Source organism: Micropterus salmoides, unplaced genomic scaffold (genome assembly GCF_014851395.1).
Source record: "Micropterus salmoides isolate LMB-PRFRI ecotype aquatic unplaced genomic scaffold, ASM1485139v1 Ms_hic_scaffold_8, whole genome shotgun sequence".
Taxonomy (NCBI): Eukaryota; Metazoa; Chordata; class Actinopteri; order Centrarchiformes; family Centrarchidae; genus Micropterus; species Micropterus salmoides.
Window position 1 is genome coordinate 31,310,433 of NW_024044570.1, and position 288,358 is coordinate 31,598,790.

Genomic DNA, 288,358 nt, shown 5'->3' on the forward strand with positions numbered 1-288,358 from the left:
CAGCAAACATATTTCTAATTTAAGTCTAATGTATTTATACATATATAGTCTAGTTTTCTATATAGCCTTTAGTCTAAAAGACTCTTCTTTTCAATACTGCAGTTGAGACTGTATGGAAATGGGTTTTTTTATTTAGTTTTTGTGTTCCTATATCATCCTATGTGGTGACAGTACATGATCAGTGTGAAGACAAATTGCAGGAGCCATTATTCCCCGTTTGATGACATTGATATTTCCGATTCCCTTAGATAATGTTGTTTCTCAAAGGCAGCTAAACACCAATCTAGTTCCTCATACCATCCAAAACAATGTTACTGCATCCCAAAGCATTTTCAAACAAATCTGTATAACCAAAGCCAATATCCAGTGCTGTATGTGCCTTATCTAAGGACGAGTACTTAGGGAAACAATGTATGACTTTTTGAGCACCAAGTAGTTCCTTTGTTTGGAAGAAAACTGTCAACTGTCAGGAGTTCATTTTTTGTTTTTGGGCCGTGGGCTTTTTCTAGTCATTCCCAGATGACAAAAGTTTTGTACACTTTATTGAGCCAGGATTCTTGGGAGCAACACAATTGAATTTATATGAATCATTGAAGTGAGAATTAAAAAATCTCTAGTCTCATAAAACCAGACTAAACACCACACTGCATTTGTGCTTTACTAGCAAACAAGAGTAATTATTGGTTGTTTAAAGCTCTAACACCAAATCAATCTCTTAAATCAAAATTATTAAGGACACAGTGAAATGTCAGAGTATTTTAAGGTTCTGTACTGTGATGTGGTTCGGCATCTGACGGGAAAGGGTATCACTTTGAGAGGGATATGATCTGATTTGGGATTTGATATGAAAAAGTGAGTGCAACTTAGCAAAATGGAGTGTCTGGAGAACCATTGTGATTTGCAGCTGTAGAGGACTGTTGGCCTTCACCCACAACTGATGATCTGTGTTGTTAGATCAGGAAGTGGAGGACAATGGAGAAATGAATAAATTACACTGCAACCACACAATTTTTGAAATATTAACGTAAATGTTTTTCCCTGTGGATCTCCAAACACACACCCCTGCAAGCACCAGGCTACGAGATAACAATAATGCTAGTCTAAAGTGCTGTTAATTGAAGTTGGGAGGGGTTAGCTAAGCACCCCATTACCTGAAATTTCACAGATAGCAAGAGATAACCAAACAATTAATGCAGGACAATGGAATAAGACCTTTGAAAATTTATTTTTATTTGACTGTTTTATTTCTTTAATTGTGCTTACTGTGGATTGGGCACAGGTGTTTTTTAGGAACATCTTGCTTTGGTTTTCTTTTGCTATCAAATTTTAGGAACATTTTCCTCAAACATCTTTAAAGCAAACCACAAATGAACAGGCCTACCTTCCTGTACAGTACAAATGTTTGTATAATTGGTATTCATGCTTTTAGCTTGTCATTGTTGTTGGTCACAGAAACGGGGGCTTCACAGCGTTCAGGGACCAGGAGGGAAAGAGGAAAATGGAGACTTATCACAGCGCCTCACATCCACTGAGTCAAACTGCGAGGTAGGTAAAGCCGGGTATGTTAGATTTACATAATTATCAAATTCATCATACAGTAAAGTGGACAAATTAATTAGTTTAGCTAGTTGTCGGACCTGGCCTCTTCATCACTTTGTTTTCAGGTTTGGCAAATAGGCCGTTATTATTTTTATCGTCTCACACTCAGGAAGACAGACTCCCCATGGAACCTTCATATACAAGACAGATGACATGAGGCTGCTGTATGCATCGCTTTAAGTATGTATGTGTTTGCAGGCCTGTTTGTACCGTGGTTGAGTATCTCTGCATGAATTTTGTGCGCCTTTCTAACAGAGAGACTAATTAAAAGGCAGAGAATATGCATGAAACGGCACAGGCAGTTTACAGATACATTATCAAAAAGACTGCCAGGCATCTCAACATGCAGTAAGAAATATTCAACCTCTGGCAGGGCAGAGGAAAAAAAACGGTGGAAAGTCTATGGACTTGTCAAAGAAAAAATACACAGAGTTTATATCTATTCACACTAGTCCCATTTCTTTGGGGTAGTTATACCCAAAACAACAGCAGCAGAGGAGAAAGTAGCATGAGGAGGTGGAGGCAGGCTGCCAGATGATTAGCGCCCCCTCTTAGAGACTCCTGGTTGATGTCCTCCTGGTTGGGTGAGCCGTGCGGAGAGACTGAGGCTATTGGGTGGTTGTTGCGGTTGGAGCACATATCGTACAGGTTTCCGGAAAACTGCATCTTCTTGGATTCCTGGCGGAGAGATTCCCAGACAGCTGCAGCTTCCTCCGGACAGCCGGCCATCGCCACGTTGGCACAGTCATGGAACTCATCCCATGACCTGAAGAAAAGAAGAGGAGGGTGAGAGAGAGGAAGAGACAAGAGGACTCTGTCAGATGTGACATGGGACAACTTGTAACAGACCTAAAACCAAATGAGTGAAAAGGTTATAGTAAGTCATAACAAATAGTAAAAAAACTAAAATATTGGACGGCTTGAATTACTAAAGTTCCTGTGTTTATGACAAATGGATGGATGATGGAAACCTTTGTTCAGCAAATCTCACTGCAGCGTCAGATGTGGCCCTATCTGCTGACCTCAAATAGGGCCACAAAGAAACACGTATTATTTCACACAAACAACATTTAGTTATATTTAACATGTTAATTCTAATCGTGTTCTGAATTTATTCTTTTTAAAGAATACAATTTCTTAACCACTTTCATTTAATAAAAAAGAACCAATGAGAGTGCTGATGAAGAGTAGTATTATTGATAAAATGGTACCTGTCCCTAAACACAAGTTTAACACTACAATTAAAGTATGCTTCTCCAGTAAAATGTGGCCATTTCCACTATTGAATCAAACCACATCTGAACCCAAGCTAATAATCTCCCAGAGACGCATGATTACTACTGTATGCTCACATGATTTAACTAATGAAGATCTAAACAGACAGCTCTGATAATAACTGACGAAGATGAAGTGACAGTGAGGCATTAATCCTTTCACCGAGTAAATCAAAGTAAATCTATTTGTTTGCTCCCTTGGCCTCTTTTTGCTGTTGCCAAGAAACCATCTGCTGACCTTCACTGCTCTGAGAGCAAAGGTTGCCCTGTGGTTTAGACTGAAACGTGGAAAAACCTTCATTAGTTCAGAGATTGGAAAAGCTGTCAGGAACTGGGTTTTTGTTGAATCACTGCTGTGTTATATCCATCAGAAACAAAACAGAATTTTGAAAGATGTTCTTAGACCTGAGAAGAGTAACAATAAGGAGGGGGAAAAGGAAAGTAGAGGAGGGAACGATGATGAAGAGGAGACAGAAGGAAGTAATCTTACACAGAGCTCTCTTGGATATAAACACATTTTTTTCAGTGAAACACCATTAAACTTTATTCCAGTAACCTTCAAGGTCCACATCCAAAGCTGTGTCTGTCTGACTGTAATTGGCTGCTAATTCTCCCTCTCATGAATGTGTTGACTAAGTTGTCTCTGAGGAAATACTGGCTGAGTGTTAACTAGAAGAAGAGAGAGGGAGGGCTGGTGGAGAAAGCAGAAGCAGATGGCTCTGATCAAAATTTGCCTGACACAAAACACTTAAAGCACTTTAACACACAAAAACACATTAAAAGTCCACATAATTAATACCAGCATGCTGCCTTCCCACTTTCATAACAGAGGAGATATGTGCTTATGTCATCCAGACACAGAGTCTTACATACTCGTTTGCTGTCTAACCTGTAGTCAGATAAGGAGATTGATACACGTCCTCATACCTTAACGGCAAAACTGATCAATCGTCAAGCGTTCCAAAAAGACATATAAGACAGTTGGAGACCGTTCCCCATTTCGAAATGTACGATTTTTGGCAAACTCCCAGTCCAGCGGCAGGAGTACGATAGTCATGTGATCTAAGTCACATGACATTTAACATGTGGTAAAAGATGTGAAACTCTTGTAGTTTGGTTAGTTTCAGGCAACAAAACCACTTGGTTAGGTTTAGGCTAAAGATTGCGGTTTGGGTGAAAGTAAGTACATTACGTAAGTCGCATGACGTAATTAATAGAAGTCATGTGATGTGAGTCATCTACAGAATATCATTTAGCTTAAAATATGTCAACTATCACGCGGGACTCGAACCTCGATCGAGTTAGTGAAAGTCCTTAGTTTACTGCAAATTATTCTCTGTGTTCTGAACAGATGTTGGTCGACAACATGTTTAGCCTAATATATCCTTCGCTAAACCCAATCAGCATCATAGCTTGGCAACTGTAACAACTCTTTATCATAATTAATTCTAGGACTAACTAGCTCTAAACTGCATAACAAGCACAATGGTGAGGTCGCTGACTTTTTGCCTATAACAAGCAGGCCCGCCCACAGAAATGACTGAGCCCCTGAAAAGTTCCAGTAAATAGGCGCTCCCCAAATCTGCTTTCTCTTGTTAACGCATGGTGTGCTCTCTCTCTATCTCCTAAATAAACACATACATGGCCTGCCGCATGCGGTGTACTTTTGATGTTTTGACGTTGTGTACAACAAACATTACTCCATACCATACTATTTTCAGTAGAGGGGATTTTCATAATGAAACAGGCTACATTTTACTAAAGCAACATTAAATAAAATGCAATTTTCTGTTGTTTTAATGAGTAATAGTGAGTATTTTGGTTCAAATAAAATTTGGTTATCTTTGCTTATATTTAGGATGACCATCACTAGTGCAGGACTGCATGGGGCCCCCCAGTGGCAGGGCCCCAGAAAGCTTTCCCTTGCCCCCGCCCCCCTGGAAGGCCCTGATAACGTGTATGAACGTGTATGCCTAATGGAGCTTTAAGCCTCAGTCTTTTAGCAAAATATGCACACAGTCGCACACAGTCATCAAGTGCATATCTAAGATCCTTTTCACAGGACTCTTGCTTTTAAAACAAGTCACCTGGAAACATTAACAAGTCAACTGGTGGCAGCCTTTTAAACTGTCTTGTGGAGGTAATGATAAAATCTGCTAGCAACAATTGCCAATTCTGCTGGAAAACCCCATGCTCGCAGGTTAGACTTGAGAGAAGGCTGCTTTTGTTTACCTCTCTCTGACCCATTGTTTCAAATATTACTAAGAATTTCAAGTTGAAAAATTGGTACTAGTAGAGCATGTACAATGGAAGACAATATGGAAATTTATAAATATTTAAAATATTTAATCATGAATAATATAAGAGACACTGTTATCCAGTCATCACATGACAAGGCTTAAACTGGATATTTTCTCTTGTACATTTACCTTACACATACAATAAATGCAAATGTTCTGGTACCAAACCTTTATTTTTTCAGGAACCCAAACTTTATGTTAAAACTATTAAATCCTCTTTTTAAAAAAACTGTTTTTAAAACGTTATCCATTTGTACGGCTATCCAAAATGCATCAAATAATTATCGTGGATGATTAAACTTTATTTATTTTTAATTTATTTAGTTTTCTATACTCGTCTGGGCATTCTTGTATTCACTGAAACTGTAAAAAAATAAATACATAAAAAGAACAAAAAGCTTAACAGGCCTAGGAACCAGAGGTGGAGGAGAGTCAGACTCGAGATGCAAATTTGAAGACTTGAGACTTGCTTGACTAAAACAGATAAAAGACTCGACTTGACTTTGACTTGGTGTTCATGACTTAAGACTTGACTTAGGCTTGAGACAGATGACTTGAAAATGGCTTGATTTTTAAAATAAATATTTAAATCGCATTCAATTAACTTAGGATATGCCTTGAATAGGCGTTTAAAATGATTTTTTACTGACACATGTTTGTATTACGCTATTTTTCTACCCCTTTTCAATAATCAATGAAGCCAAATAATAGAAACACCTCTGTGTACAGGTGAGGAGGTTGGGACTCGATGGTCAATTTGCACAAACTATAACTACTTTACTACAGTAGCATTGTGTTTGAGCTGTGGAAAATGTCAGCCAAGAGTGTGAAACACTGTCACTGTTTCTGCACCACAGTCCATTATAAACCACATTATAAACCACACATTAGATACATTTTATACAAACATTGATTGACAAGGGAAACAGATTCATTCTCTCTGTGATTATAGACCACTGCCAAAACTTCCCGCCATCAATAATAGCTCGCCCATGGTCAGATTATGGTGCTCCGAGAGCGGCAAAATATATAAATAAATAAATACTTTGATAGTGGTGCTGAAATAGATCTCAGTTACGGCAGCAACAGTTACTCACATAATCACTTCCTCTTTAGTGGTTTTGCCTGCAAAATAAAAGCGCAAGAAGTTTGAAATGCAGTATTTGGAGATGAACTGAGCTTTTACTTTGAAAAATTCTGAATGACATTAAAAGAGTCTGTAGCCTGCTTGACCCACCTCTTTACGAGCCATCAGAAAACGTGATTCCCCTAAATGTCCTCTGCCTGAAGATTCAGAGAAATGAAAAAGCGTCCGTAGGTTGATGGATGCGGATCAAACACAGAAACAATAACAGTGCAGCACATGCCGTGATCTGAGAATCCATTTGTTTTTGTTTGTCCCAATGAGTGATCAAACACACATACCTTGAGCTGCAAGTCCAGCGCCTTACCAATTGAGCTAACAAAACATGTGAGTGCAGGTCAATATTATGCCTTATATTCTTATCCACATCCAACGGTTGAAAATATTGCTTCATTGCAAAACTTATTTGCTGACCCCCGCACTACATTAATACTACTTCTTCTTCTTCTAACGTACATATTCAGCATAGTGATGAGAGTCTACACTGCCTGAATTCTACCATTAGCAAGGCGAGTACTGGTTCCCTTAGCTGCCTCTGTCACATATGCTGCATTCACATGTCGGCAGAAAGGGAAAAACAGGAAAATGCCACTGCTAGCCTGATAGTCACATCAGACAATAGTCCTAAATGCACTACTTTTGTTGTGTTATTTAGGGATTCCTTAAAACAAAACAGATTCTCTGTATGTATAGTTAAATAAGCTGACTTGACTGTATTAATATAAATCTTTAATTTTATTAAATGCAATTGCAATGATGGCTTTGCAGCTTTTAGCCAACAGTGTGTTGACCCTTCTGATGTTTTCTTCACCAAGTGAGAGAGATCCTGGCTGTAAGAAATTCCTGATATTTCTTGACTTGAATTTAAGACTAGGAGGCTGACAGGAATTATTTTCCAATGGGCTGCTTGTATATATGAATGGTATGACATGAAGGCAACGTACAGTCTCTGGTCCGTCACGTGATCCTTGCTTTGTAGGCCGTAGCAGGCCAGCTTCCATTTCAAAACTAAGCTAATCACATCTTTAATATATCTCTGTGAACTAATATCAAACTTCTCATCCATAACACAGCAAAAAGCAGCTTTGCACAGCCGTTGTTCTGAGATGAGTCTTTCAGAGAGTTATACCAAAGGAAAGGTACACTAGAGAGACAAAGATCTAATGTATTGTTGATGAGTCCAGCTCTGAATGGAGCAGTTTATCAGTTTTGATTTATCACTGTAGTTGGCGAGCAATCGATCAGCAGAATCTAATTCAGCCATATAAGATCAATCATGATGGAATGGGACGCTTTCCTTTGTTGCAGTCCCACGTTGTGATGCCCTGAAGGCGTACATCATGGCTGATCTTGCAAAGTGTATCTGTAATTCTCACCTAAACTAAACTCCTGTATCATAACTCTTGAAGAAGTAAGAAGTGGCAACATTTTCTCCTTTCAGAGGACTTTTCTTAGCTCAACTGTATGTCATTTTGAGGACATTTGCTTCTGATCATAAGTACAGAAATGCAAGCACACAGACACACACACATATTTTCATATCTCCGTCTGACAGATTCCAGCGCACATCTTCCCCTTTGCTGTTAACTGTACACAAATATATTGCAAGTTCTTTACATCCTTTAGCCACTTATTCACTTCGACACAGCAAGGAAGGCACACTAATGAACACACCCACATGCAGCTTTGTAAAATTAACAGTCACCATCACCGCTGCAGGCCTGGCCTCCCCTACTGACTCTGCAAGTGTGTGTGTGTGTGTGTGTGTGTGTGTGTGTGTGTGTGTGTGTGTTTGGCCTGCGTCCAGGGCTAAAATACTCCAGTGGTCCTCCTTGACAGAATGCTGCCAGAGGAGGACGGCTGCCTACGTGCTGCTGTGGGAGGAGCAGCTTATGGAGTGTGTGTGTATGTGTTTGGGGTGTGTGTGTGTGTGTGGGGGGGGGGGGGCAGCATCTGGCTATTGTTTGTGTACCTGAGTGTGTATACATGTGTGTTTGTGAGGATGACACACTCAGATAGAAATGGCATCATGTGCAGTGGTGCAGAGTTTTTGGTGTGTATGGGTCTGAGTTTGCGTGTGTCTTCCTGCAGTGTGTGTGTGTGTGTTCGAGTGTAGGTGTGTGGGTCTTTGCTCAAGTCACAGGTGGTGCAGAGGCAGCAGAAACACAGTGAGTACACTGACAGACAACCAGCTGCTTTCACAATAACAAAACCTCCTGAGAGCATGTCTGTTCTGCAGCTAACATGCTGCTGCTGACATCCGAAAACCTCCAAACCCAAGTTCTGATCATATTTTTTGTTCTTTTCTGACTTGAAATTAATGTACACAGCCCAGTTTCATTGCTCTGTCGTTCATTGCTCATTGCTGTTCATTGCTATGTCACAGGATGCATTAATCTGGGGCAACCTTTCACACATTTACATTTAGCAAAACAAACTTGTTTAGGGAAATTGGAGAAGGCAATAGAGTGCAAGTGAGGAGAGCAGAGCAGTGTGAAACATAGCAGAGCAGCACAAGAGTAGTTTTAAGTATTTTTAACAAAACTTGATATTGCTGTAGCTGATGGAGCAGGAGTGTTCGGAACAAGGGGTTTTTGGAACAAGTTACTATGTGTAATTTTAAAGGAAGTTTGACATTTTGATAAATATGCTTAGTTGCCTTCTTGTTGGGAGTTAGATGAGAAAATTGATACCGCTCTCATGTCTGTTCTATAAACATGAAGTTGGAGCCAGCGGAGGGTTTAGCTCAGCTTAGCTTAGCACAAAGACTGGAAGCAGGGGGAAACAGCTAGCCTGACTCTGTCCAAAGGTTAAAAAACAAAAATAAAAAAGTGCCTTGTGCCAAAAAAAGACACAGTGCCAGCACCTCTAAATGTTAATATTAGCTGTTCCTTTAAAGTTTTGGTAAAAATCAAACACTCCCAAGTCGTCACATACTGTACGGAATGGTCAAACCTGTTGGCGTCAGTTTGTAACACACTGGCGAGCCCTTTAGAGCCATAATTCCACGCACTGGGGGAAGCCATGTAGCATCATTTATGAATGCTAAATAAAGGTAGGTGTAGGATCTTTAACACAAAAGTCAAAGTAAGGAGGTGGTTGGGGTGGACGGGTGACCCAGAAACCAGACTTTCAACCAGGAGACCAGTGTTTGATTCCCATGGGACACAAAAAGTTTATTCAAGTTATGTATGGTTACGTAGATTGCGTAAGTTGTACAAGTTACGTTACTTAACTTCCGTAAGTCACATAATGTTGTTATTTAACCCCAAACCATGACGTGTTCCTAAACCTAACCAAGTGGTTTTGATGTCTACACCAAACCTAATTGTGACGGTTCTCAACAGTAACCACTAGTTTTATTTTGAAAGTCTAACTGGACGTGTGCAGTCATTTTTAAACTAAACTGGACAAAAAACATTTGCAACCCTCATGAAATCATGTCTAGTTTGAAAGAGGGCAAAAAAAGAGTTGATCTTATTGATTTTATTCTTGTTACTTTATTTTAATTTCCTTTTTAACACTACATTACTACTTCACTAATTGCTAATACAGTGAAGACTTTCAGATTCATGAGCGTTACGCATTTTACTATGAAGTCATAATAGTACCAAGCTAGCTTAGAATATTCAACAAATCTATCCAAGTTTCACTGTCGTCAGAGCTGGAAATAACACAACATGGGTGTAAAAATGATTTTGTCTAAAACATCAGTTATGTGGGTGTTTTTTCACATCCTGCAGAAACCTCAGAGAGCGTCGTGACTATTCTGTCCAAGGTTGATGTGCTAAAAGGTTAAAAAAAACCTGACACAGCCTCTCAGATCCAGCGAGTTGCAAGAAGCAACGAAATGAAAAGAATTCTTGCTATTCTTGAGGATGCGTTTGACAAAGCTTTTATTTAAAAATCATCACACTTCAGCTGCAGTGGCCTTCATCAGGGTTACCAGGTTGACGTGCTTCAAGAAGGCTTCCATCACCTTGTTGAAGAGAAAAACATCTTTCTATTTTCCACTCACACAGGACTTGATCTATATTTTGCAGAAGCAGTATCTCAGCAGTGATGGTTTAAGCATTCCATTAACTTTTTTATATACATGTTAAACAATGTATTTTATGTGGCGTTTGTGAGCAGCAGAGGCTTTTACAGATCTATAATCACACATTCTTTTATGAGACAGCTTTTTGTAAAAATTTAAGAAAAGGGAAGAATTCCTTCTCATCATTTCTAAATCTACACACTAACCAGACAGAGAAGCAGAACTTGGGAATATTAAGGCATCTTTGTTTGGCAGCAGTTTAAATCCTAACTGCTGCATCCTAAATGAGTTGTAGAGCTGAAAGTGACTTAGAAGGCAGGAATAGAAATACAGACACTACAATGAGATGCAATGAAAACATGAATGGTCTTATCTAAATCTGTAGAGGATAAAAATATAAAGGCAACTCCAAAGGCTGCTGTGAAAGAAGACTGAGTGAAAGAGAACCTAACCTTGGGGGGGGGGGGTTGATGAATAATATATAAAGTATTGTTGTTCATAAACACAATATAATAATATGTATGTCTATTAAATAGTATGTATTATGGTTTTGCTGTGTTGTATACCTTGTGGCATACATCGCAATATCATTGTATTAATTTATAATATTAACACATTATATAACACGTTACATAGAGTTGAATGTATTTTTCACATTTGATATCAGTATCAATTATTTGATGGGGACTGGCCAGGGTCTCTCCAGATAACGAGCAAGAGATTTGTCTGCCATTCACAGGTGCTGCCACAGCAGTCAAGGCTGAACAGAGTACTAATATTCACAAAACACACATCAGGATCACCACACACCCCTGCCCGGCGTTACTGGCCTTTATTAATATATCACTGAGAAACACAACGCCACCAGAATAGAGAGGTCCAGGAAAAGAGGCATGGCCCACTGCATGATATTAAATCACATTTTTAAAATATATTTTCTGCTTTAAAGAATACAAAAATCTGCTATTGCTTGAGAGAGAGAGAGAGTTTTCTGATATCACCCATTTTAGCAATCACTAGACTGTAACCAAGGCAACAAATTCCACATTTTTTACCTTGCTCCTCTTATACTTTACAAATACTTTATCTAAAAGGTCTGAATGAGAAGTTTTCTCTAGAGTTATGCTCGAGCTACATCCTTTCATTTAGGCGAGACCTCTTTTCAGACTTGAAATAAAATGTTTTTATTTATTGCATAGTTTGTCTTTTGTGATTTATTAGATCTTTTCTATGACATCATTCAGATCACAATCTTAGATATGTCTTTAATCCCTCTTTGGTGTCTTTGATGGAGCCTATCCACTACTGCATGTCTAATCAACATAATTAATGGATTTTGGAGAGTTCACCTCATTTACACTATTTAGTTTGTTATCAGAATAGCTCAACATTATTCTGCCCTCCTGATCTCTACAGTACAGTATCAGAGTTTCTTGGAACCTCAAGATTAGGGGCGGCAGTAGCTCAGTCCGTAAGAACAAGTTCGGACCACAGATATGGAGTATGGACTGGTAGCTGGAGAGGTGCCAGTTCACCTCCTGGGCAATGGACTTAAGCAAGCCCCTCAACCGCTCAGAGCGCTGCACCCTCGCTATGAAATCTCTGTGTGTGTTTGTGCATGTGTGTGTATTTCAGACCTGTGTGTGTATAATACATTAACAACAGAGTGAAAAAACATTAATAAAGTATGTCTTCTTCAAGCTTACCTGATAAACGTCTACAGACTTCATAAGTAAATAAAGTGAGTGTGATCGACAGTGTTTGGCTTTTAAAGCCCTGTTCATTAAGACTCAAGTCTTGAATCAGTCCTTGACACAAATCTGGGGAATGATAAAACTGTTTTGAACTAGTAACTTGTAGATTGGACTAAAAAGAGATGTTCCATGAAGAGGAGGGCAGACCCCGAATAGTCGAAGATTCGATGCTTAGATAGGAGGAGCCTGATTTGACTGCCAATCTCATAGTCAAATCTTCCCAGAGGCTTATGAAACAAGGATTGTGCCATTTTGGCTGTATAAGGGTGTTCGATGTCTGATTTTACATAGAGCTACCGGGTTTCGCCCAATAAGTTAATGTACCACCTATTATGTTATGAATATCAACATAAAATGATGTAAATAAAAATGTGAAAATAAAGAAGCTTTTAATAAATCTTGTGCGTGAATAAATCCTAAATTGTAACCCTAACCCTTAAGGAAAGGGGGGTCAGCGCGCATGTGTGTGCATAGCGTGTGTGTGGTAGAAGAGGAATTAAAACGGAGCACCAGCTGTGCCAGTATTGTGCCGAGTTTTGCATGCACATTGCTGTTCGAAACATTTATCACCACTGATGAAACACGCAAAGAATAGTATATCGTTTTTAAACAGTACATGGAAAAGACCTGAGAGGAACTGCGAGGTGTGTGCAATTCTCAGTTTGGCAGGCATGCACATTTTTAATTTAGTGATTAGAAACCATGGCATGACAGTTACATATATATACATTATATCAGTATTGTAAACATGACGATGAAGCTTCCCTGACCATAACTAAGTACGTATTTAAACCCAAACCATTTTTCCTAAAGTCATTTTGGTGAGTAAACCTAACCAAACCTTAATCACAGTGTTGTCACAGTGATTTGACAAAGAATGTCATCCTGCTGACAGGACCATCAGATCAGAAAACGTTTTGTGTGTCGGTAGAGGGAATAGTTAAATTCAGTTTAATTTGGATAACTCCTGTGGATGCATTTATACCTAATATGTTTTTCCTATTCCAAACTTTTCCAAAATTTTAGAAGTATGTGTGAGTCCCCTGCAACCTTCACCACTCTCAAAAAGTGTGACTGGAAACCAAAAATAAATAAAATGTAATTACTTTAGAATTCGATGAACTATTCAGTTGTACTATCTGTAATTTTTAATTTCCAGATGGTGTTTCAAAGCCTTCTCCACACTGTCAGAAATACAGTTCCGGGAGGAAATACTGAAGCATTTATGTTTTTATTTTTATTCTTTTAAAACATATTTACGCTCAAAAACACTGGAATCCATTTTTAATATACCCACTGTGTGTACGTTTTTAATTATATAATGTAAACTCTGTCTAGGTTGTTAAAATCCACATGCTGCCATGAATAAAAATCAATGTAGTATTGGAAAACCGATATAAGAGTAGATACAGATCTGACCCAAAATCTGCAGTAATTTCAGAAGAAATTGACAGTCAAAAAACCCTCGTCTCTCTGCACTCCGGTGTCTTGAGCATGTATGTTGGTGTTGGTGTGTGTGACCCGCCCCCCTCTTGCTAGCTTGCAATATTTTCAGCCACATACCTGGCTCAAAACTTCCACCATATTTACACACTGACAGAAATGTTGGGACTGTGTGCAACACTGCCTAATCTTCACATTATTATGGCTTGTCGCTAATATTCAAAACTTTCACAAGTGATTTAAACCATTAATAAACTTAGTAGTGATAAACTATAAACCCTTTATAACTTTGCTTTAATGTAAAGTGGTACCTATTTTTTATCTGAACCCGTCCTGTTCTTTTTAAAGCTGCAGCAAAAGGTTACTGTTTAATTCTATTGTGCCTAATTCCTCTGTATCTTTAGGCCCAAATATTTCCTTTTCACCTCCCCTACTCTGGATCCACAGTGAACGATTGCAACTGCATAATGCCTATTGTGAATATGAGGAATAAAAGCAGCGCTGCACTCCTGGGAAAGCTCTGACAATGGAGCAGCCTTGGCCTAGATGCAAATCATAGCCTCTCATCCAGACTACACTGTAGCATGCGTGTGTGTGTGTGTGTGTGCAAGTTTGAGTGTGCACATGCTTGCAGATCTTTAGAGGGGAGAGCCATGCTACCTCCTCATTAGGTGGCTCTGATAGAAGCGCTAAAACCATGTTCCTGAGTGGCGAGAGGGAGGGAGGGAGCTGAAAAGAAAAACAAAGTGGAGGGATAGAGGGAGGTGAAAGAAGACAAAAGAGAGTGAGGGAAAAAGAGAGGAGGAGGAAGAAAGAGAGAAGAAAGCATAGAGGGATGGAGAGAGAGAACGAAAAATAAGAGAAAGAGAGAAGTGAGGCGAGGACACAGTGTAGACTGGGGAGCAGTGTGTATGTGAACATGTGGATTCTGTGTGTGTGTGTGTGTGTGTGTGTGTGTGTGTGTGTGTGTGTGTGTGTGTGAGAGAGAGAGCTCTCTTGTCCCTGCATTAGGCAACACTCACACTAAGGTGGCTGGGTTGCAGGATTAGTAGTTTAATTGGTACCTCAAGGAATAGAAGAGACTTAACAACAGTGGAGTGGTACCATGGGTGGGCTGCAGGGCCATGGTGACACACACACACACACACACACACACACACACACACACACACACACACACAGTAACCCAAGTTGTTATTCTACTTGTGAGGAAATACTCACACCCCTATTTTAATCAAAAGTCAAACCAAAAAGTTAAAAACCAAACTTTGTTTCTACAATTTTGAAAATGAGAATGCTCTCACATAAATGCACACCGATACAGACACATAAATTCACATCCTCGTCATAGGGATAGTAACGCTACATTCGTATGCTCTTTGGATGGTTCAGTTTCTCGAGTTGGGAAGTTGTTCTTCCGACTTCGGCGTGTTCATTAGCTGTAAGTCGTAATGTGGAAACAACATGGACATTAGTGTATAGCGTCTGTCCAACAATTCTTGTAACTTTCGGAAACGGACCATCAGACATTTGCACCCACTCCACGTCGTGATTGGCCACCTGGGTGGACCTGAGAAAGGAGCCAGGGTTTGAACTTCTCTCTCTCGAGCTCTCATTTTTCATTCACGATTTTTTCATTTCTCACGTGAACAAAGGCAACACAACGAATGCCCTCCAGTCGAGATGAAGATGTGTGACCCTTGGGCACAGTGGTACTTTGAGCTGAACGCTAACATGCTGATGTTAAGCATCATCATCAAAATCAAGCATCAACATCTTTTCATGCTACCCATCGTAGTTTAGGATGTTAGCACACTAACGTTTGCCAATTACTCAGGCTGAGGCTGATGGGAATGTAAAAACCACTAGGGGAAGGGGTTCACCAAAGTCATTAAGATTAATCCAGTGGGGATAATGGATATCTGTACTTAGTCCTATGGCAAACCAAGATATTCCACTAAAAAACAAAAATGTCAACCTCATGGAGGAGCCAAATGGAAAGTTAAAGGATTGCCACAATTAAAAGGATTCATCTTCTGGAGACCATGAACGCCTGTACAACAATTCATGGCAGTTCATCTAGTAGTGGTTTAGATATTTCAGTCTGGAACCTTAGTCTCAGGCCGACTGATCAACACTGCCATCCAAATAGCAAAGTCGAGGGCATGATTCAAAAAGGAGGGGAGGAACTAGAAAAGGAGAGCTTGACCAGACAGTGCAGTAAACACTCCTCACAGGAGGACTCCATTAGGTTTTCCTCAAGGACTATAGTGTCACACTTTGTAGATCTCAATGAAAATGTGTCTTGAACAAAAGGAAAATCCTCCCTGGATTCCCTGGAGTCAGTTCCACTGAGTCGCGGGGAACTGATCTAATGTCTGTAAGCTGCATTATATAGAGCATGTATCCACCAGGTTTGCAAATGTCTCATTCATAATGTAGTGACATAGAGTGCTAGTCACAATTCCTGTTACATTGCATTAAATACCTACTGAACCTGTCAGCTGTGTAATACAGCAACTTTATTTTAGTGTAAAGTCTACTTTGACTTCTATGGTTGATCTCTACTGTTCCTATCATCTGTTTACAGTCTGCTCATTCTGCGTACTTCAGGAGTTCAATATGATTTTGGAACCGTACTAATTTCACTCGACAGAAACATTGCTTTCAGATCAGAGATCCTATTCTAAGACCCTTCACACATTAATGGCTCCTTTCCCTGGTCGAGAGGATAGGACCTCTCGGGAAGATGGATAACAGAGGTATGTATAAATAGAGCGTTGAGCAGGGATGACAGAGAGAGAGGGAGGCATGATGGATGGATATAGGATATAGAGAAACGGGGTGGTGAGAGAAAGAAAAGGTGGGGAAGACAGAAGGGAAGTGCGTGATGTTCTTCATCTTTAATCAGCGTCATCAGGCCTCCAGCAGAAACAATGAGACGTTAAAATGAGAGCTGCAGAGTGAAGATATGCTGGGAGAAGAGAGGAGGCAGCGCTGTTAGGGAGTAAGTGTTCAAAGTTAAATCAAACTGGAATTAAAACTTATTTTTGCTAAGGAATCCGTATATTCTTGGTGTTTGTTGTGTAGCCTGCTTACTTAAAATATCAAAATGGCTAATTACCAGAAATTGAAATTCCATCACTGTTTCAGCAGCAGTGACTGTGCTCCGTATATAAGTGCTCTCCTGGGGGCAAAAAGTCCTTTGCTATACAGAATATTTGGTTGACTGATAATTTGATTTGTGTAATATCTGTGTAAGTCAATCACAGGAAAGGTTCGAAATACACAGATTCACTTTCTTGATCTACCTATCCCAAGGTTATCAGAAGGACCTGTTTGGGACCAGTAACTTCCTGGATTCTCCACTGGTCAAGAACGAAAATAGTCCAGCACATAACCCACCGTAAAGGCTTTTTATTGTTTTTTTTACACTCACTTTTTGTACGTGTTTAAAAAAGACAGAAGGTGGACAGAAGAGGTGGCAATGGCGCAGAGGATAAAGACACATGCCTTTGGTGTGAGAGACCCAGGTTCTATTCCCCACTGTAACACATCCACCAATGTGTCCCTGAGCATGTTACTTAACCCCTTGTTGCTCCAGAGGCGTGCCACCTCTGACATATATAGAAAATTAAGTCGCTTTGGATAAAAGCTAAATGAATGTTAATTAATTAGTGAGCTTTGGAGGGGCTGGTAGGCTGATTTTGTTGACAGAGCCAGGCTAGCTGTTTACCCGTGTTTCCAGCTAAGCTAAGTCATCCAGATGGTGGCGGAAGCTTCATATTTAGCAAACACAAGAGTGGTATCAATCTACCTCTCTGCAAGAAAAATAATATTTCCCAAATGTCAAATGTATTCCTTCTTCCACAAAGGCAGTTAACTAGCTGGGGACAAACTAGGTTGTGATTTGAGGACTGCCTACGTAACTTCCTGACTCTTTATGTTATGGCATGTAATCATTTGATTCATAAATTAATGTATGCAGGGCTGAGATTACAGGATTCAATTCATGGCATTTGCCACAATTAGACCAATGAAGGAGAGACAGCTAGCATTAGGTAGAACTCCTACTGTAAAATTCACGGCAAACACACTGCACAGTGTATAGGAGCTGCTGACCACTCAGCTAACATAAATCGAAGTTGGTTTGCTATGCAGCACTATGATATGGTCTATGACATGGTCCTGTGTATAGGGCACCACAGATGATGGCAGTCCATTTCATAGCAACGCTGGTTCTTAAATGTCACCACTGTCATAGGTAACACCCACCCATAGGCCTGAATCCTCAACACTGTTTCCACAAATATTTTGTATATATATATATATATATATATATATATATATATATCCACTGTTGAAAAATGGAAAAATATGAACATATTATGTGAGTAGCTGTTGTATCATTATGTTTATATTTCCTTATACTAAAAGTGAGAACTTTATGACCGAAGCTTCATGTAGCGTTTTTTTAATCATCAGTGTCAAATTAACAGTGATAACTCAACTTCAACTGACACGTGGCAGAGTTGTGCCAATCTAGCAGTCATGCTGCATAAATCACTGTGATCATTTTGTTTGTGTAAATGAAAGACTCAGTATCTCTCTCATATAATCCTAGTTGGTAAAATCATTTTTTATTTTATCAGGAAGTTTCCCACAGTCCTGTAATGTGTGCTTGTCAAAGACACATCACGAGGGGAATTCTGAATGAAATGCTAATGAAAAATTTGTTTGCACGAATGGAAGAAGAAATTTCAGAGATATCAATGTCAGTCAGTAATGTCAGCTTGGTGCGCAAGCATCTTCAGTATCAAGCTGTTGACAGAACTCAGAGCAGAACAAATCCACTAACTGAAGCTCTCCCTTCAGAGTAAAAGGTCCACTGTGCAGAATTCCCTATCCATGTCAATGTATTGTACAGGCAGGTCTCAGCAGTGTTCTCTTTTTTATGTAGATAATAACACTGAAGAGTCTAATTTAAAGCAAGTAGTTATATTACATTTATTCATTTAGCTGACGCTTTTATCCAAAGCAACTTACAATTGCTATACATGTCAGAGTTTGCACGCCCCTGGAGCAACGAGGGGTTAAGTGTCTTGCTCAGGGACATAATGGTGGGTGGGTCACAGCGGGGGATTGAACCCCGGTCACTGCCCAAAGGCAGGCGTCTTATCCATTGCGCCATCACCACCCCGTAGTTAATGTAACACCTTTAAGCCTCAGTCCATGATTGCACACAGGTTATGTACACCACTAGCACATACTAAAGCCCCTGATTCTCCTTCACATCAGCCAGACACTTTAGCGCAATGGTCCGATTTGTCTATGTTAACATTGCCTTCATTTCATTACTGTTCACACATAAAAGATTTTAGTAGACATTGTTCTTATAGCTGCATGTGAACAGGTCATGTTCAGTGAGGGATTAGAGAGCCAAGACTTCGATCTGTGGTATTGTACAGATGTATGGCCTGGACGTGCCCTATTGATATCAAAAAGCAGACTGACTTTGTGGAATTATAAAATGCTTGACTAAACTTTTCTTTCCAAAAGCCTTGCATACTCAGTTCTGGCTGAGAGAATGTGTACTGCTTTCCCCAGAGAGCTCGCGGCTTTGTTTTCTAAACCCTCTCTCCTAAAGTAACTGAATACTCACTACAAATGACCTAACTGCCCTGTGGGGTTTAGAAATGCAGATTAGAATACTGAAACTCGGCAGGCTTTCTATTTATCCGACTCAGTGTTTTCGGAGTTTTAAAAATTTTTGTTACAGCATTTGTGTGTGTGTGTTGTGTGTGTGTGTGTGTGTGTGTGTGTGTGTGCTTAATGTGGCACTGTATGTGTGCTATTAAGACACTGACCTGCAGATGGAGTGTATCTCGTGTGTGTCTTCGTCCTTGTGGGCGCTGTCCGTCAGACTATCGCCTAGAGCCATCAGACACTGAGCAAAACCCTTGTAGATGGAGTGACACCTTCTGGCTGACGCTGCAGCAACAGGGCTCGGGCTCAGCACTGGGAAGCACACACAGAAGCGACACACACACACAGAGAAAAGATGAGTTAAAACTTGTTGTGAAATGTGAAGACATCAGAAATATCAATGCAACAGTTGACAATAAATGGTTTTCTTTTTGTTAATGACTACAGCTGTTGAGATAAGTGTGCAGATCAGGAGTGTCTATGCAGTGAGTGACACCGCTGTCTATGCAGCGTTTTGTTTCAATGATGGACTGAGAGGTTCAGTATTATCCATCATACACACAAGCTACGAGCTGGGGGTCCATCTTCAATCCTTTCCCCTCTCGCTCATTCAGCGTTTAAAGGCCGCAGCTGATCGATTTCTCACATCAAAGATGAGACAAGTCAAGGCTCGTTGACCAGGAATAAAAACTACAATAGAAGAGAAAATCCCTGTCCAACAATTATTTTTCCTTAGTGATCACACACACACACACACACACACACACACACACAAAATCATGTTTGAGTGCCAAAACCCAATCACCCAAACTAGCTAAAGCTACAGGAACACACCTTACATTTAGTGCAACGATTGTTTATTTGACAACCCACACAAAAGAAATATTTCCACCGCTATATACAGATATTTTAGTCCTCTGTGGTCAGAAGGTGCATAGTGAGCGACTAAGAGAAATCCCAGTTTAGAAGGTGGGATTAAGAACGAGGATTTCTTCCTACAAGCTAGCTAGCTAATATTCATAACAAATAGCGGCAAAAGCAGCGTGAATTGATGGCAGCAAAACAGCAACATATTGTCACCTTATATAGTTGTCACGGGGAACATCTGTCTCTTTAACTGCTAAATGCTTCACCAGCCAGTCGTTAACTTTGTCTTGTCTCTCTGCAGTTAGTGAACAGTGGGTTTTTAAAGCTGTTTTGATGGAAACAGCTGCCATCTATGGCAAAAAAAAAAAAGCCGACACTGTAAATCAAAACAGTAAAGCTGTGGGTCAGAAAAGTCAACAACTGCAGAATCAGGTGCTAATTATCTGGGTGTTCGTCACTATGTGCAACCCCTATCACAACATTACACACAGTCTTTTAAATCATTGTTGATATAAAAATATTGATTTCTAAAGCTTTAACTTAAAATAATGTAAATGCTCTATGAAACGGAAATAATGTTTTAGAAAAGGATCCAACCAGGAGCAATAACAACAAATCTGTCAGGTGACAAGCAGCTCAGGTACAATCTTGTCAGCTTTCAGCATGGATTGTCGGGACACCTGCTGACGGAGAACAAGCAAGACAAGTTGTTTACTGTCAGTTCTAAGTACATACAAAGATTAGGGTAGGAGGTGACATGCATGAAAATCTGGGCTTTGGCAGGAGAGAGAGGAATTGGATGTTTTTTGTAGAGTCTGCATTTTAGTAACAGGTGTCAGGAAGTTTCCATACACCTACGCTTTTAGGTATCTTAATAATGTTGGTGACTATAATTTCTGATTTGAGGTCAAATGTCCACAACACTGTGGATCTTTTGTAAATTTAACTAAGCTCAGCCATGTATTCAGATTCAGTCTGCACACAGTCGTGTTGCAGAGGAGTAATATGTCACACCAGGTGAACCAAAAGATGAGTACAATTAGGGGCCCATCCAGGAAACCACTTCTTGTTCAAGTCTTTATGAAAATGTGGAGAAACTCCCACAGAAGCTTCTCCCAGGATTTCAAAGTCAGGCACTAAAGTGCATGCTTCATGCATGCACAAACACACACACCCCTGAGAACCCAGTCTTACAAGTCATTTACTTTGTACATAGCTATTTACAGGCTCTCACCACAGCCCAAAGCTGTTTGTTGAGTTAGACTTGAGGAGGAGAAAAATCTTCAAGAGAGATGTGTATTTGGTTGATGTATTTTGAAATAATTATTAGCAATCATTCAATCGTTTTGGTGTTGTACCACCAGTTATAGAGGATTGAAATGACAGTTAACTAAGCTTTCATGTACACACTGCAGAGACCTCGATCTCTTCTGGGACGTGGGCACTCTTTCACTGGTCTGATCTCTTCTCATCTTTTAAGCAGCAGCAAATGAATGTAATCAAAGGTATGAGAAGACTTCGAGGGGTGCATTTAGAATTTCTAATCTCGCTTCCTTCATTCAGCTCAGAGCTTCTTCTTTCTTTCTCAAGATTTCTAGCCTGGTTCCAGATCTTTCAATTGCCGCCCACATCTCCAGATTTCTCAGTGATTCAAATGGGTCTGGTGGTGTGCCGTTGTTTGCCTTGTTGGAAAAACCACCAATAAGAGCTTTGCCAGGATTAAGAACGGGAGTGTCTTCAACAGGAAAACCCTGTCTTTTAGAAGTTGTGTTTTTATATACAAGTATTAAAGCAACATGATCTTTTCCCAACCCTAAATTTATAATCCTCAAGATCATCATGAAATCAAACCCAATATTTGATTTTTGTTTTTCGGCAATAACCATTCAATGTATTTACATTCAGCAAGTACCTCTATATATAGTACTTTTTATTGGTAGCGGTGGAGTCTGCCTTTCTAACACTGGACTCAGATTGCCTACCTAGGCACGAGGGATTTGCATGCATGTAATCCAGCATCGACCTCATTGATATCAGCCTCAGTGTTCATACAGAAAGCAAAGCAAACATTTCGCAAATGGGCACATCGCAAATATTCATCTTGAAAAATGAAAAGCCAGAGCCACTGAAGTACTAAACACCAGGATTCTGCTCTGATCTGGAGCCGTTTGCCAGCGAGAGCTCGGAGTTTGTGTTTTATTTATATTTTTTAATTTCTCCATGCGCTCCAAACACAACGTATATATATTGTGTCATAGCAAGTTATGTAACATTACTGGCACGTCTTTCTTTTTTCTAGAAAGGTAGTTTAATCTGTGCTTCACCTTGAAAAAAACATGAATATATGAATATATATTTGTCTTAAGGTCCCCTATCGTGTCTTCTTACCTCCATCTCTTCTTCATTACTTGTGGGATGAGGGATGGAGAAGGTAGAGACAAAAGGAAGTGCAGTGAAATGTTTTGGCAGCTTCTTTCTTTTGCCAACTGTCGCTTATTCCTGTCTTTCTTCTTTTTAAATTCATCTCTTTACTCATTCATCTCGAAGCTCCTGTCTCATGACGGGCAATGCACACCAATGACTACCTGACTATTGAATTACAGTGTTTGAATAGCTATCACTGCCTGTACACTAGAGAAGGGTGATACAGAGCGGATCTCTCATTCAAAACTGTGATCTTAAATGTAAAAACAGATCCATCCAACTCTCATGCCATGTAAAAGACTGACAGCAATGGAATAAGTACTCTGATTAGTTTAAGTACCAGATACAATTGTGTAAAAATATTTAACAAGTAAAAGTCCAGCATTTAAATTCCAGTAAAAGTACTGGAGTAAATGAACGTACAAAAGTATTCAATAGTACTGATGCATTATTGCAGTAGCAGCATTCTACTGTTGTAGCTGGTCGAGATGAAGCTACTTTTAAATGCTTTATATACAGTTAGGTATCTTCGTCCAGTTATACCCAACCTAGGGGTTAAGCCCCCTCCTTAGGGTCACAGCATAATTGTGAGCGGTCATAAGATAGTTGAAGAGAGCTTCGAAATCTTCGCGGACTATATGTCACAGCTCAACAACACCGGTCTCCTTTGGTTTCTGGCCCACCTATCCACCCGTCATTCACCACTTTTATGTTACGCTGTGGGAATGAGAACGGGCTGGTCTTGTGTTGCTGTGCTTGATTGAGGTTTGCCTGTGTTAGCAAAGCTGTCGACTTGAGCAAAACCATCCAGAGGTTTCACAGAGTTTTAGTCACTAGCTATGAATCTCCAGTTGATGTTAGCAAGCTTACTAGATAACACAGTCGTGCTCTTGCGTCAGTTGCTGTCTAGATTTATTGGCTAGCTTACCACCCGGGTCAATATCACTATAAAGTGCCTTTGGTGTCCTCCTCAGAATTACTCAGTCATCATGAACAAATTGTAAAATAATTAAATTCTGAGATTTTGTCATAAATTACCAAACATTTATACACACACCAGTACAATGATAAGTCTATAGAAATGTGTTTCTCTCATTTTATACCATTTTTTTGATTGGGTGCATGTGGTATTTGCATGTCCTACGTGCTCCTCTGCTAACTTCAATGAGTGGTTGAATTACACAAAATTTGTAATAATGGTCCTTAGCAAGTTTGTTCAGAAAACAAGTAATTTTGATGATTTATGTTCAATTTTCATTATAATATTAAAGATTTTGTATGTGTTCCTGAAATTGCTGTCCTCCCTGTCATTGTGGAATAACTGCATCTTTAAGACACAGGCAGATATATTTAGTGACATCATCACCAGCAATTTGATTTTGTTCAATGGAGGTTTAACCAACTGGTGGAAGTACATACAATTTCTACACTTAAATTTCTTAATTTTCATCTTATTGTGTTTGTAATTGGATGTCGTCAAGCTTAACATGTCCACCCTGTCATAGTGAAATATTAATTTATTTAAAATAAATCTTAATTAATATTAACTTTTTAGAAATTCAACATATATTTGCTAAACAGTACACAGTCACCTTCAAAATGAATCACTTTTCTAACTGAGGGTCCACCATGTGCTCATTAAATGCTAACTTTAGTGAAAAAATGTCCACCCCGTCATGGTCCACCCTTTCATCAATCCTTCTATGACAGAGTGGACAAGGTACATTACATGAAGGACATGGCCTTAGTTTCCCCACATTCTTATAATTTTAAACATATTTAAACAGGTATTACACACATATATGCTTTATTTTAGTGTAGTAGGAATGGGCAATATGGAGTTTGTGTGGTAATATTGGTACCAGCAGGCCTTTTGATGATCATGATTTAACAATATTTTACAAACTTCTATGTAATTAAAACAACAGACTGCGATCTAAGCATATAGTCTATATAACAGATTTCACTACCTATTACCTATTATTTAAAAAAATACAGCTGTAAAAATGTAAAAGAACAATACCTAGGCTATTTGAAAGAGCAATGAAGAGAACTGATCGTATCCCCAAAATGAAATTAAAACAATAACTTTTTTAAAAATAAATCATTCAGTCTGTTAAAATTACTAGTTTCTTACCAGGTCAAAACCATTACTAATTAATAATACTAAAAAGTTAGTGGCATGATGTGTGTTTGGAAGATTTTTTAATTGCATGGCCATTTTGTTTTAAACTCTGTGTTTTTTTTTAGACTTATGTAATACTAGAGTGTTTCCAAAAGTCATTTATAATGCTTAAAGGTTTCCTGTTGTTTAACAAATTTGTTGTCTTCTAGTTCACCCATTAAAGCCTTTATCCATGTTGTCATGCCATTGTCCACCCTGTCATTTCCATGTTTTATGAAAATAAACAAATTATTTTCACATAGTTTAAAATCTTTGTATGATTTATTTATGAAAAAATGAATACCAAATAGTATTGGTTGACAGTTTGACCAGATATGTTTGTTGTTTTTTTATTTAGAAAAGAAAGTGCAAATATCACAGATGACAGGGTGGACATATTTTGCGTTTTGTTCATACTTTGTAGGCTTGCAATTAATATATAAAAAGTGCTGGAGCTTGACCAACATGCATTTCTAACAAAATAACACCTACTTAATAAAATGTATATAAAGTTAAAGGGAAAATCTCACCTTTTTTTTTATAGGAATTATGATGTCTAGTGATAATGACCCACCCAAGATTAAAGCAACAACAAGCAATGCTGCTGCTGGTGGACAGCGACGTCTGTGTCGTGCCATAGCCGGGCTCAGCACTCTCTATGGACATAATGTTAGCTAATGGTAGGGGCGAAGAGACCGAAGAGGACGTTGACGAAGGAAGTTAAGAAGAGAAAAAGAGATGGACCAAGCAAGAGACTGCCTGACATTGGCGAGAACTTTGTAAAATAAATGGATGACAGACAAACGTAAGCTGGCATTCCTTATGTTAGACTAGTAAGCAATATTGCTATGTCATGTGTTGTCGCACTTGTTTGATGTTTGGCTGTGTTAGAAAAGTTGTCAACTTGCTAGTTTCAAAAGTAATGTAATCATAACAAATGTACGCATACAGCTGTCCTTATTTATGATGGGTGAATTACCCTCCAAAATAGAACAAAAAAAACTAATCTTCAATGTTGCTTTAAACTAGCTACTTTAGCAGTGAGTGTTAATGTATTTACATGCTAGCAGCATAGAGCTTAGCATGTTTTCTGGCTGCCTGTACAGTGGCTGTTAGAGGATGTGACGTCAACGGCTGGACCTCAAAAAACTGTCATCACTTTTCATGGTAGTTTGTTAAATATTTCAGTAATGCAAATTTTTTTGATAGGTAAATGAAAAGGTTGACTCCTCTGTCAATGTAAAAATAGACCCAAACCCAAACTGCACATAAGTGTTTGAGGTCTCCCTAAAGAGTAACACAGTCCCAGAAGAACCTCATGACTCGAAACACACAAAAAGCTGAGACAATGTAACCGAAGTGTTGGCTCATCCCAGAGGAGCGTCATTGTCACTTGTTGACAGCCGGCTCTTGAAGAGTGAGATCATTTTGGAGCTGGTAGTGACCGATATTTCACTGAGCTAAGATGGCCTCCTTCAAGGGTGTGACAGGCACAGATGCATCATGTCATGATTAGTGTACAAGACGGCGGGGATAACACTCCTGAAGAGTGTGACTGTGCCAGAAGTGGCCTGTCGTGTCGAGTAAAAGTCGGAGTGAAGCCACGGCTGGAGCCTGGCAGGTGAACAGGAGATGCTAATTGGGTCAGACACTGCATCACCACAACTCTTCCCCCTCTCCCCAGAGACCTGCTGTTTAATATTTAATAAACCAGACCTCCCCCCCATTCTCTTTGTGTTGGTTTTTTTTTCTAGGAAACCTATTGATTTCAGGCAGGGTTGTTCGTGGGGCCTTTAGATTATTGGCTTCACTCATCTCCATCAAGTTTTAATGAATACCTGAGGAGGAAAAACAGCTGAAGGAGAAAAGAAGACAGGCGTCAGAGAAAATTATAGGTGGAGATGGAGGAGACGTAAGTGGAAAGGAGAAAGTGACCAACAGTCCTGGAGTAATGACGAGGGAAGGAGTCACTGTGAGAAATTTGGGAGATTGATTAAAAGTTGTCATTGAGCATTTTATCAAAAGTGTGAGGTCACTGCCTCACTCACAGTGACAACAATGATTTCTTTTTAACATAAAAAATACGCTAACCAACACCTCAAAAGCTAAAAAATCAACATGCTGTATCTTGTTTCTAGCTGGGAATTATTGATCTTCTCATCTCAAGATCAGAATTATAGTGAATACAAATGTTAAGATATTGCTTTGAATAAGTGCTGTCTCACAGAAAACAATGGCAGTAATGTTAGGTAAAACAGCTAACTGTTGCTTTCTAAAGGACGAATTTATGTAGCAATATGTATATGTGAGTTACATCTAGTTCAGCCCATTACATTGATTACATGTAAATCAACAGGATATAGGGTAGTCCCATGATGCACTGATTTGAATTTCTACACTTCTTTGGAATAATCCCCTTCAAAACAAAGTGCGATACGATTGTCTCCACCTGCCTCTATTGAACCTGAAATGAGTTCTGGGAGTGCAGTTGGGAAATCAAGGCAGGGAAGCACAGCTGTTCAACTGACAGGCATTTGTTGTTTCTGGTTTGGCTTGTAAACTAATGATCTGTTTGCAAGGCTTGATTGAACCTTTTCCACCCCACGCTGAGGTCACCGGGGCGTCTGACAGGGCAGCATGGTTTAACACTAATGGCTCAGTGTTTTAACACTGTAGCCTCACAGCAATAAGGATCCCCGAGGTCAATCGAATTGCCTTTACTGTGTGGAATGTTTTCCTGGCTTCTCTCATAGACTTCTCTCAAGGACATGTCAGGAGCCTGTAAACTATCCAGAGTTTTTCATATATTCAGAGCCCTGGTCATTTAGAATTCATTAGTCATTAGTTAACTTCAATCTCATGATGCAACTAGACGAAAAGTGAGGGGACCAATTCATGAGGGGAACTTGAATGTCTGTACCAAAGTTCATAGCAATCTATCCAATAGTTAGAGACATTTCACTCAAAACCAAGAATCTAAACCTCATGGATGTGCTAGAGGAAATGTCAAGGGATCAGCAAAGTCATTAGGATACATCATCTGTAAGAATGGCTGTACAAACTTTTGAGCCATTCCATCTAGTAGATGGATCACTGGATAAGTAGATAACAGGCACTAGAGGAAAACTCAAGGGATCACCAACTCACAAAGCTAACGTTTGCTTGCTAATATAACAGGACCCATTTAACGTGAAAAGTAAAAAAAGACAATCATGGGTGTTTGTGCCAAATTTAATACAATTGTTGTTAAGATATTTCAGTCTGGACCAAAGTGGTGGCTCGATCGACTGAGACTGACATTGCTATCCCTGAATGTTTGCTAGTGTGTCTGCAAAAGCAACAAAACAGATGTGTGCACATTTGCCAGTCTTGAGGCTTGTGTTTAACCAGTCAGTGTTGTCCAGCCTTGTGAACACGACCCTGAAAGTTCCTGGGCCATCAGAAAAAACTACAAACCTGCAGCAGAATCGGTTTGGGGTTTAGAACTATGGCCCAGCAATCAAAACGAGATCTAGATTCAAGCAGTCGACGTGTAGGTAAAGCTCTTAAAAAGTGTGGTGTATAACATATGTGCATTTGACGCATAACAGTTTAACATAGCACTGTAGCAGCTGGATAGAGGATTAGTGACCTTTAAGGGGAGAGCAGAGGGTCAGTGGTTACGTGGAGGCTCAGACCCTTATCTGGTGTCCAACAAGATGTTTACACTAGAACTTTGCTCTTATATGGATTGGAGCCTGGTTCCTGGAAAAGCTCTTGAGGTTTAAATAGGCCAGCAGTCCAGTGATGTACATTTACTTTGTTCAGGGTCTGACCCTGATTCCTGCTTAGTGAATGCTGAAATGGGTTCCATACGGGATAAGCAAGTAAAGAAAGTAAATCAATGAATAAGTCCAAGACAGAATTTAAATAAACTGGGTCTTTAGAGAGTTATTAAAGCTCCTGCGGGGCTTTCCCCATTAGTCAGTGGCAAAAATCTGTCAAGTTAAGTGCAGATGTGCACTCACCGGCCTGAATATGAATGGACTCCTTTAACCCCAGGACTGAGCTGCAGAAAGCCGGTTTGAAAATTGGAATTGAAATACAAAAAGTTGCTTTATGACATTTACATTTATTCATTTAGCTGACGCTTTTATCCAAAGCGACTTACAATTGCTATTTATGTCAGAGGTCGCACGCCTCTGGAGCAACTAGGGGTTAAGTATCTTGCTCAGGGACACATTGGTGGACGTGTCACAGTGGGGAGTTGAAACCGGGTCTGTCACACCAAAGGCATGCATCTTTTCCACTGCCCCCCCCCCCCCCCCGACATGAAGACACTGGCTAACAGAGACAGGGGTGTTCAGTAGAAAAAAGACTGAAATGGGGACATGAGAGGGAAAAAAACCACACTTGAAACTACAAATGCTTATTAGAAGTATAACTCCAGCTGCAAGGGACACATCTGTGCTGAGGGAATGTGCAGATCAATGAGGGGACAGCGATCAACTGCTTCTCAACCTGCCTTGATTAATATTTGATATCTGAACTTAGAGTGAGCCCCAAGACTGAGAGAGGGAGAGAGAGGGAGAGAGAGCAGTGAGAGCAGAGTTGAAGAGTGACTGATTGATATGGAGAGCCAGGGATATCTCCAGGCTTTGCAGACATGATTGCGATCAGAGAGAGATATAGGGGATAAAAAGATATGAAGAAGTGTAGGAAAGCATTTTTCTGAGGGGGTTAATGAATTGCACTGATAAATAGTATTTGTTTGGCACAATTGTTTAGGACTATTGATGTGAGGAAACGCTGCTCTCACTTCAACCAATGCAGTGGGGTATAATATCAATATGACAAATGTTAAAAGGGTTAGACAGATGCTATCAGATACCTTCCTCAGTGTCAACAAATCCCATGAAAAGACCAACTGTGTGTTAGTCTGTAATGTTGTTTGGGATTAGGGGAATAGGCACTACTAAAGCACAACATCAACTATCATTAAAAAGGCATTTGTCCTTATATTACGTGATTTTGAGGCCCTGTCTTGAAGTGAGTCTGTGTGTGTTACAAATATAAGATCACAACACGGCCATACTGTACACAGTGTACAGATGAAGGAATGGGGAGCTAAAAGGGGTCCAGCAGCAACTCCTTTTTGCCCAGATTCACCATGTTAGCATATCCTTCATGTTGCTTGTGACATTTTTCAGGCATGGATTGATTTTTCATATATATCATTTGGTTTGCTACATTAGCAAGTATTTACGGCAGCAGGTGGAAATCACCTCAAAATAAACTACAGTTTCCCATGTCAATGGAAATCCAGGAACACGTCACCCAGTGCAACAGTGTGGCTCAGTGAAGTGTTTGTCATAGTTTTTGGGCAATAATGGAGGGGTATATAGGGGAATAAGATATATCAGGCTTTGGATACATCATGTTTGTATTTTCAAAAGAAAAACCCCAAAGTTCAATGTGGCATGCGTCTTCAAGAAACAAAACTTTATCAATCAAATTTAAGTAAGCAATATGCAGTGACAACAGTGCACTGTGATTTATGTTGTTGTTTTGAAAGACGTGACCCATTTGTTGACCTTTGCGAGGTGTTCATTAAGATTCTCTTTTAATGTCTTTGATTTGTTCTCTCAGAAGACAGCTCACCTTTTCCCCTCACATATTCCTTTGAAATTCATCTTATTAAAAGAGTTTCTGAGAGTATATTTCTATTATGAATGTAATAAGTATATGCTGGATTCTACTTTCTCTCAATTTAAGATTTACTCTGACATATCAGTGTTACAGAATTATATGCGTTGTTCAAATATGTGATCTAAGGCCTTGAATATATAAAACAGGGATGTTAAACATATATCAGTTTTACCCTCTGTGTTGTTTTGACTCAAAGACTGTATAAAAGAAGTGGACGTCGCCACCGTGACATCACCCATTGGTTTGTGGATTAGCGTTTTGAAGCCTCGAGTTTGGCACTTTGGCCGTCGCCATCTTAGTTTTGTGGAACCAGAAGTTGTATTTTCCTCTAAATGGAACCATCATTTACAAAACCAACATCATGCTGTATTGAAGAAGACTTGAAACTGACTTGAAAACGACGGTGGATAAGATGTTGGTTAGCTGAGCCCGTGTTAAATCTAATATCGTAGTGGACGACAAAGCCAGGGAAGCTTGTTGGAGCAAATTGGCAGCCTAATTATCTTCCCAGTGTTCTTATTGTAGTTCAAATCTCTATTATGTATTTAATGGGCTCTTCTTTTATGTGTAATATGATTAAGATGTAAAGGTACAACCACACGTCAGGTCCACTGTAATAGAAAAAAAAGAGCCAGTGGAGAGGGGTAGTCCTAATAATCAGAGAAAATTAAATTTCCCAAGATTAATCTACAAGTAAAAAACTTGAATATTGAATATTCTCTGACACTATAGTCACACATTTATGAGAGAAACTTCACTTTGCAATGCTGCAAGATCACACATACACGTCTGCCGTGTAGTGTGTGATGTTGCAGCCTTGCATGCATTGGAAAGTTATTTACTTTGCAATCGGATTTAGCAGTGACGAAATACTCCTGAGTTTAGCCCACAATCACTATCATGCACCTTAGAGACTTTGCCTCGGATTAAGCATATTCAGAAGAAAACACCAGAGTGATTTTCGATTGTTTATGGCATTAATTTCCGGGAATTGAAATTTCACACTTTCATCTAGGATTTCTTTTCTCGGTTATTAGCCTAACCCTTACCCTGGCTCCCTATTTTTTGGACACGTAAAATAGTCAATCTAAATATGTGGAAACACTTAGGAGAATTCAATTATAGACTACAGATGGGCTACATCTAAGAAACTATCCCATTAATTCCTCTCTAAAATCCCAGAGGCTGCAGGGCTCGCTGTCTGAACGTAATGCTGTTGTGTTCAGAACTTCATTGCAACCGCAGTGGAATAAATCTGGATGAAATCTAAACATATTTTATGAACTGGTGTGTATTAATAGCCTACTTCTCATCATTAACACTGAGTACAGATGTGGTGTGTAGTCCACGTGCAGGGTAACCTCGAGATAACCACGAATAAAATGTATGAATGTTAGGAGCAGTTTAGAGATGCGGCATAAATTGCCATGGCAACAGACCTCGGGTAACACCTATCCACCTTTCGTAGTACGGATTAACAGGGAAGTTACACCCGACGTCACAAAGTTACTCCTGAAGTCACCTGGATAAACCAATTACCCCACTTCGTATTACAGGCCACAGGTCTAGTCTGTCTTGCCTTTGGGTCCAATTCCTCTCTGAACTCAACGACAAACCTGACATGTGGATTGTCCACAATGGAAATTGTTCATCCTCTGGGGTGCATGAAATCGCTTGTGTAGCAATGAGGAATTTGGTTGATGGTGGTGCTTTTATAAAGGTCAGAGGGTCAATATAATCATTATCATCCTATGTGGACCATGAATAACCACAGAAAACGTAGATGAGGTAAAGATGAAAATCTGCCTGGCCACATCACCACCCTTAAGCCCTGCCACTATCAGGGCAAAAACAAGGTAAAGAAAGGTGAGAAACCCATATAGCTTTGACTAAAACTGTTTTTCTGTTGTTTAAAGTGATGCCAAGAAATGAGCTTGAAGGTCAATGTCAATTTAATTTGCTCATCTATCAAATCAAGTTAGTGATCAAAGTAAGGCTCTAGACTTACTCTAAAGTGTACATTTGGTTTCATCTCAAACAAACTGAATGATCAAACAAGCAGCAGCATGTTGCGTTTCACACCAGACCGAGCAGAACAATCCACCAGTCAACCTGAAAATCTAATTCTCAAATGTGTGGCGCTTGTAAACTGATTCCACGAAATTACATCTGACACATGAAACACATGAAGACTTCATACCTCTGCTACAGTGTAACTCCTCAACTCAGTTACAGACAACAGGTATCACGACAGCCACTGAGGCAACACTGAACCCAATGAACAGCACGCCACTGCTACTGGGAATTTAGCAAAACATTATTGCAAATTGCTGAGAAATCTTGCTTTTTATGTCTGTTTGATATGCAGTTTCTAAATACTACAATACCCATGAGCCTCAGCTGCTACAATGGAGAAGAAGACAGCTAGAGGTACAAATTAAGAATCAAATTAAGAATGCTTCATTGTAGCATTTGGGGACACAACACTGTGCCAAAGTCGCCAAATTAATCCAAACCTCACAAAGAATCTGAAAATGTTGTGATTTCACCGAGTCACAAGTTGTTATTAAGCATAATCTTTATCTGTTGCTCACTGATAGCCAATTAAACTGAATTACGGCGGGGATTGGGGGGGGTCTGACCCCCCTAATTAAGGCTTGGACCCCCCCAAAAGAGGCAAGAACAACCGTTCAGGGGGGTCTTTCTTACCTGTAATTGTAAATACTACATATATATATATATATATATATATATATATATATATATTTCCCGTATTCATGCCTTATATTTAAGAATCTTAAAATACGATTCCAGACACCCCAAAAATGGACCGTACCATTTCCTAACCTTTATGTTATTTGAACGTCTTGTCTGCCTCCATCACTTACAGTGACAACTGTTCCAGTCCAATCCACACCCATGCTGGTGGAGACTCTGTAAGTTAATGTCAGTAGTTTTCTATCTAGCTTCTTTAATACACTTAACTTTCCAACCGTCAGAGTTTTGTAAATAGCATTTCTTTTACTTAAAATGAGTCATCGGATGTTAGCCAGCTGATAGACAATCACATCATTTCATTACCATAGTGGTAATCCATATTTCTGATTGTCAGCTAACACTGGTGTTTAGGCATGGGCAGTGATATTGAGGATTAGCTATTGTAGAGAAACATTTTGACATAAATATATATAGTTCATTATTTCATTTTAAGTCTTTTGTGAGTCTTTTTACAATAAGCAGCCATATGTTTTCACTCTGGAATTTAGGAGTTTTAGCCAGATAAATGTTAAAATCCAGATTTGTTATTTCAAATGTATTCAGTTTCAGTTTTATTTATATAGCACCAATTCATAACAAAAGTCATCTCATTGCACTGTTTATATAGAGCAGGGGAGAGATCCAACAATTCCTAATTACCCAACAATGTATGACTACTGCTTTATTGAACCCAGATTACATTGCATTCACAGTCAAAAAGAGCAAGAGGAAAGGAGATATTTGCTAAAAGAAAGAGTAAGTTGAAACTTGGAATGATAAAAAATTAGGAATTAGAGATGATAATGCAGCCTGTATTTTATGGTTATGTCTTTGGTTCTGGTTCAGCATTGTGTGGGTCTGTGTTTGAGCGTTTTGATGGTCTGCTGTTGTGTGTTGCTCTAGAATACTTCGTGACCTCTGACTACAAAAGTTGTTGTGTGGTATGGGGCACCCATCAACTGGTGGAATGAATTAGATTTTTCATCTACGGACCGATGACATAAGTTAAATAAGTGAGGATATTGTAAGCATTGTAAGATTTTAGTTCACTGTTGCACGTACCTGCGCTGTACTGGGTTTCCTTTATGACCTGAAAAAAAGTTGACCCCCCATTGTATACAATTTTCACTGTATAATTTGAACCCTGGTTAACTTCAAAGAAAAGTTTTATGTCCATGGAAGTGCTCCATCTTTAATAGCAAGCTAACAAGCAAGCTAGTGGTTTTCTTTTTCACCAAGTGACTCTAATTTCTTTTCGGTGGGTTTGTGTGGTCCATGGTATCTGTAAACTGAAGCAAACTCGGTGACGCCGCAACTTAGATGTCAAACTGTTTTCATGAACCCTTGCTGTTCTATCAACAGTAGAAGTTTTTGTGCTATAGTTTGTTTCAGCTCAGGTGCTGTTTACATTTGTGCGCCTAGTGAAAAAACATCAAAGTTCTTCTTTTCCCCTCCGCTCCACTTTCAAGCAGCGTTCTGTGTGGAGCAGTGAGAGCACAGTGGCGCCCCGCTGACAGCACAGTGTTCAGAGCAGGCAGAGGACTGCCGCCATGTTACACGCTGAAACGTCCAATAAATGAGGTGGACTCACAGTCACCATAATGTCTCCATGCCTTTGGGAAAATAGCAGGCAGATGGCGTCCAGACACGTCCATATACACTAACACACAAACAAACGCACACACGCACACACACACACACACACACACACACACCACGTACTGATCTATTCATGAGTCTGGTCGTGCAGAGGCTGGCAAGATCACTGCTGACTGGACTGAAATGATGCTGATGCCTGCTGCTCACCTCACCTGACAAACACACACATACACACACGCACACACACACACAGAACAGTATCTCAGGGGAACACATTCAAATTGATTAGACCTGCAGCTATTTTTCTTCAGATGTCAATCCATCCCTGAATGATGCACATAGTTCCTCGTGACCCTCCTGCCTCCTCCACACACACACACACACACACACACACACACACACACACACACACACACACACACACCATATAGCAGTAAGTTTCTATATGATTCCATGGTAACTTTCACTATGGAAACTTTGACCTTCATCATCCTGAAAACATATATTTAGAATTAATGATGGTACTCAGGGAGACAGGCCTCATCGCGTGAGAAATAATGTCCCATTGAGACTGTTTACATCTGTGTGTGTGTGTGTGTGTGTGTGTGTGTGTGTGTGTGTGTGTGAGTGTGTGCATGTCTGTGTGTTTTCTTACATATACATTTATTAATTAAAAAAATAAAAAAGAGGGTAAATTAGTGTATGCACATGCACATATACACAGTATATCCTTCATGCAAATTAATGAGTAAGAGTGTGAGTGCACGCGTGTGTGTTGCTCTGACGGCCTGTGTATTCATGGGACCAGAAGTGAACAACAACATCTTATAATTAGACCGGGTCCAGGTCAGGTGACTCCTCACTGTGACTGGGAAACCTTCCTTTCCATTAACACCTCTGTGTGTGTGTGTGTGTGTGTGTGTGTGTGTGTGTGTGTGTAGGTGTGTGCCTGTTATCTCTGTGGGGGACAACAGCACAGAATGGAGTGGAAATGAAAGCAAGAAAAAGAAAAAAATGAAAGGAAGAAAGAAGGAAGGAAAGAAAGAAAGGCATCCTGTCAGCAGGTCCTTCATTAGTCAAAGGCTTTAGGTAACTGACTTGGAGGAGAGTGCAACCTGTGAAAAGGGAGAAAAGTGCACAGAAAGCCTCTGTGGACAAGTTCAATGCTTGTTAACATGAAAGGATAGCACAAGAGGGGGGGGGGGGGGGGGTTCTTCATAAATTTAATTCTACACTGATTTCAAGCCTTATTGTGAGGCGCTGTAGTTCCTCCCACACAGAACTCCTTTTCCTCAGATGACAACTGTTTAAATTAAGGCTTCCACATAGCCCACATAGAAAGGTTTCACAGAGTTTAAATGGATATTATTCATATAATCTCTGCCATCCCCCAGACGAGAAGTGACGTCACTGAGGCAGAACCATAAGGGCAGAGAACCTGCTATAAAAGACATGATTAATTCCTGAAAGTTTCCCTTTGCAGATAACTGATCCTTGTTCTTTTCTGTTTACATGACAATTTTGTACATGAATTTCTGAAATGTTTTATAACTTTCTGAAATGTTTTATAACTTTATAACACAGTAGGTCTAGTTTATCATTTCTGCATATTGGGTTAAACAGTGTTATGTCATTTGTGGTTTGACTGGTGCTCTTTCATCTTGTTGCGTCCATTATTTCTGCAATGGTTTTACAGGGCGCACCTTTACATTCACCAGGAGATTTAATGAAAGCTAAAAAGTAAAAAACTTGAAAAAAAGACAAAAGATAAGCTGCACTTTTGACACAAGCTTTTCATGATACAGCTTTAACCATGCAAAGACAGAGACAGAGAGAGATATCCTTTATATGTAGAGAGAGAAACCAGTGATCCCATCTGACACATATCACGTAACTGTCACGTGAATCCTCTCTCTCTGTTCCCTCTCTGTCAACCTGTTATATTAGTTGTGGCGGGCCTGCTGTGGACTTGTTGCTCACATGTTGCTCCCTGCTTCATTGCTGAAGAAAACATCAAAAGATATCAGTGCTCCAGGTTCTCTGATGCAAGGAGACAACCTCTATACACACAGTGTTACTTTATACCAATCCCATGAACGCTCAATGCTCACTCTCGACCTGTCAGTCTCAGTCACGCCACTCATCAGTATGTAATGTAATGTAAATGATGCATGCTATTCCTTCATAACGTTTCGACTTCTGTAACGCCTTGTTCACCTGCCTTAGCAAATCTGCTCTACTTCAATTCCAGTTTGTACCCTTAATTCTGCTTGTTTTATATATATTGTTTTCTTTGACTCGTTCAACGCCTCTTTCCCCCTTTCTACTTCATGTAAAGCACATCTGTTATGAGAAGTACTATATAAAACATAGTTTGCTTGCTTATTTGCTATAGATTTAAATTCATACATACACCTTTACACACATGCAGGGTAAATGGACTTTCAAGGATGTTCATACAATATATATACACAAAGTCAGTAAATTGTCTGTGACAGGTGGTCGATTAAATTATTTGCACTGTGCTTTCATCACAGGAGCTCTGCACACGCACACATGACGCTCACACTTTCAATCGATTCCTGTGCTGCAGACGACAGCAGATTGCTGAATTAGTAATTATAAATGATCTATAGTTGTATCATCTTTGGGTTATCCCAAGCAGGTTTCATGTCATTGGGAAATGCACTGCAGCACGTGTCCATGTTCATCTCATTCACAGCTCAGATGTGGTAGAGCTAGAATTCACATGTTTAGCCATTTGCTAGCAGCATGGCTCTGTGTTTAGTGCTAATGTTAGCACGCTAATGCACTAAATGGTAAGCAATATACCTGCTTAACATCAGCATGTTAACATTGTCATTGTGAGCACGTTACCATGCTGGTCCTAGAATTTAGCTCGCTGACACATCCGTCGACTTGACACCTGTCAACGGATCCAGTGTGTTTCAACCTTAAGTACAGCTTCACAGGGCTTCTGGCATGGATCAGTTAATTAACAGATAGAAATATCCATGAAGTCTTGCGTTGTTCTGATTTAAGAGTACATTTTATTGTCATGAAGTGGTCTTAGAAGAGAAGCTCTGTGGACTACTAGAGTTCCTACTAAAAAATCAAATCAGCTATCGCTTAATATCTGAGCACATATAATAATCAGTACGTGAAGGCCTTATCCTACTTTCCCTTATTCCACCAAAAATATTATTAGCACTGTAAACAGCATGAAGAATTACTTTGTCACAATTGGGCCAATGCTGTATTTATACCAACAAGCCATCAGCACAGCTTTGTAAAATTTACTGCACTTGCAGACTGATCCAGCTCTGATCTTAATACGTTTGGTGCATTAGATAGCTGGCAGGAGTGAAATGTTTAATACCAACTAGGCAGACTTGCACAACTTTCCCTCTAAAGCAGAGATGAAATGAAATGAGTCTCAGAGTTTACGCAGCGCTTTTAAGTCTGTTAAAGCTTGTGATCAGTGATTAAATTGGCTTAAATAGCAGGGTGGTCTGAGCGTGTGCGTGTGTTCTCTGGTTTGATATAAATTGGTCAAATTGGAGCTTGTAGCGGTATTTTGCAATTTTCTCCCCTCACTCCTTTGCAGGGCAGGTACTCATAAAGGACCAATAATTGAAAGAAAGTATTTTATTCCATCAACCCTCTCCACCTCTGGGTGACCTGGGTGCTGTATTAAAGGTAAAGGACAGAGCAAAAAAGTATTGTAAATATTTTGGGTCTGCTGGCTGGTGACACGTGTCTGTAGGTGAACAAATATTCATTGATGCACCACACATTTGAGGTAATAGGTCACAGATGGAGTTTAATTGTAGGAGCAGCCAGAACACACAACACACATTCATCCTGCAGTGTAACATGGCTGTTTGTCCTCATTCTCCTCATGGGACGGCTAAATCCTTTGCACATGCTAATGAGCCAGAGTGACAGCCTCTTCTCCTATCAGAGCAAAGTGCTGATTCAGATCATCTCTGCACCAGAGGAGCACCAGACTTAACATCATAATATGATGTAATTACATAAGCATGGTAATCAAAGCCATTTTCCTCTTATGTGTGGAGAATAAGTCAACAGAAAAGCTAAAGAATTTCAGGTTAAAGTTAGCTTCTGAATGGTGTCATGGTTGCAGCATGCTAGGGTAACACTCAGCAGAACATCCGCTTCCACTTGACTGCCGCTGTAGTTGTTCCTCTGTGCTCCACAGCAACATTTCCTCAGAAAATCAATTCAGCTCCAAACCAGGTATGTAATTAGAACTGCTACAAGAGTTAACAAGGGGATTACCTGCTCACTGAACTAGCAAATACAAATAAGTACATTTTTACTGCTAACAAATGTTCTGAACTTATGAAAACTGGCTAAGGTGTAATTTTGCTAGTTTGCTAAAAGACAGACCTCCCGAACATGCTAATGGTGCTCCCACTGGGTTCCAGTAGCATTTAGCTAACAAGCGGACACACTTCAGGCACACAGTGAGTGGTTGCTGCTGTCCACAGTGTAGAGCGAATGAAGGCGGCTCACTGTGTTTCTTGGCTCTGAATCTTTGTACAAACCGGCTTAGTTCAGTCAATTGATTGGTTGCTGCTGTCAGTCAGTGTTTTTCAGAACAGAGGGCTGATATCTTCATTGCTGTGGCTCGTCCCCACCCCTTTCTGGTCCTCTCTACTGTTCTCCACTGAATTGACACTCCGCATTGCTACTGTTTGGTGCTCGTTGTGTAAAATAGGTGTTATTCACACCCATCACAACAGACCGAACTGTCTGCCTGCTGAACAAGACACCTTATCTCACTCCACTCTACCATAATGTAAAACACATTTTGTTATTCAGTCCCAATCAATGAATGCATTTCTTCTACTTCGTTCAACACAGTTGCACCACGACTGCAGGAACTTCTATCTAGCTTTAGTGTTTTGCAGCTATAAGACATATTGGTAAAAACTGTCGTCACTTTATCGTTGTATCCCATTAAACGTGTTGGAAATTTTGTCATAATTACTGCATCAATTCCTCTTTGTCAAGGTCATTTTGCAGTGATCTCAACCTTAGACAACTAAACTCTAAAGAGTTCATCCTTATGTCCAAGTGGACAACCTGCCAAATTTGAAGAAATTCCCTCAAGGCATTGCTGATATATCGTGTTCACAAGAGACATACGCACGGTCATCCTGAAAACATAATGCCTCTGCGATAGCTGTGGCCAACAGCCTTATGTTAAAAATTCCTCCATACTAAGACCCAGTCCACCAAGTCATTAATTTTCAATGGAGCGGCTTCACAAAGTGTCTCTTGATGACGTCACAGACAAGGGTTTCTGGTCCCTTTCACACAGAAAAGTTGAAATTGCTGAATTTACAGATGTAATGCTCCTGGTCTGGAGCCATTAATGTTGTGCTGCATTAGTACTGCAACATCTTCCAAACTCTCTGCTTTTACGCAGTGCTTCTCTCAGTTCACCAAGCAAATCTGCCGTGCTGAGGTTGTGTCCATCCTCTCTGTTCCAAAGAACAAGAAGCTGTTAGGATGCCAGTCAACAGACTAAGGTGAAGTGACTGCAGCGTGGTGCTGTAGTGTTCAGTGACTGCATGTTGCTGAGGGGTATACTGTGTCTCCACCAGGTGATACAGTATATGTCTGTGGCATTTGGATCAATAAGTGAGTGTAAACTGCTGGAGCAAGCGGTGGGAGGAAAAGCCTCTACCGCAGCACTGCTCCATGTTTCCCTTTTCTTTTGCTCATTCGTAATATTAATGTGTTCAATTATTTCTTAACTAATTATTGTACTGTATTATTATTTTTCTATTTATTCTTTAATTCATGTGCATACGCTTATTTATCCACAACAACATCTTGTACTGTATATCTTACTAACTATCACTGGATGAAATCCCAATTTGTTGTGGGATTTATGGAGTAAAAGCTGCGTAATAAGGCTCAGTCTTGGCTTTAAGTTGCTGGTGCATAGCCAATTACACTGACTGACTGCCAAACCTATATTTCCCACTGACAAACAAACATCGAGATTGTGATTAAGGTGGGTTGAAGCCCAGACAAGCTGACGCTACTGCTAACAAAGTTGGACGGATCAGAGAGGGTCTGAAATGAATACCAGCCGATACTGGTGGATTTTGGCATAGTGACTGTCTCAATCAGCTACTCTGGCAGATAATCAACTAACAAGCTGAATGTGTGTAAGGGGGCTTTCACACCTGAAAGTCCGCATCAAGGTCTGAACAAAAGGTTATGTTTTGATACATTTTGATACATTTGTTCGATTTCACACTGCATTTATGTGACTGCACTAAAGGACTTCACATGACAGACTTGCGTCCTGTCGTCATTATCTGTGTGGGCTGCGTGTACCTATACTTGACACTGATTGGTTTGTAAACAGTTCCATGGGTAGCTTTAACAAGAATAAAAGAATGAGGGATGAACAGATGCATGTCGTTGACACTATATTATTATTATGGCATTACTACCGGCAGCACCAACTAGACTATAGCCTACTCAAGGCTCGTTCAAATTCGCCGAATAAACGTTCTCATTGTGTGAACATTATATCGTCACCGCTGGGCAGGAAAGGAGGAGAAGACAGCAAGCAATCCTTCTGCATCTCTGTTCGAGGAGAGACCAAAGACGTAAGTGGTAGTTTGCTTCAATAATGGCCGTCTGTATCAAAAGATGAGCTGTCACGGGAGATTTGTAATTGTGTCCTCATTTCAATGCATTTCTCCGTGAGAAGTCTGAAAGTCTGGACCAAACGAGGTAGGTGTGAAAGCCCCCCTTAATGATCGAAGGTACCCATAAATTTATGATGGCTGATTAAAAAGACTAGTTTCCCCCAGAGCATTTGATTTACTAATTGCTGTCAGGATGTAAAGGGAATTTCAACAAATAAAATAAAAATCTATAGCTAAATACAGACGAATCTTGAACTCGTTCCTACCAGAAGCCTAATACCTAAGATAGATGACAGAAAGTAACGTTAGCTTACAAATGTTACTAACGTTAGCTTAGCTTAATAAATGTCACTGTCCTGGCCTGCATGTTCTCATGGTCCCAGCTGTTTTGTTGTCGCTTCTTATTCTTATCATAATTTTCAGTGGGATTGTAGATTAATTTAGTCCATAAATCTGTTTCCTTGGGTTTTTCTCCCAAGAATCTGTAACATTAGCATTACTGGCTGAGACACTGTTACAGAAAAAGATGCTCCTTATTAACAGGTCAGATGGCTAACTCAACTTCTGAAGAAGAGATATTTTGGGGCAGTGGAGGATAATGTTTTATAAATTAGACGCTACAATTTCTTATTTTTTAGATACATCCAGGTTGTTGGATACGACCTTGCTTTCAAACAGTAATCAGTTTTCAATTTGTCATTCATTGATGGAAATTACAACATTGTTAGCCTGTTGTTACTGCTAACTGTGATGTAAAGAGTGAACTAACAGTATTGTAGATTTAGCTCAGCCTGAAATAGAAATAGATGCCAAATAGTATTCCACAAATAAAACCTGGGGATAAAAATGTAAGTTTCGGTGGGTTTACCCTCCACTAAATCCCCAGTGCTGTTCTCCATCATTTCATCACACTGAGTGGCACGTAACATAGCCTTATAAAGTTGGACAGGAACACATCACATTTTCCACATTTTTTTGGAAATATGCCAAGTTACATTGATGAATATGTATAAGTCTCCGTTTGAACCGCCGCAGCACATGTGTAAAGTGAATTCCTCCAGAGACCGACTCTGATGGGTACAACCTCGCTCTCACACAAGACGATCTAACAGCGGCAATCCTCTGAGTGGGAGTGACTGATGCACTTATCCGAGAAACAGAAAAAGAAAGAGAGGAAGCTGGGAAGAATTTTAAGAGAGGGCAAAAAAAAAAGGGAGAAAAGTTAGAGGAGGCTCTGGGGAAAGTTGGGCCGATGGAGTGAGAAATAAAAGCTGCTGAGGAGAGAGTCAAAGAGGGGGCCGTAGTAGTGGTGGAGGTGAAGAAGAAGAAGAAGAAGTGGGGATAAGAGGACACCTTGAGAAGGAGAAAGAACAGGAGTGAATGGCAAGAGTGTGGAGGCAAAATGCAACCACTCAAATCAGGTAAGTTTTCTGCCTGGAATTTAGTTAAACTTAACTGTTGAAACTATGAGGGGAAGGAAGGGGGGAAAGTGCAGAAAGAAAGAGAGAAAGTAGATAAAGAAGTGAAGGAGACAGAGAGAGCAACGGGAGAGATGGAGATGGACAGAAAGACACAAAAAATGAGACAGACAAAGTCGTTCTGCTATGGTAAATATCTGTCAGTCTCTCCTTTAAAACAAAAGAAGGCAGTGATGTGTGGCCATGATTGTTCTTGGTGATTTCCCTACTGGTCTTTCTCTCTCTCTCACACACACACACACACACACACACACAGACAGTGACACACACTCCTGCCTCAGTTTTAGTCCCCTCAGAGAAACACTGGGGTGATTAAAAGGACATTTGAACAAATGGTGTGTGTTGAGGAATATCTGTTCACCTTTGAAAAAGTGTGTGTGTGTGTGTGTGTCCCTTGCCGTGTACACACACACACACACATACCTCAGTGACTGCTGTACCTCAGGAGGTGGAGGATCTAATCATTTTGGCAGGAAGCTTTTAACATCAGCGCCAGTGTTTTATTCAGGCGACTTGTTCACATCAGCCCCTCTGTGTCAGGGCAGGGCCTGACAATAAAACAAACGCACCTAGCCACTGGAGACGAGTAAAGAAGAAGTTTTCCTCCAAAATCACATAAAAGCTGCTGCTGTTTCTCGGCAAAAGTTCATCTCATCATTGAATATGGATGATATTTGAAGCTTAAACAGTAAAAACATTTTGGATTGAAATTGATAAAATTTAACTGATGCATTGAAGCCCCCACTTTTTCACTTTTTGGACCTCACAACCCTCATTTTCTTGTCCTCTGACTTTGGCCAGTATAGACCCAGCTGCCAGGTAATTAAAATCAAATTAGAGTGAACTTTCTCTCCAATTCACTCCAGCCATTTTCAGTTGTCCCGCCTGATGTCTCTGTCAGCTCCGTGGGTGTTTAACTGCAACCTGCTGAGCAATAAACTTGATTCCTAACGGTAACGTTACGAAAAGTAAAATAAAAATCAGGAGAAAATTACAAACTTGTTGTGACTCTGGGAAGTCCATTTGGCATGACCCTAGTCTGACTCACAGGAAGTAGGCTGTGGGTATAAGCCTGCCATTGGCCGACTATTTTGATTCGTCTCCCCTTCCGCTATCCTCCGACATTGTTTTGCAAGGTCTGTGTTTTTCCCCAATACCAGATGGGTTCAGCCAGACGTTTCTCCAGTGCTGGCACAGGGCTTAGACAAAGTGTGGCCAAGGGCGGAATGGCTATTTGGAGTACCGAGAGAATTTCCAGCAGCCACTGGACAATTGGGCCGATAAACTACAAAAATTGGTAACTGGCCGAGATGGGGGTTGGCTGGGCAGTTTTAATATGATTGGCTATGTCAATCAATCACACATTCCACTTCAGAACATAATAACACGGTTGAAATACGGACCGAACCCTTTGCCCGGTTATTTGTGCTTCAAATAACATGGATAAAAAACATGAAACGAAACGCAAAGGTGGTGCTGAAAAGTTGAGGGACAAAAAAAAGAAGTTGCTTCAGGCAGGTGCAGCAGAGACAGCAGTAAGGATGCTGGTGGCCCCAGTACTAGCACTGACATGAGTAAACATGAGACAGACAGACAGCAGAGATGATAACAAAACAGAGTCAAAGCCTGCAGAGTTCCCAGATCCCAGGCAAAGCACCGACATCATGGTAAGAGTGATGATGATATGGCTTATTTGGCTAGGCTGCTTTTTAGCTAACGTTGTCTAACGGTAGTCGGCCCCTGACTAGTACGACTGGGACTAGTATACTAATAAAGGTATATTACAATCCAAACATTATGTGCTAATATTAAATACTAGCATTTTAATATTTTACTGATAGTGTTATGTTTAAGTGGTAAACTAACATAGTATCCTAATCCTAATTACTCATCTTGGCTGAGGATGATCCTCAGGGCCCTCTAAATGTGTATTTTTGAGAGGTTTTTTTTGTAAAGAACACTAATAGAAAATGGCTGCCCTACAGCGAAAAGAGACAAATTGTATTGCATCAATGATCTATTAATATTAAATCAGATTCATTGTATGTACAATATAATTTTTTTTTTGTACTCAAGGGCTCAGCTGAGGTGATCAATATCCTTGAGGAGAGCTGGGTAGGTGTTTCTAGTTTTAAACATATATTTTAATAGCTCTTTTTGTGATGTACTGTACTTGCATAAAATGCTCAAGAATGCAGGAATAAAGGTCTCTAAAGACCTAGAGCCCCCGACAAATGCTTTGTCCGGAGAGTGGGCTGTCCAGGGACAAATTCCCCGACCATTCTTTTGCTGCTGGTTTGGCTGTGCGAGACTTAAACAGAATCACCAGTTTAGCAGGATTTTTGTTTTTCATTCCTTTATGCCAAACCCTAAGATAATTACCTTGTTTCTAATCGGATGTCTGTGGCCATTTCTAAATCTACTCAAATCTCATGCAAATGTAGTCGTGCTCTAAAAATAATTTTCACAGTTTCTGTTAATATTATGCACAGCTACAATGTGTGCTTTATTCATAAGTGCCCAAAAAGCATTATGAGGTGTTGTGAGCAAGAACACACAACATTATGTAACAGTCTATCAGAGAGCAATGAAATGGCACAAATACTGCTCCAGACTGCACTGCACAGAGAGGAAACCTCATCTGTTGCTACACAGAACTGATTTAATTTATGTGACAGCTACGCAAAGTGGCTTTTCGCATTAAAAGTGAGTATGATGAGCCTCTGTCATTTTCAAAACAAATACCGAAGTATAAATCTGTAACTTTCATAATGTTCAAACAGCAAACGTGACAGAGCATCTAGTAGCATTGCTGTGGTGATGGTGTTTTATCTTAGTTAAAATATCCTCAACTAACCAGGCAATGTCCATATATTTATCTTTTATATTTTATATTTATCTTTTATCACTTTAGCTGGAGTTTTTTGCTTGATGTAAAGTAAACTGTGACATAAGTTTGGATTTGATGCTAGACTGATGGGTTGGATGTGAATATGCCGTGTCCTGCATTAATTATATTCCCAACAGTAAATGCGTTTGAATTCTTTCGTTTACTTTGTGATACAAAGCGAACGCTGGCCTCAAATGTATTAATCGAACTGGAGTTACATCCATTACTTACTTACTTCCATTTCGCTTTATCATATTACTGAACAGGAGACTATTTGCCACTGTGAGCAGCACAAAGTCTTCTTCTACTTGCTTATAGCTGTCTCCAATGGTATCAGAAACGTGTAGGAGAGATCACAAGCAGCCAAAGCTGACCAATCATAGTTATTGGGGTCTTGTTTTGGGGACCGTGTCCTCCAGATCTTCATGGGTATTTTCTAAGTATTACCAAGCCAGATGGGATTTGTAATCCCTCCACCATGTTCTGGGTCTGTGCCAAGGTTTTCTTCCGGTTGGATGTGCCTGGAATACCTGCACAAGGATGTGTCTAGGAGGCTGCCTCAACATGAAGGAGCATCTGTTTTTCAGGGAGCTCCCTTTCAGATGTTTGAGTTCCTCACCCTGTCCTAAAGGCTGAGGGAACTCGTTTGTGATTGCTTGTATTCACAATCACATTTGTACCCTCACTACCTAAACCTTGGTGCGATGATTTTTGTAGACTGACTGGAAAATTAAGAGCTTCTTCTGCAGACACTACCATAGCCCAGTAAAACATCTACATCACTGCTAACACTGCACCAGTAGGCTTGCCAGGCTTCATCCTAGCCTAACTCCGAGATTCTTAAAGGGGCTAACCCACTGACGTGGAGGAACAGGCAAAATTAACACAAAACATGTTTTACTTATAGCACTGACTTAGAATGTGACGAGCAAATCTTACCACTGTGCCTCCAGCATGATGTAGAGACACAGCAAAGTGCAGTAAAGTAGGGTTACAGGCATCGTGCAAACTAAGGCTATCGGGGGCTCCTGTAGTGTACACAGTAGGCTACTTCCAAAGCAGAATAAACCTATATCAGTTATTTTTTGGGGACTACTGGGTACTTTACAGTCCAAGTAGCTTTACGACACTACACAGTTAAACATCACATAGGCCATGAAAAAATAATAAATTGCGTGAAAACATCTTAAAACAAGTTCATGTTTTGTCAGAACCTTTTCTAAAATGATCTTCCCACTAAAAAGTCAACGTGTGTAGTTCCAGCACAGTTGCTTTCCTGTTAATGAATTTGTTTGTTTAAAGCTGCATTAACCAATGTTTTTATATGAACAATACGTCAAATGATTAAAGGCAGGGTAGATAAGTTTGAGAAACTAGCAAGAAAATGCTGGATTTTGAAAGTATACAACAGAGAAACTAAAACCCCCTCCCTTCCGGGCTCCATCCAAAGCCACACCCCCAAAAACACATGAAAGCCTACAGTCTATAGTGTACACGCGTTGCTGACACCACTGTAGGACGAGCACAGTGTGACGAGCGGAGAGGAGCGGCTCACATCAGTGGTAAGAAAACATCTAACTTTATTATTATGAAAATGAACAACTAACCCGGCTGTTAGTACTCACTCTCTAGCTAACATGTTATTATTGGATAGGTTTAAAAAGACTTTGATTCAGTAACGAGCTGGCTAGCTAACTGTTAGCAACAGGTAGCTGTGCTAACAGCTGCGGTAACTTTGGGCAAAGCTAAAAACAGGCTGATACACATTTTCCTGTTACCATCAGTTACACTACACAAATGTGAATTTCATGTTAGACTCATAACATGTACGTTGTTTTGTATGTTAGAGCTTCCACAGTGACAGCATTATTGTCTCTGATGAGGACTGCACTCCAGAGCCAAGCACAGACCGGGACAGGCCCGGGGTCGAGGTTAACATAAGTTAGCTAACATTTCCCCTCTCCTTCAGACTGCGCAGCTGAGCAGGAAAAGCTTCTACAGCAGCTAGATAGCTGCCTGCAGCTCTGTCCTGTTCAGACTGATTAAATTATTTTTAAATTGTTTTCAGTCTGAAAAAGTGGTTTTGGAAAAGAAAGGACGGTGGCGACTGGAGGAGCTGAGGTTAGTAAAGCTAATTAGTGATGCAAACTAGTCCTTTTAAGCTAATGAGGAGATGTTTCTTTTTGGATTTTAACGTGCAAATAAAATGCACCTCAGAAGGGAGGAGGTTTGTCATGTTGCCTATTTTTTATATTAAAGTCTACAGATAAATGTCAGAAGCTGTAAAATGAAAACACAAAAGGCAAACATGAACAGTCGTATCTATAATGATTCTGAGGTCATATTAACAGGGTTTTAGGGGTGATGCCCAAAACATGCTGTGCCATCAATGCAAAATCACTGTGGTTGTAGTTCCTCCAGCAGACTGATCTTTGGGTTTTGTTTATTTATTATCTGCTCTAGCTTTTCCAACTATTCGTTCAGAGATATGGTGAAAATAATGGCCCAAGATGATGTTACATATTTTTCAATGGAAAACATAAAATTTTCTTGGGGGAGCACCCCCAAACCCCCCAACCAACACCAACACATTCATCTAAAGCTCACATTAAACTGGGAAAACACTGCAGTTTTAAGCAACTCCAAGGTGCATCGCATGCTCATGGACATAAAAGCAATGTTGCTGAGACATGTTGTGTTGGGTTTTATATTCAGACAGTTTGTCCTGCCCCCACTGCTGAAAAAAATCCTAGAGGAAACACTGCACAATCACCTCTCTAACATGATTACCACATTTCTAAACAAACCATATTACTTTTTGTTGTACATTTTGCTGTATCTAGCAATACAATTGCGGCAGGGACACCTGACATCAGTTCTCCTGGTTCTGCTTCTAGGCACCTCCTCAGTAGTAGACAACCATTAGAGCAGGATGGCACTCCGGCACTCCAGGTCTGCGATGTAACTGTAGTCCTTCTCCACCTTCAATGAGTACAAGCTCCACTTCCTGGACTTTTTACTGTACACCTTGCTGTACCTGATAATATAGCAAGGAGTAACAGCTCAGTGAAAAGTTTGTGACTCCTGACATTGTTCTCTTATACAGTAATTAGCATTTCCAAAATGCAATGAAAACAATAAATCTGCACTATCTATCGGTATTCCTGAGACTATTTAATATTTTTGACTCATCTTTTGATTAAAATGCATAGGAGTAATAAAAAGGCAACATACTGAATTGTGTCATCAGCTTTTCTCCTGGCTGGACTGTGGACAAGGTGGTTGTAATCCAGACCAGTCAGATACTGGTGAAGTACAGGGTTACGGAAGACTCCAAATCTGCAGGTGACCTGAGGGCACAGTAGAAATAAAATATACAGTATATTTTTACTTCTGGTAAATTAAGTAATGGCATAACTGCACCAACTACAGCAAAATGTTTTCACACAGTAGGTTTAGCTATATACACTGACAAACTATATAATAAGTAGCTTATATACCAGAAACAGAGAAACTTGGCCACCTTCAGCCAGCGTTGTTTTGTACACTATCGTTGATATGTCTTTCTCAAAACTACAAAAACACAGCTACATCACCACATTTGTAAAATTTCTTGTTCAAAGATATAACAGAGTAACATTCAGTCAAACAACGCTTGCAGACACAAGATGATATTAAACAAACAAACATTAGATACAAGGTAGACTTAGGTGGTGAATAACTAAACCGGCACAGTCTCCACCTACATTGTCTTACCTAATGTTAGCATCTACAAAGTTCTCAAAGACCGCTCTCAGTCGCGCTACTGTTTTACAACTCAGCTGCAGCTACACCAGCCTGCACTCATAGCAACCGTTAGCTGTATGCTAAGAAGGTAGCTACGTTGGCTAGCGATAAAAGTAACAAATTACCGTCAAAATGATAAAAGTCCGATTACCTGTCCAGCAGAAATGAAGCGACCAGGGTGTAACTTTTCAGCCCCTTGGGATACCAACAGCGACGCAGATATTACCTCCGGTCTGACCGCTTCGCTTAGTCAGGTCTGAGCGAGCTGACCGAGTGCGCGCATGTGGGCAGCTCCTCTGGTAGCAGGGCTGGTAGCCATGGCAGCAAGGGAGAGTGACAGTCAGCCAGCCAATCAGTGCATTCGCTCCGAATGCAACAAGTGGCTGTGTTTACTGCAGCGCTGAGAGGACTACAGACAGCCGATTTGTATACTATCTTTTTCAGAGCACCTAACTTTTTAATATGTATTGGTGTATATAGACATTTTCAACCAATATGACAAAAAGTGTTTTAGAAAAAACTTGCCTACCTTGCCTTTAAGTGGAACATGGAAGATGCCACTCGACTCGAATTCACACCCGACTTTTTAGCTCATCGTTTTGTTTTGTTTTTGTTCGCAACAGCAGTTGTTTTCATTGAAAAAGCCATGAAAACCTCACTGTACACTACCTGCGCCTACCTACAGATGAAATGAGCTACTAGCTGGTGAACATAATGAAGCATTTGTTTCAAAGAACAATGGACAATAGTTTGGGCATGACTCACAGTAAATGGTAATGTTGCTGTCTGCTTGATGTGTAAATAAAACACAGGTTGCTAACATGTTAGCCACGTCACCTTTATAAAGGTGATCATTAACCTGCGAAACCCCCAAATTTTATTTTGAGGTTAGTGTTTAGTATGGAAGCCTGAGACCTTCTGTATTTCACACCCTAGTGATGTCACTTATTCACACCCTATGAATTACTATTACCTGACCTATGAATCACAGCTGATCTGTTAGCAGCTCCATTCAAGAATGTTTTTGAAGGAAGCGATTTACATTAATTAGATTAACATTACTGAAAACTTGCCTCGCCCCTGCTTGTACCTGTGACCTTACTAATCCTCCTCCCATGCTATACATTACAGCAGCCTTTCTCAGCCTTTCAATGAACGTCTCCTCGTAGTGATCACACAACACAGGTCCTTACCAGGTCACCATCTTTATAGTCATTACAGCCACAGAGTATTGATTTACAGTAAGTTAACATGTTTGAGGAAACAGATACTGGTTCCTAATTAAAAAGACTATAGATCACAGTGCTAGATTGTGTCCGCTGATGATGAGGAGTCGCAGTAACCTTCGCACTTTCATTTGATTATTTAAAGTAATTTATGACTGACCAAGTGAGACAGAATGGATCACGGTGCCACATGTGAAACTGTAACAATTTCAGTCATTTTCTTAACTAGTTGTGATATTGCGCATATGTCCTACTGGAGTGCCCTTTGGCAGGGCACCCTGCAACCTCTCTCCAGGCACAGAGCTGTCCACAGCGATGCCAGCAGCAGATGGGCTAATGGAGTGACTCCCGCTTTGCTATGGAAATGAATCTGACCTACAAGAATGTGAATCTGATAATACCCACATACATTCACATTCAACACACACACAAATGATGTTCACAGATGTGCACCATAGGCCTCTGGCCACCAGTCGGTGCATTATTCAGCCTAAAAGCTTGTTAAGCAGAGCGCACAACGGAGCTGTAATAAAAGATTTATGTGTAAAAAACAGTTTAGTTAGCTTGTGTTATGTAAAGCAATAAAACAGTGGTTGAAAGATGGGAATATAAAGGCAGAAAGAGAGAGAAGACACACCAACAAGGAGCAGAAGAATATGAGAATGAGTGACAATGAAAAACAAGAGAAGAAAGAGGCAGAGAAAACCAGAGAATGAAAAAGTTGGAGGAGTAAAAGCAAAGCTACTAGACAGATCAAGATAGAGTGAGTGAGAGATCTCAGATGAATTAATGAAGTTCTCCCTGAGGCACGAGCTAACATCTCCACATGAGACACAAGTTACAACCTCTCCAGACCAAACACAAGTCAGGAGCAGAACACAGCGCATTACAGCACAGAGACAAACAGCAGCTACACATGCAGCAGTGAGACCAGACTAGACTGATGACACAATCTTGATCATTGTAGCATGATGCTGCTCTCAGATGAAAAACATACTTTTCAGGCAAAACAAGGTGGTAAAAATGGTGCTCACAAGATTTTTTTGTTTTTTTTTATTGTTTTATAAATTATTTAAAAACAAAAAGTTTGCATGGTTCAGCCCTGCAAATGCAAATCACACACAGACCATTTTCAAAGCACCTAACTTATTTCTTTCCATTGGTTGGTAATCAATTAATGGTTCCAATCACAACTACAGTATTAAAATCCATCCATTCATCTTCAAACCTCCCTTTCCCGAGCCACTTTAACCAGCTCTATCTGGGGGATCCCAAGGCATTCCCAGGTCAGTGTAGAAATATAATCTCTCCACAGTCCTGGGTCTTCCCTGAGGCCTCCCCCCCAGCTGGATGTGCCTGGAACCTCTCCTTAGAGAGGCGCTCAGGGGGCATCCTCATCAGACCACCTCAACTGGCTCCTTTTGACGCAGAAGAGAAGCGGCTCTGAGCTTCTCATCCACTCTCCAAGGGAGACGCCATCCATCCTCCTGAGAAAACCCATTTCAGCCACTGAACTCTTGTACGATCTTTCGGTCATGACCCCATAGGTGAGGGTAGGTAACAAAAATTGACCAGTAGATCAAGAGTTTTGCCTTCCGGCTCAGCTCTCTTTTCATAACAATACTGCCTGTGCTGCTCTGATTCCGGCCAACGTATCACTCCATTTTCCCCTCACTTGCGAACGCAACCCGAGGTACTTGAACTCCTTCAGTATTAGTATCAATTAGTAGTAGTAGTATGAAAATCAACATAGATAAATGGCAATAACAATGCTATTTACTTGGCATTATTATTATTTGCCTGCTACTATTAGTATAGCTACTACTAATACTACTACTAGGCCTACTACTATACTACTACTATTTGTACAGCTGCCCCGAGGCCAATAAATCAAAAATAAATCTATTGCCGCTTTTAGCAAACCTGGATGACATGAGATGGTTAATATGAATCTTAGTTTCATGAATTAAAAAAAAAGGTTCCTAACATGACATGATAATGACATTATTTTGATTATAAGTAATATGTTTGAATCCTAACTTTTTTACAGTTGCATTTGAGTCCCCTTAATTATTAATGTGATTTTATGATTGCTTTGATTTTGTTTTTAACACTTTTTTACTTTACTTTACTTTATTTTCCTTTTAAAGGTGGAGTAAGCAATTCTGAAGAAATCCATCATCATGACAAATACCATGATATCAAGCGAACAACGACACCTATAGTTATGTAACTAACGTTAGCGAACAAAACGGACAGGAGATATTCACTGAATTTGACAAAAACACGTGTATTGGATTCTCCTTCATTTGTTTCCTTCCATCTTCCACCCTCTACCTCCTCCCTCCCTCTCTCCTTAAATTCAGAGTAAATGAACTGCGTGGTCCCATTGATCCAGCAGCTCATACATGCATGCATATGTAGAGAAAAACGCAGCCACTTTCACACACACACACACACACACAGCGCTCCCCTTTGAAGAAGACAAAGTGGGAGGTATATCGCGGTGGACGGAGCCACTGACCGCACCCCCTGGTGAGTTAATGAGCCTTTATTGACCTCAGCACCTGAAGCTGCTGCTGTAACTTATCACTGTTAGCACCTCGCTCCCCTGACGCACAACACACAGGGGAGCACGCACAGACAAGCAAACACACACACACACACACTACTGTCTGTTTGTGTGTGTAAAGATCCATTGGAGACACAGGAACACACGCACCTTCAGCTCTCAGTGTGTAAACCTACAGCGTCTCCCGGGATACAAAAACACAGACAACCTCACAAATAGGGCTTTAAACACGTACCATAGTTTGTACTTTAAGTTACAAACAAAGATGACATGCCTTTCACATCATTTGGATCCTTTCAGATCAGTTAAGAGTGATGATGCTTGGTTGATTTACCGTCCGAAATCACCCCCCATTTACTATATACATATATGCACTGTATTTACTCTCTGCCTTTTTATTAAAGTGTCCAATTCTAAGTGTGTAAATGTATCCTCTGTATAGGGCCCTCAAAAATTCCTCCGGGTGTCGCTAATAACATTCATGATGGCTGTGTATTCAGTGTGACAGTGGCTCATTATATACAATACCAGTAACCTGAAACTGAAGCAGCTACATGGAATTCAGCCACCAGTGACTTTTATTATTTACAGTGGATAGAAAAAGTCTACACACCCCTGTTAAAATGCCAGGTTCTTATGATGTAAAATAACGAGACAAAGATAAATCATGTCAGAACTTTTTCCACCTTTAATGTGACGTATAATGTGAACAATTCAATTGAAAAACAAACTGAAATCTTTGAGGGGGAAAAATGAAAAATAAAAACCTTACAATAACCTGTGTGTACACCCTCTTATAACTGGGGATGTGGCTGTGTTCAGAATTAACCAATCACATTCAAACTCAGGTTAACTAGAAGTCATTACACACCTGCCATCATTTAGAGTGACTCTGCATTAATCACAAATAAAGTTCAGCTGTTCTCATTGAGATCTTATTGTTGAAAGACATAAGTCAGGAGACAGGTACAAAAGAATTTCCAAAGCATTAGATATACCCTGGAACACAGTGAAGACAGTCATCATCAAGTGGAGAAAATATGGCACAACAGTGACTTTAGCAAGAACTGGATGTCCCTCCAAAATTGATGAAAAGATGAAAAGAAAACTGGTCAGGGAGGCTTCCAAGAGGCCTACAGCAACATTAAAGGAACTGCAGGAATTAATTAAAAAGTACTGGCTGTGTGGTACATGTGACAACTATCTCCCGTATTCTTCATCTGAATGGGCTATGGGGTAGGGTGGCAAGACGGAAGCCTTTTCTTACAAAGAAAAACATCCAAGCCCGGCTGAAGTTTGCAAAAACAACCATCAAGTCTCCCAAAAGCATGTGGGACAATGTGTTATGGACTGATGAAACCAAGGTAGAATTTTTGGACATAATTCCAAAAGGTATGTTTGGTGCAAAAACAACACTGCACATCACCCAAGGAACAGCATAGCCACAGTGAAGCATGGTGGTGGCAGCATCATGCTTCGGGGCTGTTTTTCTTCAGCTGGAACCGGGCCTTAGTCAGGGTGGAGGGAATTATGAACAGTTCCAAATACCAGGCAATTTTGACACACAACCTTCAGGCGTCGGTTAGAAAGCTGAAGAGGGAGTTCACCTTTCAGCATGACAACGACCCAAAGCACACATCCAAATCCACAAAGCATGGCTTCACCAGAAGAAGATCAATGTTTTGGAACGGCCCAGCCAGAGCCCAGACCTGAATCCAATTGAACATCTGTGGGGTGAGCTGAAGAGGGCTGAGCACAGGCGATGTCCTCGCAATCTGACAGTTTTGGAGTACTTTTGCAAAGAAGAGTGGTCAAATATTGCCACATCAAGATGTGCCATGCTAATAGACTCGTACCCAAAAAGACTGACTGCTGTAATAAAATGTAAAGGCGCTTCAACAAAGTATTAGTCGAAGTGTGTGCACACTTATGCAACCAGGTTATTTGAGGGATTTTATTTTTCATTTTTCCCCCTCAAAGATTTCAATTTGTTTTTCAATTGAATTGTTCACATTAAAGGTGGAAAAAGATCTGACATGATTTCTTTGTCTCATTATTTTACATTATAAGAACCTGGCATTTTAACAGGGGTGTGTAGACTGTTTCTATCCACTGGATACCTGTGCTTTTCCTACTGTGACATGTCAGAATATCTCCTGTGGACAAGTCTGTCTTGCAAGATACTATGAGCGCCCCATATCATAAACTCTGTTTCTCTCCTGTCAAGGCTGCCGTACACCTTTGCATTCAAGCCACAGCTACCTATGCCTGTGTCCTGTCACAGCACTGTCCTGGAAATCTGTCCATGATCTTGACCAACTGAACTGCCTACCTCCCTTGCCCCATGGGACTTGGTTGCCTGTTCTGACTGCTCCCATGTTGCCTGATGTAAGCCTGTTCTCAACCAGCAATTCCTAGTCCTTTAAATTGTACCTACCCAGTGTCAGTTGACCTGTGAACGGCACAGCTATTGTTTGTTTTACAATTGCATACAAAGTCAGGATTTAACACTTTCTTCATGTCTTGAAGCAGACAGAGACAAACAGCAGTGTATCACAAGCAAAAGCACAATCTAGATCTTTGGTTTACATGGCAACAAACACAGGAGTAACAACATACTCCTGCTGACTGAAAGCGGCGACACAGCGATTTTTCTGCTTCAGACCCGCGTCTTCATCTTCACACATCGATTCAAGTGAAGTCAGTTTCATTTATGCAGTCCGCCACAAATCATCTCTCAAAGGACAGCAGCTCAGGGTGAGAATGATCTGTTTAAACAGTGTGTTTTACTGAGGATTCATGATCGTTTTCGGTTTTCGTTTAGTTTCTTTAGGTTTGCTGCCATTGAAAAGTGAATTAAAACATGTAGCACTAAAAAGATAAAAGATGTTCTCTTTGTAACGGACTCGTTGGGTCTGAACCTGTATTCCCGTTAGGCCACATCCACTCACACACACACACCAACAGGAAAAATGTACACAATATGGAAATCTCCACTTCCTCTCCCAGGGCCTGAACGTGTTGTGTGTTATATATCTAGAAATAAGTTAATGTACGTGTGTGTGTGTGTGTGTGTGTGTATTAATTATTGCACATGAATCTGTGTATATGTTTCTGTTACTCAACTATAAAATTAGGTTTGTGTGTGTATGATAACCTGAGAATGAGTTGGTAAGTGTTTATTTTCTTTTACATTTCAGAGCAGAGTGATTAAGAGTGAACTGGTGCCTGTGCCACTTAATCAACATATTTGCATGTCTGTGTATTTACAGCTGTGTGTGTATGTGTTTCTCAGTATGTATGAATGTCTGTATTGATTCTTGTATCGCCTGACTTTTAGCTGCTTTGGCTGGTCAGCAGATTTCTTTAGACTCTGCTGACCATGCTGATTGTTTGAAAGAGCATTTTTTACCCTAACATAATGTGACTGTGTAGATTCTTTATGTGATTACAGCAGTTAATTTATTGTGACGGCAATGGCTCTTGTTTATAGTAAACTGAAAATTCCAGTGCAGTCTTGTCTCAGTGTTGCTTTCAGGTCCTTCACTCTGCATCCCAACCTTGCAGACAGCTGTTATGATCCTTAAAGGTTCTGAATAAGAGAACATAAATGAATATATAATTTAGCAGCAAACAACTATGTAAAGATATAGTTGTGTAATGGCATTCTGTGTAGAGAATGACATCACTGTGCTTTTTATACAGTGAGTCGTGCATGTGAGTCCCTCCGAGTGAAACGGTTCATCTGCGAGGACAGCGATATAATGGCTGTTGCTTTGCTCATCTAATTAAGGATTTATTGCAACCAAACTAGAGTTGGTGATTGTAGGAACAGTTTTAGTGGATGTATTTTGGCTGGCTTATTTGTCCCCAGTGGAAGCGAATGTCACACACAGCTCCTTCAAGATTTCCATGTTCACTCTCTTTCCACCGTGTCAGAGCTGTATTAAGTGACTACTAATGCGAAGGGAATGCAGTCACTGCTTCACATTAAAAGTTTTTAACTAGCAAAAACACTGCGCTGCTCTTATAATGAAGCAGTCACAAGATACGAAAATTGTCACAGAGGTTAGCGCTGACAGCGAAGTCATTTCCTTTTCTTCTTTTTTTGTGTGAATGGTTAGGTTTTAAATATTGAAAGAGATTAATGGAATGAGATGGGGCAGCCACAGTGAGCTATTAGCTGAAGAGGTGCATGTGACAGGCTGCACACCTCCAACTCCTCAGCAAGGTAACCAACTATACTGTGTCCTGCTGTCGAGTGGAAAAGCACTTGGGATGTGCACAGCATGAAATTAGATAGCAGTTGCTAAAGGCATGATGGGAAAAGGTTACTGACTGACTTCTGTATAAATAAAACTATGGAGTTTGTTTGGCTGCACAGTAAACAGATCCACTAGCTGGTCCTCTTTTGTGTTTCTGACAAAGTAGCTGCTCAAGGAGTGTTTGCCGTATTATTAAAGCACACTTGCTGTTCCCACTAGTGGTCGGCTGTGGCTCAGGTGGTAGAGTGGCTGTTCCATCGGTGTGTGAATGTTATTTCTGTTGTGAGGAGTTGACATATATATGACATAGTGTAAAAGTGCGACAAGTAGTCGGAAGACTAGAAAGGCGCTTTACAAGTACTTGTAACCAGAGGTGTGAAATATTAAGAATTATAACTTTGATATTTAGGCCAGTCGCACCAGCTATAACACTCGTGAGGTGCAAGTGGCAATACTTTCAAATGTGACTGCTCAAGCAAACATGTCACAACACAACAAAGACTACTACAACAAATGCATAACATTACTGTATATACCACATGGTAAAAAGGTGCAAGGAGAAGATGAAGAAGCTCAGACAAGATTATGTAAAAATCAAGAACCAGACTTCTCTGTCAGACAGTGACATGCATCTATTTCTAAAGCATTTTTCAATTAAATACAAAGGAAGAGAACTGAGCGCTATAGTTCTTCAAAGTTTAGGTTATGGAAAGGTGACGAGTTGTTAAGTTCCAGTCATCCAAAACAACTAAATGCATCTAAACGTCTGTGTAGGTTGGCTCAGCTGTGAATAACTTGGGCAGACAGACAAATTTGTCTTCCTCAACCTTCACATCTTTGATGACTTTACTTTGATTTTCCCTTTGACTTGCTTTTCTCTTTCCTTTAACAGTGTCTTGTTTATCTTCACCGTCTGGTTTCTGAAGGAGTCTGCGGCGGATTGTGTTCTTTCTTTGTCTCCAAACCTCAAAGCCCTCGGACTTGCAGCCACAAACCTGGGCTCTGTCCACTTCAGCAAACACACATAGGTAAACAGGGGCAGGTGCAGGACTGCATATATGCTCATCTGCTGGGGCATGCGCATCTTTTTTTAATGCTCGTGTCACTTCACATCCTCAAAGGTTGTGCACATTTATTCAAACTACTTCCTCTCTCATCTGTAGCAGGATGCAGACAAACAAAAACACAAGAAAAGTACTTTAAATGAACTAAACTGCTAAGGGAGTTCACTAAATGCAAATCAGTTACATGAATCATCTGAACAGAATAGTTAAATGTTTGGGCAAATACAGTTTGTACATTGTGTTTTGCTATCACAACACAATGCTAAAGAGCAAGAAGGCCAAAATATGGACAAAAGGCTGCTCTACACACCATTGTCCATTATTTAGGTATTTAAAAATAAAGTGTGTTAAAGGTTCTACTATCACTATTTGTTGTTATTATTTTGATTATCAGATTGCTTTGTGTGTATGTATATATGTGTGTGTGTGTATATGTATGTATGTATATATATATATATATCCTCAGCTTTGTGATACGTTGTACTGTATCTGTGGAGTTTCCTATGAATGACATTGGTAACATGCCACTAGGAGCCGCATTTTCCATGCTGCATAACAAAACACAGGTGTTCTCTCTTTAATGTCATTAGAAGCTCTTTGATCAAACATTTTACCCAGATGAAGGAGATGACTGTATAGAGTCTTGTTTTCTGCAAGTTTCAAAGAAGTGAAATAATAGTCTGAACTAAAGAAGCACTGACCAAAGAAACTGCAAACATTTCAAGTATCAACAGGAGTCTTTAAAACTGCACTAATCAATATTTTTATCTCGTTAAAGCTCGCAGTGACAAACCCACAGAGAGTTATCACCCAACTGCAGTTCCCCTCTGCTCTGATGTGTTTTAGCGTCTTATAGCACGTTGTTTTGGTTTTATGGTCAGTGTCGTGGAAATTATATTCCTGGTGAGGGGTTGAGCAAAGAATTGAGTAACAACCAACCATTGACTTTGTCTAACAAAAGAGAATAAACAGAGAAGTACTGAAATACATATACAGCTGGTCCAGAGACCTGCCGCCTAGGGCGGCTTCGGGCGTCTGGCCCTGAGCAAAGGGATGCATCATCATTTACACAGGCTAGGTTTCTATGTTTTGGGGAACAGAGATCCTCTCTTGGCCTTGAATGAACATTCCAGGAGAGGAGAGGAACAACAAGAGAGGGAAAGCACCAAAACAATCTCACATCTCTGACCTAAACCCTAGTAAATGTGGACAGACTGACATAAGAAGTATAGGAGAGGAAAGGTTAAGGATAAAACACAATACATAATAATAATAATAGTAAAAGAACATACATAAAAGATCAAATGTAAGGTGTTCTGCCATAACAGCCACCAACTTTTAGTTTTAAGCAAAATATCATCAAACGACAAGAGCTGGAATGCAGTTTAAATTGAAACTTGCATGAATCATATTTCATAGCATTAATGAATGGTTCCAGCCTCTACATTATGAAAATAAAATGAAGTAATCCAACTCATGAACATTTACTTAGCATTATTAGTAGTTGTCGCAACCTCATTATTCAATATTTGTATATTAACGATGGATCAAATGACTACGTATAATATGTAAGGTTTGGAGGCGTTTGAAGTGATGAGCTTTCACCTGACCTGTCATTTTAGCGTCTGTCACCTCATTTTCGTGAGTTGCAACCACTGTTTTGGTTCACTCACCGCTCTCATCAACTTCTCTTTCAACAGCAGGCAGCTGTTTTCATCTTTTACACCTACTCTACACTACCTGTCCAACATCCAAAAAGCTAACAACTATCTGCTGAACTTGGTTGAGCATTTAGCTGCTAAAGAGCAAAAATATTTCCCTCAGAAGTTGGTAGAGACTTAAGAGAATGAACTTAACTTATGAACTTAGATTCATCAAGTGGCCAGAATTACAACTCCAAATGAACGGTGATGTTGCGCCGTGTCTGCTGGATGGTTAACTGGCAACTGTTTGCTAATCTATTAGCCGTACCAGATAGTTCATAGGTGATAATATATCAGTGTTGTGTTTACAGCTTGTTCTGTTGCCCCCAAGTGGACAAACAAATCACTTATTGCAGCTTTAAAACCACACCAGTGAACTGCACACTGTGCACAGAGTGCACCAGCAAACTGCAGTGTCTGCTCCTGCTCACATACAAGGCCTTTCCACATCAGCAGCTGCCTGTGGTGTTGCTGGCTAATGCTCTGCCCATCAGGGACAAGATGAGAACATTATCAATCTAAAGATGCTCCATAATCGTCCCATTTATTACACTAACAGGCTTTATCACATTTTCGTCCCATTTAGAGGGATGTCTGATTACATTTTGACTAATGACGACATCGTCAGTTGCTACATGCCCCCATGTCTCTGTTTGCACTGCTGATGTAGTCAAATAAGTCTTCCCCCGATCCTGTGTGGGAAACAAATTTCCACCTCATTTGTCCTGCAGTTTTTTTGTGTACTCCTTTTCCGTTTCCGTCTTTCCCTTTCTCCCGGGTGGGTTTTATTCAAAGTTTCCAGAGTTGGAGAGCTTTTGCAGGATCTCTTTTGTTGGCTTCAGATCTTATTAAATTGAATTGTCCGGAGGCTCTGGTCAGTGATCCATGATGGTCGGCCTTTTTCTGACAGGCCTGATAAATACAGGTCCTGATCTCTCTCTGCGTCTCCCTTCCTCTCTCCTCCTCCTTCTCTCCATTTTATTCTCTCCATCCTCTTTCTCAACTTGCCCTCTGCCTCTCTCACTCACCTCTGTAACACTTCTCTTTTGTATCGTGTTCCTGTAAACTACATTACAATTTTTCACTTTTCTCAATTTCTCTCTCTCTCAGACTGAAAGCTAATGCTCTCTGCACTCCGTCCCTATAGAATTGTGTATATACAACGTGTGTGTGTTTGTGTGTGTAGGCAGACTAAAACACAAGAGCTCCACTGACCTTGAACACCCAGTGCTCTCCTTCTTGCCAATAACCTTCCTATATGCTCTGTACACACACTCTTCACCCTGCAGTGTGTGTGTGTGTGTGTGTGTGTGTGTGTGTGTGTGTGTGTGTGTGTGTCGGGGGGGGGGGGGTCCATATATGCAAATGAATGAGCACATCAAACACATGCAATCGGATTAAAACTTTTTACTTAAAAACAGTTTAAGGAGCTACATGTCACACATACACACACGACCACACAGTGAGAACAGGAGATGAATTAAATTAGACTGATTACAATAGAGGACAGTGACTCCTTCATACAGTATATGTGATGCATGAGATACAGCGTCTTTAAACTGTGTGTGTGTGTGTGTGTGTGTGTGTGTGTGTGTGTGTGTGTGTGTGTACATGAATATTCATGCTCAGTGAAGTTTGGGGATGAGGAGAAGAAAAGTCATGCTCTGCTGATACTTCATTACTTAGTATTTGTTAAAGAAACCTTCACACACACACATTCTAGGACACAAAGCTTGTTTAAATGGCCTTAATCCAATTATTTCTTCATTCTACATGTTTATGCACACAAACTGTCACCCTTTGCTTACATGCACACGCACATACACACATCAACAATCCTCCTTGAGGAGATCAAGAAGAAGGGGATACAAAAAAATGGAGGACACTAATGTGTGTGTGTGTGTTTATGTGTTACGTGTGTGGATATGTTGTTGTTGTATATGTGTTCATTGTGTTTGTTGTAAGATTCAAGTTCAGACAGTTTAAGTGCTTGTGAAAGATTTAAGAGTATGTGTGCATGGTCACTTGTCCTTCTGTCTGTTTATTAGACTTACTTTCCTAACCATGCATGTCTGCATGTTGAGCTGAACAGGAGGAAGAGTAGGGGAGGCTGAAAGGAAGAGGAGAGGAAACAAGTACGAAACATAGAACGTGGAAACAGAACTGGGGAAATTAAGAAAAAGAGCATTAAACAACAGACAAGCACAGTTAGCGACTTGCTGGTGAACATAGCATTTAACAGTGAAAGAGACAGATTTTTCCCCACAAGAACTGGTTGAGAGCAAACAAAGAGCTAAAAGAAAGTGAATATTGGACTTTCAGGTCATCAGGTGGCCAGAAACACCACTCTAAATGAATCATTATGTTGCTCCATAGGTGCTGGATGTGTAAATAAGTAACTGTTTGCAAACACGTTCACCATATCAACTTAAAAGGAGATATGTCAATGTCCCGTGCACGACTTGCGTCTGCTGATCCCAAGTGGCATTTGTTATTACAGATTTAACCATAATGTAGATGCGACAATCTTTCGCTAACCTTAAGTGCAGAATTAATCGGATTTTCCTAAAAAGCAATGTGGCAAATAATCCCTCGCAATTATAGTATGACCTTGTGTCTGTATCTCCAGAGACCCTGCCCTATGCCTTTTCCTATTTTGCTGCGTTCAGGACGTTTCTGGGCTTCAAAAATGGCAGACAGCAAGGTGAAACAGCTTTCACCGGCTGGTGAGCATTGAAGGAGAGGATGAAGAGCGGTGCGGAGTGGGCCTGTTTTCTGTTGGACAGGTAGGTGCGGTTAGCTTAGTTAGATTGCTAAAGAATCGACTTTTCCATAACTTCCAACAATAGTAGCTAGCAGTGTACATACACACACCGATGCAAATAATTTTACATTTTGAGAAAATGACCCTAATGCTGAGTTTGAGCTTAGAATTATTTTCCATCTAACACACAAGCCACGCCGGTTACTGCAGCAGTCCAAACCAACGTAGCAAGTTGATCTTCAGAGAACCAGTGCTAGTGTCTGCAATGACCTAGTATACAGTAGCGGAGATAGCTAACATTACTGTTGGCAGTGTATTCTTTTTCTAACCTTGAAGAACTGATACAGCAACGTTTCATATACAGCAATGTGGCCCATGAGATATGTATGTACATCTAAATCCTAAAGGGTCCTTCTAGTAAACTTCTTTTTTTAAATCCCGGAAAAGAAATGGCTCTGCTTTGAAGAAGTAAGAGAAACGAGGAAACAAGGATTGCTAAACTAAGGAAGGAAAGGAGAGGGGGATGAATGAAGTGGGGGGAAGACGGGAAGGAAGAAGGGGGAAAAGAAGTGTTCAGTGTGGAGGTTGCAGCTGTGTGCGTGTGTTTGAGTTGTGTGTGCAGCACTAGAGACTGTGATCTTTGTGAGTCGGACGGCGAGGACAGGAGGGAGGAATGAGGAGGAGAAGCACAAGCAATTTTCCACGAGACTTTTAAACATATTTTAATGAGGAATCTCCATGTGTCTGTGCTGCAGTTTTAAAAAAAAAACACTTTGAAAACGCTGCACTCGACCAACGGAGAGGGAACTCAAGAGAGAGAGAGAGGGAGGGTGTTCTCTTGAGGAGAACAATTAAAAGTATAAAATGTAATCTCCCTCTCGCCTATGGACTGCTTTAAATGTGATTATTGGGGCGCTGATGACGCAGAGCGGACACCTGCACCCAGGGGAATCCTCCCAGGCTCTGGCCCTGATACTTTGAGCTTTTGGAGCAGAGACAAGAGGAGACAGACAGATAACTGATACACAGAGACCCTCCCTGTGTTCTAATAATAAGTGCAGTATTTTCAGTACTAAGAGTTGGACATTTTGGGAAATACATTTTATTGCTGAGCATTTTATGTGAAATTGATATCACCCTCATGCCTGTACAGTAAATATGTAGCTGCAGCCAGGAACCAGTTAACTTACCTTAGCATAAAGACTGGAAACAGTGGGAATTAGCTTGCCTGGCTCTGTGAAGAGTTAACATATTTGTATAACAGCACCTCTAAAACTGACAAATTAACACGTTATGTCTACAACAGCAAAGGTGTGTCTTTGGTGGGCAACCAGCGAGGATTCCAGCAAGTTACCAATCCTTGCCAAGAAAAAGGCATGCATATATGCGTACATATATACAATACACAATTGCAAACCAAAATGAAATTTGGGGCTGTGTCACTGCGGGTTGTGTCCTATGTCGTCCCATTGGCGTTTTCAGTCCAGAATGGCGGCAGCACAACCGCAATGCCGTCCATCGGCGTTTATGAAAAAAGCATCAGTGTTTTAACCTCTTTGCTGCTACACTCTTGGGCTCAGCTGCCAGTCCAAGCTTTTGTGTGGTTTTTTTCTGCTTTTAAGTGCCTGTTTTTGTGCACATATTGAGCAGATTATATTGTCACATTTTTCTGCATCGAAGCACTCCTTTTTCCTTTGAGAAATGTTTTAGAAAAAGATCTCAGTGAAACATTTGCAGAATGTTTTATAAATATAGAGAAATTCCTCACATGGGACTGAGTACAGACTTACAAAATATATTGGAATGAGTTTTTACACTGGTGTACTACTGTATGACACTGAGGAAAAGGAGCTCTGTGTTGTAAAGATCTATGACGATCAATGTCAGCTATAAATACTGTACCGTTAAATAAATTAAAAAAGTCCTAATTATAGGCCATTATTAATGTTATGATAATGGTTTTCTTTCTAATAGGTTTTTGATCTCTGGATAAGGTATTTTAAGAATTTGTAACTGATAACAGTCTGAGGTGACAGGAAGCACTGCTCATTGACACACCAACCACACACCAATGTATCACATACACACACACACACACACACAAATGGATAGGAACAAAGAAAGTGTTTCATGTAAAAATATCAGCCCATATTAATACACAACAAGCTATTCTTTCCCTGTGTGTCAGTAACATGACTGAGTGGAGGGACGGAGTGAGTGAATGGGGGAGATGACAGACAGCAGCAGCAGCAGCAGCAGCAGAGGACTGTTTCCCTGTCAGGTTCAGATGCAGGGCTGAAAGGAGTCTCTGGAGACTCTGCTCAGACTCAGAGGAGTGGGACAGATGCAAGTCATTCATCATTTATCTCCATCGGTGGGACTATTTTTTTTTTCTCTCTCCCCCAACGATGTCACACTCCCATGGGACCCCCATTCTGTCCACCCCCTCATCTTCATTGTTCTGACAGCAGATGCAGCAGCAGAATGGACTGATGATCAGTGATGACAGATGATGATAAGTTTTGACACATCCTGTAGTTTAACGTGGAGTAGATGTGGTTTCTGAGTTATAAAATGCCAGTGTAATTAACTACTTCTATTCATTAGGGCCCCTCCACCAATTTTACACGGCGACTTCAGCCTACTCCTTAGGAAGAGCAGCACTGCAGCCTGAGAAAACTGCTGGGTAATGTCTTCTGTGGCTCTGAGGGGAGATTTCCAAAAAGCATAACCCTCATGATGTCATAGTGATGTAATCAGGCTCATCTCCGCTTGAGTTTAGATACTGTACATTTTTAACTGAAAGTCTGAAACTGTGGACATGGAGTCTGAAAGATGTTTCCCAGACAATGAGGGTCTAATGAAAGAAGCTATCGGGGTGCATTATGGGAAATGTAGGATCCACTATTTCTTTGGAGCTTGACCAATCCTAGGGACTAAACGTTGGGATATCTTGTCCTCTGCTGCCTTTGACAGTTCTGTTTTTTTCATGTCTCTTTGTAAGCCCCCCAAATTCATGAAAGTGCAAAACCAAATTGCTGGAGGAAGCCTTTAATTTCACCTCACTTTAATAACCCTTTATATTTCACTGCACAGAGTTAACTTGCGAATCACGGGAGGAAACTCTACTATCAGTTTGACATATGCATGCATATTTAACATGAATGAACTGCCTAATGCTGCACTGTTACCACAATGGACAAGTTACCAGACTGAGCTACGGTATTAAAGGCTGGCTGGGGGAAAACGCTATTATATTCCACTCCAGCTGTTCATCAGCAGCTGTTCGCCTGTGTGTAAGAGAGCTGGAAGGACGCATCCAGAGCACACTCATGTAAATCACGACTGCGGTTTGCGTAATGATCCTGTAGTCACCTTTGGGAACAAACACACTCACACAGAAACACTCTGCACAACCTTTAGGCAGTTTTTTGTTTTTTTATGGTCTCTCCCTGATCCAGTCCTGCAGCAGCGGCACATGTTCCGCGGGAGATGAATGTGAAAAGCTACGGGACCCTGTAACTTGCAGTGCACGTAGATGCAGGGCAGAGTCACGTAGTCTATAGCAGCAGACCATCTAAGTACTTAAAGATCCGTCATTTTAAAGCCACGGAAGTCCGGATATGCGTCTGTATCATCCAGTAACGCACAACTTGCAGCCAAAATTACTTCAAAAACATCTTACTACTGCAGTGGAAGTTAAGCATTGTCAGAAATACAAGTTTCAACAGAATCACTAAAATGTGAGCAGTACTCACTCATTAGCAGAGCAACAGGCAAGAAGAGGAGGCAGGCAGAGTTCATCAGAGATGCCATGCTGGCCCGACAAATTGTCCTCCGCCCTCACAAGTTGCACCGAAAATTCCCAAGTTGTTCTTAGAAAAGAAAAGGCAGCCCACACTGTCCCGCTGCTCAGTGCGTTTCCCTCCTGTCCTCCGTGCAGCGCTGCACTCCAGCGTGAGAGCATCCACCGTGCGCTCATCCGCTCCGCTGAAGGGGAGGGCGCGTCCGTGTGGAAGAGGAGGAGGAGAAGGAGGAGGAGGAAGAAGAAGGTCTACAGCAACTCTGAGGGTCCCCGATGAGCTGCACATAAAGCCAGGCCTTGCCTGGATGGACGGGTGGATGCTGGGAGGATTTTGGGGGATTAGACAGCGCTGGAAGAAGTATTCAGATTCTTTACTTGGGTTAAAGTACCAGCAAACACTTAAAGTGCCATTCTGCAGAAGAAACCACTACTGATTGATGTACTAGCATGACAAGATTAGATAACTGTAGGTGGTTACTGAACTCCTTTGTACACTGTTACAGTCAAGTCCAGTGGTTCCCAATTTAGGGGTCAGGCACGCTCCTTAGGGTCACAAAACAAATGTGAGGGATCATGAGATTCATCTGATTTATGAAGTTGCTTTTTTTTGTGAAATATTGGATGTTGTTACCTTTTCTGAGAGAGGAAAAGTTAAACAAATGGGACCAAATGAGAAGTTTAAAAGGCAAGTTGTCTCTTTGTGTAGAACGGCTAACACCTCATAGACAGGGACCCCAACCCAAAATAAGTAGTAAAATAAAAAAAGTTGGTTTAAAACTTAAATGTACAGTATTTTGTAAGCTTATTATATATATATATATGTGTTCTCCCTAATCTAAATTATTCACATGAAAAACTGTTAAATTAATGTAGTGGAGTATGAGGTACTCTTTAAATTGTACTCTAAAGTATGAAGTAGGAAACAATGGAAATACATACTGAAGTACCACAAAATTACGCTTAAGAAGAGTACTTTACAAATAATAATACAAATAAAGACAATAAACTGATCGTCTTTTTTTATTCAAAAAATGTTTAGGGTAAAAGAAACAGTAAAAGATACAACATAACAATCCAAGCCGAAGGAAATGATCAAAAAGGGAAGAGAGAAGAAATACACACTTGTTTCAGTCCTGTTTCTCACACAGCTCCCACTCGGGGTAAAGCAGGAGTCAACCCGACAAAAAAACAGGGTCCGTAACTGAATGGTGAAGGTGGTCAAAATAGTACTTTCCTCTGTTTGATGAGCATTCAAATATCGGTCCAAAATCAACTGTACTTGGTAGTCAAATGTTTGCAAACAAAACATACAGATTATCCTCCACTGTGCTGTTTGAGCCTTACTTCAGATCCAACCAAAACCTGACCTTTAAAATGACATAACTGCTTGTAAAACTCAAATGGAACTGCTGTGGGATAATGCTAGAAACATTACAAGCTGTCTAAAGGCCAAATTAGGATCAAATGTTGAAGTAAAACACGTAGAATGCAATAAGGCACTTGCTAGACAAATCCAACTTAACAGATTCTAAACACAGACGTCAAATTAACAGAACGTTTATTTTACAATCAGCAAAACAGTGTGGCCACCCTGCAATTAAACAATGATGTGTGGGCTGCGCACGCGCGCTCACACACACACTCTTACACTTTCAACACACTCAGTCAAAGATGAACAAATGGTGCATTTACAACCTAAAGGCAGGCTTTTTAAAGTTTGGTACAACAGATATTGCGGGAGCAGCAATGATTTCAGAATTCCAAACCTAAAGACAAGCAGGGTGAACATCTGCAGTCCAACTAAGTGCTGCCTCCTACAGCCTATTAGAAGTAACTGCACATTACGTTTTCAAACATTTGGAATATCCTGATAAAATAACATCATTGGTAACTATTATGTTTAGGAAGTGTTTTATTATGTATTAGAACTAGTTTGACAACTCTTGAAGCAAGTATACAAGTCTTACAAATACTAAGTGTTTATATAAAAAAAAGGGACTGACGTACAGAAGAAAACATGGGGAGAAGTGTGATTAATTTACAGGACAGAGCTGTACACATGGACGGCTACCAAACTCAATGTTGGGCTCCAAACAGGTCAGATTTTACAGGAGAATTCTTTCCAGCCTGGAGGACCGTCGCAAATATTTGTTACATTTCAAAAATGTTATTTCCTCATCATTAATCTTATTTGTATCCTTCAGAAACCCTCATTAGAATGATTTATGAAAACAAGGACGAATGGAAAAAGTCTAATGAGATATGTGTTTCATCCTGAATACTTCAAACGCAGGAACAAATTCTATGAACTTTCAGTAAAACAATGTTGATCCTCTTCAAAATACTGACAAATATTTGGCCTGGCAAGGTTGTCTCCAACCCATTAAGAAATAACTCAAAGGAAATATGTAACCAACATAAAATGGCTTTGGTCGTTACATACTTTAGGTTGCTGGGATTAGCTGGGTTGTTTACGAATTTCTGAACTGAGAACAGCGTAATCCTGCAGCAACTGAACTCCAAGTTGGCTCTAGAGAGGATGCTGGACTATTGAAAAAGAAAATGTGTCCAAGCCTGCCGTTTGCTCTTAAGGTCGAGATACAACACGTCTGAAACATGAAACGTGTCTCATTTTAGCGTGTTTCGGGTTCCTTCTGTTGCTCAGAAGTAGCCCCTGCATCACAACTGGTTCAGTATTCTGGAAATTAACATGTCCGTCTGAGGGGTCGGAGGAAAACAAGTAGAACAAATGAAACGGCGATGGTTGGTCTTGCGAGCACTCGGCTAAACATTCTTTGAGTCTTATGCACATTTGGATGAAGTGACATCAAAGGAGCGTCATGTGTGATGTGTCTGGGAGATGGGGACAACCAGAAATTTCAGGCTCTCTGCCTGCCGGCTCTGAGACAGTCTTTTGATTCTTGATGGGCATAATAGGATGAGACACAACCAGAATGCCTCTTGGGGGGGAAAGCAGCAGTAATGAAGTAGAATCTACAGTGAACCAAAAGAGTCGTCCAGGACATTATTGTCTTACAAGGTCTGTCCAGGGAAAAAGAACAGACAACAAAAACTGTTTTCTATTTCCTAACTTGACACTTTAGCGGTGCAGGTAAAGCAGGGGAGGAATGGGAACAAACGGGGGGGGGGAACAACTCTTCTGCACCACGCTTCAGATGAAGAACTAGTGGTTGACGAGACCCTGCAGCATCATCATCAGGCGCCGCGCCCTCTTACTCAGCGGGCTTTGGGGGTCTTGCTGCAGGAAGGCAAAGAGCTTCGGTCTGACCTGGGCCAACACGGCGGCCATGTGGTCTCTTGTCAGTGGGTCGCCATGGTCCAGATTCATCACTGCATCCTCCAGGTAGCTGAACAGGGACACAGAGGGTCAGAGACGTCAGATAACGAGGACATAAGACGACTGACATTGCAAGGATTATCTACTGTAAGTATGAGGAGGAAATATTCATCCACGAGAGAGACGCTCATGAAAAAAAACAGGACAACTTTTTTTTTTACTTTGCTTAAGAGAAGGAAATGACATGAAAAGACAATCGCATCTACAATCTGAAACATCATTCATTCAGCTATAAAAGTAGCACAAGGACAACATGCATACACTTTGTGTTTTCACCCTTGGAGCAGCTGCAGGGGACAGAGAGAAAGTCTCAGCTATCCTTCGCAGCTTGAATGTCAAGCGCTGTCCTTGATCACCTTCCTGGCTGTCTGAATGTGTACATTGTGTTTTCACACCAATATCACAGCAGAAATTGAGTTGTGCCACAGTCACCTGTGCCCTGTCCTCTCTTTCAGACTACACTACTATTTCACTACTCAATTAATTGTTTTAGTCAGACATCTGGCGGTCAGACTGTCCAGCCGTGCACTACTTCTGTCCTGCTCTGTGTCTTTACAGTTTAAGTGACCATTCATCTCCATGTCCGGAGCACTGCCTGATCCCAGCCTAACATTACAGCTGTTCCCACATCGCCAGCTGGCCTCCAGCCAGAGTTCAGCGCGCGCACACACACTCTCTCTCTCTCTCTCTTTAAAGGGGCATTTAATGCCACTGCACATACGGAGTAGCCAGTTAATGTCCTGCAGGAGATAATCTGATAACTAAATTGTGTCCAACCCTTTCAAACACTTCAGAAAAACCACATTAAGTTGCTTTTCGTGCTTCCTCAGTAACATTAAACGAGTTCCTCAAAATCACTTAATGATCCTGATATGATCTTTTCTGGTCCCAACAATCCTAACGTTGATTTGATTTCTCTTTTATGGATTCTTCTAAGATACTATATATCAGAAGTAGAGAAAAAGAAGGATCCTTTATCTTGTGCAAAGCCTCAAAATATACTGTACAATTACTGAAGTTTGTCTAACACCAATACGAATTGATCTCTGTTTTACTCATGAGAGTATTCCTGCACCGCTCAAATACAGTTGGCCATTAAAGCAGGCAATAGTAAGAAGACGTTAAGATGTTTTGTGATCTACTGACGTCTCTCGCACCACAACCCATCCAACCATGGCTGCGCTCTGTCCTAATGCCTCAGACTGAATCACACCATAGCACCGTCAACACTTCCCCCAGATGGCACAGAGCGGCTCCAGAGGGCCGTTTGAGCAGTGGTAGGCAGCTGCAGTGTAGACGCAGATCCAGACAGGTGATACAGACGCAGAGAGGTGCCATAACGTGAGTGAGGCAGCGGCTCTTAGAGGATACACATTCACACATTTTGAGGATATCAGCACTACATAAGACTTTTCTGTTAAAAGTACAGAAAAAACAGACAAGAGTGCAAGGGAAAAAAAATATAGAAGGACATAGAAAGAAAGAAGAGCATGTAAAAATTGCGGCGTTATTCACAGGATCATCCATGCTCCCCGGACAGCCATGCTGCAGGGCTGAAGACGGAGCAGAGTGATGGGGTCAGCAGTTTAGCACTGTTTAGCGCTCCAGAGACAAGGAATAATGGACAAACAATGGAGAGGAGGCAGGGAGCAAAAGTTTAGGCAAAGACAGGCTTTATTACCGATCGTTGGAAGCGCAGGATCCTGCTTGTGTGGGAGAGAAGGCGTGTAATGCAATTCAAAACGTGTTCGCTGCCATCGCTTAAACAGTTTGGGAAGAAGTAAGCTTGTACAGTTCAGAGGTTTTTGATTAAACCCAATGACATTTTCCAACATTGCAAGTTATGCCTGCTGCATTGTAAGACAGGTCTTACATCAAACTACAGTGGCGTGAGACGCCCTCCTGCAACTAACAATGTGTAATAAATGCGGTATTTTTTTTTATTGGAAACAGTGTCAGTTTCGTGTGTCAATATTCAAACATCATTAATGTGCAGAAAATATTTAGAGGTTACTTTAATCACAAATACTGCAGATAATCAATAATTCGGCTGTAAAGTGAGGCTAGTAAAACTTCAGTGAGATTGCACACAGCGGTGCATTAGTTAAGAAAATCCTGGAATATTATGCTTCCATCTTATTTATTTGTCATTTCATGGAAGGCAAAGGAAGACTTCTTGTAGTTGAGTTTGGCTGGTTTGATGCCAAACAACTGCTTCACTGAATGTCACTGCCGTTATTATGATTTCCCACTACAGGTGTAGGGAAGCTTTCTACTTACTGACATTCATTTATTATTCTCCGATGTCTCAGGCATTGTCATCATCCTGAAGTTCATATATCAGTGACAAAAAAAATGCATACACTGTGAAGCCCACACTTTGTCTACTGTGTTTTTACTTTCACTGTTCATCTACAAATCACACACACCGAATGTTTACTGACGCCCTGAGGAGATCTGTGTACTGTGAAAGTAGGGAATTGTGTCGTTATGGATGGAAGTTAGCGGAAAAGAAAATAACTGTCCCAAAAATGGCATATGAAATAAGCTCACCTGATTTTGAGCTCAGAGCGGGTTGTAAGGTTGGAGGAGAGCTGCTGGATGAGCGACAGCAGAACGGGCTGGCTGAGCGGGCAGGGGTGCTGACCAAACACCTGCTGCGAGTCGATGGTCTCGCACACATACAAGACCAAGTTCAGATCTGTCGCTGACAAAGCCTGGGGAGGGAGTAAGAGAGAAGGCATTCTATTCAGATTAAACCACTTTGACCAATCCTTGCACACTCATACTCAAGTTCTTTCCCTGCAATAAATCTATAAGAAAAGCATTCCCAGCAGCTGAGCCCGCTAAAGAAAGGAGTACTCCACCTACATTAAAGCAAGAAAGGATGTGGACTCCGCAAGCATAGTGAGTATCTGAAGCACTAGCTAATGCACTAGTGGTGTCTGCAGGTGGGACTGTGTTAAGTAGTTGCAGTATATTAGCAGTATATTCTGGGCCTTGTAGTCCTGGTGGACTTCTTGTGTGTTAACGTGCATGTGTATCTTTGCACGATCACACCAAGTTGTGAGAGGGTGTTTGCATTCATTAACAGTTGGAAAATACAGTTTAGCTAAAGAGGCTGCAACACATACAGTGCTACACCTTGTGTGTGTGTGTGTGTGTGTGTGTTACCTGCTGGAAAGCCTGGTTGAGTTGGCCCTGCTGGAGGAGCTGCAGGATATTGGCTTGCTGCGTCTGGTAGTCTAGGTGTGCTGTGGGGACGGGCGTGCCGGCCGCTGACCTCATTGCCTGCATGATGCTAGAGGTGACCACAGCCTGCTGCTCCTTCATTGCCAAACTCACCTCACCTTTGACAATTCGCTGCACATGGCTAAGAATAGATTCCTGCAAACTGGAGAGGGAAAGGAGAGATAGAGGGTTATCCTCCATGCAGCACTGTAGCAGGTTGGCTAAATCAAGACACAAAGATCCAATATACTATGTGTGCTACAGAAAATAAAACTTCCAGGAAGAACTCCCTCGTTCAATCGCTTTTTGCTGATGTAACTTTGTCTCTATGTTGGCAAGTTTGATATTATCTGAATCGCGGGGTACAAAAAAAGACACCTGGCTCTGCAGAGTCCCGCGTTGTCATTTCCTTTTCAAGATTTTAAAGTTTCAGTTAGCCAATTACTTACTCTCTGCTCCACCCCCGACAAATCTATAAACTCTAGAGGCCATGAAATTAATTGCAGAGGGAACAAGAGACTTGATCGAATTTATGTTCTTACATTAGCCCCAGGATTAAGCTCTGCTTGTTTCTACTCTCCAATCCATTACGCACCTGCTCAATTGGCAGTGAATAAGGCCAGGGCTGCTGGCATAGGCATCTGCTGATATGCATATCTGATATTCAAAATATTGATATGGAATGTCAATCAATGCAATCAGATCAATCCCTGTGAGTAACATCAGTTAACAGCTGGATACTCATGGTTACTGCTCATAGTACTGAGTGGGCAACGTCACAGTTTTTAATACTAAAATTTAAAATACAAAACATTAACTACCTGCTTGGAAGAGAGCTAGGAAATATGTAAATGTAGATAAATGACAGAATATAGGAGTTTCAGGCAAGATTAAATGTGAACAAAAACAAGGCCATTCCTATCGCAAGTGGCTAACAGTGTGATCGATGAGGGATAGTTACAATACATACTTTCCCACCATCATCTGGATCTGGTGCTGGACCTCTGCCCGGACATTGGCTGTGATGTTATTTGCCAGCTGATCACTGGAGCTTTGGAAACTGTCGATCATCTGCTGGAGCTGGCCAACCATGGGGTCTCGTGTCTCCTGCTCTCTCTGCTTCTTGTTCTTCATATGGGTCTCAAGCTGTTGGATGTCTACAAAGATGAAAGGCAACAGAAAATTGGTTCTCCCCCTCACACAAGCAAACGCATAAATACACTCAAAACTACATTATGCAATAGTTTTGATATTAACACTGGATCAAATGACTCAGCGTAACCCAAGCCCACCATGTACTGTTTGCCCTTCTGCCCTCAGGCAAGAGATACTGCAGCATTCGGGGCAGAACCGCCAGATTCCTAAGAAGCTTCTTCTCCCTAGCAATTAGACTCAACTCCCAGAAGCTCATCTATATATACACGGACTGTATGGTTGAGTCACACACTTCTCATCAAATCATCCTTATTTAACAAACAAGCAGCCCTTTCTAAGCTCACTGTGAGGATTTCACTCGCATGACCCTATAAATACGGACCTCTACAATCCCCAGCTGAAGCAGCATGGAGGCGACCATCCTCTTCATGCAAAAAAAACTAAAAACAAAAAACAGAATTATGAACAGGGCCTAACAATTAATCAAAATATCATCAAAATCGCAAAATGGACAAGTGCAATATCCAAATCGCGGAGATGCCCCAGCCTACAAATCATATTCTCCAGACATAAGGGAACATACTTGTTTTGTACAGACCCTAGCAAAAAATCTTCAGTGAAAATGAAATGCAAAACTTTCCATCCCCACTCAAAATGAAGGATCATATTGCAACATGTGTCAAAAATAATCACAATGTGATATATCTACACTCACCAGCGACTTCATTAGGTACACCTGTTCAATTAGTTGTTAACAGAAACAGCTACAGTGAGGGCAAAAACTAATTGAGCCCCTGCTGATTTTGTACGTTTGCCAACTGACAAAGAAATGATCAGTCTATAATTTTAATGGTAGGTTTATCTGAACAGTGAGAGACAGAACAACAACAAAGAAATCCATAAAAATGTATGTCAAAAATGTTATAAATTGATTTTCATTTTAATGAGTGAAACAAGTATTTGACCCCTTCTCAATCAGAAAGATTTCTCCCAGGTGTCTTTTATACAGGCAACAAAATGAGATTAGGAGCACACTCTTAAAGGAAGTGCTGGGAAGAAACACAAAAGAACTGTCAATCTCCCTTGGTCTGGATTTCAGATCGACCATGCGAAGTTGCAACGAATATGAGAACGGTGAGAAATCAGCCCAGAACTACACTGGATCTTGTAAATGATCTCAACGCAGCTGGGACAATAGTTACCAAGAAAACAATTGGTAACACACTACGCCGCGAAGGACTGAAATCCTGCAGCACCCGCAACATTCGCCTGCTCCAGAAAGCACATGTACGGACCCGTCTGAAGTTTGCCGACGAACATCTGAATGATTCAGAGGAGAACTGGGTGAAAGTGTTGTGGTCAGATGAGACCAAAATCACGCTCTTTGGCATGAACTCAACTTGCCGTGTTTGGAGGAGCAGGAATACTGCCTATGACCCCAAAAACACCATCCTCACCTTCAATCATGGAGGTGGAAACATTATGCTTTGGGGGCGTTTTTCAGCTAAGGGGACAGGACAACTTCACAGCATCAAAGGGACGATGGGCGGAGCCATATACCGTCAAATCTTGGGGGAGAACCTCCTTCCCTCAGTCATGGATGGGTATCCCGGCATGACAATGACCCAAAACACACGGCCAAGGCAACAAAGGAATGGCTCAAGAAGGAGCTCATTAAGGTCCTGGAGTGGCCTAGACAGTCTCCAGACCTCAATCCCATAGAAAATCTGTGAAGGGAGCTGAAGGTTCGAGTTGCTAAACGTCAGCCTCGAAACCTTAATGACTTGGAGAAGATCTGCCAAGGGAGTGAGACAGAATCCCTCCTGAGATGTGTGCAAACTTGGTGGCTAACTACAAGAAATGTCTGACCTCTGTGATTGCCAACAAGGGTTTTGCCACCAAGTCATGTGTTTTGCAGAGGGGGTCAAATACTTATTTCACTCATTAAAATGCAACTCAATTTCTAAGATTTTTCACATATGTTTTTCTGTATTTCTTTGTTGTTATTCTGTCTTTCACTGTTCTAATAAAACTACAGTGTTTCCCCTATATGCATTCAGAAGTGGCGCACCGCCGCAAAACATAGTGTGGTTATAATAGCATAACTGCTGTAAGGAATCAGGAGGTGCGTAGCGAGTGTTTGATTGTCCGAGCGACAGAAAGTGACGGTGAACACAAGCGAAGGAAAATATTCTGGCAGTAAATGTACGGTGTTGGTTACAGTTAGCTTCTCAAGACCAAGAAAAGTCTGTTGTTTCCCACCTGCTGAAAAAGTGAAGCCTGTTAGCGCCAAGTTAGCTAACATTTCCCCTCCCCTTCAGACTGAGCTGAGCAGGAAAGCTTCAACAGCAGACTGCGTCTTTTGGCTGCTATGTAACTTAAGATCAGCTTAATAGAAAGTAACTGGAAGCTGTATTTTATTACTGCCTACTTGTCCGATGTTGAGAACATCAGTTACAATCTGAGAGTAAACTGGTGTAGCCTGCAGCTCTGTCCTGTACAGACTGGTTCAATTATTTTTCAGATGAAAGAGTGGTTGACTGCAGGAGCTGAGGTTAGTATAGCAAATTAGTGATGCAAACTAGTCCTTTTAAGCTAATGAGGAGACGTTTCTTTTTGGATTTTAATGTGCAAATAAATTGCAGATCAGAAGGGAGCAGGTTTCTCATGTTGCACATAAAAGGCAAACATGAACAATCATATCTGAGGTCGTATTAACAGGGTTTTAGGGGGTGATGTCCAAAACATGCTGTGCAATAAATGTTAAATCACTGTGGAGCAACAGAACCAACCAAATAACTTTCCCCAAATCTAAAGGTTGTAGTTCCTCCCCAGTAGACGGATCTTTTGCTGTTTGTTATTTATTATCTGCTCTAGCTTTTCCAACTCTTTGTTCAGACATATGGTGAAAATAATGCCTAATGTGATGTGAAATTACATATTTGTCATTGGTAAACGTAAAATTTTCTAGGGGGAGGACCCCCAAATCCCCCCACCACCCTGACCATGACCTCCAACACCAAATCGTTCCACACTAAAGTTTTAAGCTATTCTGATGTGCATCGCGTTGAGACATGTTGTGTTGGGGTTTTATATTCAGACAAATATTTTGCTCCTAGGGGAAACACTGACCTACCATTAAAATTATAGACTGATCATTTCTTTGTCAGTGGGCAAATGTACAAAATCAGCAGGGACTATATGGCCGTGTTGATGTCAGAGGAGAATGGGCCGACTGGTTCGAGATGACAGAAAGGCAACAGTATCTCAAATAACTACTTGTTACAACCAAGGTATGCAGAATACTATCTCTGAACACACAACACGTCGAACCTTGAAGCAGATGGGCTCCAGCAGAAGAAGACCAAACCGGGTGCCACTCCTGTCAGCCAAGAACAGGAAATTGAGGCTACAATTCATACAGGCTCGTCAAAATTGGACAATAGAAGATTGGAAAAATGTTGCCTGGTCTGATGAGTCGGATTTCAGCTGCGACATTCAGATGGTAGGGTCAGAATTTGTAAAATACATGAAAGCATTGATCCATCCTGCCTTGTATCTACAGTTCAGGCTGGTGGTGGTGTAATGGTGTGGGGGATATTTTCTTGGCACACTTTGGGCCCCTTAGTAACAACTGAGCATTGTTTAAATACAACAGCCTACCTGAGTATTGTTGCTGACCACGTCCATCCCTTTATGACACAGTGTACCCATCTTCTGATGGCTACTTCCAGCAGGATAATGCACCATGTCAAAGCTCAAATCATCTCAAACTGGCTTCTTGAACATGACAATGAGTTCACTGTACTCCAGTGGCCTCCACAGTCACCAGATCTCAATCCAATAGAGCACATTTGGATGTGGTGGAACAGGAGATTTGCATCATGAATGAGCAGCCGACACATCTGCAGCAACTGTGTGATGCGATCAGGTCAATATGGAACAAAGTCTATGAGGAATGTTTCCAACACCTTGTTGAAAGTATGCCACGAAGAAAAGGTATCAAGGTGTAACTTCTAAAGTAGCCGGTGAGTGTATATTACTAGGGCTCTTCTAGGAATCTTTCAGGATATCACGATTCGATTTTGATTCTTGATTTGTTTAAAAATAAATTCTCGATTCAAAATGATTTCCAGTTAAAACTGATTCAGTACTTAGTTGTGACAAATTCTGGATATACTCCGGTCTGCTGTGTGCTAAGACAGGTAGTCTGGCAAATTATGGCTCAAAAGTGCCTTTTGAACCCTGTCTGAGAGAGAACATTAGCAGCGACTGACTAGCCAGCAGCCAGCCACACTGCCCGCTACAACTTGTCCTGAAAGGACACAGCAAGTCAACATTATCAAAATTGATTTTTGGATGTTCTGAATAGATCCTGAATTTCAGAAGATAAAAATTGTGATTCTTACATGAATCGATTTTCCCCCACCACTACACACACTTTCATATATGTCAGACAAACTTACCACCTCATACCTATGAAAAAGATACATTCTGGGCATAATCAACACAGCTGAAGGTTTGCACAGTTAATGCAGCATTCACAAACTTACAGTCAATATTTACATGCTAAACCCTGGACAATGGATGCAATCTGAATTGGAACAAAGGGCATAAGAACGCACATGCTCAAATAGGTTTTGAGGCCTCCCCATTTACTGCAGGCTAACTGTGTGTCTCCCCTCTGTAAACATCATGAAAACCTTGGTAAATTAAAAAAAAACCCACCACCACTTTGCTGCCAGCTTCCAGAAGTGGGCATGAGCACGATCACAGAATAAATAGACTGCTTATCAACACATCAGTGCCCTGGCTCAGTCTGAAAAAGCATCATTACAAAAGCTGTCCCTGAGCTTTTTGAAATAGTTTGTCATTTAATTAGACTTCCAGATAAAGCAACCCTGATTTCAGGGCTAGATACAGGGAACAACCAACATGAATATTGTAGCAATACAAAGTGTCTCAATAAGTACACCGACCAACAGCTTCAAGTGACAGTTCCAAAACTTTGAAGTGTCTGAACATCTAGTGGACTGATATTCAGTCTATTTCACCAGCAGTTAAAACTACTAATTTGACCATGTGTTGCAGTATGTCATCTAGTTTGTATCTTGATCTCCACTGTATTTTGATATTTATTTGCCGACAAAAGCACATATTTTGATGTTTGATAAGATTGCCTTACATTCTTGTGTGCCTTGTTTAAAGCTGTCGTTGATTTGTTGGAACATGGACTGGCAGCCTCTTTCAAAAACGGGGAGCACGATGCTCTGGAAGGCGTCTTTATAGGCCGCCTGGATGGGCCCCTGCATCGCTTCAGCTGCTGCTCGACCAATTGCATCCGTTGTGTTCTGTATACAGGAAGCGGGTACAGTTTGAAGAGCAGGGGTAAGTAGGTGACGTTACAAAGATTTAGGATTAGGACAGGAAACAGGGCGAGGCACTTACCTTTGATTTGACCACCTTGGTGACATTGTCCTTCAGGGTGACCTCCACAGCGGTCAGCTTAGCAGCAATTGTATTGCTCAGTTGACCTGTCACTGGCTCCAGACTCTTAGAGATTGCTAAAGAGGGGGAAGAATGCGTAAAACAGATTAGCAAGATCACCCCTATAATTAGACATGACATCAAGCCTGGAGGAAAAAGGACAGGAACATCTCATCCTCAAATTAGAGGGCAGGAGAGGCGAGGCAGGAAAACATCTCTCCAAAGACTGCTTAATTTTAGTGTCGCAGTCCAACACACCTCAGATGCCTTTATTATATCTAATTCATCTGATGCCTGGGATGATCTCAAGCATTAAAATAACACTGTCATTTATTAATGTACAGCCTAGTGTGTACTGTGCCCAGTTTTTCCATGCTACACTACTACATTTTGTAGAGAAGATAAAAGAAAGAACAGAACAGATTTACTTAAACTATCAAGGGCCTACTAATCAGGTGTAATGTTTACAGCTGAGTTAGATCTGGGATGCAGTGATCTGATCTCTCAGCATCGATACCAACTAATCAATTAAGTGAATAGCAAACTGGCCATAACATGACCAATCCACATTAAATACAGTTCCTTTGTTAATGTCCTTATAAATTTTAGTGTTACAGCTATCTGTTGCATTCATTCAGTCACAGCAGGCCACCTGGTCCATCACTGCATCACTTAACTGTACATTTAGGCTTTCAACAAGGATCTGTGGTGTTAAATGGGCACAGTGATAACTTAAAATTTAAGCTTCATAAAACTTCACATCTGCTTTGCCGCAAAATGCCTCAAACAACTAAAACAGTGAAAGTAAATTTTGGCTATAAACTGAATACATAGAGCTGTCTAGATAAAATGAACCAAGAAATATGTTCTGCTGAGACCATAAACTATACAACTGAAGAAAATCAGAAAATACAAAACACAAAGCACTCAGGAAGTTTTGAAAATACCTTAGACACAGCTACAGACACACAGAGAGAAGATATTCAGTCTCCTGAACCAAACACACATTTGCAAGTGGATGGTAGAAAGAAAAGAGAAGAATGGCCAAGGACAGGAGACGGGAGACACTAGTGTGCAGCATACACAGACTGCAACGTTTTAGATTTACATTTAAATTCTTCCCTTGTTGCCAGTTCTGCAACTGGCAAACACTGAAATGGTCCTTACTTTGTGGGACGTGTGTGTGTGTGTGTGCGCGCGCCCTTACTTTGTGGGACTGTTTTCTTCATTTCCTCTCGCAGCACTTTGTCCATTCTGTTGGTTAGCACAGAGCCGAGGGTGTGGCTAAGCTGCTGGCTGAGTTGTTCCTGGAGTTGCTGCTGATGATTTTGACTCTCTGCAAGAACACGCTCCATTCTGCGCTCTGAGGTCATGAAAGGTCAAGGCTCATCATCAAGATCTGCTTGTGTACTGTTAAAACAACTTTGTCTACGTTTCTCAGAAAAGATGTGTTCTAAATATTCTGAATTTCCCCTCTAGGCATCAAGAAATTATTAGTTGTCTTCTTCAGGTGTTCCAGGCCTCAGGTTGTGTGACCATGTTGCTACCGTTTAAAGCTTTTGCTGAATTTATATTTATTTTTAATACTGGCATCACATGTGTTCATTGACCCTTGGGCACAGAGCAGGTTCAAGCTTTTCACATAACATTTTATGAGCATGCAAAATGAACGAACAACCAAAAAAGCTCATGGCGTGAGAAAAGACCCAAGGATACGTTCTTGTTCCTGGTGGTTGGTAAGGACGTGCTCTACTTGAGCCATAATGGAGCTCTGCATAGCTTCAATCTGTCCACGCAGTTCAGTTAACTCCCTCTGCTGGCTACGCAGGAGCATTAACAACTCGTCCTGTACTTCAGCATTCATCTGGAGAGAAAGATACAGAATGAGACCAAGTGGACCAAGGGAGAGTGCTGCTGAAACACTTATTTTTGAGTTTAACCGTGAATAAAGAAGACAATTATTTGCTAACAGATTATAAATAGCAAATTTCTTCCATTCACAGCAACATTGGGGCAGTTAATGAATATAAAAAGGAGCTACTCAATATACAGGGATTGCTTTATGATCATCTTACCTGACTAGAGTCCATTTGCCTGGAGTGAGACGATTCACTGAGGAGAAAGAATGAGCACCATTAACGATAATTCTCAATCCAGACATTGACATAAAAGTTATGATCGTTACTGATTCTTACTGTGACATAATTACTGAGAGTTAAGAAAGTCCCCCCCGTTCCGGCTTTGTTACTACCAACATTCTGTGCTCAGAGGTGGATCAAATCTGACCCCCCTTTCCGTCTCCGTATCATTCAAACAATGGAGCGAGCCGGCATATTGGCATAATAATCTCGAAAAAAGTGTGAAAGTGCCTTAACAGTAATTTTAGCGTGACTAATCACTTCCCTGTCATTCAACAGCCTACATGATGATGGAGCCCAATCAAGCTTCAGTCACTGGCTGCCAATCTCCTGATAGCCAGCATCATTAAATATCTGCAGTATAAGAGTTTGCTAAAAAATACAATTTAAGCCTGATTTTGTACTCATGAAAAAAAAATTAAGTATCCTAATTTGTAGACTTTTTACATTAAACAGTGAATGTCATTAGACATGGAAAATATTTATTCAATGTTGCAATGACCCAATTTTTTTCAAAATCAGTTCATACCCAAAATCACGAACACCTTTTCAACTACTTGCCACACAATGTGAAGTATTGCCAAATTGTTTTCATTCCATTCCCACACTGTACTCAGATTCAAACATCAACATACGTATCATCTTTCTTGGTCTTCCGCTTTAGTTTTGGCGAGGCTCGTGGTGATGTCTTCCAGTCCTTAACTGGTAATCTGTGGGAAGAGCGAGTACCACAATGTCCTGAGGATGATGCCAAGCTGGCCACCTCATCATCTGGGTCACTGGGTCAAACACAGATACACAGAGTTAGACAGCTGGTGTAGTCTGTAGTAGAGTATATGTCACATGCTCTGTAATCATCTTAGAAAAAGTCAATAAAGACAAAAGGTTATTGGGCCTTAAGTACTGAATTTGTCTAAGATGACACTAGATGTGTCTGTTTAATTGCATAAACAAGGAGACATGCTTTCATTTGTGTTACCTCTGCTCAGCGCCAGCGTCCTGACTGTCATTCTGTGTGAGGTGATAGGAGCGTCGATGGTAAGGTGAGCTCAAATGTCTGTCCTTCGACTCCTCTCTTGAACTACAACACAGAAAGACATAAAAGATACAAGGACTTGGTTATAGTCTCACTGCCATGTCATCTCTTTGTTTTATGCTTGCAAACCTTATGCAGCTGCTTGTTTATGTTACGGTGCATCGATGTCCAGGTAGTCGATGTACTTTTGCATGTTAAGGCTTTTGTAAATAGAGAACAAAACCGGTTCACCTGTAATAATTTTCAATTTTACTTGGATTTCCCAATGTAGGGGTCAGATTTTGCAAATGAGATTTAAGAACTATGTGAAACCCTTCATGTATTTGTACGAACAAATTCTTACCCGTCTCCAAGACCATTGTCCCTGAGGCTGTTCCTCGTTTCTCTAGTGATGTCGGGCGCAGCCGGCCAAGATGTGTGGCTAACGTTACCATCTGAGGACCCTCCTCCAACACCAGGGTTCTCCTGTGATAAGGCGTTCTCAAGTAGAGATGGGGTGTGGCTGAGTCTGGGCTCTGACTCTACTGCCCCACCCACTGGTCCGTCTGCCCCTCCGATTTCGAGGTGCAACAGGCTGAGACAGAAAATATGGTCGTTAAAGGCCTATACTGGTGTTTTGCAAATTTGTCTCTATAATTTTTGTACACTTTAAATTACTGGTGAGCTTTTGTGTTGTCATGTATACATGATTTTACACCTCGCTGACAGCTTCAAAGTGGTGTGTTCACTGTAAACATTAAGCCAGAATTATTTAATAAAGCTTACCTGTTGTTGTTTGCTGTGCGTGGCGAGGTGAGTAGGTGCAGGGCAGATGCAGCAGAGGCCATGCTGTCTGTCTGGAGAGCAGAAAGAGGTAAGGGCTCCAAGCTGGACATGAGTCCACGCTGGAGCTGCAGGGTTTGGGAAGCAATCTCTGGCATGTCCTGAGACATGGCTGTAGAAGCGGAGGAGATGACGTCAGGGGAACGGGCCCTGGTCGGAGAGGCTAGAGTCGGCAGGAGGGGAGAATCCAAAATCTGAGGGCTGTCAAGTGCAAGAGGGCCACTTGGGGACGCTAAAGCCTGGAGATGGAGATGAGGAGTGTAATGAAAAAGAGATCATGCCATTCAGAGTATTAAGAGACTGGCAGAAGTAGGGGAGTGTGTCAGGTCCTACCTGTAGCTTCTCCAGGCCAGACAGCAGCACAGCAGAAGAAGCTCTCGGGCTGCTGGTGGAGGTGGACAGTGCCAAACTACTGCTGCTGTTGTTCTCTGCTCTGTTAGGACTCTGACTGACATCGTCTATAGCTCTGCACACAATAACACAACCATACATGTTCACGTGTGGCCAGAAGAGCAGGAGATTATGTGGATTCATCAATCTATTGGTGATGAACAGTTTGTATGTAAAATTAACAGAGGAAGACAGATATTGAGTTAAGCAGCACTGAAGAAGTTTAACAATTAACTGAAACTGTGCACTGTTGTAAATATACTGTAACAACCCATAGAATCTTTCCAACTGGAAAAAACTAACTTCATATAATAAGGTTTTAGATGATAATGTTTACACATTACCACAGTATAAAATTTAATTTGGAAATTCTACCGTACAGATGCTGGTTACTTCTAATTACTTTGTAATAATCTTATACCTTCTACACTTCATAGAAAAGCTCACCTGTTGGTTGAGTCAGAGTTGCTGCTGACAGCTGTCACAATGGTCAGACTGCTGGCGCTGCTGCCAGGAGAAGCTGGTACCTGGAGGGTGACAAAAAAAGTGATCTCCGTCAGCAAATATAATGAAGGGTTTGGAAAATCAAATTTGTGATCTGAAAGAACACGAGTAGCTAATCGTGTAGACACTGATTAAAATGTAGGTTAATTATACAGCGCATCTGACCCGTTTTAAAAGCGGGTGTGTACATTTTACAACGACAAACGAAACTAGAGGAAAACATGGATAATGGCGTCAGCCGAACAGACACTGGCGGCGGCTGTGGTTTTGTCCGGCGTCAACTTACACTGAAGTGTTTCAGCAGGGGAGTGTTTAGCTGCCCTATATTGTTGACTTGTCATTTTGTGTGCTTCAACTACGTATAACAGGTTTCTGTGAGCCGGTTTCGCTCCGCTCTGTGCACGGCAACATCCACATGGAGCATTTCAGAGTAAGAGCATATTGCATGCCTGATTTTGCTAACTTGTTCAGATTTTGTTAATTTGTTCAGTTAAGTAATTTGTTGTCTTTGCTTTTTGTGCTTCTACTATGGTTACGTATGGCTACGTTTTTGTCTGTTTTAACTGTGTTTATTGTTGATTCTCTCTGCCGGTCTGTGTCTGACTTCCTGCCAGGTTCTTTCTAAAGGCTGACTTTACCTTTGGCTGTTTCAGTTTAAATAAAGGTTCAACTCAAACAACCACAGATAAAGTAGGTCTTCAGTTTGTACAGTGTATTAACAGGGTTATGGGCTTGTGTCTACAGAGTGCAGGTAGCAGCAACCGACACGTGGGAGGAGGTACTATTCATGGCGCGAGATGTTGCTAGGCTACATAAAATAAAATAAATGTTAATTGCAGCATCAGCAAATGAACACACTTGCAATGAACATGCTTCAGTTTTTTTGATTATTTTGTTAACTGCATGCTGGAAGGAAACTCGGACAACAACCAGACAGACCATTTACAAATGAAAGCTTGGGAGTGAGCGCTCGTGAGCGTTCCTACCGAAGTACTTGGTGTCATGAAAGCATCAGGAGTCATCAGCTTTGGCATCGTCCCGCTGCTGGTGGCCGAGTTTGACAGGAAGTCAGTGGGAGCAGGAAGCGATGGGATCTTCCTTAGGTCGGTCTGGGAGCCACTTCCCGATTCCTTGTCAGAGCTCTGGTCAGTGAGATGGTCTGAAAACCCTGCTAGACACACAACATGTGCAGAGGGCTTCATTTGTGTGACAATATCTGACATAGAAAGAAAGCACAAAAACAAGGTGCTGTATGAAACTTGTGTTGGACAGATTTGTGCTTCGGTGTTCATGAGGGAGAGGAGGAGAGAGAGAGACGAGTGAGAGGATGTGCTGCGCGAATGTTTATAGTCGACGTTGTCGATTACGTCGACTACTCGCTGCAGTCCTATATGAAGCATGTAGAGCAAAGAAATCAACATGTCAAAATCCAGGATTTATTAATAATCATTAACGCAAAGGATGAAGGAGAGGAGACCGTGAAATGAAAAGGCAGAAGCTTCATCATGAAAAGTAAAGAACAGGGGGGTGTGACGAGATTCAAATGTGACAAGATTTCTTGTCAGGTGAAAAGGTGTCTCACGAGACTCCCGCAAATGACATTTTGTCAAGACACACATTTTCTCACGCAGTGAAGAACGAATGTAAAACTGATAACTGCTGCACTTTATCAGAGTTGCTGAAGTTAACGTGTGTGGATTTGTGGTGAGATTTCTGCCTGATCACAAGTGTTGTCAGTTAGTTTTGGTTTTACATGCAGTCCCAAAATGTGTCAGTCAAACAGTTACAGCAGAGTATCGGACATATTATGAATTCTCATTAAATGAGCGTAATAATAGGGCTGTCGCGATAACCGCAAAATTGAAATAAATATTGGTCAAGCCTACCGCGGAGGATGGCAAGCACCACAACAACTGCGTTGTTCATACTGTACACTTCAGGGCACGTTAAATTAATAAAAGAGTGCTTCCAAAGTTCCACAACCGTAACAAGCTCTGTAACGGCCATGTACATGACCAGACTACAAACTCTGAAGCTGAAATGTTGCCGTGTTTTGTGTTGTTTTACTGTGTATTTTAAAGGTTAGCTAACTTGGCGTTAGCATATTGTGCGGCTAATGTGGCTAGCATGCTCGGCGATGTTGGACTAATGTTGTGATCCTGAGGGGACAGTCCAGAGAAACTGTGGACGGTAAGCCTCATCTGAAGCTCACTAACTAAGGAGCGTAGTGTGTCGGAAGCCTGCAGCTGTTTTTCATGTTGCTTTATGTGGAAATTTAGTTATTATGTTACTACAGTGCAGTGATTAGTTGTGGACAGCCATTCTGCTCCACACCGGCGCACGCGTGCGTTGCTGCGGTATGTAAATTGACTTGATAGACATGCCCTGAAGGTAATAATATAGCTACGTCTGAAAAAGACGTAAAAAAGGAGTTTGCTTGCCAATGTTGTTGACTAGCACGCAGCAGCTAGCTTGCTCAGACCATAAAGCAGCTGTTAACGGCTCGCTGTGCCGTGAGATGACAGATACAAACACTCTTACTCTGCTATATGGCACCAAATTACTTCATTGATAAAAAATGCGATAATACAGCATACCGCGCTGTTGAGTCCCAACATATTGCCGCAGTGGAAATTACCTCACCGCGACAGCCCTATGTAATAGTACGGCATTTCTCTAGACATTTCAGAGAAGACAGATGGGAGAGATTCTGAATGTGCAGAAAGTTTTGAACATGAGCAACAAGTCATTTTGAAATGAGTAAATGGCTGAGTTCCTCTTTGAACATGCTAGTCCTGTCAGCTATTTAGTTCCCATCCCAATATATTTCTAACTAAACTAAACCTCGAATGCAATTCTAACTCACAGTTTGCACAGGAGAGTTCACAGCTGTTTACAAATTTTCACAATGAGAAGGAAACCTATGTAAAGACGAAGATGCATCATCTCCATGGACTGGGATTTGTCCTTAACATCTGTTTAATTTTGAATTCTTGAAACTGTGACTTACCAAAACCATCCTGAGAATCAGAACGGGGCAGGAAGACAGCAGAGCTGGAACTTAAGTTAGGCTGAAACCAGATCTGGACATCCTGCAGACTCCTGAAAACACACAAAGACACCCAAAACTCTCAAAACCTGAAACATTGTGATTCATTTAACTTGACTGTTAGAAATGAAATTTGGCATTTGTTATCATGTCTGTAAGCCAAATAGCCCCTTGGGGATATTAACCAACGTGATCTTAACACTGAAATCAGACAGTGGGAGGAAACTTACTTGGTGTGAACACAGTAGAGTTTAATTTGGATCCCAGACTTGGACTCTGTGGGTCCTTGAGTGCCCTCTGGAAGACCACACACACACACACACACACACACACACACACACACACACGTTAATTTGTGCTCCAACATATTTAATCCTCCTTTTAATTCAGCAGTGATGCAAAAAATTACCAAAATGAAAGGTGAAAGTAAAAAGTTTGTGTGCGCATGTGTGTGTGTGGTAGCTCTTGGAATATCTAAATGATCATATCATAGATTGATAGAAAAAAAAAAAATCACATACAGGTAACAGGAATGATCAAAATACTAAAATGGTGAAAAGTGTTATTGCTTTTTGGGATGCAAGTGTGTGTGTGTGTGTGAGACAGAGTGTGAGTGGATGCGCACCTGTTGTCAGGCTCTCACTCTCCTCTTCTGCAGGGAGGACCTCAGTGTGTCGCAATCGACTGTGGGCGACTTCCCGGACCCCAAAGCTGAGCACAGGGTGTGTCAGCAGGAACTCTGATACCGCTGTGAAAGTGGCCTTGCCTTTCTCCAGGTCCTGCCGCAGCTCCATCACATACAGTACCTGGCAAAGAATGACATTAACTATGAAGCTAGGTGCAGCGTAAAGTGGTAATGGTTTGGTCCAAAAAAGTCCAACACTTAAAAAATAATTGGGACAGTTTCACAGACAGACTAACCCTAGTTCTAGAAAGAGTGGCCTTTTAAACAAGACAAACTCAAACTGTCTCTCTCAGATGTGGCATAGTACAAGATTTATTTTAATTGAATTAGTGTCTAAGTTTATTAGTGTTTATCTTCAGATTAATGCTGTAGGTCACAACTGAGTGACATTGAATGACTGAAGAGTTACAGGAAAATCTCTATCAAGCGGTTGAGCATTATTTGTTAAAACAATTATCTGTGAACATGACTTGAACGCACAGCATGATACAATCTGCCGCAAGAGGTCTCACTCATCAAAACAATAGCAAAAGATGTAGTTTAATGACGTTATGAAGTAGCATGGGATCGTAGGTGTTGTTGTCTTCACCACCATTGCAGTTAACTTCTCCCGGTTAGGATTCCTTTACTGTTCATGAGCCAAATTATTCATAGAGATCTACTCCTCTCAAAACCAAACACTGAATAAAGCTGTTTCACTTTAAAAATGAGTGTTTCTCTGACGCTGTTTGGCACACACTCGACACTGCAAGCCATAGCTGCCACCAGAGGTGTGGACTCGAGTCACATGACTTGGACTCGAGTCACAAAAATGATGACCTGCGACTCGACTGACTTGAACAGCAATGACTCATGACTTCACTTGGACTTGAGCCTTTTGACTCGAGCAGACTTGACACTCCCCATGCCCGAATATAAATTATGATATAAAAAACTGTTCAGCGCATCAACATAGCGTGGTGCTCAATTACACTGGAGCGTGTGGCTTCCTCCAGCGCGCCCGGCTGTTCCATGATCTCCTGTCCCTGTACGCCCCAGCGACAGACTCCCTCTCCGGGGACCTACAATAGGTTGTGTAGCCTAGTAGGCCTACTTCCAGCAAGCTGTGAACGGTTCGTGATCTGGCTGGAGGAATTTTACGCATAGGCTAATCCATGCACGAAAGCTGGGTGCCTGACGCAACGCCACGCAATTTTCTAAATTCCTCCACCTCACGGAGAAAAGAAAGGCCAGGTTGAAACAGTGTAGAGACTACTGCAGCTGTTGCGTAAAGCTGCTGCCACCAATTATAAAAACAAGTTAATTAAGATAAAACGATAATAGCGCCGGGTGCTGTTTCACAATGACACTTGTTTTATAAACCCAGCCCACCCCTTTCCTTTACAGCTTTATAGTAATGCATTTATAGTAGCCTAGTTTTTAAAAAGAAAGTATTACATTTCAATAGTTTAATGTTTCCTAAGGCAATGAGTAATCCTGTTAAATAACTGTGATCTCAATATCGACCAAAATAATTAGCAGCCCTACATGAACATTTAATTTAATTCATGAAATGTGTTGAACCTCTGCCTTCTTTCTGTACAGGCTAATGTTTCATTCAATACATTGTTTTATTTTTAACTTGAAAAAACTTTTTAAATAGTTGTTTAGGACTCGAAACTCAAAAGTTTAAGACTTGGACTTGCTTGTCCTTGACTTGAGACTTGACTTGCCACTCATGATCAGTCTGGACTTGGGACTCGACTTGGGACTTGAGTGCCAAGACTTGAGACTTGACTCAGACTTGTAAAACGATGACTTGGTCCCACCTCTGGCTGCCACTAATGTTTGCTGAATTATTTCTCTCATAACTCAAGATCCAGACGTCTGACCAGTAAAATCCTTCATCCACTTAATATATAGTTAGAAAAGACCAAGATCTAAAAAGTGTATTGTAAAAATGTGGCTTTACATTGGATAAAAAGTTAATTTATAACAGCTTCTTGCAGACAACCACAACACTGACGCATCCGCAAAGGGATATGTCATTGACAGGAGACATGAAAGGCACCGTTACCTTGCTTGAAGTTACTTCTAAGTTACAGATTTCTTTTCTTGGATTGAAAATTTTTGAAAACATTTGGGATAATATAAAAACACAACTCAAGAAGATATAACATACTGAAGGTCTGAGTCGTTGTATTATATCTTTAAACCACACAGCTGATAACATTGTGCTGACCTTCCTCTGTACATCAGTGAGGATGAGATACTCAGCAGAGAGGTCCAGACTGGCCTTCAGACTTGGCAGAATTGATGAGTTGAACAGATCTGGAGAAAACCTAAAAAAAATGATAAAATACCCGCCTCTATTAGTCTCCTTAAATCTGGTGTTCTTAAACAACAATGTATTTGATAGGAGACTTGCAGGCAGACATTTAGTAAGGTCATGCCTAATTACACAGGACACAAAAAGAATTTAAACATTTAATTAACGATGGAGTAAACCATTAACCTGATGGTCTGTAAACAGGTCCAGGAAACAGTGCACCACACTTTTAACTCCTGGTTCTGATCTGCTCCAGTAATCAGGAAACGCCAGAAAGGAACCCTACAAAGAGCAAAGTAGAAGGGACCAGAGGTGACAAAGGAGAAGAGAAAGAGGACGTAAACCAACTGAAAGTCAAACAGCAGCAGCCTCGGAATATATGAATGTCACAATTTTCCCTGGAAGTGGTGTATACTAACTCGGGGTCCTGCCTCTTGTGGTTGTCACAGAAAAGAAGGCAGGAGACGGGACGTCCTCCGTGAGGCCGCAATTCATGAAGACATCTGGATGACGAGAGAGTAACGAAAAGTGAAAAAATACACATACACAGAGTAGGAGAGAAGAACACACACAGACTACATCATGAACCTCATGTTTTCTTTATTCAGAAAATTCAGCTATATTTTGTTGAAAAGAATTTACATTTCATGATAAAAAGAAAAGGTAAATGAGTAAAAAAAAAAAACAAACAAACAAAAAAACACGCTCCTTCCTTACCTCGGCTTGTCCTGTACCCCCTCTATGTATATCTGCCAGAACTTGACGTATCCATCATGGCTGGCTGTGGCTAACACGGTTCCATCTGGAGAAAGAGCCCCTTCACTGACTCGCTGAAACAGAATACACAATGAATACTGAATTTATGCAACAAACCCAAAATCATAAAAAATCCTGCTTTGTACTTCTTGTTACTGAGGCTGTACTTTTTCTAATGGTAATGAATGTAGTCCCTCGTCTTTCACAGAAGTATAGAGGCAGAAAACCATCATTTTATGTAGTGCATTGATGAATAGTTGACTGGTTAGGCACAATTTAACCATCTTTATCCTGACCCCTACCTGGGTATGTCCCTTGATTGTGATGAGGCCTTCTTTTAGGTCTGTGGCATCGATGGGCCAACTGCTGTTGTTGGCTCTCAGGACTTCCAGGTCCCACACCTCAGCCTAGATAGTAAGGAGCATAACATCAGGGATGTGAGTTCTTTTTTGTTTATAAAGTTAAAATCCTTGCATGTGTGTATGATCATTCCTTATCCATGACCAGAGGATCATTCCTTTATATGCAACTGGAAATAACTTCTTAACTACTGTTTAAATAGAGATGTTTATCCACATATATTCTTTTCAGGCATGTGCGAAGTTTGATTATCAACAATGTTTAAAGTTATAAAAACTGTGTTTTTAAAAGACTTTCTGTGCAAAACACAAGTACCCTGTCTTCATGTAGAAGGGCTAAAGTCTGGCTGGTGTCATCCTGGTTCTCTTCATTGTCATCCTGGATGTAGGGGCACCAGATGAGGCGACGGTGGGAGTTCAGTGGAGTATCTTCTGGCCGACGGACATGAACCACCACCTGATCACTGTAGGGAGAATGGGTTAAGGAAAATAGCAGAAAAGACCATTTGTTGACTAATTTGATTCGGTGTTTACTATGTGAAATGAGGCTGTGATATCACAGGCACAGTTTGGGCTGCTGTGGGTGATTCTTTGCACCTACACGAAAAAAAAACAGTGCAAAGACAAGTAGTAACAGCCACTCTACAGACACTGATAGATCCGTTTCCCCTCCTACACACTCCTTTTCTCCCACATGTCAGGATACAGTATCTTGTTTCCAGTGCAAGTGAGCTGCCAGACCATCAGGTTGCCTGCTTCATCTACACAGCCCAACAGGGAAGAGTCGAGGTGGGCAAAAACCAGATCTGTGACGGCTCCGGTGAAGCCCTTCAGTAGGGAGCGCTCAGCAAAACCCACACTCAGGACACGAATCATTGCATGATTGTTGGCTCCTGAGGAAGGAGAGGTTTATTTTAAAGAAAAAAATAAACCAATGAGTCTCGATATCCCAGCAATCAATTCATTTGAGAAACTTAGAAGTTTTCATAAGAAATACTTTCTACCAAGTAAGAACTTTCTATGTAAACTAGGGCTGTAGATAACGATTATTTTTCAAATTGATTAATCTCAATTATTTTTTTGATTAATTGATTAATGTAATGACTAATTTTATGTGTTCTAAATAAAAAAAAATGTTGCCTATTACGTGATTAACATACCAATTTATCGATAAATAAAAATGTCTAACCAATAAATCATTGAATATTATTCAATCATACTGATGAAGCACATAACAATAATTACAATAGTAGCTTGAAATGAATCCAATTTCCACATCACTGATGTGTTGTGATAATCACAATAACAGACATTAGGCTACTTTAAATGTTTCTGACATGGATTTATTCCAATATTGAGTAATGCAGTATGATAATCAAATGTAATTCTTCATCAGTGTGGGGCAAAGAAAACAACTGAAACGATTCACAAACTGTACAGACAGTCACAGATTGTCTTTAATGTTACTTTCAGCTGTTTTCTCGCTCATACGTGGCCGTTAAATAAACAGAAAATATGAAACGGCCGAACGTTAGATGACACAGGGTGTAACATTACGTAACCATGACAGCAGTGGGGCAGAAATTAGTTTTAACTTGAAGGCAATGAAGAAATACTTTAAAATCAAATTAAAAATCGCCCCAGCCCTAATGTTAACCGAGACCGTGATGTAGGTATTATCCAGAGTAACAAAGAAAGACATGTTTCTGTTGTATTTGCATCTTTCAATGCTGTGAGCAGCAGAAACAAAAATCTGTTCATCGCCACTACAGGTCAGAAGGAAAGTGTAATGTCTGTATCTTTAATTACAGCTATAATCTAAATACCTTTATTCAATGTTTGCCGTTTTCAACTGCTTTAGATTAAAAAGAATAAAAAGAGTGGCAAGTCATCAGGCATATTTGTTGAAAAAAAGATTTTACCATAATTGTTTTGAATGTTCTACCTCAGATCTGTTAAGTGATCCACTGTTTGGCATCAAGTATTTATTTATTTATTCTGACCATAAAGAAAAAAGTTTCTTCAACTTTCACTCAGGATCAAAAATCAGCCTTTAAACTTGAAAGAAAAAATTATGACATTTATTGTGATAAATATCAATATCAAATTATATGAAATGTTTTATTTTGATAACATATTTGGCCATATTGCCCTGCACTTGGTGGAAATAACAGGTACTCCAGGACTCTCACCTCTGATAGCGTAGGCCAAGAAGGAGTTGGACACGGCTATCAGTCTTCCATAATAATACTTGTGTTCCCAGTCGTACTTGGCAACAGGTTGTATCTTCACCTGAATGAAAAACAAATTCACCATTCAAAATGCATTAATACTCTCTAAACAAAGTTTATATTGAACACGAAGCTGCGTTGTTCAAGAGCAAAGGCCAGGCCATTCAAACTGAAGCACTAAACTTTTAAAAACCATTACTGTCAGGGCTTTTACTGTATAGAGAATTCAAAGCGACCACCAATTTTGTCCCGCCTCCAGCTCTTGACAAAACTTTGAGTGTCTTCATGTTAAACACTATTTTCTAACAAGAGGTGAACAGGCACCACAGTGTATCCACTGGTCATGTCTTTTCCACGCAGCAAAAAAAAAAATCCCTAAGGAAAAGAAAACTGCTTTTCCCTTCTGTCTTCGATGTTTTAGTATAGTTCAATATCGCTAGAAGGCATTTAAAAATGCCGTTGCAATTGGCAGTCAGGGTTTGTAAACGCTGCTCTACATGTGTGACTGAACGCCGTCCTGTATACTGACTACAAAGCCAGCGTGCGTTTACAGCAGTGAAATGTAAGGAAATAAAACTTTCCCCACTTTATCGAATACAAAAGTTTACAAAGAGATTTTCAGAACATGATATTAGTCAATCATTTAAATTAGGAAGTAAGTTAATAAGTAGTAAAAAATTAATAGCTGTTTTGTTAAAAAAAAAAAAAAAAAAAAAAAAAAAAAAAAAAAGTGTGACTTAAAAATATTTATTTTTTAAATCAATCTTTAAATGCTTAAAAGGAGATCTACATTTTAGGGTTGTCCCCGGCTAAGAATTAAATAGCCGAATGAGAATTGTCAAGTCTTGCCTATGGTTGACTGATGAATCATATGTGAAGCTGTTTAACTGCAAATCAACATAATTTTATGTTGTATTTAATTTGTTATTTTATGTTGTATGAGATTCTTGAACAGGTCACCTTTTTTTTTTTTATAAAATGTTTTCACGTGATAACTGTCTCTTAAAATAATTTGCTTTTAAAAAGCACGTGTTTAGGATTTAACCGATTCCACTTCATTCTGAGCCAGGGAAAAACCCTGTACTTCTGTGGTAACTCATGTGTAAATCATGTGTTCCTTTATAGGGAATCGGGGATCTGAATTTTTATAGAGCGTCACTTGTACAAAAGCAAGCTTTTAACTCAAGTCATCACAACCAGCTTAACTGTTTAACAATTTGGGGTTCTGTCTTGCTGATTTATACTAAGAAAGGAAAGTGCAATTTCGTTGCTGATGATTTGGCTTCTTACCTTGTTGCTGCCACGAGCCTTGCTATTGATACTAGAATCTTGACTTGCCACAATCTCCACACTGTTTGAGGTGATGGGGATAGAGGTGGAGCCATCGTCACCAGAAAGGCAGCTGAAATTGCAGCACATACATTCAAGTTCAATTCAAATAGAAGAGAGGCATCTCTGTGTGCTTATGCTTCATGTGACAAACTTAGTCTAATAGCAAAATTGTGCAAGTGACTAAAAATCCACGCACATTATCTGAGTCTCCTGAGCGCTGCTGATGTCTGTGGAGATGGGCCTGGTAGATTCTGACATGGCTGAGCGATCGCTGCTTCCTAAAAGGCCAGCTGCTCCCAATAACCCATTCAGCTCTCCATTGAAAGACGGCATTCTCAGACCGTCACTTGATTGTGCATCTGAGGAAAGACATTAAATGAGGGGTTATGCTGGGATACACTGTAAAAATATGACAATTCAAAGTGAGCAGGGAAAATCAAAGCCTACAAAGAGGTACAAGTTGTTGTTTTTTATGTATTATTTTGACAGCTCTCTCAGGCCTGTACAAAACTGTGTAACCAACGTACGTGTACGAGAAACAAGACTTCTGGTGTTTCAAAATTCACACTTTGACTGTAGTTATATGTACATCAGAATTTCTAAGTTTTTCTATATTTGTTAAGCACAATTTGGATGATATTAATATTGCAGGGAGAGCAGTGTTTCCCCTTTATTTATTCAGGGTGCACCACTGCTGCTATAACTTTGTCCTAAGGGAAACACTGGAAAAGGTAATCAAATCTTTGCTCTAGGTACTAAACAATTCGAGTGACTCGATTTCTCAAAGATTACACTGATCCATATTATTTGCATCAAACTTTTGTTTAATCCATATAAATATATACAGCGCACTGAGTTTTGCACAGATGATTATTACAGTCGCACAACATGCTTACATGTGATCAGAGACTGTTCAGAGCTTCTTTGGTGTGATTTGACAGTGCGGATTACAAAGAGAAGGAAGAGAAAGAAAATATTACTGGCCGACATGAGCTAATTCCAGTTAAAGACAACAACTTACTGTAACCCGACAGAAATGCCGGTGGGCCAGTCGCTCTGTGACAGAGACAAAGAGATGCCAGCTGAAGATATAGAAGGTTTGGCTTTGGATCGCTGGCCAGTTAACATTAGCTGTATTGCTGCCTTTTGTTTTGTGTCAAGAGACGTTAGAAAAAGTTTGATGTGCTGTAGCAAATCATTACATGTTGAATAATATGATTATGGACAAGTTAATACTTTGCATTAATAATTAGATCCAGGATGCCAGTGTGCCAATATTTGCTCCTTTTAGCCACCTCCTAGAGCGTCACGCACCCCTTGTTCGGTTTTACATAAGTTTTACTAAAATTATTGTTATAAATATTTTTTATTGCTTAACTTTGTTCAAGTTGAGAAAACACATTTCAAAATGTCAGTTTTTTGTGCATTTTCCTTGACAATCAAGCAAGTAGACTCATAGTACCATCTGTTCCATTATAATCGACTCGCAAATCGCAATATTGTCCACAATAATCACAATGTGACTTTTTCTCCAAATCGTGCAGCCCTATTTACAACACTAAAAAAGTTTTTTTAAAACTGTATTACTTCATGTTATCTTGGTGAGGTCTTATATCTACACTAGGGCTGGGCAAGTTAATGCGTTATTATCGCATTAATTAATTAACGCCGACAATTATTTTAGAGCATGTTAACGCAGTTTTTATCACTAGTATTATTTAGAAAGTCTGTTGCTCACTGGCTCTGAATACACATACAGTCAAACCATGGGTCACAGGAGGGGCGGGATGTTGATCAGCCTGCAAATCACCCACCCAAACAAGCAGTTGAGTGAGGCTTCGGCAGACTACGCTGGATGCAGCGTGTGGGAGAAGTAGATGAACAAAAGCAAGACAAGCGATCAAATGCTATAGCGAAGTGGATAGCTACACACTGCATGGTGATTAGTAAAACTCACGAACAGAGAGGATCAGTCTCTCTTCCAATGATTTGTGCTGCGTGTTGCGCACAAAAACTTAGAGACAATTCAACTTCAGCAGCGTGCGGGCGTGTGCATCAGGCAAGCACAACCACGACAGTTTGACGGGAACGTGCCCGCTTGAGGCTACGCCTTGTGCTCGACCACTTCATCTCGCTCTAACAGGGACACTTGCTACTGAACATAGACTGTTTCTGCTGCTCCCTGATAAAAGTAAAATGTTTCTACTGATACCTGCTCAGAAAAAACACAAGAAAACAGATTTATATATGTTAACCTGTTTCTCAGAAGGTACCTGTTATGATGTCATGATCGTGGCTCTGGATTCTGATTTGTTTTAACAAGATAGATAAAAAGTAATGCCCTGTTAGTGGTAAATAGCTTTGGCTTTATATTTTATTTGATTACATTAATGTTTAAGTAGAGAATGTTTTATTGCTACTGTGTAAAGGGAATACTGCTGGTAAAAAGCAACTTAGTTGTTTAAAGTGTTTGCAAACAACATGTTATTGCACTTTTGTGCATATAGCAGTACATTTAAATTAAAAGTTAGCAATACACTACTTTAGAATTCATTATTTCATTTTGCTCATAACTATGCAATTAACCGCGATTAAGCACAGAAAATCATGTGATTAATCGCGATTAAATTTTTTAAACGTTGCCCAGCACTAAACACAACAAATGTTAGGGGATAATCTTTATGGTACGTGTTTCTATAAAGAAGGGGGAAAAAGAATAACGGGAATATTGGATTGCCCATCCATCGTCAACCGCTTATCCTGCGTACAGGGGGGCTGGAGCCAAACCCAGCCAATCGGGAGGATATTTTTAAACACTTTAGCAGTAGTGGAAGGTAACTAAGTCCATTTATTTAAGTACAATTTTGACATACTTGTACTTTACTTGAGTATTTCTGTTAAATGCTAATTTATACTTCTACTCCACTACATTTCAGAGGCAAATATTGTACTTTTTACTCCACTTCATTTACTTGAAATTGGCTCCATAATTATGAACTACAACATTAAAATATTTTTATATGTATTTAGTGATTAAAAACAGATCTGATTTAATCTGATAGCCTAATGCTTCTGTACATTTACTTAAATAACATTTTTATTTCAAGTCCTTTATTTGTAACTAATGGAGTATTTTTAGATTGTATTGCTACTTTTACTAAAGTAAATTATTTGAGTAACGTTACTTCCTCTACCACTGTAATTTAGGTCACCTGTATTTTCTTTTCTCCAACTTCCCTGAGTACGGCGGTGTCTTCGTCACAACACTTGATTCACCGAGTATATTACTGTGTTGAATGTACCACAAACACACCTGTAACGTTAACCAAATTAGCCCAGAACACAGACCTGTTCTACGCAGTTATGGACGTTGAAGCTAATTCTTGATAGCAGTAAAATGATTCTGGTTAAACGATTTGACACTTAAATGTATTTATTAGAAGCCACAAATGAGTTCATTTCTAATAATAATAATATTTTTTCTTCTTGTTCGTCCATTGGCAGCAAAAGGCCCAGCTTTTCTACACCAGAAAATAGATTGGGACAGAAGCTAACGTTGGTTCGTAACGTAGCTAGCTAACACTGGGGACGACAAAATAGAGACCTTTCCGACGCAGTCAAGTGAACGTTAGTGCTCTTACATTACGACGAAGCTCAACAAATTCGTTGCCCCACGGAAATAATGTCATAAAATATATGTGTATATCAATTGACATCTAAATTCTGCTTCAGTGCGATGGGCTGCCTTTAGTTAACAGATAGTGAAACTGCAGCTGAGCTAACTTTACTCCAGTAGCGCGCTAAACTAACTCGTTAGCTAGGTAAGCTAGCTAGCGTCCCTTTAGCTTCTGCGGCCTACCGCAGCCGCTTTTCATTCCCGGTCCAACTTACCGGTGCTGTTCCCGGGACGGTCGAGCTTGAGTATGTCCCGGAGATGCTGGGTCGCACCCTCAATATCAATATTAGAATTGGACGCCATGTGTGAGGGAAAGGGGAGACTGGGTTAATTTAGGGGGAGAGAATGATTTCTTGTTTGATGCGATGCTGTCAGTGTTCACCCAGAGCAACCGTCTAAACTTCCGTTATGTACGCGCCTTTGGCTCCGACTCGTCTCTATGTCAAGTCGTTGGTTCCTACCTCAACTTCTGATGAGGTTCACACACTACAAGGCATAATGTCGCCCTCCACAGTCCACATTGTGTTCATCCTTTTTTGTATTACCCATTTACCCGTTGCACCCCTGTAATTTTACCTGCAGCTTCATAGCCTACCCCCCCCCCCCCCCCCCCCCCCAATGGGTTCTGGCACCCACAAAAATTCTATCGCACAGACTCATTTCTCTATTTTGTATTTGACAAAATCCCTTAGACCAGAGGGTCTCAAAGTGTGAGGCTCCAAACTCTTTCAGGGGAGGCTCAATGAATGTAAGCCACTTTCCAAGCTTTGTCAAAGGGGAGTCCCACATTCCCAGACTTTCAAAACCCCTTGAACCAAGTCAGACCAAACCCTTAGTGTCCCATTCCTTAAAGGCACCAAGGCGGTAGCTCAGAACAAAATGTCATGTGCATAATGCAATAAACTGAATTATTATTCAACTAACTGTTGTCATGTACCTCAATAGGTAAAGTTACATATTTTATCCAAGATTTGTGCTCCCTCACTTTTCCAACAAGTGTTTGATATTCTTGTGTACAAACGGAAAGTTTTGACATGAAAACCATTACATATTCCTGGGACAACAGAAACCCAGTTGTTTTTGTTTATCTTTACCTGTTTTTAAAGGCATAAGTTCAAGCCACGTTCTATTAATTAATTTATTGTTATTTTAGTTAACCAACTTAGAAATGATTATTAAACACTGAAAACCTATTATTTATTCAGAGGGCACACTCCTGACTATATAAAGGTTCTGACTCATGAGCATGGCAGGCGACTGGCTCGTACTTGCAGACCTGCAGCAGTCTGGTGTCCTCCACTCACTAATGCTCTTGCACTATGCAAATGTAATTGATGCAAGCAAGTTGAACATTTCTGCTTTGACTTGGGTCACGTAGTCTCTAGCAGTACTTTTGTAGTACAACTAGAACTTATGCAACACTCAGCAACCTACCACACAAAAATACTATCAGCTATAAAGGATAAACAGTGGTAATCTTTCAGAATATTTGGTCACACCTATGGCTGACCAGGTATTAAGCGATCCCATTTTTTCTTTCCAAATACCTGGATTCATATTGGCCATTACTGAACCCCTGGATCCAATATCGGTACTCTCTTTTCCCCACATTTAAAACTTGTATATCTCACAGGGTGGAACTCATTTGCCTCATTTTTATGCAAGGCCAGGGATTGCTGTGGCAGTAATCAGCAGCCTGTCATGACCATAGACTGTATGACTTATAAACATGGCCACTGTAGTGGAAAGACAAAATTGTATTAAACTGACAAACCGTATTTAATGTGGATTGGTCACATCTGGCAAATACTGACCTTATTAAGCATTGTGTATCAGTCCCACTACGGACTTGCTGACAAGTGCATTTATTTGGCATTTTTTTCTTATTCATTTCATTTTCTTCTGTAATAAGGTCACCCAAACTTAAACATTTGCAGAAAGCAAAAATAAGATCCTCTTTAAGACAACACTTGCATGAAGACTTAAAGTGTAACAATAAATGGAAGACATTCAGCTGTAGGGAATCATATGGAGAGACAAGGCCACACCATTAAGAAAAAGTCCAGGTTTTATTGTCTATTGTGGCTGTAGTCCATGGTAACTGCCAGACATGTGTGTGTGTGTGAGAGAGAGAGAAAGAAAGAGCGAGAGACAGATGGATAGATAAGGGAGAGAGAGAGAAAATGCAGGATCAGAGCCAATCACACAGCAAGGTGACACTATGTCCTCCCATGATTCTTTGGCTTGCAAGAGCAAAACCTGGCATGAGAGAGTGAATCATGGCAAAGTAGACAATTGTACAAAGGAAGATAAAACTCCTTTAAACACACTAAGGCAACACACAAGTGGCCTCTAAAAACAACTTACAACACATGACGTCGGAACTGAAGAAGCCGACTGAACCTGAACATGGATCTACAAACCCGTCAACAGTGCTAACAGAACAGAGTTGACAGCAGTGGAGTCAACAGTAGAGGAGAATGGGTTAGAGTTAAGTAAAGTGTGGAGAGCAGAGTATGAGTTAATGGCGTCGGTCAGCTGTTTGTCTTTCTGGTGGCTTGAGTGTAATGGGGGCTCCCAGCGTCATGCAGATCAGCAGAGTGGCAGACAGGGGCATCTGATTGGTCGGACGGCTCTCAGCAAAGAAACACGTCGCACTTCTACTGGCTGGGTTGGTCTGAAAACCCACCTGGATGAAGTTCAGTGATTGACATCTAGAATCCGGTGTTTTTCCTGTTTGTCAAACAGGCGTAAATGAGACAGCAGGAGGGAGGGATGAGTGTTCTCTCTTTTCTCCATCCTCAACTCCTCCCTCCATACTTCATCACACAGTGCCCTTCACTATGACCGCCCCTGCCCACCAGAGTGGGGAGGGGGGTTAGCCAAAGTTGTGAATGGCCAGCCTGAACATGTCATTGGTGCACACCCATGCATCGTTAATGTTCTTCAGGATGAAACTCTGATGGAAACCCATGATGGGGTCGTCATCTGCCTGCAAACACACACACAGAAATAACAGGTGTTCAGAATACAGTCACAAGTATAGTGTTTTAATTTACTAGTTGTACTTGTCAAAGTCAGTATGCTAGTTATGTACCATTCAGCCACTGAAAACAGTTATGTAATTCCTTCTGAGTCAAGTGTGAGAAAATAATGCCAATAATGTCACACAGGAGTTTGATGCTATAATGCCGAAACTGAAAGTCTACTTTCAAGGTAGGGTGGAGGTTTTTGAAGAAATTAGTTTACCTACCCAACTAGCTCCAGCTCCAATCAAGGCTACGACTAATTAGTTTAGCTTACAAGCTGCCCTGCACGTTTTTTATGTAAACAAAGCTTCCGCTCACATTCAGTATTACTCTCCAAATTACAATGGCCCTCATTTATCACACAAAAGTACAGAACAGAACAGAAAACTGGGCAATCGATCATTTCAACACAACAATCGGCATTCATTAATCTGAATGTAAGCGAAGACAACGATCAACTCACACCGCATGTATGCAAGGTTTAGTCAGCGTGGACCATAGACAGTATATTACTGGACGAAGCCACCCCGCTGATTTGAATGGTGAGCAGTGAAGCCTGTTTTAGACCAATAAAATACTACTACAGGGTAACTTCCTGTTGGCACCAGCGTCTACTGCGCATGATCGCACAGCATAACCGTGGTTTAATGACGTAGAACAACGGCAGAAACACCGTAATTCTGGTAGCTGTGCCAACAAAAGGTTTCATAGCTCAGTGTGTTTGTCTGACTTGGAACGTCACTGTTTAATTAGTCCACCTACAATGTTCACCTGCCAAACACCAACGCAGCGTCTCTGATTGCGCTGATAGTTTTTATAGATTTGCAGAGAGCTTATAATCTAAGCAATACGGTTACATCTCTCATGTGCGACGGGGTTTTGACGTCATTTTTGGGCCAACATGGATCCCTCCATGCAGGCCTTGGCGTGGACGTACACACAGCACGAGGGAGACGCCGTGTGACATAATTTTGCCCTGTGGGGTTCTGCACAATGTTGGACTAGCTAACAGGGTGTCATTTGACATACTCATGCAGCCAGAGGAACCTCTGCTCAGAGAGCCGAGGCCAGCACAGCCCCAACTGGGGGCTATACGAAGGCAGAGACGCTTTAAGAAGAGACGCGCCAATTAAAGAAACATCAGAACTACTCTACAGGACAAGCTGGTAACGCCAAAGATGGTAGTTATCCCACCCCACCCACTAGAAAACCAATTATCTGCTTTTAACAGATGAGCCGGGAAACATTAAGTTGATCGTGTGGTAGTAGAAGTATAACTGGTTTTAAACCTTATCTTGGGCAAAATCAAACTTTTTCAGCATTTTTTTAATCAAGATTTTATTGCTGATTTTATACATGTCTTTATGTCCCGGTGACCATTGAAAGTGCAGATACGCCCCCCCCCATTTATTCAGATAGGGGACTGATGTTGTTAGTCCAAAATAACCGCCTGGAGGTATTACCAAGATCGGTGCGGTGGGACTTGCCTATAAAGACTATAACGAAGGAGACCGGACCTAATTCATCGCTTCTAAGATGTAAAGTAGTGATAGATCGATTAATCGGCCAATATAACTAATAGATTGAGTATAATAATAATAATAATAAGATGAAGAGGTTAAGGATAAAAAAAAAATACAACAAGACATAACAATAATAGTAGTAATAGAATTTCATGTGTAGAAGAAACTAAGAGAAGGAGAAGACAATTTTCTGCCACCACACCAATTAATAAATTAATATAATAACCTAAAATAATAAATTCACCACTTGTGTGTATATGGACACTACATTAAAAAGGTGCTAATGGTGCTTTTCTGTTCATGTGAAGCAACCGAGCAAGGGGATGTATCCAGAATACGTTTTCTCCGTTATATAAACATGCACAAAATGTTTCATGATGGTATACAATATGTTGGTCATTAATTCTACTATATAAAAGAACTTTAATTGGTGATTCAATATAAAACAACAACACATGAATAACCCTATTTACTTTAGGATTCCATGTGTTATGAGTTGGCTGATGACACGCTCTAAAATAAAGTGTTAACAACAGTGCTACTTACTTTTAGCTGTCCTACAACCATACTTAAGATGCAGCAGTCTGGAGTTGGCTGGTGATCCTGCGCCGTTATACTATGCGCTATTTTTGTGAAGGGGAGACTCTGGCACACACACACAGAGGACAAATACACAAGAGGACGATTAGCACAGGTATATCAGCCACTGAAGGAATATACAAAATCAAAACATTTGCCTTTCCTCTCATTTATCTTGAATTTTTTCATTAAAACTAGAGAAACAATAATGGTAAGATCGAATAGTAAAACATCACTAAAATTGAGGATACTAAAAAGTACAAGTAAGTTAGTTTCTAACAGCAGAACAGTTGAGTCTTCTCACTGTACTGTCATTTCAAATGCGCACACATAGTATCCCCAATACACCTGTAATATGGTTCCAAAAAGGGTGGGGAGAAATCCAATTACTTGACCGCTGCACGCACATACAGATTTTACAGTAACCAGGTTACAACAGTGCATGTAAACGAGTTGTTCAATTCCCTACATAACCCGATTTCTCAGAGTAACCTAGTGTTCTTGTGTGCACGTGGCCCACCCACCACTTGTTACACATCACCTAGTCTGTATATAGCATTAAGTTACTAGGGGCACTCACAGCGAGTTTCTCAACAATTGCTCTTTTTCCCTGGAACTGCTGTCCCTCCCATGTAAGGCATGATGCATCAATCTGTGTGGAGCAAGACGGAAAAAGAGAGAGAGATAGAGAGAGGGGTTGGGGGAAAAGGAGGAGTTGCAGAGGATGCTATTTGCAGATGAAAGGTCTGTCAAAAATAATACTAGCTTTGCTTCCTTGTTGCTCCCATTTTTTCTTAGATACAATGTAGATAAGGTTTGGGTCGTATCTGTTTTTTTCATCCCTTCCTAACATTTAACTGGGGTTTACGGTATATGATGGTTAAAAAAAAAAAAAAAAACACATAAAAGTTGAGCTGCTTTCCCCTTAGAAGCTTTCTGATATATATGATGGCATCACCTTACAACAAAATCCTCAGTGATCTATCAGATTAAATATATATAAGTGCTCAGTTATGGTGCCGTTAGATTGCTCCTACACTGCCCCGTTAATACAAGTGCCTCCCTTTGTGTGAGGCAATTGGGAGAACAGAGAGCATTGTTGTTTTTTAAAGGCTAAATGCTAACAAATATAGATTGAAGCAGGATATTTTGTTAGATAAAAACAAGTTGTGAATTTTGGAAAGGATTAAATTTATCTGTTTTCAATACATTTTTACAAACGCTCTGGAGTTATTGGAAATGTCTGATTCATACAAGTCATAAATAATCTGCAGCTAGGTTGGGCAATTGGACTAATACAGACTCTCTACACAGACTCTTGTTCAATGGGCTAACCCAGCAGCACCGAGAGGCCAGCACCGCAGCGCGCACACAAACCTGCATGAATATATTGGCAATCACAGGTTGGTGGGCTGATGGTGGCTGGTTGGAAAATTTTAACATATCGCTAAACCCTAACCTCAATACATACATTGTTGCATACACCAGAAATAAAATACAGAAAATCTCATTTGTTGGTGTATGGCAACCTACTTACACACAAGTAAAGGCAAAATATATATATTTCTCTAAAACTCATGAAGTACTAACATATACCTACACATTACAGTTGCACCTGTTTTTTTTTCTTACATAGCTTGTACCAGTTGATAATGCTCCTGCACAATCTTACTGTTTTTAAGGCAGTAGGCTGTTAATTCTTTCATTCAATCGGGAGACCCATTTTAAAATATATAAATATATATACTTTATATACTTTTTTCATATTCTTAAATCATCCCTATATACACGGCATGCTTTGGTCTATAGTAATATCTTTAGGGCTGCAACTAACTATTATTTTCCATTTACATAAATCTGCTGTTTAATTATTTTGTCTATAAAATGCCAAAAAAAACAGTGAGAAATGCAAATTACAATTCTCAGACCCCAGATTGCTTGTTTTGTCTAAAAAACAGTGAGAAAACATTCAGTTTAGCCAATTAAGTTTACTCACATGTATGACAGAGAAATTGCCTCGCACTATCTAACACAAAACCCAGTGCGAAACAAGCACTTCCTGTTTGCTACAGCCCTTTATTTACCATTTGTTGAATACAGACAGACAGAGCGGCAGCATGCACACGTTATTCGGTTTTATTTAATCCACAAGTCAAGTAGTTTGTTAAACTGTTAATGATGAATCTACTATTTATCAAGGAAACTGCTTAAAATGTGTGTCCTTAAAGTGAGCACATAAAACACATATGTTCAATAACAGGTGCACAGCTAGTGTAGCAGGTACCAATGTTCTTTGTTAGATTTGAGCTGCATTCATAAAAAAAAAGTTAATTCACAAATGTAGCCTAACCCTGTGTTGAGACATCTCAGAAGTGAACACAAACACGGTTCTGTCATACTCACATATATGGATCCGAGTTGTGCTCTGTCAGAGTCAAACATCTGGTAGTAGTGCTGCACGAAGCTGGATCCTATCTGCTCCCACAGAGGCTGGTCCACCATCCTGACTCACCCTGCAACACACACTGGTAGGATGGAGAGACAGAAGGAGATTGAGTCAGGTCGGTTGGCTAAAGGATTCTTAAAATGATGTGAATCATATGCTATGGCCTTCAGTCACCAGATCTCACCCCACCTGAACACATAGGGGACCATCCGTCAAGGGTCTAATATTTTGTCAACCCACATTTATATCAGTAAGAGTTTATTTAAAATGAGAAACACCTTTGTAAAACAGTTCAACAATAAACTGAACAATGATGGCAGCCCAGTGTATATTCACATGTAGCAATATTGAGATAAGTGCAATATCTAAATCCAGTCTATATCTTCATGATGTAAGAGACCTAAGTTAAACAAAAGAGGGCAAAATATACACTACCCGGATCACATAGATTTATCTCTGCTTGAAACAACAAACGTATCAATAGTTTATTTACTTCAGGTGAAAATGTAACGAAGAAAACAATTTACAAAACGAAACAAAAAAACATAAACAAAGCACAGCAAGACTTTCAGTGCACTAAAAGTGTATGAATCCCCCCAGTGAGAAAAAACAGCAACATTAAAAGTACTTTAACTAAAATGGTTTTGCTGAACGCGCCGTATTGGTCTGTCCGCTTGGGTGACACTGACAGCCCAAGTCATGTGCTCCCACATAGCGATAGACAGTTGTTACTGGAACAATCTAAGAGATCTGAAAATTAGCAGTGGAGTCCAAAGGACATACCATAACGTTAAATACCGACCGGACATAGATAGTTCTAGGCCCGCGCAATACTTAGTAACAAGGCTAGAGGGAGAGCAAAATACGCTCATTTGGTAATGCTAATAAATGGAAAAACTCATGTTAAGTTATGGCTAACGTTAGTTAACGTGAGCTAACTAGCTGCTACTAGCTTGTGAGCGGTCTTGTTTGCTAACGTTGATTCTGCCCGTGTTGGCAGAGACAGTTCATTTACCTAGCATGCTTCACCGCCAGTTAATGTTACACGTCAGATGAATTATATTTCCAGGCATTAGCTAACTGGCTGGCTGGCTGGTGTTGGCCTTTTCACCGGTTGCTAAAAATACCCAGTCTCCACCAAGTAACGTTATTGATGCCTCCTCCGGGCCCGCGCAGACAGGTCTGGAACCCCGGAGCACATAGGCGTGCCCAACGTTAGCCCTAAACCGGGCAGGAGCAGCCAATTTAACTACTTATATTACCTTATACTTGCAAATGCCATACCAAAACAGTGCGTTTTGCTTTCGCACATTTTTCCATTCACTATTCCATAAGAGGGTTTCCTTAAAATAAGTAATAAAAACTTACCTCTATCCAACGCCGAGGCCGGCTGCGCGATCGCACAGTGCAGTGTCTGCTCCGTTACGAAGGCACGCACTCAAAGCCGTAACCGGCCCGGTGGATTGTGGGGATCGTAGTCTTTATGTGCGAACACTTTTCGACATTTGTTTTGTTTGTAGGGCTTATATGATATCTTAAAAGAAAAATATGACAAAAGGAGATGTTGTGTCGTTTGTTTTAGATATGTGTTTTGTCTGATGTAAAGTATAACAATGGACAACAGCTAATTTCACTTACTTTTTTTGTGTAGGCCTATTTACGTTTGTTTTACTGAATTAAGACACCTACAGCTTGCGTTCCGTTATAAAACCCTGCCTAACCTTGTAATTACTTTGCCCAGTTGGTAATCCAGATTTGTAATTATGCTGTGATAATTTCAACCTTATGATCTGACCCTAATAGTTAATTACTTAATGTAGAGATAAATACTGTAAAGAACCCTCACATGACTTGCATTTAAAAAAGCATCCCATTATACCACCTACAATAACCATATAACTATGTATTACAGGGCTATGTACCAAAGAGAGGAATGTGTGGTCCATAAAGTCTATGGTGGTCCATGAGTAGGCTTGTGAAAGTGAGTAATTCCATTCAAAAAGTGAAACTTGGATACTATATTCATTCCACACAGACTGATATATTTTTTTCATTTAATTGTGATGATTAAAACTGACAACTAATGAAAATCTCAAATTCAGTATCTCCGAAAATTAGAATATTACTTAAGACCAATACAAAAAAAGGATTTTTAGGAATGTTGGCCAACTGAAAAGTATGAACATGAAAAGTATGAGCATGTACAGCACTCAATGTTTAGTTGGGGCCCCTTTTGCCTGAATTACTGCAGCAATGCAGCGTGGCATGGAGTCGATCAGTCTGTGTCACTGCTCAGGTGTTATGAGAGCCCAGGTTGCTCTGATAGTGGCCTTCAGCTCTTCTGCATTGTTGGTTCTGGCGTATCGCATCTTCCTCTTCACAATACCCCATAGATTTTCTATAGGGTTAAGGTCAGGCGAGTTTGCTGGCCAATTAAGAACAGGGATACCATGGTCCTTAAACCAGGTACTGGTAGCTTTGGCACTGTGTGCAGGTGCCAAGTCCTGTTGGAAAATGAAATCTGCATCTCCATAAAGTTGGTCAGCAGCAGGAACCATGAAGTGCTCTAAAACTTCCTGGTAGACGGCTGTGTTGACCTTGGACCTCAAAAAACACAGTGGACCAACACCAGCAGATGACATGGCACCCCAAACCATCACTGACTGTGGAAACTTTACACTGGACTTCAAGCAACGTGGATTCTGTGCCTCTCCTCTCTTCCTCCAGACTCTGGGACCTTGATTTCCAAAGGAAATGCAAAATTTACTTTCATCAGAGAACCTAACTTTGGACCACTCAGCAGCAGTCCAGTCCTTTTTGTCTTTAGCCCAGGCGAGACGCTTCTGACGCTGTGTCTTGTTCAAGAGTGGCTTGACACAAGGAATGCGACAGCTGAAACCCATGTCTTGCATACGTCTGTGCGTGGTGCTTCTTGAAGCACCGACTCCAGCTGCAGTCCACTCTTTGTGAATCTCCCCCACATTTTCTGAATGGGTTTTGTTTCACGATCCTCTCCAGGGTGCGGTTATCCCTATTGCTTGTACACTTTTTTCTACCACATCTTTTCCTTCCCTTCGCCTCTCTATTAATGTGCTTGGACACAGAGCTCTGTGAACAGCCAGCCTCTTTAACAATGACCTTTTGTATCTTGCCCTCCTTGTGCAAGGTGTCAATGGTCGTCTTTTGGACAGCTGTCAAGTCAGCAGTCTTTCCCATGATTGTGTAGCTTACAGAACTAGACTGAGAGACCATTTAAAGGCCTTTGCAGGTGTGTTTTGAGTTAATTAGCTGATTAGAGTGTGGCACCAGGTGTCTTCAATATTGAACCTTTTCACAATATTCTAATTTTCGAAGATATTGATTTTGGGGTTTTCATTAGTTGTCAGTTATAATCATCAAAATTAAAAGGGATGAGCACTTGAAATATATCAGTCTGTGTGGAATGAATGTGTACATTATACAAGTTTCACTTTTTGAATGGAATTACTGAAATAAATCAACTTTTTGATGATATTCTAATGATATGACCAGTACCTGTACATTAAGTCAGTTTGCTTATTCCAGCATTAAAAGCACCAGTTCCTGTTTGGTTTGCACAAATACAGAAAAGGGGAACATAATATATGTAAAAACACCAAAATCCACTGTGTGCATTTTACATTGTGGTTGCTTTTATTTAGACTTCATCCGCAGAGAAAATGTTTAGGTAATTTGACTGGGTTCTGGCAAATTGACTTGAATGGAAAAAACACTGGAGGACGTTTTAAAGTAAAAAAAACTGTAAAATAGGCATTAACAGATTACTGTCCATGTTTTAAAAGAGCTTATCTGGAGTGACCGCGTTATCATTAACAGCACATTCATTAATCTCTTTCTCCAGACCATGTATGTCAAGGGCACTGAGGATCGGCTGGTGTCTTACTTTCCTCGTGCAGACACATTCCTAACACCTAATTTTATGAAAGATGACCAACATATTGGAAGTTAACATGTATTTTGAAGTTGTTATGAGTACAAGACACCAATAAAAGCCATCTGAATGATCATTATCAAGTTTATAGTGATTTATTTATATTTTGATAATTTGCATTTGGCAGGATGATATTAACCTATTCCACAAGGCACACACGGTAGTTATAATAACATCATATGGTCAGGTCACCCAAATCACAAAACATTTCTCCAATTGACTCCATATCCAGATGCTGAGCTCTGCTGTGACTCCCATTACACAGGAGGTAAAATGCATTGTTTAAGTTTGAGTCATTGATGGCAGACAATCATATTACAATACAACTGTATAAATATTTGCAGTTGTTTAAATGTCAGGACAAATGTTAAAAATGTGTTGTGGGGACAATCAAAAATCTGCAATTCAAGACTTAAGGTTCCATACGACATTTTTTTCTTAGTGGGCCAGTTGACCAAACTTCTCAATTAACAATATGTAACAATACTGCAGTGTTAATCAGTCGCTGGCCGGAAAGTGATTGGATGCAGCATTTTCTTCTGATTCATCAAGAGCTGGAAGGAAGGCCGCCACACCGGATTCTGCAAGCTGTTGGAGCAAAAAAGTCAAGAGAGCAAATTCAATGAAACAGTGTTGGTCTACGTGGCCAAAACTCTGTAAATATTTAAGTTTCATTCTTGTTTTCACCAAATGAGAGCGCGGAGGTCTTAGAATGGCTGAAGATGCACGATATGGATCACATTTTGTGAATTGCATAAACTTTAACATCAGCCTGAAAAGACAGTGAAACCTCTGCTTGTCCGTACCAGGCTGTGGAGTCTCTGAGAGGAGATGGCATCATTGCTGCTGTCTGGTTCACTTTGAGCCAAGGTCACAACTTCATCTATTTCCTGATCTGACTTCAGAGGGAATGCTGTCCTCGGGGCAGCCCTATACATACATGCATATACACAAAGGACTCTCTTTTGACACAGAAAAACAGAGACAGCCATTGAGAGCAAGAGGGTGGACTCTCTGGATAGAGAGCGCTGTACAGATTGTAAAGCCCCCGGAGGCAAGTTTGTGACTTTAGGCAATATGAATAAAACGTACTCGACTTTTGTGAGTGGGATTCTGTGTAGATCTATTTATATCACCTAAACTCCTGGACAGTCAGTGTGCTGCTCTCAGGGAGATCAGAGTCGATCAGCTCTTTTAGTTTGTTGGACTGAATCTGGCTTTGGCCTTGGGACACACTCTCATCCATCTACAAAAAAACAAACATCTTTTTAAAGAAACACTTTAAAATTTTGGGAAAGAAGCTAATTCGCCAAGAGATATCCGACATCAATCCTGCTCTTGAATCTGTCGGTACAATATGAAGCTGGAGCCAGGAAATGGTTAGCTTAGCTTAGCATAAATACTGGAAACGGCGAAACAGCTAGCCTGGCGCTGTCCAAATGCAGCAAAATCCACGTACCAACACGTCCAAAGCTCTCTAATTAAACACATTATGTCTTGTTTGTTTATCAAAAACTGACCCCTCGTAAAAGCACAACTTGTAATTTTTACACCTAGACCTGGTGGAGTTACACTCCTGCTGGGAATCCTCATCAGCGCCTGGCCTTAAGATGTGGGGCTTCCTGAGAGTTGTCACCAGATTATTCCTAACCTTCTCATGGTTGAGTACTTCAGGCCAATTTAGTCTTGAGTATTTAGTTTGTTTCGAGTGAGTTCTCTGTCTGGACCAGGACTAATGTTTTGTGTTTTGTCCTCTTTTCAAGATTCCTGCACCCGATGTGTTTTTGTGTTGCCCGGAGGATCTTTTTGGAACGCTGGTTGCCACTGCCCAGGACTGCCTGCCCCTGCTCACACCTCACCCTTTTCCACACAGTTCTACTTTTTACTCAGCTCTTAGAGAATAAAACTCTTGACTTTAACCCTCCTCGAGTGTTGTGTGTCCGCACGATCCTACTGAACTGTAGGTGCTGGAAACAGATTTTTGTTTCGGACTGAGTCAGGCTAGCTGTTTTCCCTGTTTCCAGTCTTTATGCAATGCTAAGCTAACTGTCTCCAGGCACCTTCATTTTGAACAGGCAGACATGAGAGTTGTAACTCATGTAACTCTTTGCTAAAAATCAAATATAAGAAAGCAAATAAGTGTGTTACCCAATTTTTTTCTTTCACGTTTAACAAGGTTAATAGATCTTACTGAAACAAATCTGTGCACATATGCTTGTTTCTTAAGGGTAAAATGGTAACAAATGAATTAGCTTAGCAGAAGCTCACACACATTTACACATGATCACCTTTACGATTAAATTTGGATACACAACTCCATACCATTTGATCAACATATTGTGCACACTTTTGATCACATGGGTATTATTAATTACCTGCACAGTGATGAGCTCATGTGTCTTGATCTGCATGCTGCCTTTTTTGTGGAGCTCCAGCAGGGTGTCATACTCACTCTTCAACTGATCAAAGTCACCCTGCAGTGTCTTTAACTGGACACCATGAACAATACAAAAACAAGACCATGGGTGGAGGCTGTTAAGATTTTAAATCGTGACTTCTGTGTAAGTGTACATACATGTGTGTACTGTGTGTACAGCATATGTGTCTATATGAGCCACCTGCAGGAGGGTCTGTTTGTGTGTTTGTTCCAGGGTGTCCCAATTGCGTTGCGGCACGACGTCCCAGTACTCTGCTTTCATCCTGTTGAGCTCCTCCTGTGCTTTAGTCAGGTCTTCCCGACACACCCTCAGAGCGAGCTGCAGCTCCACAGGGTCCTTAGCCTCTTCTTCCACAGTGGAAACAAAATATGCTTAATTTTGAATATTCCTATTTTAGGTATTTGGTTGGACCTCTTATTTTATAAATTCCTAGCATAAAATGGATCGTTATTGTTTTATCACTTAGCATTTTATGGTAAATAATTTGCTTTCTTGCCAAGAGTTAGATGTAAAGACAGATACCACTCTTATGTTTGTAGGGTAAATATGAAACTGCAGACAGGCAGATTACATATTAGCCAGACACAGTGACTTCGGGTCAAGAAATGGTCCAGCACATAACCACCAGCACAACCAGAACTCGTTTTTTTCACCTCAGTTTTTGTATGGCTAAAACAAAAGAGATCAAATGTGTTCATTTGTGAGCTTTTCAAGTGCTAGTAGGTGATTTTTATTTTTATTTTTTTTTACCTCTTTCCAGTTTTTATGCTATGCTAAGCTAAATGGCTGCTGGCTGTAGCTTCATATTTAATGGACAGATGTGAGAGTACAATTGATCTTCTCATCTGACTCAGCAAGAAAGCAAATTTGCCTATTTCCTTAAATGTTAAGCTATTTCCTAAAAGACAGAGCAGTTTTTACCCCTTATAATGACAGGCTAATGACCCTAACCAGAAACTGTGAATCAGTTATGATGTTATAAAGGAATGCAATACAATAAATATATGAACAGTTTCAGGCTGCAACAAAGAATTAATCTCAATATTGATTCTTGATTTGGTCTATAAAATGTCAGAAACCCAACACAGAAGCCCAACACATGGGATCCCAAAGCCAAAGGTGATGTCTTCAAATGCCTTGTTTTGTCCGACAAGAGTCTAAAACCCAAACATATTCAGTTTACAATCGGAGAGTAAAGACTAACCATGAATGAAAGAAAAATGATTAATTGATTATAAAAATTGCTCCAGATTAATTGTCAGCAGATCAGCTAATCGACTGATTGAATAATCGACTCGATAGTCATAACTCTGTAATAACCTGTATTTCCATCTGCAGGATGCTCCTCCTTCAAGGAGCCTCTTGTTAGGTCACTGAGTTGCCAGATCAGCAACTTGCGGGCATCGTGTTCCTCCCGGTACTGCAGATACTGGTTGGAGAGTTCAGACTGCAGACGTTCCACCTGGAGAATAGAAGATAGGGGGTGACTGAGACAAGATAATCTGATAATCTACCACTGACCTGACCAACTGAACTGAGTCTCAAACAAAATATTTTTTGGATAAAGGGGCGTCTATCTGTCACCCTAAATAACTTTTTTATATACATATTTTAGAGTAGGATATAAAATAAATATTTAAGACAATATTTAAGAGAAGGAATTCATGTGGAAATGAAAAGCACAAAGTTGTATTCCCTAATAAGTTACATGAATGATTAAATAAATAGTGGTTAGAGCTCCATTTTGGAAGTATGTCATGTACCACTGCCTGCATGGCCTTTTCTTTCTCCATCATGGCCTCAATGTCCCTCTGCAGTTGCTGCTTCTCTCTTTTCAAAGCTCCAATCTGAGCCTGCTCCTCTGCCCAGCGAGCTTGAATCTTCCTGTCACATTCCTCTGTCACCAGTCTCAGATGGGATCGCAGTGGTTCCAGTTCTCGGATTTGATCCTGCTGATATGCTGAACAGATGTAAACTGCTATAAAATGATCCACCATGAAATGACAGGGCTGAAACATTTATTTGGTTAAACAAAATGCAATTGATGTCAATTTTGACAATTACTTTTAATGAATTGCAAATGTGCTTTTATAAGCTTATATCACATCATTTGTACATGAAATATGTTTTGACTGACAAAATAAGCAATTTGAATACATCTGTCACTTCAGGATCTGAGAAGCTGCTATGAACACTTCACTGTACATTTTAGAGGCTAAGTGACTAATGGATACATAAAAAAAAAAACTGATTGATGAATCACCAATAACAAATACAGTTATTTTAAGTTACAGTTGCAGTTCCACATGAAAAATGATGATTCTACTATGGTGCTGTCTGAGATATATATATATTTATATTATATCTCAGACAGCACCATAGTGGCTGGCATTAACTTCACAGTATCGGTGCAACTTACATAGTACTGAACCACATTAATTGTCTTTAACTTTAAACAAATTAAGTCTCTAAACATATATGTGATATATGTGTTGCCACCAACTATTTATTCCCATAGCATATCCTTCATTAAGCTCCATTGCAGACACAATGTGAACCAAGCAAACTTGCTCTTTTACTGTAATATGTATTGTAATCTAATAGTCCAAAGCATTTACAGCATGATATCTCCGGTCTTCCTCAAAACCAGGATGTTCCTTAATTTTAACTAATTCTTTGCTGAACTTTCATACTCAAAGGCTCCTTTTATTTTATAGCACTTTAGGACACAACTCAGAAGAGCACTATACCAGTGTAATTATTCTTAAGAAATGAAAATGATCAGGCAGGATTACTCACAGAGCTACTGACCTAAAGTTTTTTCGTATTCCTTTTTGATGGCAGAAAGAAGAGGTTGGTAGGTTTTGAACTCTTTGATCAAACAGTCAAAGACATTACGGTAGACCTGTGGCCAAAGCAGTTTAAGATATGTGAGTATGCTCCTTCTGCATGTTCCAAAATGTATTCAGGTTTTGCTGTAAATTAAAAAAATTTACAAAAAACATAGCACCTGTAGTTTCAGTTCCTGAAATTTTGGCTCATGCAAGCTGATAGTATGCAGCTCCTTGTTCACATGGCTCTCCAGGTGCATCAGGAGTTGAGGCTTTCTCCCCAGGCCTGCATAAATGTAACTGCTACCTGTCCAGCAAACCTATAGGGTTTACCCATAGACTGTTTACCACATACACTTTCTTGTGACAGTAGAAGAGGGAAACAATTATCAGATATTCTGACCAATGATCTTTACAGCAATCAAATTAATTTATCCGTTATTCATATTCAATAATACAAAGTAGGATTTTGCCAGGTTTGATTACCTTTCTCGCTGCAGGTTGGACAGAAACAGCACCAGCACTTTCTCCTTCTTGGCCTTCCTCTGATGTCTGAACAGTGTAATTTTGTAGACTATGATCATATGTAAGTCTAAAATAAAAAAGTAAGTTACAGAGCTAGGTTAAGTTACATTTAACAGTGTAACGTTAATTCAGTTAGTATAAAAATACAATAGTTACAATACTTTCGCCCGTATGACAGTATATTAAACACTTGCCTTTGTTGTTGGGTCGGTGTTAAAGGTGGAAATTTAATATATTTGTGTGGTGACATCTGAAGGCTGAACAACACGCACTTGTTCTTAAATGGTTGGAGTTTGGTCCGTTTACCTCAAGGTTAGCTTTAGCATCACAGCTCACAACGTTGTAAAGGGGTTTCCACCAGGCTAACTAGCTAACGTTAGCTCACCTAGCTGTTCCTTGTCACTAATATTGTATTCAGTAGAGTAAGCTGGCTACAAGATGGACACGAGCCAAACTTGTTGTTAACCTTTACAATGTAGCAACGTTTAGTTTTTGACTACTGCGAGCACCAAAATAGAATAAAAATGGCATTGTTGTGTTTTCTCGCGTGATTTCAGTGGCAGTGTTCTAGAAGTCTTTTCCAGAATTCGTAAATCATTTTTTCCAGCCTGGAAGCAGCCTCCATTCAGATCTGTATGTGTCCTGAGCTCAACAACAGACTTGGAACGAGGACGGACCACGCACCAAGACCCATATAGTAGACCGCGGCGCGCCTAACTGGTTTTCAAGTTGAGTGAGACGAAAACTTTCTTCTTCAATAGAGAACACAGAGACACTTTTTAACCAAGGCCGCTTTTTAAACGAGTGTTCATAAGCCATCAACCCTGACTAGTGCCAATAACAAATGCATGACACATAAATAAATATACGGGTAACGTACTTTATAAATATCACATAAATACTACAACTTCCAATAAATTAGATTGTAATACAGAAGCGATGGCACAGAAGATTAGAAAAACATCATATTTTAAAATATAATAATTTTAGAAGTCGGCATATTTTGAAAATCAGTGTCAATGATGCTGTCAATAATTTGTCATCTCAGGTTGTAAATTAGCTAGCAAATATATTTATGTTCCACTTTCTCTTGTGCGTGTGCCACGTATAGAAAAATATATAATGTTCTGTCTAAAAAAAATTCAACCGCTAAAAAAAACTACATTTCCTAGCTATCTTTCTCCATGAAAGCCCTAAACCGAGGTAACGGCAACGATAGTAGTCATTTCTAGAGACATTATCATAAAAGCGAGCGTGAGGCTGAACTACAGTACCCAGATTGCACTGCTCCAGCATACAGTACATTCTGCTGCTTATCCGGGGATGTCACACCACTGCTATTTTCTCCCCTCAGTCCCTCTCACTCTCAGCCTACAGCTCCAGCGGACTGACACGGGGCTTTGGCTAGAAAGAAACGAACAATAAAATACAAAACAGAGGCCAAAAATGGCAGAGCTTGGAGCGGGAAGCCTGCCGTTAGGGGATCCTGCTTTTAATTACCAGGAGCACGAGCTGAACGAGCGGCTGAAGCGGCTCTACCCGGCTGTGAACGAGGAAGAGACCCCTTTACCCCGATCCTGGAGCCCCAAGGATAAATACAGCTACATTGGGCTGTCACAGAACAACCTGCGGGTCCATTACAAAGGTTAGAGAGCTGGCTCAGACCTGATGGTCTAAACAACCAGCCACAACAGCAGAGGGTCTCAGCTCAAATCTGTCACTGTTGTTGTTGCCGGGGGGGGGGATCTCTCTCTCTGTCTCTCACTCACACACACAGTATGCGATTATGTTGATTGTGTATGTGTGTGTGTGCACTCCTGGTAAATCTAGTCTGAGCTGCCTCTTCTGTCCTGTAACCTTGCTTTGTTTCACAAACGAGCAGAGGAATGCCCTAATGGTTGACAGTGAACTCGCTAACCCTGACAGTTGGTCTTATTACCACCACAATGAAATTCACCACCAACAACACGGCTCTCCTTTTGTTTATTTACCGTTTATGGTGTTATTTGTTTGCAGTTAACTGACTGTGCATCTGACGTTCTCCATAGTTTGTACTGGAAACTGGCATTGGCAGCAATAACGACGCATAGACAAGGGTCTACCAATAAGCTAACGAATGGTATGAAACAAACAGGAGGTAACGTTAGCTAACAGCAAGCTATTTCTTAAGCAAACTGAGTAGTTAGCCTGGTGGCTAACTAGCTAACGTTAGCTCACCTAGCTGTTCCTTGTCACTAATATTGTATTCAGTAGAGTAAGCTGGCTACAAGATGGACACGAGCCAAACTTGTTGTTAACCTTTACAATGTAGCAACGTTTAGTTTTTGACTACTGCGAGCACCAAAATAGAATAAAAATGGCATTGTTGTGTTTTCTCGCGTGATTTCAGTGGCAGTGTTCTAGAAGTCTTTTCCAGAATTCGTAAATCATTTTTTCCAGCCTGGAAGCAGCCTCCATTCAGATCTGTATGTGTCCTGAGCTCAACAACAGACTCATGTCCAGCCCTCAGCAGGCAGCCAGCTCTCTTTCAGCAGCTGCTGTGAGGGAGGAGGCCTCTTCGCGTTATATTGGGCCAAATGTACCGATCTCGTAATAAATCTGTAGTATCGGCAGACTCTGGCATTTTCACAATAACAGCAACTTTGTTCGTCAGACGGTGCAGTTAATCACTTGCTCGGATGGGTAAAAATTGTCAGTACGGGCTGCCAGGCCTGTCAGCTGGATTATTTTATACATCCAGCTCCTAAATCAAAACAAGGTGACATCTGTGTGAAGTCCTGTTCTCAGTGGGGTTTTTTTGTGCCTGCTCTGTTATTTTTTCGTCAGGGCAGCCCCTCGGTAGCAGGCAAGCTAATCCTGCATCTCAGGCTATGATCTCCACAGAGGCATTGCAAGGCCACTTTGGGCCCTGTTGGCTGTTTACATCAGTGAACATGCAGAGGATGAGAGGATGCAGGCAGGCTGTGTAACCCATTTTGTAAGGCTTATTTGGCACATACATAGTGGTCCTGCTGTTTGTGAAGAGCAGGAAAGGCCCCTTATTTGTAAAAACAAACAAAAAAACATTAAGACCCTCAGGTAGATAGCCACTTATATCTGGCTATCTTTAATGTACCATATAACAGAACAGTGGTTAAATTTAATATAAACCTACATTCTGTTAATCAGTGGTGTAGATGCAAATAATGCATCATTTTTGTGGATGCTGGTGATTTCTGCTAACGATGTGACAAAAAAAGTGTTGTGACATAGGCTTTTTCATCTTGCCTTCCATTTTAAGCAGTGTTATTGAGATCTTTGCAATCTGTCTAGAATCACCGATGCGCTTGTCACAGCTGTGACATTGGCACAAAATGATGAATGGGCTCATGTATGTCTTACATTAAGACATGTCATTTCATGTTGAGGTTATGTAGGGCATTGAGTCTTTTATGTCTATGAAAAGTGCAGAGATTATGTGACACTGCATAATTGTACAGGGATGACATGATATAAATAGGTCTATTCTGGAGTGTGCGGGATAATTTTTCTCCTCCTGGTTGTTCTAGCTCCTGCTCCGTTCCCTCACCCTTGTGGTTTGAATGCTATTTTGACCAGTGTGCCAATTTTCTCCGTTCAAGGCCATACCATGTCTACTTAGTCCTGTTGTGCACAGACACAGATTAATCTACCCAGTCTGAACAGGTAGATGCATAAATGAACACTGTAACACATATAAACCAACATATTAACTTGCCTATGACTACACCAACTGAGTCATATGATTTTATTTACGCACTGTAGCACTCTGGTCTATGAAGGATGTCTATACTTTATTCTGATGCAAAAATGATGTCATTGTTCTTTAAATAGGCCTTAAGGATCAATAGATGGAAGATGGGTAGGGCTACATGCATAAAGGGATTAAACCATTCTGTATATACCTAATGTACTGTTGCCTATGACTGTAGCACACCTTAGTGTTGTCTGTGCTGCTTGTATGCATGAATTAATATGTAGCTGTTGAAAATAGAGTGGCTAGCATTCAGTGCGTCTTTTCATCATCCTCCAGGATATCTAACATGTTTAAGGATTTTATTAGAATGAAAAATAAATAATTAAATATGTTTTCTGTGGATTTATGTTTTCTTTTTAAAGACATACAGAAAAGTGACTTGCATATGAACCAGCTGTTTTTAATAGTAATTATCCAGTGATCCATATCTGTATAGGTAAGTACACATTTATTACGTATGTAGCACTTTTCAAAACAAAACTTACAAAGTGCTTCAAATATGCTTTTTAACAACTTATCTCTCTGTTCACTGGTCAGTCTTTCATTTTATGTAGTTCAAATAGTGAGGGACTATCAATGTGGCATTAAAGGAGTAGTTTGACATTTTGGGAAATTTGCTTTCTTGCTGAGAGTCAGATGAGAAGATCGAATCCACTTATATGTTCAAACGTTGCTAATTGTGTCATATTGCTAACCACTGAATCTATTTTAAGCTAAAATTTATTCTACTCAGCTATATGATGAGTCAAGTCATCAGTAGCATCGGAGGTAATCCAATGCGAAAGTGATGTGAAAGAGGTCACTCGTAGTGACAAACCCACAGAGAATTGTGGATATAGCCCAAAAGAGATGATGACACACGAATAAAGTTGCAAACAGTCTGCACACTCAAATAAATGTTGTAATGTACACAGCCAGTATGCTTGGCCCATTGCAGAAATTGGCAGATGAAAAAATTTACCTCACACTGACCCCTGTGTCTGTGCAGAAGTGTGCATTTTAGCCTCTTTTAAACCAACTGTTTAGGTTTTTTGACCATTAAACTCTGTTTTCATAAATCATCAAAGCTCTGATAGACCCGCTGTATTCTACCTGCTCAGCACCAAACGGCTGACAGACAAAGTTAGCGACTAGCTGCTAAACATCGAGGAGCATTTAGCAGCTAAAGAGTCACATCTTTCACACACCAGAATGGAGCTGAAGAGAGACATGACTTAAAACGAATGGTGAAGTTGCTCAGTGTCTGCTGGATGTATAAATAAGAAAGCGTCTGCTAACACATTTGCCGTAGCAACTTTCAAGGTCAACAATGCAAATGTTGACTTTCCAACTTGTCCCGAAGTGACCCGAAAAATCAAGTAATGCAGCATTAAGTGTCTGCACATGTGGCAGCAGTTCACTCCAAATCCATTGTGGATGAATTACCTTCTTATGACCTGAACCATGAGGTGCTGCTGACCCTCATCCTAACCACTTCACACTCAGCGACAAACCACCCCAAGTGATGTAGGTCACAGCCTGACAAAGCAAACAGATATACATCATCTGACATGAAATCTTGAGGTTACCTAAGAGGACTAGACATCCTTCAATCCTTGGCTGTGCCTTAAAATCCTGTCCTTGAAAATCACAAACAAAATACATGACAAAGCACAATTGAGTCATCTATTGACAAAGTGCCAAGGATGAAGACAAAACTTTTGGTATAGTTATGCAAGGACGTAATTGCTCATAGTAGAAACTTTTTATTTTAATACAGCCTAGGTGTCCAACACGCTGCTACTTTAACACATGAGAGTTATAGCTAACATGCTGTTTTACGAGGTGTCTTATGGCTGCATTGTATTTTTTTGTTGCCCAGTTAGGCTACTGTATAGGTGGAGAGATTTGAATATTTGTATACAGTATGTCATGTTTGACTTCAGCTCCTGAATTGTCACTTCCACCTCCTGTGCAATTCCAAACATAGTAATCTGTTTACATGATAAAACCTCTAAAAAACAACAACATTATTTTGATCCCCCTGAGTCAGTAGAAAGTTTTTAGTTTTTTTTGACAAGCTGGTCAACATTTTCATTTGCTACCTAGCAGTAGCTTATTTAATTGGGCTTTAGTAGCTTATTAAGTCAAGTCACCTTTATAGCACATTTAAAAACAACAATAGTCAACCCAAAGTACTTTCCAAATATACAATACAATATTATTTTAATAAAATATAGGCAAATATACTTTGTGCCTTTTAAGCTGAGGGTTTACCATTAACAAAATGCGCTTCCAGGGGTGCTGCCACTGTTGTGTGATGTCAGACAACTGCCTCTTCATGAAGTCGGGTTAAATAGATTTGCACACGAGTTGAAAAGTAGGAACCATGACTTTGAGGTCAAAAATTTTGAATTGTCTGGAACGCAGGATTAACCTTGAATGGTTACTCCGCCACCTTCAGTGTGTACTTGGGTCTGTTACAGATCGTAAATAATTGCAGTTCATTAGCTAAGAATTTCAAAGGTGTAAGTAGGACTAACAGATGCAATAAAACTAAGAGTAGTAAGGGAAATGTCAATTAAGCACTGTTTGTTCATGGCCACACACTCATGAGCGGTCAAACAGGGATCATAAGTGAAAACACCTGTATGAATGTGCCATAGGTGTGTAGAGCCTTTATTATGTTATGTATTTCTTGGGTGGGACTGCTGTCTGTATATACTGGCCAGCTGTATTAAGCTCAACCATTCCAACCAGCAAACAAAAAATAGCGAGCTGAAAGCAAAATCACCTTCCAAGTAACTGTTTGACATTACAAGGAGTTATGTGATCTAAGTGTAAAACAATGAACACTCCTTAATGGAGGTTTTTCTAGTTTAGCACGTTTAAGTCACGACTAATGTCTTGTTCCTCCCTTCAAACAAAAACTACAGGATGTAAACAAATCTGAATATTGTTCTGATGATTACATACTGCATACTGTTCACTGTAAATATATTGTGGCCAGTTAAAGCTGTCAGATGGTATCTTAAAAATTCACAGTGGTTAGCATAACATTTTTAAGTAACAGGGTTAAGTGTTGCCATGCTGCCTTCACTTTGTGCTGCATTCACACAATGTCTGCAGAGTGGGAAGAACAGGAGACCTGCCTGTTAGTCAGACCTCGAGAGTATTAACACATTATTCCAAGATGTTTACCTCCACTGCACGCTTTGTACTGTCGCCATTTAAATAGCTAAAGTATCATCAGTATTTATTGTTATAACTTTTGTTGTGTTTAGTATTTTGTAGTGATGTGTCAACAAGTGCAACCAGGTACAAACACACACACAGTGTGTCTAGCTTAGGGCTGGGCAAAAAAACAATAATGATAATTATCGCGATAAAATGTTCCTCAATAGCAACATAACATATGTTCAATAAATGTTTGATTCAATTCATTTGAATCATGAATGAATTAGCACTTAATTTTTTTTGTTGGTGAAAAGGTACTGTAAAAAGATTGTACTTAATTTTACTCACTTATTTGGCATCAAGTGTTTGTTCTGTGCATAAAGAAAAGTTTAAAACCACAATTACCACATGTTGTTTTTTAAACTTTTATTTAGGCGCAAAAATCAGCCTTTAAACTTGAAAGAAACAATCATTTTACATTTATCGTGATAATTATCCATATCTAATCAGGGCTTAACATTAAACTTTTTTGCAAGTGGCCCCAGCGGGCCAGTGGGTTTGAAAGACAATTTTTACTGTCCCTCCTTCCAAAAGTGTTTAATCGTATTAAATACATCCTGGATATAAAATGTAATCACAGTTAAAATTATAAAAAATAAAAAGGTTAACAAAACAATTTACTAAACAAAACATACTAACAGACTCAAACATGACGTGCTCTCCTGCTGACAGCCATTTATGAAAAATGTACACAGAGCAGCGGACACGAGTCACCTCTATCCCGATGAACAGGCTGCCACGGTAGCGACCTTTCAATCACAAGGTAGTCCATAATATGCTAAATGAACATCATGCTGTGTTTAAGAAGACTTGAAACTAGCGACTGAGACTATAAACTCATTTAAAAGTGTTTACCGAGGTAATAAATCAGCTGAGAAGTAGCAACATTTTACCATTATTTCTAATGGGACTCGCCCCCTGCAATGCAGCTTTAAGTTCCGTCTGCATGGTTTCACTGTCGACCCAGAGGTCCCGCATGATGGAGATTAGAGAAATAACATTTGACAACCTCGCGTCAATTAATTACAACTCTGGATGGGACATTGGTGCGCACCAAGAGCTGCAAAACAACTGCAGGATGTTGAGTTTCTTTTCTTTTCTTTTTTTAAAAATACCAATATTTTTGTCCTGGCCCGATTGGGCCAGTGAGTTGCTAGTTCAACTGTCCCGACGTTACGTTTTACTGGCCCCGGGCCATTGGGCCACCATTATTGTCGAGCCCTGCTAATGATATGAATTTTCTTGTACATTTTTGGCCATATCACCCTTACCTCTTTTTACGAATTTGCTGAATCAACTGGATTTCTGTCAATATTGGATTTTGTTTAGATGTAAATGCCAGAGATTTTGCCACTGGTCTGTTGACATTTTTGAAGTTCTTTTCACCATGTGTGAGACATAGTAGCTGTGAGAATTTCACAATAACTAGGAGGCTCATGTGAATGGTTTATCTGGCTGTTTGTAATTAGTATGAACAACATGGTGTGAACTCGGCATTAACCTCTGCTAAACTAGGCCATTACATCAGTGTGGAGGTGTCCCAGTGAGGCCAGTGCTGGGCAGATGTTGTTTTCTTAATGTTGGTTATTTGTCAGTTGTTTAAAATCAGCAGAGTCAGTGTACTTATAAATATATCATCTGAATTCCCCCATGATCCCTTCATTGGTGACGTAGTGCTATTCATTCTTCAGAGGACAACGTGGCACTGTGGTCTTTGTTGTACTTGCTGTTATTGGACTGATAGATTTGCTTGCTTTACTTTCCCCTGCTTGTGGTCAAGGATAGAACCTGAGGTGGGATTGCTGGTTTCCTAGTAAGCAATTAGGCTAAGGCCTCCCTGTGCTGTGGGGTAAGAACAGGACATTAACCTTTGATCCGTGACCTCTGGTAGAGAGGTTTGATGTCATATAACAACTGAAAGGTGAGATACTGCAGTGCCAATGCAGTCACAGTTTTGTCTTAATATTTTTGTTAAATAATTTACAATTTTATGTGAATGTTACTCTTTGGAGTACTGGTGTAGTAGCTAATATTGTTGGAGGTGTATGTCTCTAAAACATCCGTAGACAGTTTCTCACAATCACTTGACAATGAAAAAAATCCTATGTGGTTGAAATTTTATTTTAAACGCAACATTTTAAATGTAGGAATTTATTTTAGGCGGCGGTAGGTGTTGTTAAAAGTAGTAGTCATTTCCTTTACCCATCTATGCAGTTGTAAAGAGACCTGTTGGCCTGCTGATGACTCGTTTTCACGAGAAGCAGCTAAAAATAGACTCCATGAATGTTGCTGCAACCACTGGACCGGACAGACGCGCACACAACATGTAGAGACACATGCACAAGCGTGATACACATGTAATAAAATGCCTTGTTACCACAGTAGATGTGTTGAATCAACGGGGAAGACTGAATGTTATGGTTACTCTACGAGTTTTCCTTGATGACACTGATGCACATACAGCTGTGTATATTTTATGTATTAATAATGTTCTGCAAATTCTCATGTAATTCAATATCATAGTGATAGCAGTATGACATTTATCTCCTGTCAGCAATGTCTGTACACGGTGTGGATGATGATTTCACGAACGGGTAAATCACTAAGAGCGTGAATGTTACATAAAATATAAAAAAGTTAAGTCATAGTTAAATATAGACCAGAACACTAAGCTCCCTTTCAGTCAGCTAGCATATTTGATCATTACTACGTGTCCTGTATGCTCCCAGCTGGCTGTATGTTTGTAGCCGGGGCTGCCATGCTCTGTCTCTGTCTTTCACACACACAACCTGCGACAGCCTCGAGGTGTCTGCTGACAGCCGGCTGCTCCATTTAAGGTTACAGCCTACCTACATTTCATACACGCACGCACACACAAACACAAACAGAGCTCACAATAATGTCAATGGTGTGATTACATGTAACTGAAAGAGCTGCACATGTTTACTGTAGAGCCTAGATAGCAGTTATACAACACACCTCACTCTCGTGACCCGAGGGATTGCATAAGCAGCCATCTGAATATAGAATGACCAACAGTAATGACTGTTGTGCTTGAATGTAATTGGTCCAGAGACAATACATAAGCCCTCTGACCCTGTTGTTTTTGTTTACATCTTTAACACAGATTATTAAGTCTGTTATCTTTACACACAGAGACAAAAAAAATGATTATAGAAACTCACCTTAACAAAAGTATGGATTACTGGGGGGGGAATCTTTCTACATCCCAGTACATCAAGTCAAATAGTTGGATGTGACTATCTGATATGTGGATTGATAAGACGTCCTAGAAAATGAAGAATGACAAAGAAGAAGTTCATCAAACAAAGCCCTGGGGAAATGTTCAACAAAAATGAAAGTACAGTAAATCAGTAAAGCTATGGCCCTAACGTAACATTGTCACACGACTGACAAGTGATTATTGCTATGATTTGGCTTGTACATAGGGCAGTCTGGCTCTGGTCATCTGTGTTGGTTACCTTTACTTCTGGATCAGATTTACCAAAGCTAGAAATGGTATGTGTTGCCCTACTTAGAATAGGGAATCAGTGGAAAGCCAAAGGCGCTACCACATTTATGTCACATAATTGGTTTTTAGGTTAAGTTCATAAAATGTCCAAGTAACAAAACAAATGTGATGTTGATGTTTAGAAAAGAAGTTGATTTCCAGCAGCTTACAGTTTGTAAATGTTCCACGGCTACAACTGAGAATGAGTTTTTTTTCTTATATAATCGATAGCGTGAAGCTGCAGTTAGGCTCGCTAGATGCTAGACACTACCACTACTAAACATCCAGTTAGTGTAAAACAAAATGCACCGATCTGTCTGTGCCACATCTTGAGACAATAAAGGCAAATGAGTGCACAAATGTAGGATTTTCTACGAGCAGTTGACTTCGCCTCTGCTGGTTTGGGATTTTACCGTAGCCAACAACCAAACATTTGTTTTGGTAAAACTGTTTGTCTGCTCTACCAGCTTTGGTAGAAAATCAACAATCAAAGACATTCCCAGTGTTATTCTAAAGCTCCATTTTGCTGATGAAATAATATTGGAAGCAGCAGGTGATGGTCCTTTAACTGACGACTTATCTCTTTGCAGTGAAACCACAGACCTTGACAATAAATTTTCCAGAATACTTTACTCCTTACATAAAATTATGTTCACGTATTGTTCACGTGCACCTTGTATTTCTCCTCTTGCAGGCCATGGTAAGAACCACAAGGACGCAGCATCAGTGCGAGCCACACATCCAATCCCCGCTGCCTGTGGGATCTACTACTTTGAAGTCAAGATTGTCAGCAAAGGTCGAGATGGGTAAGCAAATACATCAGTTGAAGCCTAAATGGTAACTTTTTCCAGCCTCGGGTCAGTAGGTCAATATTCCACCAATAACATTTTAATAATGCACAAACAAAATAAAAGTAGTCTTATGATCCAAATTGGTTGGAGCAAAAATCAAATCAATATTTCCTGCTCTTAGTTTTTATTGACTGTACTCAGTCTTAGTTTAATGTTTAGGTCCATGGATCACTACGCTGCAGTGGCTGTTTCTGAGAATATTATCAAAGGAGCCAATATCATGAGAGCAAAGTTCTGGCGAACAAGGTTTTACAGATTCACACTGATTTCTAGAGCAAGCTAACTGTGCAGACTGACAGTTCTGCCAAGAGTTGGTGGAATGCAACAGTGACTACAAGTTAACTTGTAGTGCTCACTTATTTAAAATCCACCAAACATAATTGTCGAGCAGGAGTTACTCTGCAAATATGTTTGTGCCTATATGGAAATTGTGGCTATTAGCAACAAACAATAAGTCTTTATCAAATAGCCATTATTGAACATGAGTTTAAATTATCTCTAGTAATAAAACTACACCGGGTTCCAGGGATAACAATGTAGGTTGGTTGGTCAGTCTTGACTTATTAATTCACTTATCTTGAATTATTGGAAGGATTGCTGTGAAAGTTGGTACAGAAATTCAGGGTTCACACAGGATGAAAGATAATGTCATTGCACATGTTTGCCTCGCAGCACCACTTGTCCAACACTTTGTTCATAACAGGGTCCTTCTAAAACTAATCCCTGAATTCATGTAGGCCTCAGCTGTGCTTTGAGATTAATGTTAACATAGCACACTGGCATGCCAACGTTAGGTTTGTTTGTGGTCATGCTAGCACGCTAAGTTAGCTAAAATTCCAACAGTTAGTACTTTTCATGCTTACATGTTGATGTGGTGACATGCTAAACAGAAGCTAAATGTTACCACGTTAACACGCTCATTTTGCATGTTAAGATGCTAAAAGTAATGTGCTATCAGCTAATTATTTAAACCCTACATACCAAACTTTAGTGCGTTGGTGTGCTAAATCTGGCAGTTGTTACATATTCGTAGCCTCACAGATTTCTACACAGCCAGGCTATATGACAATTGATAGGTCTATAACCAGTGCGTGTTTTCCAGGCTTTAATGCATTATAGAAAAAGTTACCGACAAAGTCTGTATGCTGTGAAATTGTCAGCACCAGTACAACTAAATTAATCTAATAAGTTATATAATGTTTTCAGGCTTGTTAGGCCTGTCAGGCATCCCTGGGTTACTATTGTTGCTTGTGAATTTGTGTACTAGCTTCAGCAGCATTTCCCTCACCTTGAGTTTGCATAAAGAAAGCAATCTTGATATCACTGTCCCAAGTTAATTGGCATACACAACAGTGCCTCTAAATATGTCGCTCACGGCCTCCATGAGAGTGGTCTCAGTCATCTTGTTGTCAATACCTGAATCAGCTGTCCTGCTCGCCAAATGTTTCATTGTCACACGACAGAGGGAGTTGCATCAACAGTGGTAGACATTTAAACTTTTGGTCATCTGCTGTGTCAGTGAAAACAGGGATGTTACAACCCAAAATTGACAGCTTTAGCAACACGCCCTGGCTCATCAAATCTTAGGGGCAAAACCTGGCTGTTGAGGTTCTGTGCAGCAGAAAGATCCAATCCTTCATCTGAGCTTTACAGAAATGATCTCAATGTGATATTTGGCCAGACACAGGAATAGAACATTACAAATGTACATCAAAAAAAGAACATCCAGCAGATAGTTTCATAGTTTTATCATATAATTGTATTATTATGTTGACACAGTACTTACTTAGTAGCTGAATTAAATTAGAATTTAAACTGAATTTAGCAGTGAGGGAATTATTTCACGGCATTCCCGATTTCTCAACATACTGACTTTTCCCGGGAGTCTCTAGAAAGCTTCCAAACAGCTGCATTACAAACACATGTCACTGGCTTGTAGTTTAGAGAAGTCAAAGATGAACTGTATGGGGCAAAATGACTGCGCCTTAGCTAACGCATCTGCTGGGATTGTTGGGGTTGTTGATCAGTACCCGTGACACTGCAATTACTTTACCAGTTGTTCCAGATTCCTGGCTTTTAGCCTCACTTTTTGACCTGTGAACTCTCTTCCATCCTTCCCATTAAGTCTCAGGTTGCATAACACATTTTTAACACACCCCCACTTCCAGTTGAGCAGCTGAACAAAACTGAGGTGTAAAAGACAAAAGCAATGTGGGTTAGAGCTGTATGTGGAACTAGTACTTCTACCATAGCTGTAAATAGGAAAGCCTTCCAAATCAACTTAGCTGCCAGATTAGAAACACCAGACAGCAGTTTATCATAGTGTACCGAGTGATTGTCTGGACCAGAAGCAGAACTTAACAACATATTAAATTCACATGAAGGTTGCAACCCGAAATAATTACATACGGTGCATCACAAACTCGGCTAAATGGAAATTCCTTTCATTCTTACAGAGCAGATAGAAGCGGTATGTCAGGAAATACTGCATGTGAGTAATGGTATCACTTTCCACTGTAATAACATGCAGTGTATGTGTATTTCCAAGTTATACCACTGAAACGGGGCTATAAAATAAACCCAAATATGATAGTGACTACTGAACTGTGACTTCAATTACACAAAATTTCAATCCTGTGGTCCCCAGTCTTTCAAAGGAAGAAAACAACAATTTTTCCTCTTCACTTTTTATGTAAGGAAATATGAACTATAAGGATACTATAGCTAATGTGCGTATTTGGCGATCCCTTAATATTTAAGTTGGTGCCATCATCAGGTCAAAATGTAAATTTTCTGCTGATGGTAGTGTTGAGCTCAAAGTACTGCTGTCCCTGAGCAGAGCTGCTAACATGGCAGTAGACTTTTTGTCTTGTTTTTTTAAATGGCAGACTGAAGAATTCTTCTCTAGATTAACAATTGCTGGAGAAATTATATTGACTTCTTGTCCCACTCGTAGTTCAACTTATTTGACAACTTCCTTAAAAACATCTTCCTGTTGACTGATGAGACATCAATGTATTTTCCTCTTCCTCTTACACTCACACACAGGAAAAAGCAGGAAACTTGTGAATAAGGCCATCCATTGGGCTTACAGAAGAAATAATTCATTGCTGGCATTTGAGTGATGACATCAGCATGTGCCAAAGTGAGCTAAGTCAACTGACAATATTGATGACTCGTTCAGTCTAGCAATAAAGTCTTTTTTTTGCTGGGCTTTCGTAAGCTTGCTTACATGAAAAGGATGCAGGCCAAGCGCTTATCCTCATGTGACGGAGTTATGATGTCACTGCTGACCCCTAAGCTTCAACTCTCGCTGTCCCTTTTGATGTTACGACTCTCCCTTGGAGACACTTCACTATGCCATAACTAGTCCGCACATTTGGGATATGTAAGGAGATCAAAGACACTATGTTCAAAGTCATCTCTGCCTGACACCTTAAAATATGATCCAGAGCTTTGTCTGAATATTTTTTTGTAAGTTAACCTGAGAAAACACCTAAAAGTGGATACTCTCGAGCGATTACAGATATGTTTAAATATGGGTGCGTGCTATGAAATATGTCAAATCTACTACAATTTGTATTTTTCTTCTTGTTGTGTGCAGGTACATGGGCATCGGCCTGTCTGCTCAGGGAGTCAACATGAACAGACTGCCCGGTGAGTAACATGTGAATGATTTCACGTTAACAAAACCAGTAGGGGGATAGAAAGATGCACAGATAGACATTTGTTAGATAGATCGATACTGAAATTAAATTAAGGATGTTACAATGGGCGGGTGGATGATGGAATGAATTGATGAAAGGATGGTAGAACAGGAGGATGGAGTCTGTGGTGGGAGCAATCAGGGAGATTGGGTGAGATAGGGATTCCCAAGGTTACTCAACAACAACAGAGAGTGTAGAGCAAGTACTTCATCAAGCCAGCGTCCAGCTGTAACATTGGCTTACTGGTCTGGAGCCAGAGTTTCAAACACTTAGCAGTCGGATCGGACCAGTGCTTTGGCAAGCTGGGAAGAAAAATATCCTGCTGCGCTCTCTTCTTTTGTTCAGTTTTGGTTACACACAGGACAGTCTGCACGGTACAATAAAGAAGCTCTGGAGGGGCTGGCCAAAACCATGACCCTGAACTTTTCTAATCACTTACTGGCCCACGTGTCCAGCCCTCCAACCCCATTGGCTCAGAATACAATCAAGCAATTACAGTGCGGTGCAATTGTTTAACATCGTAAACACTGCAAAGGGGGTGATTATTAGCACTTGGCTATAGATATTTGTGGTGCTGGATGAGTGGGCAAAGATGGTGTTGATGGAGGATATCTCCATGTGTGGGAGGCAAGATGTAAAGGATGGATGAAAGCAACGAAGAAAGTGACACGAAATGGATTTTGTGAATAAGTGGATGTAGCTGGAGAAGTGCCAACATGTATGAGATTTTGGGATGAAAGCAGGAGGCGATGAGGGCGTGTGGCGTTGCTTTAGTAATCGGATGTGGTTTGTGTATTCAGTCTGAACAGTCTGACAGATGCAGAGAGAACATGTCAGGACATGTCAGGACATGTCAGGACATGCCAGGACATGCCAGGACATGCCACTGCAGACATATGGATCATTGACAGATGGGTGGTGATGGTGCAGTGGATAAGACACATGAATGTGGTGTGAGAGACCCAGGATCAACTCCCCACTGTGACATGTCCACCAATGTGTCCCTGACCTTAACCCCTAGTTGCTCCAGAGGTGTGTGACCTATGACATAAATAGCAATTGTAAGTCTCTTTGGATAAAAGTGTCAGCTAAATGAGTTAATGTAATGTTTGCGGTCAGACATCCGACTAATATGACTTACAGTAAGTCCAACATTTTAATGATAGATAGATGACAGACCAGTATTTTACATAGAAAATATTTTTGGGCCTGAGCCTGAACCGATAAGTGAATATGCATTTTTGTAAACATGTTTTAGTGCAGTGTTTCTTACAAATCAGAGGATGTCATTACAAGCAATATCAAAATGCAATCTATGTAAAAAATAAATTGTTAGTGAAAACTAACTCAGTTTAGTTTGAATTTTAACTAAATTATTACAGTGTGCATTTCAGTAATTCCACATGTGACCTCCATATGAACAACCATAAAAGTGAGAATAAAGTAATGTTAACAGTCCAAAATGAAGCAAAATATAGTATTAGCTTTATAAACATACCCCAGTAAGTTAAATTCAAAGCAAAATCACCAGTAACATGGTCCCAATACACTTTACAATATGAAATACAGAAGGCACAAAAAAGAAAATACCCAAGGTAGAATAAAAACACATAATAAAATACTTGAGCGCATAAACAACAAGATAATGAAGAAAACTCTTTATCAAAGAAATTATGAAATAAACTTTATAATAAACTATGAGTCTAATCAAAGAGAAGAAACCAGCCCTAACTATAAGCTTTACCAAAAAGAAAGGTCTTAAGCCTAGTCTTAAAAAGGGAGATATTGGCTGCTTCCCGAACTCAAACAGGGACCTGATTCCATAGCAGAGGAGCATGATCGCTGAAGGCTCTGTCTTCTGTTGTATTTTTATAGACACTAGAAACCACAAGTAAGCCTGCATTTTAGGAGCACAGTGCCCCAGTGGGGTAGTACGTAGACAATGAGCTCCTTCAGATGACCATTTATGGTTTGTAGGTAAGAAGAAGAATTTTAAATTCAATTCTCGATTTTACCGGGAGCCAGTGTAGGGTGGCTAAAACAGGAGTCATGTGATTTCTCTTCCTAGTTCTAGTCAGAATGCGAGCCATTGTGGATTAGCTGGAGATTCTTAGGAGACTTGTTTGAGCAGCCTGATAGTAAGGAGTTACAGTAATCGCGCCTAGAGGTAACAAATATGTGCGGACTAGTTTTTCAGCAACATTTCGAGGCAGAATGTTCCTTATTTTTGCAATATTGCAAAGATGGGGGGAAAAAAAGGCATTCTTTGTAATTTGTTTTATGTGGAAGTGTTAAAACATGTTAAGTCCTGATCTAAAATAACTCCCAAATTCCTCACGGTGGGTCCAGGGACCAGGACGATGCCATCCAGAGCAACCATGTCTTCTGATAATGGGAGGTGATTTGGTCTTAGTACAATAACTTCATTTAATATTTCACTTTCATAGAGCTGGGGGAAAAGAATGGTCAAAATCAGTGCATCAAGATGCATTGTGTTTGTCATTGTGGTCTGACAAACATGTTTAATGTATTTTCTTCTTCATCCTTCGTCCCAGAGGCCATTAAGGTCATTGTCGCTTAGTTTGGCCTTGCAGATGAAATGCCTTGTGGCCGCAGTAGGGCTGCATCTGAAAATGATTTTAGTAATCGAGTATTCTACAGATTATTTAATTTTCATTGAGTAATCTTATACGAAGTACTATTTGTTGGCGCTTTTTAGTAATCGAATTAATCGATAAATCGTTTCAGCATTAGGCCTGTGTTTTTTTGTTGAGATTATGAATTTTTATTGGCTTAGATGAGGTGGGAAAGTTTGATAAACTAGCGAACGAATAAGACAAGAAACTGGACTGGCTATCGGGAGCACCAGGTCGCTCTGTGGGCTTCACCGCAGCCCAAACAAGACGGACAGAGAGAGGTATCGGCCCACTTTGATTGTGCACCAGCCCGTATCCTGCTCCTCAATATCCTCAATACCAATACCAACTGTTAGTCAGGGTTTTGCAGCTGAAGCCGTAAGACACAAGACAATAGGGATAAGCAAGAAAGGTTTGGTTTTGGCTAGCTGGGTATTTAGCAACATGTTCACCTTTTCATAAAGTGAATGTGCTCATCAATGTCAAACAAGAGAGCTCATGTGGACGAGTGAGAGAACGGGAGCGTCTTCGATCTAAAGGCCTGATGTTACTGTTTCTGGTTCTGTGGAGCCTCTAAAATCCTTTTTTAATTGTTTTTTTTTTTTTATTTGTTTGCACAATCTCTGTAGTAAGGATGTCGCGGTGAAGTAATTTCCACCGCGCAGCTAATGCTAGCCACATTAGCCGCGCAATATGCTAACGCCAAGTTAGCTAACCTTTAAAATACACAGTAAAGCAACACAAAACACGGCAACACTTACAGCTTCAGAGTTTGTAGTCATCCTCTGCGGTAGGCTTGACCAATAGCACGGTATTTCAATTTTGTGGTTATTGCGACAGCCCTACTCCGTAGGGACAAACAGACAGATAGATCCTTGTGATGTATGCTCGTCTTCTCTATGAAACATCTGTATCCTCGCTGCACTGCATCATTTTAAACTCTGGTGAACTGGTTGTGGGTAGGGCTGGGGCAGTCAGTTTGCATAACATATTGGTGCGTCACAATGAAGCTGAGGCTACAACCATCTAAAGTTTTAGAGTATTTTAGACAGAGACCCAACAACGTGGTAACGGTACTCTGTAAGCTCTTGTGAGGACGGCAACAAGACAGCACGGCGAAAACTGTTTCCTGTTTGTCCTCACACAAGCTCGATATATTAGGATGATCAACACAAGGAACGTGTTTCCGTAAGTAGTAGTCACGTGAAAATGGTTTTCTAAATGTTTAAAGTAATCTCTCACCATTGCTGTCATGGTATGGTAACGTTACACCATGTGTCCTCTAACGTTCAGCTGTTTTAAATTTTCTGTGTACTTTAATGCCATGTATGAGTGAGAAAATGACTTAAAATAATATTATACAGTTTACTTTCTTTGCCCTGCACTGATGCAAAAATACATTTGCCAGCGATTATCTTATCTCTGCATATACTTCTCTAGTTCAGGGAAAGGCACTTAGTGATTAAATGAATGTGTGTCACAGCAATCCTTCTGAATTTGAGTAATTTTCTGATCAGGCATCTGACAAATAGGGTCTGTTGTTATTACCAATGTCATAACACAGCAGTTATGTGGAAATTAGACTCATTCACGATTGAATAAAATATTACATTTTTAAGTTATTGTGGATAATTTAATCTTTATATTAATTGGGTAATAAAACAGTCTTTAGAATAATAAAAAAATTAGTTGCTAGATTAATCCACTTATCCAAAAAATAAGTGTTAGATTAATCGATTTTTAAAATAATCATTAGGTGCAGCCTTAGTCGTGGGTCACATCTCTCTGGCGTCCAGGTGCTTTCGCTCTGTCTTCATCTCCTTGCAGTTTTAATGCATTTGTTCCGTGTTGCTTGTGTTTTAAGTTTTCTGTCTGCTGTAGTGTTAGGGTTGGGCCGATAAACGATGCCATCGTCCATCGCAGATGGATGCAAACATCACAACGTTGAGCCGTCATCAGGATTGTCACCTTGTCTGCTGCGTCTTGTAACATAATACCACGTTTTGTCTTTGTGCCTTTTATAAGACAACCCTGTGGATTTAAATTATGGCCTTGCCGCCCTGGCATTTGGCCTTTGTGCCCTCAAAAACTTGATAACACCAACTGACTCCAAAGACTCCAGCCCTGGTTACAACTACCAACTGTCCATCAGCGGAATGGTGTGTAACTGGCGACAGAAATGCATTTTGGGATGCCCTCAGGCTAACGAGCATGCATGATATAAACAGAACAGAGACACACATGTAAAAACTTGTGAACATGCTCCATAGCACTACTAGTGGTCATAAACCCCACAGTATAGCTTTAAGCCCCAAAAAACGCTGGTTCCATCATTCTACACTTCCCATAATGTAACACAATAAGGTTCCACTTTTCCACTGTCAATAGTTGTCTTTTTTCTGTTTAGGCCTTTTTTTTCTTCTTGTGACCTCAGCCCCCTGCCCACCACGTCCCTATACACACAGTAAACACACACACACACACACACACACACACACACACACACACACACACACACACACACACACACACACACACACACACACAAACAAACAATGACATCCATGAATGGTTCAGCGATCTCTAATGACATAGGAGGAAGCGTAGTAGCCATATAGCAGCCGAGAGCCTGAATAAAGCCCCTTGCCTCTCTCAACCAATCAGACCACTCCTCTGCTCTGACCAATCACGTTCTGGGGCTGCTTATTGACTAGTCAAGATCTGTCCGGTGGCCGAGGTTTGTGGAATGCTGTGGATACCAGGGCAGCCAGTTCAGCAGACTCTAGATACGCACGCACACACACACACACACACACACACACACACACACACACACACACACACACACACACACACACACACAGATCATTCATTCTCCTCTCTTCTTGATTCACCTGTTAAATGTCACACAAAGAGTGGAATAGCATAGAACAGCGTTGCGTGAATGGATGTGTTTTCCAAACCTGCTGAAGCACCAGTTATGAAAATATTTTTGGTTGATATGTTTCCACTACAGATGGTCTGTAGCCCTGGTAGACAGATTACCGTTTGATTGCCTTAACTCTGACTGCCTCAGTGTGTTTGTGTGCCAGTGTGTGTTTGTCCCAAACTTGGATTTATCTGTGTGTGTCCTGAACCGACTGATTGCGTTTCTGAGTGTACTTGTTTATGTTTGCCCCCACTAGCCTGTGCATCTATGTGCGTTTGTGCACATGTTTATGTCCATCTGCACATGTGCTGGTGAACTCCTGCATTTAGATAGATAGATAGATAGATAGATAGAGTGTGTGTGTGTGTGTGTGTGTGTGTGTGTGTGTGTGTGTGAGTATGTGTGTGTATGTATATGTGTGTATGTGTGTGTGTTTGTGTCCCGTAATAGTACAGTGTTCTCCAGTGCTGACCTCTGTGTCTGATCCTGCTGTGGAGGCCTGCCCATTTCATTAGCATGTTGGAGCAGTGAGCCTGGCTTTAGAGGCAATATCCCTGTCAGCAGATTAATCTAATACCCCCCCACCAGCACCATCAGCACCACACACACACACACACACACACACACACACACACACTGAAGTATATACACATATATTCACAAAAGAACGCATGGAGAGAGTATGCACTCAAGTTAAAAGAAACACCAGTGCACACAAACACAAAAACAAACACATTTGGCTTTGGATTAGATGTACTTTATCACATCTCATCCCCTTTTACATGTAATATGCCTCTTATATCCATTTAATTCAGTTATTATATATTTAATTTATGTAATTAAATTATTTATTTTTGTTTCTTCTATTTATTTAGTTGGTTTACTAAATAATGTAATTTTTTAATAATAATTATTTTTTCGGGGGGGGGGGGGGGGGTAACTTTGTGTGAAGATTATTGACAGAGAGAGATGGGGTGAGACGAGAGTGACCTGGGGGGGATCATTTGTATAGGTCTTGGTGCGCTGATCAAACGTAATGCCAATATATTCGTCCCCCCCAAAAAATAACTTTATTACACACTCACGGATGCGCACAGACACATGTACAAGTACGCATCTAATATCTCGGATCACCCATGACCTACTTTCACTAACCCTGCTTTGCTTTTTGGCAACGACAGACAGGCTGTGATTGAGGAGAGAGACTGACAGAGCGGCAGCGAGCCCAGGCTGAACGCCGTCGGGTTAGGGTCTCTTTCAGCTTGGTCAGTTCAGGAAGAGGGATTCATGCAAAACTGGATTAGTGTAAAACTTCAGGCATAACAAGCTCGTCATTCAAGTATCTGCAAGTGGATCTGTGATGTTAAAAAATGTCCTCTCACTGCAGAGAAATCATGCCCCAGCCTTGTTGTCAGCTTTTTGTTGTCTGTATGTTTTAATAGACGTTAGTCAGCTGGTTTAGATTCACTGGACCTTACATGACTGAGATCTGTCTCGTTTGTTAGAGATGTTACATTCAAATAAAGGCAGAAAGTCATTACTGCTCTTCTATAAAACACCGTGCTGAGGTTGTCTGTCAGCTTTGGGGAACATACAGGAATCTGTCTGGTGTTAGATCAATATTGGTGTGAGTGCTGTAAATTGCTCTCGGATAGATTGTAAAGAGCGCTTCACAGCCCCTTGAAGAGTGGCATATAAAGGCTATTTGAGGTCAGACTACATGTTGGATTGTTACTAGCACCTCTTGCTCTGCGGTGTCTGCTATACACAAAGCTTCTTTCTTTTTTTCAGTGGTTATTTGAGGTTTTATCAACTGAAAAGAAGGACAATGTTAAGCGCTGTGTCATAAAATTAGATGTTAGAACACACTTTGAAGGCCATGCAGTGTTTAAGTGGGCTTGATGGTTCCTATTCTGAAGTCATAAAGGAACTTTTAAACTTATACTTCATTTATTTTCATTTCATTGAAAACCCAATAATTATTTATGCATGATTCATTTATAATTGGAAACTCTTCCCTATATATATGTTAAATTAGATGCTTGTCTGTTGCACATTATTGCATGTTCAGCTGAGCTGCTGTACACTGACTAAAAGACTCTTTAGGTCAGCAGTTTTCAACCTGTGGGTTGGATCTGAGGGGTCACACGTTGGTCGAAGTCGTAGTTTTACATTTGTGGAAAAATGCTTGGTTGCTTTCTTGCTGAGAGTTGAATGAGAAGATGGATATCACTCTCTGTACATATGATGCTAGAGCCAGGAGATGGTTAGCTTAGCATAAAGACTGGAAACAGGGGGAAACAGCTAGCCTGGCTCTCCCAAAGTAAAAAGTCAAATTTGCCCACAAGCTCACTAATGAACATGAACATCACCTTGCTCTTCTCTTCTAACTCTCAGCTTCAAAGCAAGTTTCCCAAATTGTTGAACTATTCTGTTAAAGAGATGGAGGATATGTTGACTTTATTTTTCCTGACTTTTTTATATATTATGGAGACTGGAATTGTTTTTAAAATGAAACCATAAATGAAGGAAACCCCACTGTCATGACACGTCAAAATGGATGCTGTGGAAAAGGCCTACTGAACACTGTCTCCATTTTTCCCTATCATGCGTACCAAATTAAATGTTATTTCCAGATAGGAAGGAAATGATGTTACTAAATATATTGAGCAGTATATTGAATAAGGAGTTTTTTTACCCTACAGCTGCAGTAAGCTAACCGTCTGGAGTTTAATGAGCAAATCATGATCATCATCTCCTCTTCTCTCCCCCTGCGTCTCCTGGTTCAACCTCTTGTGCTGCTGTTCTTGTTGGCAGTGACTCACCAGTTTCTTTACATAGATGAGATCCTCCTGCCGGTCATCCACAGCACTGCAACACATGCCAAAGAGTCAGAAAGTGTGTGTGTGTGTGTGTGTGTGTGTGTGTATTTGTGTGTGTGTGTGTGTGTGTGTGAATTTTCATGAGACGCCCTGCAGGCAGCGGTAGTCAGATGGGAAAATCTGAGCAGCAGAAGTCAATGAGTAACTGTCTCCCTTCCTTAAGTAGCAACTACTGTTAAGAGTGACCCGGAATGCTCCTGTGGATTCAGAAACTGTTTATAGTGCGCGTCACGATGGTGATGTGTGCCGTATTAGTCTGGTGCTCTAAAACAGCGTGCATATTGATCAGCCTTTTCCAGTGTTGTTTGGCTGACAACACATTTTTCATAGGGGGCAAAGTATGAAATGACAAAACTAATCCTAATCCTTGTTCTATTTTAGGATGGGACAAGCACTCATACGGTTACCATGGAGATGACGGCCACTCCTTCTGCTCCTCTGGGACCGGCCAACCATACGGCCCAACGTTCACCACGGGGGACGTGATAGGCTGTTGCGTGAACCTCATCAACAACACTTGCTTTTACACCAAAAATGGCATCAGTTTAGGTCGGTGAACGTGTTGTGTAATGTATATGCACGAGGGTAGATTATAAGTGTGTAATATAGTGCTGAGTAGTTTGTTATTTATTGCTTACTTTATAGCTGGAAATCATCATTTATACTTTTAACTATTTGTCCTTTAATCCATTAGGTGTAGCCTTCACAGACCTCCCTGTAAGTATCATTACACGTGCATCACATAATTGCAGTGCTCTCAAATTTTTTTATTATTACTTTCATTCACATACCTGATTTCAGTTACCTCCACCACTGCTTCAGTTCTTTGTTTCTGGAGAAAATATTTGAAGAAAATCTACAGTATGTCCAATAAACAAATTACACTTGTAACAAATCTTGAGCTAATATTATGATACCAGACCCATATCATCCTTAACATACCATCCCTGTAACTGTAGTGACTGATTAACTATAAAATAATAAATAATGGAGATTGACCTTGTAGGTCCATATCTAATTGCAGCTTATGTTGACAGTTGGGTTGAAAACTAACTTTTTTTTATCCAGTGGCCGCAGTAACTGGAACGTTTTACCAGACAGATAGGTTTTAAGAATAGAACAGGAACTCAAAATCACAGTTGGCTGCTGGCCACAGTGGCTGCAAGAGCAGATGGAGTTACCAACCACTGTCAAACCTAAACGGCATTAAAACGGGTGTTGGTGGTAATTTCATACCCTGTTGGTAGTTTTTGCATATACCAAAAGACCACAGTCCAACTGAACCATATAATCTAATGACAGCTTAGTAAAAAACCAGCTTACAGTTTGGACTGTTAGTCAGCCTGTTTATCCAGTGACAGTTTTCCATTACAGGAACTTAACAAGCCGTAACCTGAGGCTTTCCCTGACCAAAACTTTGAAGAACTTGTGAGGCATTAAATCTTATTTGCATTTCCAGTAGATTTCACAAACCAGGATGTTTCTAGGTGACAGTTGGACTGTTTATAAGTGTAAGTAGACAAACAGATCTGCTGCTAGCATAAACTAAATATATATTAATAACCTGAATTATTTGACCTTTCTACCAGCCCAACCTGTACCCCACTGTGGGGCTTCAAACTCCGGGTGAGATTGTAGACGCCAACTTTGGCCAGCAGCCATTTGTCTTCGACATCGAGGACTACATGAGCGAATGGCGGGCCAAGATCCATGGCATGATAGCTCGCTTCCCCATAGGAGAGAGACTGGGGGAGTGGCAGGCCGTATTGCAGAAGTAAGAATCAGTCCACAAATACACACACACACACACACACACACACACACACACACACACACACACACACACACACACACACACACACACACACACACACACACACACACGTCAATATGAGAAGACACATTTTCGAGTGACACTACAGCAATATTGCTGAGAATATGACAGTATGTTGCAGCTGAAAAAAAATTACTTAAATATTTTGCACAGGACAAGGGTACATTTAACACAAATATTGCAACAACATTACACTCTAGTGAATTACCATTTAGAGGCTGAAGGCTTCTATAGTCAGTGAAGATGGTGGGCGATGTGAGATCAGTTAAAAACCATTCCCCAGCAGATAAAAACATGATAACTGACACAATAATTCAAAAATATTGCTATATCTATTGCATTGTTAATGATAAGTAACTTTAAATAATAACAATAAATTATCTGTATGGCCGTGATGTTAATGTCTCATCTCTTAAAGATTTAGATTAGTGAGTTTATATTTGTCTTAGTATCAAATCCCAAAACCAATTGAATCACTACTAACAAGTATTATCTGTAGATCCAAAGCCTGATATATATCAGTCCTCTGTTCATCCTCCTCTGAAAATAGCCCCCCAACAAATGCACTGTATACTCCTGAGTAACTTTTACTAAAAACGTCAGTGCCTAGCTATTTTTGGAAATGATTGTCCCTTTTTTTTTATAATGACCTGTTTTGAAAAGTCTTCACCAGGACTTTATGGGCTTGGTGCTGAGAACCACAGGCAGTATTAGAAAGCCATAAAAGTATTAGAGACAGACTAATGCATTTTTGTAGGATTTGTTGACAATATAGAATATCACCAGACTTATTCTGTCAGAAATTCAACCCGTAAACGATTTTTCCCCTGTTTTGTCTCCAGTATGGTGTCCAGCTACCTGGTGCATCATGGGTACTGTGCCACTGCAACAGCTTTCGCCAGAGCAACAGAGACCATGATACAAGAGGACCAGGCATCTATAAAGAACAGACAGAGTGAGTGAACAAACCAACCACACCCATATTATTTCACATTTTCATTTGACTTGTTTCAAATACTTGATACAGTATTAAGTCATTTGACAGCACCAAAGAATGTTGAGATTTTTTTTAAACCAGCTAAGGTGTGGCAGCCTGTTTTTACTACAGAATACTTCCATCACTTTCACATTGGATTGGTGGATTCCCTCCACCAATGCTAAAGGTTCTTACAAGCAAAGACATTCAATTTGGACATCAGAGTATCCCATCAGTTAGAAACAAAAGATGTCCAGCATGAGATACTGTTGGCATTGTTTGTCCTTAATGGCCCGTGGCTGCTATGAATGATTCACTGGCCTCTATCAAATTGTTTGCTGTGAAAGCATGATTCCTCTTGATCGATATACTGTAATAGCACCCTGTTTCTTTTGTCTAATAGGAATACAGAAGCTGGTGCTGGCAGGACGGGTGGGCGAAGCCATAGAAGCTACTCAGCAGCTTTATCCCGGCCTGTTAGAACACAACCCCAACCTCTTATTCATGTTGAAGTAAGTTAGCGTGTTTAAAGATTAAGATCATATGCAGGGCAAAGAGTTGTTACAATAAATGATCTGTAAAGCTGATTGATCGATAGTTTACCTTCACTAATGCTGGCTGCGGATGTGAGTTTACTTGACCAGAAGCACTTTGCACCTCTTGCCAGTAATAGCAGTAACACCAGTATACCTTTTTAGGTGTCGCCAGTTTGTGGAGATGGTGAACGGTACAGACAGTGAGGTTTGCTGCTTGACCATTCGCTCGCCCAAATCCCAGGACAGTTATCCTGGCTCACCCAGCATCAGCCCCCGCCACGGCGCCGGCAACACACACCTGCACACCGGAGGTACACGTGCTCATCTCTACTATACTGTTGTCCTCTCTGTAGAGCGGCACAGATAGAGATGGAAATGCCTAAAAACAGCCACTAAAATGGATGATTTTCCCAGTGAATGTAAGAAATGAGCTTTGTGTCTGTGTTTCACTGTCACCCAGGAGCAGACAGCCCGACCTGCAGTAACGGGGTGACTCCCACCAACAAGTCAAAGAGCCACAGTGGCGCCGGCAGCAGCAGCGTCAAATACCCCAGCGTGTCCTCCTCCGCCTCCTCCTCCACCTCCTCCTCCCCTTCCTCCGTCAACTACACCGAGTCCAACTCCTCCGACTCCACTAAGAGCCAGCCGCACAGCGCTAACAGCACCCAGGAAACCAGGTAGGACGGCCTGTCACTTTCAGTTAGGGCAGATAGAACTTGTTGATCCTGATGTTATCTCTACTGTTAATACACAGCAGGCATGGTGAAAAGTATAGGCAGTGCTATGAGATGTAGCAGGTACCCTCAATATACAGTAATCATCAGTACATAATTAACGGTCACTACAGGTAAATGCACACATTACCAAGAACATTAGCAAATTCTACGACACTGCACTGTATTTTCATTTTTTTGCATGCCACTGGAACATTTATAGAAGGACGTCAGTTTGATTGCTCCATGTCAAAGCAGGTGCCATTTTGGTCTCTGCAAAGTTTCATTTAGATGTCATGCTGTGTTTGAGTGCATATTATTTTCTGTTAAAAGCCCTGAAAACCTATTTTCTCAACTATGTGCGATGTGGTCTGACGCGGACACAGTATTATCTGCCAAAGTTTGGTCGCCGCACACGAGAGATTTCTGTCCTTGCTGTTTTGTCTCCGGTTTGGTTTGAAATGGGCGGGGCTCAGCTGGAAAAAGATGACATCACAATTTTCAGTGCGCCATTCAAGATTCAGCAGGTTGTGGGTTATTTGCTAAAGATGTTTTTTTTCCCCCCCTGAACTTCAACTCTTATTGTTGCTTTTTTAGTCAAGAATAGTTAGTGTTTAAAACAAAAACAGTTTTCAAGGGCTTTAAGGGTTCATACAGGATCGTTTTTTTAGCATGGTGTACATGTAGCAACCACTTCATCACAGAAGGTAACATGTTTACATTATGGTCCATGTCACTTATAGGTGAACCTTAATGATTTATCCTATCCTATCTATACCTTAATTTGAGTTTAACACTCCCGTGTGTGTGTGTGTGTGTGTGTGTAGTGACAGTGAGATGGAGATCGAAGCAGAGCACTATACCAACGGGGTTGTTGAGGGCTCCTCAGCGCGGATCATGAATGGCACATACAAGCACGAAGAGATCCTTCAGCCAGACGACAACAGCATTGGCAATGGGGTCACAGGTATACACACAAATCTCAACTCCATATGCTCCTGCTAGTCGCACATCAACATTTGCTGTTGCTTTATTTCCCTTTATTCTTCATTTGCTTCATCTGTATGCACTTTGTTGTATACTGTACCTCGCCTCTTGCTTTTTTGCCTTTTCTCCTCATATTTTTTTTACTTTCAGCTTCCAGCAGGATGTTTGTATGTGTCTACTTTAACTGTGTGTGCACGTGTATGTGTCTGTGTCTGTTGCCAGCAGATGTGGGTTGTAGTAATAGTAGGCAGCTTTGTGGAGGGAACCAGGCAGCCACAGAGAGGATGATCCAGTTTGGACGGGAGCTGCAGGCGCTCAATGAACAGCTGTGCCGCGAGTACGGAAAGAACGCCACACACAAGAAGATGTTACAGGTACACATTCTTGATTTTAAAAACAGCTGTGCTTCAACAGATTAAAGCGAAGCCAAAACTGGGCTGAAGAGATTTCCTCAGTTGGCACCAGTTAAAATCCTGGTCGCAGCATTCTGTACTTTTTCTTGTCAGATATTTATGTCCACCGTCACTCAATAACACCAGTTCTCTGCCATGTGCTGAGCCGAAAGTATACATTTGCTGGGAACAGCTGTAGTTTGTATCATCATAATAGAGACCAAAGAGTAGAGAAATGTAATATTATTTGAGAAGCACTCAGGTCAGTCTGGGGTGGTGATGGAGCAGTGGATAAGACGCATGCTTTTGGTGTGAGAGACCCGGGTTTAAACATAAATAGCAGTTGTAAGTCGCTTTGGATAAAAGCAACAGCTAAATGAATACATGTAATGTAAATGTAATCTTTTCTCATAGCTACGTTGCTAATTTATACCAGTTGGTAATGTCAAGTCACGTGTCAATCATGGCTTCACTTTGCCCTCAGAAATGTGTGGATATAAGGAAGCTAGATTTAGAGCCAAACGACACAAATAAGCTCAACCTAGGAAGCTGCAGGATGTATGCACTGCAGTGTTGCATTAATTCCTCTGTCTGTCTGTCTCTGTCTGTGTAGGATGCGTTCAGCCTGCTAGCGTACTCAGACCCGTGGAACTGCCCCGTGGGTCAGCAGTTAGACCCTACGCAGAGAGAATCACTCTGCTCCGCACTCAATAGCGCCATACTGGGTAAAAAGCAGACACATCCTGTGTATTACACTGATACATATTTCTTCGAACTACAACTACAACAGAAAATGAAATCTAATTTGACTGATTATCTGCTGTAGCAGTTTTTTTGTTGGTATAAGAATAAAGGCTGCAAACAATTTCTTTTGAAGTTAGAAAATAAGATGTCCAACAGTGCAGTGAGCAGACTCAATTCAAGTAACCAGAGTCTGCAAGACAAGCAAAAAAAAGATGACAATAATGACCACTGTATCTTTTGATATTGAATTTTAGACTGATACTCTCCCCTGCTGACTGTGTTTTTGCTCTAGAGTCCCAAAATCTGCCTAAGCAGCCTCCACTGATGTTAGCGCTCGGCCAGGCCACAGAGTGTGTTCAGCTCATGGCCCGAGTCCGGTCTGGTTCCTGCTCCTTTGCCAGAGTAGACAACTTTTTGCACTAGCCCAGGTCCAGGTGAGTAAATTTATGTAGTAAAAGGCATTAATACTACAGCCACAGACATTAATAACAAACAATCGTGGCTTATTTCTGCATTATATTGCAAGATGCTACTTAAACAGAGGTTAACAGATTTTACAACATATCCTGAAAGGTTTTGATTGCTTTGTAGGGGTTGTTACTGCAGTAGCTTATCATATCAGAATTTCTCTTTGTCAGTGAAGATATATTAGGATCACATATACACAGATCATACAGTATGTGAATTAAAAGGAAGAATTGCTCCCAAACCAAGTGAAAATGCCAAAACAGTAAATCTGTGCTGTACATGAATATTAAGGCAAGCTGTTTTAATCATTCATTCATTACCTTGCTTAGATGATTACCCGTCTCTCCACAGGTTAATGTTAAGTAGCACTGAGAGAAGGCATGTCCAGCAGGTAGTTGTCAAGGCGACGGAGGAAAGAGCATGCGTGTGATTGGTGTGTTTGGCTGTCCGTCAGCCCGAGCCAGCGGCACAGACAGAGGAGCAGAGGAGAGCGGGAGAGAAGAAGGCTTCCTTTTAATTTAGTATTATCAAATAAAGAAATGTGTGACACTATTTAAAGATAATTAATTATTATTCTGTTTATCTAGCCATTTTTATAGTTCTTTTTTGTCAGTTTGTTGTGCTCATCCTGGACAAAACTAATTGTAATTCCCCTTTATATTTTTTTTCTTCTGTTTTTATGGGTGGATTTTGATTCCCTACGAGCAGTATTTTACTCACATTCTTGTTGTCCACCATATCACAGACCACAATACTCTCATCTGGTTAGCAAGGTGACCTCCACAACTGTAAGTCAATTGAACTCAACCTGAAATATATTACCATCATCTTTAATAAGATACAGAAGACAGACAGACTCTGATCCCTTTCCCCCCTAAAATATCCACTTGGAAGTACATTCATGTCTTGAAATGCATTCAGAAGGGTGAGCAGTCCAGCATGAAAAACACCTCTGAATGTGTGGAGCAGATCATTAGCTCTTGTCAAGGCTGATGACATACAGTAGTAAACACTACTAAACAAAGCGGGTCCTCAAATGATTCCAGAAAGTTTGAAATAAAAATGTATTTCTATATGTCACAGTAATCTAATGTTTCAAGAATAAAATTCTTTGAGCTAACAGGTTAGTAACCAAAGAGCAGGACACATCCTGAAAGAAATCACCCGTGTAAAAAAAAAACATAATTGAAGGGTCACTGTAGTGGTGAACACTGCCAATAACCAGGGGAGAGGGTGATGACAAGGGTTTCAGTTGTTACAGGTGTCGGAGCCTTAATTTTACTGTAACGACCACAGCATCGACCAATCAGCGATGTGGTTGCAGGTGGCAGAGCTCAGACCTAACACTATTATCATGGTCACTTTGATGCCAGCATAGAGAAAATCAGAATGAAAGGCAGACTAACAAGCATAGTGTGTGTACGGCTAAAAGTCAAGTCACCCCTGGGGATTTCATTACTGCAGTCTTATTTTCTCTCTTTTTTTTCGGCCACAGCCTGACCTGCTCTCTTCATGTGCTGATGCCATTCAAATTTCAAATTAACAGGTGACATAATTTCACAAACAGGAGGATTTTAAATTTTTGGGTGCTCTTTGTGAAAATTAAATCAGTCCTTTCATCTTGGGCTTTTGATTCCAAACCACTCAGAGGTTGTGAAAACCAATTATGTGTGTTAGAGAAATGGAGTGTTTTTCCAACACCCATAAACTTGACTTGACTGTATCCTTATTGGACAGGAGGATGTCAAGTCCAGTTTATTTATAAAGCCCCAAACCCCAGGTTTGTCCCAGATGGCTACCGAGTATGTACAATAACTGAATAAAAAGATGGAAAAGAAGGATCTTTTTATTGTTCAGGTGTGCTGATGGCCACCATGAGATATGCAGACAAAGTAACCACATTGCTCCTGGCCAGGAGGTCCTGTTTAGGAGTAAGATCAGTAGTTACAACACTACCAATCACCACTTCCAGTCCCCAGCACCATGAAATTACAGCTACATCATCTTTTGTGGCCCAAAATGTAACCACCTAGTTCCTATTTGCCAGCTAGTAGCTGACTTACTTTCTAGTTTGGTAATTTTGAACCTACTAGGTAGTTGCTTCTACTCATAAATACACTGCACAGTGACCGTAACTTTATTTTTATTTAGCTGAACAAGGCTACATATGCTACCTACCTAGCCAGCTAACTAGCTAGGCTAGCTGTGGGCTTGGACTTATAACTCAGCATCAAAGTGAAGAGCTACCCTTAACAGCAGCTAACATTTGCTGGTTAATTCAGAGCTACCATATGTTTCTCAGAGTAAGGCACACAGCTCTGTGAAGAATCTTTGTCTCTGATGTAGCCAGCAGGGACTAGCAAGCTGTTAGTGGGCCTGAGCAGAGTTTTGATTTATTAAATTATTTCACTGTTTATTGGCTCTTGTATATATTTCACTCTTTTACTCTTATCTGTTCAAAAGAGTATTTAAAAAAATCTTTATTTATATAATACTGGACATGTTGGCTCCTCTTGTAGTTGGGGGGGGGGGGGGGGTAAAGATCACCATAATCCACTTTCTGTCTCTGGATCTAAACAGATGATTCTTTATGCCAAAATTACAAATTGAACTTAGTTGCATCCTATTTCCATGTGCATCAACAATTTGATTTCATTACAAACTTGTTTTGTTCCATCCCTTAGCTTTATTTAAAACATTTTGATTTTTGTAACAGACTTATTTTCTACCAAATAACAATGACTGAATGTTTTCTGACTAGTGGCAAACTGTCACTCTGGCTGCTTTGTTGTGACCTGGCAAATGGCTTGTGGATCCACCCTGAAGTGTATATTACCATGTATAAGAGCATTTTAATTCTATGGCAGAGAACTGTAGAATAATATAATACAGGAGATGTGCGTATGCAATGTGGGGTTCACTACAGGGTATGCGGTCAAACTTTTTACCAAGCCGGTTTTTATAAACACACTCTGCTATAATAGGAACTATTCTAATAACTACACATACAGTTCACATTCACAACATTCTTCTACAGCTGTAAAGGACTTCTGTTACACACACACACACACACACACACACACACACACACACACACACACACACACACACACTTGTACGTGAAAGACCAACCTCTGTTGCATACCTTTAGGGAAAGAGTCTCCCAGCTGTCCTTTGTGTTTGAGCCTGGGCTGCGTCTCAGCGCTGTTACCACGCACCCTTCCTCTAATCCCTGCATAGACACAGCCACTGATGTGATCAGTGATTGTTTTAAGGAAAGGAGGGATGTGAATAGTTTTGGAAATGGACCTGAGGCCTCTGAAGCAACATGGACTTCTTTCAGAGAGGCCGGAGAAATGGATTTAGGCATTGCAGACAAGCTGTGCACAATTGACTTCTATCATGCTTTTAATTTCATATTTTGACTTTTGAGTTTTAGCAAAAAATAAAAGTGAAAAAAAAAACTATTGTGAAATGAGTTACCCTCTACTTAGCATGACTTTTAAGACCTAAAAGAACAATATAAAAAAAAGGAAAAATGATAATTAAAAAAAAAACATATGTACTGGAAACATGTTAAAAAAGAATATTGTATTCTGTTTAATTTTGACAGAATTATTTTTATTAAAATACATCCATAAGCATATGATTGATCTCTTGTTTTATTTGTTGTGTTATCTGTTTATTTAATCATTTTTCCTCCTACAGTCCAAACACATGCAAGCAGGGTAGATCACAGACTGCTGATAAGGGGGTGGATTAACAAGTTGGTCGACGTTTTTCTGATATCCACCTAATGCATGTTCATTAGACAACATGCTGCCTTAAATTTATTATTTTATACATTTACTAAACATCAGTTTGGAAGTGTGAAGAACCTTAAAAGCATCAACAGCGCTCATTATAAAAGATATACTCAGAAAACACTGGGTAAGAAAAGCTGTTTTTTCATTGCAGTTTCCCACAAAATGAGAATTAAAATCTAAAGTTAAGGAGGACAAACCGGTGACTTGAGTAAGGAACTGGAAAGGAAAGATTGGTGCGATCAGTGATGCTCTTGTTAACACAAATGAGGCAGTGTTGGTGGCTTATACTATGGAGTAGCATTGATGTGATCATTGTGATATTTCCTAAGAGATGTTATCTTCACAAAATGTCATGAAAGTGTGGAAACAAGTTATAACGGTCACTAACTGAAACTGTCATCATTGGGAGCTCCCTCTTAGCATGAGTTTCCTGTTTCTATACCCTCGCCCCTTGGCCTTACCACTCCTGAACCTCAATATCTATTTCTATCAGTTAAAGAGGAAAGGTATAAAAAGTCTTATGGCATGACTTTTAACAAAACAAAAGTACAATCCCCTGCATTCTGGACAGACCATATATTATTAAGTAGTCTGGTTCTGGACCACTGAATGGCTGCTCACATCTCACTTTTGTTGTAGTGATTCAAGTGATTTCATTATTATTGTTAAGCATATTGTATTGTTTAATATATATCAGTTGACTACAATAAATAGCCAACATGACTGTCTTTAATGACACATTCTGTAATGGAGCATTTTCCAAAATAAAGTAGGCTACATGTGTCAAGGAACAAACAGTAATGTAGTTCTGAATGATATTGTGGGCCTATGAGAATAAATTAAAGGAACTTGGAGACTCAGATCATTTGCATATACACTTGAGTTTAATTCAGTGTAAGGCATTTGTGACAGGCATGATGTTGGATAGCTATTTGTGTTCCTATTTGTGGCCATGACATTACTCTATGAATATATATGTATGCTGTCATAGTGCAACAACAAACAGCAGACATCTTGTTGTATGATTCCACCAAAGGCACAGAGTTCACAGCTTCATACAGGCATCTTACATTTGGCAAACTGAAGTAAATCGTCTGTTATGTCTTGTAAGTCATACCTTTCTGTTTTTCAGTAGTTGGACAGCAGAGGGCAGAATGAGGTTGGAGAAAACATACCCATCACAGTCCTCAGATGAAAATGCACTGTTCATCTTAAACATTTTGAGATTAGATGGAATATACATACAGTAGTCAATTAGATTTGAGATCTCAGGCCCCCTTTAGAACAGCTTATTCCTGTTTCCTCAAGCTGTACCTGATATCCCTCAGATAAAAAGATACACACACAAAATGATCACTTTTTCATATGAATCTTGTACGAATAAAATATTTTAAGTTGGGTTGCACTTCTTATAAAGACTATTCTGACTAATTTCTTCTAGAAAGCTTGGAGCTTGGACAGATTGAAGGCAAATAAAGAAGGGATCTGAAGAAACCTTGCAGTATGTGATATCAGGTAAAATCAGAGACTGCCCTTGCAGGAAGAATGACAGCATCATTTCAGCAAGTGCCCCCAAACGTTTCTGCTTCCGTTCAAGTGACAGAGCCCTTTGGCATCCGTAGTAAATATGGGAGTAAAGGAACTAAGCAAGGTGACCTTAAATCCACATAGGGACACGGTCAGGGTGGATCAGTTGGTCATGATATAAATTTTTTTATTTCATTTTATTTAACCTTTATTTAACCAGGAAGAAGCCCACTGAGATAATTTTTTTATGGGGAGACCTGGCCAAGTAAGGCAGCATTCATAAGTTACACTGACACACACCTGACAATACAGTTACAAAACACCTACACTTTAACTCAATGAATCCAGCCTATGTGGGATATCTACCTTATCCTCTTACCAGCACCTCTGGAGAATCTTTTTCAAGGAGTTCCATATAGAGAGTGCACAATATGAAAAGGCAGTTTTTCCTAAATTGGGAACAACTCTGAAGATTTTCATACATGTTTGGTAACTACTGACCTCAAAGTTAAGGGCTTTCTCACAATATCAGACTTTATCACAGGAGGCCGCTGTACGTTACACATTTCCAACTGCCAGCCAAAGTTGTTTTTCTGTCAGTTGTTTACTAAGCTTAACCACATGTTGATTATTGTAACCATGACAATAAAGGTCCCCTAACTTCGGAGTAGTCCAAACCATGACATTTCCCTAAACCTTTTTTTTGTGTTCCTAAAACTTAATCAGAGCCTGCCCTACCTTTTAAGCTATATAAGCAGTTGCTTGTTGTCCCCTGATCTCTGGGGGACACCTAAAAAAATGTTTTTGAACACAAGACAACAATGAAATAAAAATGTTATTAAAAAAAAGTCGAAAACATTTTTGCCAAGAAATAGTGACGAGCGAATTGAAGAATTTATGTAGGCCAAGTGAGTTGTTTATTATCCACTACGAGCACTACCAGGATTTTTTTTTTAAAATGCAGTTGTTAGTGTGTTGACTGTTTTCACCTGATCATCTGAATCTTGTTTGGTCTGATGGGCTTCAGCACATAAAACTTTATTGTTGTATTCATCCTTTAGTGGAGTTTGTGTTGGAGTCTGTGTAGTGGAGCTGGTTATTTTGCGGTGTTAGTGGACTTTCGTTAGCTGAGGTGTTGCTGTAGTTGGAGAAAGGCTCAGGAGTGCGCACTGCGCTGCATCCTGAACCAATAACTTCACACTAAAAGCAGAATAGTGGCTGTTCCAAGCAACAGAGAAAACAAGCACATGCTTCATTTCTAAGTGAGGCTACAGCCCATTGACAATAAGGCAGGTCTAAATTTGACAATTACATAGGAATAAATATCAAATCAAAATATCAGTTCACCCCATGTTTCTCACTGAAAGACAAAAATGAAAAGAATCAGCAGGTACTGCCCACTGTGCAGATACCATTAGATAACATAAGCAATATGTCCCTATGCTGTTCAACACAAACTAAAACTGGCCTGATCCACTTCAAACAATGAAACATGTAATTACCACAGAGATAGAATTGTTCTTTAGTAATTACAGTGGAGCTTATAGGCTCAATTTAACACAACAACACAAACATCTAGAATAATACTATAGTATTGTTATATGAATATGTTATTGTATAACACATCTTTTACTTACATTTATGTACTGTTTGAGGCACATTTCTTTATTTCAAATCCAAATTGATGCATCATTTATGCTTCTTTCCACTGACAACGGTTTTAAAGCTCCAATTTCCAAATGTCTTAAAATGCATTTAAATCAGTGAAATCTATTTTTAGTGGATTTTGAGCTGTTGGGAGCTTTATTGACTGTTATGTGTAAACTATATCTAAATATATGCCTACAGCATAAACCGTGTTGCTAGCATTTCCATTGCTTCATAAGTAATGGCAACTCTATCAAGGAGTATTTCAGTTTTAAAATAATTTGCTCTGATTTAAAATGCTACTAGTCAGAGCAGCGCTGGTGTTCACCATAGAAACTGTTGACATCCCAGACCAGAGTCTTGACTTCCTGTCCTGAAACAGAACTGATGTGTTCTTTGATAGCTTAATCCATGTTTATTGTAACACATGCCAGTCTGTCTCTTCTGAAGCTGGAGAGTCATCACGATGCCCTCAGTGGCTAGTTGACTGAGCTTTAAAACCAAACTGAGCTTCATTTTGCAATACCAGTGACAAAAAGTTTAAAAACAGCTATCTGTATCTCCCACATGTGCCATAAGGTAATGCTATTTATATAGCAAATTTCATTATGAGTAAACTCAATTAGTTTCAGATTAAAATGGACACAATAAGTGTCATTCATCAACATCAAGTCCTGGGCTTGATTCTGAGATCTAAAAACACAAAGCCTGTAGATCCTTCCAAATCTGCAAGAATTCAGTGCGGTAATGTGTTTTTCACTGAACCTTAGGCCATTTGTGGTCAAGGCTGGTTAAAGAGGAGAGGAGTGGGTGCATGTACTCAGTGGTTTAAAGGGCTGTCCTTGGAACAAAATAGACATGTAAACATGTAAACAAAGTGCAAATTCTGCTGTGGTTCACTCAACCTCTTAGAACCCACTGACCTGCAGCCAAACTGAACAATATGAACAATGTTTGGCTGCAGGTCTGATATTCAGAATTTTGTGGAAAAGAGTATAAAATGAGGTCCAAAATATCTACATGACATCTAATGAAGAGAGTCGTAACGAGCTAATACATAACCTGTATGACAGTGGGCCAGTGTGAATGAGATTTTTCCAACCTTGAAGCTACTTGAGTGGAAACAAAAGGCAAAAAAATGGATGTTCAGGGATCAAAAAACAAGCGATAAACAATAAATGCCTCATCAGTGATTAAAAGGCCCTGGACCATTCTGACTGTGCACCCCCACATGTTGCTCTTGTACACACACACAACATCGTGCAATACATAGATGTAGTGTGCGGTCATCCCGAGGTTGATGGTTCAAACGAATGCTTGAAATTTTCAAGCTCGGAGCTCTTTATAATCCCCCTTGTTGTGCGGACGGAGAGCTGAGCCTGTGATTATGCCCGAGGTGAGAGTGGTGGGCCGCCTCGATCTGCGTTGCCGCCAATGAATTTCCTATATCATATATTACGCCCTCGAGGCCTGTAGACATCCACGCAGCGCTGCGAGACCTCTGGCCTTCAAAATTGGGATGGAACATTCAGCGTGGTTACTATGGTTCGCGTTGGTCACCATGACAACCTGCAACAGCTTTCTCCATGGAGGGGGGGTAGAGCAACACCCACTCTTATTGCCCAGTCACTGTAATGCATATTCATAGTCACATGCCAGTAATTAGGGACATGTTTTATTATTCTGCCCATCCATCCATCCATCCATCCATCCATCCATCCATCCATCTATCTATCTATCTATCTATCTATCTATCTATCTATCTATCTATCTATCTATCTATCTATCTATCTATCTATCTATCTATCTATCTATCTATCTATCCTTTTTGGCTTGACTAAATAGTAATTACTCTGAGGCCAGTTGAAGGATGCAGCCCCCACCTGCTCTCAGCTAGATTGTAATGGGTTCATAAGCGCTGCTGATTGAATTGATTGCCACAGTTGGAGTCTGGCTGAGATGTACAATGGGGTGGAATATGCAGAGCGCAGAACATTAATCAGCTCACACGAACGGGCTACAAGCTCTTGTTTTATTTCAGGTACAGTTGAAAATGTATTCAATACAAGTCATATGCAAGAAGTGACAGCAAAGAAAGAGACAGTATTCCTTTTTTCCCTCCATGGGGTTTGGTAGATGTGTTGTAGTGTTGCCTCGCAGTGCTGTCATATCCAAATGTGCACAGGAAACTGTTCGGCTGGTATATCATGAGCAAATCAGTGCAGCTTCACAGGGGCATTTGCGCTTTTAAATTTGCAGTTTTGCACATATACTCTCTTTACACAATAACATGCAGGAAACAAAGACATACGTTCAGAAGCAGGGAAGGAAACTTAGACTATAATAAATGGTTCCCAGTACCTACCTTTACAATATGATGACCAACAGAAAAAAATAGAGACGCTAGTGTGAAAGGGAAGGACACAAAAAGAATTCTGGGGCGTGTTATTAAGACTTTCTTCGTGTTATCACCGGTAAACACCAGTGTTGCCAGATCGACCAGACTGAAATGTAAAGGATTAGAACGTTTTCTTAACAAAACATAAATGTATTTATTTGTGAGCATATTTAGTTTCCAGGACGAAGTGGAGATCCAGGTCGCTGATTATAATTGTAAGTTGCAGCCACAGTATGGATGCTGGAAGTCAAAAACGCAGACAAACGCAAAGGGGAACAGGTAAGAGGAGAGGAGGGATGTGGAGGCGTGACTCACTGAGGTAGACTGTGACTTGTTGTCAAAACGGTGGACGTACAACAACAAAATCACTAGTCTTCCACAACGAGTCACACTGTTCTGGCAGGTTCTGACTGAAAGTAGCCCTGTCAATCAGACGAGGTGTGACATGAAATATTGAGGATTTTCCTGATTAAACCCGGTTTTATCTTTCTGAATCTGCTTGTGAAAAAGGTGCATTGTTAACAATAGTGTCAAATCAAATAATCAAGATGTAAAAACATATCCTTGTTAAACATCAAGGATCATATAAACAGAGGAAGTTATTAATACTTACAGTGCTTTAAAGCTAAACACATAAACAAACAATACAAGCAATGTCTCACTCGACACTGCATAATGATCAACCTAAACGTGTTTGCACATTGTGATTCATTCATCCCATGAACAACAATTAATTTATTCATTCATCACGCATAATGTAAACATCGGGGACATTAAGGCACTTTGAGTTTGCATATGTTGATGCAAACAGGGGCGTGAGGAACAACAGTGGGAGAGACAGAGCAACCTAGATGAATTAATTTAAGAGAGTGTGCCTGCTGCCTGGGAGCTAGTAATAATGCACCGATAACTACAGCACGCATGCAAACACACATACGCGCACACGTGCGAGTCTCACCATGGGTAGTTAAATGTGGAGAAAGATCTCATACACACACATGCATACAGAAAGCTGAGCAGTGACAGAGCAGCTGTTTTACTGTAATAACACAAGAAGAAGGACCTAAGTTTAATCTCCTGGTATTGGTTCTCTAGAGCTCTGCCAATAAAGCTGGATCTCTGCAGGATAAGGAAGATGAGAGCAGAGGAGAGGAAATAAAAAAAAGGTTAGGTGAGAAGAGGAAAGGTTGGAAGGAACATAAATAAGGTTGGGAAGGGAAAGAGAGAAGAAAGAGGAAAGGTAAAAAGAGGGAAAGGGACAAAAGGAAATGGAGCATGAGAGGAGAGAAAAGAAAAGCACTGATAAAGAAAAGGGGAAGGTAATAAGAAACATGAAAAATGGAGTACGGAAAGAACAGAAGAGAAAACAAAGAAGTGAAAAGAAAAGAAAAAGAAAGAATATAAAAGGAAAAAGATGAGAGGGCAGGGAAAGGAAACAAGAGGACATGAGGAAAGGAAAGGAAAACGGGGGAAGGGCAGAAGAGTGCAGGGAAGGAAAGGAAAGAATAAGAGATGAGAGGAGTGGAGAGAAAAAAAAGAGGGGAAAAGGGAAGCAAAGTGCAAATGAGTGAGAATAAAGCACGGAGATAACTGTTTTCATGTTCAGCAGTTGTCTGTTATTCAAGCCAAACAACACTATTTGTGGGTGCAGGTTGTGTTGTGAATGACAAATATCCTGTAAATGAATGATAATGGCTTGTTTAGCTGTAGCCCGCCTACAGCGTCTCTGCGCCATCCTATTTCCTGTTAATATCGCTGGTTTCAGCCTCGCTGACCTCCCCGCCGCTCTTCTATTTCTATTAATCTTTAATGGCGGGTAAACTGCCCCGCACCACACACTGACCTACACGGCTTTCCCACCTCATTAATGTCCCGGAGGAGAAACGGGAACAACAAAAATCACTTATTTGCCTGAAATGTATTGAGGATGTTTCTTTCTATGATGTTTGTAATGTTTCTCCGCCATTTGTTTTGTCTGCTCCGAGCTGTTTCAAGCCTCGATGAATTCCAGTTGTTTACGGCCAAGGTGGTCAAGATGTGTGACTTCTTGTTTAACGACAGCCATCTTCTCCAGGCGGATGGTTTTACTGTGACAGAGCTGAAGCACAGCAGAGAGCAGCAGAGGAATAAAGTTATCAATTTTGAGTGGGAACTTTTTTTTTTTTTTTTACCTTGTCTGTCAGGTCAATCATGTGTAGCCTATAGTATGCACACACACACACACACGCACACACACACAAACACACATAGGTGCCCTCCTTGCTGATCTCAACAAAGGTCTGTGATTCTGTGACATTTGGAAGTAGATGAAATGACCGGCAGGGTCGGGGAGTGCTGCGCTCCATGTTTTACTGCTTGGGTATAAGAGCTCTTAAGACCTGAAAAGACACACACACACACACACACACACACACACACACACACACACACACACACACAATTCCACAATCCCTTTGGGACCTCAATACCTGCTTCAATACCTTTCTATTCATGTCCCTGCTCTCTGGGTGCTCTGCTCTGCGGAGCCTTTCAGGTCCTCGTTGGGGTTGAGGCACTACAGGACCCAATCAAATCTCAGTCTAAAGCCCATTAAGGAGCTGGACCTGGGGCTGTTGAGCTGTTAAATGTATAATTTAAAATTCGTATATTACCACCGCTGGAGGAAATCTTCATTTCTCAGAGAAGCATCCTTTTTTTCAGGAATTAAGTGACAAATTCTTATTTTGCCCATGACATGGATGATTGATGTATGAAATCACAGAACAGGATAAATTGATTGCAACGGTTTGCATATTAAAATATAGAGACAGATTGTGGGAGGTTTAGAATGAAAAAAAAATAAATCATCCAAGCTTGTAAAAGCTTTTCACAAGAATACTGTTTTCTCAACACCATAACAAAGTGGTAAATCCTTTAGAAATGTATTTACATCCTGGGTGCTAACTAGCAGAGGCTTCTGTGTTTCTGCTCTGCACTCCTAGAGATCATTTGTGAGCGTGTGTAGCACTTTTTTTTGCATTACAGCGATTCTGTAAGTGGCACTCCTTTTGATCTGGTGCTCACTGCCCAAGCCTGTTGTCCAAGTCTATATTTTCCTAACAGTCAACAACTAACAAGCATTGTCAGTGTAACCAAAGCCTGATCCTTTTAGTCCGTGCCATCGACCTCCACGTCTCCAAAAACTATTAAAAAAACATCAATGAGCAACACTGTTTGCACAAATGTTCCTTTGAGGCAGTCCACATACACCATCCTGCTGTAAATACTCACTCGAGCACAAAATGTGAATTAATCCACGGCTGATAGCAGTCCTCCCAAAAGACATCCCGTTTGAGTAACATTTACAAAAAAATCTACAGTGTCCAGATGTTTTAGCTCTAACGCTTAAATTTACTTTTGTAAAAATTACATTGTTGTGATCAGTTTCTAAAGATTTACATCTTTGGTGGGAACAAATGGGCTTGATGGATAGTGCCACAGTCATCGTAGGGAAGTCAGAAAACACTGTAAGACAGAATAACACACTTTTGATTTTGGTCTTTTCATAGGGTTTGTTGAAAATATGAAAGGTGTTTGAGATCTGACTCCCCTTTTCAGTGTTTGTTGCAGCCCGTGGCTCTAGTAAAAAGACGTTGTTTCATATTGTAATTCTGATGCCTGGTGAGGGTCCATGATGGAAACATTGTCTAATGACAGCATGTGGGAACTTTTTCTTTGACTTGACTTCATTTTCCTATGCACCTGTCTACCAGGTGTGCATTAGACAACACTCAGAAAAGCACATGTAAAAGCTTTCATTAAGTGGCAACTTTTTTTATCAAAATGATATTTGACATTTACTTTCATGAAATTGTTACAGGTTACATCTTGAAATACCAGATAGAGCAACAAGAGATTTATATTTTATTAGCCTTTTCATTGACTTGAAAAACTGCAGCACAATGCCTCAAAATCTCAAAATATTATTGAACAGTACAGAATTTGTACAACTTATTTAATCCTTCCTTTTTCAAAAATTATAATAACTAACTGGTTGTTAATCCCCCTGAGTGACCTGGGCACAGGTGGCAGCTCTGAAGGTATGGAGGGACTTAAGCTGTAATATATTGCCACACCAAATTTTTAAGTTTTAAAAATAAATACCAATTACATCAGATGACAATTTAACTTATGCAGAAGGTGAATTTTAACCACCCTCTGCTCGCCCAGAAACCTCTTTTGGCCCTCCCTTTGGACAAATAATTTTTGCACAGTCCCTAACTTAACTGTTCTAGATATACAGTAAATCTTCATCATCTCGTGGTGAACTTGCGCAGCCTCCACATCGCACCATGTCGTGTCTGTTGTTTCTCTTTACAATGCATTCATCAGAGGCTGCTGTCAGAGTCAACAATACTCAGAATGACAGCTGCCTTCTCTGGCCCGCACCGCCACCAAGTTTAAGTTACAGGAGCCATTGATTCTCTATGGGGTGCTGGCTGCCTGGGTTAGCACACACAATGCCGGGGCAACAATGTGGCTGCATTGTCCAGGTCACAGCGCTGAGCAGGAGAGTGACAGCGTACAGCGAGCTATGACTTCATTAGACCAGCACTGCTCCCCTTTCTTTCTCTCTCTCTCTCTCTTTTGCTCTCTGTTCCCTAAGTACTCCTCTCTGTCTCCCCCTCTCTCTGCCTGGCAAGGTGCGCCCTTCTCAGTACTCATTAACGTCCAGTATGAGCCACTGAGTTACAGGTATTAGCCGAGGAACATTGAAGATCGCCACACAAGGACATGCTGCCTGGTTAAACCCATGAACCCCCCCCCCCCCACCCACACACACACACACAGAATGACACATTAGGAATTACCTTCACGTTCAGTCTGCTTCTAATTTTCACATTAAAAAAGCATATTAAGAAATAATAGGCTCCCCATAGTTCACATAACTTACTGGCTCTGGCCATGTCTGTCTTTCTGGAGGACTTAGATCAGTGCGTGTACTCAGACTTGTGCAGAAGAAAAGCTTGGAGGGTGAGAGTTTGGGACTATTATTCTGCCAGCCCTGGTCCAACAATTATGGTTGGGCCTGCTGAATAGTTCATTAGAGCAGCTAAATTATGCTCTTCAGTTTGGGATGAAGGTCCTTTCACTCAGAGCCAAAGAGAGAAATAACTGGGAGAAGACAGTAGTGTTCACCATGAAGCTGACAGACTATTCAAGGACAGCTTTCTTTCATTTCTCTCGTGGTTATGTTCTATATTAGACTAATGTTCAATTAGGTTGTCAAGGCCAGTTAGTGAAATGCAATTCTTTTACAGAGGCAGGGGGAAACAATCCTTTTATCATATTCCATCATACTCGTGAATAATGCCCCTTTACATGTATGGCTAGCTAATGAAATCATTAACTATTTGTTCACGGCAATGATTTCAAATAGGATAAGATTTCATGTTAATGGCATGCAAAAAGAGAACCTCTAAAGGGGTTTATTTCAATGCATGATGCCACTTCATATGGACAAGGTTCTGAATGTGGTGATGATGCAGGGGCTTCGTCAAATTCATACTGTGTGCAGATGACATGACAGGGAGTGGACAAACTAACAGGTACACCTTAAAATATAATGCAAAAACTAAAAGACCCCTGTGCTCTCCCAAACATCAAATTAGCCTTCAGCCAAAAGAAAAGCAAAAAAGTTTTGTACAGTCCTTAGCTTCACTGTTCTTTTAGTCGCTGCAGCTTTAGATGTAAATCTTAATAGTCTCGTGGTGACGAGCAGTCTCCACATTGCACCCATGACACGAAAGGGTTGGACAAAATAACAGGTACACCTTAAAATATAATGCAGTCCAACTCAGCAATGCCACAGTTGAAATTCTCACAGTCTCAAGAAAAACCGAGAATTACAAGCTTCACAGAGTACTGCAGGGATGTTTTGTTGGATCACATTATATTCTACAGGTGTTGCTGTGCGTACATCCAGTGTATTATATATCAAAGCGGATTTATCAGCAACCCAGCCGGCTTCCCAGCTCACTCTCCTGCCTCAACCAGCTCTCGTGTGATGCACAAAATCAATGACATTCCTTCTTTTGAATGTTAGGTTTTTGTGAAATGATGATTTGAATTCATTCTCCAATAGAAATAGCAGCAACTAGGGGCTGAGGTACTGTGAACAACTTTTTGTTGATCAAAATATTTCATTTTGTTATCAGAAGAAAATCCTCATCTTTCGGGTTTTTCAGTAAATAATTTAAGGAAGTTTGTGGTGATTTCAAGGATTTCTTATTTCAGAAGAAAAAAGATTTTTCTATGTCTTTTCTCAGTGTTTTCATCAGTGTGTGGTGTGAACAGTGTATGTTGATGATTAATTGACGATTATTCTACCTGCGCTATGATACAAAGATTCAGCTGTCTTTGGGGGGTTTGCATTTCATTATCTGAACTTAATGATGAAAAGGAGAAAAAGCGACAGTGGCCAGTAATTTTCTGCTTTTCTGGGAAGGCTTTAGTCTCTTGAAGCTCAGGGTGGACTCTTGTGCTAACACAGAATATAATGTCCGACTGGCTGAGCTTGCAAGCTAGTTTTTATGTTATATCTAACTGGTGAGGTTGACCACTGGCACCCAGAACTCGTAAACTCAAATGCCACAAAGGCAAAATGTGGCAGAAACAAGCCTCAGCTGACCGGCTGCGAGAACACAAGGGGCTGTTAGGCTGTGCTGTTGCAGTAAAACCCCACAGTCTACGGTGAATTATAAAACATTTCTCCTACATGTATTTGCAGCCTTTGTTGCACAAAGCAAAGCTGCTCCAGACTTGAATAAGGTTATTCTAATTCCTCAGCTTCTCTTTTGTGATTATTGTACATTTAATAACAGAGATCAATAATCTGTGGACTTCATGACAAGAATCATTACTATTTTGTAACCATGTGAATACATATACATCCTCTGTTCATCTCTCCCTTTGTTCCTCTACTATCCATTCCTTTTCCCGCTTTTTCTTTGCTTTCCTCGCCTCTTGTGCTTTACGCTTATCCTTTTTTCTTTCCTTTCCTTTTCTTTGTCTCCTGTTTTCTTTCCTTTGCTCCTCTCTCTTCTCCTCTTTCATTCTCCCGTTTCCATTTCCTATGCTTTTTTTTCCCTTTACAACCCTATTTTCTCTCCTTTAACCTTTCCCTTTTCTTGTCTTTCCTCCCCTTTTCTCTCCTCTCCTCTCTTTCCTCCTCCTGTTCTTCCCCTCACCCCTCCCTTTAACCCTCCTCCTCCTCCTCACTCGCCTCATCCACAGTTCCCGTCCTCCCACCTTTTGCTCCACCTGCTCGTATCGATTCTGCGTTAGTGAATTTGGAGCCGAGGGGAGCTCTGGGGAGGGATAATGACCACTGAGCGGAAGTGAGCAGAGCCGGACGTGGCTACTTCCTGCACAGCATGGTGGTCATTTCATCACCTGGGTCATTTGTCTAACACCCACACCCACACCGCCTCTACCCCATCGCCTTCTCCACTCTGCCTCCCCTACCTCTTTTTTGTTCTTTTTTTTTTTTGCTTTTCGCTCTTTCTCCCAACCTTCAGGATCTCTCTAAATACCACGCAGGGCTGCAGACAGGAAGATGACGGACCATCAAGGGTCGCTGTAGGCTGATCATTAGCAGTGCCCTGTGGTTGACTTCAATTAGCCTGCAGAGACACTGTGCTGCAGCCGAGCGCAGAAAGAACATGCAGTAAGGGGGGCTTCGCAGCTCTGCACAGATTTACAGTTAGGTTTAAGTTCTGGCACAACGGAGATACACACACAGAGCGACTGTAAATCTCACAGGAAGATTAAAATTTTCAGTTTAATTTCACTGCTTTTAAATTATGGCTGTAGAGGCTCTTTAGTAGGACTTTGTACTTGCTAAAAAAAATTTTAATTATTTGCTTCACAAACCTTTTCAGAACCAAAATATCTAATATTATGATAAAATATAATTGCAGCATTAATAACACTAAAAGTAGCTTAATTCAGTTTTTGGAAACCAGTCAGTCAGTCATTGACTTTTATTTGGATGTGGTGAAGCTGCAAATAATCCTGATTGACCCGACAGACACTTTCTACATATTTTGACTGCTATTATTGTACAAACTAAGTCAGTGAAAATGTCACTGAGCATGGTGACAGTTGAAGAGGAGGAGGAGGGAAAATCTGTGGAGTGGGTAAAATGGCATGATGGAGAAATGGAGACAAGAAATCAAGGGCGAGACAGAAAAATGGAAAAAACAAAACAAGGAACGCGAATGCGAGCGGAGAGAGCCAGTCTGCTGCTGAACAGACAACTTTGGAATTATCAACAACGGTGACAGCAGATGATGATTGTTGTTAATGTGTGTGTGTGTGTGTGTGTGTGTGTGTGTGTGTGGAGGTGGGCGGTGGGAGCAATTATGTATAACTCCCCCTTCGCTCGCTACATTCCCCTCTCTCTCTCTCTCTTTCTACCCCCTACGGCGGCCCTGATGGGACACAACCTTTCATTTGCTCATTGCGGTAATTGGTGTATGTGAGGGGGAGGTACATGTGTTCTGCTCCCCCTCTGCGTCTGTCAGAGAATTAGAAAATGGAATTCTCTGAAGAGCAGTGTGCGTCTGCCTTCCTCATCCAAGATGACACATTTTCATTATTCGCTCTGTGACAGAACAGATTTTTCTGTCCTCTGGCCACTAGCATACATTATGATTTGCAATTCTGAAGATAATTTATATTGTGATTAATTTCACATTTAAACAAATCAAAGTTAAATTAATGGGTTCAGCAATTAAGTCATTTTTTGTTACAGGTCATTCTCGGCTGGGATGGAAATAATAAATGATAACATCTCTTTACAACTGAAAACAGTGTTCAAATTGCAATTGAATTAGCTTATTAAATGAACTTAAAAGGAAATACATTCCTCCCTCAAGTATCATCAATACATGCCACATATTTATGATCATAATTAATAAGCTGTGTTTTAAAAATACATAGAAAAAGTTGGAGCAACTTCAAAATTCATATTTTACTTTTGCTAATTTGTAATCTAAAACATATAGGGCAAAGTGTGTAATTAACTGCTTTAAAATTGTACTGTCATGGTTTTATAATGCATGTATTGCTGAAATGATCAGTTATCAAATTATTTATCAAATCAATTTCTGGGCTAATACAATGCCTTACAAATGAGCCCCAACTACAGAAATACTGAAGTTGAAAAAAGTTATAGGACTCTTCAAACCAAACTGTGTAACAGATGTATAAGTTCTCAAAAATCTTAATTTGATGCCTTGTTAGACTTTCACTCCCACAGACCATAAAATCTACAAACAAAATATGTTCTTGATTCTTGTTACTAATTTCTTCTTTAAATGAATACATTTAAATATGTGATTAAAAACCTCAGAAAATCACATGAACTCCAAGCATGCATTCTTTTTCTTCATTATGACTAGCTACTGCTAACCAGCTAGCTAGATAGCTACTGCTTTAATTATGTAGTATAACCAACTCAATTAGTAAGATATTTTTACATAAAAATTGTGTCAATTCAATAACAGGAAAAGGGAAAAAGAGGCTAAATTACTAAAATGCTCACCAGATAGTTGTGTATGGAATTAAGTCCATATTAAATGAATAAATACTAGGGTGACCAGACGTCCCGAAAAATCCTGGACAGTCCCGAATTACGAGCAGTTGTCCCGACCCCTTTCCGGTTTGTCTGGAAAATAAGACCTAACATGAGTTTTAATTATAGCCTAATTAAACATATAGGCCTACTGATCTGTAGTATCTGTTGTATAGTTCGCTTGCTCCAGCAGGAGTTGCAGGTTATCTGTACACTGTGTCAACAGCGTTGTTATGGCCACAAAGTAACACTCGTGCTCTTTTCCCCTTTCTGTTTTCTTGTGGTTAGGACAGGGAAAGTGTAGCTTCAGGCAGCCACGGCACGGCGGAGAGATCTGACACGGGCGTTGCGCAGACAGATGTGGTACTACACTGATGACATGAATAAAATAAATACAAAAATTAGGTAAAGATCATGATTTACCTACATATCCACAGTTGTATTTTTCCTAATAACAGACAGGTGACTTCATGAACAAAAATAATTATTTTATGGGTATGTGTTTGGATTTTCACGTGTGTGTTAATGTTCGTTGACACTCAATGTACCGGTGGCCACATACATTTCCCAGCAACCCCCCTGCTGAGCCCGGTTCCATTGGCCAAACACTCCCCCAGTGCTCTGAACTCCCAGTCTGGGCAGAATCAGCTAATAGGAGAGCTAGTTACACGGCTAACTGAACTAACGACAGCTACAGTTAGCAGCAGTTAGCAATTACTTTAGCAATAAGTAAAGCTATCTGTCCATCAGGAAACTCCATAAATCACCAAGAGTTGAGGCAGAGGAGGATGCCAGGGGTGCCAGGAGCCAAACCCGGAAAAAAAACCCCCACCTCAGTATTGTACTCCCTGTCGCCAAACTGGCCTCTATCAGTCTCGAAAGCCTGTGTTCAGTCTTACTGCTCAGTTGTTTGAATATATGGAAATAAAAGAGCTGGAAAATAAATGTGGCATTAGGAAATAAAACTTCTTTGAAATGAATATAAGTAGTCATTTCAAAAACGCTCTTATAAAAACCGTATTGAACATAACTGACTTATTTATGTATTACTGTTTACATTTATTTATTCATATTCATTTTTCATAGCATGTTTATTTATTTATTTATTTATTTAATATTAACTTAAATGGCCTTCCACTGCAGTTTTTACATGCTGTTTTTTGTTCCTAAATGTACACGTTTTTTGGCATAACAATTTTCATACAGTAAAACAGGTGTCAAAAACTTAACCCAAATTTGACCAAATATGTGGTTATTGTGTTTTGATAGTATTGATCAATTGTCACATACCACATAGCAGGAAGCATACAGTTTCACAAATGCGGCAATTGCTTACACATAGTCATGAGAAGAAAACTATTTGAAAATATCACATGCATTTTGTTAATTATCTTCAGAAGAGAAGGAAAATGCTTTTTATGACATTCAGTGGAAATAAGGTCTTAATTTTGCAAAACAAAAGCACTAACAGTGCCACTGGTGTGCTATCATGTAGACTCATTTTGTGGTCACAGTTCATGTGAAAAGCCGGTATTCATGTTTAAAAATGCTACAAATCCATTTAGGATGGCTACAAAGGACTCTGTGTCTCTGGTGAGAATTAACACACACAGGCGAATGGAAAAAAGAGCACAGAGCGTAGCTGTCTAAAATAATCTGGGGGTTAAAATGTATGCGTAAGAAACTATTGGACATATAAATAAATATTTAACCCTTTGGCAGCCTATTCAAGAGTGAATGAAAGACTCTGTGATCTCCAGTGGTTGGAGAAATCGCTGAAGGGGAGAACAGAGAAAACAGCCAGACCACTGACCTCTCACAGAGGGAGCATCCTGTACACGGCGGCCTGAGACGAGGGCTCGCCGCAGGGGTAGAAGCAGCCTGAGATGTGGGGGCGGCAGGAGGGCAAGGGGGCTGTTGCTGGAAGAGCAGCAGGGAAGGTGAGGTGGAGAGGCGAGGGGAGCTCTCGAGAGGCAAGGTTATTGGGTTAGAGTATGGAGCGCGAGCAGAAAAAGCAGAGGAGATGCACGGAGGAGAGGAGGAGGAGGGGTGCCTTGTTGAGGGAGGAGAGGTGAGGGAAGTGGTGTAAGGGAGGTGCGAGGGAGAGAGAGAAATGGGGGAGTGATAGCGAGAGAAAGGAAAGGTGCTATGTGGGGATTAAAGCTGAAATGAGCGACATATGGAAAAGGTGAAAGGGAGTCGGAGAGAGGTGGAGAACATGGAGGAAGAAAGTAGTGCAGGGAAAGAGATCGACAGAGAAATCTTTTATTAAACAATCACATTTTTTTCCTCGCACCTGGCGCCAAACTACAACCTAATGAAATCGTAATCAGATAGAACAAAATCAGATCAAGTGAAGGTGTAAATGCACCCGGGGCACACTGAAGTTCAGACCCCGTCTGCATGGAGTAATTGTGTACACAGAAATAAACTCACAAACAGGTGGAAGGCAGCTCAGACCTCAACCCACATGTCAATATGGATTTACAAGGATACTTGTAGACTGTACAGCTGACTGAACAAGACCAAGCTATTCCTGTCGATATCATCCCGTAAATATTCCCAGTGGAGGGAGAGAAACCCAAATTTCACAAACCTACATTGCGATGTCAGATGTAGCTCTATTCTGAATCATCTGAGACGTATGTTAATGCCAGGTGGAGAGGGGGTTTAAGAAGTAAGGGCAATTTTGGGGGAGAGCTTATGTTTGCCCTTTCAGGTTTATTAGATAGGATATAGTGCAGGAGAAGCAGGAGAGGTATAGCAGAAGCCACAAGTCTGATTGGATGCAGAAACATTGTGGGTACGCACTTTATCGACAGCGATTAAAGTGGGCACTGGAGGATGGAGAGATGGGCAGGAGGATGAATAGGAGAACAGGTGCTGCGTGTGGAGGCCGGGGGAGGGTGGGGGGGAGAAGGAAGGCGCTGCGGGGAACTGCGGGGTGTGTGGTGAAAGGGTGAGGGTGCCTGCGTCGTTGACACGGTTGCAGAGGGAGAGCGGGTGAGTAAAGGGAGAGAAAAGGATGGAGGGACGCTTGGAGGAGTGGTGCGCTTGGCAAGGTCTGCAAGTCAAAGAGCCCTCACTGGGTTCACGATTTGACCCATTCCTTTTCTTTTCTGGCTCTCTGGCTGAGCCTCAAGCAATGTTCTCTGGCCCTCAAATGTCCCCCGTCCTTTCATTTCATTTTGCTTCCTTTGCTTTTCTGCCTGTTGACTACATCCTCTCCCTAACCCTGAACCCAAATCCTAAAGCTTCAGGAGGAAGTTAAAATTTGAGCGGTATCAAGTACAGGCAGAGGTGGTGAAGAGCTCACCGCAGGTGAACCAAAAGCTCATTGCCGCATAGGAGACTGCTTGAATCTAAATTTGGATTTTCAGCTTCCTGACACAGGAGTTTTATCCTGGCAAATAGGATTGAATCTCCAGTGTCTCACTTGGTGGTAGCATATACTGATCGTTCATTTTACATTTCAAGAGGTCGTGCCTCACTACTAACAAGTCCCAAAGCCAAATCGTAAAATAAATTGACAGCTAATAAACAGCTTCTTACTGTACTGATTGAGTCTTACATCGACACAAACTTTCCTGCCAAAGTTAGAACAGTTTTGGTTATTTCACATTTCTATTTTATTTTTATATTTTTTGTTTTGTCTGTGGAAAAAGGTAATGCCATACATTTCTGTGCACCAATCAGGATTTAGCAATCAGTGACGGCAGCTATGGGGTGGTTTGCTTCTGTTTCCAGACCACTGTTAATCAAATCTGATCAAACCACATCTACACAGTCCTGATGAAGCAGAATAGCTGAGTTTACAAGTGTTAAACTTAAGGATGTTTTTCCCAGGATTTTACTTTAAGATTGTTGCACATTTAGTTATGAGTATTTAAAGGGACACCCCAGCACACCAACTGAGTGTTATTCATCCGTAAAAAGTCTGAAAAAAAGTCTTTAAAAAATGTCCCTGAAGGACAATGAAAGGCAAGGAGGTTTAATGAAAGATGTTTGACTTACTTTATGGGAATTGTAGGATCTGGTGTTTTTGAACTTAATATTAGGGACTAAAAATCTGGATATCTAAGCCTCTGCTGCATGATTTTCACAGATTTTTCTTTTTTCTTTTCTCTGTCTCATGCAAGCCTGCCAACTTTATGGAACCACATTTTCAGAGACTTTAAACTTCAACCCTTATTCCGACCTGAACTCTAAACCCAGCTCCAGGTCTTAAAGTAGCAACTTGATTAAGTGGTGACCCACAAAGTGACCCTTTCTTTAACAAATAAACAGAAAAACTAAATTACACTGTTTCTCACAAGCACAACAAGTACAAGGACACACACACTTACACACACCATCTCAGACTGGGACATCAAGACAACATTTTTTGCGCTCCTGCTGGTTTTCACTCGCGGCGACAAGCACCTGTGCGCTGTGTGCAACAAAGGTTCCTAGCAACAGTCACCGAGGAGAGACATTGTCAGGATGCACACCTGTTTGATCTGCCGGGACCCTCTGTAATAAATGGCCCCGGTAACCATGGCGACCAGGATATGGGATGGATCCATGTGGTGCAATTGAATGGCCTTGTATTACAAACACACATACATACGGAGACACACAAGGATGTACATGCACACACAAACTTAGGAAACACACAACATGCTTGAATAAGTACTCACCTACAGGCGTGCACACACACACTCACCAAATAATAAAGCACATCAGCATCCATAGAACACAGAATCACACAAACCAACTAACGTTGTGCACATAGCGAGGCAGATTACCTAAGAGCATGCCGGGTTTCACACCTGCATGCAGACTCGTAACAGACTTCACACATGCAGAAACGTGCAAAAACTGTATGACATTCAGAAAAGAAAAAATCAACAGCAATACACACACGTAGGCTGACTCCAAACATTCCAGTCAGAGAAACAACACAATGCAGTGTGTAGAGAATGAGTATGAGGCGGCAGATGGCCGACATGCTGACAGTTACTCACAGTGTGCAGGTGGACGAGGAAGCGCTTTGCCTCTCGCTAAAGAACTTTGCATCAACCTTGGAGTGAAAAATGTGAATCGTTAACTGCAGTAGTCATTCACACAAAAATAGGCTTACAAATCTGCAAGTAAAAATACCTAATTGTCTGAGCTGTTGCATTTTGTATAGACTGAAAGGCCCGATAGAAATGTGAGAAATTAAATGCAATCAAATACAAACAATGCTGCATGCTGCTCTGTGAGCTTTGCCTCAGCATTCCTGGCTGATACACGGGAATGTGAATAGTTACCAATTAAAACACGAGTGAAACTGTGAGTGCTGTTCTGCTCTGTAGTGCTGTATACGTACTCAAGTGCAGTGTGCAAGATATGAGGCATTGAAATGTAAATGAAGCAACAAGCTGTGTCATTTGTATTCAAATAATTTCACATATAGAGATCTAATACATCTGTACAGCCCTCTACACAGAACAACCTGCGCTGTTCTGTACAAACATTGTATTAAAGACGCATATGAACCAATTAATAGACCTAACACAGTTGTATTGTGTTTACAATGGAAGATAATTAGCACAGAAATGTTTCTTAGTCCGTCCCTGACTAAAGAATTTAATCAGCAGATCTTTAATTACATTTCCCCCTCACATTGTTAAGTACTTGCTATCATGCTTGACAACTATTTTAAATTAAATATAATTTTAAGGTAGATGGATGTGTGTGTTGCTGATCTGCTTATAATTTGTCTCCAGATAAATAATAAGAGAGATTTGAGAGATTAAAAACTAAATGGTAAAAACGAAATAAATTGTTAAACATAAAAAAAGAACTTTTTTAAATTAGGAGTCATGCCTTTTAGCAATTAAGGGACTTCATTCTCACAGGCACGCACTGTACTTAGAATACAAGTAGCCAGTTGTTTGTGCCATAACAACACAGAAATACAGACATGCACTCATGTGTATGATGCAGATCTTGTCTCTGACCTTCCTGTTTTCATGCATGATCCTTTATTTGCATTAATCTGTATTTTCCTTTATGCTGACAGTCTTTTGTCTGTGCTATTGAAATAAATCTTTTCTTATCATTATGCAGAGGGGTGAGTCTGACAGCTTCGATGTTATAGTCTGTCAGACAGACAGACAGCCTCATCCTCTATTATGCAAACCAATCATGACTCACAACCTGCATGTCATGAGGACCGAGTAGCTTTAGCTAAACTGCAGTGTCTTTCTGCTCCGTTTTTAAACAATAACAGCAAAGGTGCCATGGCTGGGGATCAGACCAGATGCATGCATCTACCAGCCCAGCTGTTCTGCACAGTCCGACCTACCATTCGAAAGTGTCATCTCATCATGCACTCGAAATAGATGGTGGGTTATCAGTTTACTGCTCGTTTAATCCATTTTGGTACTCCAGTCTCATTTTAAGGCAGCACGTCTTGTGTTCACTGCTGCTTTTTCTCTAACCAGTTATAATTAGGATGCTATACCATCTGTCAGTGCAGGATTTGTTGAATTTATTCACCTTTAGATGAGTTTGATTAATATTTTTTATGCCCAACTGTTGCCAAGAAAAGATTTCTACTGAAAAAAACGAAAACGAAACAGCAATGTTTCACATGTTACATTTCAGGAACAATGTCCATCAGTTCAACTTGTTTCGCAAGTAAAATTTCCTACTATGGGCTAAAAAATGTATTTTTAAAGTTATTGTCAATTAAACTAAGATTCTGTTTCTCTCTCACTGACACAATAATGATTAAACCTGTAGCCACTTTTTAAAGCTTCTGTATTTGTTTTTCACAACACTTAGTCTGGTAGTCTCTTTTTCTTATGCACTAGAAAATGTATGTTTCAGGGTTTTTTATTTGAACAGAATCAACAAAAGTTAAGCTAGTTAACTTTAGCAATGGTAGCCATCATAGAAAAACAGAAAAAGAAAAAAACACACTGCCCTCTGTAAGTTTAAGTCCAACTGAAAACCCAATTAGTCGTACTTTTTTGCTGTCAGAAATAACACTATAGTGATTTTCACATTTATTGTTAATAGTTTTATATAGTTAAACGGTGACAGTTGAGCCCTGGTAGTTGAATGGAGGGACAAAGTAGATAAACATGTGCTGTAGCTCCCAAACCATGGGCAAACAGTGTATTGTTAGCAGTGGTACAATTTTTTTTTAAAAGACTAAGGACCACACCAACATCGAAATATTGAATGAAATTACAATTGCGGGTAAGTTTTAAGGTATTTAATGTGCTGTAGCTGACCAGCTAACTTGCTATCTAGTATGCAAACTTATGTTAGCATTGCCCTTTTTCTTAGTTAATGTTTATTTAGTTGCTCATTCAACAAGCTAACATGCAGAACAAGACGCGTGTTCATGTCTGTAAGTTAGATAAGAGGGAATTAGAAGTATCTAAAAAGGAGACATTAGAAGGAAAGCTAATGTGGGTTGTTGTTCAAAGGCTGTGGCTCTTGAGTAGCAGGCTGCTGGCTGTTAGCCAGTAACCGTGTCTGAAATCACTCTGTGTTTACTATAATGCGCGCTGCCACTATATTTACCCTCTACCATTTAATTTAAGTGTCTGAAATGCTGAGTGTGAAATTTATTCACTATTTAGTTCCCCCAAATTCCAAAAATGGAACATAAAAGTAAAATGAGTATTCTTTCTACTAACAATACTATAATGCAATGTGTTGGATTTTTTTTAGATTTATAGATAAAACTATTGTTGTGCCACACCTGTAAATGATCATTAAAAATTAAAATATATAAATATCCCAAATTTCTGTTTACTGCTCACTATAGTGTTTGATATATAGGGAGTATTGAATGAGAGAGTGATTTTTGACACAGTGTGCCTCATTCTGTGATAGAACGGTGATGTTACTGCTTTATTCAGATACAATTTAAAATGAAAATATTTCTTCTGAAAACAAGCTCTTAATCTGCGTAGATGGACAGCTGACAGCATTCCAACTGGTAAATGCAAAGACAGCAACCCAACTAAATGTAAAAATAGACATTTCTCCCTTTTAGGTGCTGCTTCTTCTCTAAGTAGAGCACAGGACTTGGTATTCACAGAGCAAATATGTATGGCGTAACAGAAAACACATGCAATTTAATTTCTGTTGGTCATTAAACTTCAACAGGAAATCCATATAAAAAGACGAAACATGTTCTGTTCAGACCCACAGCCATGAGAGCGACTAAATCTCAAAAAGAATCTCCAGGAAACAATGTCCCATTTTGTCAATATTTGCAATTTGATGTTTGTCTTCCTTGTTAAAGCTTTAACACCGCTGACTCCAAAATAAAAAAATATAAAATAAAACCTGACCTTGCTTTTACTGCGTCAGTTAATCAGTGTAAGGCAGCTCCACAAACCCTGACAAAACCGTTGCTCTAGTACTCTCGTTCCCTCCCTCCCCCCCTAATATTTTTTCTCTTTTCTCTCCCATCCTCAAGTGAACCCACCCCCACCCTGCCTTCCTCCAGCGAATGAAAAGGCCACATCAAACAATGGATTTAGCCTGCTCCCTAAGTAGATGAGGGGAAGGGAAACAGCGGAGCAAGATGGAGAAATGAAGCTGAGGATACAAGAGGGTGAGGAAGGGGGATGGGTGGAGGTGTGAGTGGGGGTGCAGTATGGAGGAGAAGGTGGAAGAGTGGAGGGGGGGGGGGGGGGGACGTGAGGACCAGGTGTGGAAAGACAGGGAGGAGGAGGATGGAAAGAACAGTATATTCGACATAAATCTTCAGATCTTTTACACAAAACTACATCGATCAAATGTGACGTTTTAGACAGCAAGTGACACACAGGCAGATGCTGCATTATGCTTCAACTTTCCATATTTCCTGACATTTCCATTTCCCCTGCACTTCTGCACTTAATTTATCCACATGTTCTATTTTATTACGTGTTTTCAGTAGAGTTGTATGTCATTTTGCACATTTAACACTAGTCCCCCATGGCTAATCAGCTGCATTGTTTGTTTGAACTAAAAACATGGATAATGTTGGGCCACTTTGTTGGACTGTAAAATCTTTATCTGACTATGTTGCACACCCTGATTTATACATGTATTAATATAAAATCAAGACAAATGATTTTATGAAAGAAAAACTTTAAGTTCATAGGTTCAGTGACACATCTCGTTAAACTAACAGTAACAAGAAAAAGACAATTAAAATGAAATGTTGTTTTCCGTATCGTTTTTTTTTTTTTTTGCTGGATCCATCCAGTTTCACCACACGGAACTACTGAAATGTGATCAAATCATCTGGCGAGATTGTTTTCGTCACATTGGTAGCCAAGCCGTAGTAGTACAGAGGTGTTTTTTTCTCCAGGCAGTATTGAAGTAGAGCTACATAAGGCCACAGCAGAGGAACAGGGACACATTGTTTTCACAGCTTTACAAAGAGGCTTTTTGAAGTCGGACTGAAAGAGACGTGAAGCTGTAATAACTTTGCCGGGAGGGCGGAGGAACAGTCCGGATCCTGCCTCACCTGTGGTGGAACTGATGCAATGTCACTTTTTGCTGAGCGGATGTGAAGAAGCAGAAGGTCAGGAGGGGAGGTGGACAGGAAGTGCAAGGAGGGAGGACGAAGCAGTGAGGGAGGTCAGAGAGGAACAGAGGAGGAGGATCGAAGGAGCAGAAGGTGCAGGATGGAGAGTGGGGGAGCGATGGCAGACAGTCTCCCACCAGCGCTGTCACAACCACACGCTTGGCTGCTGTTGCCGCTGATTGTGATTGCTGTTCAAACAAGGCCGACAGCTGCCACAAACATCACCTGCTTAATATGACACACATGTACGCTCACCTATGGACACACACACATACACACACATACTGATATTGCTCAGATGTCACTCTTTGCTGTCCCGCTTTATGGCAGCCTGTTATCTTTTCCCTTGTTCTTGCTCTCTGATAAGGCTGGCGGCCGCTGTGATTGCCCTCTGCTCTCTGTAAAGTGTGACAGCTCAATCGTTCATCAAATCAAGATGTTCCCTCGTCATGAAGGAATTCCTGAGTCCTCTGTCACAGACTTTCTCTTCTTGTCCTTCTCTAGCTTCTTGTTTTTCCACTTTGGAGGATTTTCATGTGTTTCCCTCAACTAAAGAATCACACAATCATAACTACCTTCAGTCTTACATGTCAAAAATGCGCGCTCAATTGTGGACACTCGCCTTTTCTGTCCCTTCAAAGTGGAAAGGATATTTCCACCCAAACAGTAAGGCAACACACACCCCTGTATTACTAACAGAGCTGCAACAATGAGTCGATAGACAATCAATCTGCCGCTATTTTGATTCATCGTTGAAGACACTTTTCAAGCAAAAACACTCAACTTTTGATGGTTCCAGCTTTTCAAATGTGAGAATTTGCTGCTTCTCTGTGTCCTATCATTGTAAAGTGAACTTCTCACTGTTTTTCTGCTGCTTTAAAGAACCGAGAAAGTAATCAACAGATTAATCGATAATGAAAATAATCGTCAGTGAAATTCACATTTGATTCGAGTAAGCGCCCCTTTCACAGTAAAAAGCTTCACTTTACAGCCGAGGCCCATTCCAGTCTGCATGCTGTGCGTCTACACACACACACACACACACACACACACACACACACACACACAACACAAATTTCAGTAATTACCACCAGGTTATCTAAAACGCACCGATCACTCTACTGTACTGAGGGAGCCTGTTTTTTTATTTGAAATCAAACACTTTTGTCTGCAACAGAGGCAGAAAGCCTGAAGTTTCTAGACAATCTGCTAAAGCTGATAATGACTCAGGGCAAAAAGGGATTAGTTATGCATTCAAAGCGGGTTCACTCAATAGTATATAATTCTCCACAGATAGCAACAATCGCGACATCATCACAAACGCACTGAGCGCTCTCTATCTCTCCCTCTCTCTCGTGCTTTCCTGCTGTTTTTCCTCTCTATTTCTGTCTGTCTCTGTCATCCTCTCTCTCTCTCTCACATACACGCACACAAACACTCCTCCACAGCAGTTGTACATTATGGAGTGGTAACCAGGCAGCATCTAATTGCAATAATTGGAAGAATGTACTGAGCGGCCTGTTTGAACACCTGTTAGCACTGAATTTCTGTCATGGCTACAGATTGTATGTGCAGTGTCACACCATTTGGTGTGCGCATGTGTGTGTACATGTGGGTGGATGTATGTATCTGTGTGCGAGAGAGATTGCGTTACCCCCCTCCCCCATTTTCCAGCCACCCAAACCCCACATCCAGGCTCACGTGGTGGTGGGGGGTATGTAAATAGGAAATCCTGGCTGCGCTCCAGATTCCATTTTGACACCTCAGACCCTGCCAGAAGGAGACTGCCTGTCACTGACACATCCCAAGGCGATTCACCCAGAATAATTTGGGACTTTGACAAAAAGCGAATAATGTGCATGATACATCTTGGCCTTCACACTTCTCATGCTGTCATCACTAGCCTCCTTTAGTTCTTTTGGAGCCAGCTTCAACTCATTTCATCAGTATACTAAAATATCACATCTATGAGGTTCAGTTTGTTTGAGAAGACCAGACCAAGTGAGAAAACCTTTTCAGAAGATGTGTCTGCTATTAAAATAACAGGCACATAACCAGCTCTGTGAGGTGAGAGGGGGCCTATGCCTGTGTGTGTGTGTGTGTGTGTGTGTGTGTGTGTGTGTGTGTGTGTGTGTGTGTGTGTGTGTGTGTGTGTGTGTGCTCTTTTCTGTCCTATTTGAGATTCAGCCGGTGTCACTAAAGGCGCTGCTTCCTCTCCCTCTCATGTCCTTGCTGGGGGGCATCTGGCCACATGTGTGGAGCTGTCCCCCGCTCCGGTGCTGAAGTCTCTACTCTGCCCGGGTTAAACACACGTCCGCCTCTCTTTTTTCATGCTCATAAAGAAATAAACTGTTAAAAGTGAAATAATTTGCGGTTACAGTCTCTCTCATTTTCACCGCAGCGATCGTTTCACTTTAAACACCATTTAAAAAAAGACAAATTAGGCTTCTCTTTCTGGTTCTCTCTCCCTATATATATATATATATAGAGAGAGAGAGAGAGAGAGGGAGAGAGTCAGAAAGAGAAGCCTAATTTGTCTTTTTTGATAATATATATAGGAGGCAAGCCAGCTATTGATTCAATCGGAGGGTTTCAATTCATTATTGAGCTGTTGTCATTGGACCCCAGGAAGCCCAAACAGACTGTGAGGCGGGAGCCATCGGGAGGTTAACGACACGGGGACCAAGCTGCTCGTTCTGCACGGGAGCCAAGATAAAAAACTTTTTCTCTTCAATCTAATTACGCTGCCATTATTATTAATGGAGCACCGTCGTCTTGAGATCAATACAGGCACTTAAAGCTGGGCTGCCAGGCTGCATGGGATCACACACAAGGCTCGCTTTTCTTTTTTTCTTAAGAGTTGTTTGGAGGGTGTTCGTCTGTGTGCGACTCTAAAGTGTAGACTGTTACACGTGAAGTCTCTGTTGCGAAAAGATCGGTGGGTTCACGTACCTGTTGATATCTCGCAGGTCAGTCGCACCGTGCGTCCTCATCACAGTCATTGCATCTAAACAACGAGGAAGAAAGCAGAGGATCAGGCAGGAAATGATGTGACCATCTAATCTTTTACTTAAAATCTTGCTGATACAAAGTGGTTTTATGTTCATCGGTTTCTTTCTACAGGCTGATTATTTCCCTGCTTGTCGTTTATTCTCTCTATTTTAACAGCTTGCCAAATACTAGGACAGTGAGCGCTTCTTTTCCTTCAACCCCTCTCCTCCCCACCTCCTCTCTTTCTAGGTCTATTTCATTCCTAAAACGCGAGATGCTGAGAGTCTCACCTGGCTGCTGTCAGTCCGGCTCCGCTGCTGCTGCTGCTGCCGCCGTGTTGGAGGGAGAGGCGGGGAAGTGCGGCGCGTCTGTAGAGGAAAACAAGCCTCCGGTGCGCTGCTGCCTGCTCCTTTAAAAAGCCTCCACTGGTCCAATAGGAGGTCTGTCAGCCTGATGGGGCCTGACGTCACCCCCGACCCCCCTCTTGATTTGAACTATAGGAGAAACAGAAGAAAAACAACATTGAGACATTTAAGTCTCAGAGCAAAAAAAAAGATTTTAGTGTAAGTGCACAGCTGCACCTCAGCGAATCCGTTCGTTTTTATTTCCTACTATTATTTGAATTTTTATTTAGAGACTATTTTGTGCCATGCTATGTGGTTTTTGCACATGAATATAGCCTAGTGCAACAAAATTGGAAGCAGGGCAAAAAAAAACCCCAATCCTGCTGTGTGTCTACTCAGTCAGCTTTAGCAGAATGTGCCAAACTCACGAAGCCTGATGAGGTGAATCCGACTGATCCTGATTTCCACTATTATCGGCGTTAGTCACAAAGGAAGACATGGAGACAAAGAGAAGCAGGCGAGGTCCACGTTTAAGACATCTGAAATGTACAACAGGCAGCAGTTTAACATCTGAATATGTCCCTCACATTTTCTATTTCAATTATACAGAACTTTAGAATTTTATTGCATATCCCATACAATTGCAACGTACATTTACTCAAATAGGCTATACTGTAATTATCATTTGGATGTGATTGTACTTTACTTCAGCATTCCCATCTGTCTTTCATTTTTATATCTATATATAGTGGGGAGTTATATTTCAGCACTATATAGCAACCACTTACTTTTCAGCTAAATATTTTACATGTAGGCCTAAAGCATATGATCAGCTTACAAAATATGTATATTTTAAACTGTAACATCACGATAAAATTATGCTATGATACATATAACACTCCTTTAGCATTATGATTTTGGATACGGGACTTTTAGTTGTAATGGAGTATTTTTGTACACTGGTATTGCCACTGGTATAGTTTTACTTTAGCAAGAAATCTTAATATTTCTTCCACCACTGTCTTGTCAAATGGACAAGGATCTACAATGTGCACACTTTTGCTTCTCCCTTTCCAAACATATTTTATTAGCACAGTATAGTCAGCCTGGTTTAGTTCAGTGTAGATCTGCAGAGTGACTAAATATCTTTATTTCTCGAAGTTTTTGGAGAAAAGTTGATTTAAAAAATACAGTTTGAAATTGAAAATTAATATGAAAATTAACACTTCATATGGATGCTTTCTATGTTACAATAAAGAAAAATGCTTCATTTTCAGCTTAAAAACATTTTTGTGTGTCAGTTTATACAAACCTTTAAAAAGGTTTCATAAGACCAACATTAGATAACTGAATGTAACACAACCCACAGAGGAGCCTGTAAACCTACAACTGCGGCCACAACATCAAATCAAGACTGGATTCATGTTTTTTCATGCCATGCTTTGAACATGGAGAACTGGAGTAAATGATCTACCGGGGAAACATTTGGATGTCTGTCCAGAGCACCCACAGCAGACCACGCTCCCAAAAACATACTTTAATCAAAATCAAGGTAAGCAAGGACCAAATAATTCTTCTGTCTGTATTATTAATATCCAAGGCTGCATCATAGTGTGAGTGTCACAGCCCTGAGGGCCAGTTAAGGCTTTATGAATGCACCTATCAACCCGTGTGTGAGATAACCATGAATGTCTAAATTCATATCTTTCATACCTTTTATAGTTATTTATTATGGTTTGGTGATTTTTTTGTAGACATACCAAATGTAATACTGTACGTATATATTTAGAGTGATAAATGGGGGGGGGGGGGGGGGGGGGGGGGGGGATTGTTTCCTATGTTGTACCCACACTGCATTCATCTAACTGTCAAGGTCTCCATAAGCCTGTACACTGGAATATTTTGAAAAAGCCATGCATGCATGTAAATATAAGAGGTGTATGTATAGTACAGTGACCCCTTCACTCCTGGCTGTCACCATGTTGCTCTCCACTTGTAAGCAGCAGTACTACAACAGTATCTGGAGCCAATAAAGACATTAAAAAATTATGTTACGTTTCATACAAACTCTACCCGCTCAGCAGATGACAGCTACGCATAATCTGTCACTGTGTGTCTCCTTGGCAGAGTGATGGCAGAAATGCTAGAAAAGAGGTGTATTTTCAGACACAAATGAGCAATTTGTACGGCCATTGTATGCTGTGTGCATCATTGTACTTTCTAATTTCCCAGACTCAGAAACCATTGTGTGAAATGCAATTGTGTTGTTGAGTGCTTGGTTGTTGTTATTTTTTTTCCTCTGGGTTTCTTTTTTTCTTTTTTTTTTGTGCAGCTTTTGAAATGGGTCTGCATACATACATACATACACACGCGTACACACACAGACACACACTCGTACTGACATTTGGGCAGGTTTTTTTCAGTGTTTTGGGGAACTTGAATGTAACCTGCGTTCCCTTTCACATACATCTAGGCCAAGTCGGAGCCCTTTCATGTGAGACTGTAGTTGTCTGACAAAGGATGGTGGGGACTAACAGGACGACTGTACAACCCAGCTTACTGTGAACACTGCATACTGTACTCTGTGTGCTTACCACTGCCTGCGGCCCGTCTGTCTGAAGATGACTCTTTTGACATATCATGACGTAAGCATGATGTCTGACGATGACAAAGACACATTTTGAAATTGAAATAACAAAAGGTGGACGCCGTACATCACACAGAGCATAACAGTTGGGATTTAGGGAAATATGCTAATTCACTTTCTTCACAAGAGTTTGAGATAAGATCGATACCACTTTTATGTCTGTACAGTAAATACGAAACTAGAGCCAGGACCCGTTAGCTTAGCTTCGTATAAAGACTGGAAACAGTAAGAAACATCTACCTGCCCAAAGGTAACAAAATCCACCTACCAGCACCTCTCAAGCTCACTAATTATATAGATTATATTTCATAACTTCTTAGCGCAGTCAGGGATCTAGGTAACCAGCAGACACTCAAGGAAGTAACTGCTCTCAGCTAAGAGATAGACTGGTATAGAACTTAAAAACCAAAACCAAAACCTTATGTTATTGTACAGATTAAACAAACAAGATATAACATGTTAATTACTGAGCTGGTATGTAGATTTTGTTAACTGTTTCTAGTATTTAAGTTAACCATCATCCAGTAAGCTTAGCATAGCATTAATACTAGAAACATGGGGAAAAAGCTAGCCTGACTCTGTCCAACACTTCATATTTGGTTAAGTATATTTCCCATAAATGGCTAAATGTTTCTTTGGTAAAGTGAAGAAAAATGCACCCCAAGACTCACAAGTCATTAATAGATGTGTTTTAAAAAGAGATTACAATAAAATAGTAACAAAAAAAAGTATAAAATTCAATTACAAAATACAGTAATAATAATACAGTATGAGCACCCTTACATAAGTTTTCCTGAAACTAATAAGTATAATTCTCACTCGTCATTTTATGTATTGTAAGCAAGCAAAGGCAGTGTAATAGTGTGTCCTCATAAATCGGCATACATAACAGCATATGATTATTACATGCACCAAAGATCTCCAACACGCTCACGCAAAGGATTTAAAAAATTATGTGACATTTGTTTGATGAAATACCGGTAATAGATTAATGGCATCTCATGGGGAAATTTGGATAATGTTTCAGTTTAGTACAATTGCTTTTTCAGATGTTTTGCACAACCTGTTGTTGTATTCAATTTTGACAAACAAAGCAGTGCTCAGGGAACATGAAATATAATCAGTGGTTATAATGGGCAGCTACAGACACACTACAAAGCAATCAGTAATAGCAGGCAGTTCTTCTGCTACCACCTTTACTCCTTGCATTGCTAACATTTTTACATGACTGTCCTCAGATAAAAAAACAAATAGCTAGCAGATCTACGTTAATCAAGTTTCATGATGATTAAAGATGAAACATTTGGCACTGCAGCTGTGCGAATAAGCTCTCTTCTATGTTGCACAAAACAAGATGAACTTGTTGTTTCAGTAGAAAATTAAATATCAAGTCACAATGTAGAACTGTTCTGAAAGAAGCCAATAAACAGCCCTTTAAATGGGCTTTCAAAATGTTTCATGAGCCCATTGGGGTAATCCAGAGAGCAACCTGCAATCAAAACGGCAGACTCACCGAAATTATTTTACTACAATATTGTGGTTTGCAGCTTTGAATTAAAACAGTAACATTTAACATTATGTAAGTAGTTGTGTTTTAAACTATTTCACACATACTACATTTTTTCATTTTTAAAGCATATGCATTTTGGAACTGGGCCCTTTACTTTAACACCTGTGAGACCACAAATAGTACTGTAAAACTATAAGGATCATCTAGGAATTTCTACATTGCAAAACCAGGGCATGTTTAATGTAGAGCCAAACAACAACAGGACCAACATGGATACTGACAGTTTAATCATTTTGCAGACTGCTGTATATTCATAGAGTTGGACATGACAGTGATTGCACGTACAGTAGAGTTTGACTTAAGTAGATCCAAACATCATTACAGAAAGAGACCTTCCAAAGCTATAATTCTGTCTCCATGGTGTATACAGAGGGCCCTGTAAGCATGGCAACCACTCCAAATATCACACACACACATACACACACTACCAGGTACGCATACACCTACACTACCAGACAGACAAACAAACACACCCATACACATACAAAACTCAACTTTGTGAAATCTGGAAATCCCAAACTCAATTACATTTTACAATAGCATCTTAATTAATCCTCTGCAGGTACAATTCAATTCAAATTAGCTTTATTGGCATGAATGTAATAACAACATTGCCAAAGCATCACATATACAACAAGAACAATCAGCCCCATACATTTCATTTCATTTCATTAAACAAGTACAAGGTACAATCTCAGTAGGACTGCACCTGTTTGGTGGGTAGCCTATACGTCAGCTAAAATGTCACTTCTAGCCTAGTACATCGAAAAAACAAATGGAAACGGTCATAAACAATCCCTTTAAAGAAAGATACGCCTTGATGTGATGAAACATGTCATTATAAAGTTGCCCCTATACCAAAACTGGACATTTCCTAACCGTAACCAACTGAACAATCCCTAAACCATACATTCCACCACCCTTTCTTACTGTTGCTACGCCTGTCAAGCTTTCTGTCCTTGCATGGCACATACGCATTTTATTATGATAATGGTAGCAGATGTACCTGTGAAATCCATAGTCATTTTTCAACCAGTGGGTCAGTGACTTCAGAAACAGGTAAAGATAGCTAGCTAACTAAGCTAATGTTAACATAAACTGGTTTGAAACGCTTTCACTAGCTAACCAGCTAACAATCATTTCGTGAAAAAAACAGCATTGTTCTTGTACTGTAGTGTAGAGCGAGTTAAAGCTGATAAAGCTGATATGTTTTATAATAACGATGTTTCATCTGACAATGTGAAGGGAGTGCGTGACCCTCCCTCCAACACAAATAACCATATATATTTTTATTATTTTCACACCATAGATGGCTAGTACTGGAGAAGCAAATAATCGCATCATCACACAAGCTGTGTGTGCACTTCAGCAGAATATGGGTGCATGGCAGCCCACTTCCTACCACACAAAACTAACTGAATTTAAAAGCCTTAAACTGTTAAATGTAATAAATAAACGTAACATACACAATGGCCGGAATAATTTCAGTTGGCATGACTGCCATAAAAATTTTAATTAGAACTGATGATTTTTTAGATAATAAGCCCTGACTGTGTGTGTGCGTTCATGTTCACTGTGACAGCTCACGTGCACCACATAGCCAATGAGCACTCTGAGTCTGACAGCCTCTGAGAGTCACAATGAAAGGTAAACATGGAATTTTTTCCTGTAGGGACTGTGAGGAGTCTTCGTAGCACTTGCCCTCACTGTGTGCCTTTTCCTCTTCTGCCAATGCAGATCGCTTTCTCTTCAGTTCAGTTGGAGATGATCAATATCCTATGTACTGTAAATAATGAACAGTCCCTTACTGTTTTGATTCACTCCCACCACTTTTATAGCATTGTTTTTTAATGCAGCGGGAAGCTGTTCAGTGAAAGCTCTAAAACCCACTGTACACTCCCTGCTCAGCACCAAACGGCAGACAGACACCATCTAACTGGTGAACATAGCGAGCATTTAGCTTCCAAGAGCCAAATATTTCCCTCTGGAGTTGGTAGAGACCAAAAACAGAGGTATAAGAGAGTCAATACTGGACATTCGGTGTCCAGAAACTTCAAATTAATGATAATGTTATTCTGTGACTCCAGGATGCGTACATTATATAACTATTTATGGTGAGCATTTTAACATTACAAGAGAAAAGGTCTTTAGGATAGGGACCCAGACAATTAAGTACCCACTGCAGTCAAAGGTATAGGTAGTACTATGGAAACCTGACCTTTGTTGACCCCTAATGACTCTTTTTACTCGTACTATTTTATCATATGTATTATAAAATAATTCATGCGTATCTCTTGGATGAACATTCTCTTTATTTTCTTCTCTACCGACACTGGGTCTGTGTGGGTGAAGGCTCTTATTTTTTCTCTCCAAAGGTGCATAATTGGAGAATGGTAAATCTTGCACAGGTCAAATAGTGTTTTGATTCACCCTCATTTAACTTCACTCCTTATCCCCAGAACTAAACGTAACCCTAATTCATGCCTCAGCCCACATACTAACCCCTCTCACTGTTTTTTACAAGCACGGGAAACACACGCCTGCACACGCAGACGTACGTGTACACACATGTACAAATTCACACAGACAATTGTAGAAGTCCTGATGTTTTTAATCAGCAGTGAGGCCCCACTCTGGCAGATAAGCGTCTGGTTACGTGTCTGTAAAGAGCAGTGGGGAAGGCAGAGTCACCTCGGCAGATGGCCCTATCAGTGTTGGGTAAACCAGCGGCCAGCGCAGCCGTGTTTGGCTTAACGGCCTATAAGTAATTCATTGTGTTCACTGAGAAGGAGCATCTGTCGACCCCTCAGCCCTGGAGAAGCACACACACACACACAGTTATGCATAGATGCATAGACAAACATACTTACATGAGCATTCAGTCACATGCACAAATGCAGGTACACACACACACACACACACACACACACACACACACACACACACACTCAGGGCTTTCAAGCTCACTGGGAGTGGGCAGTGCAGGTGGCTGGAGGAAAAGGAGAGATCTTTGTTCCATGTGACCTGCTCTGATCAGATAACCACCACTGATCTTAGTTAATACTCACTAAGAACTAATTTATCTGCTAACGCGAAGGCAGGTCTGAAAACAGAAAAGATAGACAGACGGAAAGAGAGATGATGAAGTAAAAGAGGAGGAGGAAGAAGACAGAGAGAGCAGCTATGCAGCTGCAGCTCAGCAGAAGGACCAAAACACAGTAACACACAAACTGAAATGTCCAAATACTGGATTTACATTTTTATGCTAATGGTTCAGTCAATTTATGTTGTCTATCACTTATGGTCCTTATTGGATAAAGTCTTGTACAATCACACCTCCCTTTCATATTGTGTCTCAGACTGTAAACAATTGTACGCCTCAACAGCGAGCGCTATCATAATAATAACATACAGAGGCTATTCCTTTTGACACAATCTACTTATATTGCATTTCTTTATTCATAAGCATGGCCGGTAACACCTGTAACATGGCTAGTCATTTTAAAAGGAGTGTTTTGGTGATGTAGTAGTAATTTCAAAAATCGCTTTTAATTGGAGCTGAAGGCTCAGGACTTCTACTTGTTATTTTTGTGTAGGAAGTAGAAATAAAAGGTAATAAAGTTAGAGACTTGTCAATTCTGCCATTAACATAAACAGCTTAATGACATGATGCAAAACAAAAATCTGTAAATGGAACCAATGATATTTCTTATTTTTATTGTCAGCAAATCAAGATCAAAACCAATATTGAATTCATCTTATTAACAAATATTGTCTGTGTATCCAAAGCCTGATATATTATATACTGTATTATATTCCTGTGTGCCGTAGAGCTCTATTGTTGACCGAACACTATTAAAAACACAACACACACTGATGCACTGGGTGACGTGTTTTTTCATCACCATGAACACATAGTTTGAGTCAATCCCACATACACCCAAGGTGTACCAATATCCAGCGACTACTGAATTGTCCCTAGCAATACTTTTTATCAAAAAAAACCCACTGTTGTCCGTCAGTGTCTAGTCAATATATTTGCTACACAATCGGTCAAAAGTCAGCCACAAATAAGGAAAAGAGTGACATAAACCAAAATGTGGCGTTGTAGTGTGTCGACTACAACGGTATATTCGGGCCACTGTTAGAAAAATCATACAGTTATTTAGACTTGTAAAAAGTTTGGAGTGCAGTGTGCTCTCTGCTTTGTTTGGGACTGTCTCACCACTCGAGGATGCTTCCCAATGAAGCGGCTGAGCCGCACTTTATCAGAGGTGCTAAAGTTAACGTTTGTGTGGATATGTGGTGTTTTGGTGGTATATGTGTTTTCACTTAGTTTTCGTTTTGCACTTGTCTCATCCAGGAGAGTCCCACACAGGGTTCCATGTCTGTCAGAAGGGGATACTACCACATCACTAGATGCCTACATGTGTGCTGACTCAGCAGGGATGCTTGCTAAGATAAGCAAGCTGAGCTCAACAAGCTACTGTGGATAATACTACGTTCGAGCCACATTAGCAGAATGGGAAATATTAACCTTTTGCTCAGAGGACATGTCACAGGCAAAGCACTGCCCAATGTGTAAAACATGTGGTTAATCATAGCTGACTTCTGAATGCTTCAGTTCCAGGGTCCTGGTCTTGTTCACGCTAGCTCACTGTCTCACTGTGATGACTTACTGGGTCGTTAATGTTATCAGTAACACCTGTACTTTTGCTTCTATGACAATTCAAAATGCCTGCTGTGAAAAATGGGAACAGCTCTTGTTGTTCCAAACGTAGTAGTCTTATGTGGTCACACCACATGGAAAGTGATTCTAAATTAGCTTTCTTTACGGTGTTACATACAATATTTGCAGTGGTTTGTTAACAAGTGAAATCAGGTACAAACAAGCAGTGTTAGTTCCTTTTAAACCAAACAGTAATGGTGTTACTATTGGATTTAATTTTATATGCAACTGCCAGCGGTGGTGGTTTTGCAGCCATTTTTCCTGCAGTTCTTGTTGCCGAGTGGGAAAAACTGTAGCTGTCTGAAATTACCCTTATCTCTGACTTATGAATAGGAGGCTGATGTGAACAGATTTTCCCACTTGGCACAAGGTTTACAGGCAGGTTGGCCTTTGAGGTGAATACGTAGAATTTTCTATTAAATGGTATTAATTATATGCAAATGGGTACCTTACTGAACACTGCTGCTATGATATTGCACTTTTCAGCCACAAGGACATTTTTGGCAACCTGCAGTTTGTCACTCATGGATTTAAGTATAAAGCTGTGGAGCATTAAAACAGTGGGCTAAGCTACAGCAGCTGCTGCCATATAATGCAGGAGACGAGGAGGAGAGATGCAGGTTGGGATATTATATACTATAACATGTGCAACCGCCTTTGCTTTTTGATACAACATGACAGAGTTACTTTTACAAATACCATTTCCAAATACTGCCAGAGACTGATGGACATGTTCTTAAAGCACAGTTGTTTCCTTCAGCCAGCACTCTGCCAAAGAAATAATAACAGAAAAGTGGCCATCACTCTGCTTTTCAGCTCACACTCTCAAATGGCAGAAATTACAGGCCTGCTTCGGCTCTAGCTGTTGAGACTCGGCTGTAATGTGTACAGCCGCTCAGTCCCCCACTAAGGCCATTCGCCTCTGACTGCATTGGGAACGTGAGAGAGTAGTGAGGCAAGTTTAGGTGACCTCTTTTTAAGCTCTTCCTTTGAACATGGTCTCTTTTTCTTTGGGGGAAAAAAATGGTAAAATAATTGTGCCCCTGACTTCTCATCTCATGCTGCTAACCTGAGCGAGGGGAAAGCTTGACCCAGTGGAAAGAATTAGCCGTGTCCAGTTTATGATCGATACTCACCTAATTTCTGATGCTTGTTCACTGTTATGAACCCAATAACTGCACGCGCACACACACACACACACACACACACACACACACAGATAAATACACTGATTAGCACTACAGCCTCTGCTCTTATTCCCATTATCTTAAAGCCTGGTGAATGAGGAAAATAAGGGGAAGTCAATTACAGAAAAAACAGACCTAAAAAAAAGTAAAATACTGACTCAGATCTGTAATTGTGAAATGACATTGTTTTGTTGTTTGCAATGATCAAGAGAAAGGAATGGAAAATTTAAATGTTTCACATTACATAAGCATGTGCAAACACATGCAAACACAAACACACACACTGACAAACGGGTGTACTGGCTGTAGCATTTTCACTATCCTTCCATTCCCCCCTGGTAACTCACGTCTAAAATTATGCCTCACTTGAAGGAAATTGAAATGGAAAATGTGGAACGTTTAGCAGGAGGGTTCCCTTATAACCAATTACATACAAGAACCAGAATACAGCTTCCTGAGGCTGGGGAGTTATTTTCAGCTAAAATAAATAACAGGAGGTTGGAGAAAATGTATATGATTAATTGAGAACTGTGTGTTTTTTAATGTGAAAATTAATTAAGCTTTACCAAAAGAAATCATGCATGCACTTTTCACTGTGGAATTTCTCAAGACTTTAAAAAGCTTGATGTCCAAATGATTCATGCTGAAATGGCGAGACAAGCACTGTGTATGTGTGTGTGTGTGTGTGTGTGTGTGTGTGTGTGTGTGTTTGTGTGTGTGCGTGCGTGCATGTGTGTGTCTGTGTTGTGTCCTGCGTGTATATTTAACCTATGAACTTTTCTTGTGCATGTCTGAATGAGATGTGGTTTAGGGGAGCTCACTGAAAAGAAAGAAGAAAAAAACTAATTTCCATAAAATATCCAAGTAACAGCAGTTGTCTCTTATTTGTGATGTTGTCACACTTGGCTTGTGCCTCCCCACTTTATATGCCTGTCTAAGGGTAAATATATTCTGAGTGGTATCAAAGGTCTGGCCAGGACACACATACATATAAAATTGCTGCTGGCTCTAATTTATGGTTGGATGTCAGTTAACGTGTGTTGTATTACATTTATTTTCATAGACGCCTGCACCTTCAGCCAAGACACCACAGGTGGATTATGAGACATAGTATGTATCACTGTGTACTGTAATTTGTTTGATTGTGCCTTATTCATAAGTGTATTGTGCCCATTGTGTTTTTCTATGTAAACGTGTGTATTTACAATTTATGAGTGGTTCTCATATCTGTCTTATTTAATGTGTGCTGTCTAGTGTGTTCCTATTGTTTTATTATGGCTAGGGGTGGGTCCAAATCACTAACATTAAGCACTATGCCATGTAAGGAATTGTGTCTGTCACAATACAAGCTCAGCACAAAAACATATGAAGGGGGAGCAACAACGTTGTACTGTATTTTTCAATAATTTAACACTTCAGAGAAGTGACGTGAAGAAGACATTTAGGGTACATGCAGCCTTTGACCAACACTAATAATACTAATATCAGAGGGTCCAGCTTTGGGGCCCCCTGACCCTTTGGGCCCCTGGACCTGTAGGCCTGTTCATTAATCTGTCCATGCAGGCAGAGAAAAGTGTAGTCTATAGCTGCATCTTCCTCTCACCCGACTCTCTCACAGTCCGATAGTTCACATTTTGCTGAGGAGACTGCGGCAAACTGGTCTGCCATAATGCATCTGTGAATCACTGTAATTTCTCAGAAAGAAAGCAGAAATCATCCACTGTCACAAAAGACACAGAAAGTTCATGCTGCATAAGGATTGGAAAGTTACAGTGTTAAAATGTCCTATGATGCTCTGAAATTAGGCTGGATTGAAAAGTTAAAAGCTTTTGTTAAATGCCAAACACAACTGTCTGAGTAAAAAAAGAGAAAATGGTAAAACAATATATTTCTATTTGCTCCCCATGCTTTGAATAACCTTTTCTAAGTGCCTTTTATATAGGAGTTTTATCAAGTCAATGAATTTGCTCTATACTTTTCATCCAGATGTCCTTTAATGTAAATGCTCTTTTGGATATTCTGTTTATAATGATAATAATAACGGCAATTCTAGACTTTGCACTCTGTTCAGACCCATTATTTACTGTTCCAAAAACAGGAGTTAGAGAGCTCAACTTTTTCTCTCTCTGTCTTTTTTGTCGTCCATTTTTTAAACATTATAGATAAGACCTGTTGTTGTAGAAAGTCACTACTTGAACTGGTTGCATTTCTTTACCATCCCTTATTTCCGCTGACTGCTGAAAAGAGAACAATTTGAAGTTTTCATGTAACTCCATTTTGTGTTAGGGTGATAGGGCCAAAAGCATGCAGTTAAGAGCAAAATGTGCTGTTTCACCTGGAGAGGTGAGCAGGAAGAATAGACACTGTCCACTTCTGTAAAAAGCACAGAAGGATGGAAAAATGATCTTAAATAAGCACTGTGTCTTCTGGCAGATACACTAAAATGTGTATAAAAACACTCAGATGCAGACTGTCCATCTCTTCTCTGCTTCATGGGCTGATGCTAAAAGCTGAGGCGAGGGTCCTGTGTAGTGAGCAGTTTATTAGAAAATAACAGAAGCACAACCAGAAGATACTACACAGTTTCTATTTTGAATTGCTCCTGTGTGGGTTATTACACACACATACTGTATATATATATATATATATATATATATATACACACACACACACACACACACACACACACACACACACACACACACACAATGATGTTAATGATGTTGAGGCACAGACTGGACACACAAACACGGGCACCGCTCACAAACTTTACACAAAGACACACACATCCACACATGTTGAAGCACAGGTTTAATCAGGCATAGTTGAAAAGGAAAATGCCATTAGATTTTAAAGTGGATAATTTCACATCCTTCCCTCCATTCATTTCTTCATTTTTCTTTTCAAAATGTCCTTTTATGCCCGCTACATGTGCTTTTATGGAAAATTACAACATTTAAACGAGACTCTTTGGTCAGGGATAATTGCACAAAGAACCATTAGCAGTCTTCCAAGACCAATGTACTATGAGCATTTTTCTTTTTCTTTTTATAAAGCTATTCTCAATCCGTAAGAATATGCCTCATAAGAAAGAGGATAATCATAATTTAATTATCTGTCATTATGGGGAGCAAAGCACAGGTCACCTTGGGTTCACTTATGCTACATGCTGTTATAAACAAATCAATTAAATGAAATAGGCTAAACAAACAAGACAGTTATATACACTGTAGGTACAGTGGCTAAAGGTCTGTTGTTTTCCTCTGCTGAAGCGATTAGAATCATATTCAATGTTAGCTGGAGCACTCGTGCTCCTCACCTGCAAACCCACCTACTGATCAGTTAATTGGTGAGTTAAGTGAAATCACTGCAACACTTAAAATTGAATTCAGTACAATGTTACACTGGGATGCACAGAATTATATTTCTAATAGAATAGTTTTAGGTAGTTTTAAGTTACACACGTCTACAGTAGATTATAATTTCAATCTTATTTTGGTCAGTGAGGTTATTTCTAGCAATCAGTTTGAAATGTACAATTTTTCAAAAACCTGACAGCCTATTGCTTCTAATGAACTATTTTGAGTAATCAAAAATGCATGTATTCATTTATCTTTAAATCCATCTAACTAAAGTACTGTGTTATACTGTACTGTAACCATTATGTAAACAGTGTTACTTTGATGCCATTACATGTCAGCTCAGTCGTGCCTAACGTTGCACATTACTGTTTCCGATTTTGGTAGCCTTCAGCTGTCATCATCACAAATCCATCAGATTTTTGATACAGATGTTAAAGGTTGCAATACAATTTCTCACCTGAGGATGATGTGGTGGCGCTGTTTAAAATAGCTCAGAGCTACAGTGCAGCGATGCTGTCGTCTTCTTCTTCTGGTTCCTCCGCGGCTGCCTCACAACAAACATAGCGGCTCTTTGACACTTAAAATGCTTCAGGCAGTCGGATATTTGGAGAAATGTGATAGGCTACAGTTACTTTTGCACTTTGGGAAATAAATGAAGCTGGGCGTTTGCCACTGACGTGAGGTACAAGCTAGCAGTCGGTAACGTTAGCTAACTGTAAGTTGTCGAGCTTTTACACCTACCTGCTTTTGCTAACACAACCGGTTCGATAAGGAAGCATAAATCGTCAGAACACCGGCTGAACTTGGAGGACCTAGAAAGCTTCTCAGTCGCGGGCTCGCTGGCTTTTTTAAGCAAGAAGTGAGTAACAGCGTACTGTGTTAATTGTCTTGGAATATAGGCAAAATGTTCGGTGGCTGCTCTTAATTGTCGAGTTGGCTCAGCTAGTGGCACGTTTTAGACCAGGGTCTTAGACTTGTAATGGGCTCAAAATCAAACCATACTCGGATATCTGGACAGAGCAGAAGGACGCTGCTGTTGTCACTCCTCGCATTTAGCACATGAAGATCAGTTTCCTCGTCGTATGGAGTATAAACGTCACTCAGTCTGTGAAAACCTCTCTATAATGTCTGCGGCTCATGAAGAGCTTTCTGAAGTCTGAAAAAAGGATGTCATCAGTGCTCTTTAAAGTTCTCAGTTTGTCAGCAGCCAAGAAACTCAAAAGTTTTCAGTGACATGAAAAAACACCTTGCACATTTGTGCACCTGTAAATAGCAAATATTTTGTGGTTTTACCTGATCACTGACTTAAAATGCTGAATCTGTTATCAACATTGGAATTTATTACTGTCTTTTTTAATCAAGTTGTTGACTTCAGTTGATCCTTTCAGCACTGAAACTTATTTTACTTGAAAACAGCGCTCATTGGTTCTTTTTCTCCCCTGACTCTCACTAGAAAACACAGATAACAGGACTGTACTTGTGATGTAGTCGTTTCACCGTACTGGCCGCCTGTCTTAACTACCTTCTGAGGAGAAGTTGGAGATCATTCTCTAATCACAGCGATGGATGACGACACCCCAACCCTGAAGCCAAGACGGATCCAGAATCAAAACGTGGTTCACCGTCTTGAGAGGCGGAGGATCTGTTCGGGCCAACCCGGAGCTCACTGGTACAGAGTACGTTGCTTCCACCAGAACCTTTTCCCCAACTTCACTGTGGTCAACGTGGAGAAGCCCCCGTGCTTTCTTAGGAAGTTCTCACCAGATGGACGCTGCTTCATCGCCTTCTCTTCTGACCAGACTTCTCTGGAGGTAAGAAGAGAGAAGCCCAACTGTTAACTCTCAGTTTTCCTTTATATTTCCCCTCTAAGCATTTGAGTTAGACTCCTTAAATACCACATATTGTATGATTTTTATCTCCCAAATGTCAAAAGCAACTGGCCCAGACTGAAACTAACTTGCTTCATCCAACTACCTGATTTGCCTGAACAAAGAGATGAAGAAAAAACTGTCTTCTAATCTCAATGTTCCTCCTGTAGATATATGAATACCAAGGCTGCCAGGCAGCTCAGGACCTGCTGAGAGGCCAAGAGGGAGAGACTCTTCTAACAGCCAATGACCAGCGTTCCCTCAACATCCGAGGCCGCCTGTTTGAGCGCTTCTTCTCCTTGCTCCATGTCACTAATGTGGCCTCAAACGGAGAACACCTCAACCGGGAGTGCAGCCTCTTCACAGACGACTGCCGCTATGTCATTGTTGGGTCGGCTGTGTATGTCCCAGAGGAGCCGCCGCCATACTTCTTTGAGGTAACCACATCATCAAACTTAGTACAAATTAACAAGGAAACTCATAATTACATAGTTTTGCTCAGACTGTCCCTTTTGTCCATATTCCATCTCCCACCAGGTGTATCGTAACAACGAATCTGTGACTCCCAACCCCCGGTCACCTCTAGAAGACTACTCCCTCCACATTATTGATCTCCACACTGGAAGGCTGTGTGACACCAGGTCCTTCAAGTGTGACAAGATCATCCTGTCCCACAACCAGGGCCTCTACCTCTACAGGAACATCCTGGCTGTGCTGTCGGTCCAGCAGCAGACCATCCATGTGTTTCAGGTGAGCACGTTCATTATTTCAAATGTAAATTTGCTCTAAATCTCTGCCGCTGAAAGAACAGATTAAAACTCCAATGTATCATCCTCGTTTTTTTTTTTATCTTCCTTTATCTCTCTCCTTCCCAGGTCACACCAGAGGGAACATTTCTAGATGTACGGACCATTGGGCGGTTCTGTTATGAGGACGACCTCCTTACTCTTTCAGCGGTTTACACTGAGGCTCAGGCCGAGAGTCAGCCGGGCTTCCCTCGTCTGTACACTGACAAGACCATCAATTCGCTCAAGCACAGGCTGCTGGTCTACCTGTGGAGGAGGGCTGAGCAGGATGGCAGCGCCACCGCAAAGAGGAGGTATACGACTCTCCTCTCATGCTCTCAGTTGATTTTTAATTTTTCACTTACCAAGTCACAGGGGCCGGGGCAGTATTATTGAGATTTCATTTAGAAGTCCTAGTATATTGTATCTGACAGGTCCTTAAGTGTGTCTATGTAATATGTAGGAAGCTGGTCTGCCCTGTTAGTGGGCTGCAAGGCTGCAAGGGACCTTTTACTTCAGTTAACTTCATTCATCCACTGTTTCAGTTAAACCAGAGAGAAAGAATTAAGAGCTCTCTTTTATCTTCGCTGTGTCTAACCATTTTTTGACCAAAACATTCCAGGAACTAGGGAACCGAAGGAATTAAACTAGGTACTAAAAGTCCCTGTTTCACATTCCTGTTTCCATCACATCTCCGTTAGCAATTAGGCACAATAGACAATTAGTGGTTTGGTGAATTTTATAATGACAGAAACAAAATGCATTTTTCCAACACAAGAAAACAGCAACAACGCAGAGTTATTGTTATTTCCTTGCGTTGTGAATGAAGTGGTACACAAGTTGTTGTTGCCACACTGTCTGTGTTTGACCAATCAGCAGCGGTCAGCCCTACAAACTCTGCCTCCATAGTTCCTGAACCATCAGAAAACACTTCCTCTGAACCAGGAGCTTTTCTAACACAGCAAGACCGCACCTCAAATCCTGTTTAAGGCCACGATTGAATGAGAGCATGGCTTAAACTAATGTTACAGTTACACTATGTGACAGTCCAAAATCTAAAACAGGGCTGTACGTACACATTGCGCTGGTGCTACACAAGTTTGGTGTTTTGTAGCACAGGCCACAAAATTAGTCGTACAAGTATAAAACGTCTGTTATCATCTCTAAAAACAAACACAAGTAGTGCAGTTCATCACTTAAACAGGCATGTGACTGGCCAAGGACATTAATGTTGCATGCAGGGCAGACAAAATCCAAACATTAACAAGAAATGTATTCAGACAAACATTTTCTTCATTTGCCCGTAATGGTAAATTGCATGAACATAACACCTCTTGCTATATAAAACATCCAGAAATTATGCTTCAAATGGGCAGGAATGGAAAGAGTACAAGAAGGGGTGGTTATGGGAAAATGTTTTAAGATGATGTATACTACGACTCTATACTACTGTAAATTAAAGAACGTCCAAAGGCGTCCAGGTATCTCACCTGGTTCAGCACATACCACATATCAAGGTCTTACCGCAGTGGTCCGAGTTCAAGTCCAAACCCTTTGCTGCATGTCATCCCCTCTCTCCTGCCATACCAGTCTCTCTCTACTGTACTGTCAAAATAAAGTGAACTACCAAAAGATTTAAAATTCAAATTATATATATATATTATAAATAAATTGCACTAGTGTACTAGCGTAATAACATCAGCAGCATGAGTCCTAATCGCCAAACCAACAATAAATTCCTTTTCTATAGACAGCACTTTGTAGCCTGTGAATACAACTGATTGTCAATTAGAAATATGCAACCGCCCTCCTCAGTGTAGCCTAGAATTAACCAGACAAAACACAGACAATCAAACAAAAATGACCAACAATAAATAAAAGTCCATGGACACCGCAGCGTGTCCAACAAGTGTTATTAATCCACATAAATGAAATAGCCTGACACTTGTTATAGAATCAGCAGAACAACAGCAAAATAAAACATCACCAAGGCAGGAAACATGGAGCTGTATAGAAAATAAGAATAAGAAGAGTGAGTTCAGTGAGTTTGGCATTGCCCTCACCTGTCTGAACGGCATTCTGTGAGTCCTGAGCTTGTTCATTCTTAAAGCATAATATAACCAGTGCACTAAGCCTCTCTGTCCCACTATAACCAGTCCCACTACCATAGAAAGGGAACAAACAGTAACAATTTAAGTTCCACATAGAGATGCAAAATAATAGTTATTGTAGGGGTAATAATACAAATATCAATAAAATAATAATAGTTCTAATAATTATAATAATAATAAGACCATAATAATAATTGTAGCAGTGAGTGTCGAGCAGGAACATTTGGGCAGTTGGTAGCTTGCAACCACAAATTCAGACTCTACAGCTCCAGCAGAAACACCTGCAGAAAGCAACAGAAAACGAGGTGAGAAAGCACAAGACTACGGGTGAGGGAAGAAGTTGAGTTAGTAACATGCATCAATGGGATAAGAATGCATACAGATGGAGAGGCGGAGAGAGGAGCTCAGTGCATCATGGGAAGTCTCCCTGCAGTCTAGGCTTATAGCAGCATAACTAAGGGAGGTTTCAGGGCTCACATGAGCCAGCCCTGATATAAGCTTTATACTCCAAGAAAGGCCTTATCCACTACACTGAAGGTAAAAGTTCCAGGATGAACGCGGAAGTCACCTGGAGGATCCACCTTGAGTATATTAGTATTTAGTATTTTGCCAGACCCGGCATGCACCTGTTGGTCACGCAACATCGTGGATGTGTCTGATTTGGGTCACGTGCTCACTGGGTGGTGCATTAGATCAGTGTGTACTTCACTGCCTTTCATAAATAAGGACAGCTGTACATGTGCGTTTGTTATGATTACATTACGATCAAAAACTAGCAAGTCACCAACTTTGCTTACAATGCCCAGACATCAAGCAAATGCGACAACACAGGACATACTGTAGCAATATTACTTACTAGTCCAACAGAAAGAAGGCCAGCTCGGCGTCTTGCAGCCTTTTATTTCTCAAAGCTCTAGTTAACGTCCGGCAGCCTCTTGCTGGGTAACTCTTTTTTTCTCTTCTATCTATTTGCCTCTGCCATCAGCTAACGTTATGTCCGCAGAGGCTTTACATTGTACATACTTTTTGCTTCTTCTTCAATGATAGTGACATCATTCACCATTCAGCACTTTGGTCACCTGTGGTTGTTTTTAAATGTGCTTATAAATAAACTTGACTTGACCATTATTTTAAGAAAAAAAAAAAACAATGTTGCTTTGAGGTGGCACAACTTTTTATAACTATGCCGATGTACAATAATGCTAACCATAATCATACCCCATAAACGTGATCCTTAATTTTATTGCATTGTGCTTTTTTGTACTGTTCACCAAGTACTAGCCCCGGCGTGTGTGCAGCCACTGTGCACCCCCCACCCCCTGACACTCGGCCAGTGAACGTTTACTTGTAGAACAACATGTCGGTTTTCCAGAGAGTCAGTTGAGTGTCACCTCTCTGGAGCTCTGCCCTCCTGCAGCTGCACACACACCTGCAGCTTCTTCTCTGTAACGGATGCAACTTGGAATGTAGCGAAGTGCAATACTTGGTACACAAAAAAACGACTTTGTCACAGTAATGATAGACTACTCTTCCAAGTAGAATAGCGATGCGCCATCGATTCACCTCACACTCAAACAAGCGGCTCTGTCTCATATCTCATATTTGGTATTTTAGCTTAATAAATGGCTTATGCTAGTATCCGTTAACGAAATCGGTGGTGATTAATATTCTATCAACTAGTAGACTTAACAGTTAATTCATCATTTGGGTAATTGTATATTTAATCTCAGAACATTTTGCACACTGTTGTAAAGGTGAATAGATTCAACTTCAGTCAACTGCAAAAACTGGCTCTTCAATCAAGCAGCACTTCCATATTGGACTGATGTTAGATATTCAGTTAGTGACCTGTGTAGTTCACCAAGCTCTTGGTTTTGATTGTTTTGTCCTGATGTCATCAGATTCTTCCAGTTTTTTGATCAGCTAAGGAGGTTGAGGATGTGGAAGATGCAGCTGTTGGATGAGCATCATCTCTTCATTAAATACACTAGCGAAGACGTGGTCACACTCAGAGTCACCGACCCCTCACAGGTAGAAACACACACACACACACACACACACATCTGAATTCATCCCTCTGTTCTCTTTGTTGCTCTCCCCTGCCTCTCTCGTGTCTTTTGTAGTTGGAGCTGTAAAACAGGGATTCCTCTTTCAGGTCTCCAAGGACACGTTTCTCCTACAGACTGCGTTCAGTACTGTGATTCATTCATGGCAACAGCAACTCGGTCTAATTAATGCATGTTTTATTTACATGAAATCTCTGCCCTCTGACTTCCTTTCAATCAGCTATTTTCATTTCACCTATGGGGAATATATACATAATCTCATATTCAATATAAACATAAATAGAAGCCAAAGCGTGGAATGCTTACTTTTACTATGATGAATCTTTCACTATTCATGACAGTCCTTGGTTTTTCACTATAGAAGACCAGGGCAGATTGTATCCTGGTTTGAAAAAATTTTTTCAGTCTGTGTTTCTTCTTCTGTGTTTCTTCTCTGCCACAGCCGTCGTTTTTCGTTGTGTACAACATGGTGTCTACAGAGGTGCTGGCCGTCTTTGAAAACACCTCCGACCAGCTGCTGGAGCTGTTTGAGAATTTCTGTGACCTGTTCAGAAACGCTACGCTGCACAGCCAGGCCGTCCAGTTCCCCTGCTCTGCGTCATCCAACAACTACGCACGACAGGTTCAGAGAAGGTACAGAGGAGAGACATCTCCTTGTATTATTGAATTGAAATACCAAATTTTTTTTTTGTTGCCAAAATTGAATACATTGTAGTTTTAAAATAATAATGCTGGCAAACTGCTGGGTTCGGGGCTCTTTTTTGAATGAAAGGGAAAAAAACTGCACCTGATGCTGTGCAGCCAAATGTCAGGGAGGATTTGAAGATGGTGGTTAGGAAGGGAAGCACATCAGCGGCGATCGCCTGGAGGCCTGGAGGAAGGAGTTTTAGGACTTAATCTGGATATAGAAGAGAGACATTAAGACAGTCAGCGTGGATGGAGGAGCCGTGATTGAATTTGGCGGTTCGACTCACCAGCGTAGGTGACAAAATCCTCTGTGGAAGGTGAAGAGGGCGGACCAGACGGTGGGGGGGATTGAGGACAGAGGAGAAGATAAAGGATAGTTTGAGTGAGGAAAAGAGCTTAGAATTGGATTTTAGAGTGTTGAAAATTGATGTCTGGAAAAAGCAGCGGAGAAATTGAAAGCGGGCGAGCACATTCAGGAAACCTGATTTGCACCACTTGTAACTGGCCAGCATAAGCTTATTTCGTAGTGCTTAGTGAGACATAGGACTATAGTTTAGCCAGGTATGTTTGAAAAAGGTTGCTTAGAATAAACACAGTTGTATTTTCCAACCTAGTTCAGACGTTAAAAGCTGTTAATCTCCAAAGCAAAACAACTAGTGTGTAAACTTACACTTCAGGATCATAGAAAGAGCTTTACAACTAGACCACAAGGCCAGAAGAGACTGCCTTTTCACTATTGTTTATTGTTATTTTGCTGATATCCCTGCCTGTCTGCGCCTCAGATTCAAAGACACCATAGTGAACGCCAAATACGGCGGGCACACCGAGGCGGTGCGTCGGCTGCTGGGTCAGCTGCCCATCAGCGCCCAGTCCTACAGCAGCAGTCCTTACCTTGACCTCTCCCTCTTCAGTTATGATGACAAGTGGGTATCAGTGATGGAGAGGCCCAAGACCTGCGGAGACCACCCCATCAGGTAGAGACTCTTATCTGGGTCAATGACCATATTGTCAAATCATGTCACATTATCAATGACAATCCATGAAAAATGTTACTAACAATACATCGCTGGTTCGGCTACCGAGAAGCTTTCATAAGAAATTTGCATTGCAGCAAAATTTGAAACACTGAAATAGGGCTGGGCGATGAAGCCAAAAATGTTATAATGATAAATAAATTTCATATAATTATTATAATCAAAAAATGTCAAATCATGATTATTATTTTTTTCCAAGTTTAAAGGCTCATTTTTCCTCCTAAGTGAAAATTGAAGAAACCAGATTGTTAATTGTGTTGTTAAACTTTTCTTTATGGTCAGAACGTGACAAACACTTGGATCACTTCACAAATTTGAGGTAGAACAATTAAAATTAAAACAATTATGATCAAATCCTTTTTTAAAAAGAATTTTATTAGTAAATCTTTTTTCAGTCCCCTTTCCTCAACAAAATAAATATCTCAATAGAAAAATTAGGTCCTAATTCATTTGTGAATTAAATGAAATACTGAAATGATTAGTTAGTTTACTTGCTTGCCTTTACCTTTGCTGACTTTGATTTCTCTTGCCTCTGTAGTTAATAAATGTTCACCTTGGTTTGTTTGACACTTCAAAAACACTTCATTCATTCATGTAACAGCAGTCCGTGCAGACAGTTCTGTAGCAACATTTGCTACTCACTTCTCTGGAAGGATCTCTAGCATATAGGAGCAGAGGCCTTCAGAAACAGACTGGAGTAGGGAAAGAAATTAATGGCACTACTCTCTCTCTATTTTTTGTCCTCCATCCCCTTACCCACCAGGTTTTACGCGCGGGATTCCGGCCTGCTGAAGTTTAAGATCCAGGCAGGCCTGCTGGGGCGGCCAGTAAATCACGCCGTGCGACGGCTGGTTGCCTTCACCTTCCACCCCTTCGAACCCTTTGCTATCTCTGTCCAGCGCACCAACGCAGAGTACGTGGTCAACTTCCACATGAGGCATGTCTGTGTGTGAGGAGCTGGTATATATCTGCAACAAACTAAACTCAGGAGAGCCTGTGGACTCACACTTGGAATCAAATCGCAGGACCGTTGGGCTTCTGTTTGCAACTACTGATGACAATACAGCAAACATGTCCTCCATCAGGAGGCACAAACAGTTTGTTATGTCAGTCACCCTCTCCTCCTCTAGAGAAATCAGCTGTCCTGTCCCTGCATTCGCCTCCTGATGGAAACCACTGTTCCTCTCGCCTTTCCCCCTCCATCACACAGTGGTCACTCCACTTCCTCCCCTCTGCGAGAAGGCAGCAATTCTGCCTTTTCCTTTCGTCTGCACTGCTTCGCCTCCCTTTTCCCCCTTCCTCGGCAGAACAAAGAGGGACCTGTAGGGAGGAGAGGCGGGAATAAGTGTAAATGGAGATGTGGAGAGAGTGATTGATGTGCGACTGAGGTGGGGAGCCGTAGGCAGACGGACCTCTTAGAAGGAACCACAGGTGTTTACGTTTTCCTACCGTGCACTGAAAGCTGCACATTCAAATCAGAATTGCTTATCCAGTTGGTCCGTGACCAGCTGTCCAACAAACTTTCTTATTTCTTACGTGGATGGGGAAAAAAGGTAATTTTATTTTATATTGTTTTTACACTTTTTTACATTTTACTGCTTGTATATATTTTATGCCAATAAAATTGTCTAAATTTTGCTCTCTGTTTTTTGCTGAGCTTTGCAGAAAGTAGAGGGCTGCGAAGAGATGGGGAGCATTTTTGCATTTTATGTATGCAGTTAGTTTTATACAGTAGCTATGGTTCAATATTAGTTTAAGCTCTTCTCTGTTTGTGAGAGTACTTTAATACTGGACAGGGAAAAGCTTGGTGTTGCAAGAAACCTGAAGTGTGTGTGTGTGTGTGTGTGTATAGACATGGGCGTGTTATTATCAAATGTGGGTGGGAAAGCATTGGAGTAGAAAAACCAACATATCTAATAATCTGTTTCTTAACTGACTGCACAGACCGAGGACAGTGGTTCTCAGAAGCATCTCACTGCGTATCTTAATGTCATGGAGACTTATAATGAACCTGAAATGGTTGCGCTGCATATGGAGAGAAGACAAGACAGTGTAAGTGTCACATTTAATTTAAATACTGATCCCTGCAGTCTGCTCTCCTGCAGTGTATAGGATCATAATGTAGCTATTTTATATCCGGTCCATCTGTTGCAGACTAAAGCGGCAGACATCTGTTTAGCTCAAATTTGTTATTAAAAACACAGATATAAACAAATATGCAAATGGTCAGACACCCCCACCCCTGACATGAATGCAAAGTTACTAATATCTGAACAGGCAGCCGTGTATAATAAACAAAGGCAAAAATGCACACACACAAGCAGCTGCAAGAGGTCATGCTGGCATGGAAAGCAGGTGCTGAGGGATTAAGTGTTCTCCCAGCCTCTGGTTACACACTACAGTGGACCTGGGAGAGGTGTGTGTGTGTGTGTGTGTCAGACTAACATGGGTTTAAGGCAGAGGGAAGAAGGTATTTATGGACAGAGAGATGAAAGAATTGGTGATGAAGGGAGTTAGAGATGCGAGGATCGATGTGGTGTGAGTGCAGCGACCGTATTATGCAGCTGTTAAGTTTTGCTTAAGCGCAGTAAATACTACCTTGTAGATCGAGGCTTAAGGGGAAGCCACGTTATGTCATTGTCATTATAGTGTGTTTGTGTAAGCTGGTGTGTGACAACATGCTGTGATAATCAACTAATTACAGGAAGTGCACACAGCAGGCACACACAGGCCTAGATACAGGAGGACACATTGTCTGTTGTCCTCTCGCCAAACAGATTGCCTATAGAAAATAAAATGTGTATGTCTGTGTTCTGTCGAGTGGGGGAGTGTTTCAAGTCACATTTTGGGCTGTTTTTATCCAGTCAATGCTGCTGGGTTTGATATATTGTCAGTTTTCTGCAGGAAATGTTTAATATTTAACTCCCCCTTCATGATCAGCCAGTACATTTCACAGACGCATAAAGCCAGTGAGGACGCAGGACACTGGAGTTAAAGTTCCTGCTGGAGTCTGAATGCTAACGCATATAATAGATTGCTGCATGAAGCCAACACCTAGTATTTAGCACAATATATGTTATATCTGTCTTATTCTTAACGATCAGGTAAACCTGGCGCCTTCTCCCCCTGACCTTGGTTGCTACGGAAACATAACCGCTCTCTGCTTGGTAACCTAGTCTTTTCTAATTGCTGTTGTCTTGGCAACAGCGCGACCAATGTAATCCAGAAAAGGCCACAATCGTAAGTGTTTCCTGTTGCAGTGCTCGCCCACTCAGAGCAGAATCTGAACACGCAGAGGCTCATTATATCATTTAGACAACAGTCACCGCCCAGCATCTACAAACTGTCGTGTTACGATACAGTGCGAGGTTTAGGCCCTGCAGTGTTGCGGCTGGACGTATTGGCAGGGTTGACACTGAAATACACACAGATGTATAGTAACAGCACTTCTGCAACGTAAAACGCTTTTATTTAATTTGAACAATTACATTGGATTTTTGAGTCTGTTGTTCATCGTTGATTCACAGTGGTCCCGAAAGGAACATCAGATGATTGATTTCCTGTTTTCATGTGCTGTTCTTTTGTTAGTTCATGGTCAAAGCATAATAATTCAAGCTGTGTCTACTTCCCGAGGTTAAAGGAGCACTTGAAAACACACACACAAATACACACACATACATGGTACCTGACTGCAGGCGCATTATTACAGCAAGATTGTAGAGTGGCTCAGCTAATTTGAAAAAATAGGACTTATCATTAGATTGAACACCTGAGCACTACATGTTGTGATTGAGAAAAAACACTAGCAGATTAGTCTAAACGGTTCAACTAAAAGTAGTGACAGGTCAAATAGCTTAAAGTAATGTATAGATGGTGAAACGTAGCGTACAGCACAAATAGAAACATGAACAACTGACCTAACACTGACAGGCGTAACAATATCCACTTTTATAAAATAGTGTTAAGTAACATCCAGTTTCAAACTACTTCAAATGAACACATTCAGAACATGGCGGGTGTTGTCCAGGAAGGGGTACTGGAGTTCCTTTGACAGGGATGTTGGCTTAAGTCGGAGAAAAAAGATTGGGAACCACCCTTTTTTGTCGGATAACCAGCTTTTTTCCCACTACAACCGACATGTCAAAGAGCGACAAGATGACTGGAGCATAATGAAAGGTGGTTTAGTGTTTAGTGTCAGCCAGGGATGCTGTCAAGTGGAAGAGGACATATTTCTACACATTAAAAGTCCAGCTGTTACTGTCTTTCTGATCAAAAATGCCTGTTGATAGGCAAATAACTAGGGATGCATTTTACTTTACACTTAGTTTTTAGATGATTTTATTTAAGGCACAGAGTCAGAGAATCGGGTGACGAGGGTATTATGAGTTTTCTTTTGGCTAAAGGGAGGATAGCTTTACCTTTTTTCTCCACCCTGAATTTCTATTTAGTTGTAGCCTTTCCTTGATATAGTTAATTGATTATAGTTACTCAAATAGCTACAACAGGATTCTGCGACTCAGGCATTGTGTTGGTTCTTTGATGTACAATCAGGCAATCAGTTTCCAGTTTCACTTCTCATGTATGCAGTGGCGACTACATTATTGTTCTGTAAAGAGGAAAATTGCCCCTGGCGGCAAATACGCCAGTGTGTGAATGTTTGTTTCCGTTTGAGCACTTAGGCTCTGTGTATGACTGGTGAATGCAGATGTAGTGTAAAAGCGCTTTGAGTGGTCGAAAAGACTAGAAAGGCGCTATACAAGTACGGAGCATTTACATTTACATTTAAACCTGCAGTGCGGAACTTTTGTCTGCTACTTCTGACAGTGAGAGTAATTACACTGTCAACACTGGCTTCTGACGTATAGACTCTGCCATCCTGAGTTGCAGCGGTCGCTCCCTCCAATCGTCGCTGGTTGGCATTAAAAACATCACTACCAGTTTGCCAGTGTGGGAACGTCGCCACAGACACCAGATTTAAAAAGAGAGGCTGTGATCGGCTTAATCAGCATGGAGTGAACTCATCTGGCAAATGCTTGAATGTAACGGACGTTAATTTATATGTAAAAGTCCTGCTCTCTATCTTTAAAGTGGGGTACACGATTAAACAAATTGTGCTCATTCATTACTTTTCAATATTATTTTGAGACATTGGGGGCAAAGGTTTTTTCTTAGGTCAAGGGGAGGGTCCAGATACAATATTAAAAATGCTGGGTAGAGCCTGCTTTATAAAAAAGTTTAATATATGATTTATCCCCCCCTCCCCTCCCCAGTAATTTTCATACAGTCCCTAACTGACGTGTTTTATTACAGAGGTGGTCAATGACTTGATCGGTATGGTGGAAAATGACATGACTGTATGATGTGAAACAAACATAAACATGAGCAATAAGTTTACTGTTGTTACGTGCCTGACTACCATCTTTTGCTAGTGGCTCACAATGCCTAGCAGATGCCCCAATCACCAGAACTGAAAGAGTGATGCAGTACATCCAAACGCAAACTCCTCTCCCAGCTGCTCATCAGCCCTGCCCTGACGTAGAGCAAAAGTGTTTCCAAAAAGTTTCCCCTCGCACACGCCTGCTTGTTACTGTAGTTGCAAAATCACTGCATCACCAATAGTCCACTCCACTCTGATGGATTTAAGAGCTGCACTACGAGTAGAGCAGTGAGGGGGGCATGTGGTTCAAGTTTACTCAAACTGGTGCAAAAATACAGGTGGGATGGTGAAGGAAAAACAGATAATCGTATGGATACATGGTAGTGCATGCAACAAGGTCAGAAATGATTTACCAGGGGGGATTTCATCATCCCCTGACATATAAAAAGCAGCCACAAAGTCTACTGATGACTGAAGGGCCACAGTTGTATTACTCTGAAGATGGCTGCCATGTTTCTTCTATCTGTGTGCTGTCATTTTCTGTTTCTCTACTTCATTCTATGTTTGACAGTACTGCAGTGGGTTAACCTCACTTTGTGATTATTTACATATTTCTCTGAATCATATTGTTAGTCATTTAGTATGAATATATACCACAATTGAAACAAATATAGTTCATTTCAATATATACCTTGATAGTTTGCCTTCAAGCCAACTGCTAGAAGAAGAAATGTAAAAAAATAGACACCTGGAGACATTCCCATAAGCTGCCCCTAAAGGGAGCTACAGTCTGGCAGGTTTCATTGTTTTGCACAAAGATCAGATATCCAAGGTAAATGGAATTTTGTTTGTTCTCCTCAAAGCAGTGATGAATGACATTTTACAAACTTAATCGCACCAAGCCCTTTTCCCTGGGTAATCTGAAAAATCAACAGACCTTACTTTGAGCAGATTATAATAATATTGGGACTTTTTCCTTCAGATAAAGTAGCTCTCTTCACCCTGAAGTCTGTGGACAGTCCTGTAACCAGGACATGTTTCCCGAAAGACAAGATGCTGCTGAGGTTTTATTAGAAATTTAAAAAAATAAAAAAGATGACTGCTGAGAGAACCACAAATGAAAAATATGTCTTTTTGTAATTTCTGTGAACCTCCTCCCTAAATGAATGACTTCTACTTATCCATGCCTCTTCCTATGGTTTAATACAGCAAATCAATAAGTCTTAGTGGAAGAGAGTATGTCTCCCTAATAATCTCTACTTCTCTTGTATGCATTGATGGATGCACAGTGGGAACTCTCTCACACAATGAAGACGAAGAAACACACATACACATACACAAACACAGATCCAACCTCCACCTTTGCCCCTTTCATATCCCTCACCTGTTATTGTTATCGACCACTCTAGTATTGTTCCCCCCTCTAATATATAACACTATAACAGTGTCAACATTTCATATCACACGGATTAGCACTTCAGCCATCTGTACAGCTGATTGAGACCAGTTCTGCACTCATGGAGCCTCCTGGTGAGAACCATGAAATCACAGCACCACCACCTAATGAGTGGAGGGGGTAGGAGGGAGCACACCAAGGAGGGAAGGAGAGGGTCTAAATATTGACAGCAAATATTTGATAGAAGGGTAGGGGTGTCCCCCGACTCATAGGTGTGTGCTCAGACAGAGAATGCGCACACACACACTCCACAACCCCAACTAACAATTTCATGTGTTATCAGTGTCAGCTACAGCTGTCTTTGACTTGAAAGGGGTGAGAGAGGGGTGGATGCATCATATACGCACCTACACACACAGTCATCGGGGCCTGCACCACGCTGAGACAAATACACAGCTTGACTGGTGTGTGTGTGTGTGTGTTAGCTGCAGATCACTTCTAACTGACTTCATATCTGCCGTAGACACACCCAGTTGGGTGCCAGCATGTGCACACACACACACACACACACACACACAAACACTAATCTCTATGCAGACCATCAACACACTCACACACCTGACTGAGCACCAGTCGGGGGGTTTCAGGTGGAAGTCCGGGGGGAAGGCTTCACAGCATGGCCGACCTAAAAATACAATGCACTGAAAATTGGCCATTCCTACAGAAAGAACTAGTAAACAAAGGAAAAGACGAGCGTCAGTGCTGCACAGATTATTAGTGCTTTGATTGATATTAGTATTGTCGTGTTCAGGGAGTATAAGGGTGAAACAAAGACCTTCTTTATGTGTGTGTTCATGCCGGGGACATGGTTATGTTATTAGCATGCATTTGTAATACTAACAAAGGCCTGAGCTTTGCATTCCCAGCATGTCAGAGTCTCTCTTGCAGCAGAAGCTTTCCTTATCTTAGTAAAAAGCAAGTTGAGGTGAGTCTCAAACTGATTTAAAAGGGGGTCTGCAGTTCCTGCATGAAGTAAGGAGTGTGGTCAGATAGACCAGGGCTGTTCCCCTTTGACAGTACAGATCAGCAGCAACAGGTGATCAGAGTTCTCCACCTGCTGGACAAAAATATGAACCGCATCTTCTTCTTTGCCTACTTTCTTTGAACTACAACTAAACTCAAACTCTGATGTCCACAGCCAGAGATGAAAAGTAATTTAATGCATCTAACTCAGTGGTTCAGTGGTTGTCTTTTTTAATGTCACCACATGAATCATATTCATACAACTTTAGGTGCTTTAAATTTGGTAATAATTTTACATCTACACCACTACAGATAAATGAATAGGCCGATGTCAATAATTTGTCAATTTAAGCTTTTACCTTGGATTCTTAAATGGTCTACATCTTATTGCAAATAGCCTACTTGTTACATTTTATTCAAGTATAATAATGATTGAAAAACATATTCTTGTAGCAATTGCTACTTTACTCAACTAAATGATTAGGTAATGATCCATCAGTTCAAGGATTGAGCTATAGGAAGATCTGTGAATTTGACCTGGTGATCGGTGGCAGTTACATTTGAACTTACCTTTGATAATAAACTGTATAACTTTCTAGATGTTGTTGCTCTCTCTGCCAGGAAGATAAAACTGAAATGATGTTCAAACTATAAAACAGTAGAAATTGTGGTGAATGGCTGTATCAAAATCTGCAGGTTAATAGCATCGTTTTTTGTTTGTTTTTTCCACAGGTTTTAGTCCTTGGTCTACTGTTGTTTTTGTTCAGATCATTCGTTCTTTTGGGATTGCTTTTCATTGCTATGCTGATGATTTACACATATATATGCCGGTTATTGCAGGAAATGCATCTGATTCGGTTAAGTTAGACTTGCTTGGCTGCTGTGAGGAGCTGGTTATCAGCAAATTTCCTGCTACTCAACTCAGCAAAAATTGAGATGATAGCTATTGGACCAGCTAGATTAGGTCATTTGTATGACAATTTTACTCTATCCACTGATGATTCGGTCACTCATTGCCAGGATGGAGTAAAGAATCTTGGGATTGTTTTTGATCAATCACTTTTGTTTGATTTGCATATAAAAGAGGTGACAAAAGTAGCCTCCTTTCATCTCTGAAGAATCGCAAAGATTAGATCAATATTGGCACTTAAAGATGCAGAGGCCCTTATTTATGCCTTTGTTACATCTAGGCTGGACTATTGTAATGTACTGTTCTCGGGGCTGCCGCACGTATTCTGACTGGATCATCTAAATACATGCATATAACTCCTGTGCTGGCCTCACAGCAGATTTTAAGGTTTTGTTGTTAACGTACAAAATAGTGAATGGTCTTGCACCATTATATCTGTCTGATCTTTTAAATTCTTATGTTCCTACACGGTTGCTGCACTCCCACAGGACAGGACTTCTGACTGTACCAAAGGTTAGGGAAAAAAAACAGTTGGTGAGCGAGCCTTTTCGTTTCGTGCACCAACATTTTGGAACAGTCTTCCAGCAGATATTAGACTGGCATGTTCAATTGAGGTTTTTAAATCAAAGCTTAAGACCTACTTATTCACTGCTGCATATGAGTCCTAAATGTTTGTTTATCTTTGATGTCTTTGTATAGTGGTATTTACTTTTCACTGTTTCAATTTAAAGATTTATTGTACTGTTTTGGAATTGTATTGTTTTTGTAAAACACTTTGATTGAAAGCCCTCTATAAATAAATTATTTATTATTTTGCAAATTTAATGCACCAGCTAGGAAAATATGATGCAAAATATAAATTGTAGGCAAACTGACCACTGAGAAAATGTTAACAAATAAGTTACACTTCAGTAATACTTCAGTCCATCATCAATCAGGGTACCAAAGTGACATGGTGTGATAGTCCTGTTTTCTTCTTTATACTGCTGAACCTGACCCCTCTGTCTGCATAGTTACAGCTCCCCCTGGCACTTAAGTTGAATTTAAAACAGACACTACATCGTTTCCCCTCACTTACATTTAGGCCTATTCTTTAAACTGTGCAATGCAATAGGCCTATTTGTCTTTGTTATTTATTATTGAGAAAACTCAAAGTGGCTCTCAGAAGAGTAGAAATTCAACAAACCCAATCATATCCCCCTGATTTGGTGCTTAGATTTGTTAATCTAATTGCGTGTTTTTAACTCAAATTGAATTTGGTGGGGGGCGCAGATGAGAGGGAGGGGCGTGACGTCACGGGTCAGCTGACAGGTTTGTTTTGCTTGCTGTGCTCGAGCTCGTCCTGACTAAAAACACAAGCGGAGGAAGGAAGCAGCGACATCAAACCGTCTCTAAACGAGCACTCCTCCGTCAGTGTCCCACCAACACGCCGCCAGCACCGAGACCACGGATAGTTTTATAAAATCGTTTGTAGCTTTTATATTGTTGCTTTCATACAGCCGCGAATTACCTCCGTTTACATACTACCAACTGGTTGACTTTGACGCAATATGCCTTCAGAGAAAACCTTCAAACAAAGAAGGACATTCGGTAGGTGCTTGTTTTAACATTTTCCTTTGCTTTATGTCTTCTGTGTAATTTCCTGAATGTTCGTCGTCTGAATTCTTCTCTGAAAACTATACAAGAGTGAACCGCATCGTTAATGTAGACAGGCAGGCGGTCGTTATCCCAGTGGCAGTGGGTATTAGCGTTCATTTTGTCCAGCTAGCGCAGTTTAAATGTATGTTAATTAAACACACAGGGGGGGATGATACTGGCTGCTTGTCTCTCTACAGCTAATTAGAGAAGGCAACGATATCCGGAGGTCTGTGGTCGTGTCAACTTACCTAACAGAAGATAAAAGACTTAAATTGTTCCCACTCATATGCATACAGGTTTAAACATATAAAATAGGACAGGGCTATTTGCTGCAGGCCTGTCTCTTCGTGTGTGTGTGCGCGCGCGCGCGCGTGCGCGTGTGTTTATTTGCATCAGCGCGCTGGGAGAAAAACAAAGTGGTGTCGAAATGCGGGAACAGAAAAAGAGAGCTGCAGGATTGGGGGATGGGACAGTTTGCGGAGGGGAAGAGATGAGTTTAAATGAGGGAGCACATGCAAATGGTACCCTCTTTCGTTTTTGTTTGTAGGGTAGGCCACAGCCTCGAGGCGGATTATAGTTTCAGTTGTGTGTTCCCAGCCCGCAGATCTAGAAGAAGACATAAGGCCCGTAGTGCTTTTACAAATACATTGCAGCATAGTCGTTTATCCTCTTGACTTTCTTTGACATCATGATGATCCTCTTTGTGTTTTTTAGTAGGCATATTTTTTTATTTAGTACCTAAGAGAATATTAAACAAATTGTAAAGTAATCCAGTATCATTCTGTGGATAAAATGGGCATTTAGTTGTTTTCCCCAAAGTGTGCTGTAGATCTTGGACACAGATGGGAAGTGTTGCCTTCAGCCCAGGAAATATAATTCCCAAAATGACTAAAAGTAACCGACTTCCGTTTTAACATCACATTATTGGTCCAAATTTACACAACCAGAGCATGTGAGGGCCAGGCAGCAAAGAGAAACATCGTGTCACCAGTGTTGAACTATACTGGAGAACATGAAGCTTTAGATACAGATTGATCTATTTCACTGTGACGTCGCGCTAAACTTTAGGAACAGACAGTTCGTCTGTATTTGTGGTTGTTTACAGTGTGACAGTGTCCACCAGCTGGTCACCAGGTATGGCACGCTTTATTTCACCCCTGTGTCACTGCCTTGTCCCCCTTGAATCCAGCTCAGACAAGAGTTGCGGAGTGTGGACTGGTAGCTGCTGAACTGGTTACCAGTTCACCTCGTGGGCATTGCCAAAGGAGGCCTTGAGCAAGCCCCAAGCAAACTGAGTGGCAGCCCTTGTGTGTTGCTGTGGGCATGTGTGTGTACTAACATTGAGTTTCCCCTTTGGGATTAATAAAATATATCTTAATCTTAATACAGGTTTAACACCTCACAGCATTAATTACATTATCACCCGTCCTGTATACATCAGTAGGTCTAAACCCAAGTTTCTGGGTGTGAAACAGTTCAAGTTGCATACCTGTATAATAGGTCATAACATGACTCAGGGAATCTTCCAGTTGTGCCAGGCGGTACTGACTAATCCCCATATTATGCCAGAACTGAAACACATGGGGGGGGAAAACCACAGGCTTTTAGGTCAACTTCCCTTTTCCTTTATTTGATTTACAACGGGTGACTCAGAGGCCATTTGTTGCTTGGTGTGGTCATGGTCTGAACACACAGAGCTTCCCTGTTCCTGGGCGATGAACTCGTCCTGATAGAAATGTAGTCCTAGAAAAATGCCTTAGGGCCTCGGGAGATAGAGCAGGATCGCCCATTAATCGGAAGGTCGGCGGTTCGATCCCCGGCTCCTCCTGTCTGCATGTCGAAGTGTCCTTGCGTGATAACCCAAAATTGCTCCCGATGGCTGTGGCATCGGTGTGTGAATGTTAGATTCTCTTTCTGATGAGCAGTTGAATGTGTGAACATGACTTAGAGTACAGCACTTTGAGTGTTCGGAAGACTAGAACGGAGCAATATAAGTACAGTCCATTTACTATTTATTTACATTTCCTCAAGCATGAAAATGGCACCCTCTGGATGATAAACATTTCACAAACATTTGTCAATAGAGATATTCTTACAGTGGATTGTCCATCTAGCGAACATTTTTTTAGTGGCATGTCACAAGACTGAATATCAGTAACTCAAAGCTTCAGCTGACTGATGGGGACCAGTGTACTAGAAAATCTGCACTTACTCATGTCTTTTCATTTCTTCTAAAGTCCCAAAACTGATGCAGATGATCATGAGGTTCAGATGTGTCACACATGTTTTCCCCATGCTCAAGTTTTTGATGTTGACCATCAGACTGTTGACGTTGTCAGTCCAAAGTGCGGTAAGCCCAAGGTGTTATCTGTGGCCATTTAAATTGACCCGGTTACAAAACACTTCAATTGGGGGTTAAACCTCCGAAAGAAAAAGGTCATCGATGAGTGAGTGATCGGTCCAATCAGCGGCTGTGTAACTGACCTGTGGGAAAACCTAGTGTTGAAAACTTTTTATATACAGTCATGGTTGAAAAGGTCCAATTTCAGCTGAGATTCCAACATGCGCATAATGTAAAAACATCCCGGCACAGCCGAATATGATTTGAAATTCTGCAGCCTATACTGAGGGGATTTAGTGAGTGTGTATATTTTAACAGATTCTAGGAACGCTCTTGTACATTCATTGTAGTTTCTTTTCTTTTTTTTACACACAGGTGTGATATGTGTGCTAGGCATTCCTGTGTATGTGTAAGGCATGTAAACTATGCACACTTGTGAACACACATTGGAGTATTTCAGTAGAAAAAAAGTGAATCATAATTGTCGTCTAATAATCTGCTAATCACTGTGGAACACTGTGGTTACACCATGAGTGGATTTTAGGAAAGCCCATTATGTTATCACAAGAGCGCCTCAGTCCACTAAGCAGTCAGTTAAATACGTTCCCCAGATGTTTCTATTCTGTAAGATATTAAGCTCCAAGAATGTAATCATATTATGCGTTTTTATGAATATATTTAAAAAAAGATCTGATTAAAATAGTGGCAGACCAAATACAGTGGTGACATTCTTTGTTTAAGATCCCACTTGAGTGTGTGATATGTAACACCTCTGCAAAGCTGTTGGACCAGACATCATAATAACAGACACCTGCTCCTCACATGATCACTAAATACATCAGTTTATAAGGGCGGACAATTTGAATACTGTATTCATGTGAGTTACTTAGAAGTTCAGTTAAAACCCGCCTGTCAGTTTTTGTATACTTTTTGTTGGTGGCCGGCAGCTGATTCTCCTGACCTGCTGACCTTTTTGTCTGCTCGTGAGCCTCCATTAACCTGAGTCTGTGTTTTTCTGCCCTCTAGAACAGAGAGTGGAAGATGTCCGACTGATCCGAGAGCAGCACCCCAACAAGATACCTGTGAGTTCAGACGCACGTTCACTTGCATTGGTTGTGTGTACACCAAAGCCGGTGCGGTGGAATCCATTGTTCAATTATTCTCAAGGGTGGGGAATCTGTAAGGGCAGAAACTAATCAGCACGACGTGCTTAACAGCATGCAGGAAGACACGAGTAAGAAAAAGACAAACTGCAACAGGAAGTGTTACCACATGTTTCCTGGTTGTACTCTGAATTGTGTGTCAAGACAGTTTTAAATGTCATTTGGTGGCATCAGACACATTTCTGCGAGGGCTTTCCTCTTGTAGACGTCTGATTGTTATTCTGAGTTTATATGTAAATATTATATAGTTTATGTGATCAGGCTTTTTTTTCATCTTACTGTGAGTGACCACAGCAGGTGTGTCTAGTTTTTCTTATGATGACTGCATCTGCTAACAGGTCGGGTGTCCAGTGGCTCCTAGCAACCACCGACAAACAAACGCACACCTCAGGTTTCACCTGCGTGTTTTATCATTTTAAGATAGAGTATCACCAAACCCCCCATCTGCTGCGCCATGCAAGGCCTCTTCTCATCTTAAAAGCACCCGCGTGTGTGTGTGTGTGTGTGTGTGTGTGTTTCCTGTGTACTCTCATAGGGTTTATAAACTGCCATGTCATGCTAAGTGTTGAAACCAGTGGCAGATGCACTGTGTCACCGTTATGTAACTCCATCTAAAATTCAGATCAGCAATTTTTATTCTTTTTCCATTTCATCATTGTTGTTATTTTAACATGGATGAAAAATGTACAAATTAATTATCCTGGTTAATCATTAGACCTTGGGACCTCATTTTCATTATCGATTGATCTGCTGCTTATTTTCTTGGTACATTTAAAAATGCCCAGCACAGTTTTCCAGAGCCCAAGGTGACATCATGAAATGTCTTGTTTTGTTTGACCAACAGTCCAAAACACATAGAGAGATTATAATGCAAGACAAGGAAAAGTGGCAATTATTCACATTTAAAAAGCCTAAACTAGGGAACATTTGAATTTTTTTACTATAAAAAAAAAAAGGATTATCAAAATAGTTGCAGAATAATTTCCTGCCTATCGACTAATCACTGGAGCTGTAATCTGAAATTGAGAAGTTAGTTTTTTTCCCACCACGTTTTGGACAACTCTGCCTCTGAATGGCTAGTATTCGTTGCCTCCGTTGGTTACGGTTACAGTTAGCCAATCTGAGGCAAAGGCAAAGCTGATGTGCCTCAAGTCAGAGTTGTCAAAAAAATCAATCTTGTAGTGAGATTATTCCCTCAATTTCTTTGAAGTAGTTTTCGAAAGCACCTATAGTAATCTCCTCATTGTATCTTTTAAGAAAAGGTTGTCTTAGTGTGCACACTAGCATTACTAAGTACGGCATTAAATGTTTCAGATCAGTAATGGAAGAGTCAATCAGAGTGGCAGACACCCTTAGTGGATTAGTGTTTGCATGTCATTTGCACTTGTTGTCATTGATGAAGTGGTTCGCGTGCTTCTGCGATGTTGTTTTGAAATTCTTGTTTGAAAGCGTCTTAACTTGATTAAATGTCATCCTGAATAAAGGATTCTGTTCATTCATGGCTCAAGCAGATCGGTCTTGGTCCAGTGAGCGTGGACTTTATATTCACAAGGGCAGTTCAGCAAGGCCAAGGGCTGTGTTGTGTTTCTACTATATCATCTGATAAGTGTGACTTCCTCTCCCCGTTACATCTCACGATCGATCATGGCCACTGGTCTCAAAACTCTGAGAAATACAGGCCTTCCCACCAGCCAGAATAATTACAGGGGAGAAATCATTGATTATGTGTGTGTCTCCTGTAGGTGATCATCGAGAGGTATAAAGGAGAAAAACAGCTTCCCATCCTGGACAAGACTAAGTTCCTGGTGCCAGACCATGTCAACATGAGTGAACTGATTAAGATCATCAGGTAGACCTGAAGTCCTGTTCTTCTCCTCTCATTTTCTGTCCTCCCTTTGTCCTTCTCCTACTCACTCTGCCATGCCTTTGTCTCCCCACCAGGAGGCGCCTCCAGCTAAACTCCAACCAGGCTTTCTTCCTGCTGGTCAACGGCCACAGCATGGTCTCTGTGTCGGCCGCCATCTGCGAGGTGTATGAACGGGAGCGGGACCAAGATGGCTTCCTCTACATGGTGTACGCCTCCCAGGAGACCTTCGGCACTGCCACGGCCGCCCAGTGAACAGCCTCCCTTCTCCTTCCACCTGGCAGGCCATTGGACAATTGTAGTTTTTAGCGTCCTCCATGTTTCTTGCCACACACCTTTAGTCTTGACTGTAAGAACTAAATTACAAACTGCTAAATCTAAACACAGCGTACGATAATTTCCCAGCCCGAATCGGTTCAGGTTGTGATCTTTATATTATGACTGCAATGAGCGAATAGACTGTTTGAGTACCACGACACTCAGCCATTAGCATGAAGCCACATGGGGCGACTAGTACAGCAGAGTTTAAGAAGAGAAATCCCAGATCTGACTTTGACTCCAGCCAAGTGAGTCTTTGATCAGTTACATTAAAGAGGTGAGCTCCACCAATTTGTTTTTTTATATATATATATATATATATAATTAGCCTATGAACAAAGACAGCCTCAATTGTAAGGTTTTTGGAGACGGGCACTAGAGAAAGTGAAGGGTTTCTGGATCCACGTGTTTTAATGGAAGATTACATTGCAGTTAAACCTTTGGGATTTGTAGTCTCGGTCAGAGTACTTTTGCCAGAGAAAAAATGCAAAAGGAAGTAGAGAAGAACCTTGTTAATCACTGCACCCCAGCTGTGTGTTTCGTCACATTCCCTCAATGGTCCTTCTTTGGTGTGTCTATCCTTCCCTGTCTCGTAGCCTAAAGCGTCTTCACTGTAACAAAACAGATGTTGGAAACTGCTTTTGCCCTTGAAACAGATGATTGTAGTTTGTGAAGAAAAAAAAAGCCTTTATGTACAGATAATATTGACTTTGCGGCTTTGAATATATATAAAAGGGGTTCCGGTGAGAGTGTAACCAAGTTGACTTTGGACACACTACAAGGAGCGTGGTCTGGTAGCATGTGTGAATGAAGGATAATGGTGTTTCTGTGTCTGCTGATGAGGGGAGGAGGTTGCCTTTCCTTTTTATCTCCTCTGTCATGAGTATTCATTAAGGTGATTGAGGAATAAAGGAAAGTCAGATAAAGAATGAAAGGCTGATAAACATCATGTCTGACTGTGCGTCTGTGTTCTGCCTTTGACCTGCAGGGCTGATTTCTCGGAGCCCACATTGTTCAGTTTCAGTTCACTGAAATACAACAAGAGCAGTTACTGCGGAAACGAACACCTGCCCAGTTTAAGATCTTTACTCTAAAAGAAAAACATCCTGTCTGTCTATAGATGGCTCCTCACACTGTCTGTGCTGTCGTGCTTCTCCTCCTCCTCACCGTCTTCGTAACAGATCGAGGTTTAGCTGCTTTTATATCGCAGAATTTTATCTTTTTTTTGTTGTTCTTTTTATTTAATGTGGTTTTTATTCCATTGTGCGCCACGTCTTTACCCTTCGCTGTCTGCTGTAAATGTGAAGTACAAAGGTGACCAGTGAAAAGCCACTGTGTGTCTGTTACAGAGGGGTGGAGCATTTGTTCCATCGCTGTCTTTCCTGCCTGCTCCTCTGTTTCACACACGCATACCCACACACAGCAATATCACACAGCCTCCTCTTATGTATTTATGTTGGTATTTTGTAAACAATAAAAGGAGGGGGACAACGATAACTTTTTGGCTTCCTGTGTTATTTTGACCATAAACGAGTGTCCACTGTGTTACAAAGGTGTTCATTATGTTGTGTCAACAGTTTACAATTGAATCCGTTGTGAGAAACGTACAACAGAAGAAGTTACAGATGTTGCATTAATAAAACTGACACAACCTGTAGTTTTTCTCAGTTAATGTGAAATAATTATCAAATGAAAATCTCAAATCCACTATCTTTACTTTCATTTTTGCTTTGTCTATTTGGCGATACTCTTCCATGAAAGGTACACAATGAATAGTGGGACACACCAGAGAGGCTGAACATTGGCAACTGGCTGTAGAGGATATATAACTTCATTATTAGGTTACTGTATGTACGGTAAGTCTCAATGAGAAAGTGCTAAAGGAAACACATTCTTTCAGTGTTGCACTTGTTATTTACTTTTTTTTACACTGGTAAAGTTTTAAGATTTAGACCTGACTATTTTTATGGAAATCTGATGAAACATTATTGGATGTATATTCAGGCTGAGACAAGTAGACCTGTGCCAAACATACCTAGAGAAGGGGATGTGCTCGATACCCAAGTGTTCAATGTTAAAATACCAGTTCTTAAGGGGAACTCCACTGATTTATACATCAAAGTCAGTTTACAGGTGTTGGGGAGTACTGCTGCTTATGTGAAAAAGTCTTTTGTGGCTCCAGAGTGAGCTGTGGGAAATCTGCATCAGTTGGGGCTAAATTAGCCACTACTAATAACGCACCTGAATTTCCTAATGAACAGTCGGAGTCGTGTTGCATTGTGGGTAATGTAGTCACTTTTTTAACAAGGAAGAGAAATATGTGGAATAAAATTGGTGAAATCTATTTTGAGCATTTCCTTAAAAAAAGACTGTTAATTCAATAGGTAGCAAGATTATGCTAAAACCCTTTCAGGCTTCCCCACAAAGCCAGTCCCCCAAAACACATTTTCATGTGCAATGAGTGGGGCAGAGTGCGCACAGGTAGGCCAGCAAATCATTTAATTCGGACCAATTGGCCATGTTTATTACAGTCCTGCCACAGCCAGCCCCAGCTTTAATGTTATTAGTAATGTCTGTGCTTTTCCTGTTATAAGTCAAAATGTCTGCTGTGTAAAAGGCCTATTAGATTTGTTTTTGAATTTCTAAAATGGCTGAAATGACCCTTTAACTTAATAAATAAATGATATACACGATATGATGAAAGACAGGCAGGACACATTTATTCAAACATTTTTTATCTGAACTTTTAAAACAAATTTAGTAATATAAAATGACCTACAAATGAACTGGATAATTATAAACTGTGTTCAAACATTTGCACAAAATATTGCAAAAGAATATTTTACTAAAGGTAAAGAGCAACATGCACGTTGAGCATCAGTTAACCAGGTTCTTCTGTGATTTTTACAGATTCAGATTCTGGCTTGAAGGAAACAGCAAAACTAAAAGTAAAAAACAAACAAACACCAGAAATGGAGCTATGTGACACTTCTGATCTATGGAGGCAATTTTCTTGTTCTGTGCGACCATTGAAAACAATGTATGAAGTGTTTTTATGCGTCCATGTTCATGGAGACAGAGAAAGTTAAATGAACCTTCAGCTGAACAAGCGAAGGCTGGCTGGTTGATTCTAAGGCCCATACTTCTGTGAAAAAGCAATACTCCAAAGACATTTTATTACAAACAAACGCACACTGTTGACTTATTTTAAACAACAGACAGATGTTGTTATACATACTGAATGTTCAGTATTTATTTACCATTTTAAATAAACACCCCATGTCCCTGTGCTGTGCCCTCCAGGGGTACAGATAGAGTTTCATCTGAAGGACCAGCTGTCCTCGTGTCTGTAAAACTCTGGGTCCTGCCCAGCAACTCACTCACAGTCAGACTTGAAAATACTGCAAAACATTCTCCATCTTGCTTATGCTCTCTCCAATTTCCAATCCTGTGTAGGCTCTCTCCAAATCAACAGTCCTGAATTTTATACAAACATTCTTTTGCATAAAGACATACATATTAATTGCAAAAAGAGTCAACTCCATCTCTTCTGGAGTGAGAACACATTTAGGATTAACGTCCACGCTGCTCAACATTCATTTAACAACATGAAAAATGAGACATCATCATACTGAACTGAAAACAAATTGGCACTTTTGAAATGTCAGTCCAGCTTGAATGACGACAGAAACACTGGTGTGAACTGAACATACAAAGACACTGTGCTGACTTTTCGAAGTGTCTGAAAACATTTAGTGTGCATTCAGATTGCCCTGGTACAGAGGAACAGTTTCAGGTTGGCTCCGAGGTAGAGAGGCTGCAGGGCACCGGTAAAGAGCTTTTATGGACAACACAGTGGCTGGTGCAGCTTCCCTGTGTGACCCCCCCAGCCGCTGAAGAGGGATTCCACTTTCCAAGTGTGACCTGTCCACACACACACACACACACTTTAATGATGACGGTTATGCTGTGTCTACTTGTACTGTAATCCTTGGTAATCACCAGCCTTTTAATGCCACATCATCATCATCAACTTTAAAAAAATATATTAAGTTCACATGGAAGTGCCTGAATACAGTCTGTGTTGGGCTAGATCAGCTAAACAGGGGTAGACCAGCAGGTGCAGCAGAACCTCAGGTCCTGCAAAGGATCCCCCTTCTTGAGCTGATTCCTTCAGAGGGATCCAGCCCTTGAATCAGGTGCCACGTCTTCTTGTAAACAAACACATTTATGTTTACATAAAGTGTCTCTCACCATAACACACTGTGTGTATCCTTAAAGTCTAACAAACATGTTGAGTGCATTTCCTCCCGCATTAAACATCTGCAAAGTACTGCACAACCATGTTTACCACAGACCCACTCATCAAAACATTGCTGCATAGCACTGACAGTTTTTCTTTCTTTTGCTCCTCTTTAAGATACAACCTTTTATGTGTCTCAAATCCTTACTGTGCACTAATTCTAAGCAGGTTTTGTGGATTATAGTGTTGGCACTGAAAAAGAGACAAAATAAGGTAGATAGTATGATAGGCATACTAAAAACGCTTGATTTTTGAGTGTGCTGCTGATGGACACTCTTCTCCCAGAATGCAATGCTCATAGATGAGAGGGACTGTTCACAAAATGAGTTGGTAGATGGTATTTAAACTTCTTGCCAAGTTTAACTGCCAGTTGCGTTCCAAAGTCGCAGTTTGATTGCCTTTACTCAGTGCAGCTATTGCATCATTTCCTGTTAGTTTAAAACAAAAAGAGTTCTTGGATACTAGCTGCAAAAACCTTATTCTATGAATATTATTACGTGATATATGCTGTGTACAATTAATATGTAGTATAATGAGTATGTAGCATGGAATTGGGACACAGGTCTTGCAACTGGATGAGCCAAACCAGATCACGGGACGTACAACAGAACAAGGAACTTGGGAAGGGAAGATAACACTGGTGCTTTGCTGTTGCTGTCACAATAATTTGATTAAACTGGGTTTTATGTTTAGGTCAAATGCACTTGGCTTAGTGCCCACGAAGTTTAGAACATCAGGTGTTTTGCCTCTGGTTTGTGAACCATACAGACTATTAATGCTCAGTCATTTAGCTGGGAGGCAGATTTTGACTCTCTGGTTGTACCGCACCATAGGTAACATGACTAACTGTGTGTAGTGTTTCCTCTGAGGATGAGGCAGAATTCCAGCCACGTCTCTGAAATGAAGCGAGGCAGAGTACAAATCTCCAGCCCTCCTTGTGATTCGTGTTTGTATCTGTGGAGATCTGAGGAGGGATGAAAGCTAATCCGATGACACAAACTGTGACAACCACTCCTCTCTTCTCAGCAATCTGTTTCTCTTCCATCCTCATCTCTCCATAAGCTGCTGTACAAGAATTACAAAACATACATGGGGTCTGTGTTGTCTCGTTGAACTCCAGAAGCCGACTGCCTGTCTAAACGCTGTCTGCTAGCTTCAGCAGGAACATGAGGTACAGCTGTGCCTCTAGCGTGACAGTTCAAATCCACTGGTGCTTCTGCTTGTTAGTCCCCCGAGTCCTTACTGTCAGAGTGAGGAGTGTACTTCAGTCGAAATGTCCCTGTGAGACACAACAGAGAAATACATTTGCTATGTTGAAGCTTTACAATGATTGAATACAAGCTCAAGCCACATACATACAGTATTTGCACCTCTGCTTGCTGAAAAACTGCCTATTCTTATGTATTTATGGATCAATTATAGGTTTTACCACATAGAAACAAGATGAGAGGATTGTAATGTTTGAAAACCCACATTGAATAGAATTAGCATTTAAAGCATGTGTTTTTTTGTGTATTATATTTCATAATGGAATAGTTACATTAATGTAAAAGGCTTATAAATTGTATTTTGTTATTCCATTTGATTATGAGTGTGTGAGGGTTTGGTCTGTGTGTCTGCTTTTTTGGATTGTGTCTCAGCTTGTTTCCAGTTTTATTTGGAAAATGTCTGTATCGGGTGATCGTGTCGTGCTTTGTTTCCTGTCTGCCTTGATTTCTAATGTGTCCGTCAGAGTTTGCTAGCCTGTCTTTTGTCATGCTGAATGCATCTGCCTGTACCCCTAGCATTCTGTTTTTTGTTGCTATTTGTCAGTGCACTTTGAACATTTACATTACCTCACTGGAATTACTTTAACTGTAAACCTTTTTGACAGAGTATGGCAAACATAATCTATTTCACAATTTAATTACTACAATAAATGAGGAAGAAAAAGAGAGTTATAAGTTTTATATTGCATCTTTTAAATGGAAATTGAATTAAAACATATATTCTTTTTATTTTATTTAGATTTTTACATGTAATTTCATTTGTTATTTCCTTCACCTACCTTGCTGTGCTGAATCCATGGGCGGCTGTTTGCACTCCTCTGCTCTGTGTCCGTTGGCACCACAGTTATAACACGACAGGTTCCCTACTGCCCGTTTCTGGCCTCCATTTCCCAAAATGCCATGGGGCTGGTAGAAGGCAAAGCCCTGCGGCTGGTCATGTGAAACAGGGCTGGGGCGGTAGAGCGGCGGCGGCACCATCATCGGGTAGGAGAAGGGCGTGGCTCCGGTGCCAGCTGTGCTGGATGAGGCTATCAGGGGACTGAGATGGAGCAGAGGACCCAGGGTGAAGAGGGAGGGGCCGGCCGAGAATTGCTGCAGGTAGCCGGCCGCTGCGTATCCAGGCAACGCCCCATAGGCACCGCAGTTGCCCCGACAACCGCAGGAGCTGCAAACACACACAGAGGGGTTGTGACCTGAACTCTGATCCAACGAAGAGGCAGAGGAGGGGGACGGGGAGGGGCTAGAGGTGGTCTGGGGCGGGTAGTAAGCGCTGCCGGGCACTGCTGCCACAGGAACATTGCTTGCAGTTGCTATGGGAACAACACCACCACTACTGGAGCTGCCAGACTGTGACCCGGACTTTGTGGAGGGACACAAGAAAGAAGAGAATGAGGAGGAGGTAGGTGGGTAGGAGTAGTATCCAGATGGAGATGGAGATGAAGAGGACGAGAGGTGGAAGTGCAGAGGGGGGTGCGAGACGTGGTGGAGGCTGTTGGAGGTGGAGGTCAGAGCAGAACTGGTTTCTACCATCAGACTTACAGCACCTCCCGCCAGGCCACGGCAAACCACAGAGTCCTGGAGAGGGGAGGAGCCATCCATGTTACGCCCTGGGAACAGGTTCTCCAGCCTCACCCCCATCCCCACACTGAGCCCTGTACTGAAGCCTGCACCGGCCGCAGGCAGGCTCGAGCCCAGCTGCTTAGTCCTGTCCTCCATGCACAGTGGAGGGGGCCTGGGCTTACGCGGGGAAGTTAGGATGCGTGCTGGGTTTGAGACCTGGGAGAGCAGGGTCTGGTTGTAACTGGCCTGTGGGTGGTAGGGAGACTGTGGGAGGCCGAAGGAGCAGGAGGGAGGGAGAGAAGGAGCTACATCGTTTTGGACAGGTAAAACCTGGGCTGTGGGGCGACTCGAGCAGCTGGAGTTCAGGATGAAGAGGCAGGATCGGTCCTTCTCTGGACCCCCGCCTGCTGAGTCCGGACCTGACACACCTGTAACACAGATACATGGTAGTGTGTTGAAAGTTCACTTTAATCCCTGTGTGTGTGATTGAATGTCAGACAGAGGAAGAGAGAGGAACGACCTGACACAGTCAATAAAAAGTACTATCAAACATGTTTCTTTAAAAACCCAATATTTAATTTTCTCATTAATTATAAAGTTATTGGGGTTGTAAGGGACAAAGTGTTACATAAAGTATAAATGAGTGCGCAGGGCCACCATTAAATCTGTTAAACTACATTCCATATAAAGCCTGAAGATTTTCGAAGAAAAAGTAAGGAAAAGCAAACAAATTCATTTCTGTCTGTTACGACCCAAACGTATACCTGACATTCAAAGGTGTTATTCTAGTCCATGGATTTAGGAGATGTCTTACAGTTTGGTCTTAGAGAAATTGGCTAACATAATAACTTTACATTATATGACAGACAGTATAGACGCCAAGCGTGACCTCCGGGTCTGAAAAGTGAAGCCAATGCGGAAGTGCCACAAACCTTCAATAAAGAGCAACATGGCTGTGAACAGGAAGAGAGAATGAGATGATGATTGGATTGTAAATTACATTTTTGTAAACGGGTTTTTGTAAAGGTTTAGAAGCAAACAAAAACCAATAAACCTGATTTAAAACAAATAAAAAAAACAAGGTTTAAAACAAACACAATATACGGAAGAAAAAAATATTTCGAATTTTTAAAATTGTCTGAATACCAAATTGTGAAATTTGATAACTACTAATAATACCACAGAATTTATTTTGAATTTCCCCTTTTTATCTCCAGAAGGTTAAAAAGATTCATGAAAAAAAAAAAGGATAGAAAAACAGTGTGTTGTTTTTCATGGATGAACATAATCTGACAGACCAGAGGTGTAATCGATTGATTATCCTGGGTAGCCTGGATGTTCAAGTTTGAATTTTTCATCTTGAATTATGGTGTCTGAATTTTATAAATGCTATTTGAGCAGCTTGATTTTTTTTGGTTATGTTCAATATGTAGGTCTGAAAATGACCAACAGAATCTAAGCAACTTGAAACAAACAGTTGACGCTTGAATTATCTGTCTGAATTGGTGCTTAAAATCATTTGCACAACATAAAATTACCTGCTGGAAATTTCAAAGAGGAGAATTCAAACCATGTAAATTCAAGTTAGATGGTTTTCAAAGTAAAATATGACATACATGGTGTTGTATAAATTATTAAAGTATTCTTTTATACTTTTTACACTTAGGTATTCAGTTGCTAATAAGATTAAAAATCTTATGGCTTCTTTGCTTCCATAATAATACTGAAGAAGTATCGTAAAGTAGGGAGATTTCTGGTCAGCCCGTGCTAATGTTAATTTATTTTGTACATGAATTGAAATAAATATATCAAGCATTGAGCATAAAGGGAAATCATGGCACTTTCAAGTTGCTGCCATCTTTCCTTTTTTCAGGATCCTTTTGTGATAACTCAACTGTTGAGAAAACTTACGCCTGTGAATGTCTCTGGTCCTGTCGAAGGTCGAGTCACAGCAGAGTGGTGTTCTCTGTGGGGAGCAGGAAGAGCTGGAGTAGCCTGAGGACGAGCTGCTGTCTGTAGAGACGGGGTGATGGTGCAGAACAGCATCCACCTCGACTCGCAGCTCTCCTGAAATACATTTCAATACACCGCAATTTTGGACTGTTTTTAATCCAGGGAACTGGGAACGGTGGCTGTTTCACAATCATACTAATTACTGAACACCAAGTCGAGAAATTTTGGGACACTGCAAACATTGATTTCTCCCATCTAAATGTAGGAAACTTTTGTGTGAATGAAGTCAAATGAGACAAACCAGCTTTGTTACCTGCAGTCGAGGTGGGATGTGATGAGGCTCCCATGTGACTGGAAGGTGTCACCCTGGCGATGCCACTGCAGGACCGCTTCTCCATCTTCATCTCCCTGCTGGGTATACACACAGGCAGAAAGGTTTGATGCATGTTGTGGTTCATCCTGTTTATTTTTAACATAACTATAATCTTATGAGCTAGACTTCTCCTGTAAAGGAATGTTCATGTGAATAGTGTGTGGATAGTTGACTGGAACGGAGCAAAATATCTTAAAAAACATATATAACACGATAATGTTATTTATGTTTTTCAAAGAGTTTATCGGTAGCTTGTGTTCCCCTATCGCCACCAGGGGGAGACACTGTCCACTCAACATGTTCCTCAGCATCCCAACTGCTCTAGTACAAACATCTGCAACCTCTTCACATGGAAACTCACTGCAGGAACTTTCCATTTTCTATGTCTTGTTTAAGCATGGCCACATACACACACACACACACACACACACACACACACACACACACACACACACACACACACACTCATGTTGTCACCTGCCTCATGGAAACCTGTTGATGCTCAGGATGGAAACACCAAGATCAAGAGATAATAAAAGCAGGTTCACAGGTGTGTGTGTCTGACTGGGTGGATGTGTTTAAGTAAGAGTCAGAAAATGTAGATACATTTGCTTGCATGTCCATGTTTTTGCATGTGTTTTTGTTGGTTATCTCCTCCTAAGTACATCTTATCTCTGCTTCCCACCTACAGCAGGTTAACCATTGACGCCTTTTGGACCATTACTGCTGCATATTTACTGTTGAAATCAGCGGCTGATCACTCGGTCTGTTAATCGTTAATAGGCCAAAGCATCTGCACTGGAAAAACTAAAATCTTAGTAAGATTATCTTAATTAAAGGCAAAATATACTTTCTGACAAAATATTTTTTCTTACCAGGCGGCTTTTATGTTAGAGAATTTCACCTGTTTCAAGTTTTTTTTGGCCTTAAGTAGCAAGTGAAATATTCTTGTTCTGTTGGCAGATAATTTTGCTTTGCACTTATATGATAGTTCTTGCAGAAAAGAGTCCTCTCATGTTGCAACTTTATTACAAAGTTATGTAGACTAACTTCCTTCAATGTAAAGCGAATAGTTATTTTATCGGATGCTCTGCCTGAGGATAGCAACAGCATCACTTGCCAGTACATCAGCACAGTGTGTGGTGCACACTGTCCTCTGCACCTCCAATATATGGGAATTTCATATTGAGCAAACTATTATGCTAGCATAAAAACAAATTCAAGATGTTTTTACATGCTTGTCAAGATTAGTGGAAGGAGTGCAGAATTTTGGAGTGATTTTGTGCACCCTCAGTTCAAAATCTGCTTGCATGTTTTATCATGATGAGGACGATGATGATGATGAAATAGTGACTTACTGATTGATTATTACTGTAGCTCTTTAATTGGTTTTGTTTTTGAACATCCAGTCATCAAGGGTCCAACAGCTGAACTTTTCTCATTCATTAGACATGAACAGGTACATATAGTACTTTCTTGTTTCCCTGATTAATTGATTTTGTTCTACTTACAGTGGCTTTTAGAATGGTGGGATTTATCCATGATGGGTTGGCTCTTATTTACATTTCAGTTCTACCACAACCATAGAAAATACTGTCTTCTGATTGGCCAGAGCCAGTGCCTTATTTTCAGATCACTGCACAGCTCTGATGTAGGAGTGACCCTGAATACTCAAAGATTCAATACTGAAGGAGCCTATGTTATGAAATAGGATCATGCCATTTTGGCTCTATGAGGGTGCACAATGTCTGATTTTACATTGAACTACCGGTTTTCTTCCGATGCGAGGTGCACATCTGCGAGGTGCATGCAACTGTTGACGGACATGCACAACTCAGCACAAGACAGGAGAATGGCAGGCGAGCATAGCGGAGAGAAAAGGGTCAACAATAAGCCTCAGTTTAACTGCAAATGTACAGTGCAAGTTACAGTGCAACTTCTCAGTATTAAAGCGGACTCCCTTGTCTGTGTGTTAAGTACAAAGCTGAAGCCAGGAGGAGATTAGCTTAGCTTAGCTTAGCTTAAAGCCTGACAGCAGTCCAAAGTTCAAAATTATGCCTACCTAAATGTAGCTAAAAATGACAATTTGTGGTTTTAGAGGGAGTAACATATAAGTATTTCTGTTGTTTACCAAGAAATATTTACAGCATGTAACAAACTGTGACGCGGCAAATTCTGAATAGCTAAATCTCTCTTTGTGTATCAATTAAACAAACAAACAAATGTTACTTATTTGTGCATTAGAAGTGCTGGTAGTATTGTGTATTTTTGAACTTTGTACAGAGCAAGGCTAGCTGTTTCATTTGTCTCAGTCTTTACGCTAAGCTAAGCTAAGCTAAGCTAAGCTAAGCTAAGCTAATCGCATCCCCCCTCAAGATTCCTAGTTCTCATCTAACTCTTGGCAAGAAAGTAAATATTTCCCTATAAGTCAAAGTATTCCTTTAAGTAATGTTTGATGTTTCAATAAAATGGCTCCTTGTGGATTATCAAAAAAATGTATGCTTTGAAATGCCAATACAGCAAAAAAACTTTAAATAAATAACTTATCTATTTAACGCTTCAAAGCCGCAGAGGACTGATCTTTTACACTGCAGTGCACAAGAGGTGAAAACATAGTGACACATTAATACAGTTTGAACCCAGACAATCTAAAAAATCAAAAATCAAAAAAGTGTGTGACATCTGCAGCTTACTCTGCTGACTTCTGTAGCTCTAGTTGAGTCTTGAGTTTCTTCTTTGCTCCTTGGGTCAAGTCGTACTTGTTCAGATCCTCCTCTGTCAGTGCTAAAAACTGTAGCAGACAGGGAAACAGGTTTAGAACTTGCGGAAACAATAATCATGTATAAGAAAATCAGGCATACTGGTTTATTTAGAAAGTACACAGCTTAATCATGACCACAGCTTCAAATGCTCATTTTAGTTAGTTACTGAGCCTACTTGTTGTTTCCTGTAAGATATGTTGAATAAAGAAATTACAGGATAGAACCTAAAGCTGACCCACCTCCTCCATAGTGAGCTGTTTGAAGACAGGGTAATACTTATGGAGCCGAAGCCTGCGGAGCCAGTCCAGGATGCCGTTCTGCTCTGGCGTGCTGGGCTGGGACTGGGATGGTGTCTGTGTAAGGGACTGGGAACGAGACAGGGAATGGGACTGGGGGTACGAAAGGGACTGGGAATGTGAGTGTGACGTTGGCAGGGAATGGGACAGGTGCAGGGACTGGGCGCTGGACTGACTGCTTGTTTGCTGATGAAGGTGGTGCTGAGAGTACGAGTGCGACGGACTGTGTTGGGGATGCACCTGGGAGGAGGGATCACCTCCGCCAGCCATGCAGCTCTGGGTGTGCAGTGCTGGCACAGGGGGAGGGAGGGAGGACAGCTGGGGGGAGTGCTGGGGAGGAGGAATGGAGGGAGGAAGCGGAGGAGGGAGGGAGGAGACGTGAGGAGAAGGGCGAGTCAAGACAGAGCTGTGGGTGCTGACGACGGGCTGGACGCTGGCCACTCTGTATACCGCCCTGAGAGAAAGAGACTGAGTCTGAGGGGGCACAAATTATGATGATGATGTATGATAGAAATACAAAGATTGAAAAAAATCTTACCTGTTGGTTCCTCTGTACTGAACTGTACAGCCAAGATCTGAGGGACAGAGTGAAAACACAAGGACCTTCATCATCTTCATTATCATCACCACCAAACTCAAAACAAAACAAAACAAAACAAATAAATTCACCCATGTGATCGAGTGAGTGAAACCCAGATAGCGCATGTTTAAAATAAACAGTAAGACATCTTTAACCATTTCATTTAAAATATTTTGCATATGCTTTGGCTCAATTTGCGAAACTCTGATCACATAATGCTACACGCCTAATTTTCTCAAATACCACGCAAAATAAAAAAATCTAATGGAGTAATACATTATGCAGTGAGTTAGTCAGAGAACTGTAAAATAATGCCATAGATAATGGCCACCAGATAATTTGATCTTCTGTTTTAATTTAAAGGTAAAATGCAATGCATGCACTTAGAAAAATATTTTTCAAATTATATTACTTAGATGCAATGGGGTTTCATGGGGTAAGTCATAATTTCAACCTTCCAAAATATGTTTGGGACATTTGTGCACTGAAATAAAAAATAAAATACCAATACGGCGACCAATACGGGTTTTTCAATGGCCAATACCAATGCAGATATCTAGAGAACAGGACGGCCGATGGGCGACATATAATGCCGATTTCAAAACAAACTCATGTATAACTCCATTATTCCATTAAGAGTACAATCTAATATACATGTTATCTTAGCCAATAATGTATTGTTTAGATGGAATTTTTGATTAATTGATGAAATAGAAAAATACATTGGGTTCTGCTGTAGATTTCAGAACATGGCTGGTGTTAAAGTGAGTTTGGGGTGCAGTTTGCAGAAGTGACATCATTCAACTGCTTTATTATCTATTTCACCCTAGCCAGTAATGATTTTAAATGAGATTTGCTGTTGCAGTCATTTAGGATGGGAGAAACATGTTAACTTATAGAAAAGACGATGGTGACTGAGGAAGTGTACTGCTCCAAACATTGACGTATATTTTGTATATTGGCCTCGTAAGTGTAGGCATTTTGCATAGTCGGCTGACCGATTAAAAAAATTCGCAAGGTTTATCAATGAGACAATTTGTATAAGAGCATGCAGATTTGGTCAGGCGTCATTTTGTTCTTGTCTGAAAGCAGTGTCTGCTGTGTGTTTATTGAGATAAACCTATTAACCAGAAGCACGCACGCAGTGACCCATGTGTTCAATGCAATAAATGTGATATTACAGCTTCGGTACAGATTATGAAGAATGGACTGTGACATATTGTGGTGGAGCTCTGTGTGCTTGTAGAGACAAATTACAGCAGAGTTAGACACATCCATATTAGCCTTGCTTCCCAGGGGTCTCCTGTGAGTCTGGCACACACACACACATACACACAAAAGTAGAAACACATGCAAAAAGTGCAAGCACACACAGATATACACTGCACTGATGGGCTATAAATACTCTCCAGGATGAAGTCACACTCACAGACTCAAACACACACTCACACACATCAGCATGAGGTCACCACACTCTAGGCTTCCCAACACAAACATGCCACGCAGAATTCCCACACCAGACTAAAATAGACCCCGTCCTCTCCCTCCAACACCTCCAAAACACAAACTGAAAATCCTGTCTACAGTCTCACCTCTATCACTTTGGCACCACCAACAACCAAGACATACACTCATGGCATTGTCCTTTCCATTCCCTCTTTTTTCACACCCCCTTCTTTCCCCCAACTCCAACACCAGAACACAGACATGAAATGTTTTATCTTGCCCCATCCCTCCTTGGCACCTTCTTTCCCTGTATCTAAGAATAGTATATTTTATATCCCTGCTGCCCTCTATAAAGACTTACTAGTTCTTTAGACTCTGCTGCCACACACTCATGACACCTGCAGTTTAAACCTATCTGATGACTTCTGCTACATGTCAACTCCTATTTTACATTTACATACATTTAAAAAAGAAGACACAAAAAAAGAAGAAATGACACAAAAATCCAAATCCAAAGAAAAAAGACATCATTGACAATAAAGCAAAATAAAGACTCACTAGAGCTGGAGGTGAACGGGCAGGTTGGGGCTACAGGAAGGGGGGAGGGTAATGGAGGGAGGGAGGAGGGAAGGGAGCCAGGGGAGTTGGGTGAGAGAGGCCTGGTGGAGGTAAAGAACAGCTGGACGTTGTGGTGCTGGAGGACATGGCAGGGCAGCGCTGTCAGACACCTGGGCGCAGGCAGAGAGACAGGACAGCAGGGGGGCAGACAGGGAGTCAGACAGACACAGGGAGGCCAAAGAAAGTCAACTGGATTCAAAAACTACAAGAAGAGATGCATGGAGGTTGGATTAAAATAAACTCCACACCACATCTCCAAGATGTGCTGTGGAGCACTTAAAAATAGCTATGTGCATATCAGTGTATATACATCTTAACATATTAACAACCAGGCAAGACAATGAGATACCTCAACAATACGATTGTTTGTACTGTAGATGTAAATTAATTGAGTCATTTAAAACATTTTAGCACAATTTAATTAGGTTATTGTGACAGTTTGCCTTTTTAATGGGTCTCTGCTTTGCTGGCCAGACAACTAGCAAGCGAGCAAAGCGATGTTCACAGGTGTTCGCAATGACTCATATGATAAATATGATGTGTTTGCAACCAGAGTGCTGGAGGACTGAATGAACCCTGGGGAGGTTTTGACCACTAGTGTACTATGGTACATTTGTGGTCAAAACTATGGAGAGGTAATGCTTTTACAAGGCCGTCAGCGATACACATTCCTGTCAGCTTTCTCACGTTTTGCAAATGCTTATATGGACAGTCAGTGACATGTGTCGACCACTCAAACTTTACATGAACTGAATTGTCTGATGAGCCTGAAAAATGTTCAACCAAATATGTTACGTTCCTCAGCTGGAACTCACCTCTCTATGATGAGACAGAAACCACACTTTTTATAGGGCAAAAATAAACAAGTAGGGTTATGAGACTAACCTGGGGTCCAGCTCTTTGGACTGAGGGAGAGATTTCTCCACTCCTTCATCTGGAAATGCTTGTGACAGCTTAGAGAGAAAAGTTCAACAATTAGGACATGAACACATACTAAACTAAGCACATTGTCATTACATTTCTATGCCGATGATACTAAGCTATACATCACTATAACACAATACTTTGTGTAGTTAAGAACAAATGTCTGTTTACCATAATTACATTTTTTTTCTGTTGCTATGGTACTATTACCAGTATGTACAAGTACAAGAGTCCAAAACAGATCATACTTCTAAACCATTAAATCTTACATTCAAAACAACTGATTTTGCTTTCAATCGGTTTGTTAACATCTTTCATCCCAACATCTATGATTCAACATTTGTTAAGTCATCTAAACATAACAATTCTTTCAGTTAAGTTATTGTAACTTACATAGTAAATGTAAATCATTTAGTCCAAGACAAAACAATGTTTCAAAATCTCTCTTTGAAGTGCTGAAGGTAGGGCAAAAAACTGTATATTACCACATCACAATCGACAAAAATCAATTTACATAATTTCTATCCAATTATTAGTGTGATCAATAAAGACAAACAGTACAGTATTTTACTGCAACATATACGTTTTGTTTAGTCAAATATAACAAATGTTAGTTTGAGCACTATGCTACCAATGCTAAGGTTGTGGGCTTTAATCCCACTGAGGTCACATAAAAATCTCACGCTTTAGGGTGGTGGTGATTCTGACGTTTGGAATCTGAACGTATCAGGCAAAACAAACAACAATATATATAATTATGTATATTAGGAAATGTTCCCGCAATGATTAATAAGGTACAATGAGCATAGTGATAGAAAGAAGTATTTTAACAATTGAGAAGAAAATCTTATCCAAAGATATGCATGCACTTTGTATGAACATAATTTACGTTCTAGATGTTTTTTTGTACTCACTCAATGTCAGATGTATTTATAATTGTGAAAAAAGATTTTCTTTGTTTTTTTGTACTAAGATGGGTGTAAGAAGGGTGACATATTACCACATATTTGTGTCAATACTACCATAGCAACAGAAAAAGCTTTAAATCAGAAACAGAAGGAAAAGGGATCCATTCATTAATATTTTTACAGACCCTTTATACTTTATTCTGTAGAATAAACAGTAATTAAGCCCTTTTATTATTCTCTGAACCTGAGTATCATCTGAGATTATTATTATCAATCAGGGAAAGTGTGTTTCAGTGGTGGTCCTGACCTGGGACAGCAGCTCTGTCACCTCCTGCTGAGTTCTGACAACAGATGACACAAAACCATCTGACCAGCTGGCCTGGAGGGGGGAGTGGAAAGGATGCAGGATGAGGAGAAGGGGAAGGCGGAGGTGATGGAGCAGAGGAAGCAGAAAACCAGGTGGATGGAAAGGGTAAAAAGATGGAGAGATAAATGGAATAAAAACTGGAAAAGTGAGCAGGAGTCAACAGCGTGCGTGTATCTGTGTTTACACTGGACCCACCTCAAACACATATTCACTGGTGTCTTCAGACTTGTGTGTCACTCCTCTCAGCATCACCTTCTCAATGACCACTGGATGAAGCAGAGATCGTTTCACAGATGATTAACATCACACGTTGGAGACAGCTGCTTTAACACATCAGTCATTTAGGGTTTATTATTTTAAAGGGCCTGGAGGAATTTAAACTTGGTCTAGTCTCAAAGGAAACAAAACCAGATGCTACAAGTGAAGTTGTTTAATCCTGTCTTCAGGTGTAACTACTGTGATGGAAACAGGCAGATCACCTGCACTGTTTGTGCTTTGTCTCGATACCACTGACCCATAGCACAAAATGACTGCAGTGTACAGTGTGTGCAACGTTTGGTGACTCCATGTTGATTACTTCCCCAGGTGCAGAGATTTCTCACTGGGACTCTGCTTCCGCAACTACATGCATTTAATCTGTTCAAAAAAGAGCTATGAGTAGGTGGCTGGTATTGCAAGACATGAAGTGAAAACAACATCAAATGACAAATGTTATTATTACAGAATGAATCCTGCACTGCAAAAAAACCCTCTTTACTAGTAGTTTCCTATGGTTCACATTAAAAATCTAATTAGATATTTTACTTCTCAGTACCATCTAGGTGTCGCTTTTTGTAATTTACAGTTCAGTTTAAGAAGTGAAAGTGCCCCAGTTGTTGTAGTTTCTAATGAACAACTATTTTAATTCAGTCATAAGCCAAATGCCAAACATTCAATTGTTCAAGTTTCCTTAAAGATTTGCAATTTTTTCCATTTTATATCACTATAAATGGAATATAATTGTGTTTTGATCTGTTTGTTGGACAAAACAAATAATTTAAAGATATCATCTTGAACACTGAGAAAATGAAATGGGAATTCTAAAGCATAGTCGAGACTAAACATTCCAGGGGTGTACAATATTATGATAAATGCAATCAGATCATACAAATGTGTCTAGCTTAACTGACTTTGAATTACCGTTAATACTGTGGTATCTATTCGTTCATGTAAGAAATGTTCGAAATTGAAAGAGCTGCTTTATGGCAATATTGGATTTTTGTGTGTCACTTGATTTGCTGGATTGGCCAAAAACAGTCAGACATGTCTGGTTATTTTATCCATTAACAATTTCTCTACAGATTTTTCTGTTGAGAAATACAACAGATCACAATATTTATCAATATCATGATAAAAAATTATAAATGATTTTAACCATATTGCTCACCCCCAAAATATTGGATCAGTTAACAGAAATAACAATCCACAATGGCAAATTGCAACACTACTTGCTATCCTCTTCCAATTACTGTCTTTTATCTCCCTTCATATTCAAATCCATGCCTCCATATGAGAGTATTTTGTCAATATATATCCCAACTATAACACATACTCTTCCTTCAGCTTCCTTTCAGTAGCCTCTGCCACCTTCCAGTGAGCCAAGTGAGCCAAACTCATCTGTGAGATCTAAGTAATTGTGAGAGCTGACCATGCTGCCAAAGCCCTACCCACAGCTGCTACTGTACAACTCAATCATGATGGCGCTCCCCACCTGGGATTCAACCTGCCCAAATTCTGTTATCTGTCTGATCCAACCTGTACTCTCCCCACTGGCTGCCTGGTACCAGCCTTCAAGACTGTTAAGGCAGTTACATATGGAGAACTCCTGACAGGCCAAATGACCTCCCCACCATCACTCTCAATCACCCAGTGTAACTTAAGAGCACATATTTATATTTAAAACTGACGGCTTTATATCATGGCTTTATATTGTGACATTTTTAGTTTAAACTTGGTCTCCTGTCAAAATGCATTCTGACCCCTATTTTTTGGACATCCATGTTAACAATTAATATATTGAAGCAAATCTGTCTGTACTCACACATGAATGAAGACCGTATGCCTTCACGTGTGCAAACATCTTGGATTATTTGCGCATATGTCTACTTCTATGTCTGGCTGCGAGCCTCAGGTGAAGAGGCAGGTTGGGGCTGCTCCACTGACATTGGATCCATGTCATTAGATAGAAGGTGAGAGTGAATTGAAAGGGTGGGAATGCTAAATACATAGGCGTGTGTTTGAACAGAAGACCTGCACGTGTTGATTTAGACATTTTAGACTCCAAAACTCTGCCTGGAACAACATTAATATTATAAAGCGTACGGTCTAGACCTGCTCTATGTGAAAAGTGCTGTGAGATTCGGCGCTATATAAGTAAAACTGAGTTGAACATGAGGTGTACAGAAGCAAGCAGCAGGGGAGGGGAATAGAGGGGAAGAGTAAAGGAGGCGATGAATAAAGCTGGGGGTTAAGGTGTAAAGACAGAGGAGTCGCTCGCACCCCCCCACACATACACCCATCCCTCACCAAGCGTCCCCCGTTGGACATGCTACCATGCTACAATCATTTTTAAAACCTTCTAGTGATTTTATTTAACTTTAGTCAAGAGTAGACCTGCAGCTGTGTGAGTGTCCTCACTCTGCAGTGCCCCTGCTGGATGGAGCAGAGATCCATTTTGCACCCTAAATACCACACTATGCACTCCTACACTTGATGGGATGATGTTCAAGAGTATGTGTGCATGACATGCCGATAATGTGATCAAAAGAGTTTCAGTCTCTTAATAAAGATGATAATGAATATTGATTAAGATCCCTCATGTTGCCTGTGTGTCTATATTACTTCACAACTACAGTTTATGTGTGTGCTAGGAAAACACATAAAAAAAAAAGGTGTGGCTCATTCTGCCTGGGCTGAGGTAGCAAAAACTGTAAACACACAGAGGGAAAATGGCAGGACATGGCATATAAAGTTAATTGTGTGTGCCTGTGGGCGTGTGTATGTGTGTACGCTTCTTTGCATTTGCGTTTTATGCGTTTCAACATGCTGAATACAACTCTGTGTGTGTACGTGTGTGTGTGCGTGTTATGCTGGTGACAGCTATGTGGTGTGACCATGAGGTAGTTAGATAGTTGAGTATTGTGTTACAGACAGAGGCACGGGGCCCACCTTAAACAACATACTGTACACCAGCTGGTCACTGGGCGATTAATTTCAAATGAATGATAATGGAAGATATCCTAGGTAAACTAATTGCCTTATGAAAACCAATAACTCAGTGTCACTGTCATCTATGCTCCTGTTCTACACCCACAAAGTTTTCACTTTGCCTGATTAGACCTCTTCACAGGACTTTGTGGCCAAATACAGACTGTGCTTAACAGAAATTACAAGGGTGAGCACATGTCCTCTTTTTCCCGGACATGTCCTGTTTTTGGGACCTAAAAAATGCGTGCTGCCGGGATTTCTAAATCGCCCAAAATGTCCTGGATACGGCTTTAGCTTTCGACAGTCGGTATTCATATTGTGTGTGTTTTTGCATTGCTTTGACCTCTCTCTTTAGGTCCCGTCTTCTGGCATGCCACCATTGGTCGGTCTTGTAGGCCTGTACGTCCTTCACACAAACATTGGTCAAACTGCATCTCAGAATCGTGTGCATAAAGTTGCTCATCAATGTCACTTTCTTTGAACCAACCAATCACAGCCTGGATGGGACATTAAAAAGATGGTATTATGCTTTTTGGCATTTTCTCTCTCCTTTATTGAGTTATATATCTTTTTTGTGCATGTAATAGGTTTGCAAAGTGAAAAAGCCCAAAGGGTGTTCCCATCTCCCACAGAAAACACTGCTCTGAACTGCCTGAAAACAGCTCGTTTGTAGACCAGCCTTTACTTCCCTTTCATCCGTGTGACGTCACAGCAAAATGCACGTCATAACGCTCGCCAAGCGGCTAGTCCAACATGCCCTCAAAAACACCGGTGGAAAAACACCAGTGACAAGACGTCCGCCTGCTGCCTCTCCTCTCCCTTCCAAACACTAGCTGCCCTCAGGCAGTCAATGGACACAAAGTTGTTCCTGTGATGTAGAGATAGAGCTCAGTTAAAACTTTATGGATAAAAGATACTTTTGTTACAGATTAATAATTCACCACTCTCTTGCTCCAGTCCATGTTGCTAAACTGGTATGGGGAACATATACAGCTGAACCGAAGCCGTGTTTACCGGCTTCTCAGGGCCTGCACTACTCTGCTTCTGATTTGCTAGTAGTCCTTAACTAGGTACTGCACAAGTGCAACTCCCAACAAAGATCATATAGAGGCAAGATGTATCACTCCATAGCTAAAACGAAGGGTTCAACACAGGGTGAAAAGAGGATCTGCAGCAATGTGCAGTATGGCGTTTTTTGAAAATGAAACCATGTAAACCTGAAAATGAGCATAATACCACCTCTTTTTTTTTAGCACATAGCATCAACAAATTAGAGACTAACCACCATGTAGACCAGGATTTAATTACTGAGAACAATGTACCATTATGAAACTAACTGGAATTAATATTTATTTTATTAATATTTAATATAAACGGTTTTATTTGTGAATTGGTTTAATTGTTGAATCTCAACTGATAAGCTGTTGAAAATAGGCCTACTATAAACAATCTGTAGGCAGACATTAACCAAATAAAGTGCAACCTATAAATATATTAGTATTATACTGTATACATTTTTTTATTTCTTGTTATAATATTGTACTAATACACTAATTTATACCAGTTACTCCTCCAGTAGGATAGAGCCTCTGCAGTACACATTTCCACGGTGCCACCAATTACTTGAATCCCCCCAGCCCCACACTTCCATCCACTGCGGGTGTCTGTCTGCCCCCACTGTCCTCTTTTTTGAAAACAAAAATATGGTCACCCTACATTACCCTCAGTGTCCTGGCAGTTTTCTTGCCCCTGTTAGGGTGGGACGATTCACACCTTTGTCCATCTTATAGACCTTTTCACGGCAGAAATTTTGGTGTAACACATTTCGTTAACAATGGCTCTGTTCCAAGTGTTCCAGCGATCAGTGGGGCAGCATGCACAATACCTGGACCCAGGAACTTGCTCATCCAGGAACTTGCATTCGTTTTAATGTTATCAGTTACACCTGTGCTTCTCCTGCAATGACATGCCAAAATGTCTTGTCTACTTGTTTCCAGTAGCAACAGGATGCTACTTTTAGCTAGCCCTGACAAACCAAGTGTGCTAGCTATTCAGTACCAAATAGGCTTTTAGGCTAGCAGCTAAAGATCTAGATATATTTCTTTGGAGTTGGTGGAGACTAAACAGAGAAGTAAGAGTGAATATTGGACTTGGACATTTGCAACATGAACAGAAACACAACTCCAAGTGAAAGCTAATTTGGCATGTCTGCTGGATGTGTACACTAATTATTTGAAAACATGTTAGCTCTTAAAACTTCCCAAATCAATATGACCATATGTAATGTAAGAGGGATGAACCCACAAATAATTATAGCCCAACTGTCAGATTTATAAAACGTTTTAGCATCTTTCAGCTCATTGTTATGGTTGTACGGTCGACAACTTTATTTTGGTTCAATGTCAACCACCTCGTTTCCGGCTAGGGCTGAAACAATTTATCGATTCATTTGAATAATTCGATTACTAAAAAACATCGACACAAATTCTTTGCATCGATGCTTTGTTTATTCCATATAACCATAGAGTGCACTGTTTCGCACAGTAACAGCAGGGTGACAGTAACAGCAACTTTAGCATTTAACTTAAATCATGATTGGTTGTTGAGTTGAAGGCTAGCAAAAGTAAGCTGTATTCCTCAGCTGTAATTGTATAAACATGCGATTATTGTTAGTGTTCTTCATCCTGGTTGAGCCGGGAGTTTGGCCTGCAACGTCACAGTCATGACTTACACAGCTGATCCGGGGGGATGGCACGCCGCCAAGCAAAAGTACGATTACTCGATCAATCGATGAAATAATCTGTAGAATTCTCGATTACTAAAATCATCGGTAGCTGCAGCCCTATTTCCGGCCACAGCGGGCAGCTGTAGTCAGCAAAAAAAACTCTGATAAACCACCTGAACGCTACCTGCCAGCACCAAACAGAAGACAGACAAAGTTAGTAACTAGCGGAAAAAAAAAAACATGCAAATATTTTGTAGCTAAAGAGACAGGTATTTTGCTCAGGTGTTGGTGAAGATCAAAACAGAACAAAAAGTTCTGTCAAAAAGAGACAAAAAAGAGTAAATATTATATATATTATATTTGACAGGTATCCAGAAACACAACTAAAAGTAAATGTTTATGTTCTGCAGTGTATCTCCTGTCAATAGGCAGCATTAGGTTGGTGTTACTGATAGATTTAACTGAAAAAAGGGAGAGCTCATTTCACTTATTTAATTTCATTCAATGTACTGTAGAAATGTATGACAATAGGTAGATCTGGCGTTACTGAAGAAAATATTGAGACATATCCTAAAGGTTTATCATAGTGGGTATCATTGATTCAGAACGTTTTGTGATGATTGCAATCACCGATCACCCTGAACCTGAAACCATGTGCATGCTTAAGTGCACAAACACAGACACACACACCTAAGCCTTAGGGCAGCATTCTTTAAGCAAAGTTGTAGCGTGCCAGCATGCCACATCTTGTTCAACCAAGCTTAACTGAATGTATAGCATGACACATACACTTGCCTATATGCACAGAATTTTCTGAGATCAAGAAAAGTAAAGAGTAATATAATTCAACAGCACAGTAGAGAATATCTCCATTACAGAAGCTCACATGTACTATAAATAGTCCAACATGTTTTTCTGGAAGTGAAGCAACAATTTAGAAATGTAGCAGGAATACAAAAACAAGAAATGCAATGACTCCAGGAGCTCACCTTTTCCTGCTTTCCCCTCGTGGCTCTTGGTTGGTGCTGATGCATCCTGGCCTTGCCCAGCAGGCAGAGGACGAGGCAAATGAGGAGGAGGTGGTGGTGGTGGTGGAGGAAGAGGGGGAGGAGGAGGAGGGGGAGGGAGGTCAGGGTGAGGAGGGGTGAGGTCCTGGCTGAACGCTTGGTCTCGTCGTCCCACGGTGACCCCTGAGCTTGGCCCTGAGACTTTACCGGCCTCTCTGGTCTGGCTCTGGGGCACAGGGGTGAGAGATCATTCAGCAAAGGCAGTAAAGTTAAAACCACAGAGCAGAGGTCAGGGACAACTATATACAGTACACTGCAGCATGTGTGGTACCAATATAACAGTGACTTCAAGGTGGGATTTCTTTGCTTACAGATGAGTCAATTGCAAAAAAAAAAGAGAGAGAATAGCAAATTCTGCGCCTGCTCTCATGCGAGCACATGGAAACAGTCCTACGCAGTTTCCCCACTCCTCTTAACCAGTTGCCAAAACACACACAGCAGCATTCAACAACCATCGAGATGAAATCAACGCTTTGCTGTGCTGCCATCAAGTTTGTCTTTTTCCTCGAGTCTATTTCCATCTCTTTATACGGGTCTCAGAGTCTGTTGGTGTCTATCTAATTTCCAACCCTTTGCAGGGTCTGTAGCGCCCCCTATGATTGTAAATTCAGGGTGAACTTCCACTGTTGGTTGTGGCTCGGGCTGCAGACCTCCACATTGAGTCCGCCCATCCTGTGCTGTCACTACTTGAACAAACTTGAACACTAAGCAGCGCCTTCTCCGGGGCTGGCACAGAGCTAAAACAAAGTGAGGAGAAAGATCTGGCAGGGCAGAGCAAACCAATATTTAACCAGAATCGTCCAGTGAGAGGGTGCTCTTATTTATAGCAACGCCCTCGAGGAGCAGTTGTAAAGAGTGCTCAAGTGTTTTGGGATGGATTTTCTCTTTAAGATATTTGTCCATAACTTCTATCAGTATAGCTCTTCAAAGCTGCTCTAATCAATATTTTTATGACAAACCCGCAGAGAATTATCTTCCAACGCTGCGGTTTTTCTCAACTTTAAGCATCTTTCAGCTCATTGTTTTGGTCTTTTGGGACGATTTGAAATGTCTATTTTTGTCCGACCAATGGCTCGAAACCCAGACATCCAATTTACAATGATATAAAATAAAGACAATCAGCAAATTCTCACATTTGAGAGGCTGAGATCAGACCAAAACGGAACGTAAAGGAGACAAACACAACTCCAAATGAATGCTAATGTTGCTACATCTCTGCTGGATGTGTAAATTTCACCATATCAACTTTCCAAGGTGATAATATGTCAGTATTATCAGGTTCAAGCAGGTTTAAGGGTTTTAAAGTTTGTATAATAAGAAAAGATTTGTATCACCCAGTCTATTGTTTATGAATTGAAGGTTAATGCATGTTTTACTGAAAGCAAAAAATTAGCATGGTAACCCACGTACCACAGTCTCAGTCACTCTTTAAGACAAACAGCACAGTTTGTAAATCCCTAGAGCCCACAACATTTTAGCATATTACTCCAGGCCAGTACTCTGCCTACTAACAATTTGCCATGATAATAAATCGTTTATGTGATTAATTACAAGGGCACTTATTTGAGCTGCATACAGAGTATCTGTTCATCATGGAAATTTCACCACTACCGTTCTTCCAGAGTCGTTCTCACTTAAATGAGATTGTGTGTAAATAAGGGTTAATCATAACCACAAACTTAGAAGATTAATCATTTGCTGTATTTCACAATACTGGACACTATGCTCTGTGTAATGTACTGGATGTGGACTGAATGGTCCAGTCAGCATTTTAGATACTACATTTACTGTAATACATTGCTATGTTTATAACCAGTTGGTAGATGCAGTGTGTATCTACCCCTGTTTAAAGCAGTTAAATAGGTTACTTCTTCCACTTTTGGATCGCCATATGTCATACAGTTCAACAGGAAAACAATTTATAAAATAAAAAATTAAAAGTTAGAAGTGTGAGCAAAAACCTACATGTGCTATTGCCTACAAACACACACACACAACACACACACACACACAGCATGAGGCAGTAGATCTGAAAACAATTAAGTGCGCTACTGCCACATCCGCATGTTACTTGCCCAACCTGCCAACTCTCTGCTCTGTGTGCAGACCGTAAGTGAGGGGAAGGAGAGTCTGACTCTGTTACGCTGAGAACACTCATGAGAACAACATGAATCAGCCGAAGGATTACGAGGAGGAGACAGAAAAACAAGGAGTGTGGAAATGAAATTAAGATTATGTTCCAGATATTTGGACAGCATGTGAATCTCCCTGCTAGTAGGAACTGTAGAGTAAAACAAGACTGAAAACTCTAAAACACAGACTGTGAGCAACTCCTCCTCCTCCCTCTGCTACAAAAGTCTCTGTGGTTAATCTGACACTGGTGTTGTTTTTTATAGATACATAAAGCACTCACAATAGGGTGATCATGCAGGTTTGTACAGGCCCAGCAGATGTGACCCGTGTACTGTATGTGCTGTTTATACCACTGCACTTCTGTTGTCTGCTGGTTCCCGCTGGAGAAAATCTATTTCAACAATCTTTCCTCTGGAGTGACTCGGCATCCAGCTGCTTTGCGTTAAAATAAACTCATGCAAGTTTATTTAAAATCCTGGGGCAAGAAGCACTGAAGTCTGCTTTAGTTGCAGGGGTGGGAAGTAAGTACATTTGCACAAAATAAATGAGTATTTACACGTTGTGCTACTTCATTTTTATTCATTTACTCAACTACAGACCTCCAGACTGCCAGCACTGATGCTAATGCAAACCCTGCTATAGCAGAGTTACATACGGTTACAGTTATGAAAGCTATTGTGTCAAATATATATTTCGAGTATGTGACAGTATCTGCTCTACTATAGAAAATGTATGCTCTAGTTTGCAATGAAACCCAGCCATTCCCTTGAGAGAACTGGGGGAAGGAAAGAGAGTGAGAGAGAGAGAGAGAGAGAGAGCATTTATAACTTCCTGGGGATTCACTGGAGACACACACACACACCACAGAGGGTTGATTTCAGCATAGAGAAATGTGCTGACCTGCACTAAGCAGGAGCCAAGGGCAACAAAACACTAAATACAAACGCTGCTCTCCGGGCTGGGTACTTTCCCTTCACTGCTCACACATGTTCAAACAGTGTGCCTGCCTGTTTCTGTGTGAGCATATAAGTGTTTATATGTATATGTGTGTTTACATCTGTGTGAAAGACAGGAACAAATTACGTGTTGCTTCTTCAACTTTGTTTAACTCCTCGTCTCGCATTGATAAGAGTGTCAATATCTTTCTCTTTCAGATTTCAGAAGTCCTGATTTGTCTAAAGAATCCCTATTCAGCACTCTGCAGATGATCCCACATGTTACTGTAACAGAGGGTTAATAAACCACAGCTGCCCTTCATCACTGGGAAATCCCCTCCTCTCCCTCCCCCCATGATCTCCACCTTTTATTACAACACACCCAGGCAGAGCGACCACATTTAGTTGTAAACAACTTGAGTCTTTTTCCTCCTGCCCTCTTTTATCATCAATATTTGGACTATTTTAGATTGACCACCAATTTTGTTGTTAGAGAATTAGTTTTACAAGAAGAGCAATTTCACAATTCACAATTCAAAACATTTATCACATGTCAGGGATTTGGCTCACCATCACCAGGAAGAAGGCTGATGGTTCAAACTGCATGTCCAGTTCCACTAGCTGGGGACTAGTCATTAGACTGGTCATAAAATGTCAAGAAATTCAGGGGAATTATGAACGTCTAAGAGGAAATCAACAATGCACGTCATTGTTTTGGTATTTTTAGTATTCCCACATGTTCTTGAAAATCTTTCACGCACCGATTTGTGCACCTGTATGTGTACACAGCTCAGCGCTTGTGAGAGTTCATTTATACACTCTGTGTTTTATGTACAGCAAAGCAAACTGAGCCGGGATAAGCTGAAGTGTTGTCCAACGTAAATCCTTCCTGGGCCCTAATATTAATTTTCCATATGACAAATATGTTTATCGCATATCATATGTTAACCACAGCCGTTCAGTCTGTAGCCAGTTCATTTACGCTTTTATGTTATGCAACTCAAAACTCCTGGGTCCAGCAAACAAGAAGTGACACCTTTTTGTAACAGAGAGAAGAATAACTTAGTAGTTGACTAGATGTTGTTTTTTTTTTAAGTTACTAAAGCTTTCTCTGGCTGTGGAACATGAAGACATGAATTAGTTACTCATCTATGATAATCTGCCAGCTTACCATATCTTGCGGTCTTGTTGTTGTAATGCCACTTTTGCAAAAAAAGTAAGTTAGAAAGTAAGCAGACACACAGGATTGTTGGACCGTAGTAATCCGATGTCTCCTGCATAAACTACAGAAAACCAAGTTATAACCGACAAGTCTGCTGTGTTTAAACGTGATTTAATGAAGGTAAACACAGCGGACGCCATTTCTCAAATCAGAGGCTGCAGATCGATCACCACATCTGTCTTGCCTTCAGCTACTGCAGGGATTTAATGGACTGACGGAGAAGCTTTTCATACAGGATAAAGCAGCCATGGACAACAGACAGTGGAAGAATCACTTACATTATTTCATAGATGAATGCTGACTGACTTACTGAAGTTCCATTTAAACACATTTTCTGAATGGAGAGTGTTTGATTAAAACAGTTTACTTAAATTTTTAGCATTATTCCACCATCGCTGCACATTTGTATTTTGTTTGCTCTTGCAGATTGACAGTGCTCCAGAAACAGACGTGGTTCTGATACATCTATTCTTAGCTCAAAGTCTAAGACCCAATTTCCCCCCAAATAACCCAGAATATTAATATCATTAACAGACCCATCAATTAAATCTTTTGTTTACATATTTGCTTTATTTCTTAGAGAACTGAATCTTGCTCTGTTGTTCAACGTACATGAACTAACAAAGCCCGCTAAACTCTGGCTTTGTTGCTCCCTACCTTGTGGCAGCAGGTGCAGTGTGTCTGGCAGGGTTGGCAGGCCGGCAGAGGCAGGTAGGCGGCGCTGGCATCGGGCAGGGAGCAGGCAACGGGGGAACACGAAGCCAGAGGCAAGGACACGGTCTGATGGTGATAGTGGTTGTGTGGCTGGGCGTAACAGACAGCAGCTCGATCCCCGCCAGGGGCTGCAGCTTGAGCCTCCCCCCCTCCTCCTCCTCCACTGCTCACCTGCAACAACCAACATGTCCAGTAAAAGGCCAAAAGGAAAACACAGCTAGAGTAAGATGTGACAGTTGTGTCATCTCTTTTTCTACTTATCTCTAGTCTTTTTTAGGGATGCCCCACTCCCATACTGATATCAGATATCGGCCCGATACTGACTCAAATCTATCAATCTATTCAATTCAATTACGCGTGTAACCAGTAGAACAGTGCACCAGTAGACCCCAACATTTTGCTATGAGAGTTAACATAGCATGGAAAGAGCTAAAAACAAGGGGTGAGCAGTTAGGAACAAGTTCTACGGCTACTTGCAATTACTGCAAAGCCACTGGTGGTGATGGTAGCAGTGCAAAATGTAACACAACCAACTTAATGACCTCTAGAAGTGGCATGCCAAAGAACATTGTCAGATTGTCAGTCTCCCTGGTATCGCATCTGTACTCGGCATCGGCCGATACCCAAAACCCAGGTATTGGTATCAGTATCTGGACTGAAAAAGTTGGATTGGTGCATCCCCTGCCTTTTTATCACAAGAGATGGGAACATGTTGATGTTGTAGCCTGTACTGTATCACTGTAAGAAGAGTTTCTCAGTAAAGCGGCGGTCAGAGCGAATGAGAAAAATGTTTTTTATCATGAAGCCTAATGTTACTCTACAGTTCTGTGGTTTATCGGTCAAGTGTGTGAACCACACTGCAGACTGGAGTCTGTTAACAGTGACTGACAGATATGCTCGTCTCCTCTATGAAATGTCTGTATCTTCACTGCGCTGCGTCATTATAAACTATGATGAACTGGTTGTGGGCCACATCTCTCTCTTTCGTCCAGGCGCTGTCCCTCCTCTTCATCTCCTTCAGTTCTCCTGCATTAGTTCCTGTTTTTCACTGTGTACGTGCTGTGGATGCTGTGACACACAGTCTGTTGGTGTTCAAGTTTGCTGTCTGCTGTAGTGTAAAGCGTTCTCAAATTGTGACCATTCACATGAATGACTATGAAAAACATGAATATCGCGCACCATTCAGTATGATGTCACTATATAGGCTGTCCTTCTCTCAGCACCCCCAACTCTACTGACTTCCAGCATACCTGTGTAGGGGAGTGTTAGTTGGCACACTTTGGCATAATTTATGTTAGAATATTCTAACAAGCAGCAAACGAATAGTTAAGGTCTCAGCTATAAATAAATATGTTGGTGTACACAAATGTTTTTTATAATTAGATGATTTGTGATTAAAGGCATGTTATGCATTTGTGCACACAATTATTTTCTGGTCCTTTAATTAAAAACTGAAACAATTTTTACTCAACAAAGCAAATATGTTTGTTTCTGTGACCTTTAAGGGAATTGTTTGTATTATTTCTATGTTGAGCTGTCTATGATGCTGAAAGTGCAAATAATGCATTGAAGTCCGAATATATGACGTTATTAATACTACCCAACTGAAAGCCTCACATATTTTCTATTGTCACTGCCTTTGCCACAAACTGGGCAAGGTGACACGATACAGAAATTAGCATAAAGTATTGTTATTACGCCAAGTAAGGAAGTATTTCACATTTAATATGTTGTATGGGATGTGCATGAACATAAAGTCTTTTTCCTATGTGATGCTGTTACTTATATTCGAGATTAAACCTCCTTGTATGACCTCTTATGAACAGAAATCCAAGTAGACATTTTTGAGAAGGGTAGTTCTGTGTAAAAAGTAGAATCAACCCAATCACAAATGTAGGGATTATGAAGTTCCATTGTATTAACAATGCTTTACACCTGGGTTCTCTGAGATCCCAAACAGAAGTCAGCAAGTCTCATTACATCAGGGAAAGTGTATCAAGTATCAAGTTAATAAAACAATGTATGTTGTTTGAGCTGTTAATGAGGGTCCAGGACCCCAAACAGAACATCAGGGTTAAACATTCAACTTTAGAATTCCTAAAATGCCATTTACTGCATTAAAACTCCTCAGAAAATGAAAGATTATGGGTTTTAAAGACACATCAGTTCTTCTTTTAGCTAAGTCAACTAACAAGAATATCTTTTTAATCTGACCTGAGCTGTGGCCGACATCATAAACTGCTCGCTGTCAGCTTTCACCTACAAACATGTAATTGACATTGTTCACCACTCAGTAACACAAGACTGAGGTAGCCTGTCATTGACCACCTCTCACCTGTAATTTAGATGTGTAGATAACATGCCAGTGTGCTGTACTCATCTGTAACACATTTCCTCTGCCAGACCTCAGAAAAACCTGAAATTAGTTTGTGATTCACCTGCTACAATGACGTTTCTTTCCCTCTGAGCAGGTGAAAACCTCGCCTGTGGCCAGGGGCCTGACGGACGGGCGGCTGTGGTGATAACTCTACTAAGTTAACAAAGCCCGCAGCGTCCAATGCTCTGACTTTATGGGAGTCTTTTATCTGGGAGGAGGCACCTTGTCAGAGAGATGTGGATTCACAGCAGAGTAACAGCCTGCACCATGCTGCCCTTTCACCTCCTTTATGAGCTCTGTCATGTAACATTTTGTTCAGACAGTGGGCAACCGCATGTTCTCTGTCAGCCACTGAGTAGAACTTTAACTGGTTATAATGGTTTTTCATTTATGCCATTCACACTCTATACAGGACTTTTTATTATCTGCTTTCACTTCCTCTGACAGGGAACCACATGAAAACAAACTGAAAGGCTCTTTCACTATGTGCGACATTTTTCACCTAATACTGTTTGTCCCCATATACTTCCATTTCTCATTTCGCAGGTGTTGGCATCTGAGTGGGCCAATTTAGTTAAACAGGATTTGTGGGAAACAAGTTCTTTGCGTCAGATCATCTAAATGAGAGTGGCATTTCTTCCCAAACAAGTAACTCCTAAGGCACAGTCTGCTCTTGATCTATCCATCTACTATGAATTTGGCAAGTGATTCAGTTGCATGTTTTTGTACACTTCATTCTACTAGTATGATTCATTGAACAACATAATTCAGTCATGGTCAGTTTTTTTCACTTGAAAATCAATGAAAAAGTGTAAAATTATTTTCAAATGATATTTTATGCAGTCTGACAGCTGGGCACGTGCTCTTTACTCCTTGTAACCCTGTGAAAGGTGTGAACTTTCTTGTGGCTCTCCACTGGGAGCATCCCTCTCACCTGCAGGATGTCCTGGATCTGGCTGAGCTGCTGCCTCAGCACCTGCTTCTGGTGGAAGCTGAAGGCCGGGTGGTGAGAGGCCATGGTGAACAGTAAGAGAAACTGCTCCTCGGTCCTCCCGTCGTTCAGCGCCAGGCCGTAGTTATTAATCACCGTGTCTATGTGAGTCAGAGTCCGGTACAGGACCCCCGCCGCCTCCCTGTTGTCCGAGCCGAGCAGGGCGAGGGACACCAGCAGCTTGCTGCGCACCACCTCATCCGTGATGTTAGTGAGGCCCGACAAGTCGGCGGGGTTGTTAGCTTTGATTTCCGCATCCCGGAGGGAGTGGTAGTCCTTGCGGGCCAAGTCCTCCAGACAAGAGCCGAGAAAGCGGAGCTCGATGGGGACGCAGAGGTCCAGAAGGCCGCACAGGAACTCTGCTCTCTGGGCTGAGGTGAGGGAGGAGAACCAGCGGTACACCCCCTCCCTCTGCACACAGCTCCGGCTCTCCACCATCCTCACACATCCACTCACACTGAACTGTAATTGTACTGACAATAACTGGAATTAAAATGTCAAGACTCTCAACTGAGAGTAAACTCCACAACAAAGGGGGCAGCGTGTGTGTGTGTAGGTGCGTAATTGCGCAGGCGCGCGTGAGCAGCGTTACTCTCGAGTGGCCATAAAGTCAGAGCTAATTAGTCAACTTTTCTCTCACTCCACACGTTCACTGTTTGTTTACACACAGTGGTCACAGCACTGACATGAAAAAAAAACGTAACAGTGGTTTTCTTTGTTGGCGGACCTGCGGCGACAGAGCAGCAGGCTTTTCCATAAACCATAATCTCACCAAGTCGCCTCATATGCAGCCAAAGTGCTCTGGTTTGTGTTCAGCGCGCAGCTCGGCAGCCAGGAGTCCCTCCGCCGTGTCCCTCCCCGCCGGTCGGACCGCTGTCCCCCGTCCTCATGGTTTTCCACAACTTGTGCGAGGAGCTGAAAGCCCAGCGATAAAGTCCCGACTCCTCGCAAGATTGTGCTGGGGTTACAGTTTAAAAGCACAGCTAGTGTGATCCAAAGTTACCGCCGCCACTGGAAATAACATAATAATTTCCGAGACATTACCTCATCAAACGCCGATGTGGAAGAAAACCTCACAGATGATAATAGAGCTTTTGCTCGGTGTCCGTGAATGAATTTAGTGCAAAATGTAGTTTTCCTGACCCCGAACTCTACCATGACTCTTGAAATCGAGAAAAACAGCTGTGTATAACATTATCTGAAATCTGGCAGCAAAACCAGCCCACATTATAGAACTATCTCCGCTGATTGGCTGCAAGTCCCGTCTGTGTTCAAGAGCTCTCTCGTGATTGGCTCAGACGGATATCCGCTGCCCTGCTATTTCACATCTTTTTCTCATGCGCTCATAACATATCTCAGCTTAGTTAGTGAAGCTTTAAAGTGCCAGATACACGTGAAACTAATGCTATATAATCTATGTACTATGGTAGTCACACCAACAGTTAGGGTCTATATGTATTACGAATCATTTAGTTATTACTTTTAGTAGGCTATTGTTACTTTCAGAGTTTTAGAAGCAAGTTAGCCTGTTCAGAAATGACAGCAAAAGTAGGCCACTTTAGCTACAGAAAGGAAATATTACTCGACAGATTTATTTAAGGACTGGTGTTCATATTTCCCATAAATAAGAAAAGTCAACCATAAAGCCACAGTGATGAGTATAAAAGGTTAACACAGAAATACAGCCTAATATTTGCAAGGGATGAAAGATGTGGTTGTGAAATTTCATGTCAGTCCGGCGGGTGGTTCACTAAAGCCACTGTAAAGATTAACATACTTTATGTCCTACATGGTAACAAATATAATTGGCATTATAGTTAAATAGTACGTTTATAACTAAGTCCTCTGTGTCCTATAGTGAAGCCCCTTTATGCTGTTTTTTTGTAGTTCATATCTAGGACCAGAAGATGGCGTCAGATGTCATGTTGAAACCTGATGCAGCAGCACACTTGTTGATGGACGCGGTGTTGCATCCACCATGAGCATGCTTTGTCACAGATGATATAAACCTCAAAGACCAAAAAATAAAAATAAAAATGTAGATTAAACACAGCTTTACATAATCTAACACTGCCTGTTGTTTTCACCTCACTCTGTCCTTCTGTGTGGTTCTTCACCTGGTTCTCCATCAATACAGCCAAACTCTCCATCCTCCCTCTCATTGAGAACATTGGTCTCTAGAGGTAAACCCCGCCCCCCAACACAGGCCAGCTGATAGAGGAAAATTCACTTAAGGTTGCTATAGTTACCATATTCCTCTCTCTCAACCAGGCCTGTACCACTCCCTCTGCATCGGGGATGCTGCGCATATATATACATATATATAGCAACACAAAGAAAGATAAAGATTAAAAACACAAGAGCCAAGAGTAATTTTCTTTCAAACACTTTCATTATTTTCTCCACATAACTCAAAAACAAAACAGAGTAATTCCCAGAAACATAAAGAAAGAAAGAAAGAAGGAAAGAAAGAAAGAAAGAAAGAAGAAAGAAAGAAAGAGTCAAACTATAGATAGAGAGAGCTTGGCATGCTGTAGCATGCTGCGGACTAACAGGGTGGTGCAGGGCATCGTCACCAGGTTGATGGCATACAGCAGAGCTTCAGTCTGGGACCCAAATGAAATGAAAATATATTGTTCTGCCTCTCGGGGTGCAGGCACATTAGACTGTACTCTTGTAATAATAAATATTACAATAATAAAATAATAAACCAAAAATTAGCCTACAGCCCAGTTTGGGTTTCAATCCAATGTTGGACACAACAGCGAGCCTCCCTGCCTCCTGGAAGTTGTTACCGACGGCAACAGGCTCAGCCATCCCATCACATGTAAGGAGGAGGATGCACACACATGTTCACACACGCAGATGAGCGTTCATGTGTACACATGCAAACAAACACAGAGGCTGGTCTGCCAGGTGTGTTTGAGACACACACACACACACACACACACAGAAAAACCCAGTGTCTTCACTCAGCTATAAAAATAGACAAACTGTGACTGGTATTTGTGACAGCACTTTAGTCTGTCTGTTTGTCATTGAGGGATCGTTGGAGGAGAAGCTGAGGAATGGAGGTGGTAAATCCTGACCTCGATCCTGACCACTGCTTGCTTCTACACTACAGTCGACCCAGAAAAGATTGATAACAGTCCGTAAACTACACTTACACATGTTTTACCTTAGCTTCATGATCAGTGCTAAATAGGTTTCTCTCCAGACACTGCTCTTATCAAAACGTAACATGTCGCATGTGCTTCTGAAGCTTTTCTTGCTTTCAGATTCAACACACAACTAAGATATTATAGTACATATGCATGCATTGTTGTACTTTTAGCAATTTGCGCTACAAAAGCAAGGCAGGTGCCGACTAGTATGTTTTTTCAGACATCTTGCAAGTATAATATAAAAGATGTTGCCTTCAGGTTAAGTTTGGAGAGAAGCAGTGGGAGACACTGATTTATCAATATGATATTGTCTTTGAAGCCATTTTTTCTGGTCTTGCACATACAGGCTTTGCTTCTTTTAATGCTGTACTGACTCTTAATACCTCAGCTAGTACAGTAGGCGCAGGGCTTTGCCAAGGACGGTCTGTCTTGAACTACCACCAACACAGAGGGAGCTCCATCCTCTAACTGGTGTGTGTGGAGGCGGGAGAGAGTAGGAGGGAGAGACGGAGAGAGCACAGCTGTCCGCTGATGCTAGTAGGCTAGATGTGGATGAGCAGTGACTGTGTCCTCATGAGATGCTCTTGTAAAGTTCATGAACAGCGTGAAAGGCCACGGAGCTACATGTAGACCACGCACAGACACACACACACACACACACATTGCTGGAAAAGACATGGCAGCTTGATACACACAAACATGCTCACATTCCCCACAAAAAAACATTTACACGTTCACCGCAAACATACAGTTTGCAGAGACACATGCACTCACTCGTTGACACGCACACACAAACTTACTCAGTGCCGGCATGAGATGAAGAATGAGAGAAGACAGACATCAGAGGGGCGGGTGAATGTGTGTGTGTGTGTGTGTGTGTGTGTGTGTGTGTGTGTGTGTGTGTGTGTGGTCAGGGAGCCATCAACCATGCATCCAGGCAGCACACACATACACACACACACACTCGTCAGCTCCTGAGTCTTACATAGACTCTCACACACATGAACGCGCAGCTTGAACCATCAGTAACAACACCTGGGCAGGCGAAGGAACCAAAAGGCAGGAGTTATATAAAGAGGGGTGGAGGGTTACAAAAGAAAGAATATATCCATCAACATAGTGTACATGAGAGAACATGTTAATAAATAAATTATAAGTTACAAATCTGTTGAAAACTATGATTTGAAGATGAAAAAGTCTGTCTCGTCAGTCCTGTCTGCAGGCAGTGGAAGCAGACATCTCGCTGTAATGCCAGCTGCAGCTCGCATGGCCTGGGGACCAGACCAGTTCAGCCCATTTGAGTTTATATGTGAACTATTGAAGTCATTTAAGTCCAGTTTCTGAACTATATTATCTCTTTGTTGTCCAGTTACCTGGACTGCTTTACCATTCTTTTGTCCCCGTCTTTGGGCTACGCACTTCAGCATCTCTTTCACAAAGACTGGACCAAGCTTAGTGGAGGTTAGCCCGGGTTAGACACCTTCAGCCCAAATGATGGCGGAGCCCTCCTTGGTCGTAGTCTTCTTTCAGTCGGGCTGCAGTCCTCTCGCCAGGAACACGAAAGGGCAGCAGATTGGTCGTAATACTCATATGAATTTATAGTTGTTGTAGCATAGATAGGCTGACTCTGAAAGCGTTGCTGTCTTTAAATAAAAAAGTGGATAAACAAAATAGCCACTCCAATGTTGAGCAGAATCACCATGACAACCAGGATAGAGCTGTAGGCCTGCGTGGGAGAGAGAGAGAGAAAGAGAGAAAAGGGGAGAGTGTCAATAATAAGGACACACACACACTCAAAGCTCACGCATGAGGCTTTCATACACACAGAATATCTAACCTGCCAACACATACAAATGTACACAGTCATTTATATACATCCCTTTTTAAGACAAGTCTTATTACCACAGTTGGTCGTTAAACAGGGCATAATTGATAAGAAAGTAAAGGGGAACACAAACATCCAAACCAATCAGTGGTTATATGTAGGTGCTTTGCTTTAACATAATTTAAAAAAGGACCAAACCACTGTTTTAAATGGTGTAAAAGGTTGATGATTCTCATCTATTCTATTCCTATTGGATCTGCTGAAGATTAAGGTTTTTTTTATGTCGTTGTTACTTTCAAACCTTTAGCGTCACATTTATTGCACCTTGCATAACTGCATGCACATCGATCATTCTGGTAATTGTCACTTCAGCTGCTGGATGAGGCTCTTTTACTGGTTCAGAAAATCCTACAGCCCAGGGGTTATTAAACCTTTTGAAAAAAAAAACAAAAAAACAAATGAACTCAAATACACGTGTGTCAACTTAAATACAATGCTTTCACATTTTGAAGATGCATGGTCTTCACCTGACAGCCGCAATATTCTCCTGTTTCAATATTCTCCTGCTTTAGGGCTGCTGTGTGATGCTAAAACAAATACATTTGGCTTTTAATGTCTGCCAGTGTGGTTGATGTTCTGTGGAGAAAGTATTGGGTATATTCCCAAATCAACCTACGTTACCGATATACAATATGTCGTCACTCTATCTAGCCTATATTCCTTTAGTAAAAGTGTGCAAAAAACAATAGGGCCAAATTGTGGATCCCCTTTTAAGTAATTAGAAAAATCTTGAATTTAATTTTAAATTTGACAGGAAACCAGCATGGTGAAACCAGCACCAGGTTCATGTGGGAATGCTGTGGAGTCGTGCTACAGCTTATATATACAATGTGCTGCAATGATCCAGATGTGACGAAACAACAAAACAATGTTGTTAGAGTTATTAAAAGGGCATCGCTTGCCAATGTTTGAGCTTATTTGAAAATAACGTGACAGAATAATGGACTTGTTTTCTCAAAGTTCAACTAGGAATCAAAAATGACCACTTTACGCAGCTCTGTAGTTTTATAATAACTCAAAGGTGCTTTCCACCTTTGAGTTAGAAGCCAGAGACCCTTTGTGCTTGTTGAAACTCCAGTCTCTGACACACAATTGATGGATAATGTCCCCAATAGCAGACTTTTTCTGTCACACCCCTTCAGAAGCATAAGTGGATTTCATTTTTATCAATCATTAACAATACAGGCGATTAAAATAAACAGCATTCAGTTTAGAAAATAGCCTTGCTAGCAATCAGAGCACCTTAATTTGTTAATGTCACCACATGAATTATATTCATGCAACTTTGGGTCCGCTAAACATCCAGGACCCCCTGGGGTGGCTCTATGCCCCCCAGAGGTGCCCGCACCCCAACTTGAGAACCAGTGCCCTAAAAGGAGATAAGAGAAATGGGACGAAAACAATTCAAGAGCTATAGATATCCCAACCCACGTCCTCAGACAATCTAACAAGATATTATTACTTGACAGATTCACTTTCCACTGTATCACTCTTCCTTATCATCTGGTTTGCATTGTGTAGGTGGTATCTGGAAACACGACCTAATATAAATGATCGCAACTAACACAAATGTCACGAAAAAGGAATAAATAGTAATGCTGTTAAATATTTATATAGTCTCTTTTTGACGTCAAGCACGCGAAGACCTAACAGCAATGGCAATATGTACGCAGTGCAATGATGAAGGAGCACTTTGCATCTTAAGATAAATAATACAATCCTGTGTTGATCCCACAGGGAAGCCCATCTTCTCTGACAGAGTGAGGTCAGGGGGCAAGCTCTGCTGCAGAACAGCAGCCTGCAGCAGTGTCTTGCTCGATGACACTTCAGCAGATGCTTGCTGACAACTTGGGTCATGTGGGTGAAGGCCAGTCTTTCTGACCACCTGTCCACTCTGGGTAAATATGTGAAAGTGAATCAAGTATAGTCACTGACATTATTATCGCTGCAGCAGTTGTTTTTACCCCACGCAGAATCCCTTACGAAATAGTCTCCCTTGCTTGAAAAGTAGTAGATTCATTTGACATTAGTGTCTACATAGAGTGTATTTTGGTCTTATAAAGGGATTTACCAAGAGGAGGTGCAGAAGACCTATGGTTTTAATTAAGTCTGCCTCTAAAATAATTTTAACAATAGCTGTAGTGGGAGATGGAAAACGGGACTCTGAGTAACACTACGCACTGATATTAAGAAGCATTAGTGCAACATTGTTGTAAATGAATCTGTCCAGAGTGGCTGCTAACGAGGTTTCTGCTGATCAATCTGGCGATAGGCTTATCACAGATCTGTGTCATGGATGATTACCAGACCAGGAGCCTGAAATTCTCTGATAATCAGCCCCTTCTACCTCCATTCAGTAAGAAAATGTGCTTTTTATGTATCCACAGTTCCTGACTTATTTTCATTTTATTATGTTCATTTCCATTTTCTGTGGTTGTTCCACTGGAGTTTCCACTTTTTACAAGTGAATAGCTGATTACTGAATAATTAGATTATATTTCAGTCTAATTATTTGCGCCGAAGGAGCATAATCATTCACAATTATCGTACCATACGGACCTATTTGCTTTCTTGTTAAAATTTAGAACATGGATGCAACTCGAATATCTGTATGCTAAATATACATTACATTTATTCATTTAGCTGATGCTTTTATCCAAAGCGACTTACAATTGCTATGTATGTCAGAGGTCACACGCCTCTGGAGCAACGAGGGGTTAAGTGTCATGCTCGGACACACATTGGTGGATGTGTCACATTGAGAGATTGAACCCAGGTCTCTCACACCAAAGGCATGCATCTTATCCACTGCCCCATTACCACCCCTCCAAATATAAAGTATGAAGATACAGTCAGCAGCCGATTAGCTTAGCTTGCAAATTGTTGTTTTTTTATCATTGTTTTTTTTTTTGTACAAATTAAACAAACAAGATAGAAAATGTTAATTAGGGAGCAACAGCGATGCTGGTTGGCAAATGTTCTCACCTTTAGACGGAGCCAGCTGTTGTTCTCCAAGTATTTAAACTAAACTAATGGCAGTAATACAGATCTTCTCATGTAACTTTCAGCAAGTCAGTGAATAAGTGTATATCCAAAAATGTCAGAATTTTGCTTTAAGAATTCTAGGCATTCAGCCCAGGTTTTGTCCTGGGAAACATGCTCACTGAATTCCTTTGAAATGGGACAAGAAAAAGCTGGTAAGTGTGTCCACGCTGTGTTTTGGTGGTGACAATGACAATTCTATCCACACCCTGTCTATTTCAAAAGTACAAAACAATTTCTCTCATAGTTTTTTTTTTTCCATTCTCTTTTAAAGGAAATGTTTAGAATTGTAGCAGATTACTTTGTTATGTGTATTTAAGCAAATCTCCTACTGTTATAATTTATAAAACAATTCATAATTGATCTACAATATGTGAATCTGGAATCTGTATTTTCTACTTTTATTTCTTCAGACTTTTAGCATAACTAAGTGAATTTGCAGACTTCCCACCAAAAATGCAGAACTCACAAGCTAACTACTATTTACTTTTCAAAAACACAAGTGAGCCGGTTTATTGTTAATCCTCCGGGTGTGAAATCATGAAAATGCACAGAGCACAGAGCAGTACTCTAAAAAGATAACATAGACCAGGTTAAGTATAATTACAGTACAAATAGTGTTGGCCCCCATTTGGCATTATTTTCTCTTTGCTTGAAACTGCTATGCATGTTGCTGTCATTAATAGAGAAATGAAACTTAATCTCTCCACCAGCTCTCTTGACCCTACCAAACACTGTTTATAACAGAACGCTTATTGTCCTGAGCTTGAAGTGCTGGCAAAGAATAAATCATTTTTATGCTAACTGGCATCTTTTCCTGGCACTGAGAACTGTCACTGTAATGCATTTCTTTCAATAAGATCCTTTAGGCCAAATGTAGGCCAATTTAAAACATTTATTCAGTGAAATCATTGTAAAGAGTTCTTTAATAGCTATATTTACCGTAATGCTTCACCAAGCAATCTCCAAAAAAGTTATCACCAAACTCTTCAACTCTACAGAGCTTCTTATGATCTTTTGTTGTACGGCCCAAGCATAAACTATTTTGTTCAGTTTTGCTACTCTCATCAGCCTCATATGTCTAGCAGCAGCAAGCAGCTAAAGAGCCAGATATTGGAGACACACAGCAGAGAGACAGACAGTACTTTTGGTACATTTAAGCATACTATACATATTATTATAAACCTACAGAGATGTGTGAAGCCCACTCTTCTGCCAACATTGTGTGGGATGCCCCAGGACCAGTCTTGCATTCTAGGACCACTGTTGTTTAGACTTTAATTACAACCACTGAAAATATCTATAATTTATGTCAAATATTCTTCAGGTTTAGGCAATGAAAACACTTGCCTGAGGTTATAGAAAGATTGTGGTGGTAAGCTATGCTACCATCTCCCCGGAAAACTATTTCAGCGTATCAATCATGTCTGCTCTTTTGTGTGAATAACTTTCCCATAACGGATCAAAGACAGATGTTCAAAGAATTAGGGCAGAGGCTCAGAGACAAAAAAGTTATCCAGTGACTTAAAATCCTTGACACAAAACATCAAGCCCCAAGCTAGTAACCTTGGTCTGCTTTTTTTTATCCTCATCTGGATTTTGAAGCTCACCAGCACTGCCTTTTATCATCTCAGGAAATGCTGCAAAAGTACTACCATATCTCTCCCACACAGATATCGAGAGACCGATGCATGCTTTTATGACTACCAGGCTGGACTACAGTCCTGTAATGCTTTCTTTTGTGGCCCACCCAAGAAAGCTCTAGACAAACTGCAGATCAGCCAAAATGCAGCCGCATGTGTGCTGACCAGACTCAACAGAAGAGGACACAATGTGTATAAACACACCTGTTTTTAAGTCTCTTTGGTATTAGATTCTTCTTTGTATGTTTTAAGATTCTGCTCCTGGTTTTAAAGTCATTCATCGGAGTAGTGGCTGATGTGTTCTGTGATCTCCCACGAAGACCAAAACAGAATCAGGTTTAAGTGTCTGTCTTGCACCAGTGGCATCACAATGTAATTTTATTTCTTTACTTTTAAGATCTCTTTATCGTCACAGTAGTTTTTGCTATTGTAGACCATGAAGGGCTGGGTCGTCTGGGGACACATCTTACTGAGGCGCTGTTCCTGTAAATATGAGCCTTCTGAGCCCATGACGACGACTGAGTGGACACAGAGGTTTCACACTATACTGGATACAGGAAAAGAGTAAGAGAATGTTTTTGTTTCTATATAGTGCACTTTTATAGTGCAATTTTGCACAAATGAAAAGAGCTTCTGAGTGTGTGTGTGTGCTGCACATATCTGTGTGTCAGAGCAGTCCCTGTGTTCCCATGCTGTTCACAGAGTTCCCTGTGTGTTATTTATCTGAGTGTGATAGTATCTGTGTATGCTGTGAACCTGCCTTACACAAATCTCACTTGCTTCTCTGGCTGCAAACAGACACACACACCACCTTCACCCAACACCCCCCCCTGTCACTGACACACGCCCACCGATTGGCCGCCGCTGAAGCAATGCATAAGCTGTTCCCTAGCAACAGAGCGCTGGTTAACCAATGGGGGGCCTTCTGTGAGGAAGGGGCTAGTTTGCCAGTCTGCTGTTACTAAGGTGCAGAAAGGACCGCTGGGGTTCTCTCTCCGCCTGAATATCTGTGTGTGTGTGTGTGTGTGTGTGTGTGTGTGTGTTTTAGGCTTCATGTTTTCAAGCAGCAGGTAGCAGCAGCAGCCACTAAACTACTAAATAACTGACTCCATTCTCTGCGACAGTCATCACACGGCAACAGACAAGTTTGTATTAAATTGAGCAAGATGTGTGAGGTGTGAACAGTGGAACAGTTAACACACAAGTATAGTGTGTGTGTGAGACAGATTGTATTTGTGCATGTTTGTGGCGTACGATGTGTGGTTTTCAATTGCTGCTGGTTTTCCTGATGGTTTCATTATCTAATACTGCGACCATATTATCATCCAGGATTAGTGTGGTTGGGGCTGTCCACCAGCCTGAGTCAAGACGTAGCCAAAAAATTATATTAAAACAACATAATCCCCCCTGCTAGCTCATAGTACAAAAAAATCTTTCTTTATTTCACAAGGTTAAACCTTGTGCCTATCCCCCAGGATTATCTTAATATGTGGGATAACATTGTGTTATGTCACTGGGGATGGAATGTATCCTCATGACAGTGGGCAACAAATCCTTTTAGTCAAATCAATGTGTGGCAGTGACATGGCAGATATGACAAATTCACCATACAGCTGCTGTCCAGGGCGATATTAAGGCCAAAGAGAGTCATGTAGAGGTTCAAACTGAAATTTAAAGCTGTACGTGAAATGAAATGGGTTGTTTGTAGTGATGAACCCACAGAGAGACAGAGCCTACAGTTCCTCTCAGTTCTACTGAGATTTATAACGGTTTTAAACTCTTAAAAATATAGCCTGCAACTTTAATGTTTTGGTTGGGACTCAGCCCTCACCACAACATTGTATCCAGCAGCAGCTGTTTTCAGCAAAAAAAGATCTGATGAACTCACGTTAAGCGGCCTGTTCAGCATTAAATGGCAGACAGACAAAGCTAGCGACTAGCTGGTGAACATAATGGAGCATTTAGCAGCTGAAGAGCCGGATATTTCCTTCAGGAGTTGATGAAGACCAAAACGGTGCTAAAAGGAGAGTGGACATTCATTCATCAGGTGGCCAGACACACGACTCAAATGAATGTTAATGTTGCTCCATGTCTGCCCACTGTGTAAACTTCATTTGTTTGCTAAAGCGTTCACAATATCAACTTTAATGTTGTGTCTTCAGCCTATTGCACCCAAGTGGCCCAACAATCAATTTATGCAGGTTTAAGGCAATCTAAGGAAATGTATTCAAAGATATACAGTATGTACACAATATGGCAACTGTGTGCACTCCTGTGTGATGGCCTGATACATTTGTTTATGGGGAGTGTGTGTACTTTTGGTCTGCAGCTGTCTTTTCTAGTAGCCCTCTAGTTCCAGTGAAGAGAAATCTTACTGCTAAGATGTTTTCTACGATAGTGTGCTTCCAACTTTGAAGACATGACTGGCATGAACAGAGCCCTGACCTCAACCCCATCCTCTACCTCTGAGATGCGAACCAGGATTTATCGCCCAACATCAGTGTTGGAGCTCAGTAATGCTGAATGGGAGCAAATCCCTGCAGCTAGGTTTCAAAATCTCATAGAAAGCCTTGCCTGAAGAGTGGAGGGTGTAATAGCAGTAGGATTTGGACAAATATGTTCTGCAGTCATATATCTCATTGCATTTATTGAGGACATTTTCAGCTTTTCATCCTACTTCTAGGTCCAATTTTTCCTTTGTTCAAGCCATCCGTAATTTCACTTATTACAATAATACCAGGTTCATTTGTGGAGATACATCAGTGTGGAAACCCAACAATTAGAACCCAGTTTGACTGTATCATATAAACAATGGCTGTGTCTAGCAGAGGCACCACATCCCCAGATATCAACAATGAAACAGGTGTGTGCATTCTTCTTCTTCTTATTATTATTATTACTACAACTAACAGGAATGAAGTTTACAAGAGATCACACTAACAGTATTTTTGTAATTGTGTGTCCATTACCTTATTAATTGTATTGCTGAACCATAAACATTAACAAACAAATTATTGCTGACTGTGCCAGTCTACTGTGCAGCTGTTTGTCCCCGTGTATACAAAAATGCTTTCAGCACAAATTTGTTAGTGTGATGCTTGATGGGAGAAATGAGGGGGTTCATCACTGTCACTGAAAACTCTCTTGTAAGCCCTTCCTGTATATTTGACTTGTGACACACAGTGATGCTGACACCTACTAGAGTGTTACACCTGTGATTACCAGGGACGGCATTTACGTTCTTGGGTTTTCAATCAGACCTCACGCAAGTATGTCAATAATTAAAGAATTTAATTATACCTCACCATCAAAATAAAAAAGGCTTATTATTTATTGAAAACTTTGATTCTATGGATGAAAAAAAAGGCCATAAGGATTGGACTAAATACCTAATTGTTAAGTTTAATTGCTACTGAATACTTTTTGGACACTTGTGTAGTGCATTGGCGCAGTGGAAGCTATAAATACAACACAAATATTAGCTTCTTTTAAGTTGATATGGCTACAACTTCATGTTACTTTTTAACGTCCAGCATATACAGAGCAACATGCATTTGTCAGTCATGTGTTTCCACCTGATGCATGTAAGTCCAATATTCACTCCCCTTTTAGCTCTGCTTTAGTCTTCGGGGGCTGTGGCTCAGGAGGTAGAGCGGGTTGCCCATTAATTGGAAGGTTGACGATTCAATCCCCAGCTCCTCCAGGCTGCATGTCAAAGTGGGCAATATACTGAACCCCGAATTGCCTCTGGTGGCTGTTCCGCCAGCGTATGAATGTGTGTGAATGTTTGTTTCTGTTTGAGCACTTAGGCTCAGTGTATAAATGTGAGTGAATGGTGAATGCAGATGTAGTGTAAAAGTGCTTTGAGTGGTCAAAAAGACTAGAAAGGCGCTATACGGAGCATTTACATTTCGTCAACAATTGAAGGAAATATTTGGCTCTTTAGCAGCTAAATGCTCCACTGTGTTCACCAACTATTCGCTGACTGTCTGTTGTTTGGTGCTGAGCAGGTAGTGTACAGTGGACACTCATGAGAGCTGCGATGAGAGACGCTAAAATGCTCTGTGTAGAGCTGAGCATCTATCTGAATTTAAATGGTTTTATTTCCCTTCTTTGAAGTTCCCAGAAGGTAATTTCATGTTGCACAATTGCATAAACTTGATTTTAAGCAAGGGTGAAAAATTCCAACTACAGTTAAATGTTGTCTTGTCTGACTTAGTGAATCCCCCAACGTGGTCAACAATCTTGGAATCGTACATCTTGAAATTACCTTCTTAAATTTTAAGGATTGTAATCAAATCACATACATACATTCATTGTTTTAAAGAGGTGGTATTATGCTTTTGGCTTTTCCCCTCTCCTTTATTGAGTTATAGAACTGGGTTTGCAAAGTGAAAAATCCCAAAGTCCACCTCAAAGGGAGTTCCCATCTCCCACAGAAAACTCTGCTCTGAACATCTCGTTTATAGTCCAGCCTTTACTTGCCTTTCTTGTGATGTCACAAGAAAATATGTGTCATAATGCTCGCCGTGCGACTAGTCCGACACGCCCTCAAAAACACCGGTGGAAAAACACTGAGCTGCAGCACACCTCTCTTCTCCCTTCTAAACACTAGCTGCCCTCCAGGCAATCAGAGGACATGAAGTTGTTACTGTGATGTAGAGACAGAGCTCGGTTAAAACTTTATGGATGAAAGATACTTTTGTTACAGATTAATAACTCACCACTCTGAAACTCTTGCTCGAGTCCAAATTGCCAAGCTGGTCGGCAACATATAGCCTACAGCTGAACCGAAGCTGTTTACCATCTTTTGGCTGACCTGCCTTTCTCTGCTTCTGATTGGCTAGTAGTCCTTAACTAGGAACTGCGCAACAAAGATCATTTAGAGACAAGACATATCACTCCATAGCTACAACAAAGCCTTCAACATACAGAAATAAAATGAGGAGCTGCAGAAATGTGCAGTATGACAAAAAAATATGGTGTTTTTTGAAAATTAAACCATGTAAACCTGTTCTGGTGCAACCCTTAAATAGGATTTTAAACCTGAAAATGAGCATAATACCACCTCTTTAAAAGGAAAATTTAGCAAGCTACAATACTGATTGACAGATCTTTGTGTTTTACAAGAGATAAAACAGACACTACTGCAGTGGAAATATATGATTACTTTTTGGTTATATTTTGGCTGGTGTAATCAACTTCACTATGGAAGCGCTTGTGATCCTCAGAATACTGGACATCTGACCCTCTCCACCTAGAGGGTTAGAGATCAGACTCAATAGCAGCCCTGCAGCTCATAAGGATTCAGAGTCTTACAGAAGGACACTTCAGCAGAGTGGAGGCCGGTCGATTGGCCTCCTACTCATGCCATGTGGCGGTGCCCCCCAAAACAGTACTCCAAGAAAACCATTTAATCCTCCAAGTCAAATTTTTAAACCAGGAAATATAAAAAATATGTTGTATTGTGTCTACAGGTTAATAGTTGTAACAGTTTTAGAGCTGCTTAATCAGTGAGGTCTGGTTTCTTTATTGCTGTAATCAAAAAGTCCTAACAAAGATTTTAAGCTGCAAAAAGCAACTCTGCATAGACATCACTCTGAAATGTAAGTTTACGGCTGTCTAATAATTGTTCATCCACAGTGACAGGTGAGGTGAAGGCAATGATGAAGAGACAGGCAACTTGTGTTGACAGAGGTGCGTGCTGCAAAGAGTTCTTGCTTACTGTTGTTCAAGAGACAGATTTGTATTTTCTCCTAAATTTCAACTCAAACTGCCTGCGCTCCAAAAGGATTTTCAGCCAGTGACCATACAAAGCACCTGAAAGTAATTTGTGCAGTGCAGCGTTGGGAAGATCCCAACCATCAGCAGTTATGTGATCAAAAAAATCTTGCCTTGTGCGTCTTCTACATCTTTCAGAGTCGGCTAAGTGTGCCATTTGTGTGCTCATCTTGTGTCTTACCGAGTTGCCTTTGTTCTGCATGATGCTGTGGTCCTGCTGCTCCGGTGTGATCGGGGAGGACTTCAGAGGGGGGGAGAGGGTGAGGTCTCGCCGTAGAGGCCGTGAATCCATCTTTTCCCCCGGTCTGTCCAGCTTGTGCACTGAGTCTTTACCCCCTTCCCTCCCCTCTTTGCCCTCCCTTCCTTCCCTCCCCTCCCTCCCATCGCGGTTCTTATGCCTCTGTCGTTGCACGGTGTGCGAGTGCCCCTCTCCGTGAGCATGACTGTGCCCGTGCCTCTCCTCCACGTGCCCATGGGGCTTGTGGGTAGTGGAGTCTCTGGGCTGTAAAGGCTTCATCTCCATCTCATAATTGCTAATTTTCTCCTCATCCTGCTCCAGCAGCCGACCACCCCTGCCGTGCGCGCCCCTGTGCCCGGACTTCCAAGAGGCAGACGAGGATGACTCTGTCCACCTGTCCCCTCTGGCCTGTCTGTGATTGGATGATCCGTGCTCCCGGGACTTGTGATTCGATGAGCCGTGTTTGTGTCCATTGGTCCGGCTCGCTCCTCGTCCACTGACTCCAGCTCCTACTTTTGACAGCATCCCTATCCTCTTGTCCTCGCTCCAGCTGTTGGCCCGTGGGTACTCCCCCTTCCGTCCTCCTCCGCCTTCACCTCCCCCGCTTCCTCCCTCCATCAACACCTGGATCTCAGTCTGCCCTCCTCCCCCACCTTTCTCACCCCTTTCTCCTCCATCCTTCCCCCTATCCCCGTGGTCTACGGCGGTCTGCCGGTGGAAGCGGGCACTCTTGCTGCGCTGGGACGGCCGGGCGGGGGGAGGCGGCGTGTGGGGCGGTGAGGAGGAAGGAGGACTGAGGTCAGGGGTGGCAGCTTCGTTAGAAGGTTCATCAGAGCCTGTGCTCTTTACATAGAGGTCGGGGCTGTCTGCAGTGCCGGCGCTACTCGACAGCCCCTCTCCCTCCACCTCGCTGGACACCTGACGTTTGGGACGCTGCACCTCCATGCCTGCAAAAGACAGATGACATTCGAAGGATGGTGAGGTGAGGGAGCTATGACGCTGTCTCCATGCTTGTTGACATTACACAGTCATCGCTGCTTACAACTTTAAAACTTAGTATCAGCACGGCATTGCAAATACATTACCCCGATATCTCAAAATGAACATAACGAAATGGTGAATATTTCAGCTACTCTCTGTTTTTGAATGCAGCTGCTACACTAACAGTTATTACAGCTGCAGAGTAAAACAAATACCAGGTCAGTGGATGCTGATGGACTGGAGTATTTTACCCTCATCCAATAAATTAAAACATATATAAATTAGACCTAATTTAAGGGCTAATTTTTGTATCAGTACGGACTGAATTTGAATAATTTAGAACTGAATCTGAATTGCTCAGCTTGAATAATTGCATTAAAAAACACAGAGGTCCAGTGTAAAATAAATATAGGAATACTGCTCTTCTGCTGCATTCGTGTAGACTGGCAATGCATTATAAACAACAGTCTCACTTACATATAAATGAGCTTTTGGTTCGTCACAACACCATTTACAGCTAAAGTCAAATGCTCTGTGTAATTAATTTTCCCTCTGTACTTGATAAAAATTATTTGTTGCAATTGTTTTGCACTATTTGTAGCCACTAATTGTAGCTCTGCTAGAATGTTATGAATTGGCTAACTGAGCAAGAGACATGTATGGAACTTGGGAAAAAAATGGTAGGAAATGGTAAAAAACAAAGGTGCTGATTGGCCAAAAAGGCGCTCTGTGCATCTGCACTCGTTTGCACGAGTCGACCTTGACCTGCCTGTGACCTTAAAACTGAATCTTGTGGAGTGAAATAGAATTTAGAGAACTGAATTTGAATTGAGAGAACTGAAAGTGAAAGTACATAAAGACTTGAATTTTTAGTGAGGCTTAAATACAGTTTCAGTTCATATTCACAATATCACATTCAGTTTCAAGTTTATTGGAATTCAGTTTCAAAATAATAAATTCAAAGCTGAGCAATTCAAATTCAGTTCTAAATTATTGAAATTCAGTCTGTACTGATACAAAAAGCTAATTATGTTGTAGACTGATGTGTACTACTCATCAATTACATGATGCCTGAGTTTCATGGTCTTCTAGACAGATGTTCCAAAGAGTGCAGTGATGCAAAAATGAAAAGCTATCTTTGTGATGTAAGCATTTTTTTACAATAAATCTCACTATGGAAGAATGAATCTGGGATGAGAAAATGTTTCCCGCTCTTCCAAAAAATTCAAGCTACTCTCCCTTCTCTGAACACCTTCTCCCCTCTAATAATTTTTGTACAATGCTAGACTTTTCATGTAGGAAGGGTACGTGATGATGTCAGCACTGATACATGCTAGATGTCCTCACAATAACATGGAGTGTGCTGTTTTTAAGCTGTGTGAGAAAAGGACAGCTGGTGAAAGCAGAATAGATGGCAAAAGACCAGTCACTGTCAACTCAGGTATCTGTGTGTGGGAGCGTACAGTACGTGTCATGAAGGCAGTGTGCGTGCGTGTCACTATGTTGAGTAGTTCATGTTCTTCTGGGTTGGCTACCTGCAGTGCTGTACAGGTGTGAGTGACAGAGGCAGAAACGCAAAGCTGGAGGGTGGTTTACACTGACCTTTAGCACCAACCCACACATACAAACGTATATGTTTTTTTTTTGTTCACGCACTTGTACACACACGTGTTGTTGCGTATGTGTCTGCTTGGCTGAGTTTGTAGATTATGGACATGTGCATATGGGTATCCAGTACATTGTGTGCATGTGTTCATGTTGTGGTTGTTGGTTGATGCGTGTGCCCACCATTTCCTGGGTGCTGGAAGACGGGGAGAACTGCTTGGCGGTGACCCTCGCCATGCGACTCTCCTCCTGGGCTTTCTGAGCTGCTCCTACCGCTGCCTCCGCTTTACCCTGTGCATGAGCCGTCCTGACATACAAAAGACAGGGAACAGAACGCATACAGTACAATAAATAAATCAAACTTTAACTTTAAACATTGTGAAATGGGTCAGAAATAGAGACAACCATCGGCAGTGGGATCCAAAACTAATTAAGAAAAATGTACAGCAGGTTGAGATAAATAATTCTAATTCAAAAGAACAGAACAGAAAAACATTGTCCAAAAATACTGTAGGTAAAAAAACACAGTAACTGACCTTTGAAACAATAAAAGTGCCAACAGTGCACCACAGTATTTCACTTTTGTACTGATACAGGGGTATTTGTGCTTGAGCCCTGGTTTATTCAGTACAAACCAAGAGAACACAACCAGTTCACCTCCATCATTTGTTTTGGATTCTGGTGTTTGTTGGCCAAAGGGGTGATGGGAAACCTTGCAATGTGGACCCAATCATTTGATGGTTGGAAGAAAAGGTCAGGTAACTGTTGTGGTTTGGGGTCTGAGTGTGGTGATTTCCAGTTTTATTTTGATAAATCCTTCCTCATGTGTCTTTGTGTACTTCACTTCCTGTCTCTGTGTTTGCTTGTATCTGCTCTTCCACCTGTATCTTTTTCTGCACCTCTTTCATGTGTGTATATATTGTCAGTGTGTTTCCTTGTCATTTGTTGGCCCGCCTTTGTCATTTTGTCAAATGTCCCAGCCCTCGTCGTGTTTCTTGTGTTTTCGGACCCTTTTGCCTGCTTTCTGTTGAATTTTAGATTATTGCCGTATCATTTTGGATTGGTTTGCTTTATTGCCTGCTTCCTGTGTTTTCATCTTGTCATGTCTCACAATCCCGCAAGCTTATTTACCATTAAAACCTTTGAACTGAACCTGCTTTGGGTCGGGGTCTAATCCCTTGTTTTGCTGTGTCTACGCTTGGCTAAAGTATGACAGTAACTGTATGCAAATTAAGGAATCTATTTGTTGTCACAATTATCCCAAAGGGCTTTTGTTGACCTTGATGGAACCCATGTAAAAAGAAGTTGGTAATCAAACAACTCAACACACTAAGCAGGCTGCATTTGACAGCTTTTCTTTTTCCCTCCATTTCCACCATCTGTCCACACTAAGCGACATTTTTCTCACCCGCAAAAACAGAACTTTTTGAAAACGGTCTCCACCGTGGAGGAATCTTAAAACGCTGGCATTGTTTTCAAGTGTGGATGAGGAATATGGGGCTTTTGGGAAAGCCTGATCTGGGACTATCCGTACCACTCAGCTTAGTGTGGATGTCGCTTAATAATCAGACTCAGTTGCCATTTTGTTTCACTTAATTCATTCAGCCTGTCATCATGTTCATGTTATGCCTGGGGCACACTAGGATCTTTAAAACGTGGGATACACCCAAGATTGTCGGAAGAGACGAATTGGACGATATCGTCCCAAATGATCCTGTAGTATGAGGGGCTTATAGACATAATCTTAAGGTTGCCGACTGGGTCGGAGGCATCCTGATTTTCCGATACAAAATCAGGGTGACACCAATCAGAAGTCTTGCGTGTGGATTGTTAAGATTATTTTTTTTAATATAAAAACTCTGTTAATTCTGTACTTGTGGTATCCCACGTTTTTAAAATCAATTAAGATTTGAAAATCCTCTAGTGTGCACCAGGTATAACCAACAAGTGACATATCCATCCCACTGACATCACTGTCTGCTGACACAGACACTGGGGTAGTTACGAACGTTTGTCATACCAATCAAAAGTAGCTAGCTGTGTAGAGAGCTCGACTTCCCCTTCTTAATTGCAACTGCTAAGATCAGATTGTTTTTTCCAAACAGCCATCAACATTTCCAGCTTCATTTCAGTGTATAACACTTTGGAGACAACGTTGTACGTTAACTACTGTTTGCAGGCCCTAGTAATAAAAAATAACTCCTTTTTTCCTGTAAATATGGTCATTTAAATAATCAACATATAATCACATCACTATTGTGCCCATATACAGCATTTATTCTTGGGTATCATTATTAAAAGAAAATGCAGCATACACCGCCTCATTCATTTCTGAGTTATCTGTTCTATTGAGTCTTGTTATGGCTGGCGAACCTCATTATAAATGACACCTGAGCCAGAGGAAGAGAAACCATGACCGGCATGTAAGCATCAGCACATTACATGACGCCTCACATAGTAGCTATGGGAAGACAGTTATTACAGAGCTACAGTATGATGAGTTATGTACTCATCTGTTTACAGGCACTGTAATATTTTGCTTAAATGTGTTAATTATCACAAAATAATTAATCTCACTGCCGCTGCCTGATGGGCTTTTCACATCTCCTTCATCTCTCTAACTATTCCTTTACAGCCTCCTTTCCATATCTCCCTCGCTCTTTCTTTTATTTCTGCCCATGTTCCTTTCTGCCTCTTACTAATTGCTCCTTCCTTCTTTATCTCAACCCCCTTTTCATCTCCCTCTTGTCCCACCCTCTCTTTCTTTCTCTCTGGTTATATCAAATAGATCTTTATGTCTCAATTACAACCCTCCTCTCACCTCTATCTCTCTCTTTCCATTCGCCTATCTTTCTCCGTCTTTTGAAGAGCTCTCGACTCATGTAAAATAACCTCTCTCCATCCCTCCTTCTCTCCCTGCCTGCCTTTTCTCTTTCTGGGCAGTAACAGTCTTGATGCAGTGTTGCATGTCGATGGCTATTGATTTTTTCTGTTTCTCTATGCCCCTCTCTGCAATCTCTGGCAGCACCACTATGCCAGGCCCACAGTATACTCAACACCACCCTGTGTGTGAGTGCGTGCCTGTTGGCTGTGGGGGGAGGTGAGGTGTAAGGAGAGAGAAGAAGACTGTCTTACTGTTTCACGTGACAAAATCACATGTACATATCTGGACAGAAGTCTCATATTCACAAGGTTTAAATGCCATGAATAACCTGCTTCCCGTGCAAACACACTCTTGCTAATCTGGCACAACCTGCTCTCACCTTGATGCTCACACCACGGCATGAAAGACTCCTTTCATTTCTCTCCCTCCCTAACTCTCTCTCTTTCCTCCTTTCCTCCACAACTTCCTGTCCCACTCCGGTCTTCCCCGGGAACAACCTGTTTCTGGATGAATCAACTGCCTGGAGAGAAAAAAAAGCTGCCTGCTCAATGGTGGCTTCATTATACAACACAACATCCTGTCCAAAAAGAAAAAAAGAGTTGCAGATGGAGGGCAAGGAGAGAGAGAGGAGGAGAGATGGAGCGAGGTGGGGAGCAGAGAGGGGGTGGAGTGTGTGACAAAGACGATGTAGAGAAGGTTTAATGGAGATGGGCAAGGGGAGAGACTGAAAAGAAAGAAAGAAGATGGGAGTTAAGAAGGTGTTGCATATAAACGTCAATGAATCATTACTGGATTAATTAATAAACACTACTCTGTTTTTGTTTAAAAACGGAGTTTTAACATGAATATGATCTCCATCCACACGAGCATTTTAGCTGCATATCAGAGTTGATCGCCGTCTACATTAAAACAACTAAAAGAATATCAAATAAATTGCTTTTGCACTGTCTGATTTATTTGTTAACATCCTAACTTTGATTGGATGTAAAACTTATTGCATCAAATGCAACTGATGAAAAATGTGTTGTTATCGTTAATGGCTGTCACCTCTCCCGGCCCCCCTTCACACACACTGTTTGATTTAATTCATTTGAATCACAAATTAATTAGCACTTAATTTATCTCTTAAGATATCGATTTGTTGAGGAAAAGGGACTGAAAACATATTTTACTTAATTAAACTAGTGCATTTTTGTTGAAAATACATTTTATCATAATAGTTTTTAATGTTCCACCTCAGATTTGTGAAGTGATCCACTGTTTGGCATCAAGTGTTTGTTCTAACCATAAAGACATTTTTGGCCATATTGCATAGGTCTTCGTTTTCGCCATTTTAGTCTGGATGGGAGGTGCAAAAGGTCTCCGTTTTCAACCTGAAAACGCAGTAGTGTGGATGGGGCCTGAGAAAAAAAAAAGAAGGTGTAGGGGGGGACAAGCCACAATGTCTTCTTTATGACAGGATGGGACAGGGTTTATGTAAAATGGTTTTACTGTAATTTTGAGAACCACTAGCACGGAAAATACCACTGGCATTGGACAGGGCTGCCCATTGTCTCTCTGCTCTGGCACACAGTTACCATGTATCAACTTTCAGTTGTATGTTACAGTGATGATATGACCATATTGTGTTATTAATTCCAAGCAAATTGTAATAAAAAAATAACAAAATAAGCTAATTGAAGGTTTAGTTATACATTTAAAAAGTGGTTTAATGTAAAGCATAACAGTGGAACACAGTTTAGTGAATTTTAATTTGCTTGATCGATTAGTCAGATCAAATGAGTTTAATTTGATTGTCATGTGTGACAAATGTTTCCTGTACATATGACAATTAAAAAAAAGTATAGCTTCTTGGCTCTCCCTCAATGGATGTTCCAATCCTGCAAAGGGGATTTTTCTAATGTAACCTGTAGTCACATACTATAATGTAGTTAGCTAATGATATGACCCTTTGTTCTAATAGGAATGCTAGGTTACCACTTGTTGAGAGTAAGTTTGTCAGGCATGCTAACATTTCCACCTAGTCAGTTTTCGTTAGAGCAGATAAAGAAACTGTTACATTAATTGCTTATAATTTGACTTTTGTGTTTATGGTCTTGGCAAAGCTAAAAACTAAAGACACAACCCTCTTAAGCTCTTTGTACGTACTTACTACAACCCCATGCACACCACTTTCACACACACCAAAGTTTGACAGTTCGGTTGCTCAGCTATGATTGGACAATCACTGTTCAGAGGAGGAGTTCAGAGTAAATTATCACATACACTTTGACAAAGGTACAATGATGTTTAAAATGCTACACGTGGCACCTTTAAGTGGACACCAAGGCCAAAAGGACGAGAGAGATAGAGGACAGTGCATAACAGAACCAAAACAAACACGCAATGGAAGAGATGGAAGACAAACACAAACACTGAGGTGAGGTGAGGAGAGGTGAAGAGAGAGAGAGGGAGAGAAAGTCTAATCCAGGACTCATGCTAAGCTCATCCATCATCTCTGTCATTGCTCTGAACCAGCTGATGATGATGAGGATGATTCATACCTGAATATCTAGCAGAGCTTTCCGGTTTGCATCGCTGCTAATAGAGTGTGTGCATGTGCGTGTGCACCTGTGCGCGGGCTTGTTTTAATTTGATCGTGGGGTCTAAAAAAAAAATGGGATTCCACCATACTGGTCGGGTCCGACAGCTTTGTGGGGCCCAAAATGCCAGACCCCACAAGTTTAAAGGGCCTTTTGAGGTCAAGACTTGGTTTTAGGGTTCTGGTTAGAATTACATTAAGGTTAGGGGTAGGGTAAGGGTTAAGGCTAGAAATGTAGTTGTGGTGGTTAAAATTAGGGTAAGGGGCTAGGGAATTCATCATGCCAATAACGTGTCCCCACAAAGATAGTGCCACAAGGCTGTGTGTGTATGTGTGAGAGAGTGCGTGTCAGGCTTTAGGCTTGCTGATGAAACAAGGTCACAGGATTGCAGTGAATGGCTCCGTCCACAAAACACAGTGAGTCACTGGTGTGTTTATTTGGTACTAACTAATCACAGGTAGACTGATGCCACATCAGTTACATCAGCGCATGTGACAACAGCTATCAGGGTACGTCAGCCTAGTATCATTACACACACATACACACACACACACACAAACACACACAAATCCGGGATTTACTGTAACGTCAGGCTAGTAGATAGCTGACACAGAATTTCTGGACTTTCTAGAGCCTAACCTGACCTTTGACCTCTCTGCCTACTAATATCAATCACACACATCAGTATAAGATGTTGGATAAATGTTCAAAATCAGCCTCTGAACATTTTTAGAAATATGCACGCTCCAGGAAAGTTGGATGAAGAGCCAGATCATCCTTGAACCAGATTGCGGTTGTGCTTTCATTTAGCATTTAGAGTATCCGCAGTGAATATCCTGTGACTGTGTTTCACCTCTCAGGGTTTTTCCTGGTGTTCCACAAGGAAATACCCTGCTGGTTCTGGGACAGAGAGAGAGAGAGAGAGAGAGAGAGAGAGAGAGAGAGAGAGGCTGTCCTGTCCTGGGCTTTGCTGCTTGTCTAAATCTGGGTTAGACATTTCCCTGTGTGGGTGGATGGGTGTACCACGAAGAAAGAGCTGGTAGGAGCTGGATTAAAGACCCGGCTCCAACTGTACTCTACAGTGTGGATCATAACAAAGTTGGATTTCTGCTACTGTCCAAGAAAGCAACCTGCATCACCTACCTGGACTGTCTGCACTGAAGTTTGGTACTGATCATTTTAGTTAAATCTGCACGCTAAGCTGACAACATTCAGCAGTGTGGTGAGCACTTGATGATGCTTCTGTTTCAAACACCCCATCTCAGGTGCTGAAAAAACGTATTATGGTCTAGAATAAAGTTAGTTTAAGTGCAGAAGTCAGCTGTTTCTAGGGAGATAACATCAGTCACGCTATGTAGTCTAATCTCCTAGTATGCAAACTTACAAAAATTAGGATCTGTTAGCATTTAACTCAAAGCACCACTGTGCCTCACAAAGCTGCTAGCATGATTGTAGACTCTTCGTCTTGATTTACCTCTGCTACCCTGTCTACTCTCATGAAATAGGTTCATTCCAGTACTTTTTGTATTGAGATCTGGGTTTATCTGCTTTAAGCATGCATAAAGTGGCACCCTACTTTAAACAAGGACACTCTGTCCCTCCCCAAAAATAATTTAAGCCCCCCCCCCACCCGTGCATGAGCTCCTGCCCTCCAAATATCCGAGCACAATCCTCCTCAGCATACATTAGCTAAAGTTTTCATGACCTGCCAGTGTGTCTTCATTTCTTTTTGAAGAATGTGTTAAACCTGCGGGATCCACCTGTTCAACTCATGTGGTTCAGTCAAAACTTAAGAAGAATATCATGGGGTAGAATAAAACAAATATGGATAAACTGTTCCCAGACAGGTGGGTAATGATTGTTACAAAGTGAAACAGAGAGACAGCCACTGGATTATAGAGAGACACAGAGAGAGACAGAGAGACGGACGTAAACCAACAGACTGACAAGCAAAGACAACAGACAATCACGTGAAACTAATAAAAATTACAGTAGAGTCTTCATATCAATAAATCACTGAATCATTAATTTGGCGGCACTCACTGTATACAAACCAGACCACCTTTGCAGAGTTTACGGGGAAATGCGGTAGTACATTTGCAAAATCAAACTGCTGTGAGATAAATTCTATAGTGAATATCTTGACCATTTGTTTTTAACTATCATATAAAAGTTTCAAAATTTATTTGACAGTTGATAGTTAAATTCTGTATCCAGGAATTGGTCCAAAATATGTCTAGCCTAGCTTAGCACAAAGACAGGAAGCAGTGGGATACAGCTAGCCACCACCAAAAGAGCAAACTGTTAGCTAATCAACTAGCTGCTAATGTCTCTGAGTTGGAGTTTGGTCAGGGTTTGGAAAGTGGGAAAAGCTGTCAGCTTGACACAGTCATCTTAGAGGTTCAGTGTTGTCAACAGACTCAGCTGTTACTTTGTCGGTGTCTGCCTTGTTTATTTGCGCAAAATGTGAGCCAACCTTCTAAACCACAAGTCTTTGGTCATGAATTATTGTAGCAGCAGAGATCTGTAAACAAGGATTTATTCATACAAGAAGGCAGACAGCGGTACGAGTGAGGATGCGAGAGAGGAGGAGTGAGGCAGAGGCTACGCAGACTGGGGCTTCGCCGCATGCCACTTCCCTCAATCATCCTCGGAAACACACAGTCACTGAGGAATAAAGTTGACGAACTGCAAGCGAATGTGAAGTATATACCGGAATACAAAAACGCTTGTTTGATCGCTCTGACTGAAACTTGGTTAACAGACCATGACTTGAACCGGGATTTTTAAATCAATGGCTTTGGTCAGCCTATGTAATGGTGCCATTAGGCTCTTCTGACCACAACTTTGTCTTTCTAACCGGCCCTCAAGAAAGTGAAAGTTGAGCGGAAAGAAGTTTCTGTGTGGACAGAGGGCCCTATTCAGGAACTGAATGGCTGTTTTCACAGTACTGATTGGGATGTTTTTAAAGAGTCCTGCACAGACTTGGATGAACTGACTCTCACTGTATCGAACTACATTATTTTCTGTGAGCAAATTATTATTCCGAGGAAGACAATCACAGTGTATCCTAATAATAAGCCCTGGGTTACTAAATCCCTCAAGAACAGTCTCATTCAGAAAAGGCTAGCTTTTCACCAGGGTGACATTCACCAGCAAAGAGATGCTCAGAAGTTGGTTAAAAAGGAAATAAAGCTGGCCAAAATGAGATTTAAAAAATAAGGTAGAGGATGAACAAGAACAAGGAAAAAGGAGTGTTTAGCACTAATAAACCCATCCTGGCAGAGGAGTTAAATCAGTTTTTCACAAGATTTGACTCCCACGATTTTAGTGATGAACTGCCTGAATTCAGAGTGGCTTCAGAAAGTAGTTAGATTCAAATTGATGAAAGGGATGTCTGGAGCACTCTTGAACAGACAAATGAGAGGAAAAGTCAGGGTCCTGACAACATCAGCAGCCGGCTACTTATAAACTGTGCTATGTTTTTGATTTGAATTTTCACTTTTATTTTCCAGCTCTCCTTATCGCAGAATAAAGTTCCCATGTTATGGAAAGAATCCATAGTGGTCCCTGTAGCCAAGGTTTCATCACCAAAGGGGTCACCTTATTAGTCATGAAAGGTTTTGAACGAATTGTGAAAAGGAGTTTACTGGCTATGACACAGAGTATAATTGACCCACTCCAGTTTGCATATCAAGCCTGGAAGGGGGTAGAGGATGCCACAGCAACATTGCTCGATTCAGCTGTTGGCCACCTAGAGGGCAAGAAAACACATGTGCCTATGTTTTGTTGATTTTTTCCATCAGCTTTTAACTGGATGCAGCCCCACATCCTAGCTCACAGGCTTTCTGAAAAATCTTGCGTTGACTCTGGAACCATATGTTGGCTGGTTGACTTCTTGACAATGGGGTCACAAAGAACCTGCGTTAATGACACTTTGTCTGAGGCATTGATGTGTTCTACAGGATCACCCCAGGGGTGTGTCTTGTCACCTTTATTATTTGTACTTTACACAATGACTGCCAGAGTACATTTAAGTCCAGGTTCATAGTTAAGTTTGCAGATGACTCTGTGATTGTTAGCCTCCTGCAGGATCATGAGGTGGGTCATGGACCAGTCCTAGACAATTTTATCAAATGATGTAATGACTCATACTTGCAACTCAATGTCTTCAAGACTAAAGAGATCTTGATCGACTTTTGCCGAAACCCTCTTGTCACGGCACATTTTCTTATCAATGGCAGGGCCGTAGAGACAGCAAGCCAATATAGGTACTTGGGCACCCTTCTGGATGATAAATTGACTTTTGATGCCAACACTGACTCCATCTGTAAAAAGGCCAACGAGAGATTGTTTTTCTTGAGGAAGTTGAGTGGTTTTAACATTGACAGATCACTTTTGAAAATGTTTTATTCATCTTTTATCGAGTCAATTTTAACTTTTGCAATGATCTGCTGGTTTGGCAATCTCAGCATGGTTAACAAAAATGGTTTGATTTAATATTGTTAAACTTTGCCAAAACAACATTGGCACTAATTTGAATGACCTTGAACAAGTTTTTAAAGAGAGAGCCATTCGGAAGGCAAAGGCCATCTTGGTGGACCCTAGACACCCTCTTCTTGCAGGGTTTCAGCTTCTGCCATCAGGGAGGAGGTACACTTTCCCTAGGAGGGCCAAATCAAATAGATATTTGAGATCATTTGTTCCATCAGCTGTTGGGTTTTTAAACAAACTGTAGGCCTGGTTGCTGTTGCACATATATTGTAATACAGGAGTTATGGATATACAGGGCTCTATATTTCACGGTCACTTTACTGTATGTTGATAACACCTATTGTATGTTTTATGTTTTTAGGTATTCTATTTATTGTTTGGTTGATCCGTATTAACTACTGTTGCAAAACGGGGACAATAAAGGCTATCAAATCAAAATCAGAATGAATTAAATCATCCCAAGCCAGTGTATGGTTCAAGACTATGGCAAAATAGTGTTCACTGAAAATCACCCAAGCAGAAAGTACACTAGCAATTCTGATACATGACTGATTGAAGATACAGCAATGCTATAACACGACACTGTGCAGAAAACATAAACTACACTTGACAAACTTACTCTCACACAGGTTTAAAGCAGCTATCACACCATAATGAAGCATTACACGTTATGCAAAGAGCATATAAACTCAGCAAACAAAATCATTATCTGGTCACACAATCACAACAGATCAGCCTAAATTAGTAGCTCTTACCATTAGAAGCTCTTATGTTCTTGTCTTTTTCTTCGCAAAGTAGCCGATCAAGTCCTCAAAGTCCAGCTAGCAACAAGCAAAGCAATATATTTTTCTGGTGGACTGTGATGACTATATAATAATATTATTATAATAACATGTGTTGTGCCGAATTCTGCCTGCCTCCCGAGAATCGCATGCACTTCGCAGCTGGTAACGCTAATTTATGCTGAGGAAAGAGGTGGATGCAAATCTCGGCCAACCCTAACCCTTTTTCCGTTTCTTTCCTAAAGTTAGCTAAAGATACAGTTAGCTTACTAAGGCTGAGCATAGCTGGTAGAGTAGACAATGCTTTCAAACTAACATTGGCGTGACATCCTCCTCTTTTCATTTCTAGCTTTTTTGAAAAAGCTACTTATTAGTGCGACATTTTTATTTCAGACCCATATGGTAGATCCCTGGCTCAGGCACCCACACATTCTGGTGAACACCACCATAGCTCACACTGAAAAACTAATGCATAACAAAAAGGGGAACAAGGTCAGTGAACATAAAAAAAAGGTATGCAGATAAATAATGAGCCGGGAGGAGGGAGGGGGGGACAGGTACACACAGGATACTCGACTTTCCTTAGACATGATGCTCTGTTATAACTTCTGAGGAATATTACAATATTAACAAATAGGCTGACAGTCTGCTGCAGCTTGCCTGTGTAGTACAGCTACCTCTGGACAGAATACTTTCAAAGACAGATTGATATTTGTCATTTCCTGTGCGCAGAATTCCACTTAAGAAAATCGTGCGTCTCATTCAAACACATCTTAGCAGTCCTATTAGCTGACTGAAAGTGGGTGAAAGTGGGTAGGGCAAAGGAACCGGGCTCAGCAGACTCCCAGTGATCACGGCCAGACCGGAACCAAACACAGCCTCCGAGACCGACGGAGCCCAGTTTGATGAGGGGAATACAGTACAGAGGTGATTAACTGCGGCTCCGAACAGCACTCCAAGGACGACGAAGACACGGCGGGTTCAGGCTGGGACAAGAGAGGCATCAAGCAGGGGAGGAGCAAGAGGGAGGTCAGGCATCAGAGAGGCGTGTAGGGCCAGAATATTTTCACATCTAACTCTAACTGATTTGGTGATTGTTGGATTCAGCTTTATGTTTGGCTGTGTTGGCAACGTTGTCGACTTGCTAGTTTACGCGTTTAGCTGTTCTTATTTACGAAAGCTGTGAATTACACTCTGAAATGGTAGGGGCGCCCAATCGCACAAAAAAATTAATCTTACATAGTGTTGCTTTAATTTAAACATAGCAAGTCATAGCCTTCACAATATCTTGGGATATCTGGTCTTTTACTTATACTAGTGTTTTCCTGTGAAAGCACCAGTGTCACTCTATATTTAAATTGACAGTCTGCTGTAATTTAGATACAACTTAACAAACTGAGCACTTGCCACTCCTCCCATACAATACTGTATGAGCACAGACCACTTCTATTAGAATGAGGCTGTACATGTGACAAAGCGTTGGTCCATCCATCAGAGTATTTCTGGCTATGCTTGAGGTCTAAGTGGTACGTGCCAATCTGTTTATTGCAGGTCTGTTAGGCTGTTACAGAGGCTGTAAAACACACAAATCGCTAGTGCAACTTTTAAAATGCAGAATAATACAAGGAGGGAAAGAACTAATCACCTTGATATATGACAACCCAGTGACTGATGTGTTCTTTAACTTTACTTTGTCTACATTTATTTCTGTCTCTTTCTGCGTGACTTATCAGTGTTGTGCGATGAGTGAGGTGAGCAGCTGTAGCAAGCTGTGGTCACACTGCCCTCAGCAGAAGACTGTCATCAGGACTAATAGGATTGGATCTTTAGTGAATCAGCTCACGTATCCTCATGCATGTACCTTCAACAAACACAGCAGATACATTCACATAATACGCAAGTAATCTTATGAGAATATAAGAGCAGGTTTGTGTGTGTGTGTGTGTGTGTGTGTGCCTTTAGTTCAGCCTCTCTGCGCTCTCTCAGGCTGCCTGCCAACATTGTTGGCATAATGCGGAAATCTCTCTCACTCTCTATTACTTTTTCTGTCTCACTTTCTTATTGTCTTTTTCTCTCTAACTCCCACTTTTGCACTCTCCTCATCTGAGTCTTTTTTACTCTTTTCTATCTCACACCCTTTCTTTGTCACACTTGTGTTTTCTCTATCCCCATCTTGACAAGTGTGACAGTTATTGACCATGACGTCAGTATCAAACACATTACATTATTGATCTGTCCCAAGGTCAACTGCTAATCAGATAGTAAACATACCCCCTTTTCAGGCAACCGATTCATTCACTAACACAGTGTCACTAACCCAATGAGGCTGCTTTTACTCTGTAGCCATTTATCCCAGCTGTTGCTCACATCTTTCCTTTGCAGGACTGGGCATCTCTTGTACAACATAATCCAGAGACAAAATGTGGGCTGGCACTGTGAGACTGTCTTCTTAGAAAGGGAATATAAACTTTACAACATTTTATCAGGTCATAACCACACATTCAGTGTTTTAAAATGCAAGTTTGATGAGAGTCCCCGAAATGAACTTAAAGATATGTCCATGACAACAAATGTCCGAATTTGTCTTAGCACTATAATCTGTATGGGACATCTTTGTTTATCATTCGGAAAATATTCAATTTCTTGCTGAGAGATAGAAGAGACAATTGCTATCACTCTCATAATTGTCTGTTAAACATGATGCTACAGAGGAGATGGTTAGCTTAGCTTAGCTTGACTGGAGTTTCTGTAAAACTGCAACTTGTGGTTTTTAAATGTATGTTTGTGTAACGGTTAAACAAACATCATACAGCCATTTTGGAGTGGCCTTTTGTTGTGGCCAGCCTAAGGCACACCTGTGCAATACCCACGCTGTATGAGCAGCATCTTGATAAGCCACACCTGTGAGGTGGATGGACTATCTCAGCAAAGGAGAAGTGCTCACTGACACAGATTTTGACAGATTTGTGAACAATATTTGAGAGAAATAGGACTTTTGTGTACATAGAGAAAGTCTTAGATCTTTGAGTTCAGCTCATGATGAATAGGGGCAAAAACAAAAGTGTTGCATTTATAATTTTGTTCACTGTATGTTTTAAAATACATCATATCAAGATTTTAAATACTCAAGGCTGTTCAGAGAAATAGGCTACTGTTTAAATACCAATTGTGGAACTGAGATATACATTTTACTTGTGACCTTCTGTGTTACTTTTCAGAACTGGTTCAAGCAAACCATATTTTAGTGGATATAGATTTGTAAAATGGGATTTCTGTAAAGCTAGTCACCAAATTGCTTGATCAGTTTATATCCCTGGATTGATTTCTGTAGTGTAACATTGTCCAAAATGTTCACCATGACATTTGTTGAATTTTCTTTTCCAACCCTCCGCACAACCTTAATCTACAACAGATGTTTAAAAAAAGAAGCTTTGACAGTAAGTACTACTGTATCCATGGCCCTATAACATGGTTCCTAGAAACAACAAGATCTGGGACCAAAATGGGTCATGGGTCTGCTTCTGATGGCGACAGAGTATCAATGTGTATCCATGACTACCGGTCCCAGGACAGCTAATTAATATCTGCTTTGAGTCTTAAGCTGAAAAACAAAAAAATGTTGCTTTATATTCCTGTCCAAAAGTTTGTAGCTGCAGTAAAGAAGGTCAGGGCACGCCCATTAACATCATAACCCTAACTGTGCTCATTGTTTTGGTTCAGTGAGCAGAGTTATAATGAGAGCAGGCTCTCATTTCCATTCAGCACAGCACACAACAGCTCGAGACGGTCTCGCTTTGCTTGCTGTTTCACTTGTACCATAACCTCCTTAACCCTACTTTCACCTTAACCTTAATCCTGTTCTTAATCTGTCATTGATCTCAATTATAATGGAGCCATCCACAAGTGTTTACAGGTAGAGGGAACTTCCGCAATGATTCAGACACATGGATTCATCAGTAGGGGGTGGACACTGGTGCCATACAAAGACAGAGAGATAAGAGAGAGACAGAGAAGTAGATGGAATGTGATGAATGGAAATGAGAGGTGGAAATTACACATAACTTTGCTTATTTGAATAATTTCGTTCAGTTTGATTCAAAGACTCAAAGTCACTGATTATGTAGTTCATTCACTACATAGCAAGTTCAGCAATTGCATCACAGTATGTACACAGTAGGCATCACTGTTCATCCCACCACAACCTTCAGCGCTGCATCTGAGTGTCTTCAACTAAGTAGTACATTCATTATGTTGCTGGTTCAAACTATTACTTTCAATCCAGTACAAAACTATGTCCATACAAATACTGTTTATGAGGTTAATGGCTCAGCAGCCATCTATTTACAACAATATTGTTACATTATCATTGTTTCTAAGCTTTTTAACGAAGAAGTAACGCACTGTGTATCACAGATGAGTTAATATTGGAGCTCTCAGTCACCAGTCAGGAGCTCCACTGCTAAAAGCTACTGATCCAGTCAGTGGCAATGGTGATTCAGTATAGTCAGATGGGTGCAACAAGGAAGCTGTAAAAGATTGAAAATATAAATATATCTAGAAAATTTATAGTTTGATTAATCATAAATACTCAATCTAGTGAGGTGTTTTAAGCTGCAGACTGTTGCATAAACTTTGGCAAGGTTGACTCAATAAAGTATGACTTTACCAATGCTTTACAAGAATTAACAGGACCTTTTGCGTTGGGCAATGGTGTTCTTTAACTGAATATTATGAAAATGCCCGAGTCTGGTGTCAGACCTCTGAAGTGACGCCAATGTCTTTGATTTCCTTAGCTATTCATATGGGTCTGGTGCAGCGCCTATAAACAATAGTGCTAGAAAAATACCATCAAACAAAAATGACGTTGACGCAGCTGCACAAGTTATTGTAAATCGATTATAGAAATAAAAATTCTAAAATCAATGTATTTCTTTGATCAACGGGAAAAGTTAACAGCCCCTAGCATCTAACATGACATTGAGGGGCATTACAAAACTTAATATTCCCCTATCCGTAACATGAACATGATATCACACTGAATAAATTAAATGAAAATGGCAATTTAGTCCAATTACCAGGCTTATAAAGAGGATCATAGACTTTATTTGGAGCCGTCTAGGTAAGATATACAATGGCAGCTAACAGCAGAGATGTGTTCTTAGCACACAATCCCAGGAGCATCACTAAAAGCTTCACTATCTTATTTTAAATCTCATAATTAATTGATATGCAAAGCCTCAAAATCTTGTGTTCTTTGAAAAGATCTTCTTAAAGTCTTTGAACATGTTTCAGATCAGACGTACTTCTCCATGACATTCAACATTCAGGAGTAACAAACTAAGCTAAAGTTCAGAAAACACATCCATACTTATAATTTTGTAAGAGACTTTCAAAAAATGTAATCTGTGTCAACAGGACTGTGTGGGTGTGATCTGCTCATAATTTTAAATGAAGTACATGACATCACCTTTTCCAACTGAGCCCCACCCACTTGAGCCCCAAACCAGCAAGATGAGACAACCATGTGAAACAAACAGAAATGCATTCCTTCCTTCACAGTAAGAAGCTAATTGAGAAAATAGGTTTTCAGGGACTTTAAGGTCTTTGTCAGTTTAAATTGCACACTAACCACACGGCCTAGCCAGCGTACACACAGACCACCACTAGAATGCATGGCTTTTCACTTCAACCAAAGGATGGTGGGAAATGAAAAACACAAGAAAGACAGACATACAGACTCATCCAGAAACCACCATAAAGCCACTACCTGGACAGAGCAATCTCAGCCTTCTGCCGGGCGATGTCGGCTGCCTTCTGCGCTCCCTCCACAGCTCGGTCCACCTTCTCCCTGATCTTACTGGCCCGGAGGGGGATCAAGTTCTTCCTTTTGCCGCTCACTAGGATGTTCTGTTTGTATTTCCCTTCCTCCTTTGTGCCATCAGGAAACGTGGTGCAGCCGTAGCCGTGGCGTTTGTTGCTCAGCCACTCCCCCTCGTACTGCAGCCCGTCGGACCGTCGACTCACACCGAACCCTGTCCGCTTGTCGTTCTTCCACTCCCCGCAGTATGTCTCTGTTGCCGTGGCGTCCACATCGTCGTCAGCGACCGCCAACTCTGCATCTGCATCTCCGAGACTGGAAAGGGGAAAGGTTCAATTGGTTTGGCTGGCGTATTCAGTTAGTAGTCCTACATCCTACACAAACTTTGAGAAGAACGATAATAGGTTTGTTTGCCAGGTAAGCTATGAGAGCTCTACCATAACATGGCAGAAAGAGTGCTGTACACAATGGTAAGATAGCACCTTTAATGTTAGAGGCTGCTGAGTACACACTACACAATGCTCTCTGAAGTCACTCAACTGTATCATCTCAGCCTCCCAATGTTGTAATTGTGTGTGTCAAGTGTAAAGCTGGCATCGGGAAGTGGTTAACTTAGCTTAGCATAAAGACTGGAAGGCACATTAAGACCCAATGTGACAACAGTACCACTGCCCTCTGAAACCCATCATTTCCAATGGCTTAAGCAATGTTGGATCTCGTTTGTTTAATTTATACACCAACAGAAATGTAAAAATTACTATTATTACTATTGACAATTTAGGTCTAGGTTCAGTTCCGTTTGGAGCTATTTCTTGAGTTTATCCAGTTGCTTGGTACTTCTGTGCAGCATCGCTCGTTACAGCATGGGTTTTTCTGCCAGATACTGCAATAACGATTCGATTTTTAAAAAAAGTTTAGCTAAAGATCAATATTCTCTGCCAGTCAGTTTTTGACGGAAACCACGTCAAGCAGAACGGCAGAGAGAAACCGGTTGATTTTCTAAATAAAACAGTGTGCAGACTCCCAATCATATATCAACAATAAATCAACAAATTAACAAAATCTAAACAAGTCAGCAGGCAAAACGCTCTTATTCTGAAATGTAGCCTGCACAGAGCAGCGTGAAATGGGCTCACAGAGAGCTGTGATCGGTGGTAGGACAACACAAAATGACAAATTAACAACATGTTAACAAGGTGTATGCTAAACGCTCCACTGCTGAAACACTTCAGTGTGAGTTGATGCGAGACAGCCGCGCCTGTGTCTGTTCAGCTGACACCATTATCTCACGTTTTCCTCTAGTTTTGTTTGTTGCTGTAAAATGTAAAAGCATGGCACTTGTGATTGGTGAACAGGTCTATCGCTCAAGGATGACAACGGAATTAACTTTTAACTGCATGACTGTTTAAAACGGGTCAGATGTGCTGTATAATTAACCTACATTTTAATCGCTGTCGTCACGATTAGCTAATCGCGTTCTTTCAAATCTTCAAATCAATTTAGATTTGAAAACGATTAATCGTTCAGGCCTTGTCGCCAGGTATGATTTGTGAGCACAGGTTTGTCTTTACAAGCACGATGGTACCTATCCTGTCAAGTTCATGAGTCCCGGAACCAGGCTATTGTTTTCCAAGAAATACTTCCAGCATGGATCTCCCCCTAAAACCACAAACATTTGTATGCTAAGCTAGGCTAACCAAAGCCTGAGTCAAGTCTACAAACTTGTCACACAGACATGAGATTGATATTCATCTTCACTTGGAAAGAAAGCACATAAGGGCATTCCCCAGAATGTTAAACTATTCTTCTAATAATTTTTGTGCAAAACAAAAAATTCCTTATCCAAAGTTGAGAATGCATCTCTTGTTTCCCTATCTTCTTCCTTCATATGAGAAATGTACATCTAAAGAAACTGAGTACAGAGAATACACCCACAATGATCCACAGATATTTTCCCCCATTCCCTTGTCTCTGTCTATTCATACCATACCAATCCCTGGTGTAACACTCCCTCATGGTTAGCCACTGCACAGTTCATCTGAAGTTGGTAGGGAAATAAGAGTCTTGCTCAACTAGGATTCACATAGGCTTGTTTTCATCTTGCCTACTAGAGCGTTACTTCCCTTTAGTTATGTTTTCACTGGCCCAGCATTTATCACTATATTATGTTCATAACATGCACCATCAAATAATAGAAATACTAACTGACTCATCAGTCAGTTAGTATTCACTAACTCACTCAACTAACACATCAATAAATAATTGATCAATTGCAATACATTAAATACAAATGAAATCTAAATGTTGTATTTTATCATGTTTACAGCAGTAGAATGGAAAAAACTAGATGTTTCTATCCTCATCCGCCGTGCCAATAATTAATCAGACCTGATAAGCTGCTGTCAGCCGCTTTGCCAGCAAACAGGTTAGGAGCTGCTGACTCTTGTCGTCTAGTAATTGGTGCCTTTAAAAATAAGCCACCTCAATCCAGTGTACTTGGAATTTTACGCTAAGCATTTCCAATGATGGCACAGGATTGATTCAACACATTCAAGCAGTTTACACGATACAGCACCCACCAGCATGTCCACACTATGACTGACTGAGCTGATGTGTTGAAGATGTAAAAAAAAAAGATGAGTAGACAACAGCAGAGCAGAGAGACAAAGATGACAGGCTTTTCACTGGGTAACACAATGTAAAACCAGAAGCTTTTAATCAGGCTCTGAACGAGCTGACCAGCAAAGTGACCTATTTGACCTATAGGCCACTTTGGACTGCATGCCAATCTATTTTAAAGACTCTGAAGTAGGAGCCGTGCTTGTTGTTGCCTTGATGTCCTCCAGATGAAGGGCGGTTCCCTTTCTAACTACGTCATCCCTCCTTGTCCTGTCACTCCACCTTTCTCCCCACTTCCATTCATTTTATTACCTCATGACAGAGTTGATATGAAGCACTATTCTCAGTGTCAGCCAGCACAGTATGTAGGATTTAACAGTCCCATGAAATGGCCTTGAAACTGCTGTGAGATGTTTCTGCATGAAGCAGGGGCCAAGGGACTTGATGACTTGAACACTTAAAGAGATGGTATTATGCTTTTTGGCTTTTTCCTCTCCTTTATTGAGTTATATATCTTTTTTGTGCATGTAACAGGTTTGCAAAGTGAAAAAGCCCAAAGTCCAGCCCAAAGGGAGTTCCCATCTCCCACAGAAAACTCTGCTCTGAACTGCCTGAAAACAGCTCGTTTGTAGTCCAGCCTTTTCCCCTTTCATCCCTGTGACGTCACAGAGATGAAAGCTAAATGCGCCTCATATAACGCTCACCAAGCGGCTAGTCCAACACGCCTTCAAAAACACCAGTGGAAAAACACTGAGCTGCAGCACACACCTGTCCTCTCCCTTCCAAACATTAGCTACCCTCCAGGCAATCAATGGACATAAAGTTGTTAAGCTAATGATACACACAACGTTTTTGAGCAATGTTGTTGGGCAATCTTGCTAGTGGCAAGTCCGACAATGTTTTGAACGGATAGCGGCGGTGCGGGGCGGGTGGCGGAGTGGTGGGGGAAGGGGATTAAGGTAGTAATCTTTACTCATTACCATTGATGGCATTGCTCTAAAAGTTGCTCTGTGTATCATCAGCTATACTGTGATGTAGAGACAGAGCTCAGTGGATGAAAGAT

The 288,358-nt window shown here is 40.7% G+C and overlaps 9 protein-coding genes across 16 annotated transcripts in view; 3 read left to right on the forward strand and 6 right to left on the reverse strand.

Annotated features, from left to right (window-relative positions):
* Window positions 1-1,206: 1,206 nt before the first annotated feature.
* nrn1la (neuritin 1-like a) lies at window positions 1,207-67,187 on the reverse strand. The gene is made up of 3 exons (XM_038706963.1): window positions 66,966-67,187; window positions 19,421-19,571; window positions 1,207-2,365 (listed from the first exon to the last, which is right to left on the reverse strand). Exons 1-3 carry the CDS (start codon window positions 67,021-67,023, stop codon window positions 2,071-2,073), a joined length of 504 nt encoding a protein of 167 aa, XP_038562891.1. The 5' UTR covers window positions 67,024-67,187; the 3' UTR covers window positions 1,207-2,070.
* Window positions 67,188-68,016: 829 nt separating this feature from the next.
* On the reverse strand, window positions 68,017-100,072 carry edc4 (enhancer of mRNA decapping 4). Of its 2 annotated transcripts, none has more exons than XM_038707228.1 (30): window positions 99,745-100,072; window positions 96,050-96,212; window positions 95,812-95,923; window positions 94,483-94,582; window positions 92,997-93,183; window positions 92,607-92,754; window positions 92,234-92,338; window positions 91,893-92,005; window positions 91,595-91,678; window positions 91,362-91,457; window positions 91,089-91,188; window positions 88,808-88,988; window positions 88,413-88,479; window positions 88,144-88,235; window positions 86,120-86,301; window positions 85,077-85,156; window positions 84,573-84,705; window positions 84,183-84,478; window positions 83,761-83,991; window positions 83,361-83,462; window positions 83,017-83,160; window positions 82,319-82,355; window positions 81,960-82,107; window positions 81,451-81,606; window positions 80,205-80,320; window positions 79,942-80,107; window positions 74,572-74,758; window positions 73,545-73,764; window positions 72,924-73,087; window positions 68,017-70,380 (listed from the first exon to the last, which is right to left on the reverse strand). In XM_038707228.1, the coding sequence occupies exons 1-30, from the start codon at window positions 99,830-99,832 to the stop codon at window positions 70,197-70,199; spliced, it is 4,182 nt and encodes a 1,393-aa protein (XP_038563156.1). In that variant the 5' UTR covers window positions 99,833-100,072; the 3' UTR covers window positions 68,017-70,196. The 2 variants fall into 2 exon arrangements, with proteins under 2 accessions (XP_038563156.1, XP_038563154.1); XM_038707226.1 differs by having other exon boundaries at window positions 86,120-86,304; window positions 99,745-100,071.
* A 1,507-nt stretch (window positions 100,073-101,579) lies between these two features.
* On the reverse strand, window positions 101,580-108,569 carry nutf2 (nuclear transport factor 2). Of its 4 annotated transcripts, none has more exons than XM_038707229.1 (5): window positions 108,475-108,568; window positions 107,064-107,185; window positions 105,241-105,312; window positions 104,628-104,726; window positions 101,580-102,521 (listed from the first exon to the last, which is right to left on the reverse strand). In XM_038707229.1, the coding sequence occupies exons 2-5, from the start codon at window positions 107,160-107,162 to the stop codon at window positions 102,408-102,410; spliced, it is 384 nt and encodes a 127-aa protein (XP_038563157.1). In that variant the 5' UTR covers window positions 107,163-107,185; window positions 108,475-108,568; the 3' UTR covers window positions 101,580-102,407. The 4 variants fall into 4 exon arrangements, with proteins under 4 accessions (XP_038563157.1, XP_038563158.1, XP_038563159.1 ...); XM_038707230.1 differs by lacking the exon at window positions 108,475-108,568 and adding an exon at window positions 108,122-108,266; XM_038707231.1 differs by lacking the exon at window positions 105,241-105,312 and having other exon boundaries at window positions 108,475-108,569.
* Window positions 108,570-111,152: 2,583 nt separating this feature from the next.
* On the reverse strand, window positions 111,153-135,427 carry tsnaxip1 (translin-associated factor X interacting protein 1). 3 transcript variants are annotated; one of them, XM_038705250.1, is made up of 12 exons: window positions 135,328-135,427; window positions 127,047-127,150; window positions 116,832-116,937; window positions 116,525-116,665; window positions 116,326-116,419; window positions 115,278-115,474; window positions 114,835-114,976; window positions 113,695-113,861; window positions 113,452-113,565; window positions 112,213-112,322; window positions 111,883-112,006; window positions 111,153-111,664 (listed from the first exon to the last, which is right to left on the reverse strand). In XM_038705250.1, exons 4-12 carry the CDS (start codon window positions 116,603-116,605, stop codon window positions 111,575-111,577), a joined length of 1,119 nt encoding a protein of 372 aa, XP_038561178.1. In that variant the 5' UTR covers window positions 116,606-116,665; window positions 116,832-116,937; window positions 127,047-127,150; window positions 135,328-135,427; the 3' UTR covers window positions 111,153-111,574. The 3 variants fall into 3 exon arrangements, with proteins under 3 accessions (XP_038561178.1, XP_038561176.1, XP_038561175.1); XM_038705248.1 differs by lacking the exons at window positions 127,047-127,150; window positions 135,328-135,427 and adding an exon at window positions 117,065-117,529 and having other exon boundaries at window positions 113,695-113,858; XM_038705247.1 differs by lacking the exons at window positions 127,047-127,150; window positions 135,328-135,427 and adding an exon at window positions 117,065-117,528.
* ranbp10 (RAN binding protein 10) lies at window positions 118,176-150,673 on the forward strand. Its single transcript, XM_038705246.1, has 15 exons — window positions 118,176-118,515; window positions 128,067-128,178; window positions 131,828-131,880; window positions 140,759-140,926; window positions 141,072-141,094; window positions 141,967-142,151; window positions 143,054-143,166; window positions 143,591-143,699; window positions 143,886-144,034; window positions 144,184-144,400; window positions 145,264-145,403; window positions 145,649-145,797; window positions 146,429-146,540; window positions 146,852-146,993; window positions 147,379-150,673. Exons 1-14 carry the CDS (start codon window positions 118,317-118,319, stop codon window positions 146,980-146,982), a joined length of 1,860 nt encoding a protein of 619 aa, XP_038561174.1. The 5' UTR covers window positions 118,176-118,316; the 3' UTR covers window positions 146,983-146,993; window positions 147,379-150,673.
* A 42,288-nt stretch (window positions 150,674-192,961) lies between these two features.
* On the forward strand, window positions 192,962-202,942 carry det1 (DET1 partner of COP1 E3 ubiquitin ligase). Of its 2 annotated transcripts, XR_005442775.1 has the most exons (10): window positions 192,962-193,287; window positions 193,882-194,239; window positions 194,467-194,733; window positions 194,834-195,046; window positions 195,172-195,395; window positions 199,094-199,223; window positions 199,701-199,891; window positions 200,728-200,919; window positions 201,743-202,532; window positions 202,924-202,942. XR_005442775.1 is itself a non-coding variant. In XM_038705173.1 (9 exons), exons 2-9 carry the CDS (start codon window positions 193,991-193,993, stop codon window positions 201,930-201,932), a joined length of 1,656 nt encoding a protein of 551 aa, XP_038561101.1. In that variant the 5' UTR covers window positions 192,962-193,287; window positions 193,882-193,990; the 3' UTR covers window positions 201,933-202,617. The 2 variants fall into 2 exon arrangements, 1 of the variants encoding a protein (XP_038561101.1); XM_038705173.1 differs by lacking the exon at window positions 202,924-202,942 and having other exon boundaries at window positions 201,743-202,617.
* An 8,070-nt stretch (window positions 202,943-211,012) lies between these two features.
* On the forward strand, window positions 211,013-218,506 carry map1lc3b (microtubule-associated protein 1 light chain 3 beta). Its single transcript, XM_038705174.1, has 4 exons — window positions 211,013-211,275; window positions 214,691-214,746; window positions 216,570-216,676; window positions 216,769-218,506. The coding sequence occupies exons 1-4, from the start codon at window positions 211,236-211,238 to the stop codon at window positions 216,944-216,946; spliced, it is 381 nt and encodes a 126-aa protein (XP_038561102.1). The 5' UTR covers window positions 211,013-211,235; the 3' UTR covers window positions 216,947-218,506.
* A 1,198-nt stretch (window positions 218,507-219,704) lies between these two features.
* On the reverse strand, window positions 219,705-250,970 carry zcchc14 (zinc finger, CCHC domain containing 14). The gene is made up of 14 exons (XM_038705782.1): window positions 249,721-250,970; window positions 246,353-246,580; window positions 241,328-241,571; window positions 234,563-234,633; window positions 234,308-234,379; window positions 233,054-233,121; window positions 232,109-232,278; window positions 230,063-230,099; window positions 229,468-229,978; window positions 229,160-229,257; window positions 226,407-226,504; window positions 226,052-226,207; window positions 223,360-224,568; window positions 219,705-222,591 (listed from the first exon to the last, which is right to left on the reverse strand). Exons 1-14 carry the CDS (start codon window positions 250,213-250,215, stop codon window positions 222,536-222,538), a joined length of 3,513 nt encoding a protein of 1,170 aa, XP_038561710.1. The 5' UTR covers window positions 250,216-250,970; the 3' UTR covers window positions 219,705-222,535.
* Window positions 250,971-252,147: 1,177 nt separating this feature from the next.
* jph3 (junctophilin 3) overlaps window positions 252,148-288,358 on the reverse strand; it is a 51,797-nt gene continuing 15,586 nt past the window's right edge. The window contains 5 exon segments of the mRNA XM_038707100.1: window positions 252,148-254,667; window positions 265,474-266,477; window positions 268,300-268,320; window positions 268,323-268,423; window positions 284,626-284,991. Of these exon segments, the coding sequence (XP_038563028.1) occupies window positions 254,587-254,667; window positions 265,474-266,477; window positions 268,300-268,320; window positions 268,323-268,423; window positions 284,626-284,991 (1,573 nt within the window). The 3' untranslated portion in view covers window positions 252,148-254,586.

Coding starts and splice junctions, on each gene's coding strand:
- nutf2 (XM_038707229.1), bottom strand. CDS start 107,162: ATGGTGGACCAGCCTCTGTGGGAGCAGATAGGATCCAGCTTCGTGCAG. Junction 105,313..107,063: donor CACAACTCGGATCCATATAT/GTGAGTATGACA, acceptor TGCTCCACACAG/ATTGATGCATCATGCCTTAC. Junction 104,727..105,240: donor CAATTGTTGAGAAACTCGCT/GTGAGTGCCCCT, acceptor TGTGTGTGCCAG/AGTCTCCCCTTCACAAAAAT.
- nrn1la (XM_038706963.1), bottom strand. CDS start 67,023: ATGGCATCTCTGATGAACTCTGCCTGCCTCCTCTTCTTGCCTGTTGCT. Junction 19,572..66,965: donor GCCTGTTGCTCTGCTAATGA/GTGAGTACTGCT, acceptor TGTGCTTCCCAG/TGCTGAGCCCGAGCCCTGTT. Junction 2,366..19,420: donor GAGATACACTCCATCTGCAG/GTCAGTGTCTTA, acceptor TCTTTTCTTCAG/GTCATGGGATGAGTTCCATG.
- ranbp10 (XM_038705246.1), top strand. CDS start 118,317: ATGGCAGAGCTTGGAGCGGGAAGCCTGCCGTTAGGGGATCCTGCTTTT. Junction 118,516..128,066: donor CCTGCGGGTCCATTACAAAG/GTTAGAGAGCTG, acceptor CTCCTCTTGCAG/GCCATGGTAAGAACCACAAG. Junction 143,700..143,885: donor AACCTCTTATTCATGTTGAA/GTAAGTTAGCGT, acceptor ATACCTTTTTAG/GTGTCGCCAGTTTGTGGAGA.
- det1 (XM_038705173.1), top strand. CDS start 193,991: ATGGATGACGACACCCCAACCCTGAAGCCAAGACGGATCCAGAATCAA. Junction 195,047..195,171: donor AGACCATCCATGTGTTTCAG/GTGAGCACGTTC, acceptor TCTCCTTCCCAG/GTCACACCAGAGGGAACATT. Junction 200,920..201,742: donor TGCGGAGACCACCCCATCAG/GTAGAGACTCTT, acceptor CTTACCCACCAG/GTTTTACGCGCGGGATTCCG.
- map1lc3b (XM_038705174.1), top strand. CDS start 211,236: ATGCCTTCAGAGAAAACCTTCAAACAAAGAAGGACATTCG. Junction 211,276..214,690: donor CAAACAAAGAAGGACATTCG/GTAGGTGCTTGT, acceptor TCTGCCCTCTAG/AACAGAGAGTGGAAGATGTC. Junction 214,747..216,569: donor AGCACCCCAACAAGATACCT/GTGAGTTCAGAC, acceptor TGTCTCCTGTAG/GTGATCATCGAGAGGTATAA.
- edc4 (XM_038707226.1), bottom strand. CDS start 99,832: ATGGCGTCCAATTCTAATATTGATATTGAGGGTGCGACCCAGCATCTC. Junction 95,924..96,049: donor GCTCAGGAGACTCAGATAAT/GTGCGTGGATTT, acceptor CTGCAATTTCAG/CTGCCTTTCTGGTGACGATG. Junction 88,236..88,412: donor CTCTACTGTGTTCACACCAA/GTAAGTTTCCTC, acceptor GTGTGTTTTCAG/GAGTCTGCAGGATGTCCAGA.
- zcchc14 (XM_038705782.1), bottom strand. CDS start 250,215: ATGGTGGAGAGCCGGAGCTGTGTGCAGAGGGAGGGGGTGTACCGCTGG. Junction 230,100..232,108: donor CCCGTTCACCTCCAGCTCTA/GTGAGTCTTTAT, acceptor TCTGTCCCTCAG/ATCTTGGCTGTACAGTTCAG. Junction 226,208..226,406: donor ACATCCCACCTCGACTGCAG/GTAACAAAGCTG, acceptor AATGTATTTCAG/GAGAGCTGCGAGTCGAGGTG.
- tsnaxip1 (XM_038705247.1), bottom strand. CDS start 117,120: ATGTCACCACACAAATATATTAAATTTCCACCTTTAACACCGACCCAA. Junction 116,420..116,524: donor TTCAGGAACTGAAACTACAG/GTGCTATGTTTT, acceptor CTTTGGCCACAG/GTCTACCGTAATGTCTTTGA. Junction 113,862..114,834: donor TCCTGCAGATGGAAATACAG/GTTATTACAGAG, acceptor CCACTGTGGAAG/AAGAGGCTAAGGACCCTGTG.